Source organism: Uloborus diversus, chromosome 6 (assembly GCF_026930045.1).
Source record: "Uloborus diversus isolate 005 chromosome 6, Udiv.v.3.1, whole genome shotgun sequence".
Taxonomy (NCBI): Eukaryota; Metazoa; Arthropoda; class Arachnida; order Araneae; family Uloboridae; genus Uloborus; species Uloborus diversus.
This window is the reverse complement of record NC_072736.1, coordinates 61,191,793-61,427,718: the sequence shown is the minus strand read 5'-3', so window position 1 is coordinate 61,427,718 and position 235,926 is coordinate 61,191,793. Positions and strand designations below refer to the sequence as shown.

Here is a 235,926-nt window from a genome sequence, read left to right as displayed (position 1 = left end):
TGAGTCTATACATGAAACTAGTGAAAACTACAAACACACTTACCGAATCAAAAATACAGTACTTGTATTCGGTATTTTTTAAAACAGGAGACCGGAATACTGGTATGTTGCTGTTGTCGTGTGCCAGTTGGGATACGCTGCTTCACTTTTCCAACGGTGTCGTAATTTGGTGTGATGTTCGACTTCCACAGCATACACATTCCAATAAGGACCCGTTTATAGGGTAGCGACCATTTACAGCAAAACAACACATTCACACAATTAAAAGGACAAGGACAGGAGAGAGAAATCACATCCATGCACAAGCTGGGATTCGAACCCGGGACTTCCCCATCGCAGACACGGCGAGCGGCGGAATACTTCGTTGACTTTTTTCATAATTTTATGCAAAAAGGGCACTAATTATGAACATTTATTGTAAACAAATGTAAAATAAAGGAAAAAAGTTAGAATTAAAAAAAAATCAGTAATTATGCATTTATTGAATTGTTATAATGCTGGAACTCATTTTAATGCAAATTTCCTGCAGTTGCAAATATTCTCTCTGAATTCACACTGGTCGATAGTTAGTACTGTTAATACGCAATGCACTTCTTCTAAATATTTGGCTCGAAATAGTTCCTCTTCAAAAAGTTCATTGTCTCTTGTGTTCAGGTGTTGGATGGTTTCTTTTGTGTTGTGTGTAGTATTTTTCTCATTTATTGCTAGTTGTATTTTTTCTTCGAAAAACGACTTTTTCTAATATAAACAAAACATCATATTCAGCGATTTTCTCTTGATCGGGTATAATAGGTATCTTTATATTATCCCTTTAATCAACTAAATTTAATCTTGTTAGTTTCTTTTATTCGTTTTCTTCTGGAAATTCTTCTTAATCATGTAAATATCTGAAAACACTTTTCATTTCACTATAACTTTCCTCAGTGCAAAGTTTCACGGCACTTAGTAACTGCTAAATATAACATTTATATATATATACAGCATATAGCATTATGCTGTAAAAGTTTCAGTTTCTTACTCAAATTTTAAGAGGGTGCTCAATTTAACATTAGTCGTAGCATGGGAAATGTCACAAATTTGGAAACATTTAATTTTCCCAGCTGTGTCTTTGTAAATAATTCTTTTTGCAATGTATATGCATATTATTTTACTTGAATTTGACTTTTGCACAAAAGGGTAAATGAGTCATCAAGGAAGTGGGAAAAAGTAAAAACATGATTCACATAAACGTACGAAAATGCAGTTCATCACATCATCTAGTGATGAAAATATCATTTTGTATTCTTTCCGGTGCGTTTATTTATTGATATTCTTTTAATTCGTATCCTTGAAGCAAACCTTTTACACCAATAGACTGATTTTTGCGCTGTCTCATCGAAAAAGAAAAGCACATTTAAAGTAGCAGTAGATCTCTACAATGGTGAGCAAAGTTAGACTCAATTGTGCAAAGTTACATTTGCGGCTTACATAGGAGTCAAATTTATCTGTTATATATATTTTAAACTCCGATATTGAAAGAATATTAAAATAATAATAATAATAATAATAATAATAAAAGGAAATAAAAATCCTTACCAATTTTTTTTTCAAACAAAAAGTTTCATTAGAATAGGACGATTTTTTTCAAAAAATTATTAGAGTACAAAGAGACTCACTGACACCTTTGTGTCCAAATACTCTTCATTTGACCCTTTTTTCCAAGCTCAATTTTCAAATATTAGACTAATAGTGACTGTGAAAAATTTTTCCAGGCAAAAGCACAGTCGTGAGCAAATGAACGTACCTTGGGACGCTTTTTGAGAAAGGCCGAAAACTGAGACCACCAATCGAGATAATATTCAGATTTTTTCAAACGTTGCAATTACCGATTTCATAGAGACAAATGGTTTTGCGGTTGCGTAGTACTCAAGGTTTATTTCTAGTTTTTGAGTAAAATTGCTTGCTTTCGGCTTTTTTAATGTCTAAAATTTAAAAATTCTTTCAGCCGTTACACCCCATCCATCTTTTATTATTATTATTATTTTTTTAACGGGCGGATAGGGTGCATTGACCAGTAAATAAACTCCTCTCAGTTTTTGAAGAACAAACTCGCAATTTCCTGAAATTTCAGTAGCATCTGCTTTCTATTCATTTCTAAAAAGAAAACGACAGGAAAATGCTGTGTTTTTTCACTGGTTGGGCGTACCGTTTACTGGGTTTATGCACTTTTTTCAGTTCACTCCCCCCCCCCCCCCCTCAAAAAAAAAAAAACTTAATCACTTTTTAAAAATTATTTTCGTCAATCAATTGCAATGTTTTTATAATCATTTGCCAATGGATATAGTTTTTTACGATGTATTGAATTTTCAAAAATAAAATTGCGTGTGAAACAAATAGTAGGTCATTCCACGGAAATCATACATTTTACCCTGCACTAGACAAATATTTTTTCATTTCGTAGTTAATATATGAAAATATAATAAACAAAAATATTCTGCCCCTAACAAGGAATCATGTCTGATACTTTACTTTAGGTACAAAAAAGTTTATTTCATGCTTTTTCAATGCTACTTTTGAAAAAAAAAAAAAAGAGCTGTCAAGTGCTTGACAAAATGTCTGCTTTTCCGTGAAATGGCCCCTAAATGAAAATTTATTGCATAAGTTTAAAAAATGATATTCAATTTTCAGCTTTGAAAAAACGTTTTAAAATGAATGTATTGAATGAAGCAAGATATTTTAATAAAACAAGCATTCAATGCAGTGAAAATACAAATTATGGTTCAAATCAGCGTTTCGATCCGACAAGTAGGGGGGGGCAAATTGGAATGGTGAAATATTTACTGTTGCTTTTAGCGCGACCTATCTGCTAATATTTTAACACGCAACCAGTGGCGTAGCTAGGGAGGGGCGGAGGGGGCGGTCCGCCCCGGGCGGCAGATTTTTGGGGGCGGCAATTTAACACTTTTGATAAGAAAAAAATCCAAATAAGGGAGAGCAAAAAAAATCCTTATTTTTCTCTCCCTTTTACTTAAGTTGCAAATTGAAATGGCGGCACGGCAGTGATAACTCAAGGGATGAAAGTATTTTTAATGAGGAAGTTACCATAGATATCTGAACCGGGTTGTCCATCAGTGCTAGACTAGAGAGGGTGGCAAAACGTGCACCGGTCTCAGACAGCAACTTCCACACCCGTCAAATTAAAGTACGGAGCAAAAGTGGAGATCTATGAGTGGCCTTTAACCCACCTAAAGGTGACCAAAGAGAGCCAAACTTTGTGTTTTTTGGCATTTAATTTCGGAAAACTTCTGCGGGAAAGCCCCCTATCCAGGAGCCCCTCCCGCCCCATTTAGGACTTCATTTTTTAATTTTTTCGGGACAGAGAGCGGTTTAACTTGTTCTTCTCCTTAGTCTGATCAACATGACCTAAAAGGGCGGTTTTTGGGGAGGATGAGAGTTTAATTTCAAACGATTTTACGCTGGGAACTATCCTGCTTTGTTTAACCAGAGATAAGATTTAAAAATGTTCTTAGACGGGAAAGTTCTCGAGTTTCCCACTTCTTTCCGTATTATCTACTAAGATAGCTTTAAAATGCCTTTTTAGATGGCAAAAAAAAAAAAAAAAAAAAAAAAAATCCAGGCAGAGCTCCCAAGTTTTCCTTTTCTTAACGCCTCCAAACATAGTCTAATTGTACATTTTTAGACTTTCAGTTTTGGAAAAATTACGAAAGAGATAGCATCCACACCCTCTTCGAACGTCTCACCATATAGCTTAAATTGTGCCTTTAAAGCTTTAACATCAAAAAAGTTCTGAGGAGAGTGCTCGAATCCTAAATCCTATCTCTCCTCCCCCCTCTCTCTCTCTCTCTAGCATGATCAAAGGTAGCCTAAATTTTAAAACATTTCAGAGGAAGATCCTTAAACACCTAACTCACCTAAGCTGTTCAAAGATAGTCGAAAATTTTGCTTTTAAAACTTTAATTTTGAAAAATTTCGCAGAAAAATATCCAAAACCCCATCCCATCTAACGTCTCCAAAGGAAGCCTGTTATTGTGTTTTTAAAACTTCCGGCGAATCATCCTCCCCTCAAACCCTATTCCTCTCTCAAACGTCACCACAGATAGCGTAAAATTCGGTTTTCAGAAATTTCCACAGGAGCGTCCGGAAATTTCCCTCTGAAAAATAGCGTACAACGCATTTCAATTTCAGTAGGGAGATTACTCCACCCTTCTTTCTTCGTCTTTCCAGGATCGCTTACCTGACTTCACAGCAATTTTGGTGACGTTATATCACCTCACCCCACCCCCTAAGATACACGAAAATATCCTATAATTCTGTTTTTGAGGCCCTTCTCCCTTTCGGTGTTAAAACATATTCAAAGAAAGGTCCGAAGCTTCCCCATTACCTTAACATACCCAAAAAGACAGCTTAAAATTGATTTTAAATTAAAAATGTTTCGAATGGGAACCCCGAGCCCTCCTTGCTCTCCTAACACCATCGAAGAGAGAAAGAAATCAAAGAGTTCAAAATCTAAATGCTTTCGTATCGAGCCCCCGACCTTCCTCATTTCCTCAACGTCCCCTACTGAAATTGTTATTTTAGGCACTGGAAAATTGGAAAGTATTCTGCATAAGCCCCCGATCTCCGAACGTCACCAAAGGCTAAAACTAACGCAAGTTTTGAAGAAGTTTCGGAAGAGACCCCCTTCAACCCCCCTTAATTGCAATTTTTGAAAAAAAATTTGAAAATTTCTCCGAAAGAAGAACTTGACCCTCCCTGTTTTTGTAGGAGGAATACGGATTATTAATTTATTTATTTATTTATTTTTGCCCCTAACCTTAAACAAAGTTTTAAGTTCAATAATTTTCTATGGTATCAGTTATGTTTCAGGGAAAGGGCGGCAAATAGAGGAACCGCCCCGGGCGGCAGAAACTGTAGCTACGCCACTGCACGCAACCCACTCCTTTCTAGAAAACGTTACCTCTGAACAATGAAAAATGTTATAATACGAGCAATTTTCAAAAAATGGTACTCATAGTGTAATATTTTGATGCAAGTAAAAAAATATTTTTATTATTATTAAATGATAAATTTCTAGTTATTAACATTTAAAATATTTAACGAGATCTTATATTATTCGTTACAATATTTATTTATTTAATACTAGCAAAAATACCCGGCGTTGTCTGTGTCAGTAATAATTATGAGAAACAATCACTACTTTCTTTCGTTTTCTGTTTTAACTGAAAGAACTCAAACACACTGCTTTGACGTGATTAAAAATTGAGCTTCTTCCTTACCCATAAAAGTAAAGTAGCAATAAGTATAAAGAATGAAATAATGTTCAGTTAGACACGAAAGTGAGACATTTAAGCGTATGAAAATTTGAAGAATTTCTAAAATATGAACTAACAAAAACAAAAATCACTAAAAAAACCATGCGCTTTATTCAACTAAATAGTACAAAAAAAAAAAAAAAATCTCTATTATGTTTTCCTAAGTGCAAAAAGTAGAGTTTCCAAATGTTTAAATGACTTTGAACTTATGTTTGCTCCGGAGAAGCCGTGATTCAAAACTTTCAGTATGATTACTATTAATATTGGTGTTGTAAGGCGACGAATTTTTGTAACAATGGGTTTTGTATTTAATCATTCAATGGGAAAATTACATGAAATTTACTATTTTCCATCATAACCTTTTTAAACTACGTTTTTTAGGAATAAATAGTAGCCTAAGTTGCTTCCTGATCATGTAGCTATCTATGGTGAAAAAATGGTTAAAATCCGTCCACTAGTTTTGAAGTTTACACCGGAGATACATACAGAAGTAGCCATTTATGTATATAGATGAGGATAAAAATCCTAAGAAAGCAATAAATGTCATGTTTGCTCCGGAGAAGCCTTGATTCAAAATTTTCATTATGATTATACTATTAATATTGCTGTTCTAAGGCAACGAATTTTTGTAACAATGGGTTTTATATTTAATCATTTAATGGGGAAATTACATGAAATTTACTATTTTCCACCATAACTTTTTTAAACTAAGTTTTTTAGAAAAAAATTATAGTCTCTGTTGCATCCTGATAGTGTAGCTATCTGTGGTGAAAAAATGGTTAAAATCGGTCCAGTAGTTTTGAAGTTTACCCCGGATATTCTTACATACAGAAGTAGCTATTTAAGTTTTATGATAAAGTTTTTTTTTCTTTTAAACTAACATTCCCGTAGCCGGCATTGTTCGGGTAATGTAAGTAGTAAGCGATAATAATGTTTGGTGTTTGGTGCACCTAGTGACGAAAATCCCCTATAATAATTACTTATTACCTGTAACCTTTTCTAATTTTGGGAGGGTCCCGGGAACCCTGGACTCTTGATATGTATGCCTTTGTTCTTAACCGATCCTTAACTGTCATTAACGGTCCTTTTAAAGTATTGATTTTCTTTGCAAACGCAGGCCATCCACATTTTATTGTTATGCCTATGTTTAAACAAGAACTTCTTTGTATACAACATTTTTTTTCTTGGTACTAAAATTATTAAACTGCTTGATGAACTGACTCTGGAGTAAGTTATATATAAAATTAGCCGTGTGAAAAAGTTTTCTCTTAAATCGATCCCTACTACTTTTAATGACTGTCCTTGTGACTTATTAACGGTCATTGCAAAGCAAACTTTTACAGGAAACTGCACACTTCTAAAGTTTTAGAAATTCGATTTTTTAAATTGTATTGCAGCATACTGCATCGTATTGCCTTTCAGGAAACATATTTTTTGTATTTTTCCAGCTAAACGTCCATTTTACATGGCGAAAGACAGGAAAATTCATTCTCAATCAGTACTATGCCAACTAATTATTAGCTTCAAAAAATCACTTATTTACTTTTACGATGTGAAGTAAAACTTAAAATTCTTTATATATTTTATCTGTGACTGTGATGATGTTCTTAAAAACTTCGTTTCCAGTTTTGAAAAAGGGAAAGCAAAAGACAGAAACATTTTTGTTTAACTTGAGAAAAGCCTCAAAGAATCACGTGAGAAACAAAAACGATATCAAATTTAAAATTCGCTATCGACCAAAAGTTGAGATGAAGTACTGAATAATGATTTGAATAAAGGAAAGCCTTCAAAAATAAGGGATATAAATTTCAGGTTTCAATTTCGCAGAAATTAAGGGGTTTTAATTAATTTCTCCCGAACCAATTCGCAACTTCAACGAACTATAGGGGGCACTGCAGTCACTGTCTAATGGCGGACGAAAAAACTAAAACAAACGCATGTGAACGAAGAAAATGCTAAAAGTGTTGTGATTTTTGTTCGTATGTATGATTTTTTCGCTTTATTCTTTTTAAATCAATATTTTAAGTCCTGGGGATATTTTGGCCGACGTAGAAAGAGATTAGAATTCAAGAAGCATTACTAAACGTCAACCATTAATGCAAACTACGTAGTTCGTAGTTCTAAGCAGCCATTTTCACGATGTTGAGTTCGATATTTATCAATTCTTGATAAAACTAAATAATAATTGTGGCCTGACAATAATATGCTAGAAAATTTAATGTGACATTACAAATTATTACCAAAAGAAGATGATACTTCTTTGCTTTGCTTGGCTAGCACTTATTGTTTTGCATTTGTAGCTGAGTTATTTCTCTCGAATTCCCGAATCGGTTAATTTAAAAATTTTCTGTTTCGATGCAAAACGTGCACCGGTCTCAGACAGCAACTTCCACACCCGTCAAATTAAAGTACGGAGCAAAAGTGGAGATCTATGAGTGGCCTTTAACCCACCTAAAGGTGACCAAAGAGAGCCAAACTTTGTGTTTTTTGGCATTTAATTTCGGAAAACTTCTGCGGGAAAGCCCCCTATCCAGGAGCCCCTCCCGCCCCATTTAGGACTTCATTTTTTAATTTTTTCGGGACAGAGAGCGGTTTAACTTGTTCTTCTCCTTAGTCTGATCAACATGACCTAAAAGGGCGGTTTTTGGGGAGGATGAGAGTTTAATTTCAAACGATTTTACGCTGGGAACTTTCAATCCTGCTTTGTTTAACCAGAGATAAGATTTAAAAATGTTCTTAGACGGGAAAGTTCTCGAGTTTCCCACTTCTTTCCGTATTATCTACTAAGATAGCTTTAAAATGCCTTTTTAGATGGCAAAAAAAAAAAAAAAAAAAAAAAAAAAAAAATCCAGGCAGAGCTCCCAAGTTTTCCTTTTCTTAACGCCTCCAAACATAGTCTAATTGTACATTTTTAGACTTTCAGTTTTGGAAAAATTACGAAAGAGATAGCATCCACACCCTCTTCGAACGTCTCACCATATAGCTTAAATTGTGCCTTTAAAGCTTTAACATCAAAAAAGTTCTGAGGAGAGTGCTCGAATCCTAAATCCTATCTCTCCTCCCCCCTCTCTCTCTCTCTCTAGCATGATCAAAGGTAGCCTAAATTTTAAAACATTTCAGAGGAAGATCCTTAAACACCTAACTCACCTAAGCTGTTCAAAGATAGTCGAAAATTTTGCTTTTAAAACTTTAATTTTGAAAAATTTCGCAGAAAAATATCCAAAACCCCATCCCATCTAACGTCTCCAGTATTGCAGCATACTGCATCGTATTGCCTTTCAGGAAACATATTTTTTGTATTTTTCCAGCTAAGCGTCCATTTTACATGGCGAAAGACAGGAAAATTCATTCTCAATCAGTACTATGCCAACTAATTATTAGCTTCAAAAAATCACTTATTTACTTTTACGATGTGAAGTAAAACTTAAAATTCTTTATATATTTTATCTGTGACTGTGATGATGTTCTTAAAAACTTCGTTTCCAGTTTTGAAAAAGGGAGCGCAAAAGACAGAAACATTTTTGTTTAACTTGAGAAAAGCCTCAAAGAATCACGTGAGAAACAAAAACGATATCAAATTTAAAATTCGCTATCGACCAAAAGTTGAGATGAAGTACTGAATAATGATTTGAATAAAGGAAAGCCTTCAAAAATAAGGGATATAAATTTCAGGTTTCAATTTCGCAGAAATTAAGGGGTTTTAATTAATTTCTCCCGAACCAATTCGCAACTTCAACGAACTATAGGGGGCACTGCAGTCACTGTCTAATGGCGGACGAAAAAACTAAAACAAACGCATGTGAACGAAGAAAATGCTAAAAGTGTTGTGATTTTTGTTCGTATGTATGATTTTTTCGCTTTATTCTTTTTAAATCAATATTTTAAGTCCTGAGGATATTTTGGCCGACGTAGAAAGAGATTAGAATTCAAGAAGCATTACTAAACGTCAACCATTAATGCAAACTACGTAGTTCGTAGTTCTAAGCAGCCATTTTCACGATGTTGAGTTCGATATTTATCAATTCTTGATAAAACTAAATAATAATTGTGGCCTGACAATAATATGCTAGAAAATTTAATGTGACATTACAAATTATTACCAAAAGAAGATGATACTTCTTTGCTTTGCTTGGCTAGCACTTATTGTTTTGCATTTGTAGCTGAGTTATTTCTCTCGAATTCCCGAATCGGTTAATTTAAAAATTTTCTGTTTCGATGCAAAACGTGCACCGGTCTCAGACAGCAACTTCCACACCCGTCAAATTAAAGTACGGAGCAAAAGTGGAGATCTATGAGTGGCCTTTAACCCACCTAAAGGTGACCAAAGAGAGCCAAACTTTGTGTTTTTTGGCATTTAATTTCGGAAAACTTCTGCGGGAAAGCCCCCTATCCAGGAGCCCCTCCCGCCCCATTTAAACTACGTAGTTCGTAGTTCTAAGCAGCCATTTTCACGATGTTGAGTTCGATATTTATCAATTCTTGATAAAACTAAATAATAATTGTGGCCTGACAATAATATGCTAGAAAATTTAATGTGACATTACAAATTATTACCAAAAGAAGATGATACTTCTTTGCTTTGCTTGGCTAGCACTTATTGTTTTGCATTTGTAGCTGAGTTATTTCTCTCGAATTCCCGAATCGGTTAATTTAAAAATTTTCTGTTTCGATGTTTCTAATTTCTGAGTTACGATTTAATTATGTCATGTTATGCAAATCATCTACAAAATTCTTACGGATATATGGTGGTAGTTTTCTTTTCAGTTGATTGACCATTATTTCTTTTTACTTATCGAATTCTGTAATCTTACTACCATTTTATTCTACTCACGATAAAAATTAAAAATGGTTTAACTAAAAACGCGAAATCTCGCCAAGGCTACTTTGCTCGCACAATACCAAAACTATAACCCTAAACAAATTTGGCGAAACCTTTCAGCTGAGAATAAAAGGAATAAAGTAAATTCTTTCTCGGTTAAACATTTTTCATTTTGTTCTACGATAATATATTCAAGAAAATATTTTGCATACTGTCCATTCCAACTAAATGCTGCTGTAAAATATGGTTAGTTTAATTAATTTAAGATTAAAAAAACCCCCATATTCTTAGAAATGCACACAAAACAATAAATTTTTTTACCTTGTATAACGTTATCCAAGTTTGTTAATCCAGAATTTTCGCTTTCACCATTTCTCAACTCATATTTTAGAAGGAAATAATGAAACCTAACATTATTTTGAGAAGCTCGAGAATACTGCTAAGGGACGAATTAATTTCCGTAGCTGAAAGCAAATTAAGGCACATCGATTGCGTTAATAAATACTCAGAACAAACTGCCCGTGTTTACGTCAGCAGACATACGTGGAACGCAACGTGGCAATGTTTTAGTTTTCTCGGCAGTTTTATAAATCACCGCAAGGTAGCGTATTCGAGCGCTGGAGTTGCGAATTGATATTTCAAAAAATCCTTTCTTAATGGATACTTTCGTAATCATGTGGACATGCCTGCCAAATTTCAAGACTGAGGCTTCAGCGGTATTGGCTGTGCTTTGATATATATATGGATATATGTATATATATTTTCTCAGGACATTAATTTTTAATACGCTTTTATTAACTTCACTTGTATGTGTGAGTAAAACTGTCCTTTGAACTAAGAGCTAGTGGCTTATTACTGTTAGTACATTCCACCACTTTATGAGCGTTCGTGCACGAGCAGTCTAAGGCGCGGGTCTTCGCTGACGCCCACCTCCGGGAATCATTGGGCATGCGTTCTAATCCCGTCTACACCGAAATTAAATTTAATCTTGCAACTCAATTTTCGCCCACTTTTTGTGATCGGATTCTTTTAAAATTTGGAATGCGACCTCAGATCCGATGACAATGCAATATTCTATAATCAAATTAAGTTATTAACAATAAGTTATTAGTTTATTCTAATTAACGCGCTTTTATTAGCTTAACTTGTATGTTTGTGTGTAATATATTTTGAAGTTTTTTTCCTTCGGAAATTATTTTAGGTGAAACGTTTTGAAATTTAAAACATATTTACCTGTTACCTATCCTTACTTACGTTTTAGTGTAAATGTATTGCTCATAAACAAATAACAGCTTATACCTACCGCTAATGTGCTCTAAATACCCAATACGTATTGAAAAAACAGTTCTTAAAAATACATTCAAACTGATGACTTGACTTGAAACAAAGATAGTTTCAAAAACCAGAACTATTTAAAAGTTTCAAATGCCTGAAACTCACAAATTTGTTTGTTTATTTTCAGCTTTAAAATTAGTTTGTTAACACAACTAAACACAATTAACATTATAACTATGTACTACTAGTGATTTTCATTGTTTTGGCAGCTATTAAAACTTGGAATCGGCAGGCAATATGACAGAGAATAATTTTAGAAATAGTCTGAACTAGAGAGACTTGAAATTTTTGTTTTTTTTTTTACCCCCCCTTTTTTTTATAGAATAGTTAGAACGAAATAAAAATATACAATAATAGTTTGCCATTTTGCACATTATTATGGATAAAAAAACATAATTCTAAGTAGAAATGGTACAAAAAAGTTATATTCATCAAGGCTGCAAATGGGTCAAGTGTCCCTAGAGTTAGGGAGACTTGACCCAACACTTAGGGAGACATGACACCTCTCATGAATCTAAAAAGACTCATAGGTATTGAAATCAAAAACACAGGTTTGATAGTGTTTTTTTTTTTTTTTAATAAAAGATAGGGGAGACCGGGGTTAGTTGTTACACGAGGTAAGTTGTTACATTCGAATTTAAAATTAACCACCAAGAGAAACCGACTTTCCTTGCAGTAGATGATAGCACTCACCCATTTGCGATCACTGGAGTGCTTGCAGTCAATAGCAGGAAGAGTGTTCAAGGTAAACGGTTTTTTGAGTGGAAGTAATTTTTCTTTCCGCTGTTATTTTTCCATTTGTGACGGAGCCGATGCAGATAACGAATTTATTTCTATACCACGTGAAAGCCTACATTTTCAGGTAAGTGCTAACATATTTAAAAGTTTTGTACAAAGACACAATACCAGTAATATGTGCATAGGCGGATTTAGGACTGAGTTCCTGGGGGGACAGGATTTGTTTTTTCTTTTTTTGGAGCTACATTTTTAATTGCTCCCCCCCTCTCCCATTTTTTTATCTGTTTTCTGTGATGCATAAGGCCATTCTTTACTTTTTTATGTGTTGTTTTCATTACCGTGTGTAATCATGCTATCCTTTTTGAATTGACCTTAAAAGAGAGGAGGCTGGTATTAAGAGTGACGCAGGGCTCCCTTTTAAGTGGGATATAGAATATCTCCAATTGTAGTGGGCCCGGGGGTTACTCCCCCGGAGGAAGTTACGTAAAATGGATAGAAAATTCTGCATTTTGAAGTCTTATAAGGGTTAATTGGAAATAATAGGCAAATAATTTCTTTTTTTAAGTTTTACGCTTTAAAAGTGCTTTGTGATACAAGTTTTAATACTTTAAAAGAAATTGTGCACAGATTTAGAGAATAGGTATCAAGAGAGTAACATACTACCCGTTTGAATAATTCTTAATTTATACACTTGATATGAAATAAAATTGAAGCACACTTTGCTTAGGAGTTTCAAAGTCTTGTATAATTATTTTCAAGGTTTGGTTGGTTAGATTGGGTTTCTGGCTCTAGAGCTCTAGTAGGTTATAACTACGCCAATTCTTTTCAGGGATTTTAGAACCTATTAATAATTTACTTTCCAGTCTATGAAATTGAGTAGTAGATTATACAGTTGTACAGTATTGTTCAAACTTTGTAAGAAACAGTTATTTTAAGTATAAAGGAAAAAATAAACTTTAGATTTCTCATTCAACAACCTTTTTTTTTAATTAAAAGTAGTGCAGAAAACGAAAAGGAATAAGGGTAGTGTATCAATTTTTTCCGGGGTAAACAGATTAACAGTATGCAGTAGAAGTAAGATAAAAGCAATCAATGAAAAGAATTTCCAAAATTCTGCATTCGGGATTAAATAAATAGCAAGATATGAAGCATGTGAGTCATAAGAATTTATTTTAAGTAATATGTTACAAACGTGAGAACCGTGATTTTTACATTTTTGATGCAGGATGTAGCAAGGAGCTGAATTTGATATATTTTGGCATTACAATTTTTTAGAAATTTTAAAATTTGAGGTTTGTAGCCACACGTTTCCAAATATTCAAGGTTTTCAAAGTACTTGAAAGTGAAATTAGTTTTTCAAGCACTTTCCATTTTTTTAACGAACGAATCGCAATTTTTTTTGGGAGTTAGGGGCCCACTTCAAAGCAGGGGCCCTAAGCTATAGCTTGTTTACCTTATAGGCAAATCCGGCCCTGTTTGTAATTCATTCTTACCTGCAGATTTTTCTTCGATTGTTTGTAATTTTTACGAAATATTCCTCAGCTTTTAAGGTTTTATAAAGCATTTTTGCGATTCTACTAAATTGTGCAGGTTTTTATGGATTTTTATCTAATTTCAGTAATTTTTTCAAAAACTTTTACTGATAGAATTATTTAATTTAGTTTTCAACAATGACAATGATTTAGACTTAGATAATTATGACTTACCTGACTTTTTAAGCATTATTTAGAAAGTAAGTAAAATGGTACTTTCCCTCTAAGTAAAAAAAAAAGAATTAATCAAAACGTTTAGGTCACTGAAATTTATTCAGTTAGCGATATTATTTTCTCTCTCTCTCTCTCAAAAGAAAAAAAAAAGAAGAAGAAAGAAACCAAAGCTGAAAATTTACCCTGCAGATTTTTGTTTGATTTTTTGTAATTTTAACGAAAATTCGTAAGCTTTTATGGTTAAAGGATTTTTACGATTTTACCAATCTGTGTAAGGTTTTTATCGATTTTTATCAAATTTCAGCAAATTTTTCCAAAACTTTTGATGACTAAATTACTCAGGTTTCAATTACTCAGGTCAATAATGACAATAACTGTCTCATTTAGACTTAGATGATTATCTCTTACCTTAATTTTTAAACAGTATTTAGAAAGTTAGTAAAATGGTACTTTCTCTCTCAGTAAATAGATTCAATTTATCAGAAAGCTCAGATAACTGAAATTTATTCAGTTTGCGATAATATTTACTTTTCTTTCTCAAAAAAAAAAAAAAAAAAAAAAAAGACAAGACGAAAATTTTTCAAGCACATGAAGTACAGTTCTAACTATTAGTTTGATATACAAATTTTTTCCTTTAAAAAAATAAAGAAAACACAGTTATAAAAACATTTCATCAGGTAATAACGCGATCTTACAAGAATTGTGCAAAACTTTCGTGCCGGAAATACATCTCCCTCACTTTTTCTTTTATTCAGATGTTTTCCTTACAATGCATAATTCTGGAAAATCAGAAATTTAGTTTTGAACTGCTAGGTTTTGAGATTCCCATTTTTTCCCCCTAAGAAATCAACGCATTGTTTACAGTGATTTTACGTTGTTTGTTCAATTGTTGGACAATTTTTCTAGATTTCATTGTTAAATACATTCGTTGAGTATGGTGTTAACTGTTACATTTGATAGTATTTTGCTGTACAAAAACCTTTTAGCTATGTACTTCTTTTGCAATAGAATACATTTCAAATCAGCCAATTTGATTTGAACGTGAGAATCCAAAAGGTTCTTCAAAATCTTTCATCTGTAACAACTTAAAATATCTAATTTTTGAAATCACGCAAATTGAAAATAAACATTATGAAATGAGAGAAAACAAATCGTAACGAGTAGATCGTTCTGTTAGCGCAAATTGGGGAGGAGGAGGGAGGATCCCAAACGTCAATTATTATAAGTGTTGCAGCTGAATGCATAGCTCGTTTAGCCTATATTTTCATTCATATACTTGCCCAAATGGTTTTCAGTCCAAAATAGTGAATTTAGACCAATTTTCAGTACCCCAGTGACAGCTGTACTATTTGTATTTAATGTTCGTTTTTTTTTCCTTTTCTCTATTCAGAGAAGGACATTCTCTTCATTTTCATTGAATTATTCAAAAAAGAAAAAATGATGATTTTTTTAAAAAAGATTTTGGAAAATAAGTTGTTACTATATAAAGTCCTCCCAAAACTGGAGGCATTGCCCCATTCCCCCCCCCCTATAAATCCACCCATTCTCTTCTAAACTATTCAAAAACGAAAAAAATGATTTTTTTTTTAATTTTTGGAAGATGTGTTGTTACTACATAAAGTTCTCCCAAAACTGTGGGGGCATTGCCCCCCTCTGCCCCCTATAAATCCGCCCATGAATATGTGCCAAGAATTAAAGTGGCGTCATATGGGGCAAGTTGTTACAATTTTGTTGGGTTTAGTTGTTACAAGTAGCAACTTGCCCCATGCAAGTTTTAATTTAATATTATGTTTTCTTTTTAAATTTGATATGGCGGGGGACTATAAAAACAAGACAGACAGGAGAAAAACATCTAAAGGAACATACCTGGATGTGGCTAAAGAAGTAATTGCAGGTAGCTCATTACGAAAGGCAGCCGATGAATATCATGACACTACAGAGATTCTGCAGTAAGATGAAAAATGCTAGTGGTGGTAAGTAGTTTTTCTGATCTGTTTTATTGCATGATTTAATTCATATAAAATACTGTAGTTGGATGGCGATAGTAATAATAATAATCCTGATCTCTTTAATTCTATGATTTAATTTATTGTTAATATGTATAGTTGAATAAATAATAATTACAACAATGATAATAAGAACAATGAAGAACAACTGTCTTATTATTTATGGCAAGCCGGTGAAGCTCCTTAAGCGACTTGCCAGAAATAATAAGACAGTTGTTCTTCAGTGGATTCCGGCCCACTGTGGAATCCAAGGTAATGAGATGGCCGATTTTTTGGCCAAAAAGGGAGCATCGGTTCATCAGAGAACCAATCCTAAGCTTCCATTTAGTAACATTAAAAGCTTAATAAAGAAAATCTTTAAAGACACTTTTCACGAAGAACTCAAAAATCGCAACAACCATGGTTTGAGCTGATTCTGAATGTCCCTAATTGGCCTGGGATGAAATCTGTCGTCATGTTTCGTTTATTATCTGGCCATGATTGCCTACGAAAACATCTCTGTCGTATCAACGTGGTTCCTGACCCTTTCTGCACTTTGTGTGATCTCCACGAAGTAATGGACATGTCTCATTTGTCCAGATGTCCTGCTCTCCCTCGGACATCCATCTGGGAACGCTATTGGATTGCTCGTTTTCATCTATAGTTTTGTTATCCTTTTCATATTCAACTGTCTTTAAATGTGCCATTGGAAATTAAAAAAAAAGAAACAATGATAATAATAATAATATGTATTATTCGAGTGTAGATCTTTCTCCAACGCTTCAGGCAGTGCAGAAGTTTAGACGGTTCGCAAGCGGAAACCATCGGTCAGCGCCACTTTAACAAATACACCAGTAAAAAATATTGTGCAAGCCGAAGCTGGGAAACAAAAATCTGTGAAAAGGAAATTGTGTCTAACAGAGAAGAAATCAACAGACACATAGGCAAAAAAAAGCAAAAAAAGCAAAAAAGGTGCGTCCAAACAGTGCGTCCTTCGGATGAAGATGATGAAGACTGGTTCTGCATAGAATGCTCTAAACCATCGTTTCTTAATTTCTTTGGTTAGTGGAGCCCTTTTAAATGCTTCCTTTTTTCGCGGAACCCTTAGTTTTTCGTTAATAGTGTGCAGTGGCATAACCAGGTTTCTGTTTGAGAGGAAGCCCAGTTTTTTCGTCAAACTATCACATTAACTACTTGTCATTAAATCGCTAATTAAATAGACTTCATTATAGATGATGCTAACTATTAATAACTGTTAATTATTTTTTATTATTGTCAAATACGAATACACTCCTACTTGTAATTCAGAGTATTTTTAAAGGGCATGAACAACCTCAGAATTAATGCATGAGTTATATGATTAAAATATTTTCATAGTTAGGAAAATAAATACTGAAGTGTTTTACTTACAATAATGTTGATAATCCACTAAAATTTCCAAAGAAAAAGTTTTTAAACCTTAAAAATTAAAATGTCTCTTATTTTTAAACAATTTTCTATCTTACTACTATTATATATGCGAAAGTTTGTCTGTATGGATGTATGGATGTTTGTCACTCTTTCACGCAAAAACTACTGAACGGATTTTGATGAAACTTTACAATAATATAGCTTATGCATCAGAATAACACATAGGGTAGTTTTCGTCTCGTTATGGGGGGCAAAACCCCCTTAGGGGAGCAATAAAATACAATTTTCGTATAAATTCTCTAATATAGGGATGAAAAAATACTTGCACATATTTACATTATATGTCCATCGAAAGCTCTGATTTTTCTGCTGAAGATGGCACCTATTCGAAATTTCTAAGTAGAATAAAAAAAGAGTTATGAGCTTTTTAGTTCCATGTTCGAAGGCTTTCCTCAACTCAATACAGTATTTAGTGTATCATCTCAACTCCCTGTCGATAGCGGCAATTGTTGTATTGTTGACTATCTTTGCTTTTCGTGACTGTTCAAGGCTTTTCTCAAGTCAAATCTTGAAGTAAGATTTTTGCACAAGATTGGTAAATAATACATGATTTGGCTGATCATTTTCCACTTAAACGGAACTTTAATGTAATTAATGGTTTTTATTATTATTTATGCTGATTGAACGCTTACTCATTATCCAATCAACCAGCAGATCGCCAAAATTTTTGCAGAAAGATTTCCGCAGCTGATGCATTTGGCAGTTTTTTTCAACGTCGCTGTTTTTGAAGCCGAAGACTACGTCATAATATTTCTCAGCTTTCACCATGTAAACAAAATATCGCCAATCAAAGAATCTTTAAAAAACTTTTTTTACTATGTTAAATAATCCAGCAACTAAATTAGGCAAATCCATAAACAGCGCAAAAACTTCCATTAATTTTCCTTTTTGCACAATTTCAAACAATCGCCAAATTTTACTACTTATTTTGGAAACATTTCGGATGAAACTCTTTAGCGCCATTTTATGGTGACCAAAAGTATCTCAGCACCTGACGATAATATCTTTGTAACGAAAATTAATATCATATCGTTTTACAAAGTAAGGAAAGAAGAAGGGAGCATCATGGAAGGTATCCCAAAACGATTCCCGCAAATTCGCTCCAAGACCAAGAGCCCACATTGATTGAAATTTCCCAAAATAACTAAAGCAAGTATAAGGGGATTACGAGCAACTTCAATAGCAATACAGAGAAGGTTTTAGACTCCATGTTAAAAAAAAAAGTATCAACAGATTAATCTGTTTAAACATGAGAAGAATAATTTCATGTTTTGGAAATTTCTATATGCTTAAATATAGTGCTTCCGTTTATAAATCAATACTATTTTGTTCTTTATACTTATTGCTATTTTACTTTTATGGGTAAGGAAGAAACTCGATTTTTAATCACGTCAAAAAGATGTGTTTTAAATTCTTTCACTTAAATCAGAAAACAAAAGCAAGTAACGATTTTTTCTCATAATTATTAATGACGTAGGCAACGCCGGGTATTTTTGCTAGTTTATTTATAAATCAGTGACTTTGATGTTGCTGTGTGTTGACATCATGCAGAGATAGACCATTTAGACGCTCTTGACCGGTACTGCTCCTTAAATTGGTCCTCACTCATTAAATGTTGGAATCGTCCTTTCAACTGCTGCTACAGATACTGGTAGAGTGACTAGTATTAAGAGTAGAATACTGTCAGCTCCGCTTAATCGGGTAACGGGTAAACGAATACCCCGTTTATACAAGTAAAACGTCCTAGAACCGAATATTTTCCCATAGATGCAATGTTAAAGACCGCAGCTTAATCGAATAATTTCCCCGAATAATCAATTAATATTGATCACCTTGCGGAAGTATTTTTTCCGAGAAAATGTTTGAACCGAATGAGATATTAATTAAGTAAGAACAATTATTGACGCAAAAATATAAAGTAATATTTTTCGTCGACAACGGGCGAAAAAAAAAAATCATATTCCGTCAAAACATTTCAACTGTTGTATAAAAGTTCTTTTGCCATTACAAAATAATAATAATAATAATAGATAGCGCAGTCCATAATTAAATTAAATGCAGAGGAATGTATACATTTTGATGATAAAAAATTAATAAATATTAAATGTAAAACACGGTAGACGAGTTGGGAGAAAAGTTAGTCAGAAAAGCATTGCCAGAAGACCTTGAGCAAGCAATTCGCTATTATGGAATTTTTCAAAAAATAATGCACTGAAAAAAAGTTTTCATTACTCAACTTTTAAGTTAATTTTTATAATTTTCAAACGTACTTGTAATATATATACTAATTATTAAACTGTTTTGTTGTTTATTTAGCCTATTTGAAAAAATTTTTTGCGAATAACATTAATTGCTTCATTAGCAATTTATTTATTTTTATTTCAATTTAACACAAATGTTGCTAATTTAAAAAGATAAAGAAAAGTTCCGTGCTTAATCAAATACCCCACGTAATCGAATAATATTTCTTGGAACCGAAGATATTCGATTAAGCGGGACCGACAGTATTTGAAATTGAAGTCAAAAATCGTAATTTTAGGCAATATTTTTCAATGTTAAAAGGAAAGGGGATTTGGAGAACCTTCCCGGAAGTTTTCCAACATTAAAGTCGCTTTTAAACTGTCTCTGGTGATAGGGGGTCAATAGCTTGTTCCGAAAAATTTTCGAAATTGAAGTGCTTTAAAAGTAAGAAAGAGGTGTTGAAATCTTAAAGGCTCAACTTCAAACTATTTTTAAACTGAAAGTGTTTGCATCATTTTAGGCGAAAAATTCAATTATGCCTATAGTTTCTTACCCTGTTGGAAGTATACGAAAGTAAAAGGAAATTCATTTTTAATTTTGAAAAAGCATCGTTTTTATCGGTTTTTTAAGTAACTAAATTTGAAAAATGAAAAAACATGCAAGTCTCATGGAACCCCTGAGAGAGCTTCGTGGAACCCTGGGGTTCCGCGGAACACAATTTAAGAAACACTGCTCTAAACTGTACTCAGAATCCAAAAATCCAACTGAACGGCTTTAATGTCGTAATTCTGACCGATGTGCTAAGTTTGATAAATTATATGCTTGTAAAAATTGTAATTCGGACAGTGATAATGATGATAACAGTTTATTAGAATAAGTCATTAATGAAGTACATCTGTAAATCCGAAAAGATTTTGATTTTTAATGTGGTTAAGAATTTTTAATATTTAACAGGATAAACCACAAAATGTGCAAAATTCATTTTATTACTAAAATATACCTTATGTAACAACATGCCCCGTGGTGGGGTAAGTTGTTACGATCTACATCTATTCAAAAAACTTGAAATATTTTGGAGTAGTGGCTTCTAATCATATTTTTTTTAAATATGTTATGAATGTTAAACAATCTAGATGCATTTTAAAGTTTCACGCGTGTAAATAATTGAAATAGTTTATCGTAAAAAAAGATTGAAAAAAAATATTGTAACACTTAACCCCGGTCTCCCCTACTTTAAGTGAATATACAAAATGTTCACTCTTTAGGTGAAGTATTACGTATTTTTTTAAACATTACAATTATTAATCTAAGTCCATATCAGCAGGAGAGCAGAAGGTGAACTAAAAACTTCATCAGATGAGACCAAAGTCATATTTCAGTTATTTTACTAAGTAACAACTCATTGGGCTCAAAGATTATTAGTAATTTAGTTATTCGTCAAATAAAAACAATTTTTTAGACTAAAATATTATAATTTATAGTTATTCATTTAAAAAAATCAGACCTTCATATTCACAATATTAGAGCCATTGCATGAATAAAATCAAATCATTAGGCCTAAATGACACTATTTTATCTATTCAAAAATAAAAATTCATTGAAAAAAGATCAAATTAAACAAAAATACCAAATTAGTCTTCGTGTCAAGTCTCCCTACTTAGCTTGGGTCAAAGCTCCCTAGTTAGATTTCTTTTGTTTACCTTAAATTTTCAGCAACTTAGGTTAAAGTTATATAAAACTACTTTATTTCAATAAATAGCTATAGAAAATTGACTAAAGCATTCATACTTTTAAAATTCATTTCCCTCAAAACTAAAGGTTAAAATCTAAAAAATTCCAAAATCTCCAAACTTTACTTTTAAGGTACAGTATCATTTAACACTGAGTTTCTCGAAGACCACTGATAATTCTTAAATGGCTTTTCCCTACAAAATACTGTTGTGTGACTGGTCAACCAAAAATATGACTAAAATTTTCCATAAATATCCTTTTCATGTAAAAAAAATCATCATCAGAAAAACTTTCCTAGTTTCCCCTAATCTTTAAAAAAATAAGTACAAACGAAACTACAAAAATTTTGGTAATCATTTATTTAAGCAGGAAATATTAACAATTTTTCACCTCATTTGATTTAAAAAAGTTAACTTTGGTAAAGAGAAAGTTATATAACTTTTTACAGTGCTTCTTAAACAAAGGGTAAAGTTGTTCTGTTCTTGGTATAATATTCACATCCTCATGGTTTTAAGCAAAATAAATTTCGTACTTTATCCATATATTTTTGCATTTACAGATTGAACTTTATTTGAGGCACAAGAATCAAATCACCATGCATACATGCTCCGATTTGACATACATCACAACACATAAAAGATAGGAATGTTGTTTCAATCAGTGACGCAGCATGCATTGGTAGCACTGGGGGAAAGTTTTTGTTGTTGACTTAGATCTAATGCTTGCTTTTTGCTAACTTTTGGGCTGCCAGTCTAAATATAATTACCATTTTATCTATCTCGTCAATTTTTGTGATACGTTGAACCCCTTGAGTGCCCCAAAAAAATATAAAAACTTTAAATATACAGCGAAAAAAAAGGGAGGGGAGAAATTCTCAACTCGAATAAACTATAGAGGGCGCTGCAGCCACTGTCTAATGGCGGATGAAAAAAGTAAAACAAACACATGCCGAAACTTATAACTTGCTTTGACGCATAGTGAATGACAGTAATTTTTCATCGTGTTTGTAGGAAGCTTTCTTTTCTATTCTTCTGAAATTACATTACACCATAAACTGTCTGAAGCCTGTAATTTACCCCAAGGAAAACACGTGGAATGGAATGTTTTACCTTTTCCTTTAGTATTGTTAATCACCGCAAGGTAGCATATTCGAGCTCTGGAGTTGCGAATAAATTTAACAGTAAAATAAAAACAATACTATAAATTTATAAGTTGGCAACAAATTTCAGGCATGTGTTTCGGAGTTTCAAGGAAAAAAGTGCTTGTGTAGCTTTGGGTGTTCTTCCATTCTCACATGTGCTGTAAATATTTCATTTGTATTGTCCCGAGTATAAAATTTGGAATAACGGTGTAGATTGTTGGAGGTATAAAGCTTCTCCACTGGGAACAGCTAAAGACCTCAATGTGTGTTATCAAATCAAATCACCCTTTTTGAACGCAAAAAAGTGCGAGTTTGCGGATTTAAAGTCAATTAGTAATTTCAAAGGTTTTGGCCCCTTGCATTTTGTCTTAAATAATTTGTCTGCCATGTATAAAATAATTGCTTGAGAGCTGTATTAACAATCATTTCAATTATATCAATCATGCAGTGCTGCAAAACCAAATTGTGTACAAGTAATATCAGTTAAGATACAAATTGCACTATGCTTTCCCTGGAAGGTTCAATCGCCGCGAACAGTCTCGCAGAATACTCCAATTACGGATGCAATGCTACGAGGATAAGCAGTAGAGAACATAACTTGACGTGACAGAAGAAAGCTAACTGTGGTTTGGAATTTCAATAAAAATCAGCCAAAAGTGAAAGTAAAAAAAAAAAAAAAGTTAAGAAGTGTGCCCTCGGTAGTTCCTCCAATTTAAGTTCACCATATTTGCAGTTGCAATAATATTCTAGGTTGCATCACATTCAAAAATACTTAGCATACAGCATTGACTCTGACATTTGTGAAAAAATAATTTACGAAACACAGGCAAGAAATAGATTATAAGTACACTTATACAAAAATAAAAATATTGATGACAAAACCAGAAACTGTGTAGTAGATACGAAATTGAGTTGAACACAACATAACATGCCTTCTTCTGATCATGAGACTTATGGACAATTCCTTTAGTTAACAGACCGAATCAATAACTGCACAAAACACACTACAAAGCTCCAAATATATTCGATCCCTGTTTTCTTGCATGAACTTATTGTGGAACGTGAACTCTTCTTTTAAATTATGAAATTAAATTTTGAAGATTTTCCGAAACAGTAGTCAATGAATTTGTTTTGGCTCCGTAACGGACGTATCTTAGGAGGTACGTCCATTATTGATTCAAAATTATTATTTAAACGTTTTTCCTGTAAATCTTCAAAATTTTATTACATTATCTAAAAAAGAGACTATATTTTCCATAAAGTTCTTGCAATGAAAAAAGAATCTTACATATTTGTACGGACGTATCTCATGAGATACTACCGTTACTGATCTATTAAATATTATTCAAATATTGTTCCAGAAAATCTTCAAAATTTTATTACATGATCTGAGAGAAGAGTCCATATTCTTCATGAAATTCATGCATATGAAACAAGGATCTAATATATTTGTACGGACGTATCTTATGCGAAACGGCAGTCACTGAGCAAAAAAAAAAAAAAAAAAAAAAATAAAATAAAATAAAATAAAATAAAATAAAATAAAAATAAAAAAACAAAAATAAATAAATAAAAATAAAAACAAACAAATAAACATTATTTCTGCAAATCTTCAAAATTTAATTGCATTATAAATAAAATAAGAGTCCATATTAGTTCATGCAATGAAACAAGGATTTTTAACATATAATAAATTTGGAGTTGAAATCTTTGTTGGGTGTTTGTTCAGCAATTGATTGATTTGTCTGTTATCGCGGAATTGTCCTTAGATTGATTGAATACTCAAAGGCTTGCTATTGATTTGAAGATATACTTCCTGTAACTGTGTAGTAAGCTGGATATGTTGACTCTTTTATATAAAAAATTTCAAAAGCAAAACGTTTTATTTAAGCAAGCCCAGAAGAGAGAAAAAGTTGAGCATATCAATAAAGTCATTGCAAGCAATGTGTAGAAGTGCAATAAAGGAGTGACTTGGCAGTTCTTTTTCTTTCGCTGACAGGAAATATTTGTGACTCTGAAATATTTCGTTTTCCAGCATCATTTGCTTTTTATTATTAGATTTTCTTCTATTTATTCTATATTTTTTCATGATAAAAGCACCGGATAGACACAAGTCCAAGATTTTACACAACCCACAGTCGTAAGCAATACGAAGATGAAAAATCTGAACTGTAGTGAAATATTCAAAAAATCAGTAATCCAACGTCAGAAAGCACAAATATTGCAAAATATTGCAGACACGTGTTTCGGTGTTACAAGGAACACCTTTTTCAATGCAAAGAAATGTGAGCTTCTGGATGAAAAGTCATCCGAGAAAAGCTTTTCTCGGATGACTTTTCATCCAGAAGCTCACATTTCTTTGCATTGAAAAAGGTGTTCCTTGTAACACCGAAACACGTGTCTGCAATATTTTGCAATATTTGTGCTTTCTGACGTTGGATTACTGATTTTTTGAATTTTCAGCACAAAGGTATTTATTCGTTATGTAGTGAAATAGTTCAAAAAACACCCTTTGTTAAAATTTGTCTTTTGATATCGGGAAAAGGTTTACCGGAAGCCCTATCTCATCCATTCTTTTTAAATTAACAGAGTGCTCAATATGTGTAAAAAAGGGAACTAATGTTGTTTTCACACCGGCAGCGAGGACGGCAAAATCCATGTCACCGTCTTTTTGTGCACGTAACACTAAAAATGTTTTGGCCTTCGTCGCTATTGTCGAAGGGTTAAAAGGATCCAATTTCTGTCGATGTCAATGTTCTTTTCAGACTATCACAGCGATTCTCGTACTGTCGAAGTTTTTTTCGATGCCGTTTTCTTCCAGTCACGTGGACGAAATTAGCACAGAGTTCACCTGTCATATGTCAAGTTAGTCCCGTGACCGAGTTAAAAACGATAGCGAAGTCAAATCTGAGGCGTATGAGCATCAGGCAGAATGAATCTTCATAACACTCATTGGTTCTATTTGATTTGAAACAACCCACGCGAACTGCCAACTATTTGTTAATTGCCGTCTTTTAAAATAAAAATCAAAACTTTGTGAATGCGTGAATTTAACTAGGCTAGAGCGGCGGTTGTGATTTGCTGATTGCACTATGACGTAAGATGGTACATGAAAATCGTCACTGTTGGTGTGAAAATCACATCAACTCAACACTACATCAGGCAGCAGCGATGGCAGCAACGTATTTCGTCGGAGTCGCCGGAGGTCTGAATCCACAACAGGTCAACTTTGATCATTCAGTACATATCGTCAAGGAAGACAAGGTCCGGTCGATTGACCCTGAGGCACTTCCTGACTGCCTCCAGGATTATGCCGACCCTTCGATCCAGGGCCTGTAAGTGGGCTTCTGTGAGGACGGGGGCCACGGGGTCGTTGGCCATGCTCTCGCGCATCAGATCCGACAGACGCGCGGGTCCAGTGTGGAAGGTGAACAGGCGGTTGAAGGTGGATAGTCGAATGTAACAGCATTGCAGAAGGGGGCGTAGAATACTGTGCTCATCGTGCAGGGTCTTGCCGAACCTATGTTATAGAAATGGAATTTTAAAAAAATGATACCAAAAGCACATATGAAGCAGTGAGAAGCAAAGAGATGCAAGTGGAAAATTTCAAGTTTTAAGTAAAACGCGTTAAAAGATTAGTCCTAATTAGGCTTTTATTGAAATTTTTTTCTAAATCATGCTGTATAGCAGCAACTACCAGGGCTACTAGTACCATCTCTTGCCCCAAGACAGAGGAGAGGTTCACCTACCATGTGTACTGGTTATCTCCAAATTTTTATTTTTGCCACTTACATCCCTTTGCTGCCGCCTGCCTTGTCTCGTGGTCAGAGAAGTCGGATTGTGACAGGAAGGTACGGATTCGAATCCCGGCTCGGGCATGGACGTACTTTCTCTCTCTTGTCCTTTCTTTGTGTGAATGTGTTGTTATGATGTGAATGGTAGCCTACCCTATAAACGGGTCCTTATGGCACGTGTGTAGTATAGAAGTCGGACTTCACACCAAATTACGGTACAGTTGGAAAAGTGAAGCAGCGGACCCCAAATTGCCAGCCTAGCTGGCACACGACAACAACAACAATAACATCCCTTTGCTTCCTCATATAATATCTTATCAGGTTACGAAATCTTTCATGCTGGTGAAAATTCCGGAAAATTATTGGCAGCTTAGGGGTTTAAAATGCAAGCCATATTCGGAGTCTGTGGGAGTATGGAAAGCTTGATTTGCAGGAGCTAGAATTGTCTTCTGGAGACTGAAAGTTCACACTAGAACCAGTGTGATATTGCAGATGAACAACCGAATGAAAAGCGGTATTTAAGTTAAGAATCCAAAAGATGACTTTAATCTTTTCTGGAAGCATCTCCTCTCAGCTACCAGATGAGTAATTTTTAGTCAAACCGTCCGAAAGTACTATGACGTTCTACCGACATTTACTTGACTCCCCAGGCTCTTCCATGCTGACATGAGGGGTTGCTCGGCTCGTGGGCAGAATCACATAGACACTTCAGGGCCCCACGCAATCGGAAAACCACCTCTGTGGTTACTTCACAGTCAAAGGTATTGATTTGTTATGTGAACTTAGAGGACGTTGTGTCCACGACGAATTTAGCATGAGTCAACCACTATATGCCAGTCCCCCGACCGATTTCAAATTCGTGACCCTTCGGCGGTGACGTCCGGTACTCATTGACCTATCCTATGGTACGTATTTCTTTAAAATCCCGTACTTGTTCTAACTGCAGAGAAATGTCAAATTTAGAATAGCTGGAGCAAGGACGTGTGGTTTTAAAAATCTGTGGGTGGTGCTAAAACACAGGGTCTAAAATGGGGAGGGGGGGAGATTCCAAAAGAGGGTTAAAAATTTGAAATTTAATCCTTACTACTATGGGGTGGGGGAACTTTCTAAAATTTTGAGTACTTGATGGTGGGAAATATTAACTATTATTTTATCAGGTACTTTTATTCTGCAATAAAGAATAAGCAGAACCCCCACCTCCGCGTAAAAGTAAAATTGTAATGTAACCGTGAAAATGTAAAACAGACTCTAACATGACAAAAACATAAAAGTGTAGTCCGTTACTTCATCAATGAAAGGAATACCATATTTGAGTCGCGTTTAGTTGCACAAATTATTGAATATCTTAATTTAAAGTTTTTTTTTAAAAATCCCTGACAAAAAAGTTGTTCAAACCAAACTTTGTGTTCCTACTCTCGGCTCAAACTCACTAAACAGAAAAAACTAGATTTTCTCATTACTGCAGTCAACAACAATTCCCTATTAGCAGTGCTGCAGTTAGAGGAGGGGGGAGTGAACGTGGAGCCCTTTCTACAAATGTTTGTTTTATTGTTGTAAAATAAATGCAAGTTCAATGTAAATTATTTTTATATAAACCACCATTTTAAAGAAAAATATCCGCTTTTTGAATTAAAGTTGGCACAAGTATTCCAAACTAACCAATTTTGGTTTTACAAAAATTCGTCAACGATCGTAGCTATATTGTAAAAAGTTCCCTGAAATACATTAAAAAAATAAAAAAAATTACAGCTCTGCGTATTAGTTATTTAATGATATAAACCAGTTATACGATTTGAAAACTACATCTACAATCCCACTGTAAATGTTGATAGCTTGTATCCTTATATATTATTTCTGTAGCCTGTTTTTTGTTTCTACGCGAGATTTTCCTCAATTCTTGATCGATTTCTTTGATTTACACCTTATTTTAAAGCTTTTCATGCAGGTTACTGACGAAAAATAGACCCACGGTCCAAAAATTGTTTTTTCGGGCAAAAAAAAACCTGTTTTAAAGAGCCAGAATGAGGTTTTCGGTTAAATTTATAACTTTAACTTGCACTGTTACCGACAGAGCTGAATAGCTTGATCGGCAGAGCGTTCGACTGGTAACCAAGAGAATGCGTGGTCGGGCCCACGTCCGGACAATCTGCATCAAAAAATTAGAAAAATATCACGCATTACATGAGCAATGAATAACAAAAATGAGGGAATACATGAGGTAGAAACGCTCCTAGCTGTTATGAAATCTTGATGCAGCACGGAGCTAAATTGATACTCAATTGTAAGGTTTTTTTTTTTTTTTTTTTTTTAAGCTTTGGCTCCGGGAAGAGAATTAAGGGCATAATGTAAGTGAAAATAAGTATCAGGTTTAAGATTTCAGACTACATTGGAATTGTTTTTTGTTCAGTAAAATATAATAAATCGTGTGTTGAAATATAAATACTTCTAATGAGTTTTTGACTCTTTGTACAAATAAAAAAATACTACCTCAATTTAAAGGGTAATATATATATTTTTCTTCTTTTTGCAAAAAAACAAATAGCGTATCACATTTTTACTACATTTGAAAAGCTACGCTTAAAAAAGAACTTAGTTCAAATTATTTTGTATTTTAACCGAGCTGTTAAATGATGAACACGTGCTGCCATCTAAGTCATAACGGTTCAAACAGCCTGCGATAACAAATTGTAAAAATTTTCAAAAATAAAAACACTTCTCGGCAAGAAAAAAAATTTAAAACTACCTGTGGGTTTTTTTTTTTTTTTTTCGGTAGAGCGTTCGGCTATAAACTGTCTGAACTTCGGGTCAGTTAATAATAGCAAATTTACAGTAATATTATGCATTACATGTACTCATAACATACAACAGATAACACATGTAATAAAAAAATTGCAGTGGGAATGCTATTTGCTGTTTCGACTCCTTTATGCTGGCTACAGTTATCATTCAGATAAGTTGACTGCTAATCGAAGGGTGTTCTTCCCTTTTTTTTAAGCTTTGACTCCGTCCAGACCACTGAGCACAATGTAAGCATAAAAAAAGTATTAGATAAACCTCAAGTGGATCCCTTTTGTGCAGAAAAACATTTTCATTGTATGCTGAAATGTAGATTTTTCTAATAGCAGTGTTCGAACTTTTGTACAAATGAAAAAATACTACGCCAAATTGAAACTACGAGTTTCAACCAGTAAATCTTTAATTATTTATTCGAATACGATATAAAACATTAAAATTATTATCAACTTCATTAGTAAGAAATCATTTTCTACTCCTCTGCTTTCGGCTGAAAAAAAAAAACAAAAACATTTTGTCTACGTTCAAAAAATTACACTTAAAAAACGGACTCAGTTCAACTGGTTTTGGTTTTGGATTTTAAGTGCTCGATTAAGAGAAAAACAAGTGCGGGCTTTTAAGCCGTACAGGTTAAAGAAGCCTGCTATGGGAAATTGTTGAATATTCAAAAATAAAAAAATATTTTTTCAACCGAATTTATTACTTCTCTAGAATGTTTGTTTCAATCGCTACGTGAGATCTTCCTCATTCTTTAATCAAATTCCATGTTTTACGAATAATTTTAAATCGTATCATGTTGGCTAATGACAAAACATAAACGCATGATCTTATTATATTTTTTTCGGCGAAAAACTTTTTTACTGTGTTTTATTACGCATTCCTTCAATGAAGAGCATTCGAAAAGGAAGGCACAGTTGCTAGGTTTGTTGGAGCGTCGTACTGTTAATCAGAATGGTGCCAGCTCGAATCCGTGCCACTAAATATCTCTTTAATGTTTCTTTTTTTTCCCGTCATATGCTCACATGGGCAGGACTGTATTTGCCACAACCTGTTTTTTCACATGCAAAATTACTGATTTTTCACGTGTCACTCAGCCACACTTTTAATGATATTTATATTTGCATTGAAAATACGTACAACCAAAAGGGGAGCGATGATCAAATTATCACAACGTTGTATTTAACGAGGTTTTGTTACTGATGTCTTCAAATTACATGCCTTCTCTTGTGCGCTTACTTTTTTTCCGATTACTTTTTTCGGTTTTTCTTCATAATATTCTTTCTTTGAAATTTTTAAAGAGCGAAATGCCTTATGAAACGATTCGAAGTACAGTGCGGAGTTCCGCTAGTATTTAGTTATTCAGTATTTTTTTATGTTGTATTTGACTTTTTCCAAAAAAAAAAAAAAAAATCCTAAGTTTTAATTTGGCAACATATCAAAACTAGGGATTGCAATTTAATTACATTTGCTTGGTAGCTGAGAATATGTAAAAAAATAAGGCATAATTCCACAATAAAGGAAGAAACATACCCTCTTCCATGATCCCAATGAATGGGGGCACTTTCGTTACCGAACACGTTCATGACTTCATAGTGATGCCTGTCCATATTACCTGAAAGAAAAGATCTTAAAGTAAAGAACAATAGCTAGAATAGGGTGGCTCAAAAATAGATATAAAAAAAAGTTTCTCCGAGATAACAGGACACCCCACAATATTTTAAGATTTGTGGAAAGTAATCTACTGGAAGAATTTTAGCTTCTTATTTCAACTGAAAGAGGGTGCTCACCCCCCTCTTCCAAACTTCATACGTATGTGGAGGGGGGTTAAAACAATACATTGAACTGAAAACACAATGCTACATATTATAATATAGACTAGTAACATGCATATACATTGCATTTAAATAATTATTTACCGAAAAATAGCTCGGGAAATTAAATGTTTTTAAACTTATAACATTTTCTATACTACGGCTAACGTTAAATTAAGGGGTCATGGAGCACACTCATAAAATTTGAGTAAAATGCTAAAACTTTTACAGCATAATACTATTAGTAAGTCTAAAAAAAAATAAAGGGTGTCCAGGACTTTAGTTCGAAATTTTTTCTTTTTGAACCACTCTAAGCTAGAATTACAGCAAATGTTTCAGGAAAAAATATCTTTATATATTAATAGGCAATGCATTTTCTTTCGGTACCGATTTCTCCTCTGTTTGTGAACCGATTTCCTTCATTCTTTTTTTGTTCAGTAGTTATTGCTGAGTTTTAGTGTCATCAATAAACATTCTTGAAATCGGACGCTAATTAACGGAGATATTAATAAAAAACGCACTTTCGTCCTAAATGGCTCTTTCTACGCGAACGGATGGTTCATTTTTCCGAATTTGATATGGCTGGAAAGGTCTTTAAAAAACACTCCTAACGAAGAAATTGTCACGGCGCTCAAGGTCCAATAACCTAAATCCACTAGAAAAAAAAGTTAAGCGTTTTTTACTTAGGGAAACTCGAAAATTTTTAATTTTATCTCTTTTCCATTGTTGAAATTAATTGTTGGAAGCGTAAAACATTAAGTTCTAATTCATTTTTTAAACCGCTTTTTCTACACGAAAAATGTATTTTGGTGCTTCAAGCTTTTGGAAAGCTCGTGAAAAATATTTCTAAAAACGTTTACCCCCGTTTTAGAGCTCAAAAACGGAAACCCACTAAGATGACTAGAAAAAGAGCTAGAAGAAATTATAAATTAGCGAAAAATAATTTTTATTGATTTTTCACGCGACTTAGTTAGCGTGAAGAAATTGCTGGACAATATTATTCGTTGCCATTTCTCGCTTGAGCGTAAAGAAATAAAATTCTTTCATTTGGTTTTATTATTGAGGCTTTTTGGGTAACTACGGGCATTTAAAATATTTTCATTTCGGTTATGTTCTCGCGATTTTAATATTTAAATAAATCATTTTCAGGAGTGAGGGAGGACTTTCAGTTTGATAAAATCACTTTCTTTAAAAACACACACACACAGCTCCCAATCATACCTGCATTTGCTATCACCAGAAACAGATCTCAAGGTGAAACTTTTGATAAAATTGGCGTATTATTACGACGCCCAGTGCTTTCTCATGGAAGATTATATATATTGAATTGACTGCTAGAAATTTTATATTTAGAATTGAAAAATTATGAATGAACAGAACAAATGACCGAACTGAGTGAAAGTGAAGTAAATGATTCTTTTCAAAAGGTCAAGAAAAAGGAACAATGAGCGAGGCAGAATCTCACGATTTTCAGCTAGGAAGGTGTTGAACGATTTTACCAGTTTTAATTCGAGCTTTTACATTTTTATGTCCTATTCAAGTTTCACCTTTTTATTGTTCTTAAAAAAAAAGTTTGAATTATATTGTTTTTTGTGCTGAGTTACGGAACTTGTGAGAACTCTATAATTAGCTTGCTGCTAACGGACACGTTAGCAGCATTATTAACGGATACCTTTAGCGTCCGATAAACAGCAAATTTAATTCATTATTTAATTTAATAAAATTATATTGCAACTTCATTTTGCTTAACGGCTATTCTTTGTTATGGCAATCAACATTACTCAAACGCGAATGAAACTACATTTTTTCAATGCTCCATTACCAACTTCAGGTACTCTCTAAATTTTTTTTCTTTGCATCTAATTTGTATTGATTAAGTAAACAAATTAAGAAAACCGTTGAATTGATTAAACAGAACAATTCCTGCACACCAACTTCTCGTGACAATGCGTGAGCAGAGGCTTTTTCATGTTATGAAGTTTCAACAAAATAATCAAAAAACTTAGAGGTACTCTGAAGCACCTTCTTTGTAATTTATTACTTAAGTGTGAGTTTACTATTTGTTTCTGAAAAAGAAATAAATAAATAAAACGAATTTGCTTATATCTGCCAAAACGGCATTGGTTTATGTAACATTCTTATGAAGATTGTGCTCACAACTTAAAATGTTTTTCTTTTCGGTTGAAATTTATTTATTTTATGTACCTAAAATGATTTTAGTTCTCTCTTAACTGTTTTTAATAATTTACAAGCGTGTCGAAAACTGGACTTTTTTTACTAGGGTAATTTCTAACCTTTTTTTCCCAATCACAAAACTTTATTTCCAGTCTTCACTTCATTCATAAACTACAGAATATCATTTAAACAATCGTTAGCGGTTCATTTCGTTGCACGTTTTGCAGGGATCGCGCCTCTTAAGAGCAAGGGCACACCTTGCTTTGTTTTAGCCAACGACTACAATTGTAAGTTTTGAACATAAGGGGCCCACGAAAAAGCGATTGGCCTTGAGTCTTCCGATAGCTTAATCGTGCCCTGACTTTACTGTACACTACTGTAACTGATTGAATCTTTTTATTGCCAATCCTGTTGGACTCAAAGATGAAATTCCAGCAGATCTAAAAGAGAAAGAAACAGTAGACGTACGACTAATTTGTACATCACATAAATTGCAAACACTTTGTTTTCTTTCAAAGATTGCAATGCGAAGTTGTTTCAAAACGAAAGGCAACAAGAGCTCTGACAGGCATGCAGATTCTGTGTATGAAAAAAAAATCTTGCTGAAGACATCGAAGACGATCAGAGCTTTCGGTGCCGGTAGACGCACCTAGGGTCCACTGACAGGACAAAAAGTCAGTTAAAAGGTGGCTGCGTAGACGGAAACATGGTCTACCGTAAATACTGACCATTATTGTGCCTCACTGGATCGAGGGCAATTCGTCATAAGCAACCAGGATTGCTCACAACAGGCATTTAGTTGTCGTACAACAAACTCCGATCGCATACGACCACAGCCACAAGCGATTTGTCACAGCGTTTTTAGTGGGAGTTGTTGGACGACCCACTTTTCAGTCTCGCCCTTGCATCAAGTGATTTCCATCTCTTCGGTCCTTTAAAGGAGGTTAACATTTCAGAATCGATGCTGCGGTTTAGTAAGCCGCCTTGATGTGGTTTCACATCCTAACGATGGTTTCTTCCATGTCAGTTTTAATGGTCTGGTATCACTGGAACAAATGACTATGTAGAAAAGAAATCTACCTTTGCTTCCTTACATAGCATTTAATTTTGTAATTCCTGAATAAGGGCATGTTACCTTACATTTTGAAGCCCCCTCGTACTACGGATAATATTTCGCCCGATGAGGCTCTTACCAGTGAGGAAGTCGAAGATGGCCAGGTCCATGAGATCGTATATGCGCCTCCCCTGGTCATATGGCGACGTCCTTTTTACCTGCAAGCAGTAGTTGTCGTCCGTCTCCCAAGAGGCTTTCCTGCGTTTATTGTATGAGCGTCTCCAAGGGCTGCGAACGGGCTTTCGGTCAAGAACTTCTTTCGGGGGCAACCAGGCAGCGAAACTTCCCTCCACCATGTCTGGATGCCCGCACACTGCGTGCGCCGTGTCGCAGTAGTACGTACACTGACCATGAAAACACAAGTTCCCCGCTAAAGGGAAAAAGAAAATGCATTTTAGATGAGTCATGGCGAAAGTTAAAACATATTTGAAAAGGAGAAGATATTTCTACAGTTTTTACACAGGTTTTCTTTTTTAAACCAATGCCCTGATGAAGTCTTATTTCGACTCCAAAGCAAAATGTTTTGCACAGTCTAGTCGCATTTACGAGCTTATATTTTCAACTGATTGAAAATGCCCTGCAGAATACAAATGCTTTAATATGCATTTTTGTTAAATCCTTGAAGATGACCGCAGATCTTCAAGTTTTTTTTGCATAAGCACGCTTGATCATATGCAGCCATCTTAATAGAATGAAAAAAATTTTTCGGTTGAAACTCCGTGACTAACTGCGGAATAAAACCTCCCTTAAAACCAGGCTTGTGGAGTCGGCGTTGGACTGATTTTAAGGTGAAGGAGTCGGAGTCTCTAAAATTCCTGGAGTCGATCGTTTCTCCTCCGACTCTGCAGCCCCGCTCAGAACAACGATCCAAAGAAAGATTAAGGAATCGAGAGAGATCTGGAGTAAATGTAGCTTTTTCCAATGGTGTCAAAAAGAAAACTGTAGGACAATTCCTTCACTTTTTATTGAAAGATTTAATGAAGAAAGTAGTGCCTAAATTTCAGCTAAGCCTAAAATAATTCGAGCTAAAAACTCAAATTACTCCCTCCGTAATTAAGTTAGAGCATTGAAACAAATTGTTTAGAACGTAGAAATTTCTACCCTTTTCAACGATGTATAATATTAATACGAGCAAGTAATTTTTCACTCCCATATTCGGGAATTTATTTGAAATTTGGGCCTAAATTTGAATAAAAAAAAAACTATTTATCGGATTTTTTCGAATGGGGTTGTTTCCTTCAGTCAAATGTAGTACTTATAGCCACTGAAATTGATAGCATAAGAAAAAAAAACATGGACCCAGGAAATATTTTTACTTTCCCAACAGTTATTTTTTAATTATTTTTTTTTAAATGTCCGATTTTTTTTCAAACAAGGCGTGGTCTTGATGACGTCACAAATGATGCTCTTTGGCGTAAAGCCGCTATATAGAGAGTATATACAGGGGCCTTACTTTGGCGCATCTTTCTACCACGTTTCCACGCTATGATAATCAAGAAGCGAATTAAAATTGCGCGTTACGCCTGCTATCAACCATATCGTTGCCAATTATACACGTGAGTAAAGATGCGAATTAAATATTTTGCTCTGTGGATGGCAACACTGAATGGAAATTCATCATTTGTGATGTCATCGGCAGAAGCATAAAAAATGGAAACGCACAGATTTAAGTAGTTTTTTAAAAATATTTAACTTAAATTATTTAAAAAATGGTCAGACAGATCCTATGTTTTACAGCATGCTCTTTCAGAAAAAAATACTTTTAAAATTTTTGAAACGACCGCATTATAGCCTATGTCACTCAGTAAGAAAGCACTTTTCATATAGTGAAGGAAATTTTCAAATAGTGCAGTAGTTCCGGAGATTACCTCGAACATATAAACACACAGAAATCCGCCCTCTCTCTCTTTATAATGTTAGTATAGATATAGAAAAAAGTAAAAAGAGGATGAAATTCCACTAATTTTTATACATTTGTTTTTTCTTAACTAAGTATTATTTATTCACAATAAGCTTCAAAACGTTCAACACAGAATTTACTCAACTTGTTAGAAAATAGATTTTTTTTTTCTGCATGCTGGACCGAAGTTCGACTAATGCTCAAAATCTTTTGAGAATATTTGCTAGGGAGTAGCATCCATCTGTTATGACTGTTGGCTCTCCAGTTATAGTTCGTGTTGAAAAAAGGGCACTGCGCAAACGTGCCTCTGTCTACCCTACTGATAACAGTATTAACGGTAAAGAGAATGTCTACTCTAATACTTGATTGCTAGCAGTATAATGTTGCAAAAAAGTGGGAGAAATCTTTATTCCGTAGCTCTTTAATGGGGTTGTTTCCAATATTTTAAATTATTCTTTTATGAAAAAGCATGCTTAAAAACATAGCATCTGACCATTTTTAAAATAATTAGACAAAGTTCACTATTTAAAAAAAATTATTTAAACCGGTGCGCAGACTCAATTTCATTTTTTACGCTTCTGCGCATGACATCACAAATGATGAACTGCTTTTCATTGTTGCCATTAGCGAAGAGAATAATATTTAATTCACTTCTTTATTATCGTGTAATGGCAACGATAATGGTGATAGCAAGCGTAGAGCACAATATTTAATTCGCTTTTGAGTTATCATAAAGTGGAAACGTGTTAGACAGCAAGCCTAAGTTTTCAGCGCATCAGTTGAATACGCGGCTAAGTTCATCATTTGTGACGTCATAAAGACCACGCCTTGTTTGAAAAATCGGACATTTAAAAAAGTTAATTTAAAAAAAACTGTTGGGAAAATTCAAAATTTTCCTCGCTCCATGTTATTTTTGTTGCTCATTCTATCAACTTCAGTGACTAAAAGTAGTACTTTTGACAGAAGGAAACAACCTCATTCAGATCTTATACATTTCTTCAAGTTTGAGTAGCGCGACTTTTAAATCATTCTATCTTACAGGAAATACACTGATTTTTTAAGTGCACTTTCATTTTGGAAAACATCTCAAGAGAAAAATTATACATGTTGATAATGTGTTGACAACCGACCTCACATGTACTAAAGTCTTCGTCAACAGTTAACGAAATACACAACTCATCTTACCTGGAGAGATGAAAAAGGTTTTGAGGAACTCTTCGTCAGCAAAGGGGTAGATCTCAGTTGTAATGTTGAGTGTCCTGCCAATAACAGGAGGAGCGCGGCGGTAACCCAGCAACCTATGTAGGAAAAAAATGTCATGTAACAAAGCAAATATTTTAAATTTTGATTGTGTGTGTGTCAAGGACGGATCCAAAATTTTTTCAAGGAAGGGGCGTTTGTTTTTTTTAACTTACCTACGTATTAGGATTAATTAAAACATACGTTACGTTGCATGCATTACGTTACTATGAGTAATTGAAACATGTTTGGAAGGGAGGGGGCACAACATTTTCCGTCCTTGGTGTGTGTGGTGTTTTCTTTTTAACAAAGAAACTATTCTTATTACACAAACGAAAATTTTTAAAATCTCAGCACATATTTTAAACACAGTAATATCTGTTCGTACAATTTGAATTTTTTTTCAATCAAAAACTATTCCCCTCCTCCTGAAATAAAAATGTAATCATTTGTTCATGATAGTCTTAGTATAACAGTAAATTGTAAGCACCAAAAACATAGCCCAAGAATTTAATAAGTTTAAGTAATTTTCAATTTTAGGATAAAAATTTCGTAATTTATTATATGAGGCAGTGAGAAGCAAAGAGATGTAAGTAGCAAAAGAAAAAATTTGGAGATAGCCTGTACAAATGATAGGTGAACCTCTCCTCTGTCTTGAGGCAAGAGATGGTAGCCCCGGTAGGTGCTGTTATACAGCATGATTTAGAAAAAAAAATTGAAGAAAGCCTAGAGTAACGGCACCAGTAACAGTCATGTTTTTGAGACATCGCTCTCAGTTTACCTCAATTTTCTGAGCCTTTTAATATACTTAGACTTTTTAAATTAATTTTCTCTCATGCAACTACATCTCATCTAACGTTTGGCTGCTTCTGGATATCTTGAGTTGGTTAACTCTATTTTTATATGCTCAATTTCGAAAAATGGTCCGACCCCCAGTAACAGAAACCGAACGTTCTGATGATACTCTGCAACCAATAGGATGATGAAAGGATGAGTAATGGAGAAGAGTATACGTTGCGCCAGAGGAAAAATTTCCACGTGCACAAAACTAAACGTAATTTTATGTGTGTAGAAACAAGCCACACAACATCATTAGTTATCCAGCCAAAACTGCCATTTTTTTTATCCTTCCATGGAACAAGACAACAACTGCGCCTTCTTTAAATTAAATTAGAAGTTAAGAATTAAAGTAGAAGTTATTAAAATAGAAATATAATCAAACAGAGAGAATTCCCATTTTCTCTTCCAAATGTGCAAAAGTTCTTTATTCTATTTCACTAATTTCAAATGAATATGAAACATCAGCAGACCTCGTAGACTGGCTGTTCAAAACCTACCACCCCTGCCTTGAAAATATCAACTGGCTCATAAAATTCCCTCTGATAACACTAGATAGTTACACCGTATTCATAGGTTGCAGTAACATCAGTTTTACCCGCCTAAAATTCCTATTATTAAAATTCAAACTTAAGACTGTCTGTTACTGGATTCTTGTCTGTTACCGGTGCCGTTACCCTACCTAGGTACGCATCTTTAAACGCGCTTTACTCAAAACTTGAAAATGTACACTTACATCCCTTTGTTTCTCATTTGCAACTCCAATAAACTATAGGGGGCGCTGCAGCCACTGTCTAATGGCGGATGAAAAAAGGTAAAACAAACAGATGCCGTAACTAATAACTTGCTTTGAAGCTTAATGAATGAAAGTTATATTTCATCGTGTTTGTGGGAAACTTTTTTTTCTATTCCTCTGAAATTACATTACACCACAAATTCTCTGAAGCCTGTATTTATCTCCAAAGGAAACACGTTCAACGGAATGTTTAACCTTTTTCTTTAGTATTGTTAATCACCGCAAGGTAGCGTATTCGAGCTCTGGAGTTGCGAATTGATTCTAATGGGGTGAATGACTAGTTATGACATGCTTAAGATTTTTTTTTTAAATTTGTATACTAATGCTGCAGTTCTAACTCATAGAATAAACTAATTCTAACTTTGTTAGAACTTAGGAATCACATTTCACTTTTCACACATTTTCAATTATGATTTACCTATATATATATATTTTGAAATAAATTATAATGCACTGGTTTGACCAGTTATGGTCCTAACAGCTTAGTTATGGTCGTACTAAAAAATTGGCTGAATTCAACTATTTTCAGGAAATACACAAAAGAAATATTCAACAATATTAAAACACTAATTTTTCTCAAATTAAAGTATCTTGAACAATTCCAGCAATATTAAAATTAAAAAATGGATAACTGACAAATTACCTTCGAAAGGTTTGAACAATGTGTCCTGAACTAGCTAGCTTTCAAGTTAATGTGCCCCGAACAACAACAACAAAAATAAATAAACTAAATTGAACTATTCAACTGCTGCATTTTTATTTCTCGTTTTCCAAATTTAGCTTATGTTTTATCATAAATCCTAAATAATAATTTTCAGTTAGAATATCCAAAAAATTATTTACGAATCGATTTGCCCATAACTAAAATTCTTAATTTTACTGACTAGTTCCGGGCACATTAGCTTCTTTTATTATTCCTTATATGATAGAAAAAAAAGAAGCAAGGAATGAGTGTGTACCAATAAAACTGCGACCTGACTGAAAAAAAAAGGAAACAGCAATGTCAGGTCCTTAAAAAAGAAACCTTTCCAAAACTTAAAATGAAAAGAAAATTCTTATCAATGACTGAGAAGCACCAATAAATCGGTGATCACACTGCAGATAAAAGTTTATGTTTGGAAAAAAATTTGGTGGTGAGGGTACACTTTTGAAAGATGATACTCTGAGAATTCACTGATTGTGTTCCAGGAATATCGTTACAAACTTGACAGTGCAAGACAAACCTCCTTCCCGTGCCCACTACTAGTTGGGAACCCATAACTAGTTATACACCTTATATTTATTTATTTATTGCAGTTACTAGTGAATGAAAATTCACTACACATAATATTTATTGATATGTTTTTGTTGTAGAATGTTGTGCGAGGTATCTAGGTGTCACCTAACTAGAGTTTTCAGAATGCTCAAAAGAAACTCCTTCTCTTCAGTTGCCCGCCAGAGAGAGCTCGGAATCAGTTTCGATATAGAACTGTAAGCTGAACTCTGAAAAAGCAAGTAATTGCAACTGTATATTCGCTCCCAGTTGTTCCGTAAATAAGTGTAGAATGTAGTTGTGTTGTGGAGTGTATTAAATCACAAAATAATCTGTAAGTGAGCCTTTCCCGGGAACATAAACACAGAATGAGGTAGGACTGTTTCAATTTTTTAAAATTAGGACTACTAAATTCAGAAAATTGTAAAAATAAATGTTACACAGAAGTTACTAAACATTCATAAAACTCTTTACTTTATCACTTCAATTCACTTAACCAACTACTAAGATTTATTTTTTGAACTATATTTGTTATCCTTCTTACCTGTCTAAATGATAGGATGCGATTTCGCTGTGATGCCTCTCAAAATCAGTGAAATAAAAATGATCTGGTAGTGTTTCTTGGTCTCGAGGGAACCTGTAAAAATTCAAAAAGTACATTATTACAAATGAGTTTTTTTTTTTAGGAAAGTTTACTTCTCGGAGAGTTTACTGATGTATAGATTAGACGACGTTTGTCTACATTGCAAAAAGAGCAGTCTCTCGTTCAATATTTTTATCTACCTGAGGTATAAAAATGTGTCAAAAGAAGGATATATTTTTTTTTTCAAAAAACTTGATTTATCTTTGTACAACTTTTCAACCATATGGCTGTCCATGAAAGATGTCACTCCTTTTCAACATTTTTACCCTTTTATCACAAACTGTCACTTCACTTTCTTTGTCACATACTACGCTATTTTTCTTGAGGAGACTTACCGGTCCCTTGTCAGAAGTCGATATAAAATCGCCAAAAAGAAAAAAAAAATGATTAGAATGAGATAAATCACTTGAATTGATAGCTGGAAGTATTAAAAAAAAGGATGCCAAAGATCATTTGCGTTACCAGTGAATCTTGATTTATAAAATCAGGATTCAACTTTTATGAATACAAATGGCTGAGAAACTTTTGTATTCATACTTTAATAAACTCAGAAACCTCGTACAAACCTTAATTGGAAAAATCCAGATTTTCAACTGCTGTAAAAATTTTAACCGTAATATTTTTTTATTCAATGGAAGTGAATCCGCAAAGAAAGTAAGATTGAGTGTAGAATTAAAAAAATGAGAACGAAATTAAAAAAAAAAAAACGTTTTGAGATTCACACCGATGCTCCGAACGAACTGTATGCAGCTCTGTCAGAAGGAACACGAGTTTATTCTAGGGTGAACAAGTTTCAGAAGCAAGTAATAAGGTGCCACTGCAACGCAATATAGCGTACGTTTACAGTACGTTATATACAGTACATTTTACTCATTTATTCAGTGTTAAGATGTAAAGGTCATAGCTTAAGTAGCGACATGTCCACCATCTTGGGGCTAAACGCTGCCTTCTTCTTCTGTCTACTATTATGAAGAGCCGTGTTTTGTTTCTTGATTGTAAATTAACATAGAGTAAATAAGAGACCAAAATTAAGAAGCAAAACACGCTACTTCACCATGGCAGACATGAAAGCATCGTATAGCCCCAAGATAGCGGACGTATCGCTACTTTATCCTACGTTTCAGCGCTTTAGTTAGATGTAAAACCCCTATATTTATCTAGCGGCTCCATTTATAAAGTGTATGCCTCAGAATGTTACGCACATTGAATGCTGTGGGTGGTGGGTCTTGCATTGTTTAAAGTCAGGGATATCTTGATGAGATTGCGATAAACTTCTAATCTTTCCGACATCCGAGACTTGGTACTGCAGCTTGACTTGTAGCTAGAGGTGCGACATCGATGGCAAAACATTGATGTTTCAAAACATCGATGTTTGAAATTAAAACATCGATGGTATTGATACATCGACTAAAAAACATCGATGTTCTCAAACATCGAAGTTTTAAAACATCGATCTTTTTATCAAAATATAACATACATTTTTGAATGTACTACCCTACAGACTTACATATATGATAATCTCTAACAAATTTTTAATTAAAAATAAATTTTTAAGATTTATACATATTTATATTTTAGATTTTTTTTCTTTATTTTCTCTCTTCATTGGTACACTAATGATGTAGGTGGCGAAAACTGGAAATGGCGTCTATGAAAGAAAAAAAAAATTAGTGCATCCTTTTACCTGTGTAGGTTTGTCAGCGGAAAGTATTCGCACACCAGTCTCCAATATAGACCCATTAAACGAAATAATAACGAATGCGTTATCATGGGTCACAACAAATATGCTAGTTAATACTGCATGCCAGGGTTTGACGGTCATTTCTGCGTTAGTGCCTGGCATGAAGTTGAAAATCGTCTCTTCTCAGAATTATAAAAGTTGTTGTTTTTTGAGATGAAAAAAATATTTAAATCTGAACTAGATTGTTTTCAATGAAGTTTCTGTGTTGGAGTAAGACGTTATAAAAGCCCTGTATATGAAAACAAAAAGAAAACTTTTAAATTAAATTGTAGGCTCACAGGGAATTGGAGGGGGAAAATTATCAGTGCCAAATAATTTAATGATCTATTAAAGCTAATTATTATCGTTTTGATCCAAAAAAAGTCAGTTTTTTTCTAAACGATAAAATTCCATGAAACGCTGCTGGAGAAAAAAAAGATCTTTATAATAGCATTTCTATAGATGGGGAAAACGTAACCTGGAAGCATTGTGAAGGCTACGCAGATCCAAATCACAGCATCACGACGCTGCCTCGTTAGGTTTGCTCCGACTATAATCTGATTTTCAGTTTTGTATTTGTTGGGTATTAAAGTAAAATAGTTGCGACATTAAAGCAGTTATTTTAAACCCCTTTCACACGCATTTCTAAAAATAACAGTAGTTATGCCTTTACCACCAGCTAGGAAAAAAAAATCACCAGCTCATGTGGATAAACTAAATAGAAAAATAATCTATTTTCGATTGCACAACAAATTATCTTCGAAAACCAGCAATTAATGATAAAAGAAAATTAAAAAAAAAAGTTTTTTTTAACTCAAAAGTAATTAATTTTCTTTTCTCGATTGATCATGGTTTTAAATTAAAACATAGTCGTGTCTAGTACACTGCAAGATTGCAATTTACACAACAGTTTCCTTATCTTACTGCTCATACTAAAAACGTCCTGCAGATGTAGTCAAGCAAAAAGATAAAATGTGATTTACAACTTGACCTTGAAACACAGTGACGATATAGTGTTTTTAATTTTCGGTTGGCATGAAAAATAAATTTTACGAAACTGTAAGTCCAAAAATTACGACTTGCAATTTATTAGTGCATTGTATAAAGAATCCTCAGGAAAAAAAGATAGTTTGTAAATATTTACCAGTGTTAAAAGAACGCAAGTCCCATGCTTTGTAAGCACTAGAGAGGCAAACGTTTTCCCTTTCTCTTCTAAAGTAGCGATTATGTGACTTTACGTTAGCCTGGCTCTGAGTATCCTCATATTTTTTACTAGCGGTACCGGCACTGCTTTGCCCGTAGTAGAAAATTAAAAGGTCATTTGATTCGCCTGTATATTTACAATCAATGGATGATCAACGTCTCGCCAATATGCTATGTTAATTTGCTTGTCCATGTTATGGTGATTGGCTCGGTATTGCTACAGAGTAATTAAATCTACCAATGGTGGCTCAAAATTAGAATAGAAAAAGAACAAAATCAAATATTCGAAAATTCGCTTCTAGATGCTCACCCCTATGCTACAAACTAATTTTGTGCCAAATTCCATGAAAATCGGCAGAACGGTCTATGCGCTATGCTCGTAACAGACATCCAGACAAAGATCTAGATTTTCAGCTTTATTATTAGTAAAGATGTATGGGGTTGTCAACAACCGATGCCATGCTTTGAGGGTGGAGCGGGATCATGAAATTGTGACAAGGTGGAGAGGGGGTAAAAGTGTAACACTGTGATAAACGGGGAAATAGGATCAAAAATGTTGGAAAAAGGGACATCATTCATGAACTGCCCGTATATACAAATCATTTAGGGATAAAAGTTAAAAATTTGATGTCCTAGTGAAATTTTTTTTACTTGTGTGATTTCTTAAACCAGAATTTCTTCTACAATATCTTTTTTAATTGTTACGTTTTTAATGAAAATGAAGTGAACCTGTCACGTGCAAGTCACTTTTGGTTATCAGTTTTAGATTTTTCAATTCAGGCAAAACCAACCCCGCATCTATTGTTGCATTTTTAAAAAATATAAACTATTTTGATTTCCTATGTTTAGTAAAACTTTCAAAATTAAACTAATAGTGGGATATTTCACAGAAAAACAGACATTTTTTCCACTCTTGACTGATCTATATTTATTTCAAATGTAATGTTTAAAAAAAAATTAATAAACAAAAATTTTTGCCCAAGAAAGCATGTGTGATTTCTAAGGCAAGAAAATTTTGTTTATAACACATTTCGAAATGAAATACAGAACTGTCACGTACAGGGCAAAATGTCTGTTTTTTCACGGAAGGGCATACAAAGAGTTATGAAATTTCGTACCTCGCCATAAATCCGTTCCAAATCACAAAGAAGCATGGTAAGAATGTGAAAGAAAACTGAAGATTGAATCTATTTATATTTCTGGTTGTCTTTCCGAAAATCATATGAATATCATAATATATTTCTTTGAATAACTTAAAGGCTCATTTTCTCACAGAAAAGAAATAAAGATTGCTCCATGATTATCTGTATAAATTCAGGATTTAACGCATCAATGAAAATGGAGTAGTGTTATTTCTTCGCTGATGTAAAATGAATTTAAGGGCATCAAAAAAATAATATAATACTATCAACACCTAGATCCACATGGAAGATTATCGTCATTTAGTTTCTTGTAGAGGAAGCGATCAAGGAAAGATCGTTCCGCTGGTTGTTTTGTTTGCATTTTGTGGCACATCGTGATGGTCTGAGGGTGATTTACTGCGGCGCGAGATCATATGTATTACATGTAGAACAGAAGAAAAGGGATGAATAAAATAGGTAAAAAAGGAATTTTTAGCTTAGAAAATGCATTTCAGAGAGATTCAAAACCCCATTTCATGCAATTTTAGATTATAGAGCTTAAGGGCTTCATTAATGTAGTTTTAGACTATAGAGTTTGACGATGGCGGAAAAATAATCCAAAAGCTATGCAGTTTATTTGCTAAATTGACTGTTTTTGGATTTAGTAAACTTTTGGTGAAAGAGTTGCGTATACATATAGATGACTTGAAGCAGTGTCGTCCAATCTACGACCGATGCGCTTAAATGACCTGTGAAGCTGATTCGTGTGATCCGTTATGTCCAGTGTTCAGAACCAAAAACTACGTTCTTGAAAATTTCAAAACAGCCGATTACCTTCACTCGGTATTTGGAATGATTGTCATAAATTTGGGGTCAAGGGGGCAGACATTGATTTCCTTAAGTCATACGGAAATTTCGTACTGATAAAATAAGCATGTACACTGTAAAAAAAATTCGGAAACGTTTCTGAGTATATCGTGCAGCTGCGGTTCATGAAATTTTCGAAAACGTTTCTGAGTATTTCGGAATTCTCTTTCTGAAATGTCCGGAAACGTGTCTGAGTATTTCGGAATCCTCTTTCTGTAATGTCCAGAAACGTGTCTGAGTATTTCGGAATCCTCTTTCCGTAATTTTCAGAAACGTTTCTGAGTATTTCGGAATCCTCTTTCCGTAATTTCCAGAAATGTTTCTGAGTATTCTGTGCAGCTGTGGTTCATGAAAGTTTCGAAAACGTTTCCGAGTATTTCGGAATTCTCCAAACAATTTTCAAAAACGTTTCCGAGAATTTCGGAATCCTTTTTCCGTGATTTTTTCTAAAATCTAATTTTTTTTTATAGTATTGCATACCATATCAGTTTCAATTCTTTCATATCTAAGAGCAATAATACAAGCAATTTTAGAATCATTCGTGGATTTTTTTTTTTTTTTTTTTTGGAATTTCTAATGACAAATAGCATGGTTAACAGCATAACATATGCACAGTTATAAATTTTTGAAAAATTATGAAATAATCTACTAGTTTCATTCCTAATCACAAAATCGTCGGGGAATTGGAGTGGGGGTACCTTCTGAAAAGTGGGGATTGTTTGTTAAACAATCTTAAACTTCAGTTTTTCTCTCAATATTTTCAAGACAAAACTATCAACATATTGTATTTTTAATGCAGAATTTAAAAACATATCTTGTATCAAACTTGATAGTTTTTATCTTTGGATAAAATTTGACAGGACTTACCTACCCTTCGCGTTCCGGAATTCGTTCACCTCAAGTCAATTTCTCTGACGAACAAAGTGTACCGAAAAGTACCAACAGAGAAATTGATGAATTTAAATATGACACCAAGTCCCTCTGCTGGAACCATTCGGTTTGATTCTTCTGTTCTTGCCCTTTTCCAGCTCATCACAAATATAAATACTTACTCAAAATAGGTTACTGATTTTATTTTTATAGTGTGCGCAAAATGCATTATATATTTTATTTATTAAAACATTGAACTCTATTACATGATTTTTCCATTTCATATATACGAGAATACCCCCCCCCACCATAAGAGTGATGGTGCACCCATAAAATGCTATGAAGCGCCCCCCCCCCTCTTGAAAAAGCAACATCATATACATTATAAATCAAAGTATCATATACATTATAAATCAAAGTATCATATGAATTATAAGTCAAATACTTTAATATGGTGTAAAAATACAAAATTATTTTATTAAGTCTTTTTTTTTTTTTGCTTTTGGTAAAATTGAGGCTCGTAAAACGAAAAAAATGAAGACACTTTTAAATACATATATGTATTTATTTGTTAAATAAATTAATACACATTTAACTAATTTAAAGCGTTTCGCTAATGCAAATATTTAAAGAGATATCGTCATTTAGATAATACTGAAGCACTATGTTCCTAATTACAAGAGATAGTTTTTTTTTTTTTTTTACTTCATACAATCTAGCTACACTGTTTACAAGAGAATGAAAACATGCTACCTTAAAGACGAACTATCAAACCTGACAATTTGCATATTATAACATTTAATTCATAATGCTTGATACATAAATGTTCAGCCAAATATTAACTGAGATTTCCACATAAAAACAAAGTACACAATAACACTTATTTAAATTTTTTTTATAATCTTCAATTCATAAATTTTATAGAATAAAACTAGACACACTTGCACTTTAAATATGTGTTCTATGTAATGTAAAATATTTTCAAATTGCAATAGTTCACAACGAAAAAATTATACTGAAGAAAATAGTTTTTTTTAACGAGATTTATATGAACTAAATCTCTTTAAAGTAATAGAGTTGCAAAGCGACTTACCTATTCGTCGGTGGTGGTCTTTTGCAGGCTTTGGTCACCAAAAAGGTGATTTTTATGACAGAATAAAATTCTGCCAACAAAAATTACCCATTTGGTAGAAAGAAGAAAAGTATCCAAGAAAAATTACCTACACAAGTTATGCGACGCATTGAAGTTACATGGCGTCCTCTCGGCAATTATTTGGTTTTTAATTTCAGTTTGTATTCCTTCCGCGAGCATGCGTCGAGAATTTGCACTTCGTACTTAAAAATAAGTGACATAGCTTCAAATTCAATCTCATGACGATACATAAGCAAGAAAATATAAGACTTTAACATTATCTTCAGTGAATTCATGCGAGGAACAAAACTTCTACTAATCCCCTTGATGAGTGTTACTTCGCATACATGAGTCAGCAGTTGTTTTTATTGCGTGCTTTCGAAAGTTTCAATTTAGATTTGCTGCTGAACTATAAAATTGCCGTGTCACCTGCGCATGCGTCGACTCTTACTTTCTTGCTAAACGGGAAACGTTTTTGATTATCGCAGAAAACTGCGGAGGGCGTACGAATCTGTGTATTACGGAAAACTTTTTTTGTATATTCAGAGAGTTTTCCGAGATTTTTTACAGTGTAGTAATGATAACAGCAATTCTTTATTTGTATTCCCCTCCCCTTTTCCCAGGTTATCAAATAAGAGATTAAAATATAATAAAAGTCAGCATGTGTTCTGACCACAGATTCATCCTTATATAAGCTGTGACCGTTTGGTATAAAAAACGTTTAGGCACGAGTAAGGGCCCGATTAAGATATCAGGGGACCCTTGGTCATATATTTCATCGGGGCCCATGTGTAGTCAACCGTTGCAATTTTAGCCATTGCCGAAAACATTTTTAGCTATTGGTTGGATGAAAGAATTAGCCATTTGGGGCCCCTAGGCCACGACCTAGTTGACCTATTCAGTAATGAGGCTCTGGGCACGACTGTCTTAAAGTTATTGTATTAGCTCGTTCTGTGCGTGTTGCTGGCTATAATAATAAAGAAAAAATGTTTTGGTTTGATGCTATTTACAGCAATCCCAGATAAACTGTTAATAGTAGCACTCACTCGGGAGAAATACATGTTCAGTGGATACTTGAGGTGACGCATATCTATCAATACTTTTAAGCACGAGATAAAATCAATCTTATATAATTAAAATCTGAGCGTATCTATCTATGTACCTATGTCCAAGTTACTTCTCCCAAACAACAGTTAATTGACCATCGAACCAGGTATCGATAGATTCGTCATTTTACCGTCTTTATGTTTGGCTATTTAACATAATCCTTCGATTATAATTAGCGGAGATATCAATTAAAGACTACTAATTATGATACTTAGATTTCTACATAAAATCCCAATTTTTCCAAGGCTTTTCTCTACTCAAATTATTATTCCGTGCGTCATCTCAACTATCTGTAACAATGCTTTTATTAAAATTTGTGGCGGTGAAGAAAATAATTGAGAAGAAAAATCTGTTGCCATTTTCTTCTCGTATATGAAAAAATAAAATTCTGAATTCATGCTTTTCCTGTAATTGGAGGATTTAAAATGCTTCTTTTTTGGTTATTTTTCCGCAATCTGCCGCAAAACTTTACTGATTTTTTTTATTTTCAAGCCAGATTATTGAACACGTGTCACTTGACATAACTTTTATTTTCGAGTTAGACCATGCAAAGCCGGGCGATGCAGCTAGTTTATTATTATTGAGTGTTTCATCTCCAGAAGAAAGAAATAATCTTGGCTGTGTTAGCTAACAATTTCATAAAGTGACATTAATCGCATTTATATCAGATTGAAAAAGCACAGAATAACAGTCGTTAACAAGAATATTTAGAGAACTGCTATTCTTATATAAAATGAAAATAAAAACTCATTTGTGTGTGCAATTATCTTTTCGCATTTTTCATTATTTATTCAGCAACATCGAACAAGGCCTAATGAAGTTCTCGATGATTCAAACTCATAACATTAGAAAGTTCTAGATTTTCTCCGTTAACTCTACCCAAGAATTGGTATTTGTTCAGGTGCTGGTCTGGACTCCTTGGTTAAGATCCAAACATTCAGCTTTCCATTCAACTTTTATTTCCTTCCGTTGCCTATTCAACTTAAAGTATTTGTAGAAGAATCTTAAATTAGTTCAAACAAGCACATTGTCAGTTTCTATTTGGATTAAATTGACTGAGAAACATTGCAGAAGCCTCCGAACTTAAATAAATTTTTGGAAAAACTTCCTTAATAGCGTACTTGTTTTTTTAGACTGCAGCAGATTTATTACAGCTGCGAGAGGATGTTCAAAGAATATAAAAAGCTTATTTTTGTTGTTTATTTCTCTAAAGTACACCTTAACATTTCATTACATTTTAGTCGTAATTTTATTATAGTGTCAGTGTATTTTTGGTATTTTGTTTAATTTATAGCATCTTACATTTTATTCAGATCAAAATAAATACGTGTCTACAAGTCTTCATAGTATTTTGAGAAGTTCCGGCAGTAATAGTGGCACATTTAAAAAAAATAATAATTAATTAAAAAAATCGATTGGATAAAGTAAAGGTTTTAATTGTTAGGTTGTTGTTTTAGTCTGAATTAAAGGTGTAGGACTTAAAGTTTGCAAGGTTTTTTTTTCAAAAATAAAATTTTGAAGGCGTGCCACTATTACGTCGCCAACACTAACAATAGACAGCAATTTTGTGACAATATCGTAGTAAAGAAAAAAGAACATTAAGCTCAGATTTTAAATCAAAACTAGCTGCGTGCCCGGCGTTGCACGGGCTACCTAAAAAATGTAAGAGCAGTCCAGTTGATGCTTTTGTAGTACACTGACACTAGTTTCTAACGCGTTAAGGAATAAATAAATGCGCGTAAAGCAAGGTTTGCAAAACACCAGTAAAACATATTTTTGCCAAAACACCTCATCAACGTTAATAATCGTTATCAATGATACAAGTTCTGAGTACATTTTCAGTCAGCACAAAAGGGGAAAATATATGCATTATCAACTATAATCTTTACTCACGTTAAACTGAATTACATCTGATAGACTATATCGGAAATATTTATGCACAATAACAATCCGCTTTTTACATAAAATAGTCTACTACCCGGCGTTGCCCGGGTGTTTATTAATGCAACATACCACTCAGATAAATATTTGGATGGATTCTATCCACATGGTCGTACAAGAATTACATCAATCCGTTTTCCAGGTACAAACCCTCAAAGAACTCAAATAACTTGTAAATCACTCATTTACTTTACGACGTGCACGGTCCTCCTCGAAAATGAAAGTTATGTCATGTGACGCGTATTTAACAATCAGGCTTGAACAAAAAAAAAAACAGCAAAATTTTGCGGCAGATTGCGGAAAACCCCCCAAAAAAGTAAACAATTTAAATCCCCTGATTACAGGAAAAGCCTCAAAACAAAAACAAGAATTTTACCTGTTCATATTCGAGAAAAAGAAATGGCAACAGATCTTTCTTTTCAATGATTTTCTTCACGCTGTAAATTTTAATAAAAGCGTTCATCCGGAAAGTTGAGTTGAAGCACTGAATAATAATTTGAATGGAAGAAAGCCTTCGAAAAATATGGATTTTATTTTGAAATCTAAGAGTCATAATTAATAGTTTTTAATTGATATCTCCGCTAATTATTATCGGAGGATTATGTTAAATAGCCAAACATGAAGACGGGAAGATGACGAATCCATCGATACCTGGTTCGATGGTCAGTTCACTGTCGTTCGGGAGAAGAAGCTTGGACATAGATAGATAGATAGATAGATAGATACTCAGATTTTATATGTATAAGATGTGGTTTTGAAAGTAAAAGTGTGGTATTAATCTCTCTCTCTCTCTCTGTTTTTTTTTTTTCAGTTGAAGCAATGAGAAGCAAAGGAATGAAAGTGCCAAAACTAAAATTTTGGAGATAAGTAGTACAAATAGTAGCAGAACCTCTCAGGTGTTTTGTGGCAGCAGATGATACTAGTGACCCTGGTAGATGCTGCTGTACAGCATGATTTAGAGAAAAAAAATTCCACATGAATGCCTATGTAGGGTCTGAACTTTGAACGCGTTTTACCTAAAACTTAAAAAACCCACTTACATCCCTTTGCTTCTCACTGTCTAAATCTGCATTAACACCATCGGAAATAGGTTTTAACTTCATTCTACTTCATGCGGAAGTGATGTAGGTCAAGATTCAACCATTTGCCGACAGACAGTAATTGTAAAACGGAACAGAAGCAGTGTTTTTTGCAAAAGTGGCCACTAAACCATAAAAGATCTCTCAAAATCTTGTTTTATTGACGTACACCGCTTTTGCTTTCAACGGCTCAGTAATTTAATACAATTTTAAACATTTTTGAGGAGTAACCACTATTGTAGCCTATGAGCGATGCGATGACGAATTTTTGAAGAAGAAAGTTTGAGGTGGTAACCTAACTTACCTCATGGGCTTCATGAGAGCTTGTCCACCGTTCTCGAAGGTCACAACAAACTTTATTTGTGTTCCACCTGGCAATTGCTCTGAAACAAGTAAAAGAAAAGTTAAAGTGAATAACGCACAAGGTGTACACAAGAATGTATGCAACCAAGCAAAACTAGAGAAACCTATAAGTGATCTCAGAATGAATTAATCAATCAGAATAATTGCTCAAGTTATAAAGCTATGGAAGCAAATCCACCGCAAGCAAGGAAACGTGCTCCAATATCCTCATGAATCACCGTCAACCTACTGTTGTAGTCAGGGCCCAATTTCCCAATAGCGGAGTAGGCAGCTGCCGAAAACGGCAAATTTAACCTTAACCAGATATTTTTTTAATGAATATTTCATTCTTGAAAGTAGCTTTCTTTCATTTTTCAGAGACAACTTTTTCAGAAACAAGACATTAAAGTTCAGTGCTCATCGAAGATGCAGCTATATAGATATTTAATAACTAAGCTAGAGTTTCGATTTCAAAACACGGTTTTGATCAAAAGAGCACTAATACGTAACTTTTTAAAAAAAGTTACAAAATTTATTCGGAATGTAATCGGGGTTTTTTTTCTTCTAAAATTAAAATGTCTTTTTGAGCGAAGGATAACAAATAATGAAACAAAAAAGTTAGTTATTTTTTGTCTGAAAATAAAGATGCTGTCTTATTTGAAACATACTAACATGCTTAGCAGTGGAGACAAATCTTAGTTCTCCCCATATTCGATCAATGTATTTTCCCCTATAGGTCTAATAACTCAAGTCTATATCATGTTGTAAGATTCCAGGCTGTCCTCCGCAGGAGTTTACAAGATCCCATGTTCCTGCGGATCGGCCTATATTGGAACAACAAAAAGAAGCGTAGCCCTTATCATATAAATCAACCTCTGTAAGTTGACCACCTGTTTAAGTTGACCGCTAAGGTAGTGCACCGCAGGTGGTTAATTTACACAGGTTTCACTGTATTTCGTTATTATATTAATATTGATACAGTATAACTGTGACATCAAACAAGTAGTAGGAGAAAAATACATTTTGGTGAATCGATCCACGATGGAAAAAATAAATGAAGCATACATGAACGTTAACCTTTACTTTTATCGACAAATATATCAATGCCCTACATAAATGTAGCATAACTAGCGATCAGAACTCCGTAGTGAAAGTCACTGATCGCCATTGAACGCGCCAAACTTGAAAGAGACGGGAAAAGAGTAGCCTACGCAAATGCAACGCTGTTTGCATCCCATCAAGCTACGCTAGCGACCTAGGCTACGCGAAAGTTGTTCGCGTGCATGCGCCAAGCCTCACACATGAGCTTTTCGGACATTTGCCCATCTATGGTAGAAGAGCTTGTTGCCCATGGAAACGGTTTCTCGTTGCGTATCTAGTTAATACTACATCTATGATGCCCTAAAGTTGGTGTAAGAGCACTTTTTAAATCTTTGTAGCTATTTTTTTTAACCAAATGGAATATATTTTGATTCTGTGACGAACACTTTCTATTTTTTTCCCATCGCACATTAAAAAATAACTTTTGTTACCTAATGATGTGATTCTTTGCGTGGCGATATCTTGTAGCATAGCCTCGACGATTTTTGCATCTTCTGGATAGAGCCAGTGCCTGCTGATGCCGATGTGGAATTTTTCCCAGTTCGTCATATTATCCCTAAAAAGAAATTTAAGGTTAGTGGAGAGAAAAAAAAAATCCTTGACAAATATTGAAACATTCTTTCAGGAGTGAAGCAGTAGTAGGGTAGAGTGGGTTATAGTGGAAAAATATAATTTTTTATACAGTTCAAACAATAAAATATTAAAAAATGCGCCATATTCTAGTTAACTTTTGTATCAACAACGTGCAAACTAGCCACTGCCGCATTTCACCTGGAAGGGCATCTGCAACCCTTTTTCCCCGCTACATCCACTGTTAGAAAAATAATGTAACGGATTCGGTGCGACTTCCACTTTCTTGAAATGAAGACACAGTTCTTGATAAAAACACAGGAAATTTATTTACACTATGTACAGGAAAGATCGTCAACACTTGCTAAATTATTCATCAGCAATTAAGCAATTATCACACAACACCGTAAACTCAACGTTTACACACGTATTTACTTCCAAATACGAAAACAACACAGCGAAATGCCTCGCTATAAACAGAGCAAATATGCTCTCAGTTCGAAATCTCAATCGAAACTCCCCTGTTTATCCATCGCTAACGGCTTATATAGACACCGAAAAGAAATTTCTCAAATATTCCACACACTTCTGTAAAGTAGTAGACCGTTATCAAATTTTATCAATGAACAAAAAGGAAATAGAGGTCGTATACTTTAGCCATATGAAAAGGGGTTGTATATTCATTACGGGAAACTATTTACAGGTTACGTTACTACAATAATTACTATTTACGGGATTTGTAACATTGCCCCCTTCCTAAGGACTGCACGTCCCGGGCAGTACAATCCCCAGAAAGGGTGCCAAACTTCTATCACAAGTTCACAAATACACACATTAAATAATAACCAATAATGCATAGGAGACACAATAATAACAAGAAATATTACTAAACATTAAAAGCAAAAAAAAATTATCTACAACTTTTATGTTATCAACCATTGTTGTTCACGTAATACTCATGAACTATGGCCATAGTATGGGGCTAACCGATCATAATGTACAACCCTAGGTTTTGCATTGGGTGATTTTTGGATCCTCACTACGACGTCATTTAGTCGGTTAAGGACTTTGTAGGGACCATCCCAATGCGACTGCAATTTGGGCGACAGATCTTTCCGTCGGATGGAATTCCATAACCAAACCTTGTCGCCTTCGTTGAATTCATGTCCAGTAGACCTTGTGTCGTATCGGGTCTTCATCTTCTCCGCCACGATGTTGATTCGCTCTCGTGCGAAGTTATGAACGTCTTCCAACCGGGCCTGGAGATCCTGGATGTACTCCTCTGGCGATGAAGGCGCATCCGGAGGACGACCGAAAACGAGATCACAAGGTAGCCGAAGCTCTCGTCCGAAGAGCATCTGAGATGGGGCAAATCCGGTAGTCTCGTGGACAGCACTGCGGTAGGCCAGCAGGAACAAAGGTAGCTTCTTGTCCCAATCCTGTTGATTTCTGGATACCATAAGTGAGAGATTATTCAGGATTGTGCGGTTAAATCTCTCCACCATGCCGTCCGATTGTGGGTGTAGTGGTGTTGTCCTAGTTTTCTCAATTCCGAGAATTTGACATAGGCCAGCAGAGATGAAATTCCTCCCTTGATCGGAATGAATCTGCAAAGGTGTTCCGTATCTCGAGATCCAATGCTGGACTAGAGTCTCTGCTACGGTAGTAGCTTCTTGATCTGGAATGGGATATGCTTCCGGCCATTTGGTGAAGTAGTCGATGGAAACAAGAATGTATTTGTTCCCATCAGCAGTTCTTGGTAGAGGACCCAGGATGTCGATCCCAATTCGTTCGAAAGGAGCTCCAACGTTGTACAGATGTAGCTTCCCTCTGCTTCTTTTCTTCGGTCCTTTACGAGCAGAACAGGCGTCACAAGAATGGCACCACTTCTCCACGTCATCCTTCGCCTTGCTCCAGAAGAAGCGCTCCCGAACTTTATTGAGGGTTTTCAAGACACCAAAATGTCCTCCAGTCGCACTACTATGTATTTCTTTAAGAACATCTGAAATCCTTGATCGGGGAAGTAGTAACTGCCACCTAGATGTTTTGCCGTCATCAGATTCCCGTTTTCGGTACAGTACGCCGTTCCGTAAATGGAGTGAGTTCCATAAAGCCCAGTATCTTTTTGTTGCAGGAGTGAAGGTGGAAACGTCCTGCCAGCTAGGGCGTCGACTGTCACTTTCCATGAAATCCAAAATTGGTTTTATGTCGGGGTCTTCAAGTTGATCTTTTCGAACTTGTTCATCACTCCACGGATCAGGTTCTGATGAAGTTGGAGTCACTGTCACCTGATAGGCAGTAGGGCTAGTCGTTCCATACTGTTTCTCGATTCGGGAACAATAATTGCAGTTCTCAGGACAGGGTCTCCTTGATAAAGCGTCTGCATTACCGTGAGACAACCCTTTTCGGTGCTTGATCTCCATGTCATATTCCTGGAGCCGCTGTATCCACCTGGCTATCTGGTCTTCTGGATTCCTGAAGCTCAAAAGCCAAGTTAACGAGGCATGATCTGTCCGAAGCAGAAAATTTCGGCCGTAGAGGTAATGATGGAAGTGTTCTACAGCTTTCACTATGGCCAGTAACTCCTTTCTGGTGACGCAGTAATTTCGCTCCGACTTTGATAAGCATTTGCTCCAGTAAGCGATGACATGTTCATTGCCGTCAATTTCTTGGGATAAAACAGCTCCAATGCCCTCGTTGCTCGCATCAGTGTCCAGGATGAAGGATTTTTCAGGCTGAGGATAGGCGAGGATAGGCGTTGATGTTAAAGCCTCCTTCAGTCGTAGAAATGCATCTTCGCATTCTTTGGACCATTCAAACTTTTGCTTGCTCTCCGTCAGCTTATGCAAAGGTCGTGCAATGTCGGAAAAACCCTTCACAAACTTCCTGTAGTACGTGCAGAGCCCCAGGAAACTTCGCAGCTGATGGATGTTTTCGGGACGACTCCAACTCTTGACCGCAGATAACTTTTCTGGATCGGTTTGTACACCTTCAGAAGACATGATGTGACCAAGGTAGTTCACTTCCCGGCGGAACAAATTACATTTGGACGGGCTTAACTTCAGATTGGCCTCCTTAAGCTTTTGCAGCACCTTCCTAAGGTTTGCCAGATGTTCTTCGAAACTGCGTCCCACGATGATGATATCGTCTAAGTAGACCAGACAGGATTCGTAGGAAAGTCCTCTTAACACTGTCTCCATAAGACGCTCGAACGTAGCTGGTGCATTGCAGAGGCCGAAGGGCATCGCTTTAAACTGCCATAAGCCTTGTCCATTTGTAAACGCTGTCTTCTCTCGGTCATCAGGGTGTATCTCAACCTGCCAGAAGCCGCTCTTCAAGTCCAGGGTCGAAAACCACTTGTGTCCGGACAGAGTGTCCAAGGTGTCGTCTATCCGTGGAAGAGGGTAACTGTCTTTCTTGGTGATTTCATTCAGCCGCCGGTAATCAACACAAAATCTGGTGGAGCCATCTTTCTTTCGGACCAAGACGATGGGAGAGGCCCAAGGACTGGATGACGGTTCGATTACATCATTCTCCTTCATCTCTTTCAGGAGGGTCTCAACCTCTTCCTTCTTGGCGAACGGTAGTCGTCTTGGATGCTGTTTAATAGGGGGGTGTTCTCCAGTGTAGATCCTATGCTGCGTTAAATTCGTCCGGCCCACATCCTCCGATGTAGATGAAAACAGATGCTTGAAGTCGTCCACCAATTGTTCCGCAGCAGTTCTTTGATCTTTCGATAATGGCGCACTCCTAATTAACTTCGATGTCAAGGACTCAGAAGACACAGTTTCGGGGGAATTGATTCTTCTAATGATGCAGTTTACTGGAGTACAAGTTGCTAACACTTCACCTTTCCGAATATTCCTTGGCCTTTCACTCACGTTGGCGACTCTTACAGGAATTACATCCTTAGAAAGGTCCACAAGCGTAGATGCTACCAGCACTCCTTTTAGGTTATTGCTTAGGTTAGGGTATTCAATGAGTCCAAATCGAAAACTATTGCTTTCTTCAAGGGAGACAGGTATTAATGATTCTGACCTTGAGGGAATCGATAAATCTGTTTGGGCTATTATTTGATGAGCGGATTTTACATCACTTTCTGCGGGGAAAACGGCTATGTCTTCTCTCATCGAGTGCTACTCATTAGTCTTGAAGTCGAGAGTGAAGTCATATTTCTTCAAAAAGTCCAATCCGAGAATGAAGGGGTCCGTGATATTAGCAACGAATGCCGTATGATGGTAGATGGCATTCCCAAACACTATTTCCAAGTCCACTTTACCGTCAATCTCGATCTTGTCACCTGTCACAGTCTGGAGACTTACGCGTGGCGATGTCCACAGCAGTTTCAATCCAAATTCACGAGCCACATCTGTCCTAATGATTGTCACATTGGCTCCAGTGTCGACAATCAGTCTGCAGGGGTTCCCATTTACATGTGCGTAAATGAAAAGTCCATCATTGCCACTACTAGAAGAGGAAATCTGCAGAGCTCTGGTGGTGGTGATTTCCTTCCCTCGCGTAGCTTGGCGAGCCGGACAACTCCTTCGCAGGTGTCCTTCGCTACCGCATTTCCAGCACTTCTGCTCTTGTTTCTTTTGGGCTGTTATGCTGCTCAGATGTCTTGTCAAGTCACCGAGTTGTCTCTCAAGTTCAGCGAGGTGGGACGACCTGGAATCAGACTCACCAGCTTCCTGAGTTCGGATTAGATGGCGATCCACACGGGTTGCTTCTTGGGCGGCCTCGTATCTCATCGCATACACAACAGCAGAATTCAGGTCTTTGACATCCGCCACCCGTAGAGCTTTCTGGATTTCCGGATCTCGAACCCCGTCGATGTAGTAGTTGAGTGCCAGGTTGTCTCGAACATCCGCAGGACAGTCGCAAAAAGCAAGATGAGACAGTCTCTCGATGTCCACCGCAAGCTCTTGCAGGGCTTCCCCGGTTTTCTGGAAACGGGACTTCAACTGGAGTCGGCTGAAATCTTTCTGGCACTTCTCACCGAAGCGAAGCTCCAACGCAGATGTGAGGGCGGCGAAATCCAGGCGCTGGCCGTCCGGAAGGGTCTGAAGAATGTCCGCTGCGTCACCTCTCAGGGATGCTGCAAGATGGCAGGCCTTGGTAGCAGAGTCCCATCCGTTCGCTTCCGCCACTATCATGAACTGAGTTTTGTAAACCTGCCACGAAGTTTTCCCATCAAATGTGGCAAGTTTAATGGACGGTCGAGCAACCGATGTGGGAGCGCCAAACTGTACAGAGCTGCTTTCCGCGATCGCCAATCTCCTTTCCAGGTCTTTAAAGATGTCTTCTTTAAGTTGATGAAATTTTCTATCTTCTTCTTCCAGTTTATTTTCTATAGCATTGCATCGGCCTTCAACGGAACTTAATTTTTCTTCAAATTTCTCTTCGATTTTATTTTCCACAATGGCGATACGCTCTACCACAGTATCAAATTTTTCTTCCAGAGCATCAACTTTATCTCCCATTGCGGTTAGTTGATTCTCCATCATGGTTTTCATCGACGTTAGGTCACTTTTTATTTCATCTTGACTTGTAGTAATTTTAGCAGTTAAATCACTATTTAACTGTTTTTGGTTAGTCGCCAATTCATTTTTCAATTGTACTTGATTTGCAGTCAAACTTTCGGTCAAGTCACTTTTCACAGCATTAATTGCTGCCAGAAGTTGTTTTAATTGATCATCCATTGCGCGAGTAATCACCATGAAAACAAAGTCTATAAATTCAAACAGTCTTTATGAAAAAAAAATGTCCAAAGTCACACTTACTCCAAGAAAGTCCAGAAGAAGCCCCACGTTGGGCGCCAAATTGTAACGGATTCGGTGCGACTTCCACTTTCTTGAAATGAAGACACAGTTCTTGATAAAAACACAGGAAATTTATTTACACTATAAACAGGAAAGATCGTCAACACTTGCTAAATTATTCATCAGCAATTAAGCAATTATGACACAACACCGTAAACTCAACGTTTACACACGTATTTACTTCCAAATACGAAAACAACACAGCGAAATGCCTCGCTATAAACAGAGCAAATATGCTCTCAGTTCGAAATCTCAATCGAAACTCCCCTGTTTATCCATCGCTAACGGCTTATATAGACACCGAAAAGAAATTTCTCAAATATTCCACACGCTTCTGTAAAGTAGTAGACCGTTATCAAATTTTATCAATGAACAAAAATTAAATAGGGGTCGTATACTTTAGCCATATGAAAAGGGGTTGTATATTCATTACGGGAAACTATTTACAGGTTACGTTACTACAATAATTACTATTTACAGGATTTGTAACAATAATTTAATCTTAAATTTATTGAATAGGAGTTATAACTTATAATTCAATGAGAGAGAGGGGGAGATCAATATTAACGAATTGATTAAAAGCTGAAGTATTCTTAATTGCATGAATGTAATATTTTTAATTTCCTTAACAAATTGTGTGTGACTTTTAACTCCTGATTTAAAAGCATTGCTTTGGAGGTGCAGTGAGACAGTGCCCTACTGCAGTGCTTCTCAACCTTTTTAACTTTACGGCACACTTGATAGTTGACTCGATTCCTGCGGCACACTAAACCAAATTTCATATTTCAACATTGACCATGTTTTCATCATTCACTAATAAGCAAGGAAGAGAAAAAAACAGCATTTCCATATAGGGTTAACATTTAATCTTTTAAACATTTCAGTTTCTTTAGAAATTGGATTAAAGTTCATCATGAACTTTAGTGATTGTTATGACCAATAAGTCTCAAACTTTCACTTAACACGACTGAGAAAGTTATGTATGTCTTGAGGGAAAATGACGCTTTTTATTCAGCTCTATGATGAGAAGAACTAAAGGACGTTTTAAAAAAGGATCTAGCCACAATATTTTGTTTCTCTTGAAAAATGTCTATGCTAAGAATAATGGTAACAGTAACAGCTCATGAATTACGTGATCAGAATTTTTTTGGTATTCTCTTTTTACTAATCTATACTAATAATATAAAGCAGTAGAGTTTGTTTGTTTGAACGCGCTAATCTCAGAAACTACTGGTTCGATTCGAAAAATTCTTTATGTGTTGAATAGTCCATTCATTGAGGAAGGCTGTAGGCTATATAGCATCACGCTATGACTAATAGGAGTGGAGCAGCAAAAAAAAGTTATGAAAACGGAAAAATTTATATTAAAAAATAAAATGCTTGGAACGCAGAATATGCGTAGCCACGGTGGCTTGACCTGAAAGGGCGGGCTTCGCGATCCAGTGGGCGTTGGTTCGAGTCAGCCATAAGGCAAATCTCAAGGGGACTTTTCAGAGAAATTTCTAAACGATGCTAAAAATGATTTGTAAACCAAAATCTATATATATAAAAATGGAGTTTGGTAAATTTGTTCCCTAAGATTTTAGAAACTACCCGGCAGATTTGGCTGAAACTTTCACTGTTTGTTCTTTATGGTACTGGGGAGGTTTGTAGACCAGTTCGAAAAAAATCCGATTGTTAGTTCCTTTTTTATTCTAATATGTCCAAATTTTCGCATAAATGTCCCAATATGACGGTGAAAAAATACGTGCACATATTAAAATAATGTGTCCATCGAAAGCGCTTATTTTTCTGCTGAAGATGGCATCTGTTAAAAAGTTCTAAATTGTATGAAAAACGAGATATGAACTTTTTTTGTTCCATGTTCGAAGGCTCTCCTCAACCCAATTCATCATTTAGTGTATCATCTCAACTCTCAGTTGATAGCCTGAATTGTTGTATTGTTGAATATTTTTGCGTTTCGCCTCACTGTTCGAGGCTTTTCTCAAGTTAAATCTTAAAGAAGCGTTTTTCCACAAGATTGGCAAATGGATTTGGCTGATTATTTTCCATTTAAATTCAAACAATCGCCAAATTTTACTACTTAGTTTGGAAACATTTCGGATGAAACTGTTTAGCGACATTTTATGGTGACCAAAAGTATCTCAGAATCTGGTGACAATATTTCTTTAACGAAAATTAGCAACATATACCGTTTCACAAAGTAATGAGGGGGAGCATTATCCAACGTATCTCAAAGCGATTCGTGCAAATTCGGTAAGATTTAAAATCACACAAAGAACCCACAAAAATTGAAATTTCCCAAAGCAACTAAAGCAAGTATAAAGGGATTACGGATACATTTTTTTAAACAGTTCGTATTTCAATAGACATACAGAGAAGGTACGACTCCAAGATTAAAAAAAAAATAAGTATTAACTGATAAATCTTTTTAAACATGTGAAGTTTAATTTCATATTTCGGAAATTGGGTTGTTTCCTTCAGTCAAAAGTACTACTTTTTGTCACGACTCCAAGATAAAAAAAATAAGTATTAACTGATAAATCTTTTTAAACATGTGAAGTTTAATTTCATATTTCGGAAATTGGGTTGTTTCCTTCAGTCAAAAGTACTACTTTTTGTCACTGAAATTGATAGAATTAGCTAAAGAAAAGTAATAACATGGACCCAGAAAATACTTTCATTTTCCCAACAGTTATTTTTTAATTAATTTTTTAAAATGTCTGATCTTTCAAACACGGCGTGGTCTTGATGACGTCACAAATGATGTTCTTTGGCGCATCCTTCTACTGCGTTTCCACGTTATGATAATCAATAAGCGAATTAAAATTGCGCTCTGCGCTTGCTATCAACCATATCGTTGCCAATACACGTGAGTAAAGATGCGAATTAACTATTTTGCTCTGTGAATGGCAACACTGAATGGCATTTCATCTTTTGTGATATCATCGGCAGGAGCGTAAACCATGAAAGCGCACCGATTTAAGTATTTTTTTTTTAAATATTAAACTTAAACAATTTTTTAAAAAAATGGTCAGATCCTATGTTTTTAAGCATGCTCTTTTAGAAAAAAATACATACTTTTATAATTTTGGAAACGACCCCATTCTTCAATTTTGTATATGCTTAAATTTCGTGCTTTCGTTTCAAAATGAATACTATTTTTCTCTTTATACCCTTTGCTATTTTACTTTTATGGGTAAGGAAGAAGCTGGATTTTTAATCCTGTCCAAAAGGTGTGTTTTAAATTCTTTCACTTAAAGCAGAAAACAAGTGCAAGTAACGATTGTTTCTCATAATTATTACTAACCCAGGCAACGCCGGGTATTTGTGCTAGTTATATATACGTGTCATTATCTTGTTTTTTTTCTTTAATTAATCTATACTTAATAATATAAAGCTGAAGAGTTTGTTTGTTTGAACACGATAGTCTCAGGAACTGTTGGTTTGATTTCAAAAATTCTTTTTGTGTTGAATAGTCCATTTATTGAGGAAGGCTATTGGCATTATTCACATTAATATTATTAGAAAAAAAATATTCAATGTTTTATTTGATTTTTTGCAGTTTATAGTACTTTTTACCTCACAGACCACGAACTAATTGCTCCAGAAAAATATTTCTGAGCTAAAATGTAAAAAATTTATTTTTAATATGAGGAAAAAAAAAACGTTTTTGCAGAGAGCTATTTTTGTATTTTTTATGCATTTTTGAAAAAAAAAAAAAACCTTTATTTTGCATTTTTTTCCTGGGTTTCATTTTTTCTAAACTCATCCCGCAAAAAGTACAAAAGCATCTTATCTGAAATTTAACTATGTAATAGTGAGGCCATTTCACCTTCTTCAGAAAAAAAAGTTTTCAAAAACACGCAACAGTTATTTTTCAGAATTTCTTTAATGCGGAGTAGGGCACAACTTGGAAGCATAGCCGAAGTTTTGTCAATCTTCAATTTAGGATGGTCATTACGTCATGGAAATGACGTCATGATCACATGATCCAACTGCAGCGTTTGCTTTTGCCTTTTTTTTAATTTCAGAGTTTTATTTATTATCCCCCCTCGACTTTTACTATTGTTATTTAACGTGACATATTTGTGTGCATTTGATTTAATAAAAGCAGAGAAGTTTTTTTTTTTTCTCGCACACTATGGTGGACAGACCTTTTTTTTTGGTGCTATTTTATTAAATAAAGCACGCGCGTTTTTGCATAATCTTTGTGTCATATACATAGAAAAAGATTGTTAATTATCATCAGAGGTAGATATGCATAGATCGTTAGATACATATAGGTAGATGGTCAGTAAGCGATAGATAGGTCCGTATTTACGGAACTTGAACGAGTGATCACCCCCCCCCCCTCCGCCCCGAAATTGAAAAAAATAAAGTATTCACATAAAAGTAGACGTGCTTTTCGTTATTTTTTGACAAAATGGATGTTGAGAGAACCCCCCCCCCCTTTGGGGCTGCTTGCATAGAAAGGCAAACTAGGTGGTCGCCGCATGTAGCTATCTTTTAATGTGCTTTGGCGAATGTAGTTTTAAAATCCTAAGAGATTTTAATTGGTTTTTTTGAAAAGGTGTCTACGCATTTTAGTAGAAAAAAAATTATTATTTCACATCAGAAGGTGTGGGGGGGGGGGGGGATTGGATTTTTTCATTCAACGGACTTGCTTCAAATTCTTAGCACGAGCAACGCCGTGCGGGTACTGCTAGTTGCCAATATACGTCCAAAGGCGCTAAACCCCAGTTTTAACGAGCGGTCCCTCTTGAGATCAATGAATTTTTCTTATGAAGAAAGTTCCTTGCTGATGCGTCAACGGATTACATACTCAGTCATATTGTTTTATGCCAGTTTAACTTGAAGTAGTGCTTAAACTTTGTTTTGAATCATGCCAAATGTTAACACCATTTTAAGCTTTTCTTATCAAGGTGCATATATAGCTGCGGCAAACCTAACTCGGCAGCAACGTAATGCTGTAGCTTGAATCTGCGTAGCGGTCATAATGCTTCCAGGCTTGGTTTGCCCCAATTACAGTTGAACCGTTTAAACATATCCAGTGGGCCATGATCGAATTCCTCTCCACTGCTGAATTTTCGGTTTGAATACATTTATTTGGGCATACATATGAACACGGCACTCACCGCGTCGATGAATTCTTTGTGGACTTGAATCAATGCCTCCATGCCTTGATTCATCAACCGTGAGTATTGAGAATTTAACATTATTTTTGTATTAATTTTATACTGTGGGGTCTATACTACTAAAATATAATATTCTCTTGATATATTACTTTCTTTTTTAAATTGAACAATCATTATTCGTATGTGACAACCAGGGACATGCACAGAAATTTTGGGTCTCATCCCAAGTAACTTTCCCGTTCACCTCCACGTTGTTTACTATATTTCACACCTAGTTTTAAAAGTATTGAGCTAACAGGAGTCTCTTCTCCCCCCCTCCCCTCTGGGAGTTTTTTTTCGTTTGTAATTATTATCAAGTTGGTGCGTATTAACGTTTACCAATTATATGTCTAATGTGGGAATATAAATATTTTATGTTTGAATGGTTAGCTATACAATTTTAGCAAACATTTAGACTTAATACGAATGTTACTTGACAAAAAATACGATTTTTTTTTTTCCCAATGAATAAGAAAATAATTCACAAATTTGTAGCTGTGAGCTGTCGCATTTCCTCAGTAATATCACAAGCCGATTGAAGTTATTCCGTGACGTAACTGAAGTTGGACAATTCCACGTGTCCAGAACATCTCTGAGCTGTCGCATTGCGACAATCCAAACACGTCGCTTTGCGATGTAATTGAAGTTGGACAATTCCATGTTTCCGGAATATCTCTGGGCTGTCGCATTGCGATGACAACATCACATTGTGACAAACCATACTTGTCGCATTGCGACGTTACTGAAGTTGGACAATTCCACATCTCCAGAACATCTCTGGGCTGTCGCATTGCAATGACAATATCACATTGCGACAAACCATATATGTCACTTTGCAACGTTCCTGAAGTTGGACAATTCCACGTTGCTAAAACATCTCTGGGACGTTTCTGGGATGTGCCGTGACGTTCCCGAGATGTTACAAACGTCGCAGTGTGACGGATTTGCTACGTTGCCGAGATGTGACTGTGCTATGTGGGTGTCACGCAAACTGAACTGTGTTCAGAAGTTGAAATAAACTCTGTCACGAAAAAAATACATTAACCCAAAAGAAAACGAGCAATCTTCACGAAACTTAAAAAATTTATGTGGCATATGACAAGATGAGGAAAATATTACAAATTCAGAACAAAAGATTGTTTTATTAAGAAGTTATGACACAATAAAAGTTACAAACCCATAAGTTGTATAGACCCCTCTAGCAGCTCTACGAGACAAAACACGGCGTGGTGTGGAGTGAAATAGGTTACCTATGACCAGTGAGACTAAATCGGGATTTATCGTTGAAGACAACATGCCTCCTGTCTGTCACAGACCCGCTAATCAAGTGCAGCGAAAATCCAATTGACGAAAATCCAATCCATCGCATTGGACGCCGATTCGAAATTCCAGCGTATTTCAGTCTACTCAGGATTGTTTTTCTTGATACTATCAGTTTCTTGGAAGGTGTTGAACGGCATGGCAGTAATGTTAGCTACCTTGCTGATACGGTAGTGGCCGCTCTTATGATGTGCGATCTTCGCTCTTATTTCTGTTTCCAGAATGCCTTGACCGACAGCAATGGAGTGATTCATTTATTTTTACGTACACTAAGCTACTACCATATCGTTCCGACCGAGGTGGCGGCAAATACGCGCGTAGAATCAACCTGCTTCTCTGAGACCTACTGTACGTCCCTTTAAAATGTAAAAACATGTGATCGTATACGTCTAAAAGGTCGTCCTAGTCACAATAGCGATCTTGCAACTCGACAGTTTTGTTTGAAGTGCCCTTTGACATAAGCTTTCACACTTTCAACCGTACCTACCTGCGCATCTTGTATGCGCATAGTGCGCTTACCCTTTCGTCACTGGCGACGAAATTTAAATCATTTCTTACCAAACTACATTTCTGCCGTGTTTGTTGGTTGCAGCTCAATTTATTCTTGACGCACACATTTTTTTCGTGACGAAGTGTATTTCAGGCTCTGAAGACAGTTCAGTTTTCACTATTTAATCACTTCCAACAACTCAGATTTTGAGCTCAAAATTTAAGTTTAACTCCAAGCATTAGAAAACATTTAATGAGATTCAAAAACAGCAATAAAAAATAGTTGTTCGTTACTCCAAAGTCTAAAGCGCCCTCTATCGGTATTTTTAAAACTACATCTTCAAAATTTATCTTCAAGAAAATACTGATTAGAAGTATAATTTTAGCGAAAACTGCAACCAAATCGACCAATTTTTCCGTTTTTTTTATGATCATTTGAAATTTTGAACCCTAAACTTTAATGGTGCCTATCTCCTTCGGAAGACGTTTGGGACCCATATTTTTGCCATTATATTGTTTGTCCAGTTGTGTACTATCCACTTTAAAGCTTTGCCCAAGAATTCAGAAACATCCTGTATAAGACGCAGGAAAACGAAGGAACAAAAGAAACACTTTAAGACTTTAGAAATGTAAGATAAAGGTTTAATTAAACCGTTACAGCATTACAATACAATAAAGGAGCACTGCTATTGTGAAGAAAAGTCAATGTGGTAACATGAAAAAAATATATATGGATCATTCATTACATATAAGGCAGTGAGAAGCAAAGGAATGTAAGTGGATATTTTCAAGTTTTGAGTAAAACGCGTATAGGCTTTCATTGATTTTTTTTTTCTAAATCATGCTGCATAGTAGCAACTACCAGGGCTACTACTACCCTCTCTTGCCCCAAGACAGAGGAGAATTTCACCTACCATGTGTGTACTGGTTATCTCCAAATTTTTAATTTTGCCACTTACATCCTTTTTCTTCTCGCTGCCTCATATGTACAGAATAGGTGATAATATCGTTTTATGTTCCTCCTAGGGGGGGCTAGTATTCCTTAATAATCTATTAATTCGTGGTTCTTAAATTTTGATATAAAGTGGTTGATTTTGATACTGTCACATTGATGGGGGGGGGGGGGGACGCATTTACAGAAACAGTGGATGTATAATAAGTTAAATTGAACACTCTTTCATTAAAGAACATTTATTTCAAACGTAAACTTTTTGATTAAACACTATTATATCTGCAGCTAATACTGAAGATATCGGTGTTTTAACTCAGCAAATATTGGTTCTGGGAAAGTGCAAAATAGCGCGAAATACCGGTATTTGGTGTACCGGAATTGCAATCTCTAACTGCACAGGGACTCAGAGTAGTGCAAAAGAAAGTACAGAGATAGAAGCTCTGAAATAAGGCAAGACGATGAAACTTTGACAAATTACTGAAAAACGTTTGCAGAACATGAGTAGCACAAATGGCGAATACAGTTTGTAACTGTACATATGAATACAATTTGTAAATGTTGTAACATATGCTCGAAATTTCCACTAGTTGACACGAGGCATACGTGGCACAGATGGAGCATTGGGTGTAGATACGGTTAAACGCATTGAGTTTGTTTCGTAACTTTTTTCTCATTAAGAAAAAAAAAAGTCAGACTTAAAAAAATTCAAATCGGATTTTTTGAAACTTTAATAGGACTTTTTGATTTTTTTAAACAAATTACTAGAATGTTAGATATTAATTATGTTATGTACATTCATAAACGTGCACGATATTTTAAAGAAAATTTTCTGGGATACCAAATTCACAATAGAATTCCAGCTGTTTAAAAACTAAACATAATATGCTCAGTGTTTTTTTTTTTTAATTGGTCAAAAATAAATAAGAATTCTCTTTTCGAAATTATCTATCTTGTCTTATTTTGATTCCGAATTCTTTGAAAAACTAGAAAATCACCCGTCAATATATGACGAGTGAAAATAGCTTCTACATTTGAACGAAGCAATTGCCTGTTAGATAGGCTTGCCAGACGTCCCGGTTTGCTCGGAACAGTCCCGATTTTCGGACAAAATCCCTTTGTCCCGGCCGGTTTACTTCACGTCCCGGAAAAATATAAATTTGGTTACAAATGGACAAAAAAATCTTAAAAAAAACCGTGAAGGATTATTTAGGATAATTAGATGAAGAGCAAAAAAAAAAAAAAAAATGTCTAAAAAAGTTCTATAAAATCTAAATATTGTTCAATTTTTTATTCCTCATTCAAAGTGTTTATTCTAACTTAAATAAATTGTAAATATTTTCATCTAAGAAGTTATATGTTGAAATTTTATGTACTTATGTCATTTTTACTACCTCCGTTTTAAATTCATAATTAGTGACCATTTGTTCATAGCATTGAGAATACACAGCCTTATAAAACACTCAAAACTCAGTGCCTTTTTGAATACTAGCGAAATGATACTAGCCTTTCTGATACTAGACGTTAGGTGATATCCTGATACAGTAAAACCTGTAAAGTTGACCACCTTTGTAAGTTGATCACCTGTCTATCTTGACCGCCAAAATGCACCAAATTTGGCTGAGAATCATAAAACAAACCCTTTGTAAGTTGACCACCAGTCTAAGTTGACCACCAAAGTACTGCACCGCAAGTGGTCAACTTACACAGGTTTCACTGTAGTTGAAATTTTAACCCTAACTCCAGTGGATAGCGTTCATTGTTGACCACTTTTTCGTTTCTTCATTCCCCTGAAATGACACAGTCTTACCAGTAAAACAGTTAAGTTACCGGCTCCAGTTCGGCCTTGTCACAATAAAGCCTTTCCCTGCCTTTTAAACATTAACAAAACATAACATCAACTTATTATGCCGTGGAGCGAGTTTCATTGCCGATCATTGGCTACTTTATACATATGAGGATATTTACCAAATTTCAGAAGGGAGATTATAACATGCAGAAAGGTAGGTGTTTAGGGAAGGATTAACATTCTTTGCTGAAAATCTTGTTTTATAGGTGCAGTCTGGCGATAAAAAGAGATTTTTTTTAAAAACATTTTGGTACCAAAATTCAAGGATTATAATTTCGCAATTTGTAGCGCAGATTTACTATCCTTGAATATATTTTTTATCCACCAAAACTGTACACATGTTCTAAATTTCAATAAACTGCTAAAATAAAAATTTCAAAATTTCACTTTGAGTTGAAAGGTGTTTAAGTTACATTGGCTCTTTTACTGTAAAGAACAGGACATGTATTTTGCAAAAATTTTAAGTTTAGACAAAAAGAAAATGACATTCAAAGATATTCGTCGTTATTTTGAAGACTACTGCCAAGTGCTATGAAGTCAAAAAATTAAAATTCTGCGAAGGATTAACTATTTTACACTTTCACACAAAAGAAACGACTTACGGGAAAAATGAAAGAAATAATAAAAGTCGGAAAGAAAAGAGAAAAATGACACAAAAGTGGAAATTCGCGGATGCGAAGAAGAATCTCACGCATGAACTACAATTTTTGCTTGTTTCGTATCTCATTTCTGAAGAAAACAACTATATTTCAAGGTTCTGAAAAAGTAGTTAAGTTCTAAGATATTGAAATCCCTCATGCAGAGCTTGAACTCATACATAGACACGCAGAGAGGGATCTAGATAGATTTGTTAATTAAAGCTAAATATGTTCATGCAATATATTTTGTTAGAAAAACACATTCTGAAATTGCAAAATCGCTTATAAAATACTTTTAAAATAATTTTAACCAATGATTTAAAAAAAATACATGATTTAAATCGCAATGATTTTTATCACTGATCCTTTGTTTAAAACGAGCTGATGTTGTGCCTCACATGACTTCCTTTTACTCCAATTTAATGTCATTTTCACGTTATTGGTAATTTTAATGCGATTCAATAGTTTACTCTCTAAATATCACCAACAGTGGACAAATTGAAACCAGATTAAAAAAAAAATTAAAATCTTTAAATTTGTCGCCAAGTTGGCGAAAAACTTGGCGACCGAAGGACTGGAGATATATTGCCAAGTGTCCGCCAAATTGTAACACCACTTGAGTTTTATCGAAATTAACAATGATTTCCCCGCAAAAAGGACCCCCTTAGAAGCACCCGAATGCAACCAAAAGAGGAGGTGCAGAACTAGACCCCACTAGGAGTCTACGTACCAAATTTCAACTTTCTAGGACATACCGTTCTTGAGTTATGCGACATACATACGCACATACGCATATCCGCACATACATACATACGTACACACAGACGTCACGAGAAAACTCGGGAATCGTCAAAATGGATATTTCGCGTATTTATACGTTCTTAGGCACTTATCCGCGAGTGGTCGAGTCGGAAAAAAAAAACCTCAACATTCATTCGGGGGTGAGTAAAATGGAAATTAAGGTTGATTTTTGAGTGAAATTTTTTTCGCGAATATAATACTTCCTTTTTGTAAAAGGAAGTAAAAATACCTGATTTAAATAGCGATTCAAAATAACGAATCCTGGTTTATTTTACTATGAAACTCGAACAGTGATAACTTAAAAGGCAAATTTTAAGGAAATGTTAGAAACATTTAAAAGCACGGCCGTTTGTAACACCAATATCAGCGATTTTCCTTCTTTTTTTCAAACTTTTTAAAAAAATAAATTATTGGTGCTCCGCATTTCTTTTTCTGGTTCTTTCTATAACTTGCATTCTCTCAGTTAACTATAATATGGCAGCAGTGAAAAGTCAAATCAATTATGCAAACTGTTCTGCTATATTAATCTTAAATATTTCAGAGTAAAAGGGTTCGAAGATGTGACTTTAAACCACTTGTGCTCAAACAAAACGGATAGTTAAGATAAATTCCTTAAATTCGCTACAGTTGGATGGGAACATAGACAACTTTTTATCATGCTGCAAAAACTAAAACCCAGGGCCGGATTAAGCCAGCGCGGGGCCCGTAGCAAATGTTTCCAAGGGGCCCTCGTTTTCGTATGATATAGTAAACAATATAGCACTTCTTCATGGGGACGGGAGGTGTACTTATAACATGCATGAATACATTATGTGGATATAGTTTTAGAGCATTACGATGGTTATGATCCCCTTCTATTGCCCCTCGTCTACCCGTTGCTACACGTTTTTAACTTTTAATTCCGAAAACACAAGTTTTCAACGATATAAAGGGAGAGGGTCCGGGGCTTACTCCCGGAAAATTTTCGATATTTCAATTCTAAAGACTCGATTCTAATGACCCTTGATCATATTAGGAAGAGAAGATTTGGAGACCATTATTTGGAGAAACTGAAGTCAAAGAACGCGATTGCATCCTATCTTAGGTAAGATCAAAGGAAAGAATTTGGGTTCAAAGCGGCTCTCCAGGCAGTTTTTTAAAATTGAAGTCTTAAATAAAACTGTAGATTATCCTTAATGATGTTGTAGAGAGAGGAAAGAGTGGTGTTCAAGGAGGTCCCTTTGGAAAATTTTTGAATTTATTATCTGTTACTAATCTAAAAACACAATTTTAAGCAAAAAGTATTGAAATTATACTCTGAAATGGTGTTCTTTTACGTTCTTTCGTGATTTTAGGGCGGAATTCGCGAAAGTCATCCCCTGGAAATTTCTCGAAAGTGAAGTTGTGAAAACGTGATAGATAGGCCATCGCGGGTTAAGTTTCGGTATGGGATGGGGTTCAGGCACTCTCCGAGGCAACCCGGAAAATTTTCGAAGTTTAAGTCTTAAAAGTACATTTTAGACCATTGTTAACAATGTTGGAGGGGGAGAGGTATACTCCCATTGAAATTTTTTGAAATTATATTCCAAAATACGCATTTGTAGGCCACTTTATTAGAAGACGTTATAGGACGGGATCGGACACGAAATTACACCCATGGAAATTTTTCGAAAATGAAGTTCCAGAAAGCAGTTTTAGCGGGTTTTCGATTATGTTAAACAATTTTCTTCCTGAATATTTCTGAATTTCAAGTTCGAATTAAAAAAGTTTTCGGTTACCTTTGGTGATGCAAAAGAAAGGGGTTAGGTTCGGGGCATGGGTGGCAGCTTTTTAGTTCCCTCTTACTCAGAGGAAAAAATTAAAAACGATATTTAAAGTCTTTCTTCTACACATAATTATTTTAGTTCATCAAAAAAATAATATTCTCTTAATAATCCATTTATTTCGCTCAGCATAAGTGTGCAGTCTCAGAATCTTTTTCTTTTCTTCTATCATGATCTCTTAATTTTGCTCATTGTTGTTTACAGTGCCGGATCTACGGATCGTGTCACGGGCGGAAAATTTTGAGGATGATAAATTGACATTAAGTTAAGTAACCAAAAAGAGTTTAGGATGACTACTAATTACCTTTTCAGAGCTCCAATTTCGAAAGCTTTAAGAAGAAAGCACTTTTAAACAATTTCTGAATGGTAACCCTTTTCCCTCTCTTGTCTAACATCATCAAAGAGAGCCTTAAAATGTGGTTTTAGGATTTGTGCTTTAAGAATTTCAGCATCCTCCTTCTCCTGCAATCAACAAAAATTGCTTAAATTTGAGTTTTTAGAGCCTAAATTCCGAAAAATTCCGGAGAAAGCCCTTAATTTTTTTTAAAATTTCAAAAAAAAATTCGAAAGGAGAATACCCACGTACTTCCCTAGCTTCTCAACATTCGGGGGGAAAGTCTCCAAAGCATCACTCTTTACCTAAAGTTAGAACTAAAGATAGCCTGCGTCTTGAAGATTTCAGTTTCTAACATTTTGCGAAGCAAACCCGTATCCCCCCCCCCCCGATTACGTTTCAGTGATAATCTAAAACCACGGTTTGAAACTTGAAGTCAGAATTGTTTCTCGGGGAGTTCAGACCCTCATCCCTTTCTCTAATCTTCCCACATAGCTTGAAATTTTGTTTTCAGCTATACCATGGGTCGATCCCTCAAACCTTTTCTTCCCCCCAAAGATAGCCTGAAATTGACTTCAGTTTTGAGCACAATTTCAGGAAAGAACTCTATTGTTATGAAACAACCAAAACTTTTTTTATTTTATCTTATTTTATTTTATTTTATTTTAAGGCTTGAGTAGCTGAAAGTTTTAGGACCCTAACTCCCTTAAATTTCCTATGATACCTTAAAATTGACTTCATTTTGAAAATAGAAAAAAAAAAAAAATCCAGAGGAAACCCCATTCTTAGTTCTCCAAACTTTGCCTAAAAATGTAACTTTTAGGTCAGTTTTGAAACTTTTCTGACCCAACGGAGTTTTTTCTCCTTCCACTAAGAAAGATTAAAACTAAGAAAGACTAAAATTGCGTTTTTAAGACTTCAATTGGGAGAAATTTCTGCAAAGCAATCTATCGAAAAAATAAGATTTTTAATTTACCTGAGCATTTAGAAATGCTAAATATAAATTAAAAGAGAATGGTAAAGAGAAATTTAAACGGGTTAAAGTACGGAAAGAATTTTTTTTTCTGGAATTTTTTTTCACGGCGCGGGGCCCCCAGCAGCGCGGGGCCCGTAGCATTTGCTACTTCTGCTCTATGGCTAATCCGGCCCTGCTAAAACCCGTGTCAGTTAAAAGGGATTAATTTGAATGTAATATTGCAATTTTTTTAGAGTTGAGTGGATAATAACGAAAAATTTATATATGGTCTGGTCAGTGTGAATTTCGAATGTGAGCAGTTGATGAGTAAAGGCAAGCCTATCCGGACAGCGACAGAAAATGTTCAGCCTATGCTTCATCTATGAGAGAGTAACAATTTTATGACTTTATAATGCACTTAAGCTTGTACCTGCATGAATTTCATCCCTTATCAGTTTAAATAAAATGTGCAAAAAAAAAAGTGTTAAGTAGGGATGCACAGACAGACAGACATTTTCCAAAAATGGTCAAAATGGACTCAGCACACCTCAAAACTTTCGAATCCTTCGAAATTCGAAAATTTGCACGAATCCAATACTTTCTTCTATATATTAGATATAGAAGAAAGTAAAAAGATTCGACTACATTACGAAACAAACTTTTCAACTTTAATCAGAGATATAGATCGAGTTTTTTTTCCAAAGTGTGAAAGTACTTCTTGACATTTCTTATAGGAGTGATATTCATTTTGAAAAAGTATACGAAAACAACGAAAACCACAATAGCAATCAATTCCATGAAGAGAAATTCTTAATTTTTACTTTCTTCTATATTCAATATATAGAAGAAAGTACCGTAAACCGGGGTTACTTTAGACTGACAGGGTAACTTTATCAAAACCTGTTTTTTATTTTTGAACCGTTCTGGCGGGCTTAATTTTCCAATTGGCGACCCCCTAGTGGTCTCAGGGTTTCAAGAATCACTTTTCAGAGTGCGCTGACATCGCCAATTGATTGAAACAGTCAAATGGTTTTAGCAATACTGATTTATGTGTTATCCGTGATATCAGCTGTTTTCAGTTTGTTGTCCTAACCTCTTTTGGTGCCACAAAACTGAGCAACCTTTTGAATTCGGGTGAGTTATTTTCTGACTACACAACTATTTAAGATGATTTTGTCTTTTTTTTATTTCTGTAACTCAATTCTACGATTTATTATGAATTAAAACATAAAACAACACAAGTTGAAGGGGTAACTTTGATACATGGGGAATTCTGAATCTCGCCGCATCTGCTGCAGGATTCGAATCCCAAGGATCATACATGGAGAGAATGCACTGTTTTTAGTTGACTTGAAGCCATAGATCAAAGACTGCTGTGAGTGCACCTTGGATAATGTTCACGATATGAGAAAGATCTCATGTGCCTCATTTATTTTAAAAAGTTTGTGATTTCTGTGCCTTATTCTTAATTTCTTTTCGAGCGTTTATAATTTTTAAATCTATTCTTTTCAAGTTCTAGTTCAAGTTCTATTTTATTCTAATCAAGTGAAGTTACCTTGATATTTTTTATTGTCGAAATGAAGAAAAACATTACGATGGCTGTGGTTTTACATTTAAAAAACACGCTTGATGTAATTTCAAGCTTTTTTCAACTGATGTTTTATAATAAAAGAAGTTTCCTATGAATTTCTCTCTTTTTAGTTTGATTCAAACCTGATTCCTTCTAGATGAGCATGCTTAGAGTGGTAGGAACCACTCTACGTGACTTAAGTACCATTTTTCATATAAAACCAGCTTTTTAACCCCCCCCCCCAAATGGAAAAATTGAATTTTGTTATTAAAAAAAAAAAAAAAAAAAAACTCGGGCTATCTTTTGGATGGGGTAACTTTATTACAAACCACCGAAACAGTCGCTTTAGATGGAGAAAACACGTTGTTACAAAGTAACCCCGGATGATGGGGGTAACATTAATTAAAAAAAAGACCCCCTCCCTCCCTATTCAATATATCGAAGAATTTCAAACGGCAATTTAAAGATGAGATGTTAAGCTATCGTTTGGTTCAAGAATTGTTGAAATATCTTGAAAAATGAGGGTGCTACAATACAAAATATGGGAAACCTGTATCAAAGTAACCCCGGTTTAAGGTATTGGATTTGTTCAAATTTTCGAATTTCAAATTTTGACGTATTCGAACGTTTTGAGGCGTACTGTGTCCATTTTAACCATTTTTGGAAAATGTCTATCTGTCTGTGAGTGTGTGTGTCACCACCAGTTTTTTGTGGCCGCTCTACAGCAAAAACTACCGCATGAAATTGAACGAAAAATGGTACACATGTGCCCTTATGTGAACTTGTGCCCATCAGTTTTTGGCGCGAATTCCTCCAAGGGGAGTGGAGCAATGGGACTTTTTTTGAGTTATGCGTGCCTGCTATTCCTCAAGAAGTAACTGGTTGAATCAAACAAAATTTGGTCCATACTTTACCCCTAACAGGTGCAGGTGCTGATTCAATTTTGATGTCAATAGCTCAAACGGGGGTGGAGCTTTAGAACTTTTTTGTCGTCAATTGTGACTACTATATCTCAAGAAATAATGAATGTAATCAAACAAAAATTTATCGACAAGTAGCCTTTAGAGGGTATAAGAAATGATTGTACTTAGGCGTCAGCAGCTGAAAAGGGGTGGCGCAATCGAACGTTCTTTTTTTCCATTGTGAGTGCCATATCTCAAGAAGTAATGCTACGTTGTGGATGAAATTTAGAATAAATATGAATTCATATGTAAACAGGCGTTGGTTCAATTTTGGCGCCAATTACACCATTGGTTGGGGGGGGGGGGCTGATTTTTTTAATTTGAGTGAATAAAAATAGCTTTATAATTGCAACAATACGAAAGATAAATCGTAATAGATCGTCGTCTGCTTATATCTCACGATTTTAATTGCATGGACATGATCGGAAATGTCTCAATGATTTAAAATTTTTAACTGTGCCATCTTGTGTTTGTTAACAAATAAATGTTTGTAATTATTTTAAGCAAAGTTTTAAAATAATTTTTAATTTTCATTCCTTGCTTTGGAGATAAATCAGGAATTGGGATGGTCTTCAAGTTTTGGCATGTGTAATTTTGTTTTTGTAGGGAATATTGCTTCCTCGTGAGGCATGGGGAAGGATAAGAATTATAGGAAAAATATGGAAGAAAGTTTCGTGATGGCCACAACATACTAGTTTAAAGATGAAACGGAAGATGGCAGGGAAAGAAAAAATGTGAGAGGATGGTCATAGAAAAAGAAAACTTTAAGTCAGAATGTTATTTGCTACTTAGAGATTGAGTAAATTACCGCTCATTAGCCAGGGCTAAAGCAGAAATACATGAAATACACCGCCAGCTCAGTCATTTCCAACCGAGGACTGCAGTTTCGTGCTTATTAGCACTCATCAGCCCGGCATAGGAAAGTGACTGAGTTGGAGATGGAAAACCACTTAAGGAAGTCAAGAGTGCAAACAAACTGGTAGCTAATGTAGAATTTGCACAGACCAGACGAGTGACCGAAGCAATGGTTCGGTTCAACTCGAAGATTGAAGGCAAGGCATGGTTTTCCATCTCCAACTCAGTCACTTTCCTATGCCGGGCTGATGAGTGCTAATAAGCACGAAATTGCAGTCCTCGGTTGGAAATGACTGAGCTGGCGGTATATTTCATGTACTTAGAGATTGGTTAGACGAGCGATAACGGGGAATAAAGCAGACACAATAGGAATGACGCACGTATTGGGAGATAAGAGTTTGCATGGTTTTCAATTTTATAGGCCACTTTAAACGAAAAACCAGTAAGCATTGAAACTGAATATAGCATGGCTCGGATAAGTTGAGCAATGACCTTGACAATGTTCATCTCTTTTGGGGTATTTCAGTAAAAATGGGACGTGTAATTGGCGCGGATTCGACTCAAAATATGTTTGCAATACTGCAAAATGAGCCCAATACCGCTCTGAGCTAATTGCCCTTCCATCTCTTACCCCAGAAAGAGGTCAACATTTTCAAGCTCATAGCCCAACTTATCAGAGGCACACTATAACACTTATTAAGCACAGGCCGTACCTGTCGAACCAATCACTATGCCCTCCACTCCTCAGATCACCGGGCTTGACTTGGCGAAGGTGTTGACGCCAACCCGTTCGATCTCCAGGAGGTAATGGAGCACTGCGGGAGAAAAAACGCCGTCAGTTTTTTAAAGTCCAAAACGATCATAAATACCCGGTACATGAATCTGAGCCTTGCTTCAAGTACCATGGTCAAGTTAAGTCAAAAAAATATACTCCCTCCGTCCCAAATTAGTTCTTACATTTAAATTCTTTTGTACTAAGTATTGAAATTGATAGTTATGATTTCAAGTTAACAATTTTTCGGATATTTTGGGGTACGATGCTAGAAATCAAGATCAGTCACCTACCAAGCCTCCCCCCCTTAAATCAGTACCAAATTAAGTTCAAAAAGCTAGTGTTCACACACTCTTTAGTCACGCCCCATTTAACAACTCTTCCACCAGCCATCGAATAATATGAATCAAAACGGTGCTATTTGCAGAAATGAATTTTCGAGATATTTTTTAAAAAAAAAGCGTTTTGGGTTCAATACTAACAATAGGGACTTTTAAATACTTTTGTACTATGTACTGAAACTGACGATTTTATGCTTTTTGTTAAACATTTTTCGGAGATTTCAGGGTGCTATGCTATTAATCAAGATCATTTATTTACCAAGCATTCTCTCTTTAAATTATGTTCAAAAGTCCAGTGTTCGCACACTCTTAAGACACGCCCCATTTAATAAGGACTCTTCCACCAACAATCGAATAAAACTATCTGCTAACTAATAAATCGTGAATGCAACAGAAAATTAACCGATCTTTCTGTTGTACTAATGGTAGATTCTTAACGAAATGGTGGCATGGCTAAAGAGAATATACTCTTTTAGATATTTGCAGAAACGCGTTTCGGATTCAATACTAACGATAGGGAAATGTTGTAATAACTTTTTTTTTCTCGCTTTTTTTTTCAGCTGAAACTAAATAAGCAAGCTTGTACAATAAAGCTAATGTACAGTACAATAGATGACAACAATGCAAAAATAAATAAATAAATAAAATAAATAAATAAATAAAAATAAAAAGAAAGAAAAATGAAAAATTTGTTGTTTTACCCTTTACCTACCCACGGTAAAACGAAGTAAGATACTCAATGGCGCGTTTAAAGTGGCGCCATATAACCAGGGGCGTGCACAAGGGGGGAGGAGAAGGAACACCTGTTGGAATGGGTCGGAGCCTAAAGGGGGTCCAAGATTTTCAACATAAGGGGTGAAATATATGTAGGGGCGTAGGGGTAAACAATATGGAGGGAACCCGAAAGTCATTTGTGACGTTCCCCAAAATTTCTGTGCACGCCCCTGAATATAACTAGAATTTCTCATGTTTGTGAATATTTTTTCGTAAAACAAGTTAAACCAAAAAAAAAAAAATAATAATAATAATAATAATAATAATAAATAAATAAAATAAAATAATAGTTTTAAAAAAAAACTTAAAAAAAGACTTAAAAAAAAAAAAAAAAAAAAAAAACCGCTGTGGCAAAATGAACTAAAAAGTAAATAATAATCTTTGGATGATAGTAATTGACCAAACACTTAATTTTAATGTAATACAAAAAAGCGTGGGGGGCTTCTCATCAGTTGTCTTGAATTTGTTTCATTTGTTGTCCATGCAAAAATGTAAATAGACAGCTCCCCACGGTTTTTTTATTGCATTAAAGTTAAGTGCTCGTTCATTTACTAGCATCCAAAGGATTATTTTTTACTTTTTAGTTCATTTTGATACAAAAGCGTGCTTTTTTAAAATTTTTTAAAAGCTGTCTTCTATTTGAAATGCAAATGTCTCAGCGCATCTCTAATTTTCTCAACATTTTCAACCGCCCAGTACAGATTACACTTCACTAAAGCATTTTCGAAACCTGACCTCGAAATAACGAAAAAAAAAAATATTCGAAAGAACGAAGACGTAAACGAATTGGAAACGCCTAGTGCTTCGAAATGAAGTGAAGAACTCTTTTAATATTTATGAAATCCCTGGGCACAGGGAACGCACATTGTCACCTCCAGAAGAATATTAAAAAAAAAAAGAAAAAAAAAAGGGAGAATGTTGGAAGCCTTTACTTCCTACAAAATTGCTTTTGTCTCGTTTTCTCGGTCGGCAGATATGTATTCCGTGGCCTTTTTCTTGATTTGGAATCGCCTACTTTTCCTCATTCCACGGATTTTCATTCTAAACGGTGGATTTGCATTTTCTGCCTGACTTCGGACTGCTAGCGTGTTGGATTTTAATCGTGACAGGGCATCAGCAACACGAATCTGATTTGAAAACGGCGAATTAACATCTCCCGAACAATGGCACTTTGTCGACTTGAGGTTGGAATGAGGTACACAATGTATTCACATCACCATTTCTTATTCAAGTGCCATTGGTTTGGAAAATCTGAGCTTGCTATCCAGATTTTATCTATGTTTAACCTAAGCAAACGGCGACAATTCAAACCAATTACAAACTTATTTGGTTTCATTCGATTCTGCCAGAAGCATCATCTAACAAGGTACAACACGATGTAATGCATTATTGTATTGCAGCTATTTTCTGGTGTATTGTTGGTAACACTAGTTTTTTTTTTTTTTTTTTTTTTTTTTTTTTACCGTCACCTGAATACAGTGAACACTGGCTGAACAGTATATGACTTGACAATTGAATTGAAAACTTTTTTTCTGTGTAGTTTACACAATTTCTGTTCATTAGCTTATTTTTTCTTCGGAGAGGGAGGGGGGGGGGATTTGAAATTTCATTGTATGGGGATTCGATGAGGGAAAAAAAGTCGGATTTTTTTCGTCTGTAATTTAGCAATTTAAATTGGGGCAAAGCGAATCGATTTTTGACCATTCTCAAAATGAGCAAATTGGCAATTTGTTTTAAAAAATACATAAAGAAAGAACAATATATTTTTTACATTACTTTTTCTATTGGGCAAAGTGAAAAGTAAAATATTTTTCTAATGAAATGTTTTTATTCCATTGTTAAAAATATTTTTATGAGATGAATTAGTAAATAAAAGAATGAGTGAAATTAATAGATAATAAAGCAATATAAACGAATAAATGAATAAATGTGTTAATCAATATGTGGAAAAACAAATATTTTCATCCATAAAGAAGTAAGATTTGTGTTGAAAAACAAGATGATAGATTTTGTTTCAAAAACCAAGTCGGGTTATTGGGAAAACTCACCTGCGTGAACTTTAATTTCAGGGATGTAAATTAATGTAAAAAAAGAAGTACAAATGTTTTCATATGCTTAACATGTGCAGATTGTAACAATGAAGAAAAAATTTCGTTCCAGGAAAAATGTATCAATTAGGCCTATATTAATGGAAAATTCCTCACCTCCGTGACAGACCTTATGAATGTCATTATTTCTGAGATGAGAATAAATGATAGAGGAGAAATACAACAATTTTAGACAGTCTACCAAAATTATAAATTACCAGTATATTCTCAAATTTACTAATTTGGAAATATATTGATAACACACTATTTTTGAACAAAAATTTCAATTAAAAGGATAATTAAAACTTTAGCCATACTTTAATTAAGAGAGCTTAATATTAGATTCACACTAATAATTAAAATAGCTCATTGTTGCTCAATTAGCAAAATTACTTCTTTGACACTAAATTAGCCTCTATTTTAAATCACTAAAAGTTTTTTTCGTTTTTTTAAATTTTTTACTTTTGTGAACAATGGTTTTTTTTAAATTATTTTTATTTGTGAGTAAAATAATTGGAATTTAGCTAGGCCATTGTTTATGGTTACTTCTAGTAGGTAACATTTTTAAGTAAGAATGAAAGAAAAAAGAAAGAAAACAAAAGGTTTTGATATTGAAAATAATTTTCGTTCAAAAGTTACACATTCTGGAGCAAAAAGAAGCTCAGATTTAAAAAAAATATGTTTTATTCATTCTATTATGTGTGGAGGCTACAATTTTGCCTGTGACTGTAACGGTGAGTTACGGGTGACGGTCTTAGTATTTCCTCTGGTGGCAAACGGTAACTCTACGCCCTTTCTTTTTAATTAAAAGAGTAAGCATAAGAAAAGCAAAAGGTATAATTTTAGATACCACATGAGGAAAATCGAAAGGAAATAGTCTTCTTTTTTCTTGTTTGAAAACGAGAAAAAAAGAAAGAAAAATTCGAAAATTATTCGTGCGTTATAATCCACGCGAGCGCTTGAAATAACAATTGAATTACATTGAAAAACAATTACGCAGTTAAATAACTACCTGAAATAATATTGAAGTTCTCTTGCGGTATTTCTAGGTATTTCTTTCATTGCAATCCCAATTGTTTTCGTATTTCGTTGACGCCTACCAGATTCTTAATTTCTAACAAGCGTTTATCATTTTTTATACAAAAGAACTACTATTTTCCCGAGGCTCGCATCAGATTTTTTTTAAAGATAGTGTACATTGAGCATGCTTGTAAACTACATACATTAACATTTAGAAATCAAAATGAGGGGCATGTCAAAAAGGTATATTTTATGAGAGGAAAAAGTTTCGTTTTTCTCTATGAAAAAAACTTAAAAAAATCACTAGGAGTGTCAACACTAGGAATACGCGCTAGGAAGGTTCATGGTTAGACAAAAATATAATAATTATTCCCGGAATATTCAACTTCGGCTTTTAACTTTCATGTATTTGAATGCATGGAACCGTTATGTATTTTAATATGTTGTATCCACTTTCTACTTCGCAACTCCAGAGCTCGAATACGCTACCTTACGGTGGCAAACAATACTGAAGAAAAAGGTAAAACATTCCAATCCACGTATTTTCTTTGGAGTAAATTACAGGCTTCAGACAGTTTGTGGTGTAGTGTAATTTCAGAAGAATAGAAAAGAAAGCCTCCCACAAACACAATGAAAAATTATCGCCATTCACTAAGTGTCAAAGCAAGTTATAAGTTACGGCATGCGTTTGTTTTACCTTTTCCATCCGCCATTAGCCTTTGGTTGCAGCGCCCCCTATAGTTTATTGGAGTTGCGTCTTGCTTCGTACTTAAAAAATAATGATGTTTTTCGTGTTGCGTCACAATACGTACTAATCGTTATTTTTTAAGTATAATTTTTTTTTTATTTAGAAAGTTGATGCTCCATATTATGATACATTTTTTTTTTCATCCTCAAATCTGTGCGCCTCCGATTTTTTTTCTGCGCTCTTGAACCAGTGCTCCTTTGGGTTTTTTTAATGCTCTAGAACCTGCGTGACTTTTTTTTTTGCTCCCTCGAACTGGTGCGACTTTTTTTTTTTTTTTTTTGCATCTTCGAACTTGTGCGTCTTAATTTTTTCTTGGCCTTTCGAACCTATGGACCTTCTTTTTTTTTGCTTCCTGGAACCTGTGCGCCTTCTCTTTTTTTCCGCCTTCGAACTTATGCGCCTTCGGGCGGCTTCTTTTCTTTCAATTTTGCGCCCTAGAACCTGTGCGCCTTCTTTTTTTCATTTATTTGTGCCCTCGAAATTGTGCGCCTTCGTTATTTTTCTTTTTTCCCAGCCTGTGCACCCTGTTTTTTTTGCCCTCGAACCTGTGCGCCCTTTGGGAATCAAGGGTTGGCACCCTCTTGGGTGACCCAGTCCGCCCGTTTTAAGTTATTTTTAATAAAATATATAATCTGCTACGTGTGGAAGAAAAAAAATGTCCGTGCTTTCGTGGAATGGCGCCATTTTTTTTTTGGTGGCATTGGATATTCTTTCCCTATATGTGCAAGCAGGGCCGCCGTTTGGGAGGGGATACCAGTCCTATAGTACTGGGGCCCGGAGCTTTGAAGGGCCCGCACGGTCATGAAACCGTTTTTCAATAATAATATTAATAACTCAATCGAAGAAACATAAGCTATTTCAGGAGAGATTAATTGAGTTTCTGAATTTTTCAGAAAAAGCGGAATTTGATGTAACTTAAGAATTGATGAAGTCCCTTAAAAGATACAAAATTCCATTAGAAGATTGCAGAGCACAAATGTTTGACAATGGGTCAAACCTGAAAGGTGTTGTGAAAAGAGTCAAAAGACGAATAAACGGAAATCCACTTGATCTATTTTCACTTTATGGGACCCAATCATTAAATTTTATTGGACTTAATGCTCCACAGCATTTTCTCTTATGGCATCACCAGAAATGCGCTAGAGTTAATATATCTCACTTATCTCAAACATGACAAATTATATAGTTTTTGCTATCTATAGATATTGCACTTGAAAACATATTTTTGTGCTAAATTCAAATGAGTCTTAATTTACATTAAAATTTAAAAATTCAGTTATAAGCAACGAAACAATGCAATGTCACATATGAATACAATTTTAAACAAATCATTTTGAAGTTAGTAAGTGTAATGAGTGAGAGGAAATGAAATGACGGTAAAAAAATATGCAATGGTCAGGGATGAGGGGTCATGGGGAAGGGCCTGGTATTAAAATTGGTATCGGGCCCCATTGCTGGTAGCGGCGGCCCTGGCAATACGGACTTAACACTACCTCTATCATATCCGCATGAAATGTTTTTTAACGTAAACTTTGTGTCTACTAGCAACTCGTCAATGCTCGACTATTCTTGAGCAATACATCGCTGGGAAAGAACACGAATGACAATATGTTTACAACGTTCCCGTGGCCAGCGCGGGTGTTCATTTCGGTTTTCCTTTCCTCCTCTGAATTAGCTTTCGTGCGTAAAGACCTCTTTCGGAGAGGGCACGAGGGAGTAAGTGCCGAGAGAAATAGAAGGAAAGAAAAGAAATTAAAAGCACTCGTTCCACCTCTGAGTGTTTTCTCGTGCTTCGGCTTCCGTGACTGCAAATAAAGTGAAATGATGTGTTGCCGTGACAACGTTCTTGCTGAGAGCGCCCGCCGTTCCGTTTTTCCTTCTGCCACAATCAATGGAAATGAGAAACATATTTTCAGAGCCTGGGATCCTGAAACTGGAGACTGATTTTAGGGTGCAGAAATTTCTTACCATTATTTTTGTCCCTTCCTCTACTATACAGGTCTTCAACCCAGTTTCTGACCAGGAAACCATACGTAAGAGCAGCGTTTTTTAACTTTTTAGATGGGTGGAACCCTTTTGAATGTCGACGCTCTTCGTGGAACCGCTATTTTTTCTCAATAGTATAATTTGCTACAACATTCTTGAAATCATCTATTTTCAACAGAAGAGCTTTTTGGTTTAAAAAATATATATTTAGACTCAAGAAAAGTCATTTTAAAACTCACAAATTTTTCTAAACATCTACAACCATTTCTAACAAAATTTAAAAGCTTTAATTTTGAGGATATGAGTGGCATCTATTTTTTTACTATTACAGGTACTGCCTTCATGGGCGCCCATATGCAAAATTTTAAGGGGGGACTCAGACATTTTCCCAATTTTGATAAATTATTCATCAATGGCTGGAGAAGAAATGATTTTACATTTTTGCAAAGAAAAAAAGTACTAAAAGCAAAGAAGTTTTAATTTCTGGAGGGACTTGAGCCCCCCTTGCCCACCTATATGGACGCCCTTGACTTCCTTATTATCATGTTTTATAGATGAAAGTTACATCCTCAAATCATGTTCAGTGCTAAGTGTGTGGTGATGTTTTATTTTTGTCGACAGATAAGTTGAGAACCTAAACGAAACAAGACGTTTCGTGACAAATCAGAACATTCATTTTTCAAATTTCACCAGAATTTCACTGAATATCAACATTTTTTACATGTCTGGTGCAAAGAAGAATCAAGTACCATTTCACTTAAAAGAGTACTCTAGAGCTGACGTTATTGAAGGCCATACATTGACAACAAATGACTTTTTATTTTATCCACTATTGATGTTTTCTTAGACGTCCATTCGGAAAATACTCATTAAATACTTCACTTAAGCCAAATTTTTTAAAGTGACTAATGACAACGTTTTGAAAAAAGGAAAATGCAAAGTTTCGTGGAACCCTTCAATGATCACCACGGAACCCCAGGGTTCCATCACAATTTAAGAAACACTGCGTTACAGCAACAATTTAAAAAAAATTAAAATAAGTAGCACTTGAAAGAGCATTGTGAAACGTTTTTTGACGCATAAATCATTTGCCCTCGCCTCCCCGTTTTCAAAAATTTTTGTCTTAAACTTGGGCGACATTTAACTCTCCGTTTTCGAAATTTGTCTTAAACTTGGGCGACATTTAAGAAAAAAAGTCGCCAAATTTAGCTGGTAATGGACTCTTCAACCGATTGCCGTAGCGTCTGTTTTTTTTTTTTGAACACACACCGAATTGTAAAATTGGAATTATCAACCTTTGGTTAGCCACACCAAAGGTTGTTGGTTCGATACCGGTTCCTCCATTTTTATACCTTCACGAGGGGGGAAAGAAATTGTTCTATTTTTAAACAACGAATAAAAGAACATCCAAACATCAGATCAAGAGATCATCAACCCCACAAGGATTGAAAACAATAATCAATCCTTGATTGTTTAAAAAAGCTCAACTACACTGTAAAAAAAATTCGGAAACGTTTCTGAGTATATCGTGCAGCTGCGGTTCATGAAATTTTCAAAAACGTTTCTGAGTATTTCGGAATCCTCTTTCTGTAATGTCCAGAAACGTGTCTGAGTATTTCGGAATCCTCTTTCTACAATTTCCAGAAATGTTTCTGAGTATTTTGGAATCCTCTTTCTGTAATTTTCAGAAACGTTTCTGAGTATTTCGGAATCCTCTTTCCGTAATTTCCAGAAATGTTTCTGAGTATTCTGTGCAGCTGTGGTTCATGAAAGTTTCGAAAACGTTTCCGAGTATTTCGGAATTCTCCAAACAATTTTCAAAAACGTTTCTGAGAATTTCGGAATCCTTTTTCCGTGATTTTTTCTAAAAAATAATTTTTTACTATAGTATTGCATGCGATATCAGTTTCAATTCTTTCATATCTAAGAGCAATGAAACAAGCAATTTTAGAATCATTCGTAGATTTTTTTTTTTTTTTTCTGAATTTCTAATGACAAATAGCATGGTTAACAGCATAACATATGCACAGTTATAAATTAATGAAAATTTATGAAATAATATAGTAGTTTCATTCATAATCACAAAATCGTCGGGGGAGGGAAGGGGAGTACTTTCTCAAAAGTGGGATTGTTTGTTAAACAATATTAAACTTCAGTTTTTCTCTCAATACTTTCAAGACAAAATTATCAACATATTGTATTTTTAATGCAGAACTTAAAAACATATCTTGTATCAAACTTGTAGCTTTTATTTTCGGATAAAATTTGACAGAACTTACCTACACTTTGCGTTCCGAAATTCATTCACGTCAAGTCAATTTCTTTGACGAACATAGTGTACCGAAAAGTACCAACAGAGAAATTGATGAATTTAAATATGACACCAAAGTCCCCCTGCTGAAACCATTCGGGTTTATTCTTCTGTTCTTGCCCTTTTTCAGTTTATCACAAATATAGATACTTAATCAAAATAGGTTACTGATTTTATTTTTAGAGTGTGCGCAAAATGCATTATATATTTTATTTATTAAAACATTGAACTCTATTACATGATTATTCCATTTCATATATACGAGAGTCCCCCCCCCCACACCACAAGAGTGATGGTGCACCCATAAAATGATATAAAGCGCCCCCCACCTTAAAAAAAGCAACCCCTTGAAAATGTCAATGGCACAGTCTCTCACCATATGTGCATTGCATATTAATAACATAGTATTTAAAAACTGATCACTTTTAAAACGATGACATGAAATAATATTACTTTTTATTTCAGCATGTAAATGCAGCTGTTCCATTTTTGCCACTGACTCATTCCTCCTGACTGTCCTACATTAAACTAGTATATCCACGAAGGAAATGTTATTTTCGGAACTAATGTCAAGGAATTTTTTTATTGTTAACCACATTTAACAAAATGAATAAGCAGATGAATTAATTTCATAACTATGTTCTTACTAATAGATAACATGGTCATTTTCTAATGGTATAAATATTTTTAAATGAATGAATAAATTATAATAAAAAAAGATAAATTATACCGGCACATTTTTTGTGAAGCATATTACAATACTAGAAAATATTTGCATTACCATATTTCTAATGAATTAAACAATTGATTTTTTTTTCTTTTTGAACCAAAATGTATGTACATCCAAGTATTTCGAAATAACTTTTCTGTGATTGCTTCTCAAATATAAATCTTACTTCTTTTGCGTAATTAATCAGTTTCAGTTGGTTACAACAAATAGTACACCACGTACATAGGTATGTAGGATAACTTTAAATTAATTCGATAAACCCAAAAACAGTTACAATTGGAGCCTTATCAAATGCAAATCAACAAAAATATAAATGTATATAACAACATGTTTTAAAATATTCATTAATACTTACAAGTGAACATGAGCGGAAGAAAATCTAAGTACCTCCATTACAACTGAATAAGTAATCCAAAGGGTTTCGTTTCATTAAGTATAAACACGGGTGTTGAAACTATTCACGCTTGAACACACAATATATATATAATTATGGTCGCATTGGAAATTGTAAAGAAGCAAATGGTTATTAACTAACTTAATAGCTGCGTACATCGTCTAAAAAATCAAGGGCAGTCCAAAATGCAAAGGCGTAAAATTAGTTTCGACACATTTTGCTACTTTCTAGACATGAAATAACAGGCATTCCAATGCTAAACAGTTGCTGACTGCAGCAACCATAGATAAGAAAAAAAGAAGTTCTCGTTATTTCCGACTCATTGGCGCCTGTGTTGGAAGGATGAAATAGGTTTCGAAGCGTTGCGTCATCACTTCCACTTCTAGATATCTTGAAATAACAAAAAGCTTTCTGAATATTGAGGAGTTCGCTATTGGATGAAGGATTCCTACTATTTCGGAAACGTTTCCGATATATTCAGAAACGTTTCCGATATTTGTTACAGTGTAGACACATTCTTCCAACATAAATATTAGATACGGAGAAGTACCAGAAACAGTTCTTGTTCTACAGTTCTTGATTTGCATCATTATCCAGTTTCAACACGCACCTCCGAGCATTACAATTAAAATAAATTTTTCCTCTTCCCTGATTACACCAAGTCTGAGTACAAATGAAATAAGTTTTGGCTTATTAATTTGCTGATTGAGAGAGAGAGATGATTCGCTTCGCTTCGTTGATGGAACCTGGTGATTCGTACAACAAAGCTCAAGTTTCTCGATCTCTTAAAACTGCTGCTGACTTTTTTGTTGATTTGATCTTTTTCTATCTTGTGAATAGCATTATGTTAATAATATATTTAAAATAACCGAGAGACCGATTTTGTTTAGAATGAGGATTAACATTAGGCTTGTCTAATTCAACGTTTCTTACACCCCCCCCCCCCCCCCAAGGACCGGCAAAAGCTATTGAAAAAAGTTCGCGGACCGGTGAGCTTTTTTTTTTTTTTTTCTTTTTCTTTTTAACCTCCGACTCGGGAACTGACCATTAAAAACTGATGAAAACATTTTGCCACCAATAATGTGATTTTTTTTAAAAGTAATTATAAATAAATAAATAAAATTTTTCTTAGTGCACACACAGCTGTTTTTAAAAGCAAACATAAGTTATTTTAATAATTATGCATAAGTAAATAAACATTTGTGAAAAATCATACAGAACTACAAAAAATAAGTAACGTCATATAGAATATTGGTACATGTTATTAATATTTATTTATTTACTTGTATTTGTTTTGTTATTTGTTTATTTATTTTATTTTATTTATTTATTTATTGAGTGAAGAATTTTTTTTAACGAGCAAAAAGTTGTAAGTTTATGAAAACTGGTAAAATTTTTCTGCTAGCCGGTGCCTATTCGACGAACTACCGGTTGAGAATAGCTGGCTAAATCGCAATTCATTGCTGCGGTTTCAATTCAGAGTTTGAACATAAGCAGGAATCTGATTCATAACTCTATCTTTCTCACCTTTGTACATGCCTCAATGTGCATCATTTCCTTTTCATTTGTAGATAAAATTTTGAAACTTAGCAGTGTTACCTTTAAAGAGTGATCAATACACGGTAGCTCATAGAAGCCTTTGAAATTTGAAATAGAAAATTAATTGATGTACCGTAGAAGAACTTCTATCTGATACCTATTCGTCAGTAATAAAGCAACATAGATCTTCTATGTCACACACAAAGATTTTGCACAGCGTCAGAAGCTTGTCGCCATCCCAAATATCGCAAAAAACGTTCATAGATAAAAGTCTGCAATTGCAAAACCTGCAAAATTTTGTCGTATTCTACGATGATCACTTCAAATTTTGAATTAACACGACTTGCCCTTTGCTGGTAAAGACTACTTTGTCGTCGATCAAGTTGTCGTCGATCAAACACACAAACACACAAGAAAAACAAATCAAACTGATGTCAAAAAATAAGAATCAGCAAAATGTCCTCTCTATGGCTTTGGGCAAGAACACCCACACAAAGAACATTTATTCAGTGACACAACAGTCTGAGAAAATGTTTTAACAAAAAAGCAGAGCCGGAGATCGCATTAGTATTGTATTATTATTTCTCTAATGTTGTATTTTAAAAATCTATTTTTCTAATTTTTGTAAGATTTATTAAATGCAGTAATACTGCAAATATAGTAATAAATAAACAGACTTTGCTGTATAAAAGCTATTTTGTATGAAATACGGTGTTGTTTCTTAAACCCATTAATAAATTGTAACTTCAGGATAGCATTTATGAAACTAGATTACCATAAAAATTGTGTGTTGGGAGGGGGGCAGAACAATTTCATACTGAAAAAACGGGGGCGCAGATATAAAAGTTGTAATCCATTGCATTAATGGTTTCTTTATTAACTCCTTAAAATACGAATTTTTGTTTCGAACCCCCAAACCCCCCCCCCCCAAAAGTTAGATTTTTTTGACAGAATTTGTAGACGTATAGTGCAAGTGATTTTTTGTAATTTTAGCTGTAGGGGGCAAGGTAAAAGTTATGCCTCTCATTACCATATAACTTGTTTTAAACAAGTTATAAAAACATTTACAAAACGTAATTTATTTTTAACTGTTATTTTTATGATGTTTAACGAATGAAAATGATAATATTACCTTTTCCACACCCAACAACGGTAAATATTGCCTCACAAACTTATTGGTTAATCATCAAAACGGCTGTGCGCTAATTACTAACTAATAATCTGCCGTGGGAAAGTAAAGAGCAGTGTCGGCAGAACTGAGTTTTTTGAAATATTTCAAGAAACGCATTTTAGATTTAACACTAGCAATATACTTTAATTTGACGTTCCTCTTGTACTTTGTATTGCTGCAGAAAACAAATGAGCGAGCTTATACAAAGAAGCTAAAGTGCAACAGACAACAAAAATGTAAAAAAAAAAAAAAAATGAAATAAAATAAATATTACAGATACTGCTCTTTACCTTCCCACGGCAGTCATGCACTAAATACACAAGAATTACGCTGCATAGTGGGGCTATAAATGTTTAATAAATTCAATTATAATCCAGCATATCTATTTTTACTAGAACTGATCTCAGGTCAGACAGGAATTAAAATTTAAAAAAAAAAACCTCTGCTTTATTTGCATGCTGGATTACTATTTATATTGTGTGAAATTGCGTGCTTATAACTGTAACTCAGAGCCAGAACAAAGTAAGTCACATAATCGCAACTTAAGAGGAAAGACTTATGTTTAACGCATACAAAAGATTGGAATCGCGCTCTTTTAACACTGGTAAATAATTATATATTTCTTTTCTTTTTTAAAATGGGGTCGTTTCCAAAGTTTTCAAAGTATTTTTTTCTGAAAGAACATGCTTAAAAACATAGGATCTAACCATTTTTTAAATAATTTCTTTAAGTTGAATATTTTTAAAAAAGTACTTAAATCGGTGATCATTCATGGTTTACATTTCTAGCCGATGACATCACAAATGATGAAATGCCATTCTGTGTTGCCATTCACAGAGCAAAATATTTAATTCACATCTTTACTCACGTGTATTGGCAACGATATGGTTAATAGCAAGTGTAGAGCGCAATTTTAATTCGTTGCTTGATTATCATAACGTGGAAACGCGGTGCAAAGATGCTCCAAAAAGCATCATTTGTGACGTCATGTAGACCACGCCTTGTTTGAAAAATCGGACATTTTAAAAAATTAATTAAAAAATAACTGTTGGGAAAATGAAAGAATTTTCTGGGTCCATATTTTTTTTTTTTTTTGCTTATTCTATCAATTTCAGTGACTAAAAGTACTACTTTTGTCTGAAGGAAACGACCCCATTATGTTCAAACGGTTCGAATAGGATTCTACAAAGAATCACAATTTTTGGACTTGATCCGTCTGGCTCTCATGTACAGATAAGTCATCGGCATACTCGTCCAATAGTTATGCCTTAGGAAAATTAGTGGTTTTGTATTTCAGACGAACAGATTTCACAAGGTAACAGCTTAATAACTAGAGACTCTAATCCAAGGCGGACAGCTTTATAAGCTCACAAGGTAACAGCTTTATAACTAGGGAATTTAAATCCAAGAAATCTCCTTGTAAACTTGTACAGTTTACCTTAATATTTTCTTATTTTTGGATCAAGAGACAGCTAAATTGAACACATATTGTGGCTAAAGGGGAGAAAGAAATGAAGAACCTTTTCCCGCAAGGTATACACATTTTAAATGCACTCATTAGTGAGATAACACTAATTCTAAAACTGCAGAAGCCCAATGTAGCGTGCTTATTAGGGTCATCCTACACTAATAACGAATACGATCTGCATGGGTCGTTTGAGAGACAGCTAAGCAACTGGGATCTGATGTTGCGATTCTGGTCATGATTTTTTTAATAGCATTAAGTGAAATGCTTATTGAAAATCAAAAAGCATCTTTTTCTATTTTCACAGTGATTTTTCATGCTGGTAATGTTTTGTGGAATATTTTTTCGTGTTTTCTTAAAAGATCGTTCACAAGATAAAGTAAATTCCGCCTGAAGATATGATATTTGAATGGGGTTTTTTCCTTCAGTCAAAAGTAGTAGTACTTTTTGTCACTGAAATTGATAGAATAAGCAAAAAAAAAAAAAAAAAAAACATGGACCCAGAAAATTCTTTCATTTTCCCAACAGTTATTTTTTAATTAATTTTTTAAAATGTCCGATTTTTCAAACAAGGCGTGGTCTACATGATGCTTTTTTGGCGCATCTTTGCACCGCGTTTCCACGTTATGATAATCAAGCAGCGAATTGAAATTGCGCTCTACACTTGCTATTAACCATATCGTTGCCAATACACGTGAGTAAAGATGCGAATTAAATATTTTGCTCTGTGAATGGCAACACAGAATGGCATTTCATCATTTGTGATGTCATCGGCTAGAAATGTAAACCATGAATGATCACCGATTTAAGTACTTTTTTAAAAATATTCAACTTAAAGAAATTATTTAAAAAATGGTTAGATCCTATGTTTTTAAGCATTTTCTTTCAGAAAAAAAATACTTTTAAAATATTGGAAACGACCTTATTAAGGAAAATAAATTTGAAAACATGGGTATAGAGTTAGCTCTCAGCAAAGCAAGCTCACCGTCAACTGCACCAAGCGATATTTATAAAATAGATTTTAATGTTATCTCAGTCAGTGTTCTGTAAAATGAAACTTTTACCTAGCATTCGAATCTGAATCTAATGAAAAATCAAAGTTCTCGATAAAAGAGTTTCAGATAATCGAGGTCCTATTGTATACATATTCTAAACATTGAATTCAGCAAACAGTTGAACTTTAAAAGCCATTTTCAACTTATTCGGAACCGTATGTTTTTCTGTTGAGAGTACCGCTTAATTTTCATGAGAGCTCACTAGAGCTCAGTTACTGGACTCAGTCACTCTCGATATATCTTTTCAAAACTAAATGGAATGTCAGACTACTTATCAGTTGCGCGCACAGAAATTTTGAGGCCCGTAACAAATGACTTTTTTGGGCTCCCCCATTAAAATTAATTACCCCCACGTCTCTACATGTATTTCGCCCTTCATTCTAAAAATCTCGGGCCCCCTTCAGGCTCGGGATCGGGCCAGCAGGTGTCCCTTCTCTTTCCCTCTGTTCAAGCCCCTGCTACTTATACATGAATATAAATTCTGAGGAATACCGGGTTTCTGCATACTTTTTTGGTAGATCTTAAGCCCTATTTGTAAGTACGAGTATAACTCTCATCGAACAGTTGCCGGAAAAGAACATTTTACTTACAAATAAATAAATAAGTAAATAAATAAATAAATAAATAAAAAAGAAACAATTAAATAAATAAAAATAAAAAAATAAATAAATTAATTAAAAATTAAAAAAGAAAAAAATTAAATTCAAGAATGTCATAAACCAAAATGTATTGTTGGAAGGCGAAAGAATGTTCACTTTTTATGCACCTCACAATAACAAAAGTAAAATAGCTCATTAACTTCTGGAAGCAAATCGAATATGTAATTGCAAGCAGATTATGTGATTGTTAAATATGGTTGCTTGCGCAAGTTCTTTGACTTGCAAGCGATCCCACAAGGGATCATTACGCACCGTGTTATTATTTTTCACCCGCAGCTGTAACAATAAATGGCCGCCTACTCCGCAGAAAAATTCTGCTTGTTTTATTAGCTGAAAGTTACATTAAGAAGTTGAATGGAGGCATTCGAAACAATTAAATGACGTTTAAACTTTCTTTAAAACGAAAACAAGAAAACATTCATAACAACTAATTGGCTCAAATCAGAAACTATATTTTCTATCTTGCTTCCAACTCAGAGTAGAGATTTAAATCTTAGCATGATTTTTCTTAACAAATCGTGTTTTTAGTGCATTAAAGTGAATGGGATCGTTCCCGAAATTTTAAAAGTATTTTTTTTTCTGAAAGAGTATGCATAAAAACATAAGATGTGACCATTTTTCAAATAATTCGACAAGGTTTTATATTAAAAAAAATTTTAATCTATGCGCAGATTCAATTTATTTTTTCACGCTTCTGCACATGGCATCACAAGCGATGAAATGTCATTCACTGATGCCATTAGCGCAGATCGCAATATTTAATTTGCTTCTTTATTCACATGTATTGCCAACGATATGGTTGATAGCAAGCGTAGAGCGCAATTTTTAGTTCGCTTCTCAATTATTATAATCTGTAAACGCAGTAGACACAGCAAGAGTAAGCATTCAGCGCGCGATTGCAAATACAGTAAAACCTGTAAAGTTGACCACCCTTGTAAGTTGACCACCTGTCTATGTTGACCGCTTTTGTCATGAACGGAATTAGTCCTATCTCATATAATAAAGGAAAACCTCTCTAACTTGACCACCTCTCTATCTTGACCACCTGTCTATCTTGACCACTAATGTATGCCAAATTTGGTTTGAAGTATTGTAAAAAACCCTTTGTAAGTTGACCACTTGGTTTTTTTTTTAAACTTTTTCAGCAAATTATTTTATTTTATTATTTATTAATTATTATTATTATTATTATTTCTTTCTTTTTTTTTTTTTTTGATAGCTTTCCAAAAATGTTTTTAATGCTTTGATGAGACACTAGCATTTTACTAACTAAACAGCAGCATAAAGCTTATGCTGCTCTTTATTCTCCAAACTTTTTTTTCATTTGTTGTTCTATTTGAGATAGCTTTTTGTACTCTCTTCAATAAAAATAGGTGTCAGTAGAAAAGTTCAAAGTCATTTCTTTCAGTTGCAATATGTTGTGGCAACACAGGAATTGTGCTAAAAAGAGCAGGCCAGGATCCCATTTTGGTCCCCCCTGCAACAAAATATGAGGGCCCCTCCCTAGTGACCAGCAATGTCTATTTGTAAAGTGAATAAGTCTAGAAGTGCTAGTTTTTTTCGTCAATTTTTAGGACCATTAGCCCCTTTAAGGATGCGGGTCCCTCGCTCTGTGGGTACGCAGATGTACGCCTGCTGATAAGTAAAGTTACATGTTTCTGGTGCAAGGGATTAACAGACAGGGCATTTTAATTTTGCCTTTATGAACTGGGAGAGTTGCGCTTATTGCTCTTTGTGCTATAAGTTGTACAAAAAAGGCTTGAAAAAGAAAGTTAGTTGAACTTGAGATTAATAAAAAGTATGAATTATTATATTAAAATTAATTGAAAATGGAGAAAGTCAGAGAAAATTAACCGGCACATATGGAATTTCTAAAACTACATATAGTGTCTAATATAGTTAAAAACAAGGAAAAAAATAACAAAATTATTTGAATAGTATTTTTAATTACTGTTTCCCTTTCAATAATGTTAAACAATGAAAGTGAGTTGAACAGAAAGAAAATGGGTGAATTACTCAAAAAAGGAATACATGGTGCTAGAAATGACAAAAATAAAAACTAAAAATCATTACCGCCCTTTATAAGTTGACCACCTGTCTAAGTTGACCACCAAAGTACTGCACCGCGAGTGGTCAACTTACACAGGTTTCACTGTATACGTCAAAGTTCATCACTAGTGACGTCATATAGACCAGGCCTCGTTTGAAAAATCGGATATTTTAAAAAATTAACTAAAAATGAAACGTTTTGAAAATAAAAAAAATTTCCCCGCTCCATTTTTTATTTTTGCTCATTCTATCAACTTTAATGACTAAAAGTAGTACTTTTGAATGATGGAAACAACCCTATTTTATGAAAAAATTGTTGGCAGTTAGTTACTCAAGTAACTTTCACTTTGTTCTAATCATATCAGTCATTTCGGTTATAACCACGACTGCGGAGTCGATGGAGCAAAAAGCACTCTAAGGAATATTACAAACTCCGCATGAATATTTTAATTGGAGACGAAAGTAGTAGGACTAGGTCTTTGTTTTATTCTAATGAAACTCAAAAATGCGTCTTCATTTTTTCCCCTTACTTTTTTAGATTCTTCGAATTTCGTACCATAATTTTGTTAAATATTTAGCAGTACGACCATTATTTCACCAAATCAGCTTCCAATTTTACCTATTACATAATTGCATCTTCATTATTTTGTTAGGTTAAAAAAAATCAATGTCTTCGCAATTTTGAATCTAAAATAATAGGGAAAGTGTGTTTCGTGCAAGATGCCATGTATTACTTCCTCATCCATAAGTTTAAAGCTTTCACAATAAAACTCAGAATCTGGAGCAAAGAATAAAAGATCGAAATTTGTTCTTAAGAATATAAATAACAAATTAAATTACTAAAAATTGAAGAATAGGAAAATAATTTAAAATTTATAAGCGATTTGTGAACAATGGAAGAGGTAGGTATGAGACAGGCGATTCATTGACACTTGCTGAAAAATATTTAAACGGCATAAATGAGCGACTGAAAATCATTTTTTGATGGACAAATAAGAAACAATTTAAGACAATTCGCCCAGCGTCATCGAAATGTTTCGGGAGTAATTTTCGTAAATATCCTTTGTGGAATTCTACGAGGGGCATTATTTTTCGACTTTTTTCTTCCCTCTTTTAAGGACATTTAGAGTTGAGTGCAATCTCCGTTGCCAAGTTACTGGACCGAATAAGTCAGTGTTTGATTTATCGACAGTTTTGCGCCATTTTCAATGACAGTTTTCGAAGACACATTTATATAACGATTTCTCAAAGGAAATAACAGATGCCAAATTGCGACGTGTGAGAAATGTCACGCCAGTTAAAAATAGAAAATGAGAGTAAGATATTTCACTTTTTTTTCTGGTTTTAATGATACTCCTTAGAAAAAAAAATCGAATCACTTTTGCTAAAACGGAAACTTATTGTCTTCATTAAGAAGTAGATTACATGGAACGATTTTAAAATACAACTAACAGATGAATCTCTGCAATTTGATGATCTATAAGAAAGCGCAAAATTTCTGCACAAAAAAGTAGCGATTTTGTGTTTGAAATTTAAGTTATTTCATGGAAAGAAACAAATATTGAACAAAACTAATTGTATGTATAACTGCAGAATCTTTGAGAAATCCCTTAGTCGCTAGTTGCTGGTAGTAGCAATTCCATTAGTTGCCTTTGTTTTAGCTTTAAGTGCTAACGCTATACTTTTAAAAATTAGATAAACTTAGCAATTCTAAATACATTTATTAATGTAATATATTTTCATAGATTGGTTAGAATGATTGCATCTTATCTTTTATGGATCTTTTTCCTACTACTTAATTTCTTTTGTAAAGTTTTAAGGTCATTAATTTATTTTTTGAGGTGAAGATGGATTAACGATTGTCAGATAACCTTTGAATGGCCTTTTTTTTTTCACTGCGTCAACTTAAGGCCGGTGGCGTCCCTTCATTTAGTCCTTTACTAAAATCACTCTTTCCTATTCAATACTGACTTTGTAAGTAGTCAACAGATTGGTATAACGAAATTATAAAAACTTAAAGTATAATAAGTAGAAGAAACATTTATACGTCTTTGAATAAAATTAATAGTTTAAATTAACCTTTTAGGCTGCAAGTGTTCATCCGAAATGAGTCGTAATAATTATGCATTCATTACGTTAAAAAACATATTTACGTAGAAAGAGACTGCCAATGGAAATAACTTGCATTAAGTTTACAATGATTAACATTGTTATGGGGCAGTCCAGCTCCAGATGGCGCACAATGGAAACAAAACCTGTTTGAAGCACTTAACAGTCTGAGACTTCCAAGTATTTAATTGATATTCACGTAAAGACTTTTATCGAAATTTCGCTTGCTTGCGAGGAAATATTTAATTCAATGGGAAAAAAAGATTTAATCGTGAAGCCTTGAAAACAAATTTTAAAGACACTTTGTATTATTGAATGCTAAAATAATATTCCTGAACGAATGGCTTTTCCCAAACAAAGTATGGTTTATTTCTTTAACTATCATCATTTAAAAGGATCTACGTGAACAAATATGTACAGTAGACCTTCGTTTTACGCGGCATCATTTTACGCGGTTTCGATTATACGCGGTTTAAGATTTGACACCTTTATTTTATTTTACGCGGATGAGTTTCGGTTTTACGCGGATGCGGCAATGCAAACAAATAAAATTTTCCCCTCTTTCAAAATTGAAACTCCTAAAGATTGCAGATTACTCGTAATCAACTGCCTTTTTGAGTGCTAATAATCGAGTTTGGGCCACTGGAGACATTTTATGAGATTGGTTCCAAAGCTCTTTCAAGAAGTAAAGTTATTAAACTCATACAGTTCAGAACTCACTGGAAGAAGAGCTTTTAGGAGTGACAAAGGAGGCCAAAACCAACGAGGATACCGACGTCGATGACGCACAACCATAAACTTTCACAATGAAAATTTTGAGCCATTTCTAGACAATAGAAATGATTTTTCTGATTTGTTAGTGAAGGAAGATTCTAGCATGGAAATGACGCAAGTAATCATGGATGCGTTAATGCTCTGCAAAGAATTACAGAGAAAAATTCTTAATGACTGCCAAAAGATTATCATAGCCAGCTCCTCTTTATAAACAGGACACGAAACTAATTTATGTTTTCTTTATCATGTTGTGCATAAAAGTCGATATAAGTACACATTAAACTTATTATGCAATTAGTAATCACTAAAATGAAGTATTTTGTTATATACGGAACCAAACCCCTATATTAACACTAGTATTAGGTCTCAATTTACACGGCATTTCTGTGGAATGTAAATGGTTACAATCGCGTAAAACGAGGGTCTACTGTCTATATATATTAAATCTACAAATTGCTGATTCGAATAATCCGGAGAAATTGATAAACGAGGGCCGGATAAACAAGGTTGTATTGTTTTTGTTAAGTAATTATTTTTTAACTATGCATTTCTGCTTTAAGTTAGAAAACTAAAACTACAGTTGATTATATTATCAACAACACGATACAGATTCGAGTTATCTATACTATGGCTAGTTAAATTTCCAGTGCTTTTTTTTTGACTAAAACTTCGTTTATAATTTTAGTAGTGTTGGTAGCCCCTACGCAGAAGTCAAACAGTTCATACATGAGATCGTAGCAGATTTTGATTAAGTATTAATTTGTAAAGCTCAATCAGGTTACCCATTTATATTCTGAAGTTAACTTATTTTTTAAATCACTTAGATTTTTTGAACTCGAAATCCAAACGAATTCAGCACGTTAAAAAACACGCAGAATATATTTTTGTCCGCCAGTAATTATACGTTCATCTTATGATATAAATTCTTCAGCTAGGATTCTAAATCCACATCTTCAAAATGAAAACATACTTCAGTCAAAAATTACGCCAATCTCTGCGAATTATAAGTCTTCTTAATATACTGTACCGGGTAGACTTGACATGAAAATAATCTGGATCAGAGAAATTTCTTTAACTATCCTGAATTTCCGAGGACTGCAGTTTCGTGCTTATTAGCACCCATCAGCCCGGCATAGGAAAGTGACTGAACTGGAGATGGAAAACCCCAAGAGTGCCAAACAAACTGGTAGCTAATGTAGAATTTGTACAGACCAGACGAGTGACCGAAGCAATGGCTCGGTTCAACTCGAAGATTGAAGGCAAGGTATGATATATTCAGTAAATTACCGCCCATTAGCCAGGTCTAAAGTAGAAATGCATGAAATACACCTTCAGCTCAGTCATTTCCTGACTGAGAATGACTGAGCTGGAGGTGTATTTCATGTATTTCTGCTTTAGCCCTGGCTAATGGGCGGTAATTTACTGAATATATCCTGAATTAACAAAACCGATATTTCATTATCGGTTATTGATAAAATAAATCGGTTATTTATGCTTATTTATAAAATAGAGCCGTGAGTCACACAAAACGTAATTTTTCTTTGTCTGAGTACTGAGGAAAAAGTTTCGAAATCCTCACTTGATCCGCAAATAGTTCATTCATAATATTGAAATAGGCTGGATAGTCTGTTGATCTAATATATCTTTTAAAACTGAATCAATTACTATTTTGGAAATACCACACATCAGAGTATTTCCATATTTCTGGAACATCACACTTTAAGGTTAAGAAAGATATCAACTACTTAAATGCTTAAGTTAACTGCATGCTTCAGTGAAGCTCCATCAATATCAAGCTGAGAATCATTGAATTCATGGATGTAATTTATATTTTAAAGAAAATTGCTTAGGAATTTCAAAAACATAAAACTCAATTTTTGTTGAGACATTGTTAGTTATCTTTGTCCTATATGACAAAGATAACTAAGCATGTTTTTAAAAAAGTGACCATAGAGGATATTTTAGAGTGTTGAGAGAAAAAAAAAAAAACCTGTTCCCCGAGACAGAACAGCGGCGAACTACTTATAGCAATACAGTCGACTCCCGCTACAACGCGACTCGACTTACGCGAAATGGCTATAACGCGAGTTTTTCTCGAGTGAAGAATTTTATAGTTAACGCGAATCCCTCGCCCACAACACGAAAATTTTGATCGGAAAGTAGAAGATTAATTCATCCCTCTTTCTTGTTCTTCCTCTTCTTCTGACGAGTTTCCTGACGTGCATGCAATGTCAGGGGAAGACTGATAACAATCCGATTGCATAGCGTAAATCATCACCATCTTCATATTTTAAATTTTAAATATAATTACCGTACTTACTGTAGAGTACTGTTATAGTGCTGCATTTTGTTATTACTTAATGCTATGCGTACCGAACTTGTTTTATTTTATCTCTCTCTCATAATTTTGTGCATCGTAACAATATTTTGTGTTGAATAATACAGATTAATTTAAATTACAGTAAAAAGTCATTTCTTTATGTAATAAACGGAAGTATATAGTTAAGAACCAGTTCAAAACAGTTCGAGGGGTGTTTACAAACGCCTAAAATAACTAGGTATGTTTACAAAAAATTCGTAAACACACCCTTTTCCACAACGCGAAATTTCGACTTACGCGAGAGGTCTTGGGACGCATCCCTCGCGTAAGTCGAGACTCGACTGTATTTTAAGTAACTCTACGGCAAAGGATTTAACAGTCATTCTAGGTATCTTTGAGCCAGTCCGGATAACATTGCTCCACTTCTTTTTTTTTTTATTTCTAACCAAAAAAAAAAAAAAAAAAAATTAAGAAAAAAAAACACGAAGTGCCAGTAATTCTTTCTTCTGTCGAGTTTATAAACAAGAGATCTCTGCTTTTTATACTTTTAAAATATTCTATACTATAATAAATATAAAGTGTCACAAAGTTATCAGTACTGGCTCAAAGATATGCTGAAAGACTGTTCTTCAAACTAATAGATGTATTTTCCTACAACCTTTTGAAAATGATATCGGAGTATTTTAACGAAGTAATAGTCAAAAGCAAATCTGATTAATCAATGAGACATTACTTAAAAAATAAAAAATCTTGTGTGGATAATATACGAGCTCCTCGTACACCTATTAAGTAATGTATATTTTTTTATTACTTCCTTTTACAAAAAAGGAAGTATTGTATTCGCGAAAAAATTTTCACTCAAAAATCGCCCTTAATTTCCATTTTGCTCACCCCCAAATGAATGTTGAGTTTTTTTTTCGATTCGACCACATGCGGAAAAGTGCCTAAGAATGTATAGACACGCGAAATATCCGTTTTGACCATCACCGAGGTAATTACAACGACTTTTCTCGTGACGTCTGTATGTATGTGCGTATGTGTGTATGTGCGTATGTGCGTATGTATCTCGCATAACTCAAAAATGGTATGTCCTAGAAAGTTGAAATTTGGTACATAGACTCGTAGTGGGGTCTAGTTGTGCACCTCCCCTTTTGGTTGCTTTCGGATGTTCCTAAGGGGGTCTTTTGCACCTTTTTGGGGGGAAATCATTGTTAATATCAATGCAAACTTAAGTGGTGTTACAATTTGGCGGACACTTGGCGATATATCGCCAGTCTTTTGGTCGCCAAGTTTTGTCGCCAACTTGGCGGAAAATTTGGCGATTTTTTTTTATCTGGTTTTAATTTGGCCATCGTTTTTAATATTTAGAGATTAAACTATTGAATCACATTAAAATTGCCAATAATGGGAAAATGACATTAAAATGGAGTAAAAGGAAGTCATGTGAGGCACACATCAGCTCGTTACTAGAGATGTGTGTACTCATCTACGCACGCTAGAAGCACTGTACTTCTACAATGCATAATTTTTCAAGCATATTTTTAGTTTATTTTATTGTCTGCCCACAGTTACTATAGAATTGGCAATCGTCCAGTTAAGATGAGCCCATCTAAATGAGGGGGATGAGTAAAAATTTGATGAGCGGGTTTCGTTCATTTCATTATGACTCAGCTTAATTTAAAGGCTAACAAACATATGCAAAAGCTGGAACCCTGAAAGCTAATAGATGCATCCATTCCCCCTGTAAACCCATCCGATTCATCGCAGATTAGACGATATTTTATTTATATATTTCGAATCCTTAAATGTTTTCTTAGTTACAAAGTATATTAAATGTACAGAATGGTACTAATACTATGTGAAATTAAGCATTAAAGAATTTTTGGTGTACATACCATTATTAAGATATACTCATGTTCAGTACAGTATTTATTTATTTTAAATTTTTCATAGTTGAATTTAAATTTGTTGTACAATTTGTCAAGTACATGTCAGGTAAAGTAAAATAATTTAATTTACTTATCCATTTATTCATTTACGTATTCTTTGATTCATTCATAAATTAACATTTACACATTTATTCCTTTTGTTATTCAGGATGTGCTAATTAATTATTTTACAACTTTATTTAATCACTCCTTAATTAATAATTTACAAATTCATTTATTACATTCATTTATTAGTTCATTTATTAGTTTATGCATTCATACATTTATTCATTCAAGAAAAACATTTTTAATTATCAACTAGAAAATATTTCATCATAAAAATATTTAAATTATTACTTTGTACCACCCGTAGGAAGCAAAGTGATAATTTCCCCTCTTTTACTTTAAGGTAAGAATTTATTATAAAAAACGAAAAATAATATTTCAATACAAATTATACTATATATGTATTCTCTTTATGTACTGCAGTTTTCAAAACAAATTTCCGATATGTTCATTTTAAAAAATGTAGTTTATCTTAACTATTTTACTCTGCCCTATATTCCCCTACTTTCGGAAGTGACGAAAACATTAGTCAAGATTCATGCAGGGTTCAAAATTTAAAAACTTCGGTTAACATTTTGATAGATTTTTTTTCTTTTGTGAATTTTTACTTTTACTTCGTGGAAGGTAGTAAAAATAGGAGAGGTAGAACTTATTTTCCTTCTCCTAATTGTAGCCAAAAGAACACTTTTAAAAACTGTACTGTGTTGAAGTATTTGGTCTTAAAAATTATTCTCGCAACTATGTTTATCAATTTTTTACACTAAAATGGCTTCCACACTTTCGAATACATTTCCAGAATTCTGCTTCCACTCCTAATTTATGTTTTAAGCCACGTATACAACTGTTACGTGTATTGTTTTTTTTTTCTCAACACAGGTGGTTGGTGGTCAACAAAATCATAATTGAAATCTTTATGGGCGACTTTTCACGAGAGAGTTACCCCGGGTGTGTTAGAAAGTGCAGCAATCACTGCGTAAACACAATTTATTGAACTCGATATTACTCCTAGGGTGTTTGCTGTAACTAAATATTGTTTGAAATGAGTTCTTCTTCTTTACTTTGGACCAATACGGAAGCGTTATTTTGTGTGATTTTGGCACCGCAATTTGAACAGGTGATCCCATTTTCAGCTATACTTCTAAGATGACGATAGCTTAAGTCTTTCAGCTAGATTTTTTAAGCAGTGGGCACTAAGCACGGTGTTTATCTGTCTAGCACTGGACAAAGTTATTAGATTTATTTGGCTTTTTTCTCAGAATCAATAAAAACATCAATAAAAGAACTATCATTAAATTTTTATAGATAAATAAGTTTAATTTTACGAATAGAGGAATGTGAGGCAAAGTGAAATAGTTAAGATAGCTTACCTTTTTCAAAATGAATAAATTGGAAATTTGTTTTGAAAATTACAGTACGTAAGGAAAGAATAATACATTTTATAAAAGTTGCATTGAGATATTTTTTTTATTTATATTTTTTTTTGGCAGAAATTTTGAATCTTCAATAAAAAGTGGAAAATGTTGACTTTTTTTTTTCATGGGACAAAATGAAAAAAAAAAAGTTCTAATAAAATACTTTTTACTTTATCTTTGCAGTTATTTTTGATAAAATGAACGTGTAGATAGAAGAAAAGATAAATGAATAGATAATAAAACAATAAACGAACGAATAAATAAATAAATTACTAAAAAAACAAGAGAAAAATAAACGAGTAAATAAAAGTATATGAATAAAGGAGAAAGTAATTGAATGAATGAATAAATGAATGAATTGTTAAGTGAAGGAATGTAAATGACTTAACTAATAAATAAATACGTAAGTAATTTTATAAATGATTGAATAAGTAAACGAAATAAACTATTTCACTTTGCTCCACCTATTTTGCTCTGCATGCAATTGACTAATTGGGCAAAACATTCAAAATAAAAATAAATTTAATATTAAGTAAAAAATACTGCACCGTAAATTAGAAGGTCTCAATTAATACTTAAATTGTTAATAACAAGAACTTTATCATTTTATAATAACAAAAACAAATTTTTACTAATGTACAACAATATACTGCAATGTGATTATGAATTTTTGAAAGCCATATGCTTTGACCCTTTGAAGTAACTTTTTCCTTGCTGGAGTTGACTACATGTGTGTGAGTTCTGTATTTAAAATATAACTAAATAGGTGGCGCTAAAAACAGTAAATATTTCCCCCATTTCATTTTCCCCGCTATTTTACTTTGCCCCACATTTCCCTACTAAGTATGGTAGACTGACTAGTGAACGATCACCCCGCAGTGATTGATAGCTCATAATTCTTTAATACAAAAATTAGGTTTCAAAACTTTTTCTCTGTGGTGCTCATTCACTGCGTTGGTGCACTTTTTCTCATTTCAACCCTAACAATCCTAACGCAGAGTCGTAAAAGTTCTCTCAATTTTTAAGAGTAATTACATGTATCAATTAAATTTTTTTTATTATCATGCGTCAAATTTTGCATTTTTTAACTATGTTCCGAACCTTTCAAAATTAAGTAGTTCTTAAGTGTTCATTCACAGGTTGATCTATCGTAAATACAATTCAGCTTCATTTATTCATTTATTTGGTAATATAGAGGCATTTTATTTATGAAATAAGCTCTAAAATTTTTATCGTTTAATTTGAATAGTTGATTCAGTCTATCTTTATCTGCATATATTTTATTTCAAATATATATCGAGAAATAATGACGTTAAAAATTTCATGATCGTAGTGAGAGAATAGTTCTTGAACGAAATAACGAGCAACTGAAAAAAAAAAAAAAATATCCTAAAGAGCTTATTTTTTATAAAGCAGAAATATAACCTTTATCTTCGAGAATTTTTTTATTTACTTTGCATCAAATTTCAAAAGATGCAGAATAAGTTATTTATCAAATATCGCAAACTTAATGCTAAACAAAAAATCCTTTTTTTTTCTTTTATATATTTGGTTTGGTAAATATACTCTATATCAGTTTCACTCATTTTGATTTTTTTTTTTAAATTCATGATTTTATTTTGAACAAAGAAATTGAAATTCAATGTTTCAAAACATCAAAACCAAACTTAAAAACATCTATGTTATTGATACCTCCGCTAAGACGCATCGATGAAAGGCATTGATGTTCTAAAATATCGATTATTTTTGAATTATGTAACATACATAGTAACCTCTATCAAATTCTTTTGTGGGAGAAATGAATTATTTAACAGGGTCTGCATTTATTAACCATAACTTATGAACTAAGAAAATAGTAAAAATAACAATTGTTACAAATGCTTCATTTTTAAATAAGTAAGATGATAGGATAAGTACCTGATGGATATATTTAAAGCACAAAACATTGAAACAATGCAAAAGTAAGAATCATTTCGCATTATTTTATGATTTTTCGTTTTAAGAATACAAAAATTGAATATTCAATGAAAAATAAACTAATTAGAGTAACTGAGTTACATTTTTTAAACCAAAGAGAATAAAAATAAAATGAATAAATCAACGAATTAACAAGTATGATTACATAAAATAATATTTACATGCAACTGAAAAAACACAGAAAAAGTGTGCAAATTTTATTAATTAAAACTAAAAATATATGTATATAAATCATTCTATTAAATTCTCAAAATATGTATGTTAAAAGATTAACTGTAAGTGCAAAAAATAACTATGACTGTTTGAAATACGCATCACTATCAGTTTTGCGCATTTTCAATGCAATTCAAAATCTAAATTAACTTATGAGAGGGAAATGATAACTATTTTAACACATTCAATATTGTTATTTAGTTTGTATGAACAAAATTTCTGAATTTTCTTGCAGGAATTTTCATTTTTTTACTAAGATTTTACTGCCAAGCAAAGTCAAAAAAAAATTAACGACAACAATTAAAAATCTATTATTTTAAAGTTTTATGACAGAGCTCGAGTTGATTAAATGAGTGTAGAACTATATTTAAAAGAAACACATCAAAACATATTCTCTCTTAAAAGACATAGACGTTCTTTCAAATGTGTCGAGAAATTATGATTTAAAAAATTTCATTAACGTTGCAATTTGACAGATGTGTTCTTGCATAAAATAATGCGTACTTAAGAAAAGTATTTTTGAAAAATAAATATGTACTAATGAAAATAATCACTACCTAAACTAATGCTTGCTATTTAAGTGGTTATTGCAACTGCTTAGTTGATAAAACCTTACTAATTATTTAGGGTCCAAATCCCTATATACTTTCAATTGACATTTTTCAGAATGAAAAAAAAAAACTTTTTAACATTTTTGTCTGTGGCATAGTAGTTCCAAAACGAATGAACCGATTTTGAAACAAACATTTTTGTTTGATAGGTGACTTGATCGAAAGTGCTCTTAAGCAGTTCTTCCCAACCTACGACCCACGAGACATATCGCAAACCGGCAAAGAAGGTACATAACTTCAAATTTGGAAAAAACGTACTAGCTATTGATTTAAAAATCTAAATATATTTCTCTTTCTTGCCACAAAACTCACAAAGTTAGTTTACTTACATAACTGTTTCGTTGTGGCCTGAAAACGATGCAATTAATAGCGATACGTCATTAAATTTTCATAATTTAGAAGAAATTATTTCGACCTTTAAGTATGCATCATTAATTTAGACAATAAGAACTTACCAGGAAACATCACATCATAATGATTTCGAACTTACTGTATTGTTTGAGACTAAATCAATTAAATCTACTATTGCGTGAAACCATGATTTTTTCCATTTTTTTTTTTTTTTTAGTTGTGTCACTTTTCTTAGCGAGGTGCGATATGGCGCCAGCAAAGGTGATAAACGAAACTCGTTGCCAATGTTTGAAAGGTGACTTTATCGAGAGTGTTCTTTAACAGTTTTGCTGTGATTCAGTTGGATCGTTTTTTTGAAATCTTTATATTTATTTTACTTCCTATGATACCGTTTGTTTCGTCAAACTCGAAGTTAAGCGTAAGACGCAAGCAGATTAATAAACATTTTAGACAAATAAAGTAAATTTACTAAAAAATTAATTTTTAGTGAAATAATTTTAAGCAAAGCAATATAGTACTTATTTCATGTCTCTTTTGAGGATGCTGTATCTTCAAGAAATTATGAGCATGCAATATGTACACAGCAAGTTTTTAAATTGAACCTATTTATATGTACCGCAGAACTTTGCTCTTTGAATTTCAGATCATAAAAGCTAAATCATTAAGCTGCATTTGGCAATTATATCGTAGAAGATTTCGTAGTGCAATACAAACATCATTAATTTAACGATACAGTTACTATCAGTTCAGTTTCAGGCACAGTTACATCTATGAATGGTTTATTTAAATTCATCTTGTAGTTGAAACTATTTTTTTTCTGTTTGAAAATCCTTTGAGAAGGACAGTCATTAGGTAATGATATTGAAAATAATTTCTTTGATTTTCAAGTGAAGGAAAGTGGAAACTGATTTTCTAACGTTATTGATATCCAAAAAGCATCGTTGCACAAAGCTCTGTTATTTCCCTTTTATTTTTTAAATGTCTATTTCAGAAACATAGGTCAACTGGTAGCCCGGTCAAAATAGACCAAAAAAAAGCGAAAGTTCGGAAAAATTCCCATAAAGCTGAAAATTGGTACAGACCTTAAGAACATCATTATACATGAAATGTCAAAAGTCCTCATCGATCCGAGTGGAGCTAAAAATTTTATGCAAGGTCAAAGGTCAAAAAATCAATTTTTCATATATATCTCTTAAACGATAATTGTCAGCGAAAAAATGGAGGTTACAAAGTTTGAAAGGTATGCAATTGTGTACAAACAAGTGAGGATTCCGAGGATGGGTCATGGGGGTCATACCTTCCACCCTAAAGCTACTAAATATAAGTTAAAATGGCATTGGAGACATATTTAAAAAAAAAAAAATTCCCTTAGACCCTTTATTTGTACCCTTATTTGGTACTTTGACTATGAAATTAACACAAATATAGTTAAGGACAACACTAAAGTGAAGTGTCAGAAGTCCCCATCGATCCCGGTGAAGCTAAAAATTTTATTCAAGGTCAAAGGTCAAAAACCGATTTTTCGCAACTATCTCTTAAACGGTAAGTGTTATTGTAAAAATAGGGGATACAAAGATTGAAAATTAATAGATAATTAATAAATAATTAATAGATAATTATGCACAAACGGGAGGGGATTCAGTGGATGGGTCAAGGGGTCATACCCCTCTCTCCCTAAAGCGATAAAATAAAGTCTAAAACTGCAGTTCAAGGACTCAAATTTCTAAAAATTCACCCTAAAATCCCAATTTTTGTCTAAATATTGCACATTGACTATGAAATTACCATAGAAATAACTAGAGACATCATTATAAACGAAATTTCAAACGTTCCCAACGAATCCCAGTGGAGCTAAACGTTTTATTCAAGGTCGAAGCTCAGAAAATCAATTTTTCAAATATTTCTTAAACGGTAAGTGTCTTAAAATAGAGGATACAAAGTTTGAAAACTATGCATTTATGTACATACAAGCGGAGATTTAGAGGCTGTGCCTTGGTGGTCTTACCCCCCAGCCCTCCCCCCCCCGTAAGCGACAAAATTAAAGCTGCATTTTGATGACATATTTCGTTGACCTTAAACAACCTATTTGTGCCCTAAAATTACTTTGACCCCTTTCTGATAACGAGTACTTCCAAAACCAGAAACTGGATCTGCCTAGGTGTTAAAAAAGCCCAATATTTGTGCCCCCTCCACCCCCCAATAAATGATAACATTCATAAGGTATTGCAGTTTTTGAAACTTGGAAATAGTACTGAAGCTCCTTTTCTCTCTTTCGAGTGACCTCGAGAAACTACACTTGACCGCTATGCCTATCCCCTCTTACGATTCACCCCCCCCCCCTTCAAATTGAAAAGATCAAATTACATTCAGGGGAGAGTGGATGCGCTTAGATTCCTTTGTATGAGCAAAGTCAGTCGCACAAGTGCTCCTATTAACAGGGAGTGATTCTTTGTTGTGAAAAGTCGGGTTTATTGATACTATTTTTGATATGAATACGTACCCTTAACAAATAATTCTTCAAAGATGCCGCAAGATTGCTTCATTTGCAATAAATATTTGACTGACGGTGAAATTGTTACTGTTGAACGCGGACTAAAATCTATAATTGATTCAAGTAGTGCAAGGAACGATGGGTTTGTTGAATACTTGAAAGACAAACAGTCGGTGGATCAGTTCATGTAGTGTCGCAAAATGTACACCCGAAAGTGGGCATTGCGGCAGCTAAAAGACAACAAGAGACAGAGGCCAGTACATCTCTGAGTAGTCCACCTCGTACTAGAGTCCTATCAGGTGAGACAACATTTTTGTTTTAAAAACTGTTGCTTATTTTGTGGTGATGAAGCAAATGAAGAGACTGAAAAGAAAAAACAGCAGAATATACGGCGTAGAATTTGTAAAGTTGCTACTCTTTCCTTTAAAGATAATATTCTAAAGATTGCACATAATGGTTCAGATGACGTAGCAAAAATTGTTATTGCACGCATGCAATATGAATACGATTTAGTTGCTGCTGAAGCGGAGTATCATTCTAATTGCTACACTTCATTTCTAAAGCGTTCTGTAGGTCTTAAAGCAGGTCGTCCTGAAAATCCCGCTGTTACTATGGCGATGACAGAAATATTTGATTATATTGAAAATAATGATGATTGTCAGTTTTCACCGTAAGAACTAAAAAATATTTGTAAAACTGAAATCCCAGATGATAAAACAATCAAAAACAGATTAAAGTTAAGGTATGGCAATAGAATGATTATAACCGAGAAACGTGGAAGTTTAGCAATGATTTGTTTACACTCAGCATGATATACTGAACAAAGCTTGGTACGAAAAAAAAAAACAGCAAAAGAGGAAAGATTTAGGGTACTAAAGACTGCGGCAGAAATTATTCAAAAAGATATTCAATCTGTCGTGTGCGACACTAACAATTATCCCCCGCCATGTCAAATGTTTGAAAATATTAATAGTGACATTCCGGAGTCATTGCCTTATTTTTTGGAGCAAATTATTTTAAAAAGAAAACGATCTAAATTGGAACATTTGAAATTAATATGTACTAGTGTCAGCCACTGTATTATGGCTGCTGTTCGTCCTAGATCTTTCATCTCGATATTACAATTGGGTCTCTCAGTTTTTTTTCATCGACGATTTGGATCTAAACGTTTGATACAAATTTTCTCGTCTTTTGGTTTAAGTGCTTCGTACAATGATACTATGGCGTATGAGGCGGCTACAGTTTTTAACCATCAGCCACATATTTTACCACCAGAAACCGGGACATTTATTCAATACGCAGCAGACAATGCTGGTATTAACGTACACACTTTAGATGGCCATAACACTCTACACATAATGGGCATAATCCAAATTATTACTCCTAGAAGTTCAGTTTTAGCAGAAGATCCTTTATCGCGAATGAAACAAATTATTTCAGCGAAAGATTTTGCAGAAAAAGCTCATGTGCCAACACAAGAGTACCACAATAATGGTGTAGTAGGATATAGTAAAATAACTGCTCAGAATTTTGCTTATGAAAGTGATACAACTTCTTTCTTACTCCGGAAAATAGATTTGTTATGGTTGTATGGGAAATGGAATAATTTATCGCTATCAGGTTGGAACGGTTATATTGAAGATTTAACAAAGAATAATATGAATTTTTCAATGTCTAGAATTTTGTTCTTATCATTTATTCACCAACCTGCAAATAACTACAATAGTATGTACACTATTTTACTTTGTGCTTTGGAGAATACAAAGCATTACTTGTTACTTTTGATCAACCTTTGTATGCAAAGAGTAAAAAAAATTGTTGCTGCTGCACCTGTAGAATCTGATTAGGGATAATAGGTACTGAGAGGCATCTTATATCCGTTAAATAAGGGATAATGTTGTACTTGTTTCACCATTTTCACATAATTTGAACCAGAAAGAGTTGAACTTCATATAAAAACGTCTTTTCAACATATTGTATAATTTACAAATTAATATGCGCTTTTTATAATAACAGTTATGTTTTGAAATAATTGCAAAATAAAAAAAAACATTTTTTGACCTTTGACCGTGCATAAAATGTTTATATTAAGTGGGATCGATGGGGATTTTTTATATTTCATTTATAATTGTGTATTTTGTGTCTCTGCCAACTTTCAGCTCTATGTGAATTTTTCCGATGTTTTAATTTTTTTTTTGTTTATTTTGACCTTTGACCTTCCATAAAATTTTTAGTTCAAGTGGAATCGATGGGAATTTTTCATATATCATTCACAATGATGCATTAAAAGTCTGTACCAATTTTCAGCACTGTATGAATGTTTTCAATTTTTTTTAAAAAAATTTCAATTTTGACCTTTGACCTTGCATAAAATTTTTAACTCCACTCGGATCGATGAGGACTTTTTACATTTCACTTATAATGATGTTCTTAAGGTCTGTACCAATTTTTAGCTTTATGGGAATTTTTCCGAACTCGAATGTCTATTTTGACCGGGCTATGGGTGGCGTGGTGGTGAGGCATTGGCCATCCGCTATGTGGTTCCGGGTTCTGGCCCGCGATGGCCAGTCGGTTGATTTTCAAGATGCAGAAAATCGTCAGCGTCCATGTCGTCTGTAATGCGGCATGTAAAAAACCCCCTGGGTATTCGTTTGGCTTTGAATGTCCTCGGCAGAATTAAATCCCTAGTGCAGTTTCGCATTGAGAGAGCATAAGTGTCTCCATTTGGTGGGAAACTGGACGTCAAAATTATTGCCATTGACATCCGCGTCTTAATGGTGGCACATAAAAGACTAAATGGATGCCGTATCAGAAGATCGCACTAGGTCTGCAAAAACCTAAATAACCTAACTCAGCCCCATTAGAAAGAGGGGAAAAAGTTTCAGAAATATTGCTCAAATTCGAAAAATTACGACACATCTGTTTAACAGTGATTGTTGGGTGAACCTGAACACTCTGGAATATACAGTGCTCAAAAACTCATTCAAGTATAAGCAAAATTAATTTTCATTAAGACTCGATGACAAAGAATATGCATGATTTAACCTAAGGAAGACATTTTTACCTTATAAAACAAGCGACTCAAATTATAATATAGTTAACGTATTAGCAAAAAATACAGACTAAAAAAATAAAAAAAAAATACAGAAATACGTTTTTTTTTTTTTTTTTTTTTTTTTTTTTGCAACGTTTAATGCATATTTCTAATTTTTGGAGTCTGCGTATTGGAAAAAAAAAAACGAGACTGATTCTCTGAAGCATGAAAACTTCATAAATTCCCCAAAGAAACAGAAAATTAGTTGAAAATGAATAGCAATTACAGCAAAAATGTTTGCTCAAAAAATGATTTACCCCCAGTTTCGACGACATTTAAAATTTCCTCCCCCCTTTAAATATATCTGTAAGTATTATTAAAACTGAAAAACAAGAACGGCGGGGGGGGGGGGGGGGTATTCCGTGTCGGCGAAAATAGGGGTTGAAGGAGCACCAAAAAAATTGGACAACTAAGAAGAAGGAAATAGATCGTTTACTTTTACGTGGAACAATGAAAAAATCAACAATATTGGAAGTTAAAAATTTCAAAACATAATGCATGTTTCGAGGCAACAAAGAGTCCCCCTTGCGAAGAGATATTTTTAAATGCCTGTACTAGCATATTTTAAGCAATAAAAATCGAAACATGTCTCAAAAATTTTAAACGAGCGAATTTTCCCGCTTTGTATTTTGGAATTAAAATTTACTATCGTGGAAAACAGGGAAAATAGCATTTGAATGTTTCATAGTTAAAAAAAATAGAACGCATCTCTTCCCTATCATCTTTCATTTTATCCCTGAAAAGGTACTTTTTGATTTTTATAATCTGAAAATTAGATTTTATAATTGGGTTTGTGTGTGTGAATTTTTATGGAATTTGTCATTGTAATTGTCTTTATTACCTTATATTTTTAATCCCCGACGCAACAGGGAAGGGGATTATAAGTTTGACGTGTGTATCTGTCTGTGGCAACATATAGCTCTTAAACGACGAAACAAGAGATAATTTTCTCTCTCTGTGTGTGTTACGTTCTGGTAGTGTCCAGCGTTGTCCTGATAATGTCATGGGCCGTCATATTACAACGGCATTGATGCGATTCTTAAGATCTTCTAACGCTTTTGGGGGTGGAGTACATAAAAAAGGTCATTAATGTGCCCCCAAAGCACAATAAAAACAGGTGAACATCACGCGTATTGTAGCGCACAAAAAAAAAAAAAGGCAAACTTATTTCTTGCTTTGCCATTTTAAAAATACTGCATTCTTATTACAACCTGGTCAACAGAATTCCGAATATTGATGAGTTTGTGGTTATTCTTGAGCAAACCACATATTCAAATGACAATCGATGCTTTTCTATGACTTTTTTTTTTAATGTGTCGAAGACTTTTCGGGCACCCTGTATCTCTGGGCAGCTATGCAAGTGCTTCTTCGCTTTATACCAACAAATACAATGTACTAATTAAATATGTGAAGGGTTGTTAAAACAGAAATTGGGGATCAAAGTTACTCTGAATGTACTACAAGGAACTAAAACAGATAAGGAAATAATTTAATGATATTTCCCGAGGCAGGTGAAACGTCAAAGCTGGAAGCTAGTATAGCACATCACAGCAGTGTACAGAATTTTAAAGTTTGAAATATATTTTACGAGCAGTAATGGTTGCCTTTGCAGATTAAAAGCCGCTTATCTTTTACGACGATGAGTGTTGTTTAAACATTTGTTTCAGTCGCTAGTGTAATCAATCGCGCGGAACGATACAAAAGAATACATGAATGAAATCCGTTTCCATCGTGTCATGGAATTTTAATGAAAAATCATCTCGGTCTCTATGCTTCGCAAACTTTTACGTACGACTTTTAGGCTTTTTTTCGTTTCTCGCTGTTGAATATAGTTTTTTTTTTCCACTTTTGCTGTGCTTATTAGCTTATTATCCTGATTTGGCATCCTCATTATCGCTCGTGCTAAATATCTTTCAAAAACATTTCATTGATTTAAATGAATCAATTATACCAACATTTTGAAGCACAAAAATTGAAAACTACTGCGGACACGTTTTTCGGTGTTACAAGGAACACCTTTTTCAATGCAAAGAAGAATCCAAGAAACGTTTCTCGGATGATTTTTCATCCAGAAGCTCACACTTCTTCGCATTAAAAAAGGTAACACGAAACACGTGTCTGCAGTAATTTGCAATTTTTGGGCTTCAAAACGTACGTATAATTGATTCATTTAATTTTCAGCACAAAGGTATTGATCCGTTATTTCAATAATTTATTTTGAGAGCAATCGTTTTTTAAGCATACAGTCTAATTATCGTGCTTTTAGTTAAAAAATATGCTATGATATGTAATTATTGTGCTTCTTGTGTTAAGTTAAAATTTATTTTCTTCTTTACTGAATTGTAAAGTTTCGATTTCGTTCAAAGACTGATTATTCGTTCGAATGATATGATATTGAGTGACTTTCGATTTTTCTTAATTGTCAGTTGTTGAATGAGTCTTTAGGAGTCAATAAATATAACTGTCATGTTGAAGAATTCTTGTTGAAGAATTCTGCTGAATAATCAATTGTCAACGATTCTATAATCAAATGGTTCTGCGAAAAAATAAAAAATCAATCAATGGCCGAACGATAAATAGTAGAGCACTGCCGAACTTCTAGACAGATAAAATAGTTCTAGACAGCTAAGTGGAAATTTATATTGTAAAACATTAAACATGTATTGTAAAATTGTCCAAAATATACATGGGTCTTGGGTCATTCTTCAAAATGTGTAACTTTATTGTCACACGCCTTTTACAGTAAAAACGTTAAAGAACAATTCATTTAATGATGCTTTTTAATTTCATCAAAAATATATCTATTTAAACCTACCAACAATTTTTTAATAATAATTTTTGTTCTAATGTATTTTTGGTTCACAACATGTGAATTCTCACCTCCGTGGCATGTCACACACCTTGTGTGACTGTTTATGTTGCTTAATAACTTGTTTAATTAAAAGTATATACTTATTTATTTATTATAACTTTCACAAGTGTCTCCAATACTAATTGTTTAAGTTTTTTATAATTTTTTAATATTATGTTTTAGTTTGTTTTAGTAGGACAAGGAGTCATGTCACACAATAAATTCTCACCTTCATTACCTAAACACAAAATGCCATTCCTCATTAACAAGTGGCAATAATGACATCAAATTTTATTTTGTTTATTTTCAGCCATAGTTGAAGTTGTGAGATTTTTGTCGAAAAACAAGCAGATAGATTTTGCTTTAAAAACTTTGGTTATTCTGACTTCTCACCTCCGTGAACTTGAATTTCAGGGATACAAATTAATGAAAAAAAAAAAAAAAAAAAAAAAGAAGTGAACATGTTTTCATGTGCTTAACATGTGCAGATTGTAACAACGAAAAAACAAAATTTCCCTAAAAATTGTATCTATTAGGCCTATATTAATGGAAAATTCCTCACCTCCGTGACAGATCTTATCGATATCATTATTTTTGGGGTTAAAATAAATTATGGAGGGGAAATAAATCAATAATAGGCATTCTACCAAAATTATAAATTGCCAGTATATCCTCAAATTTACTAAATACTATTTTTAACATACATTTGAAAGTACTAATTAAGCCGTACTTTAATATTATATTCCCACTAATAATATTACGAGAGCTTAATATTATGTTCCCAATAATCAATTAAAATAACTGATTGTTTGCACCAATTAACAAAATTACTACTTTGATATTCAATTGGTCTCGATTTTTAAATATTAAAGTGTTTTTCTTTTTTTTTATTTCCGTGAACAAGGCATTTTTTAATTTTTTTAATTTATGAGTAAAATAATTGGAACTTAGCTGGGCCATTGTTTATGGTTCTAGTAGGTAACACTTTCTTGTAAGAATGAAAAAAAAAAGAGAAAACAATAGGTTTCGAAATTGAAAAATATTTGCGTTCAAAAATTACGTTTTCTGGAGAATGACCCACATAAATGTATAAAAAAGTCAACACTCTCGCATATGTTTTTAATTTTCAAAACGCTCATCTTTGAGCAAAGCTGCGTTTTAAAATTCAAGGCGATTTCACTTTTTTTAGGGTAAGTAGGCAAATTTCAGGTCAGCCTGTGAATGGCATGGAGTTATTCGGCCTACATAGTCCGATCATGTTTATCGTCAAAACTTGAGAGAGGCCAGTAAAGACGAAACCAAAGGAATCAGTCCGGCTCTGGGCAGAAACGATGTTTGAACTCATTTTATATAGTAATTTCCTTCTGAAATTTCCGAGTCGGTTTTACAATATTAGTAGTTCTAGAAATAACAAAATCTCTGAAAAAAATAAAAATAAATCAAAAATGAAGTATTTTAAATAATTGCAAGAAATTCTATTATTTAACTAGTAAGTTAGAAATTGGCAAACCTAACAGCTAAAAAACGCATCATCCCCTTCAATCAAGCAACCGGTTGATCATCTTTCCATATAACCGGTGGTAGAACTGAGTGATGAATGACGATGATCAATCGAATATAAAACCAATGAATAATTCTAGAATTTTGTTAATGTATCAGTGTTGCTAAGAACATAATTAAGGCCATCGGCAGCCCTATGTTTTGCGAGGCCCTGGGCAAAGACTTTTTGCGGGGCACCAAATTAAAAAATATTAATGGTTGTATTAATTACAGGGATGTCCATCGCAAAGAGTGATGCCCCCCCCCCCCACGAACGAGACACCTCAAAAAAGTGGGAAAATATCTCTAGCTTCTTAATAATCTCAGTGACTCAGTTTCAGTCATTCCTCCCGGCTACTTGGGCACCCCTTCAACATTATAAATAAAACGAATCTATATTAATATAATTTAATCCTAATTATACTTAACTAAAATTAACAAAACATTTTTCTTCGATACAATCCCCACTTTTTACATTTAGGAGTGACCTTGGAGGGAGGGTAGTATCGACAAAATGATTCAGAGACCACCTTAAATGTGATATAGAGTATTCTCAGTGTGGGGGGGGGGGGACCGGGGGTTTCTCCCCCGATAAAAATTTTGAAACATATATATACAATTCTGCGTTTTGAGACCTTATAAAGCATAATTCTAACTACAAAATATCAGGAAAAAAATAGGCAAACCAAAATTTTTCCTCGCATCTGCTTTTGGTCAAGTTGATTTTGGATCATCTCCCAAACCCAAAGAGAAACAAAATGATCACTAGTAAAAAATGCATTAAACTCTTAAAAGAAACGGGGTGGAGATCTAAAAGGGAGGTAACGAGGGAGCAAAATCACTGTCATTCAAACCATTTACAGATCACATTGGATAAGAAATAAAGTTGAAGCGCTTTTTAAAGTAGACTCAAAGAATTATTCAATTTTCTATCATTTTAATACTTTATCGTATCGTTTTATCGAAGTTTTCTAAATCTGTAAGAAACTTCTGTTTTAAGTTTTTATTTTTTTTTTCTACTATTGTAGATTTCTCCTCGCATCAATACTTTTTCGAATATAAATAGTGTGTAAAAAGAAAAAGAATAAAGATAGAGCAATAGTTTTTTTCTTGTGCTAAATAGATTAACAGTATGCAGAAGAAGTTAGATGAAAGCAAGCAGTAACAGAAGAACTTCCAAAATACTGAATTTGGGATCAAATAATTAACAAGATATGAAACATATGAATTATAAAAAAATATCTCAGGCTATATGTTACAGAAACGTGAGAACCATGATTTATACATTTTTGATGCAGCTTGTAGCAAGAAGCTGAATTTGGCAATTGGTACATTTTGGTCTTTCCCTTATTCCCTCACATTCATTAAAAATTTTTAAATTCAGGGTTAGTTACTACAACAAATATTCAAGGTTTTCGAGCACTTGAAAATTAAAGTTTTTTTTTCAAACTTTTCATTTTTTATAGGAACGAATCATGTATTTTTCGGGAGTTGGAGTGTGACCGTTGAAGGCCCCTAACAAAGCTATGTCTCTAAGCAATAACTTGTTTAGCTTATAGTTAAATCCAGGCCTGCTAACAACAATACGTTAATTTAGAGACAAGTGCGGTAGAGAGGTGGGGAGTCAGGAAGAATGGGACAGCTGCATTAATAAGCCGAAGTAAAATGAGAAATTTAAATTTCTATTAGTACGGTAGTTATAGCAGCTTCAGACTCTCGCTTGACTCTACTCCGTATCTGCAACATCTACTGGACAAGATATAAATATTTTTTCACGCTTAATTTCGGCTTATAAATGCAGTTGTCCCACTTCTCCTACAGTCCATTTCGTCTCGACTTTCCCCTAATTATTGTAATTATTAATACGTAAGTAATTAAGCATTTGGGGAAAAATAAAGACAATTATAAAAACTAATAAAATTAACGCAAAACATCATATAAAATATTGCTATAACTATAACTTAATAAGAAAATGTGTTTAAAGCGGCCACGTAAAAATCTCCCAGGAGCGGTCACATTTTTCGCAGACCGTTGCCCATCCTCTGGAGCAGTGGTTGAGAATTCCTGTTTTAGAAGACATTTAACAGTGAACTTTCAAGGCAGAAGCAAAAATCCCTCCCCCCCTCCGGGAAACAACATCTGGGATTAACTTTCGGGGCCAACGAGACCGTTTCAGCCTATAGCTAGAAACTTGGAGCCTGACCATTGGGGGGGGGGGGGGGGAGGGCAAGCGTGCACATTGAAGTAGTATTAGTGAATGATTAAAGGGGGACTGCCGGTTCTTGACGGACCCTGTTCATCCTTGTTTTGCACTTATAATGGGGCCTCACGTCCAGCAAAGCATTCAACTTGGTCAAAGTTGTTCTAAAAAGACGTTAAAAAATCGGGAAAAAAGTTTAAGTACAAGTCAGCGCGGGGCCCCCCAGCCACGGGGCTCTGTGCGGCCGCACGGACTGCAAAGCTCTGGAGCCGCCCCTAAAAGCCGATTACTCCATGAAATCCATCACTTTGCGTAGAATACGAAGAGAATCCCTCTGCTTAAGCGACTTTCCTAACTCGCTTAGCAACAAGATGTTTCATCAGTTCGAATGGGGTATGTTCAGTGTGCTGATAAGGGGATATAAAAGCAAAAACAGCAGCTTCTTCATTTTTGATCAGTGCCACAGTATTGAAAAAGCACCATCAAAGCGAAATCCTTTGGTGCTGTTTGCATGTTTCTGATATTCAACTCTTCTCGTAATCGTAAAGATCTCCCACCATACTCTACGGATTTTATGCATGGGACACATTTTTTCTTTATTTTAGCATTATGATTTTTTCATTAAAGATACACCTGCCTTAAGGTAACTCTATTGCTTTATAAAAACTCATTGTTGATTTTCAGATAATGTTAACATTTAAAAGATTCTCATTTCTGGCTTAATATCTATAAAATAATTAACTTCTTCATTCAGCACCTGGAAGTCCAAATATACGTAAAATTTATGATCTTAATAATTAAAAAAAAAAAAGGTAACATAAGTATTTTAATAGCAGCAAGCATATTCCGGTAATGAAAGGGAAGACCAGTATTTCTTTTCCAATCAACCACCATCCTAAACTGTGGCCTAAACTGGCACCGATTTCCTTCCTTTCTTTATTTTTATTAATGTTGTTATTATTATTATTATTTTGTTCAAAATGCGTTGACTGAAGAGTTTTTTATTTTTCAAAATCTTTCTTTCTTTAGAATAATTCTATAAGAAATTGTTTAAATGTAGAGTTATTCAAAAAAGAAACCCTTTGAAAATTGATTGTTGGATTAAAAATGATTTTCAAGCCTCATTTGATGACCGAATATTTGATTACAAACTCATTTCAAATGATCAGTCAACAGCCAGTCGTCCTTTCCTAATAATCAACCACCATCCCATTATGTTAGCCTAAATTGGTACCGATTTTCTTTTTTTAATTTTATTAAAAATACGTTGGCTGAAGAGGTTTTTGTTTTTCAGAAAACATTAGTTTTTTCTAATAATTCTATAAACAATCGTTTCAATATAGAGTTATTCAAAAAAGAAACCCTTTGAAAATCGCTGTTTGGGTTTAAAATGATTTTTAAGCATCATTTGATGATAGAATATTTGATTACTAAATCGTTTCGAATAATCACTCAACAGGAAATTATTTGAAAGTCAGCTTCTTTCGAACCGAATAATTCTTCCTAAAGAACTGAAGGGCTACGGGGAAGAACGATCAATGTCCATTTTTCTAAAAAATTATGGTTAACCTACGGGAACATGTAGATTATTACAGACAGTATTCAAGAAAAATATTATTCAGGCAAGAATCATCATAATGAGTGAGTTTTAACAGGAAAGAATGAGACTAACTTGGAAAGGAGTCGAGATTTCAAGCTGAAAAACGTAATGAGGGAAATTTGAGCATGGTGGACTATATGATCATTCTTCCCCGTTGCCCTTCAACTGTTCTTTCAAATCATTCGACATCAGGTCCTCCGATTACGCATACCTCGATCCTACCTTTCACTGTATGCTTGTGTAAGTGTAAAGGCTATATGTTATAAGCGCTTCGTTCAATATATGATTTTTCTTATCAAATCACGAAAGCTTTATATTTTGCTCTGAAGTGATGAAGTAACTACTACAAGCATGAGGTTCGTGCTGTAGTATGTTTAAATGGTTTATGTGTCACTTTTCGATAATATTTCCAAGACGTGGAAAAATACGAGGAAGATGGGGGGAAAAAACGATTAAAAAGACATTTTCTCCAGCTACATTAATCCTTATTCTGTGTAAAGGTCATTAAAAGCGAACATTTTTTCCTTTCGTTAATGTTTTTTGCTCGAAAGTTTTGGTCATTAATTCCATTTTTTCGACCAATCGGTTCTTCGTTTTTCTCCTTTAAGCAGCACATTTGCTTTAAAAAAGATCAATTTTTAACGCCTTGAAATTCAAAATGAATATTTAAATGAGTACAAAAAATAAATTAAATAAGCTAACGAAGGTATTTAGACATTGAAATGAAATGAAATTCTCGGTCAATATGAATAAAAACATCCTGTTACATAAAATAAACTTCTTGTAAAATAGCACTAGAAAACTATATTGCAGATTCAGTCGTCAGGAAATCCTTTCAAACACATCATCAGTTCTAAAAGTCAAGAATGCTTCAATTCATGAATACTTGTAGCATTGAATCTTTCATTAATACACGTATCGATTTCTTTTCTGCGGAGCTCAAGTCATTATTTCTGAGAAAAAATTCATGAAAATTTTTGAACACAATAAAAAATCATACTCTTTTCAGTGGAACTCGCGTCATTATTTCTGAGCAAAACTTCATGAAAGTTTTTTAATACGATAAAAAATCGTATTCTTTTCAGTAGAGCTCAGGTCATTATTTCTGAGCAAAACATAATGAAAGTTTTTGCACACGATCAAAAATCATATTCAATACAGTATTCGTAAAAATTTTTCAATAAACGATTAAGGAAAATAAAATTGCCATTTTGTGGTTGGCACGACCTGTTTTGATGATTCTAGAGTGCTAGGTAAAGATACAGGCATTGGACAATTTGAAGTATTTATTTTCGAGCCATATTTGTAAAAAATAAAAGCAAAATAAAGGAAAAAACATTCAAGTTATCTATAGAACATGGGAACAATCTTCAAGTTATAGGAGTTACCAAGCAATCAAATTAGATTGAGACAAAATTTGTTATAAGTAGAAATGTGATTTGAATTCTTATGATATGGAGAGAAAAAAAAAACTATTAAGCAAGACCTACTACTTTCTATTGCTTCTTAAATACGAGCTTTAATCAAAATACATATTTCAAAAGCACTTACCTGTAGGCTATCTTGAGTATGTCTCCCAGGTTCGGGTTCTCCGGTTGCAGAGAGAACTTCGGAGGCCACCGCATGAACTGGCGAAAGTCTTTATTGAAGATAGAATATCTAAACAAATCGTTGTAATTGTCTCTGGGACTTTCCGTGGTGGTGGTGGTGAGCAGTATGTCCGTGGCGTTTTCCACTGCCTTCGAATCCGCAGCAACCTGTTGCTGGTGGTTGTTACTCGCCTCCCCGGAAACCTTCGAATTTTCCTCCCTGTTGAGGAACCTCCTCTGGAGGAACTGTCTCCCGTGTACCCCCGTGTGAGACTCATCACCGGGCAGTCTGTTCATGATATGAAGCTCAGTCTCAATCACCAAGAGCACGAAAAAGACCAACACGATGCCACAGGCGATGGCCACGAATCTTTGGCGCAACTTCATCCTCGAATAGGACATTGGTATTTGGCAGGCGATCTCGTTTCAGAACATGGCAAAAGGGGCAGCTGATTTTGCTGCTTCAGCAATAATGTAGAATGTGCACAGTATCCGAAAAAATACAAAAAGTGTTTTTTTTTTTTTTTGGTCTTTTCTAATTTATTTTCTTCAAACGTTCCTTATTATGTACAAAAATCAGCTGAAATGCTTCTTTTTAAATGTATCCTCTGTTGAAAAATTAAAATACTTTTTCAAAGTTTTAGAACAAATTCTTATTTACATTTCTTAAGGTCTGTATAAAATAGTTCTGAAGAGTAAAAGCGACGAATATATAAATAAGTTTTAAATTATTTCCAATCCAAAAATGGTAGTAAATCAAATCCTCCTACATTTCAAACACCAGAAAACACAAAACCAAACGATCCCTCTAATTGCCAGCAAAAATGTCTGTAGAAAATTTAATAAGATTTGTCTTCCTCAAGTCAATTTTTTTTTTAAATTTGTGTTAATTTAATTTTGTTTAAAGATCTCAACTAAAGTAAAAGTATGTAAATAAATAATGGTCCCGCTTGAGTTTTAGCTCATGGGCATGGTAGTTCGTCTCTAAAAACAAGTGCGCGCCATAACCCTATCTTACCCATGTTGAAAAAGAGTACTCCGAATACCGATCCAATGCTATATAGCAACACGTGGTCTTCGAACGAGAAGCCCGGTGGATCGCCTCCTCGCTCGACTGCGCAGAGGCGGTGCCATATCAACGCCAGAAGTGATGGAATTATTGCAGACGTGCAATTCCCTTAAACAAATGCAGGAACCACTTCATGCTTTTGCAAGCGTCTTGTTTTTTTCATTCTTCGTTCCTTTGCGTTTACTATCTCGAAGATGCGTTGATAAATCTGCATTGAAGTTGAATTACTTTTTTTTTCTCAGTCTGTTTTGCTTTTCATATGGTTATTATTTTTTTTATTTCCAATTTTTGCAGAAAACATTCAACAATTGGCAGATGCAAAAATATTTTTTCCAGTGGATTATTCAATCAAGAGTTGAAATTTAGTTGTCTTTTGCTATAAATATATGGTGTTGAGGAGAAAAAATACTTTTTTTTTCTTTTTCTAATTAATTACTACTTTTCAAAAAGTATTTAGCCCTTTTTTTCTTAAAGTTACGTAATTCAACTAATTACAACTTCAGGTGAATATTCTATAGTGAATAACAAATAGCACAAATCACTTCTCCAGGATATTTTTGCAGAATTCTTCGTCACAGTGGCTGAAAGGAGAAAATAATCAAAATTATTTTTTTTGAAAAGTTAAAAAAAAATATCAACATTTTAATCTTATTCTTTAAGATCAAGTATTTATTGCTGAGAACTGTTCTTAGGATTTTAAAAAGCAATAAAAATATAGCTATTTTCTTAATTTTAATGAAAAACTTATTTTTAAAAACAAATCAATTAGTATACGAACTAATGATAATACTAAAAAAAGGGAAAGAATAGTGTGATTATTATTTTTATTCCTTCACAAAATTTGTTTTTAATATTTAGTCAGAATTTCCGACAAACATCCTGAAAATGCTGAAAGAGATATAAGTCAAAAATGTGAACTTTCAGACACTACAACTATGTTTTTATGATTAAATGCTTGCATTCTTTGAATATTTATATGATCGTAGAGATCGTAATACAAAGAATATTTCGGAAAATGTAAAGCAATATTCACGAAAATGTAAATCATTAAATAATAGTTGAAGAAAATTTCCGAGCACAAATACCCGAGAACGCTTCAACTTATTTCAGTCTTCTAAATTAAATTTTAAGACTCTTTATCAAAGTTCATTTAGAATTAAATTTTTTTGCTTAGATTGGGGTCGTTTCCATAATTTTAACAGTATTTTTTTCTGAAAGAGCATGTTTACAAACATTGGATTTGACCATTTTTTAAATAATTTGACACAGTTTACTATTTTAAAAAATTATTTAAATCGGTGTGCAGACTCAATTTCATTTTTTACGCTTCTGCGCGTGACATCACAAATGATGAACTGCCATTCATTGTTGCCATTAGCAGAAAGCGCAAAATTTAATTCACTTCTTTATTCTCGTGTACTGGCAACGATACGGTTGATAGCAAGCTTAGAACGCAATATTTAATTTGCTTCTGAATTATCATGACGTGGAAACGCGGCAGACAGCAAGCGTAAGCTTCAGCGCGCCGAGAACGTTAGAGATTACAAAAAACATTGCTGCTAAATACAGATTCTTAGAAAATAACAGTATTTCAAAGTACAACACTTTCCCATTAATGGAATTTTTTTTTATGAATGTCTTCATTTTTATATGCATTAATATGTATGATATATTATCTTCCATCAAAATAAAAGAAATCATACATAAAAAAAATAAAAAAAAAATCGCTTCGTGGTGCACTTTACCATGAAAAAAAACTTTTCCACATCGAATTGAGAATCTTTTTAATTATAGAGAATACTGATCGACATACTTGTGACAGGAAAATCGCTTTTGTGATTGTTTCAAAATCATGAAGTGATTTCATCTTGGATCGGCAAAGGATAATATAAGGTTAAAATTGAAAAAAAGAATGTCGCCAAAAGGAGAAGTGCAGTCGATATCCGAGATGGATGTGGTGATTCTGTCACAGGTAACGGATCCGTTTCTGAAAACGAAGAGAAAATTTGAAGAGAAGTTCTTCGGCTTCTCACGTGACATTGATCTCAGGAAAAACTCGTCAAGGAATTCAATTGGAAACTCGAAGATGGGTAACTGGATTTTTAGCTTTCCTGGTATTCGGTGAATCTTATCTAAACGAATGAAGTTTTATTTTTCACCGGAAAAAAGAAATTTAAATGAAAATTCTTTCATGTAATCTTAAATGTAGTTTATTTTAAAGTCTTTTTCTTTTCTTTTTGTACACTATTCTTTTGTTACGATCCGCTGCTCAAATCCTAAGGAACATCAGCGACCTTTTTGGAAGAGACAGACTACGATGGTTTTTGAAGTAATTGAATAAGTTTGAAAAGCAATTACTATTGTGATAGTTTGTGCTATCATTCTATTGAAACGTTTTAACTATTAAAAGCTTTTCTTCTGACTCTTAAGTCACATTATTCAACTCCGAGGAATTCTAAAAACAGTTCGTTTTTGCTAACACTTCATTTCGTTCTTTTTCTTTTCTTTTTTTTTGAGGGAATCGAAAGCCTTTTAACCTGCAGAAAACTTGGCTTATTATGTTAGAAACGCTTTTAATGCTTTGATTCGATCTGAATATCATTTTTTGCTGTATGCTTGTTATTCGACAATATACTTTTCATCTTGTTCCTTTTACATAATAATTTGTTAAATCAAAGCAAGTTGACACATATGGAAGATGCAGAAGAAGTCGAGCCAGAAAATGGGCCCAATTACCAACAAAATGCGTTCCTGCTAAACTGTTAAGATCATTTTTATTTAAGCAAAATCATTATTGAAAAATATATAATATTATCTAAACATAAATATACTCTGAAATGTTTTATAAAAATACCGTAAACCAGTATGTTAAAGATTCACGATTCCAGAGTTCGTATGTCGACAAATTTAGAATTACTCATTCTGGAAAACCATTTACAAAATCCGGTGATAAATAGGTTTCCAATTTTTTTGGTCTACAGTCATTATTTTAACCAAAGCTTTTATGCTCCTACATTAAAAAATTAAACAATTATGCTTTACATTAAAAAAATATGTAACACCAACCTACCATCAAGTTCTGTGTTTATTTTACAAAATATTCTTTGGTTAAAACATGTAAAAAGCTTATTATTAAACATGCACAATTTATCTCTATCCACCACAATATTTTATGAAAAAATATTCTTTTTCGGACAAAAATGTTTTTAAAAAATTAATATTTTGTGAAACTTACTTACAGAATTTACTACTGATAGCCGAACACTTCCTTATATATTTCGAAACACTCTCGTTTCTTAAAAAATATTACTATTTACTCGTGGCATAATATTTGAGAGTCACAATCATTCAATAAACAAATGTAAATGAAAGCAATCATTGAATAAAGCGCAAGCGAAAACATTAGCTTTTGAAAACAACACGTGTGCTTGTTCTAAAACATACTTTCCTTCCATGATAATCAATTCCTTACATTTCTGCTTCTGTAACAGATTGTCTCCATTAAAACGCGAATAAAAACGTATGAACCTTTGAACATTATTTATTGTTTTGGAACGGACAGATGAAAATGAAGCAAATAATGTGACTTTTAGCGAAGATAATGGTTGTTTTTGTTAGAGTGAGCTTTGTGTCAAATGATCGACAGATGGCTATTTCAAAAATACAATGATTAAAAACCTTTCTTTTGTGGCAATAACAAAATTGCCACAAAATTGTGGCAAATTTAAACGTCACTACAAGCGTAAAAGGTATTATATAATACTTGAAAACACTACTCCACGGATCGTGGAAAGTCTATTCATTTGCTGCCCAAAGGTAAGTGTCGTTCTTATTCAACCTGGTTTTGATCAATGACTGTACAAACACCTAATGTTTCTAGTTGAATTTGTTAAATTTCTCGATATAAATTTTCTATATAGTGATAACAACAACAAAGTACAATGATAACACATATCTTCACGAAAACTCCGTATTTTATCCCAGGCCATGTACATTTTGAAGCATTTAATATGTTTAAAATTTATAACAGTTACCTGTCAGTTTTATAAACTATTCTTATGCATATGTTTAATGCGTAGCTATAAAGTGGACTTTTAAGGGGTAATCATTATGACCGCCTGAAGTCATTACAAGAATTTAATACTCATATGAGGAAAATCAACTCTACTTCCAATTAGGATAAAATGTTGCAGTACATTATAATTTAAGCATAATATTAAATTTCCAGAGCAATATTGGAATGGTAAGGGCAAAACTAATTTCGGATTCATTATTTAAAACTTGAAATTGGTTCTGTTCACTGATATTTCTGTACCTCAGAGCCAGACTTACGTAAGTACAAAAATTGAGATTTTCCGTTGATCAATCCATTATATGAGGATGTGAGAAGCAATGGGATGTACGTGGAAATCTTCCAGTTTTGAGAAAACCGCGTTTAAAGATAAGGTTTTAGGTAAGCTGTCATTGAATTTCTTTTTGTTTAAACCATGCTGCATATCAGCATCTACCAGAACTATTAGCTGCACCTACCAGAGCTCTTTCCGTAAGACAGAGGAAAGGTTTTCCTACAATTTGCACTGGTATCTCCAAATTTTTAATTTTGTCACTTACATCTCTTTGTTTCTCACTCCTCATATGTAGAATCATATTTCGCATCGAGCCATGAGAACGTAATTATAGTTTTAAAAATCTTTGCAATGGGGTCGTTTCCAAAATTTTAAAAGTATTTTTTCTGAAAGAGCATGCTTAAAAACATAGGATCTGACCATTTTTTAAGTAATTTATTTAAGTTTAATATTTTTAAAAAATTACTTAAATTGGTGCTCTTTCATCGTTTAACGCTTCTGCCGATGACATCACAAATGATGAAATGCCATTCAGTGTTGCCATTTTCACGGTCCAAAATATTTAATTCGCATCTTTACTCACGTGTATTGGCAGCGATATTGTTCATAGCAAGCTTAGAGCGCAATTGTAATTCTCTTCTTGATTATTGTAGCGTGGAAATGCGGTAGAAAGATGTGCCAAATTGCATCATTTGTGACGTCATAAAGACCACGCCTTGTTTGAAGAATCGGACAGAGGCTCTGAGGTACAGATTTTACGACGACCGTAACAAATTATGAAAAAAGAAGGAAACAAATCCTGCATTCAATGATTCCGTTCATGTGAAAAAGATAACGTTTAGCAAGTGTTATTACCTAAATGTCTTTATTTTAGAAATACAGTGGCTCCCAAAGCTGTTCGTACAGTTCGAAATTTTTTTGTAAAACCAAAATAACGCGAAACTGAATTCGAATATGAAGTCCAATATTTTTTCACATCATTCCTATGTCATTCTAAATAAAACCCTGTAGTTTTTTCAAAATATTGAGGGTTCTTTTTGAAATGGGTCAAAAAACGAAGAGACAGAGAAATAATACGCCACAAAATCATCGTACACTCAAATATTTTCAAATAAATTCATGATTAAAATTATCATATGTCGTTTTTTTTTATTGTTTTTGCATTGTGTTGACCTTTAAAAGTCATTTGGCTTCAGTTTTCTGTATGTTTATTCCTTAATATTGTGCTTATTACTTTAAAATGGCTGGTATGCGTACAAAACCACAAACACCATTCGAAATTTGAATTTTTTCCACACAGTAGCGGTAAATTGGTTTGAAATGTCTCTAAATTTTTAAACTCGCAATTGATTCCATTATATGGTATAGTGCTTGATAAAATGCTTTAAAGAAAGGAATCAGGCTGAAAGCAAGGTAAGAAAAGGTCAACCGGCAAAGTTGACAAAGCGTGATCAGAGATTTACTGTTGAAAATTTTATGAAACATACACATTTGAGTGCTGTAAAAGTTTCTACAGAGTTAACTGAAAATTTTTACAATTAATTTTTACCTAAAATTGTTCGCTATGTTCTCTGATTAGCTGGATTAAATGGGACCTCTTCTCGCAGAAATTTTCTTGGCCGTGCGAAAAACAGAAAGCTTACCCTTTTCGTCGCAAAATCAATGATAAATAAGCTCAAAACGTTTTGGAGACTAGGTCTTACTTACAGATAAAAATAAATTCAACATTTTTGTTGAACTGTTGTATAATTGTAAATAGAAGAAAAAATTATCCTAAAGTTTAGAAAATACCCTTTCAATCTCCAGATATGAACTTAATAACATATTTAGATAGCTGGAGGCTAGATTACGAAAATACGGCTTTGAAACGAAAATAGAGCTAGAAACTAAGACTCGAAGTGTGATTGAACACTTACTCAGAAATTAAGCAAAAAAAGAAAGAAAAAAGAATGAAATCTATTCCCAGACGTTTAAAAGGTGTTGTTGATACTGCATGATATTCTAATAAATAATAACTCAATAAAAAGTTAGATCATTCAATAATATGTAGACATTTTTTAAAGTGTACGAAGACTTTTGTGAGATAAAATTTCCGGCACTCTTTGGTTTCTGATTTTTTAAAAAAATAAGTTTTAACATTTTTTAAAAAAATTTCATGTAATTTTTGTTAAAAATTGATCATAGATCTCATATTTAAACATCTTTTCCGAACTATTAATTCTAAGCAATGGTTAGGGGTCTATTTCATTGAAAGTCGTAAGTGTACGAACACTTTTGGGGGCCACTGTGTATGTTTCTTGAAAAGCGACATTCAATTTAAAAAAAAAAAAAACTTAGACAAAAGAGAGAAAATGATTCTGCAAAATATAAAACATCCGAGAAAGGAACCAAACTGCATCGCTTTTTAAAGTGTTACTATCTATTCCATTGATTTAAACTTTATTTACTTATGACATCTCAAATGAAACGTCACTACACAAACTCCAGAATTGTAGGAATAGGAAAGAACAGATGGAAGAAAGCAAATAAAAGCAGGATGAAAACGGTTAGATTAGAACGATTACTTTTGAGCATTTTTTTTTTCCTTTCTCTCTCCCCCCCCCATTTCCCCTTGAAATATTGAAAAATAAGAAAAAAAAAAGAGCACAAGACAATAAGGAGCTTTTCACCTATGGTGTCAAGCTTTTAGAGGACAGAGGGGTTCGAGAAGTTCTGACAGTTGAAAGTGTGAAATCTCACATTTTGGTCGAAATAAAAGTATTTTTGCAACAAGATGTTCATGTAACATTGCCTACCTTGCGACAAGGGAAGATAATAGTGACAATTTGTGATGAGGGGGGAGGGAGGCTGTCAAATATCTTGAAAAAAAAAAAGGGATATCATTTATGGACAGCCCCTTAGTGGTTACTATTTTATCGATCTATGCTGCTTAAAAACCAGGGTTGCGGAGTCGGAGTGATTTTTGGGTAATGGAGGCATAATCGGGAGTTGAAGGTTTTGAAATTCCAAGAGTCGGATTCGTTCGTTTTCCCTTTGATTCCGCATTGCTGCCATCTCAGCGAAGTCAGAGTCTTAGTCAGACTGATTTTGGAATAAATGAGTTTGAGTTAAAGAATCCTAAATTCCAGGCCTCGGTCAGTCGATGTCGGAGTCGGAGTTGGTTATTTCCTCTCCGACTCCGCAATCGGGTTAAAAACTATGCAAGATGTCAGATCTCTCCTTCTGACATCGAGATCTGTATGCCATTCCGAGTTTTTTTTATTAGTTTGACACGAGTGTTGCACTAAAATTAGAAAGTACTCTCTGAAACAACTGTACATCACAGTAAACATTCATATTTTTATGAAATTGTAATTACGAATCCTCATATATATAATAGCGAATGATCGAGTAACGCTGACGTCATCAACAATGAAACTCGCACCACGGCATGATAATTTGAAGACATTTTTTGTTAATATTTGACATGCAGGAAAATGCTTTATTTCGACAAGGCTGAACTGAATCCGGTACCTTAACTGTTTTACTGGAAAAACTGACAGTTAAGAAGAATGATGAAACGTAAAAATGGTCAACAGTGAACGCTATCTACTAGTTTAGGGTTCATCCACTGAAGTTCGGGTTAAAATTTCAACTATCAAAATATCCGCAAACAGGCAATTGCTACGTTCAAATGCAGAAGCAAATTTTCACCCGTCATACCTGGACAGGCAATTTTCTAGTTTCAGTGGAATTATTAATGATGAATATTAAATTTTAAAAAAATGATTTGAACTTTGACATCTTGAATTCAAATTATGTTTTTCGCAATCACGAGTGTGTGTGTGTGTATGTAAGCGTGTGTGTTTGTGTGTGCGTGGGGGTATGTTTGTGTGTAGGGGGTATGTGTATGTGTGTGTAGGCGTGTGTGTGTGTGGGTAGTTGTGTGTATGTGTGTTTGTGTGTGTGGAGGGGTATGTGTATGTGTGGATAGTTGTGTATATGTGTATGCGTGTGTATAGGTGTATGTGTAAGCGTATGTGTGTAGGTGTATGTGTAAACGTATGTGTGTAGGTGTATGTGTAAACGTATGTGTGTAGGTGTATGTGTAAGCGTATGTGTGTGTAGGTGTATGTGTAAGTGTAGGCAAGTAAGTGACGCAACCTGGAGACGGTTTTCGCTAGAGGAGCAGCATCGTGAGGCGGCCGGCCGACGGTAGTGCTTCAGAGGGAGGCGGGGAGAAAATAAAATCATAGGGGACATCAAAACAGTCAACTGAGAACAATAAGCAATCGTGATTGCTCAAAAAAAAAAAAAAGAAAGGAAGAAAGAAGTTGGGGAAGTAAAATAGTAACCCAAAATTCAATTTATAAACGAAAAATTGTAAACAATATTTAATTTTTACATATTACATGTGAGTAATAGAACATACTAAATTTAAAATTCCAGTTAGCCATTTTCAGTAGAGGAAGCGCTGTAACCAACATAACCTAGTTTTGCCAATCCCTCGGGAAGAAGGCTTTAAAATTCCGAGAGTCGGATTCGGTCGTGTTTCCTTCGGTTCCGCCATGGATTCCGCATTTCTGCCAGCACAGCGAAGTCAGAGCCTTAGCCGGAATGATTTTGGGGTAAATGAGTCGGATTTGGAGTTGAGGGCTCCAAAATTCCAGGCGTTGTGTCGGTCAGTCGGTGTCGGAGTAGGTTTTTTTCCTTCCGACTCCACAACAGGGTTAAAAACTATGCAAGATGCAAGTTCTCTTCTTCTGACATCCAGATCTGTAGGCCATTCCGAGCTTTTACCAATTTCGGGCTGAGAGTATCGTTAGTCTAGTAAAATTGACACGAGTTTTCAATAAAAATGGAAAGTACTTCCTAAACAATTTCTCAGAATGCACTCATATTTTTATGAAATTGTAATTACGAATTTCAGTAGAACTATTAATGATGAACATTAAATTTCAAAAAAAGAAAATGAAGAAATAAGTTGTGATAGTAAAAATGTTACCCAAAATTTCAATTTCTAAACGAAAAAAAATTACAATATTTAATTTTTACATACAACGTGTGAGTGATGGAACATATTTAAAATTCCAATTAGCCATTTTCAGTACAAAAAGATCTATAACTAACATAGCCCAATGTTTCCGATTCTCGTGAAGAAACATTTTGTCATCGATTGTGTTAACTTTACCAAAAATTATCTTTCACAGCAAAGAACAATGTCGAGAAGAAGAGATGCAATTTTATTTTCTGAGAACTATTTTTTGGTCTACATTGTTAGATTTTTCCTACAAGAAATACATATTTACGTTCGATTCTTTGAGGACTATTATGGGACATTCGTGTCCCCAAAGTTAGAATATTTTATAAATCGCATGTACAAAAAGTTTATAAATTATTTTTTTCATGTAATTCATCAGAATCCTAATGTTATCAAAAAATTTAAAAAGCTATAGTTTAAAATGTGTTTTTTTTCTCTCTTTTTTTTCCTTTGAAAACACAGTCAACTTTCATATTCTACCGGAAAATGTATGGTCCTCAAAGGGGTAAATTATTTATCTTGGCCAATTCAAAAATTGTTTTCTTCGTTTATAATCATGTAAAAATACGGCCTAAAGAAGAATTAAATGCTACGATCCTGCGAATAACGTCAGTTACTCTAGTGTTAATAAAAGAGACTTAAATTTTTATCTTTACTAATAATAAAGCTGAAAGTCTGTCTGGATGTCCGGAGGATGTCTGGATCTCTGTGACGCGCATAGCGCGTAGACCGTTCGGCCGATTTTCATGAAATTTGGCACAAAGTTAGTTTGTAACATGAGGGTGTGCAGCACCTTGAAGCGATTTTTCGAAAATTCGATGTGGTTCTTTTTCTATTCCAATTTTAAGAACAAAATTATCATAAGATGGACGAGTAAATTACGAAATTATCATAACGTGGAACCGTAATATGGGCACAAGCCAATTGGCGAGAAAATTCACCATACATTATTTGTAAATATACAGGCGAACCAAAAGACTCATTTTTTTTTAATTACGGGCAAAGCCGTGCGGGTACCACTAGTTTGAAATAGAAGTAATAGAAAAAGACAAGTTTGAATACAAAAAAATCCAGGTAAAACAACTACAAAGTACGTTGGCTACAAAAATAAATTTTCACATATTTTAAACCAGTGTTTCTTTTTATACTGTGGACCGGTGAAAATAGAAATAATATTTCACGAAAGGGTATCAGCAAAAAAAAAAAAAAAAAAAAAAATATATTAATTTGAATTTTTGGCATCTTGAATTCAAATTATGTTTTTCGCAATCACGAGCGTGTGTGTGTGTGTGTATTCATGTGTGTGCGTGTTGTGTATGCAGTGCTGTGTGCGTACGCGCGCGTGTGTGTGTAGGCGTTCGTGTATGTGTGTGTAGGAGTGTGTGTTTGTGTCTGTGTGTAGGAGTGTGTGTTTGTGTCTGTGAGCAGGCACGTGTGTGTGTATGTATGCGTGTAGGATATGGACGCAACCTGCAGACGGTTTTCGCTAGAGGAGCAGCATCGGGAGGCCGAAGCCTCCCGACGGGTGGTGCTGGCAGAGGGTGGCGCCGGTGGGAAATAAAATGATAGCACGCCAAAAACAGTCAAATGAAAGCAATAAGCAATCGTGATTGCTCAAAAAAAAAAAAACATTTAAATATATTTTATTTAAGAAATCGTAAAAAATATTTTAGTTGTGCAACTTTCTGTTTCAAGTTTTAAATAAATTTGATAAACACTTTTGCAAGTTTTTGCTTCTGCAAAGTGAACTTGGCATGGTTGAACAAGTTAATTTTTTCCTTTTAAATATATACTAGATCTATGCACAGATTCTCCCCTCCCCCACCTTGAAACAGATATAGATTTTTTTTTTTTTTTTGATATGTATTCGTTGTGGCGCAGCGGTATGACACGATGAAAGAGTTTTTATAATTAAGATCATAAAAACATTTAATTATTTCAAATGGTTAAATGGGATGGTTACTGAATGTTTTAATGCATTATGTGTATGTTTTAACGTACTAAATTTGAAATATAATTTATTATAATATAATTTACATATTATTTGAAGTTCTAGAACTTAGTTTGCATGCTTAGAATTTAAAAGCAACGTTTCACAGTGAGCCCAAACAAATTGCGTAGCCTTGAGTGGACGACAAGTATTCAAAATAAATCGTTTTTACGAAAGTTTGGGAAAAAATTCAGCGGGAGAGTAAACAGTTTGCTTAATTTACTTTTCGTCTATATGTTGACTTCACCAGGAGAGCCCCTCCCCCCTCAACAAGAGCGTTATCCCCCGCAAGAAAACACAAAGCGCCCCCCTCCCCCCAAAAAAGGGAAATACATCTCTAAAACCACCTCGAAAAATGTTAATAAAGCAGTTTGAACCTTGACCGCCGCGCCGCCCGCTAGTTGGAAGCCCCTAATTTTTTTTATGCGTGGTAATTATTATTATTATTTTTTTTTTCATTTTAAACCATATGTTCTTTTTATTGAGGGAGTAAAAAATCATAATTCACGAAGAAACTTCCTTAAAATATTGAAAAAAAAAACTTCATAATGCATTTCGATTTGCATTTTTAAAAAGGAGTTCATAACTTCAAGTTACTTTATGAACGGCATAATTATTGCTGTTATTATTATTATTACTATCACTATTATTATTGCTACTATTATTATTATTATTATTGTTATTATAACAATTATTATTATTAATAATAATAAAACAATTATTATTACAACAATTATTATTATTATTATTAATATAACAATTATTATTATCATTATTAATGAAACATTATTATTATTATTATTATTATAACAATTATTACTATTATTATTGATATTATTATTATATTATCAATACTCTTATTATTATTATTATTATTACCATTATTATTTTTACTTTTATTGTTATTACTTTTGTTATTAATACTATGATTATTATTATTATTATTTTATTATTACTATTATTACCATTATCACTAGTATTACTGCTATGTTTTATTAATTTGAATTTTTTGTGGACTAGTAGCATGTTGCTTTATTTTTTTTTATTTGCTGTAATGAAAAACAAAGAATATGGCTTAAGGAAAAATCAACTGAATATTATTGTTGTTCTATTAAGAACAGCCTCTATTTTTATCCCATCATTGTAATGGCAACAATGTCTAATTATCTCTCCATTTTCTCATTTTTTCGCTCAAGAGACGGAAGTTGTCAAGGATATCGATATCAATATCTCGAATCGATATGAGTGACTTATTACTTTGCTCCTTACTCATCTTCTAATACATCTTCATAAGAAAAGACGTTCATGATTAAGCTTCCGGTGCTCTGCCATTTTGGATATTTTGTTTCAGCTTTTAATGATATCGTCATAAGCAGGAAGCTTCGGTTCTGGCTGATTAGGTTAATCAAGAAGAGTAATTGTTTCAATGTATTTCGAAAAGTGCATACACATTTTTTTTATTCCATTGTTCAAATAATATTCATGTAAACAATCCAAAACAGGAGCTCTGTGACATTTAGTAAATCAGATTGTTTTCTATTTTATGAAGGCGCTTAGAATGTATCTATCGGTTGAGATAGTTCCTATCAGAGATATTGCTAGGATGTTTTTTCCAAGACGTGAACATCAAATAGCACAAATTGCAGATGACTGCAGACACGTGTTTCGGCGTTACAAGGAACACCTTATTCAATGCAAAAGAAATAAGCTTAATGGATGAAAAGAAATCCGACAAAAATGCTATCTGCTGTCATTATTTATTATTTTACTTTTTATGCGCAAAGATATTTATTTAATATAGGTGTGATATCGTTCCGACGTCAGAAAGAGGGCATATAGAACATCTTTAGAATAATTAAAGTGCGTTAAAAAATCGTTTTTACACCATTTTTACTCTTAGAAATTTGCACGTTCGAAACCTCGCCGTTCTTTTTAAATCACCCAGTATACAAAAGCAGAGAAGACCATAGTGATCAATTCCATTAAAATATTAGAAACCCTATGAATGAAACGGAAGATGGCGGGAAAGAAGAGAGATTTTTAACTATTTCGATTCTCAACATTTAGAATGCTCGACACTTTGCATTAAAAAAAAAAAAGAAAGAAAAATCCGTTTTCGACGATGCTGATTTTTGTTTTTTGATGTAAAGAATGGAGTTGTTTCCGAAATTTTGAAATTATTTTTTTCTGAAAGAGCATGCTTAAAAATACAGGCTTTAACCATTTGTTAAATAATTTGGCAAAAGTTTGATATTTTTTTAACAATATTTTAATCGGTGCTCAGATTGAAATTCACTTTTTACGCTTCTGTACTTGGCATCACAAGTGATGAAATGCCATTCATTGGTGCCATTAGCACATAGCACAAATTATCGTAACCTGGCAACGCGATTGACAGCAAAGTGTAAACTTTTAGGGCAGCAATGGAGTAGCGTGCCTAAGTACATCACTTTTTTTTGCTTATTCTATCAATTTTAGTGATAATACTTTTGACTGAAAAAAACAGCCCTATTAGAGTACGCTTGATTAAATTTTTGCGGTGTATTTCTGATTTTTAGTGTGTGAAATACGGTTGTAGAAGCGTCAAAAACACTTCTGAACGCTATAATAGAGAACAATTTTTTAATAACATATTTATTGATATTGTAATTAAAAATTGCATTCTTCTCAGTAATCACAAAATAATAATTGATAAATTGTTTGAAAAAGCAAAAATGATGCAACCAGAGACTTCTCAATGGGAAGTAACTGTTACCTTCCAAAAAATTTCCTTATTCGGCAAATTTAAAGAAAGCATTGCAAAATTGCAATTTTTTATGAAAATCCAAATTGGTTCTGTGTTCCATTTTATCGTCAAATTTAAAGTTTCATCCATCAAATTGAAAAATTCCCCACTCCCAAAAATTTTTTAGCTTGAGATGCAAATGCAAAAAATCGAGGCATTTGACAGATTACAGCATAAAAACGACATGAGTGTTGGGAACTTACTTTTCGCATGTCTCACAAACTTCATTCACTCTCAAGCAAAATTTTTGAGAAATTCACAAGGTGAAATCGTGAAGCCCTCATTTTATTTAGAGAAATGATGTTTACGAATAGGTAGCCTGCATGATATAATTTCAGTCTTACACGTGAGAAATATGGAAAAAAGTCAAATTTTTCGTTTAAAAAAATTCAAAAGAGATTCCGAAGTTATTTACAAATTGGCTCTTCTACATGCAATATTGTATATTTATGTATATAGCACACTACCGGGAGGGGGCAGTCCGCCCTGGGTAACACCCTATTGGGGTTAACACCCAAAATTGGTTTAAGAATTTATGAATAACTTAATACTAATACTTAATATAACTACATTTCAGAAATTTTCTCGTAAATATACCTTAAATTAAACATAAGATATCGAATTTTAACGAAAACAGCACAACATTGCGCAGAGACGCAATTACATGTGAGACTATTGCAACTTTCACATAAAATGACTTTATAATTTATACTTGTCTTTTAACGTAAACTTTCGTTACATCATATGAATAAAAAAAATGTAAACCTCATTTTTAGATAAAACATTCGATTTTTTTAGGACGGGGGTGACAGCCGAATTAGGAATACAACTGCTCTAGCACTTTTGCTTTTTACAGCATGCTAACTTATTTTTTATTGCTTGAAGCACTTGAAGCAGTCACTAACGGGTAAAAGAATTTACTCTCACCAGCGAAGTGTATAGATATGTAAATCTTCGTTATATATATATATATATATATATACTAGCTGCGTCGCCCGGCTTTGTACGGTCCACCTCGAAAATAAAAGTTATGTCAAGTGACGCGAGTTCAACACTCAGGCTTGAACCAAAAAAAAAAAAAGTCAATGTAGTTTTGCGGCAGATTGCGGAAAACCCCCCCAAAAAGTAAACAATTTAAATCCCCTGATTACAGGAAAAGCCTCAAAACAAAAACAAGAATTTTACCTGTTCATATTCGAGAAAAAGAAATGGCAACAGATCTTTCATCTCAATGATTTTCTTCACGCTGTAAATTTTAATAAAAGCGTTCATCCGGAAAGTTGAGTTGAAGCACTGAATAATAATTTGAATGGAGGAAAGCCTTCGAAAAATATGGATTTTATTTTGAAATCTAAGAGTCATAATTAATAATTTTTAATTGATATCTCCGCTAATTATTATCGGAGGATTATGTTAAATAGCCAAACATGAAGACGGGAAGATGACGAATCCATCGATACCTGGTTCGAAAGTCAGTTCACTGTCGTTCGGGAGAAGAAGCTTGGACATAGATAGATAGATACTCAGATTTTATATGTATAAGATATAATAGCCAACTCACTGATCGAGTAACGCTCTTGACGTCATCAACAATGAAACCCGCGCCACAACATGATAGTTTGATAATATGTTTTGGTAATGTTTGACATGCAGGAGAATGCTTTATTTTGACAAGGCTGAACTGGATCAACTTAACTGTTTTACTGGTAAGACTGTGTCACTTCAGGGGAATGAAGAAACGAAAAAGTGGTCAACGATGAAGGCTATATTGGAATTTAGGGTTAATTCACTGGAGTCACTAGCTAAAAATTTCAACTATAAAAATATCACCAAACAGGAAATTGCTTCGTTCAAATGTAGAAGCAACTTTCACCCGTCATTATTCTTGTATAACTGGCCATAAATCATGAAAGAATTATACGGGAAGGAATTTGGCTATGGAAAAGATAAGAAATGTTGGCAAAACATAAATTTATAGATGTATGCTGTTTCATTTATAATTAATATATAACATCGTTATAATGACTTTAGTATATAGATTGATACGGATAGATATATAGATAGATATGATACATAGATACACTATATGACCAAACATATTGGGACACTTTCAAAAATTCAGATTTTTACGGATTTCTCGAGAAATAAAAGACTAACTGCTCTGTAACTTTTTTCACATAAAAGGTATACTCCAACCACCATTCTCCAACAAAAATTAAGTCTACTATTTATTTAGGAGACGAACAACAATTGAGGAAACAAAAAAAGGTTTTTGATCATTAAGTTAAAAACCTATCTAGAATTTATTTCTATATTTCCGTGAAAAGTATCTCTTATACCCACAGAGATATAAGCATTATTTTTAAAAATGCAAATTTTTTTTTGAAAGTTTTCGGCTCATATTACGTTTAGTTTTCCGTCAAAAGTTACTAAATTTTCAGAATATTTGACAGCATATTAGAGAAACATAACAATCAAATTTGAAGTTTAAATATTGAAAATTTAATGAAATATGAACGTTTAAAGCAATTAATTTTTCACTGCGCATGTGCGAAAGATAACAATTTACAACCTTCATAATCGGAAACCCAGATATGGATTCTACATCTCGTAAATTTTTTTTACCTTGATATCTTTAAAATCTAAAAAGTTATCAGCGATCTAATGAGCCGAAACTTAATAATTCTTAACTAGATGACGATTCGTGAGCGATCGTGCGCAAATAATCCGTTCTTATCGTAAATCACTCTGCAACGATAGCAGGAAAGTGTTGTCAGTTTGCGAACGACCCCTTACCATTCGTCGCCTATCCAAGAATTATAGAAATTCGGCTCATTAGATAGCTGATAAATTTTTTAATTTTAAAGACATTGAGGTGGAATTTTTTTCATGAGCTGTAGGATATATCTCAGCTTTTCATTACAAAAGTTATAAATTGCTATATTTCGCTCATGCGCAGTGAAAAATTAATTGCTTTAAACGTTCATATTTCATTAAATTTTAAATATTTTAACTTAAAACTATATTATTATGTTTCTATAATATGTTGTCAAATATTCTGAAAGTTTAGTAACGTTTGACGAAAAGCTCTGAGTGATATAAGCCGAAAACCTTCAAAAAAAAAAAAAAAAACATTTTTGAAAGAAATGCTAATATCTCCATGGGTATAATAGATACTTTCACGAAAATATAAAAATAAATTGTTGATAGATTTTAAACTTATTTCTGAAATTTATAGCTTATTCCCAGCTATTTATAATGAAAAATGATCAAAAACCTTTTTTATGTTTCCTTAATTTGTTGCTGGTCCCCTAAATGAATAGCAGATTTAATTGTTATTGAAAAATGACAGCTAGAGTGTATTTTTAAGTGAAAAAAGTTACAGAGCAATTAGTCTTTTATTTCGCGAGAAATACGTAAAAATGTGAATGGGGTTGTTTCCTTCAGTCAAAAGTAGTACTTTTAGTCACTAAAATTGTTAGAATAAGCAAAAAAAGGAAAATAACATGGACCCAAAAAATTCTTTCATTTTCCCAACAGTTATTTTTAAATTAGTTTTTTAAAATGTCCGATTTTTCAAACAAGGCGTGGTCTTTATGACGTCACAAATGATGCATTTTGGCGCATCTTTGTACCGCGTTTCCACGTTATGATAATCAAGAAGCGAATTAAAATTGCGCTCTACGCTTGCTATCAACCATATCGTTGCCAATACACGTGAATAAAGATGCGAATTAAATATTTTGGACCGTGAATGACAACACTGAACGTCATTTCATCATTTGTTATGTCATCGGCAGGAAATATAAAAAATGAAAGCGCACCGATTTAAGTAATTTTTTTTAAGTATTAAACTTAAACAAATTATTTAAAAAATGTTCAGATCCTATGTTTTTAGCATGCTCTTTCAGAAAAAAAAATACTTTTAAAATTTTGGAAATGACCCCATTTTTGAAAGTGTCCCAATACTTCTGGTCATATAGTGTACATAGACAGATAAATAGATAGCTCTCTCTCTCTATTGTATATATATATAGCATATATATACACACATTTAGACAGATATATTGATAGATATAGATATTTAATCGCTTTTTTACCTTTTTACAAAGTTCATATAACCTAAAATTTGAAATCGCGAAAATAAGAAAAACTACACTTACCGCTGATTCTTTTCTTCATTGCATTCTTTTGCGAAATAGTCAATGGAATGCATATTCATATGTCAGCAAATTTAATTTGATTGTACTGGAAATCCAAACCTTACTCTTAATATTTTACTTCGTGGAAAATAAAAAAAATGCTAGCCATTTTCTAGGTAGAAATGCCTTAAATCTAAAAGATTTGAATGATTTGAATATTGTTATTTTCCTTCTATTTTACTCTTAATGACGTATGTAAGGCAAGCAAAGGTACGATAGATTAATTTCAATTATACGTTTTGAATACACCTGAGAGAGCCAAAGAAACTCTTAAGGAACCTCCTAAGCAAGTGAGATTTTTTAGTACAGGCTTTCTTATCTGGGCGGGGAAAAAGCAGTAAAAAAAGCGTTTTACATTATCTTTGCTGTGTAGCAAACGTGATAAGATATAGAATTCAGGGCTGGTCGCACAACAACAAAAGAAGACTGCCTGGCGCAATGGAATCATTTGATTCCAACATAAATACAAACCTTTTTTTTTTTTTTGCGTCAATGCCATTTTAAACATAGCGGTATAGTTTTAATAGTTATTTTATTTATCATTACGTAAAATGGGGTCGTTCCCGACATTTTAAAAGTATTTTTTTTTTGTAAAAGAGCATGCTAAAAACATAGGATAACCATTTTTTAAATAATTAAACAAAGTTTACTATTTCTTAAAAATTATTTTAAACGGTGCGCAGATTCAATTTTATTTCTTACGCTTCTGTACATGACATCACAAGTGATGAAATGCCATTCACTGATTCCATTAGCACAAGCGAAATATTTGATTCGCTTCTGAATTATCATAACGTAGAAACGCGGTAGACAGTAAGCGTAAGCATTCTGCTCTCTAGTGGACTACGGGCCAAAGTTCATCACTTGTGACGTCATAAAGAACACGCCTTGTTTGAAAAATCGGACATTTCAAAAAACTAATTAAAAATCAAACGTTTTGAAAATAGAAGTTTTTCCTCGCTCCATGTTATTATTATTTATTTATTTACTTATTTATTTACTTATTTATTTACTTATTTATTTATTTATTTATTTATTTTTATTTATTTATTTATTTATTTTTTTTTGCACATTCCACCAACTTTAGTGACTAAAAGTAGTACTTTTGACTAATTGAAACAACAACATTCTAAATTCAGATGGAAGAAAAAGCATTTAGGAATAACAATCCGTGCATATTTAGTTTTAATTTTATCTCTGGAGGGTGAGCTAAATAAGACCACGTAGACCAATAAGGCTAATCCCCACATTTTGTTTTCGGTAGGATAGAACAAATTCGCTATGTCATCATTTTATGGTCTTCAGAATGCTTAACTGATGATAAAGTGTTATCAACAAGCAGTTTGTCACGAAGGTCAAAGTGTAGCCATAATTATTACAAAAGTGTCTTGTCAAAATTTAGATCTTATTTTATCGTTAATTTCGTTACTTCATGGTGCACTGAGAAAAAGAAAGTAGTTAATTGTTCTAGAAACTCTAATTTGTGTAGCTGACGGACTCGAAATGAACAAAAAGCGCTATTCACTGTCATTTTCCCGTGATTTGATAACCATAAAAAAGTAAACTGTTGCACAATAAGGTCATAATTGTCACTATTGAGACTCCGGTGTCTTTAATAGGATACTGACTGATTGACTAGAGGATGTGTGAATCCTGTGTTGCTTATAAACTGCGCACAGTTGGTGTACATGCGTGCACGAACTGTGCGTAGGTATGATCGAAAAACAAAAAATAACGACTTATCAGTGCCCGGAATGTAATGATTAATTTTTCTCCTTTCCATTGAAGTAAATATGGAATTTTTGATAATGCTTTTGAATTTATAAAATGAGTGTTAAAATTGACAATAAATAATTCTTCAACTTCTTTTTAGTTTGATAGTCTGTTTTGGAGGGGTTTTTTCTTTTTCTTTTCTTTTTTATTGTTGTTCTTATTGGATACCTACGTTTCTATAAGGTCAATTCACTTTTTTTTTCTTAAACTGCTGACAAAATACGATTTAAACTTAAATTTTTACATGGAATAATTGATTTCTTATTTTTTTTATGAGTCATTTGATCAATATATAAAAAACAAATTGAATTATAAATGAGCGAGATACTTGGCTCTGAACCTCAGGTTGGCCTAATTTACCACACTACTATGCAGCACTACCGAAGATTATCTAATAGAATATCGTTGGCACTACCTTTCCACAATTAGTAGGAATTTCCATTTATCCCAATACGATGTCGGTCATATAAAGACATTTTGCACAAAAACTGCAGTTTTTTAAAAGATCTTTATGAAAAAAAAAGGTAAAAAAAAAAAAGGAAAACCGAATTTTATGAAGACAAACGTGATACCACAAAATATACGTTTTATTGAGAAGAATTTTTCGTTTTAAGTATATATAATACTTTTCTAAGCTAAATTATTATCTGCTAACGTACTCGCGCGGCTTTGCCCGCAGTAGAAAATTAAAGGATCTTTTGATTCGCCTGTATATTTACAAATAATGGTTGGTGAATTTCTTGCCAATATGCTATGTTAACTTGCTCGTTCATGTTATGATAATTTGTTTGACCAAGTTATGGTAATTTTTTTGTCCAAGTTATGGTAATTTACTCGTCCATGTTATGGTAATTCGATCAGTATTGCTGCATAGGAATTAAACCCACTAATGGTGGCTTAAAATTGGAATAAAAAAAGAACAAAATCGAATTTTTGAAAAATCACTTCGAGGCACACCGCCCTATGCTGCCAACTAATTTTGTGCCAAATTTTATGAAAATCGGCCGAACGGTCTTGGCGCTATGCACGTCACAGAGATCCAGCCAAACTTTCAACTTTATTATTAGTAAAGAAAGATAATTACTTAAAATGTGTTATTTTTCCTTCTAAAATCAATACTAATTACAAATAATTTTTGGCCAGAAGTAACTTGAAAGAAGTTTTTAGTTTCAATGCATTTATTAGAGTCTTACTGAGCAATAAAGATAGCTTATTTTTCTCACTTTGAGATCCTTTTTAAGAATAACAAAGAGACTGTGGCAGCCTAGAGAAATCTATTGTGAAAAATATCGTCTGAGAGCCAAAGGTAAATTAATTTTAAAAAGTTTATAATTATTCTGCTGCTAGATTTTATCGTCTGCCAACATTGCTTATGTTATTAAAATTTCACTTGAAAACACAATTTTTATCCTGTTGCTTTGAGAACACGAGTATGAACGTAAAATGAGGTTCCAGAAGAAAAAAAATTAGAACGATAAATCTTCTCTCATCTTGGGGATTCTACTTTTGATCCTTAATCGCAATTTACAGCAATTTTGTTGAAGTCTACAAATGGTTGATAGTTGATATAGTACTATTTTATATTACACTCGTACTGATTTAATTTTGTATACATAAACATAATTTTACATTTACACAAATTGTGTATTTTATTTCATTTTACAATCATACGCATTTTTTATTGCCTAGATTAATTTTATCATGATCACTTTATGTTACATGCTATACTTTTTGAAGGGATAGGTTTTGGTATTCGTTTGATATATTAAGTGTTACGGCATATTAATAATTATTACAAAAAATATCTGAAAATATAGTCGAAAATTTAAGCAAAACTAACTTTTAGAAATGTGGAGTAATGAATTTTAAGATATAGAGCAGTAGCAAACATACACAGCGCTGCCAGGGCCAGTAATAATATTGAGAAACAATTTATACTTTCCATTATTTATTTTTAGCTATGCCCTGCGGTTTCACCCGCGCGAATAAGAGCTATTTTAAGTATATCACGCTAAGATATATATATATATATATATATATATATATATATATATATATATATATATATATATATATATATATATATATATATATATATATATATATTATAGTAACGAATTGCACACCCTCATCCACATCAATGTTTTCCGTTAAATAAGAAAACCGCAAAAAAAAAAAAAAAAAAAAAAAAAAAAATGATAATTAAAAATAAATTGAAAATACTTGATTTATATGTTAAATAATTAAAAATTAGTCGAATAATAAATATTTTAAGTCTTCTCGTCTGCAGCCGGGTACGAACCCGAGACTCTAGGGTTGTTTCCCGAGTTATTTACCAACTGAGCTATTCGGGCCACAAAAGTTACAGCTATTGATGCAATAAAAAAATGCTTTGAAAAGTATTGTTTATTTTATTTCAACTTATTGCTGATCCACTCTTATTAGTCATAGCGTGATGTTATATAGCCTATAGCTTTCCTCAATAAATGGACTTTCCAACACAAAAAGAATTTTTCAATTCGAACCAGTAGTTCCTGAGATTAGCGCGTTCAAACAAACTCTTCAGCTTTATATTATTAGTATGGGTAGAAGCTCAAAATGAGAAAAAAAAAAGAGTTTCAAAAAATTAGATTTCAAAATTTTGATTGCAGTGTATATTAATTTGTCAAACAAATTCAATATTTTTACTTGCTCTTATTTTCGAATTTAGTTTTAAATAATTCACTTCGGGCACAAAATTATTGATAGATCTGCCTTGGTTCAACAAGGAATTCCGTTATTTAATACATAGCTATGGGCGCGTAATACGCGGTTGCCAGTTCGAGTCAGAAATGTCGCCGTTCATAGAAGCAGAACGTTACCATCAAAAACTCAGAAAGCTATCGTCGTTACTAATGGCGCGTGTGATGGATTGCTCGGGAGACGTTTTTATCGCTGCCAGTTATCTGAAAGAGGGTACCGCTCAAATTGTTCTTTGGACATGGACTGGAAAAAGAATCCATTTTCGCAACTTTCGGTTCTCTTGTGTGTACAATGTAACTTAGAATGCATTCAACTCGAAAGAACTTCGTGTTGTCCATTCCCTTTGAACACTTTTGTTTTCCCTGTACTTAAAAACCAGCAAAAAGGAAAGGGAAAAGTGAACGTAACTTTGAGATAATAGCATTTATCGTTGAGATCAGAACGCTTGGCTCAAATGCATCTAGGAAATGTTGCTCGTAAAATGTGTAGTCAAAGTGTTTGTTTTGGGAAGTTTTACAAAACGGAGTACTTATTATAACTACGCATGCGAAAGTTTCACCTTAATACTTGAATTGGCTTCATGGCGACTTGAAACTTTCACTGGCACAGTATTCAACCAAATATAAGATACTTTGGGCATGATAATTTTCTTCAACTTGATGAACGATCTGATTTCAAGCTGATAACACGAAATCTCAACATCTGTTGGGTTTTTGAAGAACAAATCCAATAAAATATCCAATTTTTGTCTCCAGTACATCTTGCAGTGCATAACAGTCCTCTTTATTGCAAAGCAAACTTGCCAGATCGCGCAGGAAGCTCCTTCCATATTCATAAATTAGCAACTCAGGAAAAGTTATAATCTTTTTTTCCAATTCCGGGCACTATTGCTGTAGTACCCCAAAGCGTTCCCCCTGTGGTTTTCCTGATACAGTTACTTGGTTCTATTTCATAATGTACTTTCACTTGTCCAACGGTTGAAAGGCTTGTCCCAAACTGACAGGGTAACAGGGCAGCGGCAGGGAAAAAATTGTGGAAACACTTAGTCGCCAGCGTCAGGAAGGAATCAAGTTCCATGGTAGAAGCATTGTTAGCCACTGTTTTGAAATAGTGGCTACTGCCTTTTACTCAAAGTACTAAATGACCTATTTTTAAAATTTATTAAAGTTAAAAAGCCTATGCAATTAAGGTAGGTGCACCTATAGTGGATATGCACCAGAAAAATGAGGGGGTGATTTTGAGGGGATCAACTACCTATGGAAAAAGTCTTATTATCTTCATTTCTTGAAGACGTTATCCGCTTCAGTATCCCCTGTAGGTGCACTCACTTAAATGCAAGTAATATGCGTATTTTAAACAAATTAGTTCATGTAGGTTGCATCGAGAATTTGAAAGTTAACCTCTTATTGAAAGCCTTCCTGTATCTTTAGGCCATTAATTTATTTATGAATGTGGCGATCAGGTCTCGAGTTTTTAATCGTCATTTTCTGTACGTTTAGTTGCCCAGTGGCGACCACATTTTTGCCCTTGCAGAGCAAATATAATAAAAACTTTTGAAATCGGAACGAAACTATCACGAGATGATCTTAGTGTCACCAGTACATAGGAGCGGATACAGGGGAGGGTTATGAGCCTCCCCCCCTCTAAATCAACAACAATACAGTCAACTCTCAATAGCTCGAAGTCCGAAGGAATCGGCTAAAACATTCGAGTTATTGGAAGTTCGAGCTATGAGAAGTTTCCACAACAGTCTCAAGAATTTGGGAACCGATGAAAACTTTGAGATAAAAGAATATTCGAGTTATAAGCTTCGAGTAACCAAGACTCGACTGTATCTACCTTTATTGAAAGGTATCATAGTATAATTATTGCATACAAGTTGGGTGGATGTAAAATGTCATGCATATATATTATTACACGTTGTATTCAAATAGTATATTCAAGTATTTTCCGTAATCATTTTGATTTATTAATTACTAGCCACCTGCGGCGACCAGCTGGTTCGCCTTTTTACGCCATTACCCTTTCTATGCAAGTAGCCGCCTAAGACGGCTGTTTTGCCTTCTTGGCATGCACCTTTTTCCGCCAAGATTGACGCAATTGACGGATGTTTAAAGAAAGTTGTTAAAAAAAATTTTTTTAATATCAATCTATATCTATCTTTATCAATATGAATAAAATATTTTCTATATATATCTGCAGCTCTATTTTTGGCCATTCACCTTTTTACGCCAAGAATACTGCCTGCGGCGGCTTCTATCTACTTATACGAAATATCTCAAAATGTTCTAATCCATCTCTATTTATTTTCACCTAACCACCCATTCCCTAACAAAAACAAAGATTTAAAAAAAAAAAAAAAATATCTCCTATGCTCCTCGAAGTGTGCAAAAAGTAGCATTTGCAGAAGAAATAAAAAAATCACTATTTTTTTTTTTTTTTTTTTTGAATTAAATGCCCCGGCAGTGCCGGGTACCCGGCTAGTAGTGGAAAAATTTCATGATTGCTCCAGAGAAGCCTTGATTCAAACTTTTCATTGTGATAACTATTTATATTGCTGTTGTAAGGCGGCGAATTTTCGTAACAATGGGTTTTATATTTAATCATTTAATGAGGAAATTGCATGAAATTTACTGTTTTCCATAATAACCTTTTTAAACCAAGTTTTTTAGGAATAAATTATAGCCTATGTTTCTTCCTGAGAATATAACCATCTATGGTGAAAAAATGATTAAAATCGGTGAAGTAGTTTTCAAGATTACCCCCAGATATACTTACATGCAGAAGTAGCCATTTATATATATACACTGTAAAAAATCTCGGAAAACTCTCTGAATATATAAAAAAGTTTTCCGTAATACACAGATTCGTACGCCCTCCGCAGTTTTCTGCTATAATCAAAAACGTTTCCCGTATAGCAAGAAAGTAAGAGTCGACGCATGCGCAGCTCACAATTTTATAGTCCAGCAGCAAATCTAAACTGAAACTTTCGAAAGCACGCAATGAAAACAAGTGCTGACTCATGTATGCGAAGTAACACTCATCAAGGGGATTAGTAGAAGTTTTGTTCCTCGCATGAATTCACTGAAGATAATTCTAAAGTCTTATATTTTCTTGCATATGTATCGTCATAAGATTGAATTTGAAGCTATGTCACTTATTTTTAAGTACGAAGTGCAAATTCTCGACGCATGCTCGCGGAAGGAATACAAACTGAAATTGAAAACCAAATAACTACCGAGAGGACGCCATGTAAATTCATTGCGTCGCATAACTTGTGTAGGTAATTTACTTTTTTCTTGGATACTTTTCTTCTTTCTACCAAATGGGTAATTTTTGTTGGCAGAATTTTATTCTGTCATAAAAATCACCTTTTTGGTGACCAAAGCCTGCAAAAGACCACCACCGACGAATAGGTAAGTCGCTTTGCAACTCTATTACTTTAAAGAGATTTAGTTCATATAAATCTCGTTAAAAAAAACTATTTTCTTCAGTATTATTTTTTCGTTGTGAACTATTGCAATTTGAAAATATTTTACATTACATAGAACACATATTTAAAGTGCAAGTGTGTCTAGTTTTATTCTGTAAAATTTATGAATTGAAGATTATAAAAAAATTTAAATATGTGTTATTGTGTACTTTGTTTTTATGTGTCAATCTCAGTTAATATTTGGCTATGTATCAAGCATTATGAATTAAATGTTATAATATGCAAATTGTCAGGTTTGATAGTTCGTCTTTAAGGTTGCATGTTTTCATTCTCTTGTAAACAGTGTAGCTAGATTGTATGAAGTAAAAAAAAACTATCTCTTGTAATTAGGAACATAGTGCTTCAGTATTATCTAAATGACGATATCTCTTTAAATATTTGCATTAGCGAAACGCTTTAAATTAGTTAAATGTGTATTAATTTATTTAACAAATAGATACATATATGTATTTAAAAGTGTCTTCATTTTTTTCGTTTTACGAGCCTCAATTTTACCAAAAGCAAAAAAAAAAAAAAAAAAAAAAAAAAAAAAAAGAAAAAAAAAGACTTAATAAAATAATTTTGTATTTTTACACCATATTAAAGTATTTGACTTATAATTTATATGATACTTTGATTTATAATGTATGTGATACTTTGATTTATAATGTATATGATGTTGCTTTTTCAAGCGGGGGGGGGGGGGCGCTTCATAGCATTTTATGGGTGCACCATCACTTTTATGGTGGGGGAGGGGTTATTCTCGTATATATGAAATGGAATAATCATGTAATAGTGTTCAATGTTTTAATAAATAAAATATATAATGCATTTTGCGCACACTGTAAAAATAAAATCAGTAACCTATTTTGAATAAGTATTTATATTTGTGATGAGCTGGAAAAGGGCAAGAACAGAAGAATCAACCCGAATGGTTCCAGCAGGGGGACTTGGTGTCATATTTAAATTCATCAATTTCTCTGTTGGTACTTTTCGGTACACTTTGTTCGTCAGAGAAATTGACTTGAGGTGAACAAATTCCGGAACGCGAAGGGTAGGTAAGTCCTGTCAAATTTTATCCGAAGATAAAAGCTATCAAGTTTGATACAAGATATGTTTTTAAGTTCTGCATTAAAAATACAATATGTTGATAGTTTTGTCTTGAAAATATTGAGAGAAAAACTGAAGTTTAAGATTGTTTAACAAACAATCCCCACTTTTCAGAAGGTACCCCCCCACTCCAATTCCCCGACGATTTTGTGATTAGGAATGAAACTACTAGATTATTTCATAATTTTTCAAAAATTTATAACTGTGCATATGTTATGCTGTTAACCATGCTATTTGTCATTAGAAATTCCAAAAAAAAAAAAAAAAAAATCCACGAATAATTCTAAAATTGCTTGTATTATTGCTCTTAGATATGAAAGAATTGAAACTGATATGGTATGCAATACTATAATAAAGAATTATGTTTTAGAAAAAATCACGGAAAAAGGATTCCGAAATACTCGGAAACGTTTTCGAAACTTTCATGAACCACAGCTGCACATAATACTCAGAAACATTTCTGGAAATTACGGAAAGAGGATTCCGAAATACTCAGAAACGTTTCTGAAAATTACAGAAAGAGGATTCCGAAATACTCAGACACGTTTCTGGACATTACAGAAAGAGGATTCCGAAATACTCAGAAACGTTTTTGAAACTTTCATGAACCACAGCTGCACGATATACTCAGAAACGTTTCCGGATTTTTTTTACAGTGTAGATTTGTTTAAGTAAGTATTTAAAATATTGCTTCCTTCCATTGCTTCTGATATTGATTTAAAAACATTATGCCATACTGGGCGCCTTGTTCCTACCTGATTTGCAGGGCCGATCCTAGGGTGTCGGCCGCCCATGTGCAAAGACCTGATGCGCCGCCCCTGAAGAGCAATTTGCATTTTTTGACTATAACGCCCACATAAATCTATATAAATCTTTCATTAAATTTCTGTATCAAGATCTAATTAAAAAAAAAACAGAAGAAGGATGAATTCATGTAAAAAGTAAGAAAAAACTCCTTAGATACAATTACATCTTTGAAAAAAGTAATAGGTACAAAAAATGTACTAGTCGTAAAAATACATTTTATAGTCTGTCTTTGGTGAGATCAGAGGAAAGACGGAGGAGGGAGAAACGGGGGGGGGGGGGGGGGGGGGCTAGACGCATCCAGAAAACATTCAAAATTGGCTTATGAAAAATAGCTGTGTAATTAATCTTTGGTTGTGTTTGGTTTCTAGGACAAAAGAGTCAGGAACATCCAAGGTCCATGGAGAGATTTTCAATATTGACGTCAAAAATTGCAATTTTAGGAAATTTTTCGAGACTTGAGGGGAAAGTAATGTTTGAGTTCTTTCCTAAAATTCTTTAAAAATTCATGTTAAATTGCAGCTATTTTTTGTAACCTTAGTTTAGAAAGGATCGGCGCTCTTCCAGAATTTTTTCTGAAACGGAAGTTTTAAGCAAGCAATTTTGGGTTATCTTTGTTGACGCTGTTGGAGGGAGGGAGATTCGGTCGTCTCTACGGTTACGTCTTGGTTACGATAGGGGGTCTGGCATCTTTCCTCTGGTAATTTATCGGAACTATTGTTTCAAAAACACATTTTTCGCTAGATTTGGACACGATAGGGGAAAATACTCCGAACTGAGAGAAATATTTTTCGGAATTAAAATCAATTTTAGGCTATTTTTGTGAAGAAAGGGTTTTGGGGCTCTAAAAAGCGCAATTTTGTACTATCTTTGGTGACGTTAAGGAAATCGAGAAGCTTCAGCGGATCTTTCTGAATATTTTTCGACATTAATATCTGAAAAATACAACTAAAGACTTGTCTCCGATTGATGGGGGATACCGGATGTCCTAGCGCCGTGAAAATTTACGTAAGACATCCGGAATTTTTTAGAAATGGAAGTCCCAAAATCGTATTTTAGGCATTGTTTGATAACGATGGGACAAAGAGCGGTTGGGGATTCAGTGTGCCCTCAAGAACTGTTTTTTGAAACTGGAATCAATTTCAGGCTATTTTACGCAGGAAGGGTTTGGTGGCTTCACGGAACCATCTAAAAACGAAAGTTTGAGCCATAGTGATTACGTTGGAGAAAAGGGGGATCCGCAGTATTTCCCCCAAAGTTCTTCGAAACTGATGATTGAAAAACGCAATTTTAGTTTGTTTTTGAATACGTTAAGTGAGAGGGGGTACGATTGGGGTTCTCTCTAGAGACGCTAATTCAAACCATCTTTGGTAGTAATGTTAGGGAATGGATTTCAAGGCCCTCTACCGCAAAAAATTCGAAAAAGAAATTCGAAAAATGCCATTGAGCAATTTTTGATGACGTTAGGAAGAGCTGTCCCCAGAAGAGACATTTTAAATTTTAGAGCCATCATTTTTAGGCTATGTTTGATTAAATTAAGGTAGAAAGAGTGAATAAGAGACTTAATTGGATCGTTAAGATCGGTGGTTCAACCAGCAAAATGTTCCGAAATTGAAGTTCTAAAAACGCAGTTTGAAGCCTTCTTTAGTCTTGTCAAAAAGGTCAAGGCATCCTTTTGGATCTTCGTTTTGGAGCCAATTTGTAACCCGGGGCAAGGGCCCTGTCCTCCTACCTGATATTAAACCGAGCAGTTCATTCGTGGTTTTAATTAAAAAAATTGCTGTAAAGGGGGAAAACTAAAAATTTTAGTTCGTTGATTATATATGTTTGACTCTCAGGGGAGTCGCAATTTTCCATTGTCTCTCCAGACTCCACGCATCCACGACTGCTGAACATAGAATTTGTTGTTTGAAATACTTGCGAGAGTATTCTATCAGCATAGTTTTTTTTTAACATAAAATATGTATGTCTTCATTGTTAAGGATCAATAAAAGCTTGGGAGGCTGGGGATGAGCATTAGTGGCCTTTAGAAGGCACCCTTTCATGCTTTGGGGGAGGGGATTTCCGTCATTGCCCCTCCCCTGCTAAAAAAAACCTGCTAAAGGAACTCAGCAGCTCCAATTTTTGCAGGTTTAAAATTGTTCGTAAGTCTGTTCCTTTGGTCACAGTTTTAGAGAAGTAACAAAGCTACAACTATCAGTTAAACAAAACTAACATTTATTAACATAAAACAAATAGAATTATAACCATAAGAATGGTTCTTGCTGGTATTATAGGGCCAGCGGCTCCCTTCGTAAATTCAACATCCTATTCCTGTTCAGAGTCACAATTGACTACAACTGTATTTATGTCAAGGACTGCATACTAAGTGCCTTGCCCCCATTATTTTATATACCGATAGATGGACAGCACCATCACCGGATCGAACAGTTCAAGAGAATTTAGAACTAGTTCAGGAGCTAATAGCTACCTGGTACTAGCACCCCCCAGAGGTATCGTTTCACTTGGAGGACATTGAGACCACGAGCATATTTAACGTCGCCCAGTCCCCTTTAATGACGATGGTGGGGTCTTCGACCATCGAAGTTCGAACCCAGGACCCTCCGACCCCGAATCCGACACTCTACCGATCGGGCTTACCACGGCCCAAATTCCTCATCAATCAATCTAAAATCCTAAAGCAATCTGAATCTGAACTGAGATTCTTTCAATTTAAACTTAGGTTTGCCATAAAACTGGCGAGATATTTAATCGCCAAAAGAAACTTAAATAACAGTATCCATGCCTGATTACCAGTTCTGTCACAAATTTTGCAATCAAACGAAGCATGTGAGCCTAACATTCCATTTTTCTTAATATGCTATGCTGTTGGAAAATTGGCACCTACTTTGATAATTGAACATTTAAAATTCTGTATATTTATTCGACTTATTATGTCATCTTGTGAGAAATTCTTGAGGAATTTTGCTTGATTAAAAGAACTACATGATGCGGCCTGCGGCCGCCCCTTGCTTTGGCCGCCCTTGTGCGGTGCACACTCTGCACACCTGCTAGGATCGGCCCTGCTGATTTGGTACTTTTTATCAACACCTAAACACTCCCACAATTTTTCCTGCTCAAACCACCATATTTTTCAGCATGACCCCCCCCCCCCCCCAAAAAAAAAAAATACTATTCTGTATCCACCACTGCCTACACAACTGTTAACTTTTCAATGTCTTTGCTTTTTCTAACTTTTAATGACACATTGTAAAGTTTTGTCACTCCCGGAATAGGTCAAAACAATCCTTACCTCGAAAGTTTTCGAGACGAGGACCTCAATCCCAGGAAGTGCCAGCGAAGGCGAAAGTTCTGCCACTTACCGCTGACACGAGACTTCCCAATTACCGACTTCCCACAAGAAAAACTCACGTTCTCCGGCTCCTTTTGTGTGCAGCAAGTCTATATCTCCCCCATCTTGAGATTTTTTCGTCCCTGCCCATTGTTGCCCATAAATCGTCTAAATTATTTAATTGCCGCCCGGCACACAATGGCGGCTCCTTTCCCCGCTTCCTGACCGCACAATGGTCAGCCCGAGGAAGGAATGATCCTGGATTTTATTTAGGGAACATTCTCTCGGTTGAAGGATTTTATTATAAGAATCACTTTTTCCCCGCGAATCGCAAGTTCAAAGAACTGGTCCACTTGCCTACTTATAGCGCCGCGCCTTTGATCGGGTGTGACGCGGTGGATCCGTCATTTCAATTATGTTCCCGGCGATCACGACACGCGAGTGAAGCGACGAAATTCCTGTCCGTCCTTATTCGGAAATTTAAAATTGTTCAATTCTGTGAAGTGGCTGTAGATCGTTCTAGCGAAAATAGTACAAATCAATGTTCGAGAAATGGATTTTTTTTTTACAACTTGAATAATTGCCGCAACCGCAACTTAATCATATTTTTGTAAATTCATTCTCCATTTAATTGTGTGCAATCAGTATCAATTGTTAGTAGTACATAAGTGACAAAATTAAGAATTTGGAGATAACCAGATAGGAGAACCTCTCCTCTACTTTGGGGGGGGGGGGGAGGCAAGAAATATAATACGAAAAAAAGCCCTAGTAGGTGCTGCTATACAGAATGATTTAGATTTTTTTTTAAATTAAAGCCTACCTACGATCTGAACTCTAAACGCGATTTACTCGAAACTTTAAAGAGTCCGTTTGCATCCGTTTGCTTTTCACTGGCTCAAATGTTTGAAAAAATGTATTTTGCTTTAGAAAAGGAAGAAAAGTGTGCTTCAAATCGATGATTTAAAATGTTGTCTAAAATTGTGTTGAAAAGCAACAATATAAATTTATCATTCGTGTTATATCTTTTACGTTGAAATAAATTTACTACTTACTACATTTTAAGGGAAAATAATTTTCTGAAAAAAGTTTTTTTTTTTTTTTTTTTGTAAATAAATGTTCACCATTTTCTATATTCCTCAATGTCCACTTTTTGCAGCCATTTACAGCCACTCTGACAATATTTTTTAAGAAGACTATGTAGTATAACTTCTGTGCTTCAATGAATATTTTGAATACGAAAGTCAATAAACAAAATGAGACATTCTTTTTCCTAATTGTTAATTTGAGCTGATGTATGTCCACTCTGTTTCATTGTGTTCATTTCGTTGTCTCTGTTTTCATGACTAAAAAAACCTTTTTCTTGACATATTTGACTAAATAACCGTTTTTGAATCAATATTTCATTTTATGCTAGTTCTGTAATCGCAACTGTAACTTTTCCTTATGTCGAACGATTGTTTAATGTTTTGACCACTCTAATACACGAAGTGGTTAAACTGCTTAAAAATCTTTCATAAGTTACTAACGTACAAACCATTGATAGTTCACTATACTCATATAAATCGAGAAGCAATATAAAAAAAAAAAGAATATGATTAGTTTTGGGAAATTGTTGAAATTTATAAACAAATTTCAAAGTTTTCGGGCGTGATTTAGTATATGTTCGTGAAACTGACCACCATTCGTCTTAGTATATTAATCATCATTATTACTTATGCAAACACAACAAAGCTGTGTCTAGTCTCTTGCATTAAGAAATGACTACAATTGCAAAAATTAAGGAGGAAACAACTTAACTTCAACATTTCTGGAAATCACAATAGGAAAGCTTTTTTTATTAAATTAATGAGGTTTTTTTAATGGCATTCATTTTGTTGAAATTGTACTTCGTCGACTTTATATCATCCGTTAACTAATTGCCATCGGGTTGCCAACGAAAAAGTAATTCTCGAGTCTATTATATGCCACTCGTAGAGGTTGGGTTTTCCCTCTTTTCCATCATTAACTTTTAAAATTAGATTTAGATTTCTTTTTAAATAAATTTGTTAATTTTATACTTGAATCAAAAGCTGGAATAGAAGCAAAGGTAGGAAAACAACTTGGTCTGAAAATGCTTAAGAATGAAGATTAATATTATGTAAAATAAATGCGCTAAAATTTCTCTTAAGCTTAGAAATTTGAAAACTATGAAGAACTAGAACTGCTGGCTGTAATAGGAATTATTGAAAACTTGGTAAGAGCGCCAACACTTAAGAGTCTTTCAACTACATTACAAACATAAGAATTATATATATATATGTGTGTGATTCTCCAAAAACCTGACTTTTTACAGTCACAATTTTTTTAAAAATAAAAATCCTGAAAAAAAAATCTGAAAAACATTATACTTACTCTTTGTTAGGGACTTATTAAGAAGAAAATACAGGTAACTCGCTTTAACTATGCTACACCCTCAAAACAGGGGGTCAAATTTTCATACAGCAATAAACTGACAAGCAGCACCAGGAGAGTTACAAAATGAATTTCTTCATGGGTTATTTAAAATGTAGCTATTGTAATAAAAAAATAACTAAAGCCTAATTCAAAAAGAATGACAAAAAAAAAAAAAAATGTAAAACCTCCCTTAACGGACACCCCCAATTTCTTCGAGTACTAGTCCCATATAGGTTTTTTCATATCATTCACTCTGACTAGCTTACACTCCAAATAACGGACATTCATTTCAACGAAAAAAAAAATCGATTGCTACATTAAAACTTTCTTTAAGTTACCTTCTCATTACCTGCGAATTGTTTTGTAGTTCAGGAAATACAAGCATAAAACAAAAAGGGAATCAGCAATATTAATAACACATATTTTACTTTTAATAAAGCAACTACGAAATTTAAAGCAACTTCACTAACCTGTTCGAGCAACATTTAGATAAACAAATGTATTTTGGAACGATTCGTGTGAATAACAACAAAAAAATATTAAATAAATAGAATTATTCCACTGATACATTTTTTATTTATTGTTTGCAAAATTTAACTTTCTTTCCTTCAGGGGTGCATATCCCCCCCAAGCTCAATGGCGCTAACTCCCCCCCCCAAAAAAAAAGATTTTTTTCGCTTTTGAATCGGGTAAAATATAACAGTTTTTAGAGCGTTTAATTTCTTGTCAAATTCATGGGGGGGGGGGGAGGGTGGCTCTAACAAATAGCATTTGAACTGAAATATTGTTGGATTGTTGACCTGCCTTGCCTTTCCAAATTTTACAACGTGCACCTTGAGTAAACAAGTTTTGGGTACCCCTGAATTTTGCTACACCTTTTTTTTTTTTTACAAACGTATGAACAATTACGAGGAAGAGTGGATTCAACTTTCTGGCTTGGGATGGAATCATTACTAGATGTATACAATATGAATCTATAAAATATGAATCTTATTTTATTGTCACTTAGATAGGGTGTCCGGGGGTTTCTCCTCTGGAAAATTTTCGAAACTGTAGTTTTAAAACCACAATTTTAGACGATCTCTGGTGATGTTTGGAGGATAAAAGGTTGGAGTGCCCTTCCCGGTAATTTTTCAATATTGAAACTTAAAAAGCGCAATTGTAGATAGTTTACCGTTGTGTGAAAGAGGGCTTTTCTTTTGTTTTCAAAATTGTGGTTCTAAAAGCGCAGTTTTAAACTATCTGTGGTAATGTTAGGGAAAGAAGAGATCCTAGAACTTGCCCCGGGAAAATTTTCAAAATTAAAGTCTTAAAAGCGCTATCTATGGTTGAAGGAAAAGCAGTTTTCTGAATTTGAATCTCTAAAATCGCAATTGTAGCCGACCTTTGTGACGTTAAGAAAACGAGTTTTCGGAAGCTCTCCCGGAATCTTATCGAAATTGAAGCCCTGAAAACCAAATTTAACACGATTTTTTAATAATCCTGACGAGAGTAGAGGGGGGGGGAGGGGAGGGGCGCTCCACTCAAATTTTCGAACTTGTAGCTTTAAAAACGCAGTTTTGATAGATTTGGATAATGTTAGTGGAAGGTGAATTTCGGTGCCATTCCCCCTGCAATTGTTTGAAATTGATTCTCCAAAAATGCAATTCTAGGCTTGTCTTTGATCATGTTAAGTAAAGAGGGGGGAATCAGGGGCTCTCTGTTATAAATTTTTCAAAATTGCAGTTCGACAAACGCAGTTTTAGATGACTCTTGATGATAAAGAGGGTGTTATTCTGGCGCTACAGTGGGGGGCGTTCTCCTGGAAGTTTTCCAAAATTGAAGTTGCATATCCAAAAAAGATGGATCAGACACACCGTGACAGATATGTTTCGGAAATCCTTAAAAATGGATTCAGCTATTCAGCACACATCGAAAATCAGAACTCGAGAATTTTAATGAATCAAATATCCTTCTATACATATTAGATATAGAAGAAAGTAAATATGATTTACGAAACATAATTTAAACACCTTAAGAAGACTGTTCCACCTCCATCAGCGAAAACCAACATCACTGAAAGTTTTAATAAAAATTACCTAATGATAAAGTGAAACAATCAGTTTAAAATGGTAGAGAAGATGGGAGTAAAGTGAAATGAGAAAAATTCTTCGCAAGGTTAAGCTCATTAACGAAGAAAATATATTAATTCTCAATTGGAGGGATAAAAAATATGTTATTCGCAAGCTTCAAAACTAGTTCTTGACGATTGTCGAGGTGCAAATGAATCAATGGAAGACTACAGCATACTGGTCAGAATTATTACAAACAATAAAACATTTTTGACCTCTCTCCCTCTCATCATTTTTACACACGCATTCATCATGCAGAATTGTGCTACTTCCAGAAAATTTATAAAAAAATTGAAAAGAAATCAAATCGTCTGATCCAGCTTTAAAACGGACTAACTCCATGCCGTCTGTGATGTTCCCTTCATTGAAAAAGAGACACGGTCATTAAGTTTTGGAAAGAGTACCAGGGCTGTCGCTAGGCCAAAAAACTGAGGAGGGAGGGGGGGGGGTACGCTTTTGGCGGCATGTTAATTGTTTCAAACGCATGTTCCAATATGCGGAGAGAGAGAGAAGATTTGAGTTCTGATTTAGCAGGGATAGTCATATTACTAGACCTTAGTACTAGTAATATAAATTTAATCGTAAGAACTGTATTAGCTACCAGTTTGTTTGACACTCTTGACTTCCTTAAGAGGTTTTCCGCCTCCAACTCAGTCACTCCTATGCCTGGCTGATGAGTGCTAATAAGCACGAAACTGCAGTCCTCGGCTGGAATTGACTGAGCTGGTGGTGTATTTCAAGTAAGGATAATATTCAATCAGAATTAGGAGGTGTCGGAGAGAAGAGAAATGTGCCATCCCCCCGAATTTTTTTTAAATTTTGAAGCCTTAAAAACGCGATTGTAGAGGTTTTTTTTTTGTTAAAATTTAGTGCACCGCCAATTTCTTGAAATTAAAGCTCCAAAAACATATTTTAAGCCAACCTTCGATGAAAGGTGGAAGGGGGAGTTTTGAAGGGATTCGAGACCAGAAATGTTTCGTAATTGAAGCACTAAAAGCGAGATTTAAGACATTTTTCGATGATGTTGGCGAAAAAAAGATAGAGGGGGGGGGGGCATTCTCTCGAAAAAATTTCGATCTGTTGAAACCGAAGTTTTAGAAGATTTTCGGTAATGTTAATGGGTGGAGAGATTCGGAGTCCTCCCCTGGCAAATTTTCAAAATTAAATTCAACTAACGCAATCGTAGACGGTTTTAAATACTATTAGAGGAGTAGAAGGTTTTGGAGATGATCCCGAAAAATTTTCTGAATTGAAGCCTTAACAATGAAATTTTTGAGGATCTTCGGTAATATTTGGAGAACGAGTTTCGGGACACCCCAGGAAGTTTAAAGGGTTTTTTTTAATTAAAGTCCAAAAGACGAAATTTTTTCGACCTTAAATAATGATGAATGATTAATTGAGAGGGCGTTTCTCGGAGGTTACGTTGGGAGCACTCTCACAACTTTTCGAAATTGCAGTCCTAAATACTTAGGTGTAGGCCATCTTTAATGACGTAATGGATGGGGTTTGAAAACGTTTAACCGGGATTTTTTCAAAACATAAGTTTTAAAAGTTCACTTCCAGGCCAGCTTTGGGGACGTAAAAAGAAGGGTTTGGAGCCCCCCACTTCCTTTCAGTTTTGCTACGTCCCTCCTATCTTCATTGTAAAGTTCAATAATTGATAAACATATTGTGGTAATATTTTTTTCCAATTCCTTTGCCAAACACGATTATTTGCTTGGATTTTCTATAATAAAGTTTTCAATTTCCCGCACAATATTTTTGTTTTCTTGCAATACAAGCATTTGCGGCCTTAGAAAAAGGACTTTTAACATTTTGAACGGATGTAGTAATTTTACCTTAGGTCTCTATTCCACTTCATTTTATTTTAAATATGCCACCTGCATCTCTTGATCAAACTTTGATTTACTTACGATTTTTACATTCAAACATTTAGAACTTTTGGTGTGAGTATTCATTATAGTACTTTGAATCTCTTTTTGCATTTAACTGTTTTTTCCCCCTCTATCTCTCTATTTCAAATTAATTTCGGCGACCAATGCATTTTTCTCCACTTAGCAATGATTTTCAGGGCAACATTTTTCATCAAAAAAAAAGTATATACAAATGGGAATGTTTCGGTGACCCTTATCCTATGGGCTGTCCTATTTATTTATGTATTTTTATTTTAACTTCAGAACTATGAAGCATGGTTTTGTATAACCAGGGCCGCCGAGAGACAAGGCGTGCAACATGTTAGTTTGATCGCCTGCCCTCCCTCCCATTACTGAAATTTTACTCTATGCACAATGTTTTTAATTCGAGCCGAGCAAATAGTTTCCGACTTGGGAGACATACGCACACTGCGGCATAGTGAAGAGTGTTCTGTACTGAATACTTTTTTTTGTGTTAATAAAAATGTTTGAAGTGTACATTTCTGCGGCCCTTACTTACTTTTGATAAAAGAGAAGCATGGATGTTCCTAAATTGTATTTTAAGATTACGTTTTCTATTCAAATTTGACAGAAAAAATACTTTTTTGTCACCAATATTTCACTTGTTCATTTATAATTACTATTTTAATTTTTTAAAACAACGAAGAGTTTTCCTTTTTCTTCGTCAGTTGCATCGCTAAAATGAAATTGGCGGCCACACTTCTGAAAAACGGGGAGGGGAGGGGGCTTGCTACGGCGATCGCCCCGAAAACTACGCGAAAAAAGTATTATTAATGCTTTTATTTTTTGTTGAATGAGTTTAAATATTTTTTCTTTCCAAAATTCAAAAATTTCATTTTCTAAATAAAATAAAAAAAACCTTCTGGAAAAAAATCCCCCCCCCCCCAAAATTTTGATGGCGCAACTTGCGTCATAATCCCCCCCCCCCCCCCCCCTGTGGGCACTCCTACTTTTCTTATTTATCAATCTTATTTTCAAACCAATGTAGTGGAAATAAATCCTTCTATTCTACGGGATGCATTACCAATACTTGATAATGCTAGGGGAGCGAATGTTTTAGTACAGGAGTTTGACTTTTTTTTTTGGACAGGAGTCTGACAAGGTCCATACAATTTGCCTGTTATGTAAGTCCAGGATTATATTTAAGGTAAAAATTGTTATTTTTCTATTATAACCTGTTAATTCAACCACACACTATGAGTAGAGTTAAAAAATTTCGTTTATTTAAAACAGAAATATTGTCCAGGAGAATGACAGCGGAAATGTTTCATACCCTATTCTTGAACTTCAAAATTTTAATGAGAACAGCAAACAAATCATATTAACCAAATACTAAGGAATCCATCAAAATGGTGATAATAAAGTTTTATAGAACAGCAGATTAAAAATTCCTTTTTTTATCTATAATAATTTAACTCATGCATAGGACAGGAGAATGACATGAAAACCTGGGGACAAAGTTTAAAACGATGTACTTTGATGATTTAAATAATTAAATTTATTTAAAGAATGCTATTTTACACCTTTAAGTATGCTTAACTTCGTACTACAAATTGAATTTGTAGAATGTTGATACAAAATTTTTAAATAATTTAAGTTTATTTGAAAAATGGATGGGGACACGCCAAAAGTATGACTTTCTGGTTATTCAAAAAATTTTGTAGAAAAAACTAAATGAGCTATTGTTTTAATGAGAGTAGAATAACATCAGATAAGTTATTTCCAACTATTAAAAAAATGAAAACACTTACTGGGTTCAACATTTTGTGTTAGGCTACGGGGACATATTGTTAGGATTTTGGAGAATCACCCATATGTTTACTACCACATTAATTGTTCTTAAAATAGAGTGCATGAATTTTGGAGAGTTGTGAATTTTGGTCATTTTGAACCTTTTATTTGTTATTCTATTTTTTTAGATTTTTTTTTGCTGCAGTTAACTCTAAAATAGGAGGTACCACACTTGATTCTTTTTATATATGAGACAGTGAGATGCAAAGTGATCTAAGTGGGAAAATTAAAGATTTGGAGATAACCAGTACAAATGATAGGTAAACCTCTCCTCTTTCTTGGGACAAGAGGTAGCACTAGTAGCCCTGGTAGTTGCTGTTATACAGCATGATTTAGAAGCACTTTGCAATGAAAGCCTACCTAAGGATCGGAACTTAAAACGAGTTTTACTCAAAAAACTTGAAAATGTCCACTTACATCTCTTTGCTTCCCTCACTGCCTCATATGGCAAACTCATGTTTCAATTTGAAGATTGTCCCTTCGTTCCAAATGATTGAAAATGGGTTCCTCAAAGTAGATCCGCTTCGTTTGTTGCCCACTACCCTACTGCACGATCTCCGTTTTAAGTGCGCGTACTTTTAAAATGAAATGGAACGTCTGGGAGATTTCTTCCAAAATTTCTCTAATTATAGATGCGTTGTGTACCGTTTCGATCTCAAACTCGGCACGAAGACAAGTGAACGCACGAAAGTGATCAAACACCGAGTAGCCCAGTTATTAATATTTTCTTTTCAAGCAAATAGCTACAGTTTTGTTTTGTTTTCGCTTCAACATGATCTCGGTAGCAAAAACGCGTGTTGTTGATCAAGTACTTTGCGTTCTTAAAGCTTTTCTAATTTCTTCACCTCAAAAAGGCAATAACCCTCTAATTATTTCTTTAACCACATGGGTAATAGATTGACTCAAGTTAAGCTATGACCTTGACCGACTCCGAGTCCGACTTAGAGACAAAATACCCCTCTAATATTTTTTTCAACCAGACGTATCTTTTACATGGTTTATAGAGCGGCTCTGGTAAGTTGAACAGTGACCTTGACAATGTTTGCCTCTTATTGGGAAGCTGAGTGAAAAAGAGGCGTCACACTCTGATCTAGTTTGGGTTGTAATACCTTCACAAAACTACTACGGAAGCAATGGTAGGCCATTTTTTTAGGACGTTAAGGAAAGGACCAGGGTACGAATCTCCCTCGTGGAAACTTTTTGAAATTTAAGTTTCAAAAATGTAATTTTAGACTATATTTTACGACGTTAGAAAAACGTGTCTGGAGGTTTTTTGCAAAATTTTTAGGCTTAAAGACGTGATTTCAGATATCTCAGTTCTCAGGTTGTTTGGGGGAAATTATGCATTCAGGGACTTTCCTCCGGTAATTTTTCGAAACTAAAGTTCCAAAAAGCGCATATTTAGACGAACTTCAATAATGTTAGGGGAAGGGATTTTGAAAAATTCCCCCTGGTTATTACGAAATTGAAGACCTAAAGCGAAATTTCTGAATACCTCTTTCAATACAAAAAGTTCGAAGATCTCCTTGGCAAAATCTCTATATTATAGTTGCTTTAGATAAAATGCTGTAGCACCCCTGCTCCCCTCCGCCACCCCCCCCCCCCAAAAAAACATTACCAAAATCAGATACATAGTAAGAGGTAAGTTAAAAAAACAATCGCTCCTTCCTTGAAACATTTCTAGATCCGCCCCTGTAGTCTGCATACCACTTCGGCGGATTTACTACATTGCAGGCAGACGCAATTATATGTGTAGAAAACTGAATATTTCATGGAAGAAAAGGAACAACTGGAATGAAACGTCACCTTTCTTGCTCTGGGATTCTTCCCGTGCAAAAGAAAGCTAATTCAGTTTAGCTATTCCTTTTGAAGATATCTAGGAATAAATGGGTTTGAACGGTATTTGATGATACACGGCCCGAGTTGAATCCAGGAAATACCACTTTAGCTTATAAAGACAGAAAAAAAAAAAAAGAAAGAAAGAAAAATTAAAATCCAATACCGGCGTCCCTTGTATAACACGGTATTTGCACAACACCGTTTCGATAGTACGCGGTACCAAATTTGCGATTATTACAACACGGTTTCGATAGTACGCGGTACCAAATTTGCGATTATAACAACAGTTTCGATATTATGCGGTACCAAATTTGCGATTATTACAACCCAGTTTCCATATTATGCGGTACCAAATTTGCGATTATTACAACACAATTTCCATATTATGCGGTACCACATTTTCGATTATTACAACACGGTTTCCATATTACACCGGTACGAAACTTGAATTTAATACTTCATAGTTTTGATATAACGCAAATGTTATCTTTAAATAAAAAAGATGGAGTTTCATTTTCGTTTAATACATTCTGTTAATGTTTGATAATAACTCCAAAAAGATTTTATTTTGTTTTTATGAAACTTGGTTTCGATATAACAAGGTACACATCCCTTGATTTACACTATTTCTAAGTCTCGTATCACGCGGATTCGAAATCACACGAAACACGGTTTCGTCACAACACGATACATATTGACATGATTTTTACTATGTACGTGACTAATTAGTGTAAAAAATACGTTAAAAAGTTATTTTTAAAAAAGTCTCGTATAACACGGTTTTGATACTACACGTAACGAATTAACCGTATTATATGAGGGACGCCTGTATTGCGGTGAAACTTCAGCGCAGATTCTACTTTTCCAGGGGTTCATTGCCAACAACCGTGACACACACCGAAAAACCAACTCAAGCGTGAAATGCAAACAACTGAGAATCAGAAAGGACAATTATGTTCAACCGTTAGAATCATAAAATTTCCTTTAATTGGCCCAGAATGAACAAACTGATCACTAATTAATTCTATTCTGGACATGGTCCCATAAGGTTGAATACTTGAACATCGGTTTTAACAAATTTGATATTAAAATATTAGTCTCTGAAAATCAGAAGACTGGTGCTGGTGTTGTAGAAACAAGTCTACCGGTAGACAAATCAATGCGCAATCTGAGAAAGGAAAGGATTACGCATTGATTTTTCTACCGACAGAATCATTTCTACCATGCCATAACAAGGCACAAGCAGATAATAAGTTTCTTTAACTAAAAGTTGTTGGAAAGCCTTTATCATACACACACAATAAAATAAATTTAAAAAAAAATAGTTTGAATTTTGACGTCTTGAATTCAAATTATGTTTTTCGCAATCACGAGTGTGTGTGTTCGTGTCCAGGCATGAGTGTTTGTGTGCATGCATGTATGCGTGTGTGTCTGTGTCTTGAGACGCTGCTCGCTAGAGCAGCAGCATCGGGAGGAGCCGGTCGACGGTGGTGCTGGAGAGGGAGGAGGGGGGGGGGGGAATAAAATCAAAGGACGCCAAAAAACAGTCAAATAAGAACGATAAGCAATGGGATTGCTCAAAAAAAAAAAAAGAGTTAAAAATATGACATTCAACATGGACAGAAAAAAGAAAGAGAGAAACAAAAAAATCTAACTCTAATATCGCGGTGAATCTTCGGTGCAGATTCTACTTTTCCAGCAGTTCATTACCAACAACATGACACATACCGAAAAGCCAACTCGAGCGTGAAATGCAAACAACTGAGAATCAGAAAGGGCAATTATGCTCAACCGTTAGAATCATCCCTGATAAAATTTCCTTTAATTGGCCCAGAACGAACACTCTGATCGCTAATTAATTCCAATCTGTGAAGTGTTGGGCACTGTCACTGAATAATAGAAGATGTGCGACGGGGGGAGTAGAAAAGGGCTATCGCTTCGTGCAAAACGAAAGCGCGGCCAAGAGCGCGCGACGTAATGAGATTGTTTTTTGTCGTTCCGCGGCTATTTTGAATCTTTTTCCCAGATGGGGAGCGGAGTGGAACTAATTGGCCGTTAGCCAATGGTCAAACGTGCGTTTCAAGGTCCGGCAGAAGCACGGAAGGTTTGCTTTTGAAGAGCGGTCCAGGCGATCGTCGACCGTTGGGCTTATTTTCACGAACATGCAGTTGATGATTTTACACATTACTCTGTCAAGAAACGAACAGGAAACATATTTTCCCATCCGTTCCAAAACACAGCGGAGTGAAAGGGTTGGGTAAATGGCTTTTTACGTCAATGGAGTTGGCCTTTATTCACAAGTTTCACTGTTTCGAACAAATCTTCGTGCCATTGGCCGCGTTTTGGCTTGGTAAAAGGAGCTGGTGAAAAAATCAATTAACAAACCTTTCCTTTTTTTGGATTGCCAGTTGATTTGTCTACCGGTAGAGTTGTTTTGATTGTACAAGTATGCGGCATCAGGTTCGTGCCCAAGATTTCAAAAAGTTAAGGTTTCGGAAATTTGTTCCTTGACACTTAAAGAAATAAATTTTCACCAAGTATGGATGCTGGATTCATTTCTGTTTCATCTTCCACTGTGGATTCGTTTTTCAAAATATAAAACCGTTATTATTGCAATGTTACCCTCGTAGTTATTACCAATCGAAATCCGACTGTATTTTGTTACAACAGAATGTTTTGATCGGCTTGTGCATTAAAGAAGTTTTCACTCCAAAAAAGGTGCGCACATTTTGTTTTATAAGCAAACCAATGTTTCATAATATTGCTTCATAAAGTGTTGGATTTTTTTTAAAGTGGAATTAGATTAGACACTATTCACAAGTTTAAGTTTCCGAGTTTCAGACAAATCTTTGTGCTATTGGTCGCTTTCTGGTATAGTAGACGCTACTCTATCGATATCCAAATCAATGGGCAATCCGACAAAAGGGAAAAAAAAGGATTGTGGATTGATTTGTCTATTGGTTGAGTCGTTTCTCATCTCAAACAGAGCCCGATCATTCTGATATTGGACATGGGGCACATTTATGTTTCAGGCCCCCCCTCCCTCCGGAGGGGCCCAAAATATTTGAAGACACTGGCACACAAAATTCATTCTATGCCCCTCCCCCTATATATTCCCCCTTATGCCATTAAAGAAGCAATAAAATATTTCGATACTTGCGTATTAGCTTAGCTGTTTTAAATTTGGTGATACCTCATAACACAATATTGTATAAGGTACATTTAAAAATAGAAGAGATAATACTGTATAATTACATAAGATGTGGTTAAAATTTGCCTGTAACCGTAAACCGTAAACATAAAAATTATCTATAATATAACTTTTAATAGTAAATACAGACTAAACTGGGAGTGGGTTTTAGGATTTGCAAAAGATATCAAACTTTTAAAGGGAAATTTTATCAACAAATAAGAGATTTTTTTCTTGTCTTTGCATTTGCAAAAATATCAATTATATCATTGTACTCTAGATTCTGAGTGAAATTATCATTTATTTTTAATTACTATGATAAATTAGGGGGATTTTGGGCTCCCTGAAATCTATGAGGAGGGGCCTGTGCTCCATGTGCCCCTGCGGTAATCAGGCTCTGATCTCAAACCATGCTTTCTCAGCCTAAATTTTTAAGATAGAAGGTGAGGGGGGATGAAGGAAGGGCCATGTTATCATTAATTTATCTGTTTCATTTTAATATTCATCTCAAACTGTATAGAATATGATCTTAAAGAAACTTTCTAGCCATTGTCCCACAAGGTTGATGTCTTGAATATCGGTTTTAGCAAATTAAGTATTAAAACAGTCTCTGAAAATCAGTAGACTAGTGCTGTAGAAACAATTCTATAAGAAGGCTAAAACAATGCGCAATCTGAGGAAGGGAAAAGGATTACGCACTGATTTGTCTACTGATAGAATCATTTCTACCATACCATCACACGGCACACGCAGATCATAAATTCCTAAATATGTTAACTAAAAATTTTTGAAAGGCCTTTATCACACAAACACACACAGAATTATAAAAGCGACATAAAAATGCATTAAAATTGTAAAAAAAAATAATAAAAATTTAACAGCATATCGACTTGTAAAAAATGACACAAAAGTTAAATAATTCAGTAAACGCATACTAGATTTAGAAATGAGAAAAGTTTCTTTGAAATAACCAATCATACCGACATTCATATAGAAATAAGTATTAAGTTGTTAGAGAATTGCTCCCGTTTATTGCTATCATACTTTGCTTGGTTGTTATGCAAAATTAAGTGGAAGTATTTCGATCTGACTAAAATTCTTAGAATTTGTACTTAATGCTTGGAATCTCATTTAAAAACCAAAACCCTATTTGTTTGACAATGCATTTTTAAAATTTTATTTGACAAGTTCACCCGTTACAATAATGTCGAATATTGTCATCATTTAAAAGTTTAATGCATCGCATCTTTTTCTAAACATTTTTTGCAGCAAAAAAAATCTCTGAATAATTCTCCAAACAGAGAAATGGGTCTCCAATACACTTGTATAAGACTATTTTATAAATAGAAGTGTACAAGCATTACAAAAATTGGGATATTTCTGTATTTGAAATGCAAATCCAAATCTTCAGATATGGTGCATTAGGTTAGTAGTTTTTGAAAACATAGCAATCATTATAAGATGAGTTTCGTCAGTTTACTAAACAGAAAATACTAACCCACTAATGTAGTAAATATGATGCAAATGAAAGTTTATATTTATGTGATAGCAATATAAAGCTCATTCTAAAAAAGTATTTTAATCAATTTATTTTTTGAGTTAGTGTTGTTCTTTACTTGCATGCAAAGGAAGTGCAACGAAAATTGTGCTTCATCTTTCTTATTATTTCTTTTTACTAATCTCTACGAACTTGCAAGATTTAAAAGGTGTCCATTAGAAAATTATAGCATTTGAAGATAAAAGTGAATCAATTTTGGTGTTTTGCTCCAAGCGATGCGTAAAATTACACGCTGACAAAAACGAAGCATTTTTTTTTTTTTTTTGTGGTGTAATTCATGGAGCCAAGAGCAGAACCAAGAAGAAAAATGAATAATTTTTCCTTGATTTTATCAGAACTTATTATGCTCACTTAAAAACAGTGTTTTTTCTTTGCCCTACATTTTGTGCTATAAGTTTAGCCTCTTCGCAGAAATATATTTGCAAATATAATGAAGTCGTGATGCAGAGACACCATGCCAAAAATCAAATTTATCTTAGAATACACTTCGAATAAGCTACAAGACAATAAACCAATGTTGTCTGGAAAATTAAAAACGATTCTGCACCGTCAAAAACAAAATAAACCAAAGATAACTAATCAATAATATTTAGCAGTAAGTTACCATCCCTAAGCCAGGAAGAGAACTGCAGGCAATATACCAGGCAACCCTGTTGTCACATTAAGAGACTGCAGTTTTGTTTTTATTAGAACTCTTCAGTCTGGATTAGTGAATAACCGAGCTGGAGGCAGATGTCATCTCATTGAAGCTGAGAGTGCCATCAAACAGGTAGATAAAGTACATTTATCTCACTAGTGAGTATCCGGCGCACGGTGCGGTTCGACTCGTGAGTTGAGGGCAAAGCTTGGGTATTTAGCAGTTAGTTATCACCCCTAAGCCAGGGCTAAGGCAGAATTACATACAATAATATACCAGACATAGAGACTGCAGTTTCGTTCTTATTAGAACTCTTCAGTATTTGAAGAGTTCTAATCAATAACTCTTCATGAAATATTGAAATCAACTGAGGAGTTCTAATCATACTTTATTAAATAAAGTATAAGCAAACTTTATTTAACAAAGTTTGTTCAAAACAAATCTATGTCAATCAGACAGTGTTGTATATCCTCTCCGATTGTTCAAATTTCAATCATGTTCGTTTAGAATTCTTTAATAATGTTCATCCACTTTTGAAGGAGTTGTTCAAGGACCCCATCCGAAGTTGTTCCCTTTCCTTCAGGATATTAGTTTTATGTTTTTAATTTAGTGCTCGTCCTTATGTCCTTGATTTTTGTCTAATCGTTGTTTTGCTTTGAATGTTTAACATTATTCAAAATTATTTCTCAGTTTGTTTTGGTTTTTATTTCAAGACTAAAAACTTCTTTATGTGTTTCTTTCGGCAATGCTTTTGAAAATTTCAGATGTTCTTTTCTCCTTAACTTTTTTCGGTACTTTTTTTTTCTACTCCTTGACAATCGTTTGGCGCAGCATAGCCAATCAAGCCTGTTGCGCCAAAAAACCCCTATAAAACCAACCAACCATTACAAATCCGCTTTTAAGTTCAGGATTTATACGTTCTTCGAATTTCCTCGTATGTGGTAATAAGTGATAAATCTTTTTTGAGCATTTAAAATTGAAAAAGAAATTGTTCTGATCAAAAACAAATTATGAGAGTGGAGTATCCTGGCTGAGGTCCTACGGAAAAAAATGGTTTGTTCTAAATAAACTAATTGCTCAACACATATTTCCCTACAGTAAATTCAAATTTGCAAATTTGTAATCATTTCAATATTTGTGTAATTAATCAATCAATTTTTGACTCTTTTTAGCGATATTTTTGAAATCTTCTCTCGTGTTTTTTTTTTTCATTTCTTATATAAAAAAAGTGCGGTAAATTAGGTTAAAAACTAAAGAGTACGAAAAATATGATTACGTATTGGGAAAGTATGAGAGATGAATCCATTTTAACCTCTCCCCTTTTCTAGTTATAAGAATAGACGGATTCAATTAAGTTACAAATTAACAACTTATGCTTTTTCTTTCTTGTTTAGTACATGAAAACACTGTTACCAAAAGGAAACCATGTTCCTACATTCAATGAAGAATCACTTCAAAAAATAGATTCCACATTCATGCAACTAAACGAGAAAAAACCTTGAACTTGTATTACGTATTTAACCCAGTGGCATGCATAGAACAGCAGCTAAAACGTAATTAAGATGGAGATTCGGTCTCGTTTTTGGTTTCTGCTCGAATGGGCAGCGTCGCGTGCCTACTCAACCAAAAAAAGACATTAACGCAGTGATGCTGAATAAAGAATTCTTTTTTACAAGCGTATTTTTATCTGAATACTAACAATAAAAAAGATTTTTACGTTAAAAGTTACGGAGAAGCTCAAGTCATTTCCTATGAAGAGAAACGGGGTTGTAATTAGAATGGTGTTTACATTTGGGCAATTAGAGGGTGCTTATTCGACCAAAGTAGAACTGATGGTGTGAGGAAGGGTATGAAAGTGAAAATTACAATGGCAAAAAGTCAATGAGCGTGTTCCCTTCATTTAGGATTAAAGTTTCCTTCAGAAAAGGTTAAAAAAAAATTTATGTCTGAGCACTCTATATTTTACCATTGTTAAAGCACTGGAATTGATGAAAAAGGATAGCCGATTTTTCATAGTTTCGTTTCTCCAAAAAAAAGTAGCCTTACTAGGGAATGAACAGATTGTAACTTTAGAAAAAGAAAAAAAATAATAAGAAAATAAAAAAAAGAAAAAAAAGAAGAAAGAAAAAGAAAAAAAGAAGAAAGAAAAAGAGAAAAAGAAGAAAGAAAAAGAAACGAGCTTATGGGTTTATCACATGACTTCCTTCTACTCCAATTAATGTCATTTCCCCATTATTGGCAAGTGCCTAGACGACCGAGCCTCGCTTGGCTTTAAAAGAATTATTTTTTGTCAATTTGTGTTTTTTTAAGGTTCAATACTTTTCCAAATATACTTGAAAAGCTTCACGTTAACGAAATATTATGTACTTGACCTTCTTATAACACTAAAGTACCAAACAAAGAAGATTCTGAATGTAATGAATCAACATTTTGCTTTAAACTATCTGTTACGTTTGTTTCCACTATACAATTTTCTTGTCAGTAATTAAAATATTGTGACCTTAGTTTTGGTATGGTGAAATCGGTTTTTAACCGAATATTTCCTTTCTTACTATGATGCGTTTCACGATTTTATCCCAATCGAGATTTTCTTTTTGAATAAGTACTTTTAGTTTTTACGCCAGAAAATGCTACATACAGCATGATATCCATCAAAACTGATGATCCACAAACCATTCCAACAAATGATAACAACTGTCTTAACAAAACATAAACAATCTCAAGACATACACTTCTTCGAAATAACATGACATAACAAATAAGAAAAAAAGCCTTACATCGACTTACATAATGCTTTTGAATTTGTTTTCAGCCAAGTGTGTTTGAAATTAGCCAAAGTGGCCAATATCAGCCAAGCCTGGCAACCCTAAGCAAGTATAAAATTTTAAAGCAAGAAGAGACAAATTTTCATTGTTACGGTTGCAAATCGTCTGCCTGATGCGTCAACTCTCAGTTTACTTCAAGGCTTAACTCAATTTGACTTTATATTAAAAAACTGTTTTTTGTAAAAAAATCGCGTTTTTACAGAAAAAACACTGATGTAGATGAACTTAAAATGCAAAACTACAATTAAATCCAAAATTTCATCCAAATCGCTAGAGCCGTTTCCGAGATAAGAAATATATATATACCCACAAGAATTGCTCGTTTAAAGATATAAGATCCTAATGTGATTGAATAGTTAGTTTACTCTCTAAATATCACCAGTAGTGGCCAAATTGAAACCAAATTAAAAAAAAAAAAATTAACTAATTTGAATTCCGAAACTTTGAATTCAAATTATGTTTTTCGCAATCACGAGTTGCGACAAGACCCTACTGATTAGAGTCATTGTTTCTAGAAATGGCTCCCCCCCCCAAGCATATCCCTCCTCCTGGGTGGTTGCGTGTGTATAGTTGTGTGTGTAGGCTTACGTGTGTGCACGTAGGCGTGTGTATGTGTGTAAAGGCGTGCGCGCGTAGGCGACTGTGTATGAGCATGCGTGTGTAGGACATGGACGCCATCGCCCAGCAAAAGTGGATTCCGGGGGACAGTGCTCAGGACCAGCCGCGCCGCCGCCGGTGGTGCTGCAGGCCTGGTCCAAGCTGAAAAAGGAACCGGAACATCAAGGACTGTCAAGTGAGAACAATAAGCAATCGTGATTGCTCAAAAAAAAAAAAAGAAAAGGAAAATTAATTTGAATTTTAAAATTTTAAATGCAAATTATGTTTTTCGCAATCACGAACTGAGACAGGACCCTACTCATTGGAGTTATTGTTTCTAGAAATGGCTCCTGTCCCCCCCCCCCAAGCCTGCCTCTCCTCCTGGGCGGTTACGTGTGCATAGTTGTGTGTGTGCGTAGATTTGTGTGTATGCATGCAGGCGTGTGTGAGGGTATGTGTGTGAAGTCGTGTGTGTATGTGTGTGAACGTGCGTGTGTGTAGGACATGGACGCCTCCGACCATCAGAAATGTATAGCTCAAAACCGGAGCAGCCGCGCCGCGCCGCCAGCAGAGGACGGTGGGCGGTGGTGCTGCATAGGCTTCTGGTCCAAGTTGAAAAAGGCACGGACACCAAAAACGGTCAAATGAGAACAATAAGCAATCGTGATTGCTCAAAAAGAAAGAAAGAAAGAAAAAAGAAAAAAAAATGCCAAATTTGTCGCCAAGTTAGGGACAAAACTTGGCGACCGAAAGACTGGCGATATATCTTCAAGTGTTCCTCTGAATTATAACACCACTTGAGTTTACGTCGAAATTAACAATGATTTCCCCCAAAAGGGGGCAAAAGGCCCCTTTAAAAACACTCCAATGTAACCAAAAGGGGAGGTGCATAACTAGACCCCACTAGGAGTCTACGTACCAAATTTCAACTTTCTAGAACGTTCCATTCTTTAGTTATGCGACATACATACACACATACGTACATACAGACGTCACGAGAAAACACGTTGCAATTAACTCGAAAATCGTCAAAATGGATATTTCGCGTGTCTATATGTTCTTAGGCACTTATCCACGCGTGGTCGAGTCGAAAAAAAAACTCAACATTCGTTCGGGGGTGAGCAAAATGGAAATGAAGGTCGATTTTTGAGTGAAAATGTTTTCGCGAATATACTTCCTTTTTTGTAAAAGGAAATAAAGAAGAAGAAACCATAAGATCTCGAAAGTATCTCGTTGATGAATTGGCCACAGTAACCTTTATAACAGGAGTTCCCAAACTGGGTGCCGCGGGAAGGGACGAGAGGTGACGCGAAGTGTCAGTCCATGATATCAATGTATGTATATAATAGAGATAGATTACGGTGCGATGAGGACAAAATTCAAATTTTTCTAATGGCGTCGATAAAAGGAAAAGTTTAAAAATTCCTGCTCTATAGAATTCCAAAAAAAAAAAAAAAAAAAAGACAAGAACATATCGTGATTTTCTTCTAGTTAGACGCGTTTATTTAATGGCTTGCTGCACCCCGTTTTTATTCAACCTCCCCTCCCCCAAAAAAGGTGAATAAAACTACAAATTTCTTAGTGTGTTTTTTTTTTTTTTTTTTCAAAAGAATTACACATATCAATAAAGAATTTTTATGCTTGGCATCAAGTGCTAAAAATGTTTACCCACATTATGATTTTATGAAAATTATATTGGTTTACGTGTATATTTACGAATCAAAAAACCTTACACTAGTTTGAAGCCTATTTCGCACGTTGAGAAAACTAATCATTTTTCAAAAATAAATTTACAAATTAAGTTAAAAAAATCTCCACTTTAAATAGAGGAAAATTAAAAGATATTATGATATTGTTTTCTATGATTTTTTTAATGTTATCTTGAAATGATAATTTGGTTGATGTAATTTGAATAAGTATAAAAATCTCGATTTTCTTTATATTGTGTTGCCACAAGAAGTTTAACCGACTTCGTTGAATTCATAATTCAACGAAGAACGAAAACAGGACATCAATAATCAAAGCAAGAAATTGGTCTGTTTTATAATTCTACTAGCAGTACCCGCACAGCGATGCCGGTGCTAAAAATTTGGTGGAAGTCCGTTGAATAAAAAAAATTGACGCCCCCTCGCCCTCTGATGTGAAATGATCATTTTTCTTTGTATAAAATGCATACCACCTTTTCTAAAAAAAACCTATTAAAGTTTTCTTTAAATTTAAAACTTTTCGTCAAATCATTAAATTGGATTTACAGTTGCTTTAAAACTCTATTTAGCGAGTGAAGCGGTTTTTACTGCAATTTAAAACATTTCGCCAAATAAACAAAAAAAAAAAAAAAACGATATCAAATAATATTTTTCAAATGTAAAAATAGTTCCGCAATTCTATTGTTTATCGCCAAACGCGCCCAGCAATAACGCTATCATAACGAAAAAAAAAAAAAAAAACATCCAGTGGAACATTCAAAAATCATAGTCAGAAAAAAAGAAGAAAATGTCGTACATTTCACTCGGATAAAACCAAATCACAAGTTTCTTTTCATTAAAACAAATAGCCAAAACAATTAATTACATTTACGGTAACTTTGAAACAATGTTCCTAGACTGAACTGCTCAGCGCCTAACGCGCCAAGCGGCCACGCTACCGGAACCCAGCCCTTTTTGCGAGTGAAGCGGATGTTTTTTCTTTGGCAATAATAAATGTTTCGCCAAACAAACAAAAAAGTATAAAATCACATCAACAGTAGCTTTCAAATCTTTATATATTAAGAGCTGTGTTGCCCGACTTTGCCCGGTCTACCTTGAGAATGAAAATTGTGTCAAGTGACATATATTCAACAATCAGGCTTAAAAAAAACACCATGCATAATTACCCTTCCAAACAATGATGACATATATTAAAATACTTTTAAGAAATTAAAACGCGAAAGATAGATTTTAAAAGCGTAACCATGGAAATACGAAATAAAATAAGTTTAAGAAATGAGTAAAAAAAAAATAAATAAACTCAAAATAAGGAAAGAAACAATGGATTCAAAAAGCGTAACCGTGGAATTGCGAAAATAAAATGGTTGACAACTTAAATCAAAATGACATTTTTCGAATTTGATTTATAAACGCTTGTAACTTTTTTTCCTTTGAAGATAGAAGCTAAGTTTTCAACAGGGCTGTGGAGTCGGAGTCGGAGTCGAAGAGTCGGAGTCGGACTGATTTTGAGGTAAAGGAGTCGGAGTCGGAGTTGTTAGTAAACATGCCGACTCCGACTCCGACTCCGGGCTTCTTTTTTTCTTTCCCTTTCGCTGACTCTCCTTGCATTTTTTAAAAACTGACTTCCAATTGGTTCGATTACATGTATGAAAAGATACTAATGAGAAAATAACTGCCATTATGGCAATCAGCTAGCTTGAGTGCTTACAGAACTTTCTGTAGCCGTCCCCTAGTTTGCATGCTTTTTAACTTAACTAATAGCAACTGTCAGCAAATGGTTTTGTTGCCTAACATTTTCAAGTAATCACTTACGAATAAAAATAGAAATATAGTGTTTTGTTCGATCTCAGTTGTAAAATAGTAAAAGAAACGTAACAAATTAGTAAGTTGAGGCCCGTAGCTAATGTTGAAACGTTTAAGGGTGAACGGCAAATTCAAAAAAGTTCTGGCGCGAAAGCACGAATCCAAAAGATCCGACGAAATAATCTAATGGTTTTTTCTTTATTAAGACTATTTATAAGCTTGGTTCTCGCTAAAAAGTATGGAACAAAATAAGTGTAAATGATTTCTTGATTTCAACACTCAATAATTGAAGATAATCTTAAAATCTTCATATTAAGGTTAACTCTAAAGCAGCCAATAAAATTTAAATTAAAAATTTTGCGAATGAGAAACATAGGTATAGTAAAAGCTATTCGTATAAATTTGTATACCGCCGCATTTTGTGTAAAATTAGCTCCTGATGTATATGCGCCCTATTTTCGTTGCAATTTTATTGATGAAATATAATTTAAAATATATTCGCGAAAATTTTCAGAATTAAAGTATTTATATTTTTTTATAAACTCTGAAATTAACTTTGGTTACCATCTACCAAATGGGTGTCACCCGGGGCAAACCACCTCCTCTCAAGAACTTGGATTTAGGAAAAAAAGGTTTTTGTTTTCCCTTCAAAAATTAAAAGCACACGATTTGATCAATATCTATTTGTTAAACATTAAAGGGGAGCAAATTACAGATAATCCTTTTCAAATTTTTTAAAAGGGATTTTTAAATCATCTCACTTTTTACCTCGTAACTATTGGAAAATTTGATTTTTAAATTGAATTTCTGACGTTGTATACGTCTTGAGTTTACAATAAAAAACAAAATGCGAAATTTTCATAAAAAGGAATTAATACTTCAATCTCTGTGTAGAGGTTTTCCCCCTTCCCCTGAAGGGAGAGAGGGAGTTGAAAAAATACAATTTAAAAAAATCCGGAGTCGGCGTCGGAGTTGGAGTCGGAGTCGGGCGTTTCAAAATCCAGGAGTCGGAGTCGGGGTCGGAGTCGGCCATTTTCCTTCCGACTCCGCAGCCCTGGTTTTCAAACCAAAGGTCGAGAGAGATCTGCAGTAAAAAATGTCGTTTTTTCCAATGGTGTCAAAAAGAAAACTGTGGGACAATTCCATCACTTTTTATTGATAGATTTAATGAAGAAAGTAGTGCCTAAATTTCAGCTAAGCCTAAAAAAGTTTGAGCTGAAAACGCAAATTACTCCCGCCGTAATTAAGTTTAGAGCATTGAAACAAATTGTTTAGAAAGCGGAAAATTTTACCCTTTTCAACGATATAGAATATTAACATGTGCAAGTAATTTTTCACTCCCATATACGGGAATTTGTGAAATTTGGGCCTAAACTGGAATTTAAAAAAAAATATATCAGATTTTTTCGAATTATAGCCTATGTCACTCAGTAAGAAAGCACCTTTCATATAGTAAAGGAATTTTTCAAATAGGTCAGTGGTTCCGGAGATTACCTCGAACATATAAACAAATAAAAACCCGCCCTTTCTCTTTATAATATTAGTATAGATAAGGAATGACAAAATATCATTATCAGGCATAATAACAACTAAATAAAAAAAAGAAGCAAATACAACGCAATCAATTAATAGCGCATACTGTTTTTGACTCTTTAAGCATTCAATATTTTTGTATGTGTTTGGAACAAATTAGTTTAGCTTTAATTGACTCAGTAATTAACGCAATTGGAATGTCTGTTGCACCTGAAAATTTTAGTGCAGTGCTATAAGTGGCTTCATTCTTAGAATTAATTTGATAATAAAAACTTAACTCACAAATTGCTAACTAGTTTCTTCCATTTTTCGTTGGGAAAAACTAGAGCAGTATTGTTGGTTTACAATCCTCGGAGAAATGTTTCTCCAAAGCGATGAATTCATTTTATTTCGTTCTAGTGGTAACCGCACGGCTTTGCCCGTAATAGAAAATTAAAAGGTCATTTGGTTCGCTTGTATATTTACAAATAATGGATGATGAATTTCTCGGCAATTGGCTATGTTCATTCGTTCTCCCATGTTACGGTTCCACGTCATGATAATTTCGTAATTTACTCGTCCATCATATGATAATTTTGTTCCGGAAAATGTTCTTAAAATTGAAATAGGAAAAAAAATCGAATTTTCGAAAAAATCGCTTCGAGGTGCACACCCCCATACTACAAACTAACTTTGTGCCAAATTTCATGAAAATCGGCCGAACGATCTAGGCGCTATGCGCGTCACAGACATCCAGACAGATATCTGGACAGAGAGACTTTCAGCTTTATTATTAGTAAAGATAAAGATAGTTCGTAACATGAAGTAGCGAGGAACATTTTCTTGTTTGCAAAATTGAGCCTTTAGACATTTTCCTACGTTGATGTTGAAATGTATTTAACATTTGGTTTAGCTGATCTTGTTGTGAACAAAATGTTAGGACTATGTTATTTGCATTGTTATGTATTTCTCTAACGGAGTAGTAAAAACAGAAATTCAGTTACGAATCCCCGTAGGGCAACCGACGTAGCCCAAGTTCTTCCCCCCTGTCTGTTTCAGAATGCGAACGGATTTTTCTTTTAATTACTCATAACACCTTAAACTTCTTCTTTAGAAATATTTCGTTAAATATATACGTGTATATTTAACGAATACTCAATTACTAGTAAAGATACCCGGCGTTGCCTGGATCAGTAATAATTGAAAGACACAATCGCTACTTTCATTCGTTTTCTGTGAAAGAAGTCAAAACACACCGCTTTGACGTGATTAAAAATCGAGCTTTTTCCATACCCATAAAAGTAAAATAGCGATAAGTGTAAAGAACGAAATAGTATTCAGATAGACACGAAAGTGAGACATTTAAGCATATAAAAATTCGAAGAATTTCTAAAGTATGAACGAACAAAAACAAAAGTCACTAAAAAAACTGTGCGCTTTGTTTAATTAAATAGTACCCACACTTAAAAAGAAAAAAAAAAAAAGCTGTCTACTATGTTTTCCTAAGTGTGCAAAAAGTAGAGTTTCCAAATGTTTAAATGACTTTAAACTCATGTTTGCTCCGGAGAAGTCTCGATTCAAAACTTTTTAATATGATTACTATTAATATTGATGTTGTAAGGCAACGAATTATTGTAACAATGGGTTTTTTATTTAATCATTTAATGGGGAAATTACATGAAATTCACTGTTTTCCATCATAACGTTTTGAAACTAAATTTTTTAGGAATAAATTATAGCCTATGTTGCTTCCTGATAATGTAGCTATCTGTGGTGAAAAAATGGTTAAAATCTGTCCAGTAGTTTTGAAGTTTATCCTGGACATCCTTACATACAGAAGTAGCCATTTATGTATATAGATGAGGATAAAAATCCTAAGAAAGCAATAAATGTCATGTTTGCTCCGGAGAAGCCTCGATTCGAAATTTTCATTATGATTACTATTAATATTGCTGTACTAAGGCAACGAATTTTTGTAACAAGGGGTTTTATATTTAATCATTTAATGGGGAAATTACATGAAATTTACTATTTTCCACCATAACTTTTTTAAACTAAGTTTTTCAGAAATAAATTATAGCCTATGTTGCTTCCTGATAATGTAGCTAACTGTGTTGAAAAAATGGTTAAAATCGGCCCAGTAGTTTTGAAGTTTACTCCGGACATCCTTATTACATACAGAAGTAGCTATTTATGTAGATTAGTTAACCAATTCACCAACACTGTAAAAAACTCCGTAGATACGGTGGCAGCATTTTGCATTTTGCGTAACCTTATTCCGGGTGCAAGCTTCCTCCATAGCAATGGAGTAATTTAAGTGATAAAATTGGTGCAACGTATAATCGTTTTTACTGAGTAAGGTTGCACATTTTTTTTTTTTTTTCACAGTGAACGTGTTGAATGCAATCTATCAACAAATTTAAAATAAAATAACGCTGCTAAATTTTGGTACTCGTATATTTCTTAGCTTTGTACTGAAGTCAAGAATTAGAGCTAATTCATTTTCGCCGACTGATAACATTAAACAAAAACAAATGGTCTGTATGAATCTAACTAATTACTTTTACAAGGGTTGCTTCCTTTCACAAACTAGATACTGAAAGAAAATACGTATTGTAACGGATCCGGCGCGACTTCCACTTTCTTGAAATGAAGACACAGTTCTTGATAAAAACACAGGAGCTTTATTTACACTATGTACAGGAGAAATCGTTAACAACTGCTAAATTAATCATCAGCAATTAAGCAAATATCACTCAACACCGTAAACTTAACGGTTACACACGTATTTACTTCCAAATACGAAAACAACACAGCGAAATGCCTCGCTATAAACAGAGCAAATACGCTCTCCGTTCGAAATCTCAATCGAAACTCCCCTCTTTATCTAGCGTAACGGTTTATATACACACCGAAAAGAAATCTCTCAAATATTCCACACGCTTCAGGAAAATAGTAGACCGTTATCAAATTTTATCAATGAACAAAAAGGAAATAGGGGGATCGTATACTTTAGCCGTATGAAAAGGGGTTGTATATTCATTACGGGAAACTATTTACAGGTTACGTTACTACAATAATTACTATTTACAGGATTTGTAACAGTATTTTTTAAAAAGGAAATATTCACATTTAAACCTTAAAATTATAATTATCTTTTAAATCTTTTCCGAGTTACATCATGTTTTGAATCTTTAAAAAATAATTAACTTAGAAGTAATTAATTGAAATATTTCTTGTTAATCCAACTTTCGTTTTTAGCAACATAAAAAGAGTGATTTCGAAAAGGAAGACAGAAAACTTTCCCGATTTTCTGATTTCGTGGAACTCTCACAAAATCTCTGGAGAACTTCTTTTGCCATTAAAAGAGTCATTAACAGTTACGTATCCCATTAAAGAGAGTCAAGTTTTGAGCAAGTGATGAGCCGTTAAAAATTGCCATTTACCTGAAATTCGATGGCCTAGGGGAATTGTAACTTCAAATCTAACACGAAGGGGAACAAAAAAATTAAACGAAATCATGATTTTCAGATTAAAAACCAATCAACGAATCATTGCAGCAGCTTCGAAGTTGAAGCCGGTCCATTAGCCACTCATTTAGTAGCAGTCAGACATTTTGTTGGAGAGATGACGTTTACTTTACCTCGTTTCCTCTTATTCAAATGAAATGTGGGAAAAGAAGTCACCTCGTTTACTTTTTCGATTTACTTTTATGGATTTAATGGAAGAAAATGACTAGCATCTACTCATGCATAAGAGATTTAATTTGTTAATTTTCTCATCGATGACGTATTTGGAAAATCGAAATTGCTCGATGCACACTCGAAGTCAAAAACCTGTTTGTTAACAGTTTTCTTTGAAATCTTTGAATGCTTTTTAAGACGTTTGATTTCACAGGCTAATAACTTTATCGTGATTGGTTCTTGCTGTAGAAAAGGAACGAAGTTACCTTGCCAATCAACATATCCATTTAAAAGGTAAACTTTGCGTGCGCCACCGGTTACAGGGTGCTTTAAAGGTAAAAATGGGTACTTAAAAATCATCTTAAATCGGCATTCGATCGCCACCTCAAAAAATAAAATAAATAAATAAGTGAGTAAGTAAATAAATAAATGAATTAATAAATAACTTTTAAGTGTACAAAAAGTTGGTAACTGGAAGTATTTTCAGACCTTGCCAAGTATGCAAATTACTGTTCACGCAACGAGCATTTTACAGATAGATTTTTTTTTTTAAAAAAGGGGAGAAAATTCACTTTTAATAGTATTTCATAAATAAACTAAATATGTAATTTATTGCTCGTACTATGAGCATTTTACAGACAACTTTAAAAAAAAAAAGAGGAGAAAATTCAACTATAATATTTTATGTATTAGCCAAATATGTAAATTACTGTTCACGCTACAAGCATTTTACAGTCATATTAAAAAAGAAAACACAAGTGGAAGAAGTTCATTTTTAATAGTACATACAATTTCATAAATAAACCGAATATTAATTTATTGCTCCTGCTACGAGCATTTTACACGCAGATTAAAAAAAGAAAGAAAAGAAAAAAACAAGTGGAAGGAATTCACATTATTTTATACATTAGCCAAATATATAAATTATTGTTCACGCTACGAGCATTTTACAGACAGATTTTTTTAAAAAAAAGGCACATCAATTACAATAGATTTTAGTAAAGTATTTTCCATCACAAGTACCACGTCGAAATTGCACATAGACAAATTGTGGCAATGGCAATCAAAGGGATGTTAAGTGAACTTTGAATCCATTTTACTCAAAAGTTTTTAAAAGTTCAAATTTTAGCTAGGTTTTCATATATTGTTGTAGCAGTATCGGTCCCAAAGCGGATGTGAATCTCCTCTAAAATGTGTACTGATTGATTCCCAATTTTTAGTTTTGGCGCTTACTCTTTTTCGTTTCTCCATGTCTCATATTCAGTTAGAAGTTGTACCATTTTTTTTAGTGCAAGTTTTTACTGTTAAAACAATTACAAACGATTTGCGGTTGCCTATGCTAAATTATAGCTTAACAACTTTTATAGTTTAACTTATTTAAAAAGTTGATAGTAAAGATCAAGATCTGCGCTTGTCACTCGCCACGCGGTGACTTAAGAGTGCGTTCGTACGGAGCAAATGGTCGACCGTGGTTAACCGGTGACTAACCAGAGGAGCGTTCTAATAAAGCTACCGGCTAACTGGTTGCTGCCGAAGTTGTTCTCATAGTTTCACCGGTAGATCCAGGGGCGTAGCTAAGGGGGGGGTTTTGGGGACAAAACCCCCCCCCCCCGAAAAGTTAGTCTCAAAAAAAAAAAAAGAGAAAAAGAAGAGAGAGGAGAAAGAAAAAAAAAGAAGAAAAGGAAAAAATTCCAAGCGATTATACATATATATATATATATATATATATATATAAAAAAGAAGTAACCCCCCCCGAAAGTCGGGTCTAGCTACGCCACTGGGTAGATCCGGTCGACCGCAATTTAAGTTGGTTGATAGAATGACGTTACATTTTTGACCAATAATAAATATTTTTTCACCTACGCGTTATTCGTCTGCTCAAGGAACCAAGTAATTAACCAAAAACATTCGATACAGCACACTTCGATACAGCTAGTGAACAACCGGTTAATCACCACTGCCGTCATTAGCTGTCATGTGATCAACCGACCATGGTCGACCATTTGCTCTGTACGAACGCAAGCTAAATCAAAAAAGTGGAGACTACATTAATTATCATTCACCTACCGGTCGCCCCTTTCCCTAGACATTTAGGTCTGCGCAATAAATATCATTGGTTATAGATGAGGTGAAAGTGAAATTGAAAACAAACCGAACAAAGACAATACTATCAACACTTCATTTTTAACGAAGCCTTTTTTCGCAATTTGGAAAATGTAACCGAGATCTCGATCTTAAGCTGGCAACAGCAATCAGTCACTCCAAACTGACAAATAAAATTTAAAACTCTTCATTTGTAGTAATTTTTGATGGTAGAAATAAAATAGAGCTTCATGGAACTCGACAAAATAAACAAATCATTCAAATAATACCATATACCACAAATTGGAATCTTCTTGTCTTGTATAGAGATGCCTTCTACACAATGATTTCTCGCTCTTATTTTTTTTCTTTTCATTCTGACTTTCACATTCACTCCCTTCATTGGCGGTGCTTTTCTCGTTCCCCTTTTAGTTCTTTTCCTTGTTAGCTTCCTCGACAGACTGTTACGTTCTTCCTACAGGGGTTGAACTTTATGTAATGCTTGAGTAGTGAGGGTTTTGCTCCTGTTAACGTTATGCTCCTGTGTTCCTTACGTTTAGATGGAACTTCCATCTTAAAGTAAGGAAGGCAGCACGGACAATCTAAACATAATTTGTGTGTGCGGGGGAAGGATGGGGAGAATTCTCAATGAATCATTGAACTGTATCATTGAGGAGAGATAAAATGGAGGGAGTAGACTTTCATTTGTAAAGCAGCTGATAGACTTAAAAGCAAAGCATTGGAAGAAATTTCTGAAATTTTGAAGTCCAGTTTCACGAAACCATTCGTCAATCATTCGTCGTTGAGTCATGTGATTTGGAGTCTTTGTTGCAGTCTTTGCTTAGTCAATAATTGGATTTGCTCCCTCCATTTACTAATTCCTGCTCTAAGAATAGTATCGAATGAATAAATGCACATTTACACAGGCATACACATATATTCTTCGCTTACCAGGAGAAGACACTTCACATGGTTTCACCATGGTCACGTCGTATCCGACTATTCTATTTCAGTTTTCGAAAGAAGACGAATGATCATAACATTTTGCCGCAAAATTTGCAGTTTTTAAAATTTACGAATAACGAAAGTAACAGCAGACAAGCGACACGACGTAGAGAAAACTAAGACCAGGGTAGCCAACCTTGGAGAAACAATTTGAGGAGCATCTGTGGTGATTTTGAGGAGCAATTTGAAATTTTGCAGAGCAGCTCGGTATTTTGTATAAAAATCGACAAAAAAAAGACCTCTTATCTAAAATTGTTTTTGAGCTTCGATAATCATTTTAAGCTATACCATCAGAATAATTATTTTTAAATTAATAACATTTTAACCATTTTAACCCTATAAAGTTAAACACTATGTCATGCTATGAGTATAAGGGTTTAATTTTCATATTTACATGCCTAATAAACTAGCAAAATATAATACAAAATTTTGATTTTATTAAAATCTTTGGCAAAGCCATGTCAGAATCAAGACTAAAAGGGGAAATGCGGAGCTGCGGAGTTTCGCTATTTTTGAGGAGCATCTCCGCAAAATGCGGAGCAGTTGGCAACCCTGAATAAGGCTTTTTCGCACAATGCTTGCCGAAGTTAAGGTTATGTCATGTACAAGCACGGAAATGCGTTTATCGATCACCCTCACGCTAAACTGAACTGTGTGTTTCAGAAGGCAGGGTGAAATACCATTTCGTTACAAACGCATTACCGACCTACATCTAATGAGACGAGACATTAGAAATTATTGTAAAAAGTGGTTAAAGGAATTGCGATGCTGAAATATACTGTATCAAAATTTGCCGAATCGTCAAACAAAATTTGTCAATTAAAAAATTGTTTTGGAAGGTCCCAGTGACCTCCCGTGATCTCCATCACGGGTTCTCCTTGAGGACAGATTCCATTTTTTGAGGAATTGCTGCTTTAGAACAGTTCTTCATGCTGTGCGATATAGCGGGGGCATCTTGTGGGAATTTCTTAGCGTCATTGGAATGTGGTTCATCTACCTATGGTGGATGCTTTTATCTTCAAATTTGGAAACTGATGATTTCATGAAAACATATTTGGAAAACTGTTTGTTGTGGTTTTAGTCCAGATGCTTTTACTGATCCAAAAAGCAATCTTTGATTTTTACAATTAATTACACAGGGAAACAAAAAAAAAAAAAAGCTTTTCTTTGGTGCTCAGAGTTTGACAACTGATTTTAGATACGTTTGGGGCTCTGAATCGCAAACAGAACTTTAGTTTTTCTCTAGCAGCTCTAATTTTTTTTAATAAGTGCTGCTGTTTAAACCAAAATGTGCAGTTTTAACTCCATTTTGCGCACTCCTAAAACAAGTATAGGCTTCTGAAATAAGAATTGCTTCTGGCATATTTAATCTATTGTTATCCTGCAGACTAGTAACTTAAGGGAAAATTCACCAGATGTAGTCAAAATTTGACAAGTTTAGTAACAATGCTTCAACAAGTTTAGGTCAATTTGTAAGTTCTTGCTTTGCTTACATTCGCTTCGCGTGATGTATGATGAGTTGGATCTTTGTATATAATGTTTTTAGGGTCCGATTAATATAGTAAGTGACCCTAAACATTTTTTTTGGGTGGGGGGGGGAGGGTCCTCTGAAGTCAAACCTTATAGAAATAAACATTAATGGGGAACCAGAAGTGGAGATTTCAAGGGTGTTGAGGTGTTCAACCACTCGCTCAAAATATTTGTTGGGATGCAGTCCACACTTAAGTACACCTAAAAAAATTAATAAATAAAGGAGAATACCTTAATTTTCTTTCATTTTCTTAAGATTTCTTAAGTAAGACTACTACAATTTTAGTCATCTTGAGGTCCTAAAAAATGAGGACACATGGCCAAGAATCCAACTGGCAATCAAGCTCTGATTATTTGCAGAATACAATAGGAATTTTAAAAAAAAAGTCACGTTTTGTATTTTATTTGATTATAGAGGTAACTTAAGCCCGTTTTATGTACATTTAAATATTATATCTTAGAAATTTGAGCTTTTGGGCAGAAACTGATGTCATATTTGAACTCGGGGTACCAAATTCATTCGAAAAAAGTCCCAAAAACTCCAGCTCCAAAACCACTGTTCCTTGTGTTATTCACGTATAAAAAAAAGTATTTTGAATCAAAAAGGTTGAAAACACTAAAAGTGACAACTCGAAGTACAGTTAAAAACTGATGACTTGGTCAAAAAAAATCCTCCGAAATTCTTTGATCGGTTGAAACTGCCCCAAAGAACATGAGAGAAATAGTAACTACGTTGATCGATTGTATCCCAATCTGATGATTATCAGGTTGCAACTGTCTTCTGCTTCATGGAGACATCCTTAAGGCCTTTACAAGCATTGAAAATACGCCTCAAAAATCCAGTCAAGCGAATAGTCACGCTTTGTAATTTGAATAAAATATTTAACATCATTGAAAATGAGAAAAAAAAGCATTTTCACAATTCTGAAAATATTCCATTTGAATCTATTATTGTTTTTTAACTACACAATGTCAAACCGTCAAAATGTTAAAATCAAAACATCTTCCTCTTCCCCCGTCATCTTCCATTTAATCCTTAGAAAATTAGTCTTTTTGTGAAATTGATCAGCATTTTGATCTTTATTGCTGTCGTACACGTTACTCCTCCTAAATAAATTTCACACCTCTGGAAAATATAAACGAGTGTTTCCTCGCATTGAAGAAATCCCTTGCTCTATCTTTGTATAAGTGCTTATTTTCAGATTTAATAGCAATGAAATGTGATTCATGAGGCACAAGTAGTAGAATCTTCACACACACACATCAAAGTTTTCTTATAAACAGATAATATTTATGATAAACTCGATTCTAGCTAACATTGCAGCTGCAGGTGGCCATGGCGATGATCTTGTTCTTTTCGATGACATCAAAAATTCTGTTTTGAACTGTCTTGACACTTATTGGTAGCGAGCCTGGAATGGAGAAACGTAAAATAAATTGCACTCCATCCAGAAGTCATCGAAGATCACCAGAAGAGAACAAATTTTATAGCCAGACTTAGTATTGGTCATACCAGGTTTAATGAACATCTTTTTTTCACGTGAACCAGCTCCAATATGATCAGACAGTGTTGATCACTTACACACGTGATATCCGACGATTCTATTTCACTGGTTTCGGATGAAGATCATAGCATTTTGCCGAAAAAGTAGCAGTTTTTAAAAATTAAGAAAATCGAAAGTAGCAGCAGACAAGCGAAACAAGAGACGTAGTGGACACAAAGATTTTTTCGCACATTTAAATTGCTCCTTTGCATAATATTCAATTTTCAATCATATTCGTTTCAAATCTTTCAATCAGTTTCATCCATCTCTGAAGGAACTCCTAGGAAACACACCGCATCCCAAATTGCTACTCTTATTTCAGGAGACTGGTTTTTTCTCTTTTATTTAGTATTCATTCTTGTGTCTTTGTTATTCATGTGTTTTATATTACCCAAAATTATTTTTAATTTATTATTTTGGTTTGTTATTCAAAATTTGAAACTTCGTTAATGAATGGATTTTTTGGCAATTTTTTTCATGATTAAAAAAAAAAAAGTTTTGTAACCTTCTCTCCTTAAGCAATTTTACTTTTTTTTTGCACATTTTTCATCTTCCTTAGAATCGTTTGGCGCAGAATAGAACCAAATTAACTAGCAAACATTTTTCTTAATAGTTGGTACAGATATGCCCCACGTATGCCCAAGTAAGAAATTTTTTCAAAAGTGTTGAGAAATTGTAATCCAAAACTTAAATAGTCATAAAGCAAACACATAAAACAACTGTTGCTTGACCACCGATAAGATGGACAGTCGCATTAAAATAAAACGAAACAAGGGCATCAGATCTTTCCCTCTTCCCCTCATTAAGATAGAATCGTCTTAACTGGCCGCTTGCCGGATTCCATGTCTAACGCGGTCAAGCAATAAACTAAAATAAAGTGAAATTTAAGAAAAATATGAGCCTACATTATACTATTATTGCTCTTTTGGGAAACGCAAGCGCTTTATTTAGAGGGGGAAAAAACGGTATTGTAGTTTCATCTATCGCAACATTTTTCAAAAGTTTTCTTGAAATGATTGAGAGATCGTGCTAAAGTTTCAAGAAGAAACCAACACATTTCTTTCCAGCAGAAACTTTTTTTTTCTTTTTTGTGCAAAAGCAGCCTAAGTGCCCCCATTGAATGTAATTCGTCATTTTGCAAGGTTCTGGGTCGAATGCAAAAATAATAATAATAATAATAAAAATAAATAAAATAAATGAATAAAATAAAAAAATCGTCGCATATAAAGAGCCCGTTTAGCATCTTCACACTTTTCGAGAGAAATTTGCAATTCCGATTGCGGACAGCACGCATCCTGCCAGAACACTAGCCTTTCTTCACGGAAAGAAATCCGATTTGGAGAAAAGAAAACGTGGAGGATAAAGCTGGCCGAGAGAACGGAACCTCAGAAGGTCCGCGGCGCATGACAATGGACGCGGGAGTCACGCTCGCACCTCCGAGGTGTGGTCGGAAGGGGCTTTTCTTCCGCAGTCTTTGTTGGGAAAGCACGTGCAGCCCTATCTTATTTGCTCTGGCCCGCTCTGCATAAAGAAGAGGTCCGACCAATGTTTACCGAAAGTAACCGAATTCTTCGGTCCCGATACATTCCGCGAAAAGCGATTGAAAGTAATCCCCCTGTTTGTCCCCTTCACTTCATATCAGTTAACATTGGATCTTCTAGGATTTCCAATGCTTCTGTTTGTGCATAGATGAAAAATACCTGTTTTTATTTTTAAATGAATTTATATATGTATATATATATATATATATATATATATATATATATATATATATATATATATATATATATATATATATATATCCCCCCCCAGATTTTACTTACATTGCATTCAGGGAAGTGCACAAAAATTTTGGGAACCGTTACAAGTCCGTCCATATTATTTACTCCTATATTTCGCCCTTAGTTTTAAAATTATTGGGCCCCTTCAGGCCCGGGCCAACAGGTGTCCCTTCTTCTCTCCCCCCCCCCCGCCCCCATGCACGCTCCTGATTGTATTGCATTATTGTTTCTCATATGAAGCACAGTGGGTTGGTCTCGAATTTAAAATTTTGGGAAGGTAGAAATTCTCAATTTATCGAATGAAATACCAAACTTTGCCAAATGATTTTAATTTTTCTGAATAGAACTCCAACTTTTGCCGAATTGTCAGACGAAATTTGCCGAACAAAGAAAATTTTGGAAGGTCACAATGACCACCCGTAACCTCCCATCGTAAAGTGTTAAACTTCGTTTCGATTCCCGGGTTGAGCACGATCGAATTGGCCCTTCAACCATTCCTTGGGTCGATAAAATGAGTGCCAAGCGTGCTTGGGGACTGACCTTGTCCCTCAGAGTTCTCTGACACGAAAATTGAGTTTGGCAGGTCCGCCGAGAGGCCATGTGAGCCTAGTTGGAAACTTGTGTCCGGTCCTTGGGGGGAACCGGCGACCTTGAAGCAAAAAAAAAAACGAAAGGAAGAAAGAAAAGGGGAGAAAATACTCAGAATAAGAGAAAACATAAAGGTTAAGTAAAATTTACTTTTTTGGTATTTACTGTAGTGGCACTTAAAATAGAGCTAATTGTTTTCTAGTTAGCAGTTTTGATTTTTTCTCCCCCCCCCTTATTTTTTCTTCTTTTCCCCATTTTCTTTTCTCCCCCCCCCCTTTTTTTCTTTTTTTGGAGGGGGGCGGGAGGGCCCGGCGACATAACTGACAAAGGGGCCCGCTTTGGCTCTCTGCGGCCCTGGAGATGGGTACAAGTTGGACTTGGTCCCGTGGGCTGATGCCACTGAGTTTAGTTTTGGTTTTTCATATAACAGGAAAACACTTATGCTTTATCTTTCCTGTAGTCCCTTGATCGTGAATGTACTTTAATTAATTTAATTTACTTTTTACCCAACTTCATGCTTTGGGCTCTTTTAATTATTACTTCTCCTGTTGCATTGACTGACTTTGCAGAAAATCTTCAACTCATGAGAAGAAAAAAATACACGGAATATGGATACTCTACCGGTACAGAAACCAATGCTCAATTCTTTTTTTTCGTGGATTACGCATTGATTTGTAGGTACAATCCGCCATAAGAGAGGTTTGCGTGTGAAATTTTTTACTGTTTAGCGGACGGTCCTAGAAACTGCGCCATCGCCATGTACTCAATTATCGACTTATGGAACATATGACATTTGTTCGCTAGAATTTTCAGGGATAACTAGAATATATCTCAAGAAATTACTTCGATATTTCAGAAAATAGTAGACGTCTCAACAATTTACATTTATTTCTACTCCCGAACTGTATTCTTGGGGAAAACTTCATTGTGACTGATTCTTATTAATTAAAAGGTTAATAAAATTGAATTTCAACAGTTGAGCAATGCATAAACATAGCAATGAATTCAGGCTAAAAAGGATAGAAATTACTAAAGGTAACACGAAACATTAAATAACATTTTTCTAATTAATTTTTTCAAAAGTCTTGCAACGTTGTACATATCGTCGGTATAAACAACACCTGCATACCAAATTTCATATTTTTAGGACTTACCAATATTCCTGGAAACACGGCATAAACATCTCATTATTTGGAAAAACTGGAAAAGTGATTGGCATATAGGAAGAAACAGAGAGATGGAAAGAGTAAAACTACAAGTCAGGATTTTAAATACTTATTACAAACAGTGGAGTTAACTTACTTGAAGGAGCTGGTGAAGAAAATATTTTGAGGAAAAAATCGCCGTTTCCTTACGGAAGTAAGTAATAAGTAATAACGCTTTCTGAATGTTCTACATCACGCTGGTTCAGACATATCTTCTTCAAGGTCAATAAATACATCCTGCTTGAGGCTCGAAAATAAAATTCGAAAAGATGTTTTGAGAGAAATCTCCACTTATCTCTGATGAAACGCTTCTGAAACTCCGTACACAGAAATATTTTTGTCTTTGAGATAAGATAATTGAAATCTCGGTTAATAAAGCCATTGCCAGAATGTGGTAGAAATGCGCACGGTGCAAACGACGTCGTAATGTGATTTACTAAGAGTTTGTTGTTTTATCTTCTTTGATTTACTAAGCATACTTAAATAATAGCATGATTTCTCTCAATTACTCGTATTCTGTTTATTCATTGGATAAGAGTGAGTTATGAAAAGTCTGTTCTTTTCCTTATACAGGGGCGGCCTAATCCGTAAAGTCTATGGTGCACTCCTTCAAATGCTACGGGGTAGCTCCTCACAATGAGACCCGCCTCAAAAAAGAGAACCCCCCCCCCACCTTGGAACACCCCACTAAAAATTTCATGGTAAAGTCTGCACATTGGACTCCCCCCTTCCCTAGTGGAGCCCTTACAACATGGGCGGATCCAGGGAGGGGGCCATGATGGCCCCCCTCCGAGAAAATTTCAAGAGTAGTTAAAATCCACTTTTTTTGAGCAAAAATGCAAAGAAGTTCCCTTATAATGCATACAAAGTATAACAATAAGGAAAACAATGAGAGGGGGGGGGGGGGCATAGTCACCCTGAGAAAGTTTCAAAAGTAGTTAAAAACCTTTTTTAGAGCTAAATATTAAAAAAATCCTTATTATTCCTCTAAGTCTAACAAGAATATAAAAACAATGCCGAGGAGTCATAAACCCACACTGAATAAGTTTCAAGTCTAGCTTGAATTGAAAAAAATGGAATCAATTTTTTTTTCGTTCAAAAAGACCTCTGAAACTCTTCAAACCCTAACCTTACCAAAGATAGTCTAAAATAGTTTTAAAGTCTATAAATTAGAAAAATTTCCTGGGATAGACCTTTTCATCTCTCCTCCCCTTAACATGACCAAAAATCGTCTAAAACAGCCTTTTTAAAGCTAGTTTCTAACAACTTCCGGGGGAGTGCTACAACGCTCCAATCCTCTTCGAAAAATAATTATTCGAATGTATCTTCAGGACTGTAATTGTAAATTTAAAAAAATTCTTGGTGTGGGCCCTCGAATCTGTCCTCCACGTATCATCACGAAAAGATCGTATTAAACTATGTTTCTTGCTCTACAGTTGCAAAAAAAAAAAAAAAAAAAAAAAAAAATCTGACTGAGAACCCCCGAACCTCCTTCTTCTTAATATTATTAGAGATAATGTTAGCGTTTTTAAAGTTTCAAGTTCAAAAAATGGGCGAGGGGATGGAGTCGCACCCGAGTCCTAAATATTACGAAAGACAGTTAAAATGAATTTCTAAGATTACAAATCCGAAAAAGTTCCTTAGATGGGCCTTCAAATTTCTCCTCCCTTTAACATTATCAAAGATAGTCTAAAACTGCATTCTTAGAGCTACAATTTCGAAAAATAGACAGGGGAGCGCCACCAAATCTCTTTTTCCCTAACATTACCAAAGATCGTCTAAAATGCGTTTTTAAGACTACAAATTCCAAAAATTTTCGGGGGAGAAACCCCCAGACCCCCCTTTATTTCGGAGTTAATATTATACCTATGGTTGGTTCAAATCGGCTTCCTCTTAAATCAGAAGTCCTTTACAGTCTCCTCGGAACAAACAGTACTGATTACAGGAATACCACTTAGAGGCGACGATATATGCACACGTTTGTTAAGAGGAAAATTATTGGGACAGTTGCAACCTTTATGTTAAACTTGTGTCACCTAGTGAAAATTCCTTAAAAAATGCTCTGGTTAAAGGGGGATATATTGATATTTATAATATTCAAAAAATTCCAAAACATCATATTTCTCCAAATGCCCCCCTCCGAGAATTCTTTCTGGATCCGCCCCTGCCTTACAAGCACAAATACAACTTTCAGAAAGAAGAATTTTTTATAGTGCAGGGATGGAATCACAACAAAAATCTTAAAGTTTAAAAACTCTCAACTATTTGGCCAACCAAATTTTTTAAAGCAATTGCGATGCCCACTCATTTAGGGCAGTAGTGGCGGTGGCCAGTCTTTTCTTACCCGAGGGTTTATCTCTCTTTTTTTACAGATAGTGAAATGATTCCCGGGGCCAAAACCCTTTTAAAATATTTAAATTTTTTTAAACACCATGGAAAAACGTGGAAAAGAAAAGAAAATTCCAAACAAGGAATTGTTATTATCATTACTTAATCTTATTTCGTAAATTTTGTCTGTTTTTCAGAAAGCAATTTCTGAATATTTGACTCTAAATTTGTGACATTGTGACTAATCGAGGCTTTAGATTTGTAATTATCAATAAAACAACTGGTCACATGGGTCAGCTTTGCTGGTCGTAATCGCGTGTAATCCGCGGGCCGTATGCAGGATCTCACGGATTTAGTGTAACTTCAAATCATGTGTATTTAACTTTGCACCAATTGATATTTTTAGTATATTTAACTTCAAAAGAAACAGCAGAAAGCCCAATGCTCTCAGCCGAAGATGTTATACATCAGTTTTCTATTTTTTGTTTTATAAAATAAGTTGACAAGACATTAAACAGCTAATTGAATCATCCAATAATTTTGAAGCTTGTTGTTTGGAAGATTAATATGAAGTTGTTGAAAACTCTCTTTCTTGTAATTCTATGCAACGTAATAAATCGAAGGCAGCTTGTGATGTTGTGAAATAAAAATGGGACACATTTGTAATTAAAATAAATAAATAAATAAAAAAATAAATGAATAATTTGATCTTTGACATCTGGAATTCAAATTTATGTTTTTTCGCAATCACGAGTGCGTGTGTGTATGTATGTAGGCGTGTGTGTTTGTGTGTGGGGGGGGGTATGTTTTTTGTGTGTAGGGGTATGTGTATGTGTGTAGGCATGTGTGTTTGTGTGTGGGGGGTAGTTGTGTGCATGTGTGTGTGGGGGTATGTGCATGTGTGAGTAGTTGTGTGTATGTGTCTGTATATGCATATATGTGTATGTGGTTGTCTCTGTAGGTGTATGTATGAGTGTAGGCAAGTAAGTGACGTAACCTGGAGACTATTTTCGCTAGAGGACCAGCATCGTGAGGCGGCCGGCCGACGGTGGTGCTGCAGAGGGAGGCGGGGAAAAAATAAAATCATAGGACGCCAAAAACAGTCAAATGAGAACAATAAGCAATCGTGATTGCTCAAAAAAAGAAATAGAATTTCTAAAGTCGCGCCACTTTTATCAAAACAAAATATTTCACATCACTTTTCCCAAACGATTCGAGGAACCCCTAAGTAAGAGGGTAACTGTGAACCAGGTTAATAATTCATTAAAATGGTTTTTATAGTTATTTTTTAATTTTTGAAATAATTTAGGAGTTTTTTTTCAGTTTTATGCAATGCATGCAATAACACTGTTAAAATATTAAGTGAGGCAGTTAAGAATAGAGCAATTATGGACGAGTAGCCTTGAATGACTAAGAAATATTTCATACTTGAATTAAAAAGAGTAAATAATCTATACATCCAAACCTCTTTTTGTACGGTCTTTTTTGTGCGATTTTTTTTTTTTTTTTTTTTTTTTTTTTGCGAATTTTTTTTTGTACGGTTCATGAAAATTATTTATAAAACGAGCAGAAGTTATTTCGACAGGCGCATTCCGTTGGGAAGTCACTGTGATCTCCCAAAAATTTCTTTAATCGGGAAACTTTTCGGGAGTCGGTAAAATTATCATCACTTGGTTTGTTTTGATTTCAACGAAGTCCCAAAATGTTTAAATATAACATTTTGGGTTATTTCCTACGTGAGACTTTTTTTTTTTTTTTGAGGTTCCTATCCACCGCATAAATAAAATATTTAACTGTGTTGCGAAAACAACTTTTTAAAGCTACTGTTGAAGTTTCGAACAATTTTTCATGCGATTTTTTGTATCCGGTCCCTATCCACCGCATAAGGTTCGGGTGTATATGTAAAAATGACTGGGTGTGCGTGTTTCTTCTACATACCCATAGTCTGCATCGAATCTTTGCTAAATTTGTCACAGGTCCTTTTAATGCTCAGAAATTTCCATGGCGGGTTTTCCTTACACAAATTCACAGTTTACATCAGATCTTAGCCAAATTTGGCACAGTGGTTCTTTGATGCTTAGGAATTCACTTAAGGGGTTTTCACTCCCCCCTCCCCTCTGAAAAGCGAAAATCTCCTATTCCAAAAAATCAGTGAAACGAAATGTTTTTGCCTATTATGACAGTGACTGAAGTTTTGGAATTTTAAAAAATCCAAAGAAGTCCAAACTTGAAATTTTGAGCCATATAATTGCTCTTTTCTACACGTTGACGAAAAAATTTACACGATTTTATTTCTTTAGTTTAAGCCTGATTGTTGAACATGCGTGTCTTGACGCAACTTTTATTTTCGAGGAAGACCGTGCAACGCCGGCAACGCAGATAGTAGTAAATAACACAAGAGCAAAATTAAGATATACTGAAGTTCAACGTATTATCTATTGATCTTCTAAAACATGCAACCAGCAAACGTACAACATGTTTTTCCCTGCATAAGTAACAGCATATGATGTCAACAATAGTAATGACATAAGTAATTAGGGTAGGAGAGATAATGACACACGCAATTAATGCGCGATACATGTGTTTTCTGAAAGCAGCCCATAATAAAACAATTGCCGAAGGTTTCCTTTTTCTCAAAAGGTTCTCGAAACGCAAGCAATGTCTGAGGTTAACTGCAGTCTTTTCTGGGAAAATGAGCTATCGATCCTTCTTTTATAAACATTTCACTCTTTCACTTTTAATGATAATGAATGAAGATTCATTCCATCGGAAAGAGATTGAGGTAGCAGTTTTAAGAAAAAAAAAAAAAAAAGAAGTAGTACGGTAAAAGTAATAAATCCGTTAATGGAAAGAAATGATCGTGTTTGATCACTACCTTTTTGCCTCTTTCTGATAAAAGCAAAATAAATTAGTAAAGTGAAATAAAATTTTTAAAATCGTTGAAGGAGGCAGGATTTATCTCGTAAAAACATGTCTAAAAGCAAAGATAAATAAAATAAATATGCATAAAAAATGCATAAAATATTTAAAAATAAAAATTTGAAAGTGAGGTTTTGAAATGGGGGAAAGAGTATGTGTGTTTTTCTCCTATAACTGTTGAGGGAATAATCCCAACCCCCCATTTTTACTTTCTTCTATATCTAATATATAGAAGAAAGTATTGAATTCGTGCAAATTTTCGAATTTCGAATTTTGACGGATTCGAACGTTTTGAGGTGTGCTGAGTCCATTTCGACTATTTTTGGAAAATGTCTGTCTGTCTCTCTGTCTGTGTGTATGTATGTGTGTGTGTCACGTCTGTGTGTGACCAGTTTTTTGTGGCCGCTCTACAGCAAAAACTACCGCATGAAATCGAACGAAATTTGGTACACATATGTGCCCCTATGTGAACTTGTGCCCATTGGTTTTTGGCGCGAATTCCTCCAAGGGGGGTGGAGCAATGGGACGTTTTTTGAGTTACGCGTGATTGCTATTCCTCAGGAAGTAACTGGCGGAATCAAACAAAATTTAGTCCATGTGTTGCCATCAACAGGAACAGGTGCTGATTCAATTTTGGTGTCAATAACTCAAACGGGGGTTGAGCTATAGAACGTTTTTTGTCGTCAATTGTGACTGCTGTATCTCAAGAAATAATGAACGGAATGAAAGAAAAATTTATCGGCAAGTAGTCCTTAGTGGATATAAGAGCTGATTTTATTTTGGTGTCAACAGCTAAAAAGGGGGTAGCGCAATCGCCCGTTCTTTTTTTCCATTGTGAGTGCCCTATCTCAAGAAGTAATACTACGTTCTGGTTGAAATTTGGAATATATGTTAATCCATATGTAAACAGTCTTTGGTTCAATTTTGACGCCAATCGCTCCAAGAGGTGTTGATTTTTTTGAGCAATCACGATTGCTTATTGCTTTCATTTGACTGTTTTTGACGTTTCTTTGATTTTTCCCACCAGCACCCTCCGAAGCATCACCGTCGACCGGGTCCTCACGATGCTGCATCTCTAGCGAAAACCGTCTCCAGATTTCGTCAATATCCTACACTTACACGCACCAACACACATATACATGTAATACCTACACACATACATACACCTACACACATACACAAACACATACACACACACCTACACACTCACATACACACACACCTACACACTCACATACACACAACTACCCACACACTCATGCCTGCACACAGACACAAACACATATGCCTACACACACATACACATACTCCCCCCACACACCTACAAACATACACACAACTACTCACACACACTCATACCTGCACACAAACACAAACACACATGCCTACACACATACACATACCCCCCACACACAAACACACACACTTACATATACACACACACTCGTGATTGCGAAAAACATAATTTTAATTCAAGATGACAAAATTGAAATTATTATTTTTATTTATTTATTTATTTTTTTTTTTTGCGAATAAAAATAGCTTTATTAATGCAACAATAAGAAAGATAAATCGTAATAGATCGTCGTTTGCGTATTTCTCGTGATTTTAATTGTATGTAAATGATCGGAAATATTATCTCAATGATTTAAAATTTTCAACTGTTGCCATCTTATGTTTGTTAACAAATAAAATATTTATAATTAATTCAAGCAAGGCTTTTTAAATAACTTTCAATTTTCGCTCTTTGCTTTTCTTTTGCAATAAGTCAGACATTGGGATGGTCGTCTAGTTTTTGCATGTGTAATTTTGTTTTTGTTGGGAATATTGCATATTGTCAAGCATGGGGAGGGATCAGAAAAAAAAAAAAAAAAATATAGAAGAAAGTTTCATGATAGCCACAACATACTAGTTTGTTCAAAGATATCAGACAGGACACTCATTTCATCATTATATTTTTCAACTTGGAGAAAAAAAACCTGTTTAGTTTTGAACAATTGAAAAAAAAAACGTAAGCACCACTTGCAAGGAAATTTGAAACATATAAAAAAAATACTGATCTAGAACAGATTTTGTTGGAGAGAGTTCTTGACATAGAACATGCGATAGAAAGAATTCTGGATTTTGTTATTAAAAGTTTATTTTTCGGAGAGTTAAATTTAAAAAAAAAAGGAGGAGGGGTCATCTAAAAATGTAGAAACGCAGACATTTTGAACATTTTTTTTTTTTGCTGATCAAACCCAGAATCTATTTCTCTGCAGACTTAATATTGACGAAAGTTAAAAATTGCTTGATTGAATTAGAGTAAAGTGGATTCAACGAGCTTTATTTTTTCGCAAATCCTATTGATTATTGAGGTGTAAAATTTTTACATTTATTCTGAAATAGTAAAATTACTTGACATTACTGTCTGACCACGGATTGTATGGAAAGACAAACATCCGTTTTACACCCAGAAATGGACGAATCTATTATTTTTTTTACCGGTGTCAGCTTTTGCAGAAGCAGAGTCTCATTTAAATAAGCGGAATACGCGCATCAAATTTTTACTTTTCCCCTCATTCAGATAGATTCGTCTTATCTGGACGTTTGAAAATTCCACGCAATCCGTGGTTGGACAGTACTTTGATTCTTTTATGCTTTTGATAGCTGATCAAAAAGTAGAATGCTTTTTAATGGAATAAAAGTTGCAAGTTTTTATAAATTTCCTTTTGTCTGGCAACTTAAGAGTATTTAAAAACTGAATCGATCTTACGAGACAGGTAATTGCATTTTCAATAATGTCAGGTTAAAATAAGAGCATAGGCGGATTTAGAACCGAGTTCCTGGGGGGGGGCAACTTTTTTTTTTTTTAGCATTATTAGTTGTATTGATTACAACTGGCTGGATTTAGACTTAGCGTACCCCTAAGCTAGTTCAGGTTTTGGGTCTCTTTGGTAGTCTGGTCAACTTTTCTAACGGTGGCAAAAAAAGACCATTCTTTAAAGCCCCCCTCCCCCCATGCATTATACATAAGGCCTAAGGTGGAAAATGGAGTCTCTTTTAAGTAAGGAATAGAATATGTCTAATTTTAGGGGGTCCGGGGGTTTCTCCCCTGGAGGATTTTTTGTAAAATAGATATAAAACTCTGCATTTTGAAGACTTAGAAGGGGTAATTGGAACTACTAAAATCTTGGAGACAAATAGCAAAATACTGTTTTGCAAATTACGATAATACACAGTAAAAATTGTTTTTGGGTTGAAAAATCAATTACAGCAGTTCTCAGAGAGAAAAAGCGAGAAAGTATAGAAGATTATGCATTGTTATTCGCTTACTTTGGCTGTCGGTTCAATTCAATCAGTTTTTGATCACGCCTCCAACCCACCGACAAATACAACAAGGAATTAAACACAAAATGATCAATAGTAAAAAAATGTTTTAAAAGAAATGGTGTATGGATATAGAAAATAGGTCCATTTGGACAATTCATAATTTATACACTTGATAAGAAATAAAGTTGAAGCACACTTTGCTTAGGAATTTCAAAGACTCATCTAATCCGTTTCATGAACTTGAAAACAGTTAAAATTATTTAAGGCACTTAAATTGGCCTTTCCAGTCTCTGAAATTTAGTACTTGATTGTACTGTTTTACAGTATTGTTCTAACTTTGTAAGAAGCAACTATTTTAAGTTTGGGGCCTCGGTGGCCGAGTGGTGTTGCTCAGCAACTGCTTGCATGCAGAGAGGCATGGGTTTGATTCCCGCCTACTGCCCTGGGTATTCTTCTGATTTCCTTGTATTGTAATAAGTCTGAATTGTGCTATCTGTCTTACGTGTCTGAGCAAACGTCGTACTTCCACCTAAAATGGGGCTCAGTCAAACGAAAGCCGCTCATATTAGCCTCAAAAGTGGATTAACGCCTTCGTTATTCATTACCTTGGGTGCTCCAAGGGGCATCAGGAACAACAACAACATTATAAGTAAAAAAAAAAAAAACTATTGATTTCTCATTATAACAACTTTTTATTTTCAATTACAAGAAGTACAAAAAACGAAAAAAAAAATATAGAGATAGTGTTTTTTTTTTTTCCCTTCTGAACTGAACAGATTAACAATGTGCAGAAGAAGTAAGATAAACGCAAGTAATGCAAAATAATTTCCAAAATTACTGCATTCGGGATTAAATAAACAGCAATATATGAAAAATGCGAGCCACAGAAATTTATCTCAAGTAATATGCCACAGAAACGCGAGAACCATGATTTTTATATTTTTGATGCAGGATGCGGCAAGGAGCTAAATTTGACACATTTCGGCATTTCTCCCCCTACCCCTCATCATTTGTTATAATTTTTTATGGTTTGTATCCACACTTTTGAAAATTTTCAAGATTTTCAAGCACTTTAAAATAGAATTCATTTTTTTCAAGCACTTTTCTTCTTTTCTTTAAAGAACAAATCATGAAATTTTCCGGAGTTGGGGGCCTTCAACAAAGCGGGTGCCCTCAACTTTAGCTTGTTTAGTTTATAGGTAAATCAGGTTCTTTTTTAAATCTTTGTTTTAGTTTCCAATTTGCTGAAACAGTCGTTGATTATTTTAAGTATAAACGGCTGATTACTCATATTTTCACTCATATACTTGCTCTAATGGTTTTCAATTCAAAGCAGTCGTTTTCAACACATTTCAACAATCCGGTGACAGCTTTACTCTTTGTAACACAGTGTACGGTGCCCCCCCCCCCCCCATCAGAAAAGGAAAGTCGCTATTCTCTTCATTTTCACTTGTGAACTTTTCAAAAAAAGAAAAGAAATCATGATTTTTTCTTTTCACATTTTTGAAGGTGTGTTGTTACCATGTATAAAGTCCTCCCAAGACTGGGGGGGCATTGACCCCCCTCGCCCCCCCATAAATCCGCCCATGAATAAGAGGTAGAGAGAGGTTCTAATAATGCAGCCACTACTGTATGTTTAAAGTTAAAAGACAAATTAAACTCTCCAAACTAAAGCTCACCAAAAATACTTGCAGTACTTTTTGCCACTTATCGTTTACTGCCAAAAATATTTATTCGTTTTCTTAAAAAATAAATAAATAAATAATAATAATAAAAAAAAGAAAAAAGAGTGAAAGAAGAAAAAAAAAAAGGGAAGAGAAAAGGCAACATTTTATTCGGAGAATGGCAAGACAAAAGCTCAGCTTCTCAACATAACCACCCTAAATATGACGGAAAAAAGAGCAGCAGCCTTTCAAGTACAAGGCAAATCAAAAGGAAAACTATCTTTCGTAAACGCCAGCATAATTCAATAAGCTTGTTTTCATAATGCCAAATCTCGGAGCTTTCGCGCCATTTGCAAACGAATATGCACGGGAAAAATTAAGCCCAAATATATTGCCACATGTGTGCCCATAAATTTGGCACAAAATGTGTGCAATGGGTCGTTTACGTCTTTATTTAACATACATCCAGCATTCTCGGCCACAATCGCATTGCATTGTTCGTATAAATAATGCTGCAGCGGCTGCGACAAGCGGTTAATAACGGCTGGTGGTAGGCGATTCCTCACGTCAAGACCTATAATGCAGAGTTTAGTGTACAATAAAACAGCTAATTTTGTTTTAAAAGTTAATGCAAACATCGAGTGCAAGTCTTTTATGTAAGAAACGTTTTTATTAGGTAATGAAGATCTAACTGTTTGTTTTTGAGCTTGTAGAGTTGAAACTTAAATATTCGAATAAGGGCGAGAGATATTGGTGCGGATTGTACTTAATTTCAAACTTCGTGAATTTTTTCTACACTGAACTCTCCTTCCTCCTCAACATTTTTTTTTTGGGGGGGGGGGGGACTCTGAGAAAAGCTTACAAATAGCATTCCTTTTTATCCCGGACAAGGCGGCATTAAAATATTACAAAGATTGAAAATGTAAAATGATATTGCACTTCGTGTCTGCAAATATCTAGTACGTGAAGCCGAAATAAGAGTGAATACAGTCAGATTTTTGAAGCATTTAGAAGAGATAAAACGGAGAGAGTGAAATCTTTCGTTCGTGAAGGAAAGACCCCAAGCCAAGTGTGTATATATGTATGTTCTCTATACAAATCTACAGCTTACATCGGATCTCAACCAAATTTGGCAATGAGGTACTTGGGCGGCCGAAAAGGAACGCCTTCGAATTTTAATTTTAAGACCCAAAAATGGCATTAAATGGCTCATTCTGCCCGAAATAATTATCAGATTTTTTTTTAAATTCAGGTCTGATTCGAAAGCCCGCGAAAATTAGCACTGAAATTGTTTTACTTCCTTCGAATTTCAAAAAAAAAAAAAAAAAAAAAAAAACTGCAAAATCACCGAGAAAAAATTTAAAAGCATTTTTAAGTCTAATGGAACAGCATTTTCATATCGGAAAATTATCGTTTGCGCGATCTCATTGTAAATTAGCATGAATAAAATCATTCAGAAGGTTGCTACTTTTTTTTTCCTCGATTGTGACTAAATAAAATTTTGTTTCTGTTTAGAGGTAAAAACTTCCCCTTTTGATTATTATTTGGCGATTATCTTCTTTTTTCTTTCTTTCTTTTTTTTTTTTTTTTTTTTGCACTGCCAGCAGAAGATTTTCAAGGACTTTAATTGTATTTATGGAGGGTTTGCTTTTAATGTATTCGAGAATTTTCAATTTGCCGCTTTCTTTGATTATTTTGACGGGAAATTTTACAGCATTTTTTTTCTCCAATTGAAGCCTGATTCTTGAACACGCGTCACTTGACATAACTTTCATTTTGGAGGTAGACCGTGCAAAGCTGGCCGACGCAGCCGAGTAAATAAATAAATAAAAAGTACCCATAGTGGTAATTAAATTTTGCAATGTGCGTGGACAAAACAGGTGGGAATTCCAAAAATGAGTTTCTGTGCATAAATATTAGCCCGATTTTATTTAATTGCAGGCACTTATGACGCCACACCTTCTGAATTTTTCGTTGCATTAGCATTTCATTTTAAGGCTATGCTACTTCTCCTTCTCCTTCGTAACAAAGAAGCATAACTTCAACAATTATCCTCACTTTACTGAAAAAAAAAAAGTAATTTATATTCGTTTTCATGAGAAACTTTCAAATGTCAAAAACCTTCTTTTTGCAAGGGAATAACTTCAAGTTCAATATTTTTATTGAAAATGAGTCGCCAGTCCAACTCTAAGAATAGTATTCCAAATTATCATTTTCTTTCTTTATCTTTCCGTTTAAAAAAAAAGTTCGGCTTCTATTACTCTCACTTGCATCAAAAGAAGCATAATGTCAACAACTATCCGTATGTTATTAAAGAACGAGCTGATGTGTGCATCACATGACTTCCTTTTACTCCAATTTTAATGTCATTTCCCCATTACTGGCAATTTTAATGTGATTCAATAGTTTACTCTCTAAATATCACCAACAGTGGCCAAATTGAAACACATTTAATAAAATTAAAAAAAATCGCCAAATTTGTCGCCAAATTGGCGATAAAACTTAGCGACCAAAAGACTGGCGATATATCGCTAAGTGTCCGCCAAATTATAACATCACTTGAGTATCCATCGAAATTAACAATAATTTCCCCCCAAAAAGGGGCAAAATACCCCTTTAGAAACACCGGAATGCAACCAAAAGGGGAGGTGTGCAACTAGACCCCACTAGGAGTCTACGCACCAAATTTCAACTTTCTAGGACATACCGTTCTTGAGTTATGCGACATACATACGTACATGCACACATACGCACATACATACATACATACGTACATACGGACGTCATGAGAAAAGTCGTTGTAATTAACTCGGGGAATATCAAAATGGATACTTCGGGTTTTTATACGTTCTTAGGCACTTATCCGTGTGTGGTCGAGTTGAAAAAAAAAACTCAACATTAATTCGGGGGTGGGCAAAATGGAAATTAAGGCCGAATTTTGAGTGAAATTTTTTTCGTGATTACAATACTTCCTTTTTTGTAAAAGGAAGTAAAAAGTAACTAACATTCAAGCTACTATGACATGAAACTTTCAAACGAAAAAAAAAAAACTGTCTTAATGCAAAAGGAATGACACATAACTTTAACACCACATTTTTACTGAAAAAGAACATTCATACAATCGTAAGAAAAGTATTTCTCCCTCGATCCCCATTTAGTCGCTACCATTAAGGACGAAAATTTTGTCCCAGTTTTTTGGCTACACTTGATTACTTTTGTACTAAGTATTGAAACTAACGGTTTTATGATTTTATTTAAGCACTAGCTGCGTTGCCCGGCTTTGCGCGGTCTACCTCGGAAATAAAAGTTATGTTAAGTGGCTCATGCTCAATAATCGGGCTTCAACTAGAGAAAAAAAAAGTACTTTAAAATTTCCCGTCAAAAAATAATCATTGTTAAAGAAAGAAAACGGTAAATCAAAAATTCCCGACCAAATTAAACGCAACCCTCCATTACACAACAACTACAAGCCTTAAAAAAAAAAAAAAAAATCCCGACCAAATTAAACGCAACCCTTCATTACAACAACTACAATCCTTTAAAAAAAAAAAAAAAAAAAAAAAAAAAAAAAAAAAGATTAATCGCCAAATAATAATCAAACGGGAAAATTTTACCTCAAATCAAAAACAAAACTTTATTTAGTCACAGCAGAGAAAAAAAAGTGGCAACCTTCTGAACGCTAATTTAAAATGAGATCGCGCCAACGATAGTTTTCCGATCTGAAAATAAAATTCCATTAGGCTTAAAAGTGCTTTTTAATTTTTTCTAGATGATTTTACTGCTTTTTTTTTTAAATTCGAAGGAAGTGTGTGAACTCTATGGGTATTTTTTGCGGGCTTTCGAATAGCGTTAAAATCGGACTGATCGGATAATTATTTCAGGTAGAAAGAGCTTTTTAATGCCACTTTAGGTCCCTAAAATTAATATTCGAACGGTTCGGTACTTTTTTGGCAATCCCCCCTACGTTCCTTCTCGGGTGCCCAAGTACCTCCCTGCCAAATTTGGTCGAGATCCGACGTAAACTGGATTTGTATAGGGAATATAGTACACACACACACACACATATATATTCTTAGTTTTATTTATATGGATTATATTATGCCTGTCAATCAACAACATTTACATACCAAGAATTCCTTCCTTCCCACCCTTAAATTAGCGCCAAATTAGTTTGAAAAACCCAAGGTTCACATTCTCTTTAGCCACGCCTCATTCTGTAATGAATATTGAAACTAACAATTTTGTTTAAACATTTCTCAAAGATTTCAGGGTACTATGCTATCAATCAACAACATTGACATAACAAGCATTCCCCCCTTTCCCCGATAAATTAGTACCAAATTAGTTTTAAAAACCCGAGGTGTACACACTCTTTAGCTACGCCCCATTTTGTAAAGACTCCTGCACCAGAATCGCATGAAACTAACTTTTAGCTAATAAATCATGAATGGCATGGCTTAAAAGCGGGTGCACCCTGGAATTTTGAGACTACAATGGCCGCCGCTTATATGAATCACTTTTGTTCGAAACAGATCTGATTCCATAAAGCGGCTGATTCAAAAAAGCGGAAAATTCAATGAAGCCGAACTTAGTTCTGTTTTGGACTATTTGATTCACTAAAGTGGTTGGGTTGGTTCAATTAACCACTGATTCAATTAACCGGCGTCCACTGTAATTGGTACTGATTTAAGTGGAAAAAGAGCTAGGTAAGTAGGTGTTATTAACTGAGATCATAGCACCCCAAATCTCAAAAAAATAGTTCAAACAAAATCATAAATCAGTAATCAGTGCAAAAGTATTCAAATGTAGCAATTCGCAACTCCAATAAACTACAGGGGACACTGCAATCACTGTCTAATGGCGGATGAAAAAGGTAAAACAAACATATGCCGTAACTTATAACTTGCTTTGACGCCTAGTGAATGACAGTAATTTTTCATCGTGTTTGTGGGAAGCTTTCATTTTTCTATTCTTCTGAAATTACATTCCATCACAACTGTCTGAAGCTTGTAATTTACCCCGAAGAAAAAACGTGGAATGGAATGTTTTACCTTTTTCTTTAGTATTGTTAATCACCGCAAGCTAGCGTACTCGAGCTCTAGAGTTGCGAATCAATTTGGAACGGAGAGTGTGCAACTTATTTTTTTCGTTCCTTACCTTTTTGTTTTAAGACTAGATTTGTTTTATTCAATCGCGTCAAAAGCATCATAACTTCAGAAATTATCTGTATATTATGAAAAATTAAAAAAAATAATAATATTACTGCTGCCATAACGTGAAATTTTCGAGTGCCAAAAACCTCTCTTCATGCAAGACGAACCACACATAACCCTAAGCACACCACTTTAACTGAAAACGAATCGTGAGTCCAACCGTACGAAAAGTACCTCAAGTTATTACTTTGATAACTCTTCGGCACGGACATTTATAGCTCGTGTCCATCAGATGGGTTGAAAATAAATGAAGGAGTTGCTTTATATAACTGCGGGGGTTTGTTTTCCCATTCCGCTCGGTTTTAAATCGGGTTACGAAAAGTAGACCATGACGGTTCGCTTTCTCTGCCCAACAGCCTTTTGATCTCGCGATGCGCTTCATCTCCTACGCGGTGGAAGCGTCTTAATTAAGCCGATTTTTTTTTCTTTATCGGCAAACAATGCTTGAGGAGAAACTGCAAGCAAGGCAGTGACATATTGTACGTCAATGTATGTAACTACAAAACGAGTAAAGGTAAAAAAAATGAATAAACATATCCGAGGGGAAAAAGAGAAGTAAAATCAACAAGAGAATAATCTTTGACTTGGATAAGTGATACTGATCCTGCTGAACCTCTGAATGTTTGTAATAGCGTGTGGTATTTTTAAGACGTCTACAGGCGTATTTCAAGTATTAAAAAATGAATGGCTTGCTGCAAAAAGGAGGTAGCTCCAAATTTCAAAAGTTCTGTAATAAGGCTTTAAACACCAGATCACATTCTAAATTAAAAAAAAAAAGTATGACTTCTCATGTATAACTGTATTTAAAAGCGTGCAAGGGGATTTAATAAAGCACAAAATAGTTTTCCTTTGTAAGAGGTCCGAAAATAGGGGGACAAGTTTGAGTTAGAACTTTTTTGCGTAATCTATACGTATATTTGTCTTCTAAAAAAGTCTTCTTACTACCTTTCTAGTTACGACATTTAAGTAAAGTTAACTGTTGGACAAGTTGTTCAAAGTTAGTATATCTTACTTAGCACTTGACATTTTTACAAATTAAATTCTTCATTATTTTCTTTCTAATTTTCCTAACTATACTCTGTTTAGTTATTACTTTTTCTATTTCTTTATTTGTCCAAAAGAGACTCTTTCAAGAGAGACTCCCATATGGTTGATCACATTGAAATAGGAACAAGGGGGGGATCCTTGGGGATGATGTCCGAAAGAGATTTTAGAGCTTTGGGATAAAATTTTGAAAATTGCTCTACTAGTTTGTCTACTGTGATGTATGGCAAGAAATCAGGATCTTCGGTAATCGCAAGTTGAAAACTGATTTATTTATCTACCGTAATAAATTGCATGGGATAAGTGTTGATGATAGTTAAGAGAGAAAAAGGTTTTGTGTATCCTCTGGTTTTTGAATTATGTTTCTGCATTTCTCTATGACGCTATCTGAATAGAACTTGACACATTTATGTTTACAATTATCAAAAATAATATTAAAGGTTTTTTCAAGAAATGATCTTTGTGTCTTTTGATGAAGTAACTGAACACGAAACATAAATAACTGTCAAAAAATGTTAACAAGAAAAGTAATTTCACTTGAATTGTTGCACATAAAATGATCAGTTACTTTGTACGCTCATGCTAAACAAGAAATTCAAACCCAGATTTCTTTTCTAAACTGTTTTAAATAGTTAACCAACTAGGGCATCTAAAAACGTCCCCTTATTACAATACGCATGAAAGTTAACAATGCTTTGGACACAACTGTTTAAAATTCAGCAAGATATCGCTCAGTCAAGCGTCACACGTCTGAAATGTCATACTCGTAGTCTTGGTAGCATCAGTTGCAATTAATGACGTTTTGAACATTCTATTTTAACTGAAGAGGTTACGCTGCTTCAAAATTGCTTTTGTTCAAGATTGTGTTCATTTTATAAATTATCTTACTTATCTTATTTACATTTTAAATAATACAATTATATTCAAGTATTGTCAATATTTGGGTAAGGCCCAATGCATTCGGCAGCAAAGTTATATGCTGCAGTTTTCTTCATTTTAAGATGCAATTACTTTATTAAAATCGTAACTAATGATAAAATTATGCTGCAAGCTTAGTTTTGTCACTTGCTGAATTTATGTACATTAAATGCGAATCATAAACTCAACTTTGAATAAAATTAATTCTAGCGAACGTAGAGCTTTTGGGGAATATTCAGCAAATGTACATGAAAACTATAAGAATAAATGGATACTAAATTCTGGTTTTAGGATACACTACTACATCAACATAGACAGTAAAAAGCAATAGTTTACATTTCTAATCTCTAAGAAATACTTTTGGAATGAAAATAATAAATGGTTTTACATTTCTAGAAATCGTCTAAGTTTTGTAACTTGAGGAAAAAATAAAGTCATTAAAATTTAGCTAGATTGAATATTCAGGGGTATATTCTGCCGTGGGCAGGAAAACAGCAGTATCTGCAGAAAGGACTTTTCGCGATGTTTGAAGAAATATGTGTTGGATTCAATGCTAACAATAGGGAAATGTTGGAATTAAAACGCTTTTCTCGCGCCTTTTTTTCAGCGGAAACCAAATAAGCAGTCTTGTACAATAAAGCTAACATACAACAGATGACAAAAATGCAAAAAAAAATTAAAATGAAAAATTTGTAGTTACTACCCTTTACCTGCCTACGGCAGTATTGGCGGAAAAAGGAATTTGTCGCTATTGGAACCTAAGGATTTTCCGTTTGGCGACATTCTACAACTGTATGGCAAACTCCCGTTTTTGAGTTACATGGAAACTATTTATTTGGCGATATCACTCATCGTTTTCAATTTTTAAGTTATTTCTAAATGAAACAAACCATGAACAAGATAAAAAGCTCAATGAAATGTAAAATAATCTGCCAAAAAAATAAAACAAACCTATACCATTAAAATTTCATTTAAAATGTAAAATATTCTGCTAAGTCAGACAACATCAAAAGCTTCTTGAAACGTGAAATGGTCCATCAATTAAATAAAGCATGCAACTAAAAAGCGATTAATGATACAATTGAATGTAAAATGAAGAGCAATCATAACGGTGAAGCAGGCTCGTCATTAAAGGGGAAGGAGGGAAGGGGGGGGGGGGGGTCAATTGCGCCCGTCTGACTTTCAGAAATAAATGTAATTACGTGAGTGTGGTTTTTGTAGTTTCCCGAGAAAAACTGCATTGCACCCTTTTCCTCTCCCTCTAGGAATAACGAGCCTGTGCCGATGTAAACGATATTTCTGTGTTTTCGCCAAGGTAGAGAGTAAACAAGTCGCCGCAACGCACCTCTATTTTATTCTTACGAAAAGTTCAACTAAAAAGAGCAGTAAATGAATTGCAGTTGATGATCATTATTTCTGTTAATAAACGTAACGTAAGTTTGGCTGTTGAATTTGAATGTTTGAAATTGTTCTTTATTTCGCACGCAGGGACGCTCCGATGGATGTGAGAGGTCATTGGGATCTTCCAGAATTTTCCTTATTCGGAAATTGTTTTCTGACAACTCGGCAAAAGTACATCATTCGGTAAAATTTGGAGTTCCTTTCGGCAAAATTATCATCTCCTCGGCAAAATTTCGAGTTCCATTCGGCAAAATGGTCATCATTCGTCGAAATTTGGAGTTTCATTAGGCAAAATTATCATAATTAAGCAAAATTTGGAGTTCCACTCGACAAAATTATTATCGTTCGGTAAAATTTGGAGTTCCATTCGGGAAAATTATCATCCTTCGGCAAAATTTGGAGTTCCATTCGGCAAAATAATCATCATTCGGCAAAATTTGGAGCTCCATTCGGCAAAATTTGGTGTTTCATTAAAAAAAATGGGAAAATCCCCCCCATTTTTCAAAAAAAAAAAAAAAAAACTATACTTCGGGGCGCCTCTGTTCGCACGTTTAAATTTCAAATACCTCCTTCGCTCATTCTCTTTTACATTTCTAATGTGCCCTCAAAGAATTGTTATAATGTGTCCGTCACTTGCGTGCATATTTTGCGTAATCTCTATATTAGCGCTTCGAAGGTCGACCTGTGATAGCGTGCGTGAGTTATGTAAACGTAGGCGCTTAAGCTGCTGAACGGAGCAATGAAATCACGTCAGCGCGAAAGATTTATGAAATCTTCTTCATGGATGCGCTAACCCATGTAAGGGTGCGAGATACGAAGCCTTTCTTTTGTTTTTCGACGGCATTGCTAAAATTTCTGAAGGAAAAAAAAATTGGAAATTTTCATTTGTTTTGGCTGGAAGAGACTTGGAGTGTGGCACTAGTTATGGATCGAGTACAGTCGAACTAGCTTATAACGAGCGCGAGGGACCACGATATTTGCTCGTTATAACCAGGTGCTCGTAAAAAACGAGGTTGAGAAAAAATCGTCGATATTCATGAAGTGCGTTTTTGTTTCTGTACAGTACCAAAGAAGTTAGTTACGCGTAATGGGGTGGTTTCCTTCAGTCAAAAGTACTACTTTTAGTCATTGAAATGGATAGAATGAGAAAAAAAAAAATTACATAGACCCAGAAAATACTTTAATTTTCCCAACAGTTTTTTTTTTCTTTTTGATTAATTTTTTAAAATGTCCGATTTTTCAAACAAGGCGTGGTCTTGATGACGTCACGAATGATGCAATTTGGCGCATCTTTCTACTACGTTTCCACGTTATGATAATCAAGCAGCGAATTAAAATTGCGCTCTGCGTTTGCTACCAAACATATCGTTGCCAAGTCACGTGGGTAAAGATGCGAATTAACTATTTTGCTCTGTAAATGGCAACGCTGATAGGCATTTCATCATTTGTGATGTCATCGGCAGAAGCATAAACAATGAAATCACACCGATTGAAGTTTTTTTTTTTTAAATATTAAACTTTGTCAAATTATTTAAAAAATGGTCAGGTCCTATGTTTTTAAGCATGCTCTTTCAGAAAAAATACTTTTAAAATTTTGGAAACGACACCATTAGCATTGAGCTGTCTTTTTTTTTTTCCTTATGTTTTTGCTTTCAAGGAATACTCATGACAGTAAAATCATGTTCATTTCCGTCCCTATCTTCGAAAAGGTTTGAATTTTTTCTGTCTTACAAAAGGCTTTATGTATGTTGCAGATTGTCTAGTTTCAATTTTTCACACTACTTTCTCGTTATCGTCCGTTTTCATTATTTTTTATCATCTACATTAGCTTGGATTTGAGCTTCTATATCCTCGGAAGTACATTCCAGAAGTGGTAACATTGTCGTCAGCTTTTATTTAACTTTCAAATCCTTCTCTACTCCACAAATTAAAAACTAAGCCAGGCATCTCTTTTGCTCAGGATATACTTATCATTGTATACAAGTAAATATTTCTGATTTCCTCGCTAAATCAGGACTCTCGTTAAATCAGGGCTTGTAAGCGATTCCGACGGTACTGGTTGTCGTTCCAAGTAACTGTACAGTTGTATCTATACTCTTAGGATTTCAAGGTTTTGAAAATTAGCAGGGCTGCGGAGTCGGGAGTCAAAGGCTTAAAATTACAAGTATCGGTCAGTTTCCCACGATGTTCGCAACTCAGCTTTTGCTTACGGAGCCAGAGTCAGACTGATTTTGAGGTAAAAGAGTCTGAGTCTAAGGCTCTGAAATTTTCAGAGTCAGAGTCGGTTATTTTTGCGCCGACACCGCAGCCCTGGAAATTAGTTCTTGTAGTATATTTGCTCAAAATAAAAGCTTGTGATTGCATCCCTTTTGGATGAGAGAAGCAACTGCGCATGGCGGAAGAGTATTTGTTATAATTATTGCAAAAAGTTGAAAAGAAAAATACGAAAATTAGATTAAAAAACGAGTCTTTAGTTGTACATACGACTCAAAGCTTTCAAATTCATTGAAACGAGATCCAGTGAACGCTATACGGTAGTAAGATTAGTAAATGAACAGCTTCTAAAAATATTGAACTTGCCTTCAAATGACAAATACAACCTAATTTTAGCAATGTAGTGACTTTTTAATGCATATAAACTAAAGTCAGGTAAAATTTTAAGCTGAAACTGGTAAAACTTTAGTCAAAATTTTACCAGTTTCAGTTTCCGATATCCCATGATTCCATTGAATAAAGACAAGTTTTTTGCATGCTATATGAAATCTCAGAAATATTTTCTGTTGTTAAAATAATATTTTCCTATTTTTTTTACGCAATCACAATCATTTTCAGTGTAATGCCCCAATAATTTTTCTTTCTTTCATAGTTATTACATTATTATTATTTTTTTAAATTTAAACTAATACAATATCAAGAAAGGTATTTTTGATTTTGTAAACTGTCCTGAAGATATCCAGTTTTCGCACAAAATTAAATTAGAAATAATAAAATATAAAAAACGAGTTTGGGTATATTTTTTTCTTTTTGTTCTTAAGTGACTGTAAATTCCTATGAGTCGGGCACAAATTTAAAGCGTTAAAATCATTACTGTGTCAGGAATGGCAGCTGTTTTAAAAATAAAGATTTGTTTTAAGGTGGTGTAAAAGTGTGATCCGACTTTATATTCCTCACAAGTTCAAACGAGCTTACTTGAACAATTTACCCGAAAATATTCTTCCTATGAGCATTGCAAATTGTTCAAAATAACTGAACTGTACTCAATTTTAGATAAAAATTTAAACCTTGAAAGTTGGGTAACTAAAGCCTTCACGAGTTAAATATTATTGTAACAAAAATGAGAAGCATTATTTTCTTAGTATTAAATACAACAATTATAGAAAATAAAGTCAATTAAAGGAAGCTATAGGCATCCGCCAATAGCTCTACAAAGGTTCCTATTAGAGGAAAAAAAACTGTTGAAATTAGAGTGTAATTTTTAAAAACTGAGAGAAATTTTTAAAACAAAATCTTATTACATTCTACTTAACAGAAGCTACAGAATCCCAAGAAAGTCCCGCATCAAAATATTTTTCGAGTGAGCTTTCTTTTAAAAGTGCGCGATTCTCGCGGTCTCGCGCTCTCTATCGGGAACCCTCACTCTATCATTTGCACGCATGGTGAAGATTATCTTTTATCATACGTAGAGCTCCTGCGAAACTAAAAATTACTGTTTGAGACAAATCTTTCCTTGTGGATTCAACACACGAATTGCTGGAAAATTTATTGTTATGCGGGAGGAAGGTAATGTGCAGTTTGTAGTCCTCATTATCTAATGAGCATTCGAAACTCTAAAAGGAGGATTGATGTGCATGGAACCAAAGCACGTAGATCTGAGCCTTTTAAGTAAACTGTAGGAACATATATTCATGATTTCGCTTTTGGATTTACGCATTACATCAATTTTTGATGTCTTTCGCGTGAGGGTGTTACTGCGTTAAGTCATTTGTGGTAAAGAGAAACATGAAGTAGATGCAGGGATGCACACAGAAATTTTGGGGCCAGTCACAAATAATTTTTAGCCCCCCCCCCACCATACTGTTTACTCCTACTCCCTACATATCTTTCACCCCTCATTTAAAAATTCTTAAGCCCCTTTCAAGCTCGGGCCAACAGGTGTCCCTTCTCCCAGTCCCAGGGGCGTGCACAAAAATTTTGGGACCCGTCACGAATGACTTTTACTGGCCCCCTCTACACTGTTAACCCCTACGTCCCTGCATATATTTCACTCACCCTTCAAGCTCGGGCCCGGGACTACAGCTGTGCCTTTTCCCCCTTGTGCGCGCCCCTACCCCCTCTCTGTGCACGCCCCTGAGTAGATGGACACAAACTCTACCTCATGTGTGGTAATTTTTGAAATTAAACCACTGGTAAGTCAAGACTAGGCAACATATAGAAGACATTCCGAGAGTTCAGCGCGTTTCCTACTAACTGCGTAGGTGTCATTTTTTTAACACGCTTTTATTAGCTTCACCTGTATGTATGTATGTATGTATGTAACTTGTAACGGAATCTTGCAGCTCAAATTTCGCACACTTCCTGCGATCGGATTCTTTTGAAATTTGGCACGCGACCTCAGACCCGATGACAATGCAATGTTCTATAATCAAATTAATTAACTCTTTTAATTGTTAGTTGTTTCCAATTTTAATCAATATTTTGGCATAAATCCAACAATGTGAAAAAGGAAAAATTAAAAAAAATACATTAAAAAATGCTCGCAAAAATTATTTTAAAATATGTACAAAAACCTTTAATTTTTCTGCATCAGACAAAATTTGTTCCAATGTTCCAAGGTAATTAGAACATGAAATATAATTGTTTTTAACTAATGTCATGCCAAAATTTAGGTGAGCCTTCAATTGGAAATTCATTGCTGATCAGACCATTGTTGAACAAAATTTTTATTCAAATGCATCTCAAATTTTCAAAGCAATGTAGATATGATTTCCGCACACATACATCGATATTTTTTCGTAAAACAAGACTAAAAAGAAGAAAATAAAATAATAGTTTTAAAAACTAAAAAAACACGCTTTCGTAGCAAAATGAACTAAAAAGTGAGAAATAATCTTTGGATGATAGTAGTTGACCAATCACTTAATTTTAATGTAATACAAAAAAGCGTGGAAGGGGGGGCTTCTTATCAGTTGTCTTGAATTTCTTCCATTTGTTGTCCATGCAAAAATGTAAATAGACAGCACCCCACGGTTTTTTGTATTACATTAAAATTAAGTGATTGGTCAACTACTATCATCCAAAGATTATTTCTCACTTTTTAGTTCATTTTGCTACGAAAGCGTGTTTTTTTAGTTTTTAAAACTATTATTTTTTTTGTTTGAAGATGATACTGTGAATTTTTTTTTTTTTTTTTTAATTTAGTGATTTTGCATTTTCTTATAGAGCAGGTATACAAATGAGAGTTAACTGGTTTCAATTGGCTTTACTTGTCATGTGGAAGATTAATAAGAGCCCTTAGTTATGAATTTCACCTTCGTTGCCGTTCTTGTTGCGCGATGTAATTGTTTCTATATGCACCATACATGCTAAAGTGATACACGAAGTTTTTCATTCTTCCTATTTTTTGGAAAATTTGATTTTGATTTGAACTACACCTTTATGCGTATTTTACATAAATTTAACGTGTAACTAAAAAACTTATATGATATTTCTTTTTAAATGATTTCAGATTACATTTGGAAGACTTAGCGGGTCGCATGCTTTGCGACCCGCTAAGTTTTCCAATTGCATCGTTGTCCTTTGCATCGTTTTTTTGAAAAGGCTCTTATTTTGAGAATCACCCATAAGCATTTGAAATCTTAAACACAGAGCGAAACAAAAACTCATTACCACTCTTTATAAAATAACCTTTTCAAATGAAATGCATGATCACTTAAATTGGTTCCCCAGCATTGATGTCATAATTTTTTTTCTCCACTTTAAAAATGTATTTCCTTTTAAATTAAAATTAAAAACAAAAAAAAAAAAAAAAAAGAAAATATTAGTGCATTACAGTTATGGGAAACAGGAGTTATAGTTGGTATAAAAAGGGAGAATTTCATCTTGTTGGGAGCAACAAGAAAAAAAAGAATAAAATAAATAAAACAAAATATAAAACAGAGTAAAATAATAAATGCAGAGCGCTGCTTATTACTAAACGGAAAGAAAATGGGCATGCTAGTCGAATTCAACTTTGAAAGGAAAAACTTCAACTCTACGTTATTTATGAGTCGAATTCAAGTTGCGTAAAATAATCTCAAACGCAAATAATAATTATATTAGCGATAAACCAAAACTTCCATTACGAATGTTTACGAAGTGAGCTAAAGAGCTCACTAGAATAAAAACACACTCATTCAAAGCTATTCTTCAAAACACTGATTGTTATCATTTCATCATAGCGGAGCAAATCATTTAATTTTCGTTGGGTTACATGTACGTAGGTTGTTGGTTTTTTTTTTTTTTTTTTTCAAGCTCCGTTTTCACAGTAGGAAAGCTAGGTGAGCAGCAGGCGAGTAGTTTGCGTACTAGTATACTGCACATAACCCTGTCCAAACGCTTAGTTACTGTCGAGTCCAATCTGCCTTTCCTGTTGAGCTACAGACACTAAAACATGGCTGTCTCTATCGCGTCTACAGCCAAATGTGAATTGAGAAGTGTTATTCGTTTCTTGCAAACAGAAAATGACAGGGCAGCGGAAATTCATTGAAGAATAAGTCGTGTATATGGAGACAATTTAACGAGTGCTGGTGTTGTTCGTAAGTGGTGCCGAAAATTTAAAGATGGCAGAACTCAAAGGCACCGTCAAAAATCACTTTCAAGCATTGACGGCAGACAAATGCCTAAGTCGTCAAGGTGATTTATGTGGAGAAATAATATGCACTGTACCTCACTTTTAAAAGTAAAATCTTTTTTGTATATTTACCCTTTTTTTTCATAGTCAAACGGAGCTTCAAAAAAAAAAAAAAAACTCTCGTAAAACTACTGCTCAGTTACTGGCAAATACTAAAAGGGAAATTACATGTGTAGTGAAGTGATATTTTTGATCAAGCATCAGAATTCAAGCAACTACAGTAAAACATTAAAACAAATGATTTCTTTTAGAATTGTTGAATTTTTTAAAATCTCATTTAAAAACAATGTACGAAAACATTAAGGGGAAAATCCTTTATAAATGTTGCTACAAATATAAAACTAAACTAAACCATATAAAAATGATATTATTATAACCAGAGCCCGACGAATCCCGGGCATCAGGTCTCCCAGAAGACTAAATCTCCCTTGAACTTGTTCTTATAAGAGATAGAGGAATTTTGATTCCAAATATGTCTTACCTTATACTGTTCATCACATGCATTGTTAGTCTGTCGCACAGTTACTCATTTAATAAAAATCATTGTCTTTTAAGGAATGTAATTTTCCTACAAAACCCAGAAGTTTGAAGGTATTTCTAAACAATTTAACTTTTATTAATTAATATTATTATAAGCTGAAAATATTTCACAGCTGATTATAAATGTCATCCAAATAGTACTAAAAAAGATTTTTATAACCCCATTCAAAAAAGACGAAGAAACAAATGCAAAATGTTTATAAAAAATAAATTATAACTATCGTTTGAACGTTGTTCGGAAGAAACATAAAAACAAATTAACTCACAAAGAATGAGAAAAAATTTAGTTCCTCGCTATTTCAATGAAAAACCTATTTTCTTTTCCTTCAATAGCTTTCAATTACATAAATTATACTCACCCAATAGACTTTTATTTGAAAATTAAACCAAGAGTAAAAGTTAAGAGTAGGCTTGTCAGATGTCCCGATTCGACCGGTACAGTCCCGCGGTTTTCAGGCAAAATCCCGGTGTCCCGGCCAGTTTACTTCACGACCCGGTAAAAGATAAATTGGACAATAGATGATCAAAAAAAAGTATAAAAATATTTAACTGTAAAGGATTACTTAGGATAATTACTTTATCATAATTGTAACATTGACTTGTAAAACTAATACCAGATTGGCTTGTGAGGATTTTTACAAGATTAAAACCAAAAAAGACTGCTTTAAAAGTATCCTATAAAATGAAAAGTAAAATATTGTTCACTTTTTTATTCCTCGTTCAAATTGTTTTTTCTAACTAAAATAAATGGTAAAAATTTACGCCTTTGAAGTAAATGCTCAAATTTAAACTGCATATGGCATTTTTTACTACCCATATTTTCGATTCATAATTATTACGCATTTATTGATGGCATTAAGAATTAACTGCCCTATAAAACACTTCAAAAATCAGCCACAGGTATGCCCCCGGGGGGGGGGGGCATTCCAGTGTCCCGGTCGAATATTTCAGAAATCTGGCAAACAACAAAAAATAGTTAAGAGTAGAGATGTAATAAAACAGAGCTACTTTAATTGTATTTTCCGAAAAACCAAAGGTTCCCTCAAAATCGCTCAAAAGTTCCACTGAACTTGCTTTCTTTCTTTCAACTCAAAACAGTCACTTAAAAATCGATTTAAAAAAGGTTTGCGTGAAGCTTTTAATCAGTATTTTCTGAATGAATAGCAGAAACATTTTCAAAATAAACGATGGGTTAAAACTCTATTATCCCAATGCACGAGCTTCGATAATATCAGTACAAGAATACGAAAGCTTTATCAAAACGATATCCAATTCATAGCCCAGTCAATAAAGGCTAAAAATGACCTAATGTCGGGACAAATTAGGGACAAGATGAATTTTAGGCAGTTATTACCCAAGGAGGGGAGTATTTTCGAAAAGGCCTCGCCTCTCCCCCTTGTCCCCCCCCGTCCCCCACCAGTCAATCCCCTCGAGTTTTCCCAACTAGCCCCCCTTAAGTGTAAAATTACAGGTTTTTAAACAAACGCTTATATCTCCGTTAAATATTAGTCAAATCTTTTTAAACTTAACATATTTTTAATCCTTATAACATGATAAATGAGAAATTACTTTTAAATTTGTTTTACAATTACTAATTTTTTTGGAGTTCGAATAGGTCATTTTCCTTCATTTTTCGTTTTTAATGATGCAATCTTGGAGCGCTTCTCCAGTCAAATATTCATTATTTGAAAAACATATGCAGTTTTTAGAGCAGCTTCTGAGCTTTCCAAAGAGATATACATATATGGAATTATACAGTCAAGTTTACGCATAGAACCCGCGACAAGACGGCAAGCACCAACTAGCTGACGCACTAGAAGCTTTCTTCTTACACCAGTCAATAAAATGTTACTGTCGGAAGAAATTAGGGACGTGCTGATTTTTTGTACGTAATTAATACCAAAGGAGAGGAGTATTTTCTCAATTATCCACCTCCCATCTGACGCCCTACCGCTCCTCCCTACCCCTCCCCCCAAGTTGGTTTTGCCCGCGTTTATAGTTACGAGCAAATCTTGATAACTGTTCACTCGAAATGCATAAACATTGCACTATTTTATTCAAGAGGCAAATTCAAGAAAAAAAATCTCTTCACCTACTGTTTCGAATCTGAATACGTAAAAAATGAATAAGCAAACAAAGTAACTACCGCTTTAACAACACAAAAGCAGCTTTTCTGTTAAAACGAGCTGATGTGTGCCTCACATATGACTTCCTTTTACTCCAATTTAATGTTATTTTCCCAATATTGGTAATTTTAATGTGATTCAATATTGTTTTTTTCGCGAATACAATACTTCCTTTTTTTGTAAAAGGAATTAAAAAAATAATGGAAAAGAAAAAAAAAGGAAAAATTAAAACCTCAAAATAATAAATTTGTTTGCAGCTCCTCCTTTCGGATAAAAAACAAAGCACTCTGAATTTCCTTTTATTTTCCGATGCCAAAAGAATAAAATTTAAATTAAAAAGTCATTAAAAAAATTCATTTCAACAATTATTATTTATAACAAGAAAAATTGGCTTTGAATTCACTTCATTTTGATTGTCATTTTTATCTCTGATTTGCCTCAATGTTAAGTCTACGAGGTATGGAGTTTTGACTTATTAAATAACTTTTTTCCCTAGTTCATGAAACCAAAATTAAAGATATATTCAGAATCTGCACTTTTTCCTCAATTTTTAGGCACTGAAAATAATTTTCAGCACTGTTGGTTTATTACGAAAGCCTAAAATTCCCGGTAGGTGTTAATATATTTTTTTTTTTTTTTTGAATTGCTCAGAAATACCCAAAATGAATCCAAATCAAAACAAAATTGTTGTGCATGATCTTTTTCAAAAACTATCACCAACCGAGTTTGTTTGAAACAAATCCGCTCGGAATCAATGTTTGCCTAAAATTTCCCCGAAGGTACCAATGTTAAGTTTTTTGAACTGTTCAAAATCGAAAGAATTTTTTCGAATCAAAAAGTGAGATATGGAAATAAAGTGACCTCTCCAACATATTTGGAACCAAAGAAAAAAAAGAAAAGAAAGGAAAGTTGGTTTGAATTATTCCCTCAAATGTTATTGGGGGGGGGGGGGCAAACAGACAGTTCAACAGAAACATTTTTCACATCTCAAAATCCTCTTTCCAGTTTTTAAATTTTTCGATACTTGTTTCAGTATTTTATTTATTTTTGACTTTTTGGTTTTAAAAAGATATTTTTTTTTATGTTTTAAGCCTTCAATCAAGCCTTTTTCGTCCTTTTTTCCTCCTAAAGACTAAGCATGAGTTTCATTGCTTTCACTAAAAGTTGCACTTTGAAGTTCTGGTTGGAATGAGTTGTTTAAAAATATTTTAAGACTTCTTTTTTTTTTTTTTTTTTCAAGTTACTTTGAAGGCAATAAATACCATTCAAAATAATTTTCGTTTTTACTGCCCACAAATCATTTTCAGGATGTTGCATTAAAACTATTCCTTGAAAAATAAAAGCTCACGAGTTCCATGCTAAAAGAGGACATTAAAAAGAGAACACATCAAAAAAATTAAGAAACAATGATCTATAACATACAATACTCTATAACTGAATGATTTTATAAAGCTGATAACAAAAAAGAATTTTGCAAGATTTTACTATGCGATGCAAATAGGATTTCAAGACTCGAATGTATTATAATGTGGGAGAAAATTGTATAATTTTGATTTAGAGAGATTTAGTGGATATATAAAACAGTTTCTATTCTTAAGTCTTCCACTGCAGAGATTAAATGATTTACTTATGTGAAGAGTTCTAAATTCACTCTCACAATCAATAAGAGAAGGGAAACATCTACAATGCAGAGCATCATCCGAATAATCTTACGATTAATTTTGATTCATTGCATAATAAAATAGATGCATTATATATTTAAATATTCCAACAATCTTTTCAAATAAAAATTCAATCATATAGCAAACTCCCAGAAAAGTAGCAGATAATATGCAAATAATACGAAGAAAAACATGTTTAAGAGTTACAGTGATATGAGAGAAGAAAAGTTGAGCGAAATCAAATAAATTAGAGCAGATTGCAAATGAGACAAATATCGTATTTGCGCATTTCAAGCCTCAAACTTGAGTTCTATTATGTGTAAATAATTTAATGTGGTCAGTATGAATGCATATCTGTTGATTTTTATTAACAATGTAATCCTTGATGAAAAATAAATGCATCCTTTCTTTTTGGATTAATCTATAAAAAGACAGAAAGTTATTTTTTTTTTAATTTTTCGATGGAAAAGTTCTTGAAAGAGCATAGAAAAAAGAAAAGGCAATCCACCAAACAGCCTTTATCATCATATATATAATAACCAACGATCGAGTAACGCTTCTGACGTCATCAACAATGAAACTCGCGATACGGCATGACAATTTGATAATATGTTTTGGCAATGTTTGTCCTACAGAGGAAGACTAGACGTTAAATCCCGGTTATCACAAATTTGCCTTTTCAACTGCGCTTGCGCGCAGACTTGGCTTTTTGAGCTTTCTGTTTTAAGATTTCGTGTTGCTTGTTTATATTTAGACTGAGCTAGAGTCTCAACAAATTAATGAATGCGATTAGAATACTTTCACAGCGATTTCGTGATATATTATATGAAACTACGGATATGAATAACTGATAATCTTTATGATGTAAAGAGAAAAATGACACTTCAATATTTATTGGTTTGGAAATATTTATTTAACATAAACTTAAAACACGTTGTGTACTTCAAAAATGATTGGAACATGAGTATATATATCTGTCTTTTGCGGATATTTTACTTTAGTCGTAGACAGCTTAGTATTGTACATTTTTATTTAGGTTGAGGGTTCGGCTTTGTATTTAAAAATTTGGCCCTGAAAATGGCCTTTGTTTGATAGAAAGTCAGACTTCGAATCCATTAATAATTAAGAAGCAAAACTCAACCTTTACAGAGGCCTAAAAGCTAAATCAGAGAAAGCTTTGTGATTTCTAATTTTTATCTGTTGCCATCAAATATTTATTAACAAATTTAAAATGTTTGTAATTAATTTTAGCAAGATTTTTAGAATCAGCAAAGTCCGCGCGCAAGCGCAGTTGAAATGGCAAATTTGTGATAACCGGGATTTAACGTCGAGTCAGAGGAAGGCGTTATTGTGACAAGGCTGAACTGGATCCGGCAACTTAACTGTTTTGCTGGTAAGTGTGTCATTTCAGGGGAGTGAATAAACGAAAAAACGGTCAACAATGAACGCTATCTACTGGAGTTTAGGGTTCACCCACTGGAGTTAGGGTTAAAATTTCAACTATCAAAGTATCACCAAACAGGCAATGGCGTAGTTTAAATGTAGAAGCAATTTCCACACGTCATATGGTGATGGGCAATTTTCTAGTTATAATAACCTTCGTGAAGAAGCCTTAGCTGTAAGAGAATAATAAAACGCATATGACATTGATTGTAAAACACTTCTGTTGGCAGAAAATAATGAATTAACTACTAATGAAATGAATCATCAGATAGATAAATAAAAAAGATGCTGTGAGCAAAAAAAAAAAAAAATTATAATAATAAGATCTTTGAATGAGTTTTCTTTGAAATCAGTAATAATTATACGATTTTGAGCTATGATCGTTGACTTAAAAATGTAATATTACAATGAAAATAACAATGGATAACAATGAAAATTGCACTCATGGGTTTTGGGATTATGAAGATCTGCTTTTGCAAAGCAAAAAACAAATTAGCAAAAAAAAAAACTGAGCAAGGGAATAGCAAGAAAACAGAAAAGGGAAAAAATGAACTCATGGATAAAAATGAACATCTCTTTTTTTAAATGTCTTTTTATCCATAAACTTTTTTTTGCATTGCAAAAGAGCTATTTTGCGACTGCAAAATAGGTATTTAAATTTTTTATTGATGTTTGTGTAGTTTCTAATCTTGTTATATTATGTTTTTAACTGATTGCATAAAGACATTTTTTTCATAGCCATTAATTTGCAACAAAAGAATTTACAGAAAAACTAGTTTAAAAATTCACAAATCTTAATATCTGTGGAGAAAACTAAAACTGGGTGCGTTAATTCGGAAACTAAAGTAATCAAATCAAGTAACGGCAAAAGAAGAAAAGTTTCAATGAAAAATATATAAATATAAACTAATACAAGAAAAAAAGTTAGTAATAATAAATAGTAATAAAAGATTAATTCCAGTCTCCGTTTGAGGTTTATAGTTTCTGCAGTGGTATTCAAACTTTTAATACCTATGCCTTCTTTTTTTCACTCAAAAATTGTTCTGCATATTTTTGTAAGAATCAAATTTCATAAATGCCAGCCTAGTGCGGTAATTTATTTAATAGGTTAGGAAACCAGTATTATATTTTATTACGTTTTCCAAATCGAGGAAAATTATCGGAAAATAGATATTTTAAATAGAACATTACACTGTAACAAATATCGGAAACGTTTCTGAATATATCGGAAACGTTTCCGAAATAGTAGGAATCCTTCATCCAATAGCGAACTCCTCAATATTCAGAAAGCTTTTTGTTATTTCAAGATATCTAGAAGTGGAAGTGATGACGCAACGCTTCGAAACCTATTTCATCCTTCCAACACAGGCGCCAATGAGTCGGAAATAACGAGAACTTCTTTTTTTCTTATCTATGGTTGCTGCAGTCAGCAACTGTTTAGCATTGGAATGCCTGTTATTTCATGTCTAGAAAGTAGCAAAATGTGTCGAAACTAATTTTACGCCTTTGCATTTTGGACTGCCCTTGATTTTTTAGACGATGTACGCAGCTATTAAGTTAGTTAATAACCATTTGCTTCTTTACAATTTCCAATGCGACCATAATTATATATATATTGTGTGTTCAAGCGTGAATAGTTTCAACACCCGTGTTTATACTTAATGAAACGAAACCCTTTGGATTACTTATTCAGTTGTAATGGAGGTACTTAGATTTTCTTCCGCTCATGTTCACTTGTAAGTATTAATGAATATTTTAAAACATGTTGTTATATACATTTATATTTTTGTTGATTTGCATTTGATAAGGCTCCAATTGTAACTGTTTTTGGGTTTATCGAATTAATTTAAAGTTATCCTACATACCTATGTACGTGGTGTACTATTTGTTGTAACCAACTGAAACTGATTAATTACGCAAAAGAAGTAAGATTTATATTTGAGAAGCAATCACAGAAAAGTTATTTCGAAATACTTGGATGTACATACATTTTGGTTCAAAAAGAAAAAAAAATCAATTGTTTAATTCATTAGAAATATGGTAATGCAAATATTTTCTAGTATTGTAATATGCTTCACAAAAAATGTGCCGGTATAATTTATCTTTTTTTATTATAATTTATTCATTCATTTAAAAATATTTATACCATTAGAAAATGACCATGTTATCTATTAGTAAGAACATAGTTATGAAATTAATTCATCTGCTTATTCATTTTGTTAAATGTGGTTAACAATAAAAAAATTCCTTGACATTAGTTCCGAAAATAACATTTCCTTCGTGGATATACTAGTTTAATGTAGGACAGTCAGGAGGAATGAGTCAGTGGCAAAAATGGAACAGCTGCATTTACATGCTGAAATAAAAAGTAATATTATTTCATGTCATCGTTTTAAAAGTGATCAGTTTTTAAATACTATGTTATTAATATGCAATGCACATATGGTGAGAGACTGTGCCATTGACATTTTCAAGGGGTTGCTTTTTTTAAGGTGGGGGGCGCTTTATATCATTTTATGGGTGCACCATCACTCTTGTGGTGTGGGGGGGGGGGACTCTCGTATATATGAAATGGAATAATCATGTAATAGAGTTCAATGTTTTAATAAATAAAATATATAATGCATTTTGCGCACACTCTAAAAATAAAATCAGTAACCTATTTTGATTAAGTATCTATATTTGTGATAAACTGAAAAAGGGCAAGAACAGAAGAATAAACCCGAATGGTTTCAGCAGGGGGACTTTGGTGTCATATTTAAATTCATCAATTTCTCTGTTGGTACTTTTCGGTACACTATGTTCGTCAAAGAAATTGACTTGACGTGAATGAATTTCGGAACGCAAAGTGTAGGTAAGTTCTGTCAAATTTTATCCGAAAATAAAAGCTACAAGTTTGATACAAGATATGTTTTTAAGTTCTGCATTAAAAATACAATATGTTGATAATTTTGTCTTGAAAGTATTGAGAGAAAAACTGAAGTTTAATATTGTTTAACAAACAATCCCACTTTTGAGAAAGTACTCCCCTTCCCTCCCCCGACGATTTTGTGATTATGAATGAAACTACTATATTATTTCATAAATTTTCATTAATTTATAACTGTGCATATGTTATGCTGTTAACCATGCTATTTGTCATTAGAAATTCAGAAAAAAAAAAAAAAAATCTACGAATGATTCTAAAATTGCTTGTTTCATTGCTCTTAGATATGAAAGAATTGAAACTGATATCGCATGCAATACTATAGTAAAAAATTATTTTTTAGAAAAAATCACGGAAAAAGGATTCCGAAATTCTCAGAAACGTTTTTGAAAATTGTTTGGAGAATTCCGAAATACTCGGAAACGTTTTCGAAACTTTCATGAACCACAGCTGCACAGAATACTCAGAAACATTTCTGGAAATTACGGAAAGAGGATTCCGAAATACTCAGAAACGTTTCTGAAAATTACAGAAAGAGGATTCCAAAATACTCAGAAACATTTCTGGAAATTGTAGAAAGAGGATTCCGAAATACTCAGACACGTTTCTGGACATTACAGAAAGAGGATTCCGAAATACTCAGAAACGTTTTTGAAAATTTCATGAACCGCAGCTGCACGATATACTCAGAAACGTTTCCGAATTTTTTTTACAGTGTAGTGAAATAGCAATGTAACCTTAATTTCATGATTGGGGGGGGGGGAGGCTTATTTTCGAAGGAAAATTTTCTCAAACCATAGTGTCGTCGGAAATATTCCGCTGGTTTTCGTCAGGGTACTCAAACCAGACTGTCATAGACGTTTAGCTTATTCGTATTTTCCGACACCAGTCTGACTTTTCTTTAGGCTCAATTTTTTTAACCTCTGTGTTCCTCCCTTAGAATAATTCTATGCCTCCCCAGGGAGATCAGAAAAGTAAAAAGCGCAGCCCTCCCCACCCCACATGCATACAATGTTTTATAACAACTTTTCCTGACTTGATTTTTAAAGATTTTTTTAGGATCCCTGAAGGCTAATGAATTTACTTTTAAGTACATAAATAGTATGCACTAATCATAGCCGTATTTACGGGATGGGTTTCAGCGTTCAAATCCTCTCCGAAAATTTTCAAAATTATTTCAAAATGTCCTTTCTATTATAAATTTTTTTGCTGAAAAACTCTTTCTTAGTTTTATTTTTTGTTTTTTTTTATTATTCCATTTGACTAGAAAAATGAAATTATTACTATTGAAGAATTGCACAAACTCAGTACTTTATCTGCAGTATTCATTTTTATTGCATTTATTGCGAACAGCATGAAAGTGCCAAACTCTGTATTTTACACATTTTTATAAGTATCAAAAACTATATATTCAAAAAGTATTACTTCGAATGCGCGTATGTAAGTACACTCATCGTTTTTTTTTAATTATAAAAAAGACATTGAACATTTAATGGGGTGAAGTTATATATAATGAGCACGTCAAATTTTTGTTTCAATTTAATAGACATTTGACACGTTTTATATTTGCTCGCATTGATCCCCTTAAAGTGGCATCATTTCATCTAAATGGAAAATGCGAATAAAATTAAATTTTATTGATCATATATATTTCACGAGAAATGTGTGGTAAATCCCTTCCCGAAACAAAAGTTTGGTTGCGCCTCTGGCACTAATATACTTTAAATGTAGACGTAATAATATATATTTTTTACATTTCAAGCCAATGAAATACTAAACCCTATATAATTTCACCGAGATGTTATTAGTACGAGATCCGGCTGCAGAATTCTGCACTCATCGAGTATAAAATCACAATCGAATTTTTATATGACATTATAAAAGGGACAATGTGTTTTGGCTAGGTTGTCTAGCAAGAAGTGCCCGCAAGTATTTTTTTGTCAAATTAATATTGTTTGACATTTTGGGGTAAAAATGACGCATTTGTTATTAAAATGAACTATACTCTATTCCAAAGAAATATACCTAAAGAACTTGAAAAGTTATGGTTGCCGTTGCGAAACTGGCCACTACCTATTCACAGCCAATGTAAACGGGTACTATTGGTGCACTTTAATGCACTCATAAAGTATGCTCATCATTTATGTATCATATTAAAGCTATTTTTTTCTGAACGTGATAAACTAAGGTTGTCTATGCAAAAATGACCGCAAGTGGGGGTTGCCAGATGTTAACGATTGCTTAGAATGAAAGAGTTAGCGCTTTACAATATTCGTTCGAAAGGGATGGCGACAGCCAGCTCTACGCATATGCGTATTGGGAGGAGGGAAGGTTGGGCAGCTCACAACCTTCTAATTCATTCGGCAAAATTTCAGTTCCATTAGACGAATTATGATCATTCGGGGAAATTTGGAATTCCATTCGGCCCATTGAGAGTTTCCACCCTGGTAAAATTTCAAGTTCGGGGCGCACCTGAAAAGTCCCATTATTTGAGAAGTTAGGAGACTGGTTTTTAGTACCCCCCCCCCCCCCCCACCTTTTTTATTTCAAGGTTTTGGAAGAAATGAAATTCTAAAATGAGTACGGTATTAACCCTACTAAATACCAATTACTTTCCTTTTCAATGAGCTCCCAAAGAAGATGTATGCACTTTCAAACTCAGGAACAAGTTACTACATTTGAACTCTGATAAATTTAGTACTTAAAAAAACCACCAATTAAATTTTTTTTTTAATTCTAAATATTTTTTATTTTTGAAGTTGGGGGGGGGGGAGCTGCTCAACCTTGCCCCCCTCTGAATACCCATATGCGTAGAGCTGGCTATCACCATCCCTGTCGAACGAATATTGTAAAGCGCTAACTCTTTCATTCTAAGCAATCGTTAACAGCTGGCAAACCCCACTTGCCGCCATTTTCGCATGGGCAACCATAGTTTATCAGGTTCAGAAAAAAATTAGCTTTAATTTGATACATAAATGATGACTGTACTTTACGAGTGCATAAATGTGCACCAATAGCACCCGTTTACACGTGGCTGCGCATAGGTAACGGCAACCATAACTTTAAGTTCTTTAGCTATATTTCTTTGGAATAGAGTGTATGGATTATTTCAATAACAAATGCGTTATTTTTACCCCTAAATGTCAAACAATATTAATTTGATAAAAAATACTTGCGAGCCTTTCTTGCTAGGCCACCTAGCCAAAACACATTGCCCCTTTCATAATGCAATATAAAAATTTGATTTTGACTTTATACTCGATGAGTGCAGAATTCTGCAGCCGGATCTTACACTATATACAATGAGCGGTTTTTATTTGAAACATTGTTATAAAGATTATAACCCGTGGACAAGGTTATTAAATAAGCTCATACCTCATTTGAGTTTTTATAAATTAATGCAGTAAACTCCCGATTGTCCGCAGAATAGTGTGGCACGGTAAACGCGGACAAGCGAAAACCGTGGATAATCTGAATAATAGGTAAAAAACAATACTACTGTATACAATAGTTAAAAATATCAATAATTCTCATACATACATTTAAATTATAGCTAAAAACATTGCTACATTGCATCTACTATCATTGAATATAAAAAAAATCTACAGATGTATAAGCTGAAAACGAACAATAACACAATCAGAAATTTAAAAAACATTTAATGAACAGTTTAAAAAAAATAGTGATAAGACCCGCCGAAAATCCGACAGTCGATAATCGGGAGTTAACTGTACATTTTTTAACTGTAAATGTTATGCAATTAAAAAAATCATAGCTTGTAAATTTTATTGACGAATTTATAAACTATTTCTTTGCGAATTTCAAAACAGTTGCTGATTTGTTCTTAAAACCATGATACATTTGAGATAACATTTTGATACACTACATACTGTTTCCATTGCATTAATATTATGATTTTTCGAAGAAACTGCCATATGATTTCATTCAATTTGCATTTTTTATAAGCAGAAAAAGAAATTTATCATTTCGCTAATAGCTTCCTGGATCGAAATGACTCTTCTAGACAACCTTCTTCTACAATTTTTTTATTACTGTTAATTATTGATTCCATATAAGAAGAATTAATGGACGAATTGCGATATTGCATTCCCTTGAATTCGAAACCAGTGAGTTAAATGTATTCTGCCACTCTGATCTTTGACTCCAGTATTACTACTTTTGCAAACAAAAATGCTTTTATTCAAATACGTTCTGTGTGTTTCGTGTTATTTTTAAATAACTAAAAAGTTTTCTTTATGTTATAGAGAAATCCATTAAAAAATAATAAATGAAATAGTTAAATTAATTTATCAGTTTGATGGGAGAGGCTGGGACCCCTGCCACCCCCCTCCTAAAATCCACTGCTATTTCAGTAAGATTTCATATGTGTTGTTAAAATAACAATGGGGCTGAAAATGAAGAAACTAAGAGTGGGTGAATAGGGAAGTTAGCACCGAAATATACAAATCACTGAGTAAAAACAGTAGAAACTTTGCACTGAAATATGAGTAAAATGCGACCAAAGAAAAAAAAGACAGAAAGAGTTAAAAACTCATGAAACATCTGTTTTGGGGCTACCAGAACAAGCATATTCATCAGTGCATAAAAATATTTTCTCGAAACCGTGAGCGTCTTTTTCTGATTGAATAATTCAATCAATATAAATGTGGAATAACTATATACATCATAAAAAATAGCATAATGATCATAAGAAAACCATTAAGAAATGATCATAACAAAAACAACTTAATGAGTGCAAAGAGTTACAACTAATTTCAGACACGTGTCTGAAATTAGTAGCGAATCTGCGAATATATTACAATGTTTTTCTTATGATTACTTCATAGTACAAGCATATTTATTCATTTCTTAATTCAAACTGCTTTTTTTTTTTCTTTTCCTACCATTTCTTTCTGCCACAAATCCCTAAACCACAAATGACAGTTTCACTTTGAAAAATTACTTTACGTTACTTTTTTTCCTCTAAATAGTACTCTCCGCTTATATGATTCGCAAATGACAAAATTTTTGCAAAATTACGCTATGCTGCATTACTTTTCCTAAACATTACTCTCCGTTTATACGATTCACGAATGTCAATATTAATTTTGCAAAATCACTTTACATTTCATTGTTTGTCTTGAATAATATTCTCCGTTTATAAAATTCACGAATGACAAATATACAGTAAAATGACTTTACACTATTATCTCTAAATAGTATTTTGTGTTTGACATGTCACAAATGAGAACGTTAGTTTGTAAATTTATTTTACGTTACATCGTTGTTCCTAAACAGTATTCCTGCATATACGATTCATAAATGACATCGTTACTTTGCAAAATTACTTCACGTTTCATTATTTTTCTTGAATCGTATTCTATATTCATAAAATCCACAAATGATAATGTTACCTTGCAAAATTACTTCATGTTACGTTATATTTCTTGAACAATAATCTTCATTTATAGAATCAACAAAAGGCAAAAATAATTCGCAAAATGACTTTACGTTGCATTTTTTTCCCTAAATAAAATTCTGCGTTTTATAATTCCTAACTAGTATTCTGGTTTATTCGATTCCAAATGACAATGTTACTTCGTAAAATTACTTCATGTTCCATTATTTTTCCTAAACAGCATTCGACATTCCATACGATTCACAAATGACTATGTTACTTTGTGAGACTACTTTACGTAGCATTGTTTTAACTAAATAGTATTCCCCGTTTAAGCGATTTACAAATGACAATGATACTTTGCAAAATTACTTTACGTTACATTGTTTTTATTGAATAGTATTCTCCGTTTATAAAATTCACAAATGAAAAAATTCTGTCTAAAATGACTTTACATTACATTGTTTTTTCTACATATTATTTTCCGTTTGCCAATTCACAAATGACAATGTTACGTTGTAAATCTATTTTACGTTGCATCGTTTTTTAATGAATAGTATTCCCGTTTATAAGATTCACAAATGACAACGCGACTTGGTAAAACTATTTTACATGCCATTGTTTTCCTAAATAGTATACGATACCTCGTTTATACGATTCACAAATGACGATGTTACGTTGTGAGAATACTTTACGTAGCATTGTTTTTCCAAGCTAGTATTCCATGTTTAAGCGATTCACAAATGACAATGTTACGTTCTGAAATTACTTTACGTAGCATTGTTTTCCAAGGTAGTATTCTCTGATTAAGCGATTCACAAATGACAGCAATACCATTGTAAAATTACTCTATGTTGCATCATTTTCAAAAAAAAAAAAAAAAAAAAGAAAGAAACATTTAAATAAGTCACAGATGATAATGTCACTTTGCATCAAACTACTTCACGTTGCATTGCTTTTCTAAACAATTCTGCCCGTAAATACAATTCACAAATAGCAATGATTCTTTGTGTTACACTACTTTAAATTGCATTGTTTTTCCTAAATAGTATTCCCGTTTTGTACAATTCACAGATGCCAATGTTACTTTGTACAAAACAACTGTACGCTGTATTGCTTTTTCTAAACAGTTCTGTCCGTTTATACAATTCACAAATAGCAATGGTACTTTGTATGACACTACTTTAAGTTGCATTTTTTACCTAAACAGTATTCCCGTTTTTACAATTCACAGATGGCAATGCTTTTTGTACAAAACAACTTTATGTTGCAGCGTTTTACCTAAACAATTCTGTCCATTTATACAATTCGCAATGATACTTTGTATGATACTACTTTTTGTTTCATTGTTTTTCCTAAATAGTATTCCCGTATTTACGATTCACAGATGGCAGTGTTACTTTGTATAAAAAACACCATGTTGCATTCTTGCATTGGTTTTCCTAAACAGTATTTCCGTTTTTACAATTCAGTGATGGCAATGTTACTTTGTATAAAATAACTTTGGATTGTATTGTTTTTTCCTGAACAGTTCTGCCTGATTATACAATTCATAAATAACAATGATACTTTGTATAACACTCCTTTGTGTTGCATTATTTTTCTTAAATAGTATTCTCGTTTTGTACAATTCACAAATGGCAATACTACTTTGTAAAATAACTCTGTGTTGCATTGTTTTTCCTAAATAGTATTCCCGTTTGTACAATTCACAGATGGCAATATTACTTTGTACAAAACAAGATCTGTATGTTGCATTGTTTTTCCTAAACAGTTCTGCTCGTTTATACAATTCACAAATAGCAATCATACTTTGTATGACACTACTTCAAGTTGCATTTTTTACCTAAATAGTATTCCCGTTTGCTCAATTCACAAATGGCAATATTACTTTGTAAAACTACTTCACGTTTGCATTGTTTTTCCTAAACAGTTCTGCCCAGTCAAACGATTCCCACCGCTCAAGAGTGATTCAGTTTCAAATAAACACTTCCCAATCCCTGGGAAAACACATCTCGAACTTACCTCTCAATCGCGTGTCGCTATTGATTTTCGGTTACTCCTCTCCCCACAGGTGAGGTGGGACGTCCGAGAGTAGCGTGCAGGAGGGATCTGCAATTCCGTCGCATCACGTGGGGGGCCCTTCGAATGTGCACACGAGCTCCGTCGGAAGGTGATGATGGGGCGAGCGATCGCTCACTGATGGTGAGGTACCGTCTGTCATCGCCGAGGGATGCTCTCGACCGGGATTCGGTTCAATGAAGTGGACGCGGGAACGCCATCTTGCGGATCATCTTTAATTTAGGCAAAGCAGCTCCCGTTCTCCATTCGGTTGAGAACCGTATCAAGGTCTAGAACGATTTTTCGAGGCAGCTGTTCGAATCGCAGGCAAAATGATAAGTTCTGATGCATTGGAATTCGTCTTAGATCTTGGAGACACAAATTTTTTTTATACCTTCTTTTTTATCCCGACAGCCGCAAAAAGCGAAGTAAGGGGGGGGGGGAGAGACAA

General features: G+C 34.1%; 1 protein-coding gene across 2 annotated transcripts; it reads right to left on the bottom strand.

Annotated features, from left to right (window-relative positions):
• Positions 1–21,679: 21,679 nt before the first annotated feature.
• On the bottom strand, positions 21,680–235,558 carry LOC129225193 (extracellular serine/threonine protein CG31145-like). Of its 2 annotated transcripts, XM_054859760.1 has the most exons (10): positions 235,440–235,558; positions 123,597–125,284; positions 78,122–78,223; positions 53,747–53,871; positions 52,177–52,255; positions 40,734–40,826; positions 37,251–37,363; positions 34,245–34,535; positions 30,596–30,677; positions 21,680–25,998 (listed from the first exon to the last, which is right to left on the bottom strand). In XM_054859760.1, exons 2-10 carry the CDS (start codon positions 124,034–124,036, stop codon positions 25,716–25,718), a joined length of 1,608 nt encoding a protein of 535 aa, XP_054715735.1. In that variant the 5' UTR covers positions 124,037–125,284; positions 235,440–235,558; the 3' UTR covers positions 21,680–25,715. The 2 variants fall into 2 exon arrangements, with proteins under 2 accessions (XP_054715735.1, XP_054715736.1); XM_054859761.1 differs by lacking the exons at positions 78,122–78,223; positions 235,440–235,558 and having other exon boundaries at positions 123,597–124,518.
• Positions 235,559–235,926: the final 368 nt, after the last annotated feature.

What these genes read in the sequence shown, in the direction of transcription:
- LOC129225193 (XM_054859760.1), bottom strand. Translation starts at nt 124,036, where the DNA reads ATGTCCTATTCGAGGATGAAGTTGCGCCAAAGATTCGTGGCCATCGCC. An exon ending in ATACTCAAGATAGCCTACAG is followed by an intron (nt 78,224 to 123,596) that starts GTAAGTGCTTTT and finishes TTTCTCCCGCAG; the next exon opens with TGCTCCATTACCTCCTGGAG. An exon ending in CATTGGGATCATGGAAGAGG is followed by an intron (nt 25,999 to 30,595) that starts GTATGTTTCTTC and finishes TCTATAACATAG; the next exon opens with GTTCGGCAAGACCCTGCACG.